Source organism: Crinia signifera, chromosome 1 (assembly GCF_055691185.1).
Source record: "Crinia signifera chromosome 1, ASM5569118v1, whole genome shotgun sequence".
Classification (NCBI taxonomy): domain Eukaryota; kingdom Metazoa; phylum Chordata; class Amphibia; order Anura; family Myobatrachidae; genus Crinia; species Crinia signifera.
Window position 1 is genome coordinate 334,153,370 of NC_139217.1, and position 288,358 is coordinate 334,441,727.

Sequence of the window (288,358 nt, forward strand, 5' to 3'; positions counted from 1 at the left end):
TAGCACCTCTCATTATGTTTAAAAATATGGTGTGCAGTCCAGTCCCCCCCCTCTTTCCCAAATATTTGTGTATATATTGTACACTGAAGGTAAGGCTCCTTCATTCTGGCACTGGCACCCCTCCCATCTACCCTCAGGTGTTTTAATTAGCACAGGTTCCTACATTGCTGACTGCATGTTAATATGGGCTCTATTTGAAGGTAAGACATAGATAAATTTATATAATGTGTTAGTATTAGAAATGTTAGGGACCCATCTAATGAAGTTCACCTGGATGCGGTGGATGGGCCCACATATTTGCGCAAATGTGTGCTAAGAACTTCAATTATACTCCATGTAATTTGTAAGAGTTATCAAAATTATTTTTACTATCAGTGTTCTTAGCACCTAGAGTGTGCATCAGTATTGTTCTTTTTTCCTGTATGGTACTAGAAGCCTTAACTTGGTAGCACCTCTCATTATGTTTAAAAATATGGTGTGCAGTCCAGTCCCCCCCTCTTTCGCTACTATATATCGCCCATCTGGTAAGCCCATACAATTTCTGGAAGATTTCTCTACCTGGCTCCGTCATTTCCTGTCCTCTGATATCTCCACCATTATCATGGGTGAATTCAATATTGCTATTTGTAGATCAAAATCTGTTGCTACTGCCTCTAAACTACTCTAAGCACAACAAAAATGTGCATAAACTATGCACACAAACAAGCAGCAGGACAAGGTTTAATTCTATTTAAAGGTGCTTTCACCAAATCAAACGTGTATAACAAAATCGTTGTGCTTTCTTGAAGACAGCTCCCTCTAGCCTTGTCTCTCAGCATCTCCCAATGGATGGACTCATCTACTCTCAGGAGGGCCACTGCCTTGATCAAGTATTCCCAAAACTATGCTTAGTTTCTCTATTCACTAACATTCCTTCCATGCTCTCATCTATTACTTCATACAGACTTTCCATCCAGAACCAAACATGGGTGTTTGGTCTAGTCCCATGACTCCTTTCAGCTAATCTGCTTCAGCCTACATCCTATCTGATTGCCCAGCCAATTCCTACTGGCCTGTGGGTATAAGTTTTCTGAACCAGCACTTCCTGGTTGTCAGTGTTATGGATGTCTAACCCAGTGTTGGATGTCTCTTCTCTGCTGTGGTAGTTTCTGCTTTGTTTTCAGGCTTGGCAACTCCTGAAGATTCCAGGCCCTGCTTAAAGAGACCTGCACCTTTTCCATCCTGCAGTGTAGCATCGATGTCCCAGCATCGTTGCTGACTCCATCAGTGTTCCATCATCGATTCCTTATACCATTGGTGTTGTATCATTGGTGTCTCTCCATTGAGCCAGCATTATTGTTGGTGTTCCCACATCAATTCAGCATCACTGGTGTTCTACCATCAATTAAGCATCATTGATGTTCCACAATTGATCCAGTACCACCCGTGTCTCACCAGCTTCTCAGCTACGATCGGTGCACGGCATTGATCTTGAACCATAGGTTCTGTTGCACCTCCAGTAGCATCACCTCCTTGTCAGTATCAGCTTATCACCACTATACAGTTGTTAGCTGTTCCGGTCTATGGATTTCTGCATCCCAATCTGCATCCTCTGTGATTGCCTCCATATTGATGCCTTATATTGGCAACAGCATTTATCTGACTTCTGTGCATTGAGGACTATTAATGACTCTTTGTAAACGACTTTGCTTCCATTGGGATTACCTGACTCCTGATATAAACCTGACACCATCTGCCGCTGTGTATTATCATCTACTGAATGCTTAATAGAAGGTTTAACTTTAGTAATTTTTCCTCATTCTAGTCACACCTTTGATGTCTAGGAACCATATTAAGCCTTCCAGGTGTTCTTACACATCTGCCCCTATGCCTAAGGCTCCTCCTGGTTAGACTCAGGCATGCCACCACATAGGCCTAGATGCCAACCATGGTACTCTAAGTTAAATAGACATCTATAAACTTTTACATGTACCTGCAAGTTAGGCACTTTACCCAAACACAACCTAATCCAATGCAATCTGAAAGTGTCACATACCCTGTCCAATTACTGCTATCCATCACTCGAATGGGCACATACAGACTAAGATTATTCTACTCGCATCTACATAACACAAATAGGGATAAGAAATGTAGTTCTTTCACTAAATGGAAGTGTGACATACCAGGTTTGACTTCCGTAGAGGACATTCTGGGACACTCACTCTCTACGCTCAAACGCCTCTACTCTGCCTCTTTGCAAGAGGTCTATTTGAAAATCATATCCCGTGCCTACATATCACTGGCTCAAAGGGCGCACATGGTGCCCGACTCCTCTGATTGCTGTATTAAATGTACGAGCCGAGCAACGTCCCTATTTCACATCCTGTGGAAATGTGGTAGAATAGCTAACTTCTGGAATAGAGTGTTTGGCTTCATCGTGTTCAAATTACAAATTGTTAAATCTCCTTGTGCATACGTATTACTGAATTTTAATGAATGTAAGTTAGGCGCAAGAAAGAAGGAATTTATACCTATACTGATGGTTATTTTAATTGTGGCAAATAGGTTGGTGATGAAACACTGGATTAAGCATTCTGCTCCCTTGGTATCAGAACTCAAACAGGTTTTACTTAAAATGTTATACATAGAACGCAGAGCCACTCTCCCAGATGTGGAGAATGGCATTCTTCGATTCTACAAAAATGGGGCTTACATATAGAATCTCTCACGCCTACTGCGCAAGGACATGTTTTGAAACCATTTGAAAATACAAACTGGTTCCTATATAGACAGTTATCCACCCCTGCCATTGTGTGACCTCAAATATAGAATATATTGCTTGCTTTACAATGATGTTGCGCTCTGCCCACCTATATCAGTGATCTTGGAAAAGCTCTACAGGACACACTTTCCATCAGATAATGCATATTATCCTAGGCCTTGATGTTGTTTTTGTTCCCCCCCTCATGTGTGTGTCTATTAGAGTAACTATCTCTGTTAACTGTTCTGTATGTTCATGCATCAATACACTTTACTGTGAGTTTATTTCCACTCGTTGCGTAACTAGTGATAATGTATAGTTTTACTGTTCATATTAGAGGGTATACTATCATGACATGTTGATTTATTTCGATCACTGAAGTGGCCTAGCATGTTGGATTTTAAAATGTGCGGTACTATGTTGTGTTGAAAATGTACCTTCGTACTAAATGTAATTTTGGTTATGCAATATACAAACAATGTGAAACTTTGTCACAATGTTTCTTGTAAAATGCAAAATTCTACAACTAAAATGTAAAAAAACCCACTCCTATAGTAATGCCCGGGATACAGCCAAACAAACCTATTTCCAAACGTTCATCTCTGCTCTAGCTTTTGACCCCAAACAAATTTTTAATACATTTAAAACACTTCTAAACTCTCACCTCACCCAAGCCACCAGCTACGGATGCCAATCCTGGGGCATTTTTTCAATCCTCGCCCCCCCCCCCCCCCCAAACTGCTTACTGTTTACATATGTGGGCAGTGCGGCCAGTAGTGGGGCGGATGGGGATGACAGAGTATGAGGGAGCAGCTTTACATCAGAGAGGATCCAGGAATCCCCAGTGGTGAGACAGAGCTGCAGAAACTGGAGAGTGGGGATGCAGCTGCCAGCTGGTATGCGCAGTCTAATCCAAAAACCCATCATTGAAAACTCCAATCCCAGGATTCAAATCCCAGAATCCCACCGATGCCAGGATTGGCCACCATAACACCAGCCACTACCGGTGCACAAGATCAGGCTTCTTTATTTCAAGGAAGATTGATAAGATCCAAGATGAAATATTATGCTTCTTCTCAGCCAGTGACCTGCTCAAATCCATGCCTGAACCCTCTGGCACATTCTCTTCAGAAGAATCTACACTCCTACTTTGCTCTCCTCTTGACCATATACCCTCATAAAAAATTAAAGCTGTCTCCTGTGCTCATCCTAACTTTAACTAAAATCTGTAATTTCTCTCTCTAATGGTATCTTTCAATCATTGGCCTGCTTCAGACCTGTTTATATATATATATATAGCCTAGCAAACAGGTGGTCTGAAGCAGGCCAATGACTGAAAGATATATATATAGCAATACGTAGGGTGGCACTCCAGGAGAGGTGCAGGATGTCCAAAAACAATCTATGTCAGGTGCCTTCCTAAGAAGTGGCCAGTGTCAACCACCCCATGTATGGCAATGGGGGTGACGGCGGCACTCTGAAAAAAAACGACAGGACTGCAGCAGTGTACACATATACATATACACACACACACCCACACATATACATATACACACACACACACACTAGGTGATTCATTGTGCCCTACGGGCGCTCTTCACACCGTCTAAGGGGCTCCGCCCCCTTAACATGTGAACACCTATATTGCGTGAAATATGGTTTGGGCTGGTGTGTCGTGGGTGGGGGAGGGGCGTTGTGGTTGTTTAGCAGGTGGTATAGTTGCAGGTGGGTGGTGTAGGTGTGTGTGCTGCGGGGGCGAGGGTGCTGTAGTTAGGTGGGTGTTGGAGGTATTGGAGGGGCGGGTGGGGGATTTTGGTGTGGCTTAGGGAAGGGGTTTTGCCGTGCTGTGTTAAAGGTTGGTGTACTATTGGTGGTGGTATGGGTGTACTGGGGGTGTGGAAGGTGCAATTGTTGTGTTTGTGCAAGTGGATGTGTGGGTGGTGGAGGGGTGGTTGGATGTGGGTGTGGTGTGGGTGATGTGGGAGTGGGTGAAAAAGGTGTTTGTGGGTGGGCTTGTGTCAGGTGTGGGGATCCTGTGGGTGGTGGAGTTACATGAATGTGTGGTGTGTGTTGGTTATATGCATGGGTGGACTGGTTACGTGACAGGCAGGGGCATGGGTGTGTGTGAAGTGTGGGGGCGGTGGTGTGGGTGGGGGAAGGCTGGGTGTATGTTTAATGTGGTAGGGGGATGGGGGTCTGGTGTTGCGGCGGCTGGTTGCAGGGGTACTGTGGAATGGAGAGGTGTAGTGCAGGTATGGAAGGGGCGGTTGTCGTGTTTGTGCAAGTGGATGCGGGGGTGCTGTGGGTGGTGGAGGGCCGGGTGCGTGGTGTGGGTGGGTGACAGGTGTGCAAGTGTGCTGTGAGTGGGGGAGGTTGCTTGTGGGTGATGTGGGCGGGCTAGTGTCAGGTGCGTGGATAGTTCAGGTCATGGAGTTACACTGCAGAATGGAGAGGGTCAGGTGCAGTGTTTGGTCAGTTGGATGGGGGGGTGCATGTGGTGAGGGGGGGCTTTGTGATGTAGGAGGTGGGAGGGCCGGGGGTGGTTTTTTTTTGGGGTGGTGGAGGTGCGGGGGTGATGGTGTTGTAGTTGGGTGGGGGTGGTGCCATTGTTGGTTTTGGGCTGGGTTAGGGAATGGGTCTGGGCGTGCTGTGGATGTGTGAAAGGCCACTGTAGCGTTGGTGGGGGAGTGTGTATAGTTTAGGTGTGGGAGGGGCGGTTGTAGTGTTTGCGCAAGTGGATGCGGGGGTGCTGGAGGGGCAGGTGCAGCGGTGTTGTGTGTGGGTGTCGGAGGTGTGCAAGTGTGCCACAGGAGGGTGTCTGGTGGTGTAGTGGCGTGGGTCGGTGAGGGGCGGGTGCGTGGTGTGGGTGGGTGACAGGTGTGCAAGTGTGCTGTGAGTGGGGGAGGTTGCTTGTGGGTGATGTGGGCGGGCTAGTGTCAGGTGCGTGGATAGTTCAGGTCATGGAGTTACACGTGTGGGGTTGCGCCGTGTGGGTGGTGTGTGTTGGTTTGGTGCATGGGTGCACCAGTTGTGTGACATGGATTTGCGGGGTGCTGTGGGTGTGGGAAGTGTGTGGGCAGTGTTGGTGTGGTTGGGAGAGGGCAGGCAGTTGCGTGGGTATGTGAAGTGTGGGGCCGGTGGTGGTGTGGGACGGATGGGTGCGTGTGTAATGCTGGAGGGGGATGGGTGTCTAGTGTTTGTGTGGCTGGTTGCAGGGGTACTGCAGAATGGAGAGGGTCAGGTGCAGTGTTTGGTCAGTTGGATGGGGGGTGCGTGTGGTGAGGGGGGCTTTGTGTTGTAGGAGGTGGGAGGGCTGGGGGCGGGTTTTTTTGGGGTGGTGGAGGTGCGGGGGTGATGGTGTTGTAGTTGGGTGGGGGTGGTGCCATTGTTGGTTTTGGGCTGGGTTAGGGAATGGGTCTGGGCGTGCTGTGGATGTGTGAAAGGCCACTGTAGCGTTGGTGGGGGAGTGGGTGTAGTTTAGGTGTGGGAGGGGCGTTTGTAGTGTTTGCGCAAGTGGATGCGGGGGTGCTGGAGGGGCAGGTGCAGCGGTGTTGTGTGTGGGTGTCGGAGGTGTGCAAGTGTGCCACAGGAGGGTGTCTGGTGGTGTAGTGGCGTGGGTCGGTGAAGGGCGGATGCGAGTGTGCTGTGGGTGGGGGAGGGGTGGTTGTCATGTTTGTGCAAGTGGATGTGCTGGAGTGGTGGAGAGGCGGGTGGTGTGTGTGTTGTGGTAGCGTGGGTGTCGGAGGTGTGCTGTTGGTGGGGGAGGGTGCATATGCTGGAATGCCATATTAGTCCCATGGGTGGGGGAGTGGCAGATGTGGGCCTGACGCTGGTGTGTGTGTGTGGGGGGGGTCCGGTGGTGTAGTGGTGTGGGTGCGAAGGTGCTTGTGGGACGGATGGGCAGGTGAGTAATGCGGTTAACGTGGTGGGTGGGTGCAGAGTTGTGGTGGTTGTTTGCAGGTGTCCTGGAGGGTAAAGGTGCCCACACACTATAACGATTTTTGGGCCGATTGACCGATTTCCGATAAAATCGGCCGATATATACCGATAATCGGTCGAAAATCCGATGCGTGCTCCCGTGGATCTTTAGCTGAATCTTCTGATCTTACGTGCTGCACAAAAGATCAGAAGATTTAACAAAAGATCCATAGGAATGCACACGGGATCTTAAGAAAAATCTTTGGTAAAGATGTGCGCTTGCCTGAAATCTTTTGTCCAGGATAGAAAAAAGATTTCAAGGCTAATTTATGCGCACACCTTACGATCGCAGATCTTTCTAGTGTGTGGGCACCTTTAGGTGTGCAGGTTGATGACAGTGTACGGTGGTGGTGTGGGTGTGCTGCAGGGCAGGATTTACGTTGGTGGTGTAGTCTTATCCTCTGATGTGAGAAGCAGGATTTACCGCATAGGCATTGGTGGTTCAGCGCTAGCTCTCCAGCTGCAATGTGGTTTAGGTGGCTGGTAGCAGGCAGCGATGCGCAGGCTTGTTCGTGGTGGTGCAGGGGTAGTCTTCTTTCAGTTTGCAGGCGGCGCTGGTGTCTTACGGGCGTCTGATACTTCCGGGTGTCGGAGGAACGTGTGGCTTGTTGCAGGGAGATTTGTCTCATTCACTGTTCTCAGTTACGCGCCTCATATTTTCCGGGTGTCGGGAGAACAGGTGGCTTGATGCAGGGAGACTTCAGTCTCCTTCACTGCTCTCAGCCGCTCAGCTGACACTTCCGCGTGTGGGGTAGTGGGTTGTGTGTTCCCGGGAGACTTAAGTCTCTGTTCTCAGTAGGGCACCGGACAGGTACTGCAATATGTGGGTGCATCGGGGTGTATACTGTATGTCTTGCGTGCCTTGGTTAGTGTTTAGGTGGGCCGGGTGGCCATTACGCAGCTCCTATAGCCCAGATCCTTGTGTGTATAACGCTGGGCAGGGTTGTTTGGATCACACAGAAGAACATTTGTGAAATGCAGTGAAAATATGCTGGGGAAGTGCCTGTTGCCATGGGGGAAATTTACCAATATGAAAAACCTAGTTTTTCGTATTGGTTTTTTCCCTACAGTTGCATACGACTGTTTAAGTCGTATGCAACCTCGTGTTCCGGAGGATCAGTTATAAAGCAGTCATATACGACTGCTTTGTAACCCTCCGATGGTGTAGCCATCCGTATTAGCGGCCGTATATACGGCTGCTAATACGAATTATTTGTAGCAGTCTGCACGGATCAGTCAGATCCGTGCAGGCTGCAGTGTGTAAAAAAAAAATAGAAAAATTAAATAAATAATAAAAAAAACGGCGTGGGGTCCCCCCCACAGCCGAAACCAGCACCAGGCTGACAGAGCCTGGAGCCGGTAATTAAAAATCAGGGAACCCGACAAATTGGGGCTCCCCGATTTTTAACAACCAGCCCCAGGCTCCAGGTCCGGGGCTGGTTCCCAAAATACGGGGGACAAAATGACTAGGGGTCCCCCGTATTTTAAGAACCAGCCCCAGGCAAAACCAGCCAGCAGGGTAATGCCACAGCCGGGGGGAGACTTTTTATGCAAGTCCCCCCGGCCAAAGCATTAACCCTACCGACCAGTCAGCCTGGCCAGGGGCCCTGGGGGAGTGGGGACCCCCCCAATGAAGGGGTTCCCCCCTTCCAGGACTTACCTGACCAGGCTGAAGCCTGGTGCTGTCCTCGATGCCCCTGGGCGGTGGGCATCGAGCTGATAGCGGTGTAAAAAATAGAAAAACCATTGTTTTTTACTGTGGCACTACAAGTGCCAGCAAGCCTCCCCAGCAAGCTGGGACTTGGATAACCACAAGTCCCAGCCTGCTGGGCATTAAAGGGCCCGCTGGGTCTTGTAGTGCCACCGTAAAAAAAATAGTTAAATAAAACACACTGACACCCGTTTTAAATAAAAGTTTAATACACACATTACATACATACTGATACTTACCTTTCTTGATCCCGTAGGTAGCCCTGGTCCTGATGTCCTGTGTCGTCCTCCAGGTCCATGTCGGCTGTCTGCGTCGTCCTCCAGGTCCATGTCGTCAGTCCGTGTCGTCCTCCAGGTCCATGGCGGTGTCCGGGTCCGAAGAAATCCATGTTGGAGCTGTGGAAGGAAATCCTACTCACCTGGTCCTGCGCTGAAGAAGTCTTCTCTTGATCCGACGTAATCCAGGTAATCTTCAAGCTGTCGCCGGTCCCCGCTGTCTGCGCTGTCTCTGCATCGCGCTGAGGAGAGATGCTGAGAAGTTTCATATTCTGCGCCTCTCCTCAGACTGAATTCTATTGGCCGCCTAGCAGGCCAATCAGGAGCCGGGGGGGTCCCCACTCCCCCAGGGCCCCTGGCCAGGTTGACTGGTCGGTAGGGTTAATGCTTTGGCCGGGGGGACTTGCATAAAAAGTCTCCCCCCGGCTGTGGCATTACCCTGCTGGCTGGTTTTGCCTGGGGCTGGTTCTTAAAATACGGGGGACCCCTAGTCATTTTGTCCCCCGTATTTTGGGAACCAGCCCCGGACCTGGGGCTGGTTGTTAAAAATCGGGGAGCCCCTATTTGTCGGGTTCCCTGATTTTTAATTACCGGCTCCAGGCTCTGTCAGCCTGGTGCTGGTTTCGGCTGTGGGGGGGACCCCACGCCGTTTTTTTATTATTTATTTAATTTTTCTATTTTTTTTACACTGAAGCCTGCACGGATCTGACTGATCCGTGCAGGCTAAGACGCAAATAGAACAGGAAAATGGTGTTCTATTTTCCTGTCGTATTTGCGTGGGTGTTTTACACCACTAAGCAGCCGTATTATCAGTACGGCTGCTTAGTAAATCAGGAACCACCATTCTTTTGAATGGTGATTTCTGTCGTATCCTATCGATGGTGTAGGGCATTCGTATTTGTAACTACAAATACGAATGTTCCATCTTTAGGACTACGAATTGTTGTATTTTTGGGATTGTAAATCCCGAAAATACAAATTCGTAGAAAAAAGGTGTATTTCTCCCTACGAATACACCTTTTTTCTACGAATCCATTTTGGTAAATGTACCCCCATCTGTCAAGCATGGTGGAGGTTATGTGATGGTCTGGGGCTGCTTTGGTGCTGGTAAAGTGGGAAATTTGTACAAGGTAAAAGGGATATTGCATAAGGAAGGCTATCACTCCATTTTGCAATGCCATGCCATACCCTGTGGACAGTGCAGCAAGTGGTTTGAGGCTAATACTTCAGGAATTGATCGCAATCTACCAGTGGGAGCTCCGCAGTCGACGGGTTGATTGCGATCGGGTTGATTGCGTTCGACATTCTGGCCAGTTATTTTCCAAACCCTTCAAGCAAGCATAGAAAAATCCCTTGGTACTTATGTATTAGGAGGGCGCCCAATTAACATACGTACGGCACCGCAGGGAAATCGCATCGCATTTTCCTATTGTAATTTATTCACTGCTCTCTGGCATTGGGCGGTGCGATGAGATCGCATAGCATCGCACATAAAATTGCATGCAATTTTTTAGGGTGGGATGCCATTTAATGCACTATACACTTGTATGACATACAATGGCATTTAAGCACCCCCCTCCACTCTCCATGCCACCCCGAAGTGTGGTAACGCGTCCTCCCACCTTTTCATACCCCCACTATCCACGTCGGCATGGAGTTGATTATATATAGTGTGGCGAGCACAGCGAGTCACCGAGCCCGAAGCGTGGCGAGTGCAGCGAGCCCCACAGGGGGACGAGGAATACATGTAACATAATCCGTGTCCCCTCGCAGGGCTCGCCACACTATATAAAATCAACTCCAGGCCGACGTGGATAGTTTGGGTAAGAAAAGGTCGGGAGGATGCATTCCGCCATGCTTCGGGGTGGTGTGGATAGTGGGGGGGGGGGGGGGGGGGTGCCTAAATCCCATTGTGTGTCATACAAGTGTATAGTAAATTAAATGGCATTGCACCCTATATAAACACATACAAATATATTTTATTTGTGCATAAAACAAGGTTTCAAAACATGAAACAAAGTTTGTGTATAATCTCAGACACTGAATTTGTATTCCAAGCAATCATTTTCTTGCACATATTTAGTGCCAGTTACATATCATGTCCTCAGCAGTGCTGTTACAAATGTACCCAGGAAGTTATTAGCAAGAATTTTTTTTTCCCACTTTCTGGAATGTATGGTTTTCAGAATAATTTGGATAACTGATATTTGGATAAGGGATACTCAAACTGTACCTTGCTAGGGTTAGGATTGTCCGGCTATGTTCCTGTATTGTAGCAGTCTGGTCTCTGATGGCATTTGTCACATTGCTTGCCACATGGAACGGAGTAGCCTAGTCCACCACACTTGTCTGGTTTTATTTCCAGAGCTGGTTGATGATTATGTAATTTTTTTGTTATTTGCCTCCATTTATGTAATTTGTTGTGTACAAAAGTTATCCAGCAAAAGGGCAAATTCAACCTCACTGGGGGCCAGATGTACTAAGCTTGAAAAGTGATCAAATTGAGAGCGATAAACCACCAGCCAATTAGCTCCTTCCTGCCATGTCACAGGCTGGGTTTGAAAAATGACAGGTAGGAGCTGATTGGTTGGTGGTTTATTTTATCACTTTTCAAGGCTTAATACATCTCACCCAGGGGGATCAGGGCAGAGAAGAGCCTTACATGGGAAGCAGCTGCTGGATTTGGAATCTAGGGCTTGGAGTTTTTAGAGGTGTCGGAATAATTGTATCCTGTATCCTGACTCTCGTCGTCCTACCATGACAGGTAGTCAACAAGGCCAGGTAGTGAGGCTGTTGCCAAGGGTGGCTGTGGCTGTTAGTGAAGGTCATAAAATGCAAAGTTTGATTGTAGAAATTACTGGTACTTGACACATAAAAGTTTGGGTATTAATTTAGACCAACAAAAAATGCTAAGTTTTCTAAAAACATTTTTGCAAGCCTAATTGTTACAATGCTAATGATTAATGTAATATGACATTACACAGATTACAGACGCATGCAGAACCATCTACATGTGTGTAATGTGTGTTTATATGCAAAATCTAATAATTACCACTCTTGGTAATTATAATTACCGGACCGGATGTCTGTGCTTTCTTGTAGCCTTGGTACAACAGCTATGAAAAAAATAATAATTTCAAGCAGATTGATCCATGTAAGTATTGCTGAAGATTCAGAATAAAGGGAATCCTATCAACTGAGATTAGCCGATCGCCTGATCCTTCCAGCAGCTATGGAGGATTTGATGATTCTCTGACAGTCAATTCAAAAGTTGGTCCAGTCTCAGGTAATTATACCTGTCCCAGTACTGGAACAAGGCTGGGGATACTACTCCACTAAATGATGTGACTAGTCACTATACATCTCCTGTGACTGGCCAATTCGTGTGGGGAACTTAGGTCAGAGGGCCGCGACCTTGCCACCGAACGCAGCGGAGTCCAAACCTCATTGCAGGGTCCCTGGTGAAAACCGTCTGAGGTGTTAGACTCCGCACCTCTGACCAGAGTCTCGTCAACTCCCCCACCTAGCTGTGCCTGCAGTGCCAGTAATACTCATATGAACTGTCCTTACTTAAAGCCTCCCGTGTTGATGTTCCCAGCATAATCCACAGGTCCACTGCTGCCACAGCCGGGAACACCAGAGACCAAAGGGGACAACCTTGCCCGTAGTCCCTCTCCCAAGAGTCATTAGTGAATCTGTTGATAGTTATCCTAGTAGCGGGCCCAGAATACAACAGTTTAACCCAAGCAATAAAGTTTTGACCTATACCAAATTTTGAGGGTGTGGTATGGCGGTCCGACAATAGGGATCCCAACATCGGAATCCCAACTGCCAGTGCTCTGACAGGAGGAGAGCGCAAAGAAGTCCCTTGCAGGCTCACTGCGCTCGCCACAGGTTCTAGTCTCCATCTATGGGGGTTAAGGATAGTCGGATCCCGACTGTCGGGCATTTAAACAGTCGGGATTCTGATGTCGGAGTACTGACCATCGGAATCCCAGCTGTCGGGCAGTCATCCGACACTAAAATTTTAATAATCCCCCCATATAAATATAGCCACTCCACAGCTATACAATGACAGCATCATCCATCTTACCAGTAACCCATTAAAGAACTATAAATAAGCATTGGAGATTTAGGGCAGTTGATGTTCTGATCAGAGTGCACCAACTCAAGCACAACCACATTGAAGTGGAGAGCCAATAGCTTTGCCCCCAGTCCAGTCTCTGGCTCAATCCTGTTTGGTCCAGCTATGCCACATAGCTCGAATCAGGCCATTCCTCTCCCAGAGTGCAACTAAAATTATTATCCCCTGGCTCCCATTCTCCTACAGAATCCTCTTCAAACTCCTTGCCCTCACAAACAAGGCCCTCTCTATAGTCACAGATCTCTACATCTACAGCTTACTTTCCCTACATACTCTCTACCATCATTTCAGGTGGTCACTGCTGCCCCTTGCTTGAACAAGAATTTTATTAGACTATCCCCAATCTTGTAAAGCTTCAAAATGGGTTGATTAAAGTATAGACCATGTTGACCTTTTCCCATGTCGACCTAATGACTGTCGACCATAATCCTGTAGACCAAATGACCGCATCCCCTTGTGGCACACACTGTACAAAAATATGATTTTTTTTAGATATTTTTAGGAAAATGAGAAGGGTGGGAGAGTCGAGAAGATGGAGGGGGTGAGGCGATGGTGGGCAAGGCACCTGTGGTTAAGGTGACAGGGGGTGAGGTGATGTGGTGAGGTGACAGGGGGTGAGAGGAGGTAAAGTGACCGGGTGAGACTGCGTGAGGTGAAAGGGGACGAGAGTGGGTGTGGTGACAGGGTGAGGTGAAAGGTGGCGAGAAGGGGTGGGGTGACGTGACTGAGGGAGAGGTAACAGGGAAGGAGGAAATGGTTAGTAGAGGAGACAGGTGTCATTCTTACCAGCATAGATGGGCCTCCCGTTCACCAGGGCCGGCTTTCCTGCTCCCATCTTCCCGGCGCAGGCAAACGATGCTCTAGTCTCCCCTGCCAAATGAACTAGAGCACTCCTGCTGGGTCCAGCAGAGCACATCCTGGGGGACCCACACATTTTGTGAAACTGGGTCCCTGGTCTGCACATAAGGGTAAAAAAATGCACTATAGCGTATATTTGTGATATATACTTGCAGGGTTTACAGTCCAGTGAAAAGGCAGTTTTACTAAATAGCTCTGGGCATGGAGTCCAGAACTATTCCCTGTGCTGCAAACCCAGCGGCTAATTGGATTCCCCACTAAAGGCCCCCCCCCCCCCCCCATAAACGTTGCAATGAAAAGCCTGCAATGCGACGCAATGTGATGCACGCTCCCATGGGCATTGTATCGCACAGTACAGCCCGGGGATCGCATCGCATGCAAATCGCCTTTAGGGGCCCATTTTATTGCACATTATGCTGCAATCTGATATGTACTTATGCTGCATTTACGATAGCACTATGAAACGCATATCCATACCTCCCAACATGACCCTCTCCAGGAGGGACACAATGCTCTGCTCCTGGACTTTCCTCTTAACCCCTTACCGCCGCAGCCTGTTTTTGCCTTCCTGACAGAGCCCTTTTTTTCAAATCTGACATGTATCACTTTATGTGGGGATAACTTTTTATTGCTTTTACTTATCCCAGTGATTTTGAGATTGTTTTCTCGTGACACATTGTACTTTAAGTTAGTGGTAAATTTTGGTCGATACAGTCTGTGTTTTTTTGTGAAAAATACCAAAATGTCGTAAAAAATTTGAAAATTTTGCAATTTGCAAAATGTTAAATTTTCTGCTTGTGAGGCAAATAATCATACCACTCAAAATAGTTAATAACTAACAAAGACCATATGTCTACTTTATGTTGCCATCATTATTTCAACCTCCTTTTAATTTTTTTGGACACTAGGGGTGAGATTCTATGCTTTGCGCTAAATGCGCATGTTTTATTTGCGCACCACATCGCCGCAAATCGCATTTTTCTAAATCGCACTTTTCAGTCACAATTCGATTATTTAATGTGATGCGCATTTGAGGCTGAAAAGTGCGAAGAGGTGCGAATTGCGGCGAAGAGGTGCGATTTTTAGTAACAAAAAAGTAGGAATTTAAAGTAACAAAAAAATGCGAGTTGTTCCGCCGGTCATGTGCGAGTTTTGGACCAACCGGAGTGCGATTTACAAAACTGTCTCTGCATGACTAAGAACCCCCAAACCTATTGGCCCACCTATGTCCCCTCCATTATGCATCACACCCCCTATATAAAAGGGGCATTGGCGCCATTTCACTCTTTGATAGGAAGTAAGGAGCATGGAGAGGAGCAGTGGAAGCGTGAGTTCAGGAAGAGGTGTTGGTGGCAGAGTGAGGAGTGGCAGAGTGATGAGTGGCAGAGGGAGCAGTGGCAGAGGGAGCAGTGCCAGAGGGAGCAGTGCCAGAGGCAGCAGTGTGGCAGACAGCAAGGCCAGCCTCAGCCCAGACCCTGGCCGTCCAGCCCCAGCAGGAGGAGGTGGAGGATCCGCTGGCATCCCCATCCTACAGCCAAGCCCTAGACCATACCGCACACCAGCTGCAGGAGGGCCACATGTCAGAGGTGGAGGAAGATGCTGGTGAGGAGGAGGAAGACACTGTCATGGAGGAGGGCGACATGGCTGGTGGTGAAAATGAGGAGGAGGAGGTGGTAGCTGGTCGCACCAAAAGTGGCCGCATGGTCAGGTTCTCCTATGAAGAAAATGTGGCACTTGTCCGGGCTATCATGCCAGTGTTCGAGCGTCTGCTTGGCAAAAGTAATTACAAGACCACTGCCCAGCGCAAGCGGGCTATATGGAAGGACATCACCCAGGCGGTGAACGCTGTCAGTAATCATAAGCGGCTGGTGCGCAATGTGAAAAAGCGCTTTAATGATATAAAACGCCAGTTAAAGCATAAAATGGCCCTGGAGATGGAGGAGGCCACCAGGACTGGAGGAGGAAGCCCCACCACTGTCAGCTACAATGCTTATGAGGTGAAGCTGAAGCGCATCATCCCCCCTGAGGTCCTGCCTGGCATGCATGTGGCGGATTCCGCCAGGCCACAAACGCCACCGCGAGCTGGTAAGTGTGACCCCATGCAAACTTTAACATACATGCCAATGTATTATACCTGTAATGTGCACTTGTATTGTTATGCTTTGTAAAGTGCTGCTGTGGAACTACATAGCCCAGCAAGGTCATGTACAAGAAAATGGCTGCTCCTACTTTGAAATTGCTGATAATGCTGGGCCTTGTAGTTCCACAACTAATCTGATTGATTAACAGTGTACCATTCTTTGCAGCAGACTAACATGTATGTGTACAAAAACCCTGTGGTGTACTGGTGGTTTAGCTGCCATGCCAACATACCACCGATTAGCCCATAGTTATCATGTGTACACTAGTTTACTACTAAGTTTTAAATTAAATATTTGACTTAAAACCAAAAAAAGGTGGTCCAGATATAATGCAGTCCTTTTCCATTGGGTATTGTCCATTATTGTCATTTGAATGCATGTTTTCTGAAAATGCTTATCCATTGCAAGGTCCATAATGCCTGGCCATCTTTCCTTGTACAGATTGTCCGTCCCGAAGTACTGCGGCATCCAAGAGAAGAAGGCCCATTGCTGCGGAATCTGCGGAAGCAGGTAAATGACTAAACAACACCCCATTACACTTACAGTACACACACCCATGTCACATCAACAATATCTCACACTACATTCTGCTCCTGCTGCTACATTGCAACGGAAATGAGTGTAATCTGACCTAGGCATGTGACATATTATTAATGTCAATGTTGCATGCTGTATCGGGGTACATGTGTAATTGCATAACACCCCTAGGTATGGCCGTCAGCCATCTATAGCCCTATGTAAAAAAGTGTAGACGACAGTGTGGCCTATATATGCATCAATACTTACCTCTTCATCTGTATCCACAGGTGCTATACAACTAGGGAGCAACACAACCGATTCTTCAATAGTGGTGCTAGACGAAATGGACATCATTCTTGATCCGGTCGACACCTTTGCGGCAGAGGAAGAAATGCAGACCTCGTCCCAGAGTGATCTTCCCCCAAGTGGGGTGTCTCCCAACCCACCCCCAACCACCCAGCAACCCCATACACCAGCTACAGCTTCCCAAGTAGCTAACTCCTTGGTTAATTTCAAGGACAAACAGCTTGAATTCATGGCCTCCCAAAGCCTCCAAATTGGTAATATCCAGGGGTACATGCGTGACACCTTCCTGCAGTTACGCAAAATTTCACGTAGTGTACGGGTAGGTGTAGGCACTCAAGTGCGCATTGCCAACAGTATTGACACCCGTTTTGCAGAACTAACTGCTGCAATAAGGGAGCAGAATAGCCATATTGGGAGCCTGGCCCAAACTCTCACAGCACTAACCCAAACATGCACAGCGCAGACCAATGCCCTACTAGCTATGCAGGCCCAAATACAGCAGCAGCAGGAAGGCATTGTGGGAGGTGGCACTACCTCAACCCTCAGCAGTGTATCCAGCACCCCAATAAGTGTCTCCCCCACTTCCCCACCCCGTCGTAGTGTGAGGACCCGTGGTGGGCATAGTGCCGGCTCTAGAAGTGGTGTAGGGCTGCCTGATGCTGGCCGAAGGTAGCTGCTACATCAGTGTTTATACTTATTGAAATGGCAAAGTTCTTTGTACATGGCCCCACAGTTGGTATTTTGCACATGTAAAAATGCAGAATGCTTTACACCAAAAAAAGTAAAAGTTGCTAACCGCATACCATTGTGTCTGTGTCTTTTTCTCAATATAAATTAATGTGTGAATTCTAACATGTTGTAATGGTATATGACTATGGGATTGCAGTAAAGTCGTGTGGTATAACTCCTTGGCTGCCAAAGGTTGTGGATGTACATTTTCCAGCAGGCTCTGACACTCATGGTTTGGACTGTAATGGTTGTAGTGTGTCTGGGCATGCTGGCACATGTAGTTCCACAACACCAGTGAGCCATGTTTCACTGCAAACTTCATTCATACATATACCAAGAGTACTTAGAAGGTAGATATCAGCAAGGGATAGGTCAGCACCACCATGTGCATACGTTGTGGACTGGTGTTGGGTTAAATGTGTGTGGAAACAGATGGTATTGGTCAATAATTTGTGAATGAGGACACTTACAACACTGGTACATTTTGGAGTACAGGCCACATGTGCTTAACAGATAAGTTACGCCTGCTGATGTATGTCCGCAACAACTTCTTTATAGCAAGTAACAGTTGAGTGAAATGCTTGGACAAAGTGGCCTGTGATACCACCAAGCCCCATGAGGTCACAGACTGAGTGGAGGCTGTGGACAAATAGGAGAGGGCACACATTAATTAGTGCTGGCCAGACACTACATAGTTGGCACCCACAAAATGGGACAAATCATATCTCACCTGCTCATATAACTCCTACAGGGTAATGGGGTTCAGCGTAACCATCCCCACAACCTGTGGATCCGACAGGTAGTCCAGGTACAGGTGAGCACCATACATACGTGGGGTACCCAGTAGTGGGGGGGCTACCAGCATCTTTTGCCCACCTTCCTCCCTCCTGCGTTGCTCCTCCAAATGGGACACATCACAGATAGGCAACTTTAAAATAGTCATAAAAATCTACATGATTTAAACCCTCACAGGTGTCCTTACTGATGTTGGGGTTAATGTAGGGGGGTTGGTGAGTGATAATGAAGGCACCTGTGTTGAAATTAACCATGTGTGCACTTGACCAAAATGAGTTCTGTGCAAATGCGCCAAACAGAACCAGGTCTGAAATAAGTGCGATAAATAGACACCTAAAAAGTGCGAATTTCAAATGCGCATAGCATTAAATAAGCGGTTTGTATACTTTTGCATTGGAAAACATCTGGATGCGCTAAAAGTGCGAATTAATCTCGCACTTTTGGTCCGCATACCTTTACGCACATAATATGCGATTTCAGTCCCTTAGCGCATCACATTAAATTTGCGATTTCTCTGAAAAATGCGAAATCGCCATTTTGTGGTCTAAATAACGCCAAAAAACGGAAATCGCATCCCATAGAATGTCACCCTAGGAGGCTTAAAATATGAATAGCAAATTCTCAAATTTTCAAGAAAATTTCAAACACTGATTTTTTTAGGGACCAGTTCAGTTCTGATGTGACTTTGAGGGACTTGTATGTGAGACACCCCCATAAATGATGCCATTTCAAAAACTGCACCCCTCACAGTATTCAAAACAGCATTTTGGAAGTTTGTTAACCCTTTAGGTGTTTCACAGGAATTAAAACAAAGTGTAGGTGAAATTTCAAAATTTCATTTTTTTTGCAGAATTTCAATTTTAATACATTTTTCTAAGGAACACAGTAGATTTTACTAGAGAAATGTGACTAAAAATTGATTCCCCCAATTCTTTTGTTTTCATAAATATCCTATATGTGGCCCTAGTGTGCACGTTGACCAAACCACAGGCTTCATAATAGAAGGAGCACCTACTTGATTTTGGAGCCTCCTTTTTATGAGATTATTTTTTAGGCACCATGTAGGTTTCTAGGCACCATAAGATGCTAAAAGTTAGGAACCCCCCCACAAGTGACCCCATTTTGCAAACTACACCCCTCAGGGAATTCATCTAGGGGTATAGTGTACATTTCAAACCCCCAGGGGTTTCACCAATTTTGGTACAACTGGGCTGCGAAAATGAAAAATTTAATTTTTTTACACAAAAATGCAGTTCTGGCTCAACATTTTTCATTTTCACAAGGAATGAAGGAGACAAAGCACCCCAAAATCTGTGCCGCAATTTCTCCCGAGTACGGCAATGCCTCATATGTGACCAAAAAATACCATTTGGGTGCATGGCAGGACTCAGAAGGGAAGGAGTGATATTTGGATTTTGCAGCACAGATTCTGGTGGAATGAATGGCGGGTGCTATGTCGCATTAGCAAGACCCCCGAAGCACCAATACAGTGGAACCCCCCCACAAGTGACCCCATTTTGCAAACTACACCCCTCAGGGAATTCATCTAGGGGTATAGTGTACATTTCAAACCCCCAGGGGTTTCACCAATTTTGGTACAACTGGGCTGTGAAAATGAAAAATTACATTTTTTTACACAAAAATGCAGTTCTGGCTCAAAATTTGTCATTTTCACAAGGAATGAAGGAGACAAAGCACCCCAAAATCTGTGCCGCAATTTCTCCCGAGTACGGCAATGCCTCATATGTGACCAAAAAATACCATTTGGGTGCATGGCAGGACTCAGAAGGGAAGGAGTGATATTTGGATTTTGCAGCACAGATTCTGGTGGAATGAATGGTGGGTGCTATGTCGCATTAGCAAGACCCCCGAAGCACCAATACAGTGGAACCCCCCCACAAGTGACCCCATTTTGCAAACTACACCCCTCAGGGAATTCATCTAGGGGTATAGTGTACATTTCAAACCCCCAGGGGTTTCACCAATTTTGGTACAACTGGGCTGTGAAAATGAAAAATTACATTTTTTTACACAAAAATGCAGTTCTGGCTCAAAATTTTTCATTTTCACAAGGAATGAAGGAGACAAAGCACCCCAAAATCTGTGCCGCAATTTCTCCCGAGTACGGCAATGCCTCATATGTGACCAAAAAATACCATTTGGGTGCATGGCAGGACTCAGAAGGGAAGGAGTGATATTTGGATTTTGCAGCACAGATTCTGGTGGAATGAATGGCGGGTGCTATGTCGCATTAGCAAGACCCCCGAAGCACCAATACAGTGGAACCCCCCCACAAGTGACCCCATTTTGCAAACTACACCCCTCAGGGAATTCATCTAGGGGTATAGTGTACATTTCAAACCCCCAGGGGTTTCACCAATTTTGGTACAACTGGGCTGTGAAAATGAAAAATTACATTTTTTTACACAAAAATGCAGTTCTGGCTCAAAATTTTTCATTTTCACAAGGAATGAAGGAGACAAAGCACCCCAAAATCTGTGCCCGCAATTTCTCCCGAGTACGGCAATGCCTCATATGTGACCAAAAAATACCATTTGGGTGCATGGCAGGACTCAGAAGGGAAGGAGTGATATTTGGATTTTGCAGCACAGATTCTGGTGGAATGAATGGTGGGTGCTATGTTGCATTAGCAAGACCCCCGAAGCACCAATACAGTGGAACCCCCCCACAAGTGACCACATTTTGCAAACTACACCCCTCAGGGAATTCATCTAGGGGTATAGTGTACATTTCAAACCCCCAGGGGTTTCACCAATTTTGGTACAACTGGGCTGTGAAAATGAAAAATTACATTTTTTTACACAAAAATGCAGTTCTGGCTCAAAATTTTTCATTTTCACAAGGAAGGAAGGAGACAAAGCACCCCAAAATCTGTGCCGCAATTTCTCCCGAGTACGGCAATGCCTCATATGTGACCAAAAAATACCATTTGGGTGCATGGCAGGACTCAGAAGGGAAGGAGTGATATTTGGATTTTGCAGCACAGATTCTGGTGGAATGAATGGTGGGTGCTATGTCGCATTAGCAAGACCCCCGAAGCACCAATACAGTGGAACCCCCCCACAAGTGACCCCATTTTGCAAACTACACCCCTCAGGGAATTCATCTAGGGGTATAGTGTACATTTCAAACCCCCAGGGGTTTCACCAATTTTGGTACAACTGGGCTGTGAAAATGAAAAATTACATTTTTTTACACAAAAATGCAGTTCTGGCTCAAAATTTTTCATTTTCACAAGGAAGGAAGGAGACAAAGCACCCCAAAATCTGTGCCGCAATTTCTCCCGAGTACGGCAATGCCTCATATGTGACCAAAAAATACCATTTGGGTGCATGGCAGGACTCAGAAGGGAAGGAGTGATATTTGGATTTTGCAGCACAGATTCTGGTGGAATGAATGGTGGGTGCTATGTCGCATTAGCAAGACCCCCGAAGCACCAATACAGTGGAACCCCCCCACAAGTGACCCCATTTTGCAAACTACACCCCTCAGGGAATTCATCTAGGGGTATAGTGTACATTTCAAACCCCCAGGGGTTTCACCAATTTTGGTACAACTGGGCTGTGAAAATGAAAAATTACATTTTTTTACACAAAAATGCAGTTCTGGCTCAAAATTTTTCATTTTCACAAGGAATGAAGGAGACAAAGCACCCCAAAATCTGTGCCGCAATTTCTCCCGAGTACGGCAATGCCTCATATGTGACCAAAAAATACCATTTGGGTGCATGGCAGGACTCAGAAGGGAAGGAGTGATATTTGGATTTTGCAGCACAGATTCTGGTGGAATGAATGGTGGGTGCTATGTCGCATTAGCAAGACCCCCGAAGCACCAATACAGTGGAACCCCCCCACAAGTGACCCCATTTTGCAAACTACACCCCTCAGGGAATTCATCTAGGGGTATAGTGTACATTTCAAACCCCCAGGGGTTTCACCAATTTTGGTACAACTGGGCTGTGAAAATGAAAAATTACATTTTTTTACACAAAAATGCAGTTCTGGCTCAAAATATTTCATTTTCACAAGGAATGAAGGAGACAAAGCACCCCAAAATCTGTGCCGCAATTTCTCCCGAGTACGGCAATGCCTCATATGTGACCAAAAAATACCATTTGGGTGCATGGCAGGACTCAGAAGGGAAGGAGTGATATTTGGATTTTGCAGCACAGATTCTGGTGGAATAAATGGTGGGTGCTATGTCGCATTAGCAAGACCCCCGAAGCACGGTGAAATGATGAACCTAATAATCCATAGATGTGTGGTATATTTTAAAACACTCCTTCATACATAGGCCGGGTTTGTCGGGGCAAGTTTCACAGTGGAAAATAGTTTGCTTTCTTATTCCCTTTTTATAGCAAACTTTGCACCTTTTTTGTGTCCTGCCCTTTTTTCCAGTGGAGGGGATTTCGTTAGGAAAATGCTGCCCTGATACAATACGGGGGCCAGTACTAGAAGTACTGGGGCCAGTACTAGAAGTACTGGGGCCAGTACTAGAAGTACTGGGGCCCTCTGCCTGCTGGTTCCCAAATATTAGGCCCTTTATGACTTCCTCTTGAAAGTGCATAAATGTCCCCGTCTGGCTGGTAGAACGGAATAGTACGTAAGCGTTATACAGTGCCATCTGGATGATATACACGGCCAGCTTCTTATACCATATTTTTGTTTTCCGCAGGGCACTGTACGGCTTCAGTACCTGATCTGAAAGATCCACTCCGCCCATGTACTTATTGTAATCTAGGATACAAATAGGTTTTGAGGTGTGGGTACTGGTACCTCGTACAGGGACGGAGGTGGTACTGTCTCCGTGAATTGTTGTCAGTATAAGGACATCCCTCTTGTCCTTATATTTGACCAACAACATATTTTCGGTGGATTGTGCCCTGCTTTCACCCTTTCTCAGTAATTGGGCAATGTGCGTTTTTGGGAGGCCTCTTTGGTTCTTGCGCACAGTACCGCAAGCTGCTGTACCTCTTGAACCAAGGGCCTTAAACAGGGGGATGCTGGTGTAAAAGTTATCCACATAGAGGTGATAACCCTTATCCAGGAAGGGGTGCACTAAATCCCAGACAATCTTTCCACTAACACCTACGAGGGAGGGGGGGCATTCTGGCGGTTCAATTCTTGTGTCCTTCCCTTCATATACCCTAAACCTGTGGGTGTACCCTGAGGTACTTTCGCACAGCTTATACATTTTTATGCCATACCTTGTCCTCTTATTGGGAAGGTACTGGCGGAATTTAACCCTTCCTTTAAAATGTATAAGTGACTCGTCTACACAAATGAATTTTTCGGGGATGTACATCTCAGCAAATTTGGCGCTGAAATGGTCAATGACCGGCCTGACTTTGAATAGCCGGTCAAAGGTGGGATCATCTCTGGGTGGGCACTGTGCATTATCGTTGTAATGCAAAAATTTAAGGATCGTCTCAAAACGAGTCCGGGTCATGGCCATACGATGAAGTGGGGTGCTGTACAGAACATCTGTACTCCAATATTGTCTAATTTCTGGCTTTTTAACTATGCCCATATGTAACACCAGACCCCAAAACGTCATCATCTCTACTGCATCTACAGGGGTCCACCTAGCAAATGATGACGTGGGGTTTTGAGCAATAAACTGCTGGGCATATAAATTACTTTGGTCCACCATTAAATTTATAAAATCATCAGAGAAAAATACTTTGAAAAAGTCAATTTCTTTGAGGCCTGTAGTATCAAATTGGATTCCTGGGTTGGCCAAAAACTCAGGAACCTGGGGCTCAAAATTGTCTGGTGGTGGGGTCCATACGGGATCAATCATTTGGGGGGGTCTCAGCTGCTCTACGGGGGCGTCTTTGAGGGGGTCCCTCATCACTAGAGGAGGAAGAGGAGCTTAAGACGAATGCAAATTCATCGCTTACATCACTGGCTGTGTCAGTGTCAGAGGCAATAAGGGCATATGCCTCCTCCGCTGAAAACAGTCTTTGGGATGATTGGGACATTTTTATTATTTTTGTGTTTGTGTAAGTGTAGTGTTTCAACACGTGTATAGTGTAGGGGGGGTACAAACTTTATTTCAACACGGGGGGGTATGTAGTGTGTATGTAGTGCTTTAACACGTGTAAGTGCACTTAAGGGGCAGCAGCTTCAAGGCAGCTTTTGGTACAACCTTGAAGGGGTTAAAAGAAAAAAAAAAAAAAAGCTCCTGCGCCAAAAATTGAGCACAGATGTTGGTCAGTAATGTCCATCACTGATCAGCGCTCAGCGGCCACAGGACACCCACAAAATCACCGTGGGTGTAAAAATTTTTTAAAAAAAAGACCCCACAGCACCCTCAAAAACAAAAAAAAAAAAACTGCTGATCAGTCAAAGGCAACAGGAATTTGATCCAAAAAAAAAATTAGATCAACCCTGTGCCAAAAATGCTGATCAGTGATGTACGTCACTGATCAGTGCTCAGCGGCCACAGGACACCCACAAAATCACTGTGGGTGTAAAAAAAATAAAAAAAAAGACCCCACAGCACCCTCAAAAAAACCCAAAAACTGCTGATCAGTCAAAGGCAACAGGAATTTGATCCAAAAAAAAAAAAAATTAGATCAACCCTGTGCCAAAAATGCTGATCAGTGATGTACGTCACTGATCAGCGCTCAGCGGCCACAGGACACCCACAAAATCACCGTGGGTGTAAAAAATTTTTTAAAAAAGACCCCACAGCACCCTCCCAAAAAAAAAAATTAAAAAAAACTGCTGATCAGTGATGCAACACTGATTAGCAGTGAGGGGCAGCAGGCGCACAACTTTTGGTGCAACCTGACGGGGTATATATAAAAAAAAAAAAACCTGCACCCCAAAAAAGTTGCTGATCAGTTAATTTATACTGATCAGCACAAAAGGGGGGCAGCCGGGGGCACCAGAGACAAAATTATATTACACAATGACGCTGCAGCAGCAGCAGCACAAAATTATATTACACAATGACGCTGCAGCAGCACAACAACCAGGAAGCACCAGCAGCAGGCAGCACGGATGCCACCACACCACCAACGCTGATCAGGTCAGTATAAGAGGACAGATTGGCACGGAGACCGCTCTGCACGCTGTTCCTGACCGGAATGGCGGCTGCAGGGCTGTCTCCGTTATTTTCTCTGAGGTGTAATGGCTGTGATTGGTCCGTCGGTTCGACGGACCAATCACAGCCTTGGGGGCAGGTGGGGTGACCACCAGTGACCCCTTTACACCCGGTGGTGATTGGTGCTGTACTTAACAGCACCAATCACCACCGATCCCTGTGTTACCGAGCGCCGTTATTCGCCGGTACACAGAAAACGCTGCAATTGGCTGTTCACATTTGAACAGCCAATCGCAGCGATCGTCGATGGGGGGGGGGCATCGCTGCCCCCCCTGGGCAATGAGGGAAGATGTCTGCTGTCAGGGACAGCAGCCATCTCCCCTCAAACACCGCATCTATAGACGCGGTGACACTTTAAATGCATGACGTACATTTATGCCATGCGTCGGGAAGTACATCCCGACCATGACGTAAATGTACGTCAAATGTCGGGAAGGGGTTAATATATGATGGCCATCACCTCTGGTGAAACGCCTTTCTTATTAGTAAACCTGCTCAAGACAGGTGTTTGCAATCATAAATTAAGAGGAAAGTCCATAAGCAGAGTAGTTTGTCCCTCGAGGCATGGGTCATGTTGGGAGATATCTGAATACAAAACTATGGGCTGCATAAAATATATGCCATTTTAGGGAGAGTTGTGGGTGTTTTTTTGCGCTGTTACTGGGTTTTCAACACTGTTGAACCTGCACTGAACCCTTGCTATCACTCGCTATGAAAGATAATTGGTGCTAAAGCCATTCAACTCCTGTCATTTTTCAAGTATGACAGGAACAGATTGGCTGAAGCAAGTGATAACAAGACTATCACTTGTTGTTAAATCTTCTAGTTTGAAGCCAAATTTTAAATTTGAGAGTGTGGAAGGGCACGGAGGCGCCACCTCGCGCTGGCTCCCAGCACCAAAGCCGGAAGCCGCCCGAGGTCCCCGCACACATCGTGTGGCGCGTTATCCGCACGCGACGCGTGACCCACCCCAGAAGCCCTGGAGCAGCCAATCGTAGGAGAGGAGAAGGTAAGCCTCGAGTGAGGTTTTCTTTAACTGTATTGCTTGTGTAGCTAGGCTATGTGTTAATTGTAGTTAGCCAGTATTTCTTGTGTAGCTAGGCTGTGTGTTAATTGTAGTTAGTCTGTATTTCTTGTGTAGCTAGGCTGTGTGTTAGTTGTAGTTAGGTTGTATTTCTTGCGTAGCTAGGCTGTGTATTAATTGTAGTTAGCCTGTATTTCTTGTGTAGCTAGGCTGTGTGTTAATTGTAGACTCTTCACTATCCAGACTTTCAAGTGTTCCCTGAAAACTCACCTCTTCAGGCAAGCCTATCATATTTAAGTTCCACACTTATTACCCTCTGAGGCACTTTTGTATTATATACTGTAGCTCCCTTTCTGGACTTGCTATGCTATTGTGCCTGTCCTTGTGTTTCCCTACTATGTCCCTATAGATTGTAAGCTTGTAGCAGGGCCCTCCTACCTATAAGTCTGTCTGTTGTTACCCAGTTTGTTTTATCACTGTCTACTATTGTAAAGTGAAACGGAATTTGCTGCGCTATATAAAAAAACTGTAAATAAATAAATAAATTGTAGATAGCCTGTATTCCCTGTGTAAATGGTTTGGTGGTACTGCGCTCAGCTCCTACTTGTGACAAATGGTATTGCATATGTGGTAAGTGTCTGCTAATTGGTATGTCTTATAAGTGAAGGATACACTAAGGGTGCATACACACTGTACAATTTTTTTGACCAATTTGGTTGAAAGACATTTCCATTGAACCCAGTGTCCTGGACTAAAGATGTTGACGAAATATATTGACGACAGACGAAAGAAGATAGATCTAGCTACAGTTTATAGGCTCTTTTTGAAAGATATTCAAATTGAGCTGCATGCACAGTTGACGAACAATCTTGATGAACAACTGGTGGGTATGCGCATCATCATTCATCGTTTGTTTGTTGACAATATCTTTTGTCAACATCTTTCGTCCAGGACACTGGGTTCAATGGAAATGTCTTTCAACCAAATTGGTCAAAAAAATTGTACAGTGTGTATGCACCTTAAGATGCGGGTGGGTGAGAGTATGGACTTTATTGGTCAAATCACACTGATGAAGCCTGGCATACAGCCAGGAACATATAGGTGGTGAAACGATGATCTGAATAATGTCCACGGATAGGAATTTCGGGGGAGTGGGGGAGCAGGAAAAAGAGTGGTGGAGCAACGGGGTCCGTTGCCACAGGTAACAGTCACAACTAAGTTCGCACACTGGGTGGTGGTGCAGGGGGCTGGCGTCCTGTCACCCCGCAGTGCACCGCTCACCTGTGTAATGTGGGAACACTGGTCCTGGTCCGTCCCGTGATGTCCTGGTCTCTAGCTACAGTTCGGTCAGCACGGCAGCTGTACATGAGCTGGGCTCTACAGTGTGGGTGTGACGCATCTTCCGGGTATCGGCGTTGCGGTCAGCTGTTGCACTGTAGAGCCCAGCTCGTGTACAGTTGCCGTGCTGACCGAACTGCGGCTAGAGACCAGGACATCGCGAGACGGACCAGTGTTCACACTTTTGGACATCACATAGGTGAGAGGTGCACTGCGGGGGGACGGGACGCCAGCCCCCTGCACCACCACCCTCTGTGCGAACTTAGTCGTGACTGTAAAGCCGTGTACACACGGCAGCGATATATATTGCTCAGCAATATATTGCTGAGCAATATATCTCCCCCCGTGTGTACGCACCTTTACCTGCGGCAACGGACCCCGTTGCTCCACCACTCTTTTTCCTCCCTCCCCCACAATTCATATCCCTGGACGTTATTCAGATCATTGTTTCACCACCTATATGTTCCTGGCTGTATGCCAGGCTTCATCAGTGTGATTTGACCAATAAAGTACATAATCTCACCCACCCACATCTCAGTGTATCCTTCTCTTATAAGACATACCAATTAGCAGGCACTTACCACATATGCAATACCATTTGTCACAGTAAGGGGGTGAGCGCAGTACCACCAAACCATTTGTACTTGTTTCCATCAGGCCGGTCACCTGCATAGGTACTGCAGCTAGCCTCAACCAACTGTATCCCAGTGTGCTGCTCACCACACCTACCCTTGTATTCCCTGTGTAGCTGTTTAACTGCAGTTAGCCAGCACATCGTGTGAAGGCAGCCTTGGGTCCGCTGTATTTAGACTGTGTTCAACCCGTCAGTGGCGTAAGTTCATCCCAGTGCCCGGAGGCAAGGTAAGTACTGGTGCCCCCCAAAATAGCTCATTCAGTAAGGTGTCTGTCTCCAGTAAGGTCATGGGTCTAATACAGGGTATGACACTTGCAAACATGATGTTAGAAGGGGGAGTAAGCCACATTAGCAATATCAACTGCTTTCAATTAACTGATTCAAAACTGAAAGGGAAGGAGATGTGCCCCCTTGGGAGCAGGAGCCCGGCGGCAGATGACTCCATTGCCTCCCAGAGTTCTGCCTCTGCAACCCGTAGTTAAACAGTGTCTCCACTGTGATCCAGCGGTAGGCAGTTCCACATTTTATCGATAGATAGGCTGTATTTCATTTGTGTGCTCCCCTCGTCGCCTGCGCAGAGAGCCGTGTTAGGTGGCCCTAGGCCATAAGCGAGTGTAGGCGGTTTAGGCCACATGGGAGTGTAGGCGGCACTAGGCCTGCAGTGTGTTTCAGGTGCTGGTTCAAGATCCCCGACCATCAAGGGAGCCAGAATGCCCACGTTAAGTTGTGTGGGATCTGTGTGTTGCGTCGTGTGTGTGCTCCTTCCCCTCACCCCTGGAGCATTTCCCACCCAGGTTGCACCCTCCGTGTTCCACTAGCGGTGTAACCAGTCTGAGGCCAGTAGTGCCTGTGATGACCATCCCCTCCCCCACTTAGTGGGGCTTTTGTTCCATCCCTCTACCCTCCCCTGTTCTTCCACAGGTAGCGTCGTGTCCGAGCCCAGCCGAAGACGAGGGAGAAGTACCGGGACCTTAGTCGCCCCGAAGGTGAGAAAAGGAGGCCAGCGAGGTGAGTACGCGCAGCGAGTTTTGGCGCAGGCCCCTTCCCCGTGCCTCTTACAAGAGTATAAACATGTTCTCATCAGATGGCAGAAAGGGAGGCATGGATATGTTCAATTCCTGTAATGGAAAAGAAATGTCATGACTGTATATTTCTTAAAACCGTTCTGCACATAGTACATTAATGCTGCCATTCATCGCAGGTTGTTGAGGCAATGACGTAGCCTCTTTGCTCTTTGCCCTGGCCTGAACAGATGACACATTGATCAGCGGAGTAACCGTTCCAACCGACAGTTTTGATTTCAATTATCCGTATTTACCTGCACACGCTGCACCTACCAAGCCTTCTTTCCAGCAACTAAAGCCGTGACTCCTCCCCCTGACGTGCCTACAAAGGTAGAGGGCGGTTACTCTAGATTCGATCTGTCCACTCCTGTGTCAGGTGGGCGTCGCACTTTGCCTATTCGAGCGTTATGATTGGTCGATATTTGCGGGGCGTTGAAGTTGGGGGAGACACGACCGGAAACACTGTGATTTGAAGTTGCGGTGTGTTGGAGCTTAGATCGACTCGTATGTTCGTAGAGACTGAGCGGTGGTGGTATCTGTGTATGAGGCAGTTCTGCACAACTTACAGACATGTCTGAGAGGCGCTTCTCCACCATGGATGAGGGCTCGCTGCGCAAGCTGGTGAGTGCGCCCCCTCCTTCCCGTCCAGTGCACTGCTCTGGTAGGCTGTCTCTGATACGATGCGCAGCTCCGGTCCAGGGCTCATCTAGTGATCCAGCTGCTGTGTGAGTGGTACTCCTGTACGGAGATGCGGCTGTAGCTGAGCCGCCACAGTATATAACGCCAGGATGGGTGCTTATCACTATAGTCTGATCTACAACGTTCCGCATCGATGTGCGGGGTCTGAGCGTACAACTGCAGCAGTCAGTAATCGGAGGACGTGAGAGCAGCCCGGCTGGTGCTGTGAGTGTCACCTGGCGGGGTCTTGTCTTACCTGCTGTCCTGTCTTATCAGGAAGGATGTGAGTCAGCCGCTAATAAAGCACACAGCAGTCATGTACTGCTCCAGTGCCGGGGCAGGGCGAAACCTTCTATGGATCAGCAATAAGTAACAAATACAAGTCCTTTATGGGTTGCATGCTGGACTCTGGAGCGAGTGGCGGTAGAGGTTGTAATGCTATTACCCGGGACTATGTAAAAACCGGACCGGACTAGACTCCGGACCGCCGGACAGGACATCAAAATCTGCAGTCCGGAGCTTATGGGGTCCGGTCCGGGGGGTGTCCTGTTCGGGGGGGGGGTCCCTGTGATAGCTATAATCAGGGACATGGGGAAGGGGAGATTACAGCCTCCCCCTGTGGTCCGGACCGTCCGGTTTTTGCTACATGCCCGGACCATACAGGGAGACTTTATTCTACCCCTCCTCCTCTACCTGGTGACAGGTGTCACAGGCAGAACCACCAGACAGGACACCCCCGGACCGGACGCTACAAGCTCCAAAATGCAGAGTTTGATGTCTGGTCCGGCAGTCCGGGGGTTTTGTCCTGGTCCGGTTTTTACCCATATCCCTATTACCCCGTCCTCTTTGTCACTCCATCAGACAGTGGGGTACATTTGCTAAACTGATGTTTTTTTTTTTTTTTTAGAAGTGGGATGTGTTGCCCATAGCAACCAGATTCTAGTTTTATCTAGAAGTTGCTAGGTACGTAGAATCTGGTTGTTATTGACAACATCTCACTTTTAAAACTCACACCATAGTGTGTCTAGTCCAGGCTTCACAGTTGTTTTGGGATCTTGCTTCCCTGAGGGCAGCGTCTGTCCTCTTGTGTTGCAATTTCCCTATTCGTTCCACTGATGAATAGGTATTACAGTAGTTCATAAGCATATTGGTGACATATGTCCTTCTTATTACTAGGCTAGATAGGTAGGTGTGAGAACAAGAGGATTTAGGGGAGGCATTAATAATCTTGTATCTATAACTTCTTTATGTGTAGATATGAGCTCACCACATGACTCATTGTGAGTGTATGTCTGCATCAATCTCGCACACACACACACACACACACACACCTGGTAATGCATTTGGTTTGCCCTCCCTGAGGGAGAATAAATTAAATATGGGGTTTCCTTTATTAAAAGTAAATATAGGGTGTGGACCGTAGGTGTGACACTAGTTTTTTGGCTTTTTTTTTCGGGGGTCCATTTGTAGATTTCAGCACATAGACCCTTAATTAGTAGTGTGTACCCTCGCCGCACTCGCCATTCCTTACTGTTCCCAATCATAATCTATATGGCTGGTAAAGTGTTAAAAAATGAAAAACTTATGTCGACATGTTCATTTGTATGCCATGACTTGTCGACCTGTTGTCCGTTGCAACCTACTGCTTTTTGTCCGAAGCCCTGTACACATTGGGGGTTATTCAGACCTGATCACTGTTGTACAAATTCAAAAGGAGATCAATTATTGATTGACTGCACATGCGTAAGTATTGTAACATGCGTTTACAAGGCCGAGGAGTGACAAAAAAACAGCGCTTAATCGATTTGCATCCCCTCACAACTTGACTAACAGGACGCCAGCCTTTGAGATGTCACTTATACATCGGTGGCGTTACGCATTTCTAGTCACTTTCTGGCCTGCTTTCAGAAGAATATTTAATGACTGTTCCCATGTTAATGTTATATCAACATCATATGATGTACTGTTGCTGGATAGAGTCTGTTGTCCTTTTAGAAATTGTTTATTTTTCCATAGTTTGTGTTTGTTTTGTGTTATTAACATAGTAATCTTTCCTATGGTTTTTCTTGTGTACACTTTTCCCACACTAATCTCTACCATTTGCAGTGACCAACAACCCACTTTTCTTAACCGTAAAACCAGAAACCAACTTGAGTACAAAAAACATTAACATTACGCTAGACTATCAGCGCAGCACGATAAAGCTGTCACATGGGGAATCTGCCAGGTAGCTGCTGTGCACAGGGAGCTGTCGGTCATTTAGAACTGACATTCCGCGCAGGAATGAATAATGTATGCATTTTTTAATGGCAGCAAGTTGATTTAAATTTTAGCAGTCCTATACCATACTTAGCTGGGGTCAACTAAGTTTTGTCTAATTTATGATCCACGTATGTTTAGCAACTAGACCAGGACAGGCCAATCTGTGGCTCTCCAGATGTTGTGAAACTACAAACCCCAGCATGCCTTGCTACAGTTTTAACACTCCCTTATAGCAAAACTGTGGCAAGGCATGATGGGATTTGTAGTTTGACAACATCTGGAGAGCCACAGGTTGGCCAGGCCTGAACTAGACCTTTGTCCCCAAACATGCACCGCTACATACACACCTTTTGGTTTTATAGAGTATTGGATGATATATACTAACATAGTGTTCATTTTAGCACCTGCCATATTTGAAAACCCATGCAGTTCCTCTTCCCTGCCTGGGGTGTCGCTGTAGTGCTTATAGCAGTGTGGTCTGTATATCAGCACTGATATGCAAACCAGACCTGTGCTAGAAACGCCACAGTAGGCAGGGAAGAGAAACTACATGGGTTTTTAAAGATAGCGGGTGCTAGAATGAACACTATAACAGCTGTGGCAATGTTTTCTGCCCTGGTTTAGGGATGGCCATCGGTGCAGTCACCATCGATGGTTGCCATCGATGGCAACTCTGCGACCAGCCATCAATAGTTATAAACTATTTGCTGGATAGCCATTGAAGCTGCACTGTATCCACAAAAAAATACATGGCCAATAAAGTTATTCTGATAGTTTTAGCTATTGATGGTTATCTCTGTCTGACTGGACCATAGGCCAATCAGAGTATGGGGGTGGGGCATCCAGGTTGTCAGGGGCGGAGCTATGCTCTGTGTCTTGGCACCTTGAAGAAACATTGTTTCTACTGGTCCATCGATGTAGGGAAACCATCTGTTCTCCCCCATCGATGGTAAAAGTATTAGACATCGGCCATAAGCAATCAATGATTTTGAATCATCGATGTTCGATGGCCATCCATACCCTGGTTAATGGGCCTTTGGATGCTGGTATTGAGAATCGGAAGTCTGGGCATGTGGGAGATTTGATGATTGTACAAACTTGCTTTTAAAAAAACATTAACAAAAATGTTTCTAGATTATTTGGATACTGGCAAAAGTAAAAGGGACGTGACTCAGATGTATGTTATTCATCAGTTAACACACATCTCCAAGGTTTTGTAATCTGCATCTGTGTAGGACCCATTCTGTGATACCTCCCACAGTTTAGCAGGCACTGGTGATGGGAAGGCCTGTGTTCCCAGAAACAGGAGCATGTTGCTCCTGTTTTCTGCGAGGGGTGAGAGGGGTGAGCTAGTGATCTGCTTATCACGTGGGCATCCTGGTCTATCAGCTTCCATCACTCAGCTGTTCAGGCTTAAAGCACATTTCGGGAGTCATTGGCTATGTCACGGTTGCAGATTTCAATCGCATGCTCTAGGATGCAATTGGTAACAGGAATCCTGTAAGCACAGATCTGATTGGAAGGTTTGTTCACCTGACTTTGAATCAACATGTCTGCATCCATACGGTCGTGTAGCAAGGATGCGGAGCACTGTAATGCTGGGTACACACTAGAAGATAATAGTTAACTCTATCTTCAGTGCTGTGGGAGAACGATATTGAGCGTACACACTAGTCGATATCTTTCAAGATATCAGTCAGTGATGTCACCCGCTCCATACATGGTAGACGCTGACAATATTGTCAGATTGAGCTGTATGTACATACAACGGGGGGCTCAGTAACGATATTGAGTGTGCACACTTGACAATACATTTGTGATATTGACCATTCTATCGATATTGTCCATATCTTTGACGATATATTGCCCACTGTGTACCCAACAGACCAAGAAAGCATAGCCCACCTTAATATGGCAGAGCAGGACAAGAAACCACCCAAATTAGTCATACATACAGGAACCCCCGACATTTTGCATTGTAAAATATGTATAATGTTGCCCATTTTACAGAAATATTGCAGCAGCACATAGGGAGCATTTCCAACACATTGTCCCTAATTGAATCAACACCATATCTGGTTCTACGGCACTGGTTCCAAAACTCGATCCGCAACAATGCATGTTTTTCTGGTCTCCGCACAGATTCACAAGTAAAGTGATTGGCTCCACCTGTGGATCTTTTAAAATGTCTGTGAGTAATGAATACACCTGTGCACCTGCTGGGGGGGTCCTTGAGGACAGCGTTTGAAAACCACTGTTCTAGTGGAAAGTCCAGTGGGTAAATGAGGCACATAAGATCCCACAGGAACTGGCATGGAAATAAGAATAACCGTGCATAGCAGTTTAATAGATGCTACGGGAAACTTAATCATTGGTTGGTGGTGGCAAGTTTGCATTTGAGCAACCAGATGGATAAAAATGAACCTTGTAGTTCTTCCAGGAGAGTTGTGTAAGTTATTGGTCAACCCTAAAGTGCTGAACAGATGAGGCATGCATCAACATTTAAAGTGCGGCCAAAACTCTGAAAATGCTGTTTTCAAATATTTGCCAGCTTACTGCATATGCACCAAGCCCCGGAATGGGATAGATTCCCGGAGCATGGATACAATTAACACAGCCCTTTTCCACATTTTCCCCTTGAGTGGGATTTGATCAGATCACCCAGTACGGCAAGGCCATCCGCTCATGCTTGTGCAGATAAGACTTTGGAGTTGAGACCCAGAGTACGATTACTGCAAGAGCTGTTCTTTTGTTCAAGCATACGGTGTTAATAAACACAGTAATGTTTTTTAAGAGAGGCCAGGATCCTTCGTAAGCAAAATGCGTTGCTTAAAGCATCCTGACCTAGGGATTGTAAGACGCAATGTTCTTTCCAATACATTGGGCAAGTGGATCCAAGCAGCTGACAACAGCCAGGGTTTAAATGACAGCTGTCACTCGTAACCTCAGACACCATAGACCGCAAGGGAGAGAAAGGAGTTTCTGGCAAGAGACCACTCACAGAATGCAGCCCCAAATCAGATTATATTGCAGTGTCTCACTACATTGACCGTCTTCATTTGGGCTGAGATTTATACAAACCTAAAGAGGGCAAGGGAAGGGATAAGGTCACTAGGTTGACAAGACGTTAGGTTGACATGGGGTTTTTAACTTTTTTTTTTTGCTGGAGTGAGCCGACAGGCGGTATTTCATGCCCTACCGTCCACTAGCGGGCTGAAGCCTGGTGAGCCGTGCAAGGGGGGCACTTTTCTAGTGCCTTTTTTTAGCGTCTGTCGACTGTGTTGACATTTTGAACAAAAAAGGAGAAAAACCCCATGTTGACCTTCCCCATGTCGACCTAATGTCTCAGTCAACCTGACCCATGTCAACCTTCATGCATGTTGACCTAATCCAATGATCCATACCCCAAGGAAAGGCGTTGTCTGTAACAACCAATTGCATGCTAGCTATTATATTTTAGAATGTGCTAGATAAGATATCTTGGGTCTGGTTGCTATGGGCAGCACCCATAAGATAATTTGCAACCAAGCCCCCTATGCCATCACTTGCCGGTAAGAAAATGGGAAAGAATTCCTGAATAATAGGGAGCTGTGACTCTAGAACAGCACATCTGCTCTGGGTTCAAAGTCCTTTCAAAATTTGTCACCATGGCAATCCGTGTTTTCCATGCCCTCGTATAATAATTTACCTAATCCTAGCCATATCAAATTTTAATTAAATGCACGAGGATGGGAAGTGAAGTTAGACAATTATATAATAAAAATACCAACAATTTTAGGTTTTTATCAGACCTTAAACTGTAGTTTATCATTTGTTGTAATCAAGGGTACTTGTTACCTAGAACGGCGCCCATCACGGGCACTGCATGTACATCGCATGCCATTATAATGGCATGCAATGCGACCGATGCGATGCCCGCGATTTCAAAGAAATGAATGGTAAATCGCGTCGGTCGCATCGTATGCGGCCAAAAAACCGCATGCGATGCGAATGACACAATTACTGCGATTTACGTAGGGAACAATGTTAAATGGCCCAATTGACCCGATTTCACATAGGGAACAATGTTAAATGGCCCACAGACCCCAAATAGCCACACTTTTTATTCTCAACTCCACACCGACGTGGATAGTGGGGGTATGAAAAGGTCGGAGGACGCGTACCGCTGCGCTCGCCACGCTTCGGGTTGACGTTGATCGTGGGGTGGCGTTAACAATTGGGGGGGGGGGGCATTTCACACTTCAGGGTGGCTATTTGGGGTCTGTGGGCCATTTAACATTGTTCCCTATGTGAAATCGGGTCAATTGGGCCATTTAACATTGTTCCCTATGTAAAATCGCGGTAATCGCGTCGGTCGCATCGCATGCTATTTTTTTTGGCCGCATGCGATGCGACCGACGCGATTTTTTTTCCTTGCGATGCCTAGGATCAAAATCGTGGGCGCGATTCTAGGTAACAAGTACCTAATCAAGTTATAATCATTTTGATATGATTGGCATGGAGCTGGGTGGCCAAATGCTGCAAATTGCTCTCTCCAAGTTGTGACTTGTGACATTTTTGCTTTTGAGGATGTAGCTGTGCTGGGAAACAGGAATGACCTAGTGTGAATGGGGCTCCAACCTATAGTCATGAACACCGATCCTCTGCCTTTTCTTAGAAGCACTTTTCTTGTATACACATTCCAAGCAAAAAATAGATTTTTTTTTTTGTATGTCTGACAACTGAGAACAAAATAGATTTCTGAAAATTAAGTCTGGCAACTTTTTTTTTTTCTCCCAGGGATTGTTGTTTTTCAACCCAAATAAAAGTATATGAAGGGTAAAAATGGAGTGTATGGGAGGACCAATCGCAAACTATATGTCCAAGAGTTCAACCCCCATGCCCTCTATCTTTCACCGCCATTAAATAGTGTCTAGGGGTTTCAGCTGGGGGGCACCTTAGGGATAAAACTTCTTGCTACAAGGCAGTTCAGTGTTTAACAAAATGTAATGTTGTCTAGCCATTAATCTTGCCACATATTCTTAGACTTTGACCAGTCTTTTTAACCCCTATTGGTAGGAGCTTAGTTTTATGTGCTAGAGAGATTACTGGTTGTCTATGCTGAAGATAGTTATAACTTTGCATTCAGTTAAAATAATATTTAGTTTTTCACTATACTGCAGTGTAACTGGCATCCAGAGATCTTGTGCTTTATTCCTGATTGTGCCCGTATGGCAGTGCAAGAGTAAATGCCTACAAAGGGAGCTTTTGCTTCCTTGTACGTTTAGGAATGCAGAGTATTTACGTGCACCCTGGCACTGATAGTCTGCCGATTGTTTCTCTGCAGTTCTTTACATGCTTTTTTTTTTTCAGGTCTTTATTTTGTCTAGTAGTGCATGGGCAGAGTTATCCAAACCTTTGCAAAACAGGAGTTGTCTCTATACTGTACATCTTGTTTCTCACTGCGTTCTCCCCAGATGTTGTCAAAGTAAAATATGATAAGATACTTTGCATAGAATTTGCTTATTTTATTTTAAGGTCTGCCTGTGTATATTGGTATGGTTGTAGTGTGGAGATTTTCCTTTAGTAACAAACTTGGTAATTGTTTTGTTACAGGTTCTGATTTTTATCCGTATGGTTTCAATGCATTGTATTTATAAACCTATTGCAGATTGTACCGTTTTATAGCAGTTAGGGGGGATTTTTGTATTGTCTGTGTCCAGCAATCTTTTGTCAAAGTGCGTTTTAAAATAATGAGACTCTTATAGAGGGGAATACAGTTGTTTTTGAGTGCCAGCAGCTCCCATTTAAATTGGGAACTATTCGATTGTCTGCCCATGGGGCGAGAGTTCTGCAGGCGCCCATTATTTCTGTTTGCACAGTTTTAGCTGCATCTAAACCTGTACAATTGGCCACAATAAATGTGACAAGTAATGGGCCCCTGTGGCCCTCTTACCCATCTGCAGAACAGTGGAATATCATCCATCGGGCATCTGTTACTTGCATGGGGATACGGTTGGTAGGTTGACATACTGCTAGGTTGACATACTGCTAGGTTGACATACTGCTAGGTTGACATACTGCTAGGTTGACATACTGCTAGGTTGACATAAGCATTAGGTCGGCATGGTCTAGGTCGACAGTCAAAAGGTGGACATGGGGTTTTTTGAGCGGACATGTGCCAACAGGCGGTATTTCATGCCCTGCCGTCCACTAAGGCGTGGTGGAAGAATAAATCAGTGCCCGAAGCATGGCGAGCGCAGTGCACTTAACCCGATGTCCATGTCGAGTGTGTCGACATTCGGGTCAAAAAACAGTGAAAAACCCCATGTCGACATAATGTCTACCTTGTCCCATGTTGACCTAGACCCATGTCGACCTAATGACTGTCTAATCTTTAGGTCGACCATATGATCCATGCCTCTTGCATGTGCCTACAAATGTTGTATAGACTCTGAAAGTGAAAAGACAGGCTCTAGTTTTATTAGTATTGGAGAGTCCATGAAAAGCTTGCCAATGCCTTGTCCAGTCTTTTATCAGTGCTACAGTTTATTTTCACACTTCAGCTGATTATTTTTATATGGCTTTATTCTGTTAATGAGATCTTGGTGCAAGCCAGTAGGTATAAGATTAATGTTGCAGTTCCCGTGAGATAAGACAATGGTTTTGTCATTCTACTCATCAAGTAACAAGTTAAAGTTCTAACCATTTCTAAGCTGAAATGATTCGAAAGCTTTCCAGAATTTTTAGTTCCATATAACTGGTATTTATATAGAACATAATTATTCTAGCTTTAGTATTGAATTTTTTTTTTATTCCGCTGTCAAATTACACACAGAATGAGCAGGATTTTCCAGATGTCATTAAGAAATATTACGTACTTTTTACCACCTTGTCTGGGACTGTGAAGGTAAAAGAATTGTATTAATGGAAAAAATGTTCACCATGAACATCTGTACTACATGGCACACATACAAATTAGGCACTTGTACCCAATAAAACCTTTTGCTTTGTAGGTGTTTAATTTCTTTCCCCTATAATGAGGGATGCATGGCTTTGTTCTCACTTCAGCATTACAATGGTTTAGAGATGATTTTCGGGGGGAAGGTTCCCCCTACTAAAGCAGCAGGCATAAGTAAAAGTGAATGCAAAAATACAAGTATTCATTCTAGGATTTTTTTAATGCACCTGTTATACCCCTTTTACACCAAAAACCCTGGTCCGACCCTGGTCTTTGAACGCTGGAGTTTCAAGGGTCTGACCCTGCTTTATACTGCATTTACACAGCACTTCGACCTGGGTCTGCACCATTTACACTGAACCTGGGTCAGCCCTGCCTTTCCTTGTTGATATATATATATATATATAGATATAGATATAGATCTATATATATATCTATATATCTATATATATATATATCTATATATATATTTCTATATAGAGATATATATATATATATATATATATATCTATATATCTATATATCTATATATCTATATATCTATATATCTATATATCTATATATCTATATATCTATATATCTATATATCTATATATATATATATATATATATATCTCTATATATCTATATATATATATATATATATATCTCTATATATATATATATATATATATATATATATATCTATATATATATATATCTATATATATATACATATCTATATATATATATATATACTGGTAGGAGGATCCGCACACAGGTAAGTCACAGGACAACAGGGGGTGCTCCACTTTAAGGGAATCGGAATCCCAAATATACTTTTGTTTGTTGGAAGCAGGCACTCACCAAAAACGAATTCAGAGCAAGTTGAAATAGATGGTTTAATCAATCATCATGTATGTCGACGTTTCGATCCGCCACAGGGATCTTTGTCAAGACAAGATGTGTCACAAACGAGACAGGCAGCACCAGGGAGTGTACATGTATGGTGTCAGTGGTCGGCTTTTATGGGATCACTAGGCTTAATAGGGATACACCCACTTCCTGTTAAACAAAAAGCAGGAAGTAGGCTATAAAGTACCATAAGCATTAGTCTAAAGGACTCAATTACATAACATAAAGGAAGCCCTGTTGGCGATTAGCATCTATCAGGAGTTTCTCATATGTGGCTGGCGTATAAATTGGTCAATTTAGAGGAAAAGACGCAAACAAACGAGACAGGAAGCGGCATGCGTTCCACCGCCGTGGAACGCATGAACTTCCGGGTATACGGCTGAGACGAAACAGCCGGATGTTGCTAAGTGAGTAATAACTACAACCAGGAAGTAGCGTGCGCTCCACCAAGATGGAACGCACGCAAACCCGGAAGAGGGGAACAAATAAACCTTTATCAATGCTAGCGCATAAATGAAACATTGCCTGATAATAAAATTTAATGTTATATCAAAACGCGCTACTTATCACTCCTGATACCTAGCCAATCAACCAAGTTAAATTGATAGTTAAATATTGGATGTGATCGCTAATCAGTTATAATTAATGCATTAAGTGACCATAAACAAACCGACCATAACACACTACCCGATACATCACATCACATGATATCTAAGCAACTTCAAAAATATGCATATAAAAACATGAAAAAACTGACAGACTAACAAAAAGAGAGTCTGCGCGTTAGAAAAATGACGACAAAAAATAAAAAATAAATGAAAAAAGTAAATGAAAAAAGTAAATGAAAAAAGTAAAAAAGTATCAGCACTGTCTAGAAAAATAGAAAAGATTTTTTACAGGAAAATATTGTAAGAAATGTATTCATTAAGGCCCCTCGGGGCTACTGTCCCCAGATCATAAATCCACCGAGCCTCACGCTGGTGCAATTTCTTTGCTCGGTCACCACCACGCAATGGAGGTGGTATGTAGTCGATGAGCATACATCGTAGGCTGGCCACCGAGTGTCCATGTGATAAGAAATGTTTTGCCACCGGTTTATCCGATTTTTTCGTCTCCAGGGCCTGGCGAATGGACAAACGATGATTCGCCATACGTTCCCTGAAGCACCTTGTGGTTAATCCCACGTAATATAGTCCACATGGACAGATAAGAATATATATGACGAAGGATGCGGTGCACGACAGCCTGTGCCGTATCTTTATTTTCTTCCCAGTATGGGGGTGCGGGAATGTTTGTCCAATCAGCATCGATCGGCAAGTGGTGCAATCCGCACAACGAACACACCCGAGGCGTTGTGTTGATAACCAAGTGGCTGTACCGGTGATCGGCTGTACTTGTGGCCTCATAAGCATCTGCTTCAGGTTTGGTCCACGCCGAAATGACTGCATAGGCGGTATTTTGCTTATATGGCCCATTCGTGTATCTGTGGCCACAATCGGCCAGTATTTCTTAATGGCTTTACCCATGTCGTCTGATGCTGTATTGAATGTGGACGCAAAGATCATGCGATCCTGACCAGATCTTTTTGGAGGATTCAACTGCTCTTTATGGTGCCTGTTGCGTGCTTTATAAAGGCATCTGTTGATGGTTGTCTGTTGGTAACCTCTTTCGAGGAACCGCGAGCACATCTCCTCAATTTGTACCTGTGCCGTTAAGTCAGACGAATTGTTCCGAAGAACACGTATGAATTGGGAAATAGGGAGACTTTCCTTCAGGGGACACGGATGGTGGCTTGTTGCGTATAGCAGGGAGTTACGATCTGTATCCTTACGATATAATGTAAATCCGATCTGTCCATCTTTCTTAAACAAAGTAACATCCAAGAAATTAATCTCGGTAACAGAGATGTTAAATGTAAAATGGATGGTGGTGTCCAGCATATTCAGGTGATCTATCATCTCAGTGAACTCCTTCTCGGTGCCCACCCAAATCAAAAAAATGTCGTCAATAAATCTTTTAAAACTCAAAATCTTTTTAGAAAATAAAGGCATAATCTGTGTATTCTCATATTGGTGCATATACAAATTTGCATATGAGGGGGCTAGGGCTGACCCCATAGCGGTCCCCGATCGTTGTAGGAAATATTCTTTCATGTAGAAAAAGTGATTCTGACGTAAAACCATCTCCGCTAATTCTAATAGAAATTCTGATGGTGGACCGCTATGGAGACCCTTCTGTAGATTAGCCCTCAATGCATCCAGACCACCCTGATGGGGGATCATTGTATACAATGAGGTGACATCCATAGTCACAAAAAAGGCAGAATCAGGAATACCACCCAAGGTTAGGACTTTCTCGAGAAAATCGGAGGTGTCCCTTACATAACTCCACATATTTTGAACATACACCTGTAAAAAACTGTCAATATAGGTGGCTAACGGTTGCAGCACGGAACCCACCGCCGATATAATCGGACGGCCAGGTGGATCATCCAGTCTTTTGTGGATCTTAGGTAACGTATAAATATACGGACAGACTGGATGATCCACCTGTAGATAGGTCAAAGTATCCTTATCAATCAAGTTAGCCTGCAGACCACGAAGCAGAACAACATCAACCAATTTTTTGATATTATACATCGGGTTGGTATTAAGTTTTTCATAAGTATCGGAGTCTGCAAGCTGTCGCCGAATTTCGGCATCGTATGCCATCCAATCCTGCACAACAACTCCCCCACCTTTGTCAGCCTGACGAAAAACAAGTTGTCTGTTTCCCATCAGGCCACGCAGGGCTGAGCGCTGTGGTGCGGAAAGGTTGTCATAATGTGGCAATAAATGGTGATTGGACATCTCCTGCTCAACAAGCCGCGTGAACGTGCGAATGCTAGGATTCGCTGAGCCAGGGTCAAACGTGCTGTTCTTCTTAAATTTGTTGACCTCTGACATTTCCTTAGTCTGGGGTCCAAAAAACTCCCGGAGGCGCAACTTGCGACCAAATTTAAAATTATCCACAGACCAATCAAATTTATTTGGTCTAACCGTCGGGACAAAAGAGAACCCCAAACTAAGGACTTCAAGTTCAGCCTCTGTCAGCTCCTGGCTGGAGATATTAAACACCAATTCACCTATTTTCCCTTTCCTCCTCTTCTTCTTCCCCCTGCCGCCCCTCCTCGTGGGGTATTTGTTGGGCGGTGCGAGGGATCCGGGAATTTGCGTGTGACCCTTCCTAAAAAAGATGAAGATGACGATGCCGATGAGGCAAAGTCTCGAGGTGGTCTCCCTTCACCCTCCGAATTAGATTGGGAAGAGCTGTGATATGAGAGATTAGGTCGGGATCTGAATGGACGGGTGTCACCCCTATTCTGGAATTTCCGAGTTTCACCCTTCAGCCACCTGTATACCTGATGGTTGGTATAGTCCTGATTAACAACCTCTAGTTTTTTCTTTTTAAATGTTATGAGGTCGTTCTGGTAGGTGCTAATTTGTTCACCAAGTTTCTCAAGCCAATTTGTGCTGGAATCACCAGCCAAAACTGGCGCAGAGGCTGAATTGAGGACAGCAATTTCACTCTTAATTTTAGTCAATTCTATGCCAACCTCCTCGATTACCAAAAGGAGGAGATCAAGTGAGCATTTGTTCAACACACCACACCATCGGGTGCAGAAGGCAAGGTTACCACGCCCGATAGTGGGTGTGTTGCTCACTCGAAAACCTCTCGGAATTCTTTTATTCCTATAGTAATCAGACAAAAACTGACCATGAAGTGTCAAATCAACCTCTCTCTTTCTAAGCTTGAGAAGCTTATGGTATAGGTCAATCGCCTTATCATCCGGTAAGGATGAAAATTCAGAATGATGGAATAAGACCTTCTCGGCCTCGTCATCCGTCAAGGAGATCAGTAAATTCTGGGCTCTATCAAGAGTCGCATCATCAAGCATAGAGATTGGAGGCTGTGACATAATCAACTCAAATCCAAAAACACAATGTAGCCAAACAAGATGTACATGCACAACTATATGAGCCAGAGCAAACTATTAAACATGTAAACAAAAAATCTTGTATAGACAAAAAATCTTCTTTTTAAAAGGCAAAAATTGATGGGACACCGAGGACTGAGTACACACTGAGCAATTCACCTCAAAAATTGGACACTCTAGAAAAAATCTACTAATAGACAGTGCTGAAAAAGGCAAGAAAAATATTAAAAAAAGCTAATTACCACGTAGATGTGATGCAGCTTTGCACACTCCTGGATGCATGCAGAGTCCCAGTTCAAAAGGAAATCCGTGCTTTAATTTTCTTCACAACCCTAATAAGGGTAATATAGGTGCTGGAACAAGGAGATATCCAAAACAGGCAAAGTCCCCATATATACTGGTAGGAGGATCCGCACACAGGTAAGTCACAGGACAACAGGGGGTGCTCCACTTTAAGGGAATCGGAATCCCAAATATACTTTTGTTTGTTGGAAGCAGGCACTCACCAAAAACGAATTCAGAGCAAGTTGAAATAGATGGTTTAATCAATCATCATGTATGTCGACGTTTCGATCCGCCACAGGGATCTTTGTCAAGACAAGATGTGTCACAAACGAGACAGGCAGCACCAGGGAGTGTACATGTATGGTGTCAGTGGTCGGCTTTTATGGGATCACTAGGCTTAATAGGGATACACCCACTTCCTGTTAAACAAAAAGCAGGAAGTAGGCTATAAAGTACCATAAGCATTAGTCTAAAGGACTCAATTACATAACATAAAGGAAGCCCTGTTGGCGATTAGCATCTATCAGGAGTTTCTCATATGTGGCTGGCGTATAAATTGGTCAATTTAGAGGAAAAGACGCAAACAAACGAGACAGGAAGCGGCATGCGTTCCACCGCCGTGGAACGCATGAACTTCCGGGTATACGGCTGAGACGAAACAGCCGGATGTTGCTAAGTGAGTAATAACTACAACCAGGAAGTAGCGTGCGCTCCACCAAGATGGAACGCACGCAAACCCGGAAGAGGGGAACAAATAAACCTTTATCATTGCTAGCGCATAAATGAAACATTGCCTGATAATAAAATTTAATGTTATATCAAAACGCGCTACTTATCACTCCTGATACCTAGCCAATCAACCAAGTTAAATTGATAGTTAAATATTGGATGTGATCGCTAATCAGTTATAATTAATGCATTAAGTGACCATAAACAAACCGACCATAACACACTACCCGATACATCACATCACATGATATCTAAGCAACTTCAAAAATATGCATATAAAAACATGAAAAAACTGACAGACTAACAAAAAGAGAGTCTGCGCGTTAGAAAAATGACGACAAAAAATAAAAAATAAATGAAAAAAGTAAATGAAAAAAGTAAATGAAAAAAGTAAAAAAGTATCAGCACTGTCTAGAAAAATAGAAAAGATTTTTTACAGGAAAATATTGTAAGAAATGTATTCATTAAGGCCCCTCGGGGGCCAATTTATACGCCAGCCACATATGAGAAACTCCGCTAATCGCCAACAGGGCTTCCTTTATGTTATGTAATTGAGTCCTTTAGACTAATGCTTATGGTACTTTATAGCCTACTTCCTGCTTTTTGTTTAACAGGAAGTGGGTGTATCCCTATTAAGCCTAGTGATCCCATAAAAGCCGACCACTGACACCATACATGTACACTCCCTGGTGCTGCCTGTCTCGTTTGTGACACATCTTGTCTTGACAAAGATCCCTGTGGCGGATCGAAACGTCGACATACATGATGATTGATTAAACCATCTATTTCAACTTGCTCTGAATTCGTTTTTGGTGAGTGCCTGCTTCCAACAAACAAAAGTATATTTGGGATTCCGATTCCCTTAAAGTGGAGCACCCCTTGTTGTCCTGTGACTTACCTGTGTGCGGATCCTCCTACCAGTATATATGGGGACTTTGCCTGTTTTGGATATCTCCTTGTTCCAGCACCTATATTACCCTTATTAGGGTTGTGAAGAAAATTAAAGCACGGATTTCCTTTTGAACTGGGACTCTGCATGCATCCAGGAGTGTGCAAAGCTGCATCACATCTACGTGGTAATTAGCTTTTTTAATATTTTTCTTGCCTTTTTCAGCACTGTCTATTAGTAGATTTTTTCTAGAGTGTCCAATTTTTGAGGTGAATTGCTCAGTGTGTACTCAGTCCTCGGTGTCCCATCAATTTTTGCCTTTTAAAAAGAAGATTTTTTTGTCTATACAAGATTTTTTGTTTACATGTTTAATAGTTTGCTCTGGCTCATATAGTTGTGCATGTACATCTTGTTTGGCTACATTGTGTTTTTGGATTTGAGTTGATTATGTCACAGCCTCCAATCTCTATGCTTGATGATGCGACTCTTGATAGAGCCCAGAATTTACTGATCTCCTTGACGGATGACGAGGCCGAGAAGGTCTTATTCCATCATTCTGAATTTTCATCCTTACCGGATGATAAGGCGATTGACCTATACCATAAGCTTCTCAAGCTTAGAAAGAGAGAGGTTGATTTGACACTTCATGGTCAGTTTTTGTCTGATTACTATAGGAATAAAAGAATTCCGAGAGGTTTTCGAGTGAGCAACACACCCACTATCGGGCGTGGTAACCTTGCCTTCTGCACCCGATGGTGTGGTGTGTTGAACAAATGCTCACTTGATCTCCTCCTTTTGGTAATCGAGGAGGTTGGCATAGAATTGACTAAAATTAAGAGTGAAATTGCTGTCCTCAATTCAGCCTCTGCGCCAGTTTTGGCTGGTGATTCCAGCACAAATTGGCTTGAGAAACTTGGTGAACAAATTAGCACCTACCAGAACGACCTCATAACATTTAAAAAGAAAAAACTAGAGGTTGTTAATCAGGACTATACCAACCATCAGGTATACAGGTGGCTGAAGGGTGAAACTCGGAAATTCCAGAATAGGGGTGACACCCGTCCATTCAGATCCCGACCTAATCTCTCATATCACAGCTCTTCCCAATCTAATTCGGAGGGTGAAGGGAGACCACCTAGAGACTTTGCCTCATCGGCATCGTCATCTTCATCTTTTTTAGGAAGGGTCACACGCAAATTCCCGGATCCCTCGCACCGCCCAACAAATACCCCACGAGGAGGGGCGGCAGGGGGAAGAAGAAGAGGAGGAAAGGGAAAATAGGTGAATTGGTGTTTAATATCTCCAGCCAGGAGCTGACAGAGGCTGAACTTGAAGTCCTTAGTTTGGGGTTCTCTTTTGTCCCGACGGTTAGACCAAATAAATTTGATTGGTCTGTGGATAATTTTAAATTTGGTCGCAAGTTGCGCCTCCGGGAGTTTTTTGGACCCCAGACTAAGGAAATGTCAGAGGTCAACAAATTTAAGAAGAACAGCACGTTTGACCCTGGCTCAGCGAATCCTAGCATTCGCACGTTCACGCGGCTTGTTGAGCAGGAGATGTCCAATCACCATTTATTGCCACATTATGACAACCTTTCCGCACCACAGCGCTCAGCCCTGCGTGGCCTGATGGGAAACAGACAACTTGTTTTTCGTCAGGCTGACAAAGGTGGGGGAGTTGTTGTGCAGGATTGGATGGCATACGATGCCGAAATTCGGCGACAGCTTGCAGACTCCGATACTTATGAAAAACTTAATACCAACCCGATGTATAATATCAAAAAATTGGTTGATGTTGTTCTGCTTCGTGGTCTGCAGGCTAACTTGATTGATAAGGATACTTTGACCTATCTACAGGTGGATCATCCAGTCTGTCCGTATATTTATACGTTACCTAAGATCCACAAAAGACTGGATGATCCACCTGGCCGTCCGATTATATCGGCGGTGGGTTCCGTGCTGCAACCGTTAGCCACCTATATTGACAGTTTTTTACAGGTGTATGTTCAAAATATGTGGAGTTATGTAAGGGACACCTCCGATTTTCTCGAGAAAGTCCTAACCTTGGGTGGTATTCCTGATTCTGCCTTTTTTGTGACTATGGATGTCACCTCATTGTATACAATGATCCCCCATCAGGGTGGTCTGGATGCATTGAGGGCTAATCTACAGAAGGGTCTCCATAGCGGTCCACCATCAGAATTTCTATTAGAATTAGCGGAGATGGTTTTACGTCAGAATCACTTTTTCTACATGAAAGAATATTTCCTACAACGATCGGGGACCGCTATGGGGTCAGCCCTAGCCCCCTCATATGCAAATTTGTATATGCACCAATATGAGAATACACAGATTATGCCTTTATTTTCTAAAAAGATTTTGAGTTTTAAAAGATTTATTGACGACATTTTTTTGATTTGGGTGGGCACCGAGAAGGAGTTCACTGAGATGATAGATCACCTGAATATGCTGGACACCACCATCCGTTTTACATTTAACATCTCTGTTACCGAGATTAATTTCTTGGATGTTACTTTGTTTAAGAAAGATGGACAGATCGGATTTACATTATATCGTAAGGATACAGATCGTAACTCCCTGCTATACGCAACAAGCCACCATCCGTGTCCCCTGAAGGAAAGTCTCCCTATTTCCCAATTCATACGTGTTCTTCGGAACAATTCGTCTGACTTAACGGCACAGGTACAAATTGAGGAGATGTGCTCGCGGTTCCTCGAAAGAGGTTACCAACAGACAACCATCAACAGATGCCTTTATAAAGCACGCAACAGGCACCATAAAGAGCAGTTGAATCCTCCAAAAAGATCTGGTCAGGATCGCATGATCTTTGCGTCCACATTCAATACAGCATCAGACGACATGGGTAAAGCCATTAAGAAATACTGGCCGATTGTGGCCACAGATACACGAATGGGCCATATAAGCAAAATACCGCCTATGCAGTCATTTCGGCGTGGACCAAACCTGAAGCAGATGCTTATGAGGCCACAAGTACAGCCGATCACCGGTACAGCCACTTGGTTATCAACACAACGCCTCGGGTGTGTTCGTTGTGCGGATTGCACCACTTGCCGATCGATGCTGATTGGACAAACATTCCCGCACCCCCATACTGGGAAGAAAATAAAGATACGGCACAGGCTGTCGTGCACCGCATCCTTCGTCATATATATTCTTATCTGTCCATGTGGACTATATTACGTGGGATTAACCACAAGGTGCTTCAGGGAACGTATGGCGAATCATCGTTTGTCCATTCGCCAGGCCCTGGAGACGAAAAAATCGGATAAACCGGTGGCAAAACATTTCTTATCACATGGACACTCGGTGGCCAGCCTACGATGTATGCTCATCGACTACATACCACCTCCATTGCGTGGTGGTGACCGAGCAAAGAAATTGCACCAGCGTGAGGCTCGGTGGATTTATGATCTGGGGACAGTAGCCCCGAGGGGCCTTAATGAATACAGGAATATTTTCCTGTAAAAAATCTTTTCTATTTTTCTAGACAGTGCTGATACTTTTTTACTTTTTTCATTTACTTTTTTCATTTACTTTTTTCATTTATTTTTTATTTTTTGTCGTCATTTTTCTAACGCGCAGACTCTCTTTTTGTTAGTCTGTCAGTTTTTTCATGTTTTTATATGCATATTTTTGAAGTTGCTTAGATATCATGTGATGTGATGTATCGGGTAGTGTGTTATGGTCGGTTTGTTTATGGTCACTTAATGCATTAATTATAACTGATTAGCGATCACATCCAATATTTAACTATCAATTTAACTTGGTTGATTGGCTAGGTATCAGGAGTGATAAGTAGCGCGTTTTGATATAACATTAAATTTTATTATCAGGCAATGTTTCATTTATGCGCTAGCATTGATAAAGGTTTATTTGTTCCCCTCTTCCGGGTTTGCGTGCGTTCCATCTTGGTGGAGCGCACGCTACTTCCTGGTTGTAGTTATTACTCACTTAGCAACATCCGGCTGTTTCGTCTCAGCCGTATACCCGGAAGTTCATGCGTTCCACGGCGGTGGAACGCATGCCGCTTCCTGTCTCGTTTGTTTGCGTCTTTTCCTCTAAATTGACCAATTTATACGCCAGCCACATATGAGAAACTCCTGATAGATGCTAATCGCCAACAGGGCTTCCTTTATGTTATGTAATTGAGTCCTTTAGACTAATGCTTATGGTACTTTATAGCCTACTTCCTGCTTTTTGTTTAACAGGAAGTGGGTGTATCCCTATTAAGCCTAGTGATCCCATAAAAGCCGACCACTGACACCATACATGTACACTCCCTGGTGCTGCCTGTCTCGTTTGTGACACATCTTGTCTTGACAAAGATCCCTGTGGCGGATCGAAACGTCGACATACATGATGATTGATTAAACCATCTATTTCAACTTGCTCTGAATTCGTTTTTGGTGAGTGCCTGCTTCCAACAAACAAAAGTATGTATATATCTATCTATCTATCTATCTATCTATCTATCTATCTATCTATCTATCTATCTATCTATCTAGATAGATAGATAGATAGATAGATATTTTTACCCAATAGTGGTATGGCGCCTAAGACAGAATTTAAATACAACTTAGCAATAATCCGTAACCAATGAAGTAGTAAAGGAGATCTTTTCCAATGTTTTGTTTGTTTATTTTCTTCACAGGACAATCGGATAAAAACGCTTGTAGACAATCCCAACGCGTTTCGTCTCACAGAGACTTCATCAGGGGAAATACAATAATCTTGCGGTCGTGATATTTGTGATATCTGTGAGAGAATTTCCTCTGCTTACACAAATATTATCCAGAATAAATTAATAATACAAGGCATATTGTTCTTAATACCTAAGAAGAGACAGGTCTCAGGATTCCTGTCGATCTCCTTTAAGATTGGAGTTTGGGTGAATTATATAGATCTATCTATATAGCTTGGAGGGGGTAGAGGGGGGAAGCTGTCCCCAGGTGCTGTGGGGGTAGAGGGGGGAAGCTGTCCCCGGGTGCTGCGGGAGGAGGGGGGTCCCTGCGGCTACTACGTGGAGATGGGGTACCTGTCAGCGGCCAGCCTGACACGGCGCTGCCACTGCTGTATCTCCCCCGCTGCTGTATCTCTTGCGGCGGATGGCGGCGGATGGCGGTGTCGGCGGTCAGTGTCGGCGGTCCCTCTGGCGCAGGGGAAAAGACCCTATGATTGCCGGCGCTGCTGTATCTCCCCCCGGCGGCCGGTCCTTGCGGCGGATGGACAGTCAGTGTCGGAGGTCCCTCTGGCGCAGGGGAAATAGTACTATTTCCCCTGCGCCAGAGGGACCGCCGACACTGACTGTCCATCCGCCGCAAGGACCGGCCGCCGGGGGGAGATACAGCAGCGGCAGCGCCGGCAATCATAGGGTCTTTTCCCCTGCGCCAGAGGGACCGCCGACACTGACCGCCGAGGGACCGCCGACACCGCCATCCGCCGCAAGAGATACAGCAGCGGGGGAGATACAGCAGTGGCAGCGCCGTGTCAGGCTGGCCGCTGACAGGTACCCCATCTCCACGTAGTAGCCGCAGGGACCCCCCTCCTCCGGCAGCACCTGGGGACAGTTTCCCCAGCGCTGCACGCTGTGGACCCGCTGCGGGTGCCTGGACCCGCAGCGGGACCATTTACACCGCCATTTACACGGGTCCCATCCGTGTTCTACCCAGGTCAGGACCTGGGTAGAGGACCCGTGTAAATGGACACGGATACCCCCCATTTACACCGCCGAGGATCCGGGTCTGACCCGCCGCTGACCCGGATTTTTCGGCGGTGTAAAAGGGGTACAACTTGCATGTGCCTGTACGAGCACCTCCCCACCAAACCCCCCCCCCCCTTTCCTCGGAGGAGGTGGGGGCGGGAAGTGGCTGGAAGAGTTTACAAACTGCTGAGTTTAGCAGTGTGTTGGCTCTTCCAGCTTTCAGCAGGGACCGCCAACCTCTCTGTCTGTTTCCCCAGTTTGTTGTTTCGGTGTTGTCAGCATTTGTAAAGCACAATGGAATCTGCTGCGCTATAGAAGAAACTGTAAATAAATAAGGCTGGGTACGCACCTAAAGATCGATCTGTCCAATCTGCCTGATGGGAACAAAATTCTGGAATGTATATAAGCTATTAACCATACTGCACCAGCATATATCTCTGCACTTATCACAAAATATTTCCCATCTCAACCACTACGCTCTACACAAGATCTGCGTCTCTCTTCTGCACGGATCACTAGCTCCCATTCACTATTACAGGACTTTTATCGGGCTGCTCCCACCCTATGGAATGCCCTTCCATGCACAATTAGACTCTCCGCTAGCCTCCAAACTTTCAAGTGTTCCCTGAAAACTCACCTCTTCAGGCAAGCCTATCATTTAAGTTCTACATGCATAACCCTCCTTTGTCTTATCACTGTCTACTATTGTAAAGCGCAACGGAATCTGCTGCGCTATATAAGAAACTATAAATAAATAATATGCAAATTGCAATCAGCATTGGCTCCCAAATGCTGGAAAACAGTTCAAAACAATTGATTGGATAATTTTCTTTGACCAACCATTGTCTGTTTTTCAGTGTTTGGAATGAAAGTTTAGACCATCCTTTTGTATTTCCAGGTTTTTGTTCCCACCTGATAGATTGGACAGATAAATCTTTAGGTGTGTATCCAGCTTAACAGCCACATCGGGTGAATACACACTGGGCATCTTTGCTTTTCCACGGATTTTCCCGGAGGTGGATAGCAGCACACTATGGAAAGCTGTCCACCCCATTGCTAATCTGCTGGTAATACCAGTAGATGAGCGGCGGTGCAGGGGATGATGCGGGAGCGCACATCAGCACTCATTGTTCATCGCTGGCCCGTACACACTGGGCGGCTTTTGAGGTGAAAGTAGCTCAAAAGACAAAATTGACCTGCTTTCAGCTCAAAATCGCACAGTGTGTATGGGCCTTAAGACGCTTTGTGAAATTTCATCCCAGCTGGATAGTCCACGGCGATGAGTTATAATAAATAGTGAAAGAGTTTTGGAACAGAAACTCCGCCACGAGGTGGAAGACGACATAAAATCAGAGCGGTGTCAACAACTGCTAAGGTGCATAGTGCGTAAAAGTCTCCAAGCCAAAACCATAGCTGACCAGTTAGAAAATTCCCCTGGCATTAATGTAAGCACAAAAACTGTGCCACAAGAGCCTAATGGAATTGGGTTTTCTTGGGCGAGCAGCTGCATTCAAGCCTCACATCATCAATCCAATGACAAGTGTCAGATGAAGTGGTGCAACGCACACAGTGAGCTGTCAAGTTGTTTAACACCAAACTTAAACCATCGAGCACCTTTGGGATGAATGGAAACGAAGATTATGAGCCAGGCCTTCTCGTCCAAATCCATACCTGGCCTTGTAAATTCTCTACAGAATAAAATGGCACACACCTGTCTCAATCTTGTGCATCTAATTCACACCCACGGCTCCTAGAACAGCATTGAGTGGCGATGGCATAGCAATTTTGTGCCGCGGGTACAACTTTGCTGCAACAAAAGGGCACAAACTGCCATATCGCCTTCCAGCAATGAGTGCGGCTACATTTGTGTGTTTATAGTCTTAGGAACATAACCTATACTGTTCTTTTAAAGACGAGACTAGTAACTCTCAGTACTGAAGTATAGCAGGGACTGTTCTTTATTAACTTGGCTGGTTGCTTTTCTTCATTTTTAACACATTGTTTAAACATTTGGTACAGTACATTGTTAATAGTTGGCTTCTGGTTTCACAAAATCACATCTTGCCTTACATAGATCCTTTTGCAATTATGTTTGTGCTATAGAAACCCAGCAAAATAATGCTGGGTACACACTGGGCAATTCCTGCAGCCGCCGATAGTTCTCTGCTGTGTGAGAATTTCGCTCATCGCCCGTTCTGATGTGTAGTCGCTGGCAATATTGTCGGTTAATCTGCATGTACAGGTGACAGGAGGGCTTGTTAATGACCCGTGGGCGTGCTCATAGTTACCAATATTGACCTACATACTGGATGATGTGCACGCGATATCGTTAATGATAGAGTACATATCGGTAATGATATATTGCCCAGTGTGTGTGTGTACAGCTTAAGACTTTAAGGAGGGTATTCAGTGTTGATTCTGATTGTTGGAACATTTCCGACAGTCGGATTATCGCCTGTTTCCAAAGTCAATATGTCAGTCAAACTGCAATCGCCCTTTGCGTGATGTCGCACGTGGCGCCTGGAGCGCTTGTTACAGCACTGGGCGATACATTTTAGCTCGCAGCCTGAGGTGTGATCTGAAATGTGAGAAAAAAACGGCATTTGACCCCAAGCAGTTGTTTAGACAGGTTTGGCTTTGTATATAATACAACGTAAAATCTCTGTTTCCTTGTCTCAAATAAGAGTACTGTACATGTCATGCCAAACTACACCTTAGTTAGTTAATAATGTAGGCAAAAGCTGTGATGAAAGCGGTGTTAGCATGAGAGGTGACTCCATAATGAGCCAGGCAGAAACTGCTAGGGCTGGTACTGTAGCTCTGCTTGTACTGGCTCTCAGGGTCTAACTGCTGCCTGGCTATACTATGCATGTGCTCACCCATGTCATCCTCTTAAAGTCACAAATGTTAGATTAATATTTGTGGGCATGTGCTTTACCGTTGTGTATATTTAAGTTATGTTGCGCTACACACAAGCTGCTTAGTGTGCAGGTAGGATGATTTGTGATTTTGTGGGAATGAGTTTGAGATGGTAGATATAAAATCTTTTCTTTTTCAAAAACCTTTTGATAGACGGCTCTGATCAGACTCCGATTGCATGGAGTGGCGGTAAAGATTGGGTTTCACATATTCTTGCTTTGTAAATCAGAGTCTAAGCTGTCAGCCTGGAATTGCAGAAAATAACAGTAACATGATCAGCTGAGCTGGTTAAAGGAACATGCGCTTGGGTACCAGTGTACTTTTGGGTTTAACTGGAACGCTTCAATGTATCAAACTTCATTAAGATCAACTTTAATTAAACCTGTTTATTGGTGCATTTTCCAGCACAATATTTCAGGCTACATTAATACAAACAGATTGTGTGTACTCTAGAAACTGCTTTTGCTCGATTTGCAGACTTTTTTCAGTGAGAAGTAACAAACTACTGTTCTTTCTCAGGTTGAGTTACATGTGATTGTGCAGCTGAGCGCCTTGTATTTCTGTCCTGAAATATAGAAAATGCTGTTGCAGTGCTTATGGGTACTTGACAGAGAATGATAGAACAAGGAAGGGTGGAGAACAATCTTCTAAATTCCCCTTCCTGTGCACTTTGATATCTCTCCATAGAGATAAATGACTTCTATGTGGGTTCCTGAATTCTGCTCATCTGTCATAAAATCAGGTATTAAATACAAAGTACCCACTTAAATCTGAGTATTCCCTGGAATGAACCACATAAGTATTCTCTTTACTGCCGACATGGACACCGTCAAAGGGAGCCGCGTCCCCTAATTTGGGAACACTATATTTTATTTTCCCACCATGCTGTAGAAATACTGCATGTCTGCTCCAAAATTGATCTGGACCTGGTTCCAAAAATACTGGGGGTATCCCGTATTTTGAAACAACAAGCACTGGACTCCAACAGCCCGTGGTGTCATGCCACAGCAGGGTAACACTTTTTACATAACTGACCGTACCATACGCACCGTGGATGGTGAGTCCTGGACAGGTTATCTGGGGGAGTGGGGACCCCCCTACCAGGCTTCAGCCGTCCAGAGCTGAAGGTCAGGGCTGTCCCTGGCCGGTGGACGCCGGGCTGATACGTGTACAAAAACAAACAAAAAATGTTTTTTACAGGTGAACTGCAAGTCCCAGTAGGCCTCCCCACATGTTGAGACTTGGCGAAGCACAAGTCCCAGCATGCGGGGCATTCATGGGTATTCCTTGGACTTGTAGTCCACCTGTAAAAAGAATGTTTGAAAAAAAGACACAGAGAACAGTAAAACTTTATTCTACATACAATAATTTTACACCTATACTCACAGATCCAGACTCCAGCGTTGTCTCAGTCTGTCCCCTGCAACAGCTCACCCGGCACTGACTGCGGGGTGAGCCGGCTGCCTCCGCTGTAATCAGTCAGTGGTACAGAAGCACTCTGCCCTGATTGACTGTAGGTGTCTCCATGGAGACGCCTACAGCCAATCAGGACTGGGAGCATTTATATCGCTGTTACAAAAAAAAAAAAGACAGAGGAGAATCGCGCTGTAACATTCTTTTTACAGGTGGACTACAAGTCCAAGGGGGCCCATTAATGCCCATAAAGCTTGAAGGACGACGACCCCTTTATCGGGGGGACCAGCCACGGTGAGCGTGGTACGGCTGGGGGACCTTATGTAAAGTGTCCCCCCAGCTGTGGCGTGACAACATGGGCAGTTGGAGCCTGATACTGGTTTCGGAATACGGGGGACCCCCAGTTTTTTTTTTTTTTTTTGTTTTTTTTTTTGGGAACCAGGACCGGTCCAAGACTCCGGGGTTGGTTTCAGTAATATGGGGGACCCCTACACTTTTTATCCCCTGTATTTTTGAAACCAGGTCCGGCTCAATGAGCCCGGAGCTGGGAATGCTCAGAAGGGGGGTCCCCGCACCATTTTTTTTTTTTTTTTTACGAAATACTGCACTCTTTCATGTCTTAAAAAAACAAAAAACTTGCATGTCTAAAAAATTGCACCTTTGCATTACTAAAAGCCTCCTTTCATTATAATGGTTTGTTACTTGCCTCATTTCATTATAATGGTTTGTTACTTGGCTTTACAGGTTTTTTTTCCCATGTAGTTTTAAGTGTTTCCTCATCAACTGTTGACCACATACATTATCAGCTATAGGCCAAATTCCTGCTCTTCATCTGTCATGCTAATGATCTCAGGAAATGTGCTACTATGGATAATGCCCTCTGATTGATAGGATTGTGAGGAGAAGACCTTTGTCTAACTATATGGCCACTTAGCATCTCAGTCATTTATAAACTTTAGATTAGACAATTATTGCTTGTTCTACCCATTTTTGCTTGTTCTCTCTGATTGCTCTTCAGCTCTAGTATTACAACCTGTATACAGTGTTTACATTTTTCCAAAGTTACAAGGTGGTACTAATTTTGGATGCAGATTGGGCCTATGTACAAGGCTTAAGGATAGGCCCAGTTATTGTGCCGGTAACTTACTAAAAACACGTTCCCAGTGACATTCCGCATTGGTTGAGGTCGTGTTTCTTATTTAATTGGATCATTTGATCTATACGCCTGGTGTGAGCCAATTCAAACCACAGTGCTAAGCATGACTAACAAAGCTCTACACTAATTGGGGTTCCACATGCTCGGGTGTCGCCAGTAACCGCAAAAAGAGTGAAAACCGTATATTGACTGTCAACCCTATGATCCATACCCCTTGGCACTACTCGTCTTGTTGTTGCTCCAGTCCTCCACTTACATTCGCCATAGCATGCGTGTCTCAGGATTAATACTGAATGACTTGGTGGATTTGTATTAAACTGGCCTTGTACTGAGTGACTATCTGACCAAATAAATTATAATGAGTGGTCACTCCATACACCAGGGGTTCCCAAACGCTGGCCTAAAGGCACCCCAGGCCCAGGAATTGCGTATATCCATGCTTGGCCACAGGTGAATTAATTAATTAGTACCTTAGTCAATTTGATTTTAGAATTTGTACTGAGCCATGGATATACTTTGGTCCTCAAGGTCCCCCAACAGTCCAGGTTTTAAGTATATCCATGGCTCAGTACAAATTCTAAAATCAAATTGACTAAGGTACTAATTCATTAATTCACCTGTGGCCAAGCATGGATATACTTAAAACCTGGACTGTTGGGGGACCTTGAGGACCACTTTTGGGAACCTCTGCCATACACAATCGGTGTGTAAATGAGTTCAGCCAACTAAACCTTTTTTTCTGCCCAACTGCATCCCCTACATCAAAACCACCCTATTCTGCACTAATCCCTACTCCATAACCACTTATTTGTCTACTATACTTCCCACCAATTCTCTCATGGCTCTGGTTTGTGGTTCAACCAATAAAAAATTAAATAGAATTGCTTTTCTCGCCTTAGCATTCCCTAATAGCAAAACTGTGGCAAGGCATGATGGGACTTGTAGTTTCACAACAGCTTGGAGGGCCGTAGTTTGGACATGCCTGTCCTAGTCTTTAAAGTACTTGCCTCTTATACCTTTTTAAAAGAGCACATATTGTATACAGTTAGTCCCGTTGCGTATTAATCTGTAACTGCATAGTGACCATAATGATGCCTGACTTGATATTTGTCATCTGTTAACGTGCGGTTCATATCAGTCCTGTTATATACATTTGTGTTTTCTGCAAACCATGTTGAACAAGACAAGCCACTGACCCATAGTCTGATCTTTCTATAAATGGCTGGGAACCTAATGTTGGAAACATGGAACATGTTTCTTAGTGACTCTCACTTTGATACAGAGACAGTTTACACTATATGTTTAGTTTGTATATCATTGAATATATACAAGATACGTGAGTCATTATTTCTGTTTAGATGAGGAGTGTGTATATTGTAAACCCTTGTTAATTACTCGGGTGCGTTTCGTATACTTCCCCTTTTATCATTCCTGCCTCATTGCTCACTCCTCTGGTCCCACTTCCCAACAGGAAGAGATCAGGAATATATCCATGGTGACATCACATGGCTTTATCTGATAAGAGTTAACTCTTTTGCGTTACGCCGTGTGTGCTTCCTCCTGATTTGCACACAGTGTAACTTTCTGACCACATTGCCGCTTCCTCTTGTATGGACGGCATAAATATTGTGTCACAAGCACCTAATACACTGCTGTTTTATATGACTTTAACATCTTTGTCACCTATTGCATCTGGCTGTAAAATACAGCTGCTAATGCTCCAGCTGCTAGGACAGTGCTGGAAGCTGCCTGAGCAGGAGTTTATCATCATTCTGTCAGCGGCCTTGCAGTCCATTATAAACACTGCCATTGCCTTTTTAGGCTAGATGAACACTATGATGAAAAGGCATTAAATGTCCAAAAGAAATTAAACCACATGAACTTTTTTTTGGCAGTGTAATCCTGATGACAAATGAATATTGTTTGGCTGCAAACAACTGTGTGACCTTATCAGGATCTCAAGGGAATGAGACAATGATGCACGTTAATCAGTTCTGCTGCCGAGACTATAGTGTTAGTGAATACGTTGGGGAAAAGGTGAACTCTGCTGTGGACTTATGCCTGGTACACACCAGAACGATTGCTATCATTCGTAACAGTATTGTCTCGCAATCTGTTGAAGTGCACGATCTGCATTCGATTTGTACCCCATGGTACCCATTTGAATTGTCCGTTTTCAAATTCTACCTGCTGCAAGTAGGATCTGAAAAACGACCCGCGGGGCCGCACATTGGATCGGTATCTGATCAGAAATGGCCCAAAATATGCCCAATTTACATACAGTCCGTCGAGATTGTATCTAAATCGGGTGGTTTGAGGCCAAATCGTTTTGGTGTGTACCCTACATTACAGTGGTTATTACCTAAAATTACATTTGTAAACAACTGTTGCTTTAAACACATTGTATAATACACTAGTGATACCCCTTTCACACTGCTGCTCTAAAATGGTATATTGCCGGTTGTTGTTTTTTTTTTTTTTTTTTTTTTTTTTTTTTTTTAAAAAGGTTAGAGCTGCAGTGTGCATTTACCGGTTACAGAAAACCGGTATTTCTAAATGGTTATAAAGCAGAATCCTACCTGTTACAGCCCAATTTTTTTTTGCAGTCTGAAACAGTACCCAGGCAGCAGTGAGCACTATTGGTCCCACTCCGTGCACATCTAATAAGCGTGACCCAGCGCAGTGCATAATTAATGAGCAGGTCCCCGCCCCCTGCATATCTAATGAGCAGGACCCGCTCATTAAAATATGCAGGGGGCGGGGACCCGCTCATTAGGTATGCACGGAGGCAGTGGTGTTTAGCCACAGGGTGACAGCGCAGGGAAGGGATCCGGGCAGCAGGGTCAGGTCAGTAGCGATGGCAGGCAGGGGGTCAATGCGGCGTTTGAGATCAGTGGCAAATGGGAACTACTAGTTCCCATCCACCGCAGGGACCCCACCGCTGACTTCACATACGCCACGGGGACCCCCTGCGCCAGCGCTACGGACCTGACTCTGCTGCCAGGATCCCTCTCCTGCTGCCCAGGTAAGGGGGGGGGGGGGGGGGAAATCAAGCCTCAGTCTGGTAGGGGATGAGAAGAGAAGGATGCCTCAGTACTTAAACGCTATTTAAACGGTAATATACCAGTTTTTAAGCTGCAATGTGAAAGGGGTTTACTGGCTCAGACCGGTTTTAAATACCGTTTAGAAATACAGGGTCTAACAAATTTTGGAAATCTTAGAGTAGTCATGTCTGCCTGCGACTCTTAAGCTACGACACTTCGCCCTTTCAGGAATTACCTGGAATGCTTTTTGCTCGTTCCTGTTTCACTTGTGAGTTCTTTTCTGTCCAGATGCTCTAATCCACCCAAACCATGAAGTCTTCTATATTTTGCCTGGAAAAAAAAATACTTTTGCAATGTAACAACTTTGCAAATAAACCTTTTTTAGGGAGTAAATTTACTACAGTTTCTAAAAACAAAAAGAGGTGATGTTGCCTGTACCAACCAATCAGATTCGGTCCTTTTTATTTTTTTATTTATAATTTTTTTAAGGATGCGATAGAGAAAAGATAGAAAGAATCTAATTGGTTGATATGGGCAACATCACCACATTTAATTTTTAGAAGCTTTAGTAAATATACCGCTAAGTTATTATCCAGTTATTTATATAGCTTCCGAAAAGAATATTTGACCATTCACATCAGTCCCAGTGCAGCTTAAATCTATATTCCCTACCCATGAAAATGTGTACACATTTATTCTAGGGTTCATTTTGTTGGGAGCCAGCAAAGAGGTCCTAGATCTATTTGGGAGAAAAGTACTCTACATATAAGATACGAAAACCATCCAAAATTTATTGCCAGAGGTTTATTTATATTTTAACATATAGATTTGTATGATACAAGTATCCAGATGGAAATAACCAGATATTTCAAGTACAAACCTGTATCTGGAAAGTTCAACAGTAGCAGCAATATTGGAAGCGATACAATCAACACCAGCAACAAATGGCAATACTACTTTTTTTTATATATATATATACCTAACAACAAATTAGACACCAGTAATATAGAAGAATGGAAGAAAAAGAAGCCAAGAGGGGTGTTAAAAAAGTAGGGATCTAGAAAAAGTGAGAAGGGGGGGGGGGGGGGGGCGTGCCTGCTGGTACTACACCCTAAAAACCATGTAAATTAGACTAATGCTGGCATAGTATATAAATAACCAAGCAAAGGGTGTTGGTGAAGAATATTTTAAGTCTGTATGCCAAGAGATTGCACATGGTCTGTCCAGTTGCACATTTGCTCTGTTCTGTAATCCACAAAATGAACTATGATTGCGGTTAGTCAGCATAAAATAGTTTTTTTTTTTTATTACTTTATGCTGACTAACTCATAATCCTGGGTTACCTGGATTGGCCTCCAGATGCCATGACCTGCTGGGAACTGCTGTTTAGCAGCCCTTAATCAAGCAGATGAGGCTGAATGTGTGGGCAAGTGTATGGCTGAGCAGTGCAAATTGTAAATGGACACGTTTCATCTCGTAGCTTCCTGAGGTGGCAAGCTGAAATGTGTGTCTGTTTTTGAGTGCTCAAACAGCACTTGTACCATATCCATTAGATTAGATAAGTTTACCTGCTTTGTGTGGTTAAACAAGATTTGCTTGGATGCGACGTACTTAAAAAAAATAAAAAAATAATTAAGGGTGAGATTTAATAGGATGAGAGATTCAGAAAGTGAGAGATTTGGGAAGAAATCTCCAGGTTTTTTTAAAGCGGCAATCATTTACATGGCAAAACCAGTTTGATTTTGAAGTGTAAATGACTGCCGCTTTAAAAAACCAGGAGATTTCTTTCTGAATCCCTCATCCTATTAAATCTCACCCTAAATATCTCCCCACAATCTCCGGTATCTTGAGATTGGGCGCAAACAAAGCAAGTGAATTGTCCCGTGTGTATTTATTTTATATATATATATATATATATATATATATATATATATATATATATATATATATATATATATATATATATATATATATATATATATATATATATATATATATATATATATATATAATATTAGTGGTCCCTACAGAATCCAAGTGTGTATGCACAGGGATGATGTGAAATTCTCTTGGTGAATACACACTGAGTGATTATCGCTTGGACCGGCGTTTTTTTTTTTTTTTTTTCACTGATGGTGAACCACCGTAGGAGACTGGAAAGTGGTTCAGTCAGTCTGCTGGTAAAATGGCGGTGGTCGGTGATTATGCGAGAGCGCGCAACATCACTGACTACTCATCGCCGGGGCATACACATTGGCTGGTTTTGAGCTGAAAGCAGCTCAAAACGCCAAGAGTTTGCGGCTTTCAACTCAAAATCACCCAGTGTGTATCGGCCTTCTCTTTCCTTTTAATTTTCACAATGTTGTCAGCCTTTTAACTACTATATTTGTGGTGTGTGGAGCACGTACCATATTGGCAGTGCCTGCTTTTCTAATTTGACCAAAAATGAATCCTTGATCTTGTTTTAAAACCTAAAACGTATTTGTTGCGTAACATCTAACTACAGTGTATTTTTTTTATTTTTTCCTTTTCCTCCCAGCTTTCAAGCATGACTTTTTCAAACACAGCGTACTCATGATTAAACCTTATAAGGAAAAACTGCACGGGTCTGACAGCATCTTTTGCGAATCTCAACTCCTTGCTTTCCCACTATCCAATTTCCTTTCTCTTTTCCTCATTGCATAACTCTGGGACCATTTACCATACCCCAATTCTCCAAAAGTGTTAGACACAGTTTCTTAATTTTATCACGTCTGAGAAAGTGGCTAGCAGAGGTGTGACTCATGATGTGTATTCAGTGTTTCTTTCAAAGGAAATCTCCTTTTGGAAAGTTGTCTTGTATTCCGCTTGGTGTTTAACACTGATTATATGCATTATAATTTTTGTTAACTTGCCACAAATAGTTTCCTTTTATACATTGAGTCTAGGTCAGGCTGGCTGAATGCCTGTGGGATCTTCGGAAACTGTTTCAGTAACCCATTTGTTGCCAGTATCACCTCCAAACCAACTCTTTTCAGCAATCGGTGGGAGATGGGCATAATAGGTGGGCACATAGATGGCTATAGATTTTTAAGTTTGGGTGAGTGGTTGTACATGCACATTGGCTTGTGGGCCATGGAAAGAAACTGTTCTTGTGCATATAAGCACATGTGTAAACTCGGCCCTTTTACAGGTAGTATTTAGACGGGTTCACCAGAAACATGTACAGAGGCTGTTTTAGACCTTTATTTGGGGATTTGTGTAAGTCTGTTAACAGTAACACACTTACATAAATCTATCTGTAATGTCCACCTTTTTTATTTATTTTAATTTTATTTTTTTAAACTTGTTCTTGCTTCACAATCCAAGAGGGCATGGAGGGGGAATATAATAGGCATCATGCCCAAAGCATGGAGAGTGCGGCGAGCCATGTACAGGGGTGTGCTAACTTATACGGTGTCCATGTTGACAAAAAAAAGTAAACTCATGTTTACCATTTTCATGTGACCTAATAATCTACACCCGTGTGGTGTGCTCTGCTTAAAAACCAAAAGCCATGAATAAATCTGAACTGGGGACATACAGTAGGCGAAGAGTCTCTTGGTTTCTGTTAGGCTAGAGGTTATTTACTGTCCATCATGGGCTATAGCAATGCCTTTCAGAGTCTAGTCTAGGCATGTCCAAACTATGGCCCTCCAGCTGTTGTGAAACTACAAGTCCCATCATGCCTTGCCACAGTTTTGCTTCTAGGGAATGCTAAAACTATGGCAAGGCATGCTGGGATGTGTGGTTTCACAACATCTGGAGGGCCATAGTTTGGACATGCCTGGTCTTGTGCTAATCATGTTTTATTTTTCTTGTACCAAAATACAGAGATAGGAGACTAATTATCGTTACAGGATCTTGTTTATTTCAAGGTGTCATAGAAGAGTGATTAGTGTTCGCTGCTTTTAATACACTGCTTTGTCTTTTAAGTAGAACTATAGTCTTATTTTGTAAAACTTCTTTTAACACAACTGGAGGATTGGCAGGGATGTTCCTTTGTATTCAATTCTCTACTCACACAAACTTTTTTTTTTTGTCTGTATCCCTACCCACTGACCTACGCATGATCACTAGAGAGCACCGCAGAACATGGTGCTCTACTGTAGTCCTACCGTGACCCAACAGTGTTCACCCCTGATTATTTACCATCGCCTCAGGCAACTGATCTCTAGGTCAATAGGTTGAAATGACAATGATCGACACAACATGTGTTTGACAGTACACACAAGTAGTTCTGTTAGTTTTTTTTTTTTGTTTTTTATAACTAATGCTTTACCATACATGTGAACTATGATTAGGAAATCGTAACCCGTGCCCAAAGCAAGATGAGCAAAGCAGTCCATGTGCTGAAAGTAAAAAAAAAAAATGGTCACACCGAAAACAAAATGTCGACCATTTTCATGTTAACCCTTTTACTTTTTTTCCACCTCGGATCACATCCATCTGGGATCACCCTAGACACTGTGTTGACCTATTGTACCATACCCTAGCCTCAGTGTTGCTGTAGTGAATGCTGAGCTTTTCCCTGCAACGATGGTTGTGTTGTGTGATAAGTTCCAGCTGCAAAAAGTTATGGTGGAAGGAGTGTTCTGTGGCTTCATACAGCGCCATTGTGTTTGATCAATGATAGTAATCCCAGTGTCTCATAAAACATTCAGAATGAGGAGGCCAGTGCATTCGTCAGCACTGTGGCGAGATAGTATGCGGACAATAATTGTTGCTTTGCTCTCCAGGATAAACCAAGTCCTGTTTTTACTTAGCTATACATACTTGGTTATAGTAGGATCCAAGTTCTGTAACAATGAACTTAAATTTGCTAGTGTACTCAAAAGGAAATGAGAGACTTTACTGGTAACTTCCTTTTAGTCACATCCCTAAAAACTGTCCTGGTAGTAAAACTCTCCATGCCGTAGTAAGTGACCAACACAGACTTTAAGTTGTAATTTCTCATCAGATTGTGCTTTTTCTGAGCACATCAATAGAAAATACCACCGCAAGTCTCGTCCAGATGTGAGCCACATGCGCTGCCAAGATTGCTGTCTGACCTCCGAGAAAGTGATGCAAGACACGCAACTTCTCCACCAAATATTTTCTTTCTGTGACTGACAGATATAAATATAAGATAATTTCCACTTACTGTTCCCTTCTCACAGCAATCACTAGCCCCTTCAGCAGTGGCCTCCCACAGAAATGTTACGGCATGTTGTTCCTGTATAGTTCTGCCCTGTACATTGATTAGCATAAACATATATCTGAAGGTTTAATTTTAATATGTTACCTATTAGTTGTGTAATCCATGTTGCATTCATAAACACTGATTTTGTACAGTGGTACATTATTGCTATGCGCCAAATAAATGTTTGGCTTTGAATAAGCTTATTAGTTCATAAATTACAGTTGTCAGCTGCAACAGTTTTGAGTCCGTAATGAACTTTATTCTTATGCCAAGTATTCCCTTGTGTAAAAAGAAGAATGCACATTTCCGGTTTCTATCTTAAGTCATGGTCTTAATAGCCACAATTGTAGGACTTACATTTTGCTTTGGTTTATTGGGCAATAGCAATCATTATGTGCTCGGGTATTAAAACAATGACATCAGGGTATGTTCCACTACATTATGGGGAAATTTGTAGATTAAAAAATAAGAGAAATGTTCCATAGGTTGACTATGTGGTCTACATCCAGTGTATTTTTTTTTTTTTTTTCTTCCGTTTATTTTTCATATGTTGCGACTGGAGAAGATACTCAGGCCGGGTACACAATGACAAATTGGGCAGTGTATATGCCAGATTTGCTTACTCCCTCAACCGGAAGACATTGATAGATATGCCATGCTGCCAGCATTGTATCTGCCATCATTCCCCCCTGCATCGGAAAGTGTGTGGACATGCCGATCAGTTGCTCACCGGATCCGCTGGCTATACATTGTTCTGATATGTAGCCAGCCTTAGGGCTATTTCAAACACCGTGGTTTTTACCAGATGGCAAAAAGCCAAAGCCTGACATACTTTGTGCCTTTCACATACACTGGTTTTTAAGCTGGATTTAATGGTGTGCTTGTAAAAGTTCTGTAAAAAAAAAAAAAAAAAAATATATATATATATATTTTACAGGTATAAAAATATTTTAAATATATCTACATCTGTTTCTACCATGGTTGTCGCATTAATTCTGTTGGTAGGGTGCCAGTGTGTGTGGCCACCATCTCCCCTGTGCACACACTGACCTGTTAGGATGGGGCGGCCACAGTCCGGCAGCCATCCTATTGCTGTGGATATTTCCAGTGCGAAAGGACCCGTAAGTGGTTACTGGTGATTTAGAAGCCTGACATGGCTTTTGCCCATCTGGCGCTTTGCCTATATACCCCTCCTATTTCCATCAGGTTCACTGTTTTTGGGTAAATGCGTTTGGACAGGGAGTCATGACAGGCTTTTCCAATGTTACTGATTTTATTTTAGTAGTGTTAAGATCCCTTTTTGGTGATTTGCCATAAATAAATATCTGGCAACAGTATCTGGATGCAGTCCAGCCTTGTCCACTCCATTATCAGGAAGTCCTTGATGATTGGTTCAATGAGCCCATGATTATTGCGTCTAGACCCATGAGTCCATGGCATCAGGTAATTGCAGTCCTGGGATTCTGTATGGTTGCAGATATCTCTTTTATTAGAAATATTCCTTGTGCTCTCACCCCACATGTCCCTACTTACCTTGAGGAGTAGGCATGGGGGCAGTCCTGATGTTCTTATGCAAAGAGATGACGCACAATGATCCTGTGCTTTTTCATGGTCAATACATAGGCCACAATGTCCACACATGTATGGTAGGCCATGCCTCCGTGCCCTCAAAATGTGTCCATGTGTATAATTTAATGTATGTGTAAGGAAAGTTGCTGTTGCTTTATCTCCTGTCTTGGCTGGGTGCTATGACACCAGCAGAGTGACCTGGCTAATAAAGGTAATCCTAGATTTATTTATAAGAATTTTATCAGTATCAAGGCTCTTGTCATAAAATGTAAACAAAGTGTGGTCTGGATGAAAGTGTTAAATGTGTCCCAGAGCCAGATGTATCAAGTGGAGAGTGATAACAACCAGCAAATCTGCTCCTACCTGTCATATTTAAAACCCAGCCTGTAGCATGTTAGGTAGGAGCTGATTGGCTGGATGCGTATCTCTCTCTCCACTGCATCACTTTTTGAAGCTTGATAAATCTGTCCCCCAATATGCAAGCACTATGTGGGGTTATTCAATCCGGGATTCCGACTGTTGGAACATCCCAACAGTCAGAATCCTGGCCATTTTCAACGGCATGATGCAACATGATCTCAATAGTCAGTATACAATGTTCCGACTGTCGAGGTCCATGGGTCGGTGAAAATGGCACCATTTTGTCATAATACTGCCACAGATCTGACAATACATGGCAGTTTACGACAATACAGACTCTCCTCCTTAGGGAGATGGGTCTGTAGCAGGCGAGTCCTGCCCAGAATGGGGAGTCCTGGCTGGAACTGAATACTGAGCTGCTGATATTTCCACTGAAATATTGGTAGAGATTGAATCCCCCTTATGGGGGATTGAATTAGCTGCTTAAGTGAAGGGGTTTCTTGTTGGGTGTCCCTTCTTCATATAGCTTGGACTAATTGGGGTCTATTCACGCTGTCATCCAGATTCCACCTTCTTGCATAAAAAGATGGTTTCTCAGTTTCTCCTGAAGGAATTTGCTGTATATTCTTATCTCGTTCTATTTTAGTCACTATGGTGACCTGGGTTATGGTTTGTGTCAGCCTGATCATGTCCGGACAGAGTTTTAGGTGCCTTGTGGCTTTATTTCTACTTACCCGTTTCCTGAAAAGGACTTCATTTCTTGGTGGTTGGTCATTCCTTTGGATGTCCCATAGCTAGAATGACTATAGAACTAGGTTATTACAGCTAATTTAACTTTTAAGAGGGCACTGATAGGAAGGTGAAGCCTTTCTAATAAGTAGTTTTCCAGTGACTCAGGTTTCTTAGACTAATTTTGGAGGCTTGGGTCAATAGCCATGGGCTGAGTAATTAGCAAATGGAATGTCATTTGTCAATCTCAGATTAAGGATCATCTGTAAACATGGTGGCCAAACCCAAATATATACTGTATAATGCATAAAGGCTTGTTTTATATGGCTCTGCTAATGATGTAACATTTGAAAAACAGGAAATTTTTTTTTTTCCAAATCTGTGTGTTTTTTTTTTTGTTTATTTTTTTTCAGATTTTTTTTGAGACTGCAAATTACAATAAATATGAACACCAGAAAGGAACAATAAATGAGACAATGTCTATTTATGTTATTATTTCAAGAGCAATATAGAGAATCCAATCCTATATCTAGCTATCGCCCATGTGCAACCAAACCACTGCCATCTGCTGGCAGCGAGTGAAACTACATCTTTCGCACAGATACAGAAACACAATCACAAGGTAGCAGACTAGCTTTCGAAGCTTTTGCTTCTAGCGGGCTTAGCTAGTACAGCATATTAAACCTGTTTAAAACAGGTAGAAAACCTGTTACCCCAACAAATAGCATTGTTCTGGATGTGTGTATTCAAAGGGAGGAGGGGGCTACCAGAAGATATGATTTCCGTATTACACCAGGCTGTCAGACCAACTGCTGACCTAAAGCTACCCACATACAGTAAGATTTTTATTTAAACGATGTGGTCATTTCTGACAGATCGCAACGACCAATTGTTTTAAAACCTGATTTTGTCAGTTGGCATACCTCCCAACTTTTGAAGTTGGGAGGTCGGGACGAAAAGGGGGCGCGGCCTCGAGGAAAGGGGGAGTGGCCTCACGGGGTGACGCGAACTCCGGTCACGCCCCCGTTTTCGACGCTCGTCGGCGCTGAATAGACGCTGTGCACATGCGCACAGCGTCTATTCTCGGCAAGCTGGGGGGGCTCCCAACTGTCCCCCCACCGCGGGACAATGGCGGCCCCGGGCGGGACGCGGGAACGTCCCCGAATATCGGGACGTTCCCGTGGTAAGCGTGACAGTTGGGAGGTATGAGTTTGTTTTTGAACATTATGAGCTGCTATGAAGTCCTGAAGTTCTAGAGTAGTTGGTTTGCATATTATTTGAGTTTTAGTTATATCTCTTAGATGATGGCTATATGTATGATCACTAGCCATGTTGTAATAAATCTGTATTTTAATTAGAGCATAGTTTAAATGTAATTTATTAGTCTGACCTTTAATAAAGTGTTTTGAGGACAGTCAGCTGCAAAGCTGTTTCAGATTATTGCTGAATTTCCTACCATTTATTTGCTGCCCATTTATTTTCCTGCATAGTTTTTCAGTAATGACATATTTCATTATTGTTCCAAAAACCACAATACTGCAAGGCTGCTTGATGTTGGCTACTTATCTTGAGGCCATCAATAATGCTTGCATATTATCGAATATATTCCATATCTATCTTCATTTCCAATGCTCTATAAACTGTGAAAAAAGAAATATATATTTTTCTTGGTTACCAATTAGGGCCTGACAAGCCCTGTGCCAGCAGCTAATTGATTGCGCAACACACAATTACCTATTTTTTGCTCTATAAACTGTGTTTCTAACTACAAAATCAGGTGTTGTCTAATCCACTCCAGCACACCTTAAGCTTGAGGTTCTTAGCCAATTAATAAAGAAGTCAAATGTCTGAATGCAAGACAGACCTGACCGACTTTTACAGTATGTTCAGCAGAGAGGGGGTGTCATTAATGATACGTGGGAGCATGCATTGGTAACTATATTGAGTCTACAAACTAGAATATATTGTTAAAGATATCGCACAGAAAGGGTCTTCTGAGAGATATCTTTTACGATATCCTCTAGTGTTTGAGGCTTTAGTTGTGCCTTGGAGGGAGGTCCCGGCTCAATCTAATTGATCCCGATGTTCAGCCCAAAGACAGGTTTTTATTTTTCTCATACCCCTCTTGAGGTATGTGTAGAAATAACACTAGACCCCTGCCTCAAGGTTTTTGGCCTTAAGTGCCTGCAGTGATATTTGTTTTGCGCTAAAGGGGTATATTCAATTGATGTTGAATCTGCCGTCTTGCCAAAAAGACACCAGTTTTGGACATGAACAGGTCGGAAGGGATTCCGATCTATTCAATGCTAGTTGTTTTTTTTTTTTTTTCTGGCAATCTCAATCAAACATGAAAAGATGTCTGAGGCAGGGAGGATGTCCTCCTGTTCGCCGCCTCCAGTACCCAACTGCTGCACTCACCCATCCCGTCGCTGGGCCGTGTGAGAGCAGCTCATGTTTATGTTTACCCGTCCTGGCTTCCACTGCAGCCGTGCTCACCCAGTCCCCGCACTAGCCAGATGAGCATCAATCAGCGGCCAAATCAGACATACGGATTTGGCCGCTGCATTGAATAATGGATGACTGATCCTTTCCGTCAAAAGAATTTCGGAATGGATCCGGCATCTATTGAATGTACCCCAATGTCTGAGCATGCCGTTACTGTCACTAAATATACAGTTAAGGTGAAACTGGAATCTACCGACAAAGTGCAGGATGAAATATTGACCATTCAATATCCCCAGGACAACTTTCCTGGTGCTATTAACCGAGCACTAAATTGAATCAACTCCAATGTGATTAAACTTATTGTTTCAGATCTCTAATTGTTAATTGTGTGATGTTTTGAGCTGTTTGTGTTTTATCCATAGAATGCGTATTAATGTTTATAAATGTACACACCGTGAGGGAAATTAAATTAGAACTGCAAGGATGTACCTGGTTTCTTATTGAATCCCCCCCCATGGGTTAATTCTTACAAAGTTCTAACTGAATAAGAATACACGTGATTAAACCAGTAAAGAAATAAGCTTAGGTTTTTATAACCTGCTACATAAGTGATTGGTAACTTGTTAAATTCCTAAAGGGCCACAAATGACCATTGTAGAACATCATCCGATACCAGTCTGTAATAACATAACATTAGTGATCTAGGAAATAAAGAACTTTGAGGTTTATAAACAGCATTTCTTGTACTGCCAACATTTTCCACTGTGCTACCATCATTCTAAATAGAAATAAATATATATATATATTTTCCAAGACTGCCGGCACTCCGCAGGTTAAACTGGACAACGGGCCCCGGTGCCCCAGCAAACAATCATACAATACTCCAAGAAATGATTGGCACTCGGGAGGCAAGGTCATCAAAGAAAACTGATGTGTATTACTGAGCTTTCGGGGTTTGACCCCCTTCTTCAGAGCACAATCCTACAGCCCCGAAAGCTCAGTAATACACATCCGTTTTCTTTGATGACCTTGCCTCCCGAGTGCCAATCATTTCTTGGAGATATATATATATTATTGTCCCGTAATAAGCTTTTCTCTACTGCATCAACCTCTCACCCCAAAACTGGCAACTCATATGCCTCAAAACTACACTAAGTGCATTTGGCTTCCCTAATTGCCATAAAATAATCCCACTAACCCTAAAACACCCTGAGCTCTTATATGTACTCCATAATGGATATACTTCCCTTTCACTGGCTGCACCAGTGACCACCCACTTCGAATACAACACTGGCCTAAAAATTCCAAATCTTGCATCCCATTATTCTTTCCTTCGGTGAGCAAGGGTGAGAGGCAGACAATACACATCCTCCGCTCTCAGATGTGCTATGGGACATTCCAGCATTGTGCTCTAGAGGTTAATTGATTGAGAAGTCTGCTTCTGTGGTCCTGTTCATTCTTCTCAGCCTTCTGAGTTCATAAGCTTCATCTCGAGTTCTAGATAATGAGTGATGCATGACCAGTCTTAAAAAGCTAGCGCAGAGCAGTCGGGCACATAAAGCTAAAAGGGGCTGAATGTGCTCACTTGGTGGGCCATATGATCCCCATCAAAGTGCTATGTAATCATGTCTTACAGCACATAAAAGTAGAGGTTAACCATTTAAATCTGGTAACATTTTGCAAGGTTTGTACAGTGTATTTAGATTTTATTTTTGATTACTAGTAAAGCATAAATGTACTTATTTTTAAAGTTACTGCAGTAAGATCAGCAGTATTTTGACCAAGGGAGGCAGAACATTGCGCAGCCGCTGGCCACCAATCCCTGCTGTCACCATTGCCCACCCGCCAGTCCCTGTGCCGTCTTATCAGCATTGTCGGCCCTGGGGCAAGAAATGCATTTGGGGCCTCTCCACGCCTATTTACAGAGAAAATTGTAAATAACAAAAAATGTGCTATCTCTCCACTTGGTTCCATACAGTGAATGGCTGTCGGCACTTTTTATTGGTGGATAGCTCCAGACAGCCACCAATCAGCATGCTGGCAGCCATTCCCTGTCTGGCTTCAGGCTGAGATACAGGTAATGGTTGACAGACTGATTGGATAGAACCAACAATCAGCATGCTGAAATCCATTCACTGTCTGGCTGCAGGCTGGGTTGTAGGAAGAGAATTGTGCCAGGCAGCTTTCTCTTCTGTCTCCCAAGAAGCTCAGGAGGCAGATTCCCATAACCCAATCTGCCCCAGCTTGAAGGCCCCTAGAATTGGGGGGCCCTTGAGCAGCTGCCCATACGTTAAGATGGCTATGCCACTATGTGGGGTTATTCAATCCGGGATTCCGACTGTTGGAACATCCCAACAGTCAGAATCCTGGCCATTTTCAACGGCATGATGCAACATGATCTCAATAGTCAGTATACAATGTTCCGACTGTCGAGGTCCATGGGTCGGTGAAAATGGCACCATTTTGTCATAATACTGCCACAGATCTGACAATACATGGCAGTTTACGACAATACAGACTCTCCTCCTTAGGGAGATGGGTCTGTAGCAGGCGAGTCCTGCCCAGAATGGGGAGTCCTGGCTGGAACTGAATACTGAGCTGCTGATATTTCCACTGAAATATTGGTAGAGATTGAATCCCCCTTATGGGGGATTGAATTAGCTGCTTAAGTGAAGGGGTTTCTTGTTGGGTGTCCCTTCTTCATATAGCTTGGACTAATTGGGGTCTATTCACGCTGTCATCCAGATTCCACCTTCTTGCATAAAAAGATGGTTTCTCAGTTTCTCCTGAAGGAATTTGCTGTATATTCTTATCTCGTTCTATTTTAGTCACTATGGTGACCTGGGTTATGGTTTGTGTCAGCCTGATCATGTCCGGACAGAGTTTTAGGTGCCTTGTGGCTTTATTTCTACTTACCCGTTTCCTGAAAAGGACTTCATTTCTTGGTGGTTGGTCATTCCTTTGGATGTCCCATAGCTAGAATGACTATAGAACTAGGTTATTACAGCTAATTTAACTTTTAAGAGGGCACTGATAGGAAGGTGAAGCCTTTCTAATAAGTAGTTTTCCAGTGACTCAGGTTTCTTAGACTAATTTTGGAGGCTTGGGTCAATAGCCATGGGCTGAGTAATTAGCAAATGGAATGTCATTTGTCAATCTCAGATTAAGGATCATCTGTAAACATGGTGGCCAAACCCAAATATATACTGTATAATGCATAAAGGCTTGTTTTATATGGCTCTGCTAATGATGTAACATTTGAAAAACAGGAAATTTTTTTTTTTCCAAATCTGTGTGTTTTTTTTTTGTTTATTTTTTTTCAGATTTTTTTTGAGACTGCAAATTACAATAAATATGAACACCAGAAAGGAACAATAAATGAGACAATGTCTATTTATGTTATTATTTCAAGAGCAATATAGAGAATCCAATCCTATATCTAGCTATCGCCCATGTGCAACCAAACCACTGCCATCTGCTGGCAGCGAGTGAAACTACATCTTTCGCACAGATACAGAAACACAATCACAAGGTAGCAGACTAGCTTTCGAAGCTTTTGCTTCTAGCGGGCTTAGCTAGTACAGCATATTAAACCTGTTTAAAACAGGTAGAAAACCTGTTACCCCAACAAATAGCATTGTTCTGGATGTGTGTATTCAAAGGGAGGAGGGGGCTACCAGAAGATATGATTTCCGTATTACACCAGGCTGTCAGACCAACTGCTGACCTAAAGCTACCCACATACAGTAAGATTTTTATTTAAACGATGTGGTCATTTCTGACAGATCGCAACGACCAATTGTTTTAAAACCTGATTTTGTCAGTTGGCATACCTCCCAACTTTTGAAGTTGGGAGGTCGGGACGAAAAGGGGGCGCGGCCTCGAGGAAAGGGGGCGTGGCCTCACGGGGTGACGCGAACTCCGGTCACGCCCCCGTTTTCGACGCTCGTCGGCGCTGAATAGACGCTGTGCACATGCGCACAGCGTCTATTCTCGGCAAGCTGGGGGGGCTCCCAACTGTCCCCCCACCGCGGGACAATGGCGGCCCCGGGCGGGACGCGGGAACGTCCCCGAATATCGGGACGTTCCCGTGGTAAGCGTGACAGTTGGGAGGTATGAGTTTGTTTTTGAACATTATGAGCTGCTATGAAGTCCTGAAGTTCTAGAGTAGTTGGTTTGCATATTATTTGAGTTTTAGTTATATCTCTTAGATGATGGCTATATGTATGATCACTAGCCATGTTGTAATAAATCTGTATTTTAATTAGAGCATAGTTTAAATGTAATTTATTAGTCTGACCTTTAATAAAGTGTTTTGAGGACAGTCAGCTGCAAAGCTGTTTCAGATTATTGCTGAATTTCCTACCATTTATTTGCTGCCCATTTATTTTCCTGCATAGTTTTTCAGTAATGACATATTTCATTATTGTTCCAAAAACCACAATACTGCAAGGCTGCTTGATGTTGGCTACTTATCTTGAGGCCATCAATAATGCTTGCATATTATCGAATATATTCCATATCTATCTTCATTTCCAATGCTCTATAAACTGTGAAAAAAGAAATATATATTTTTCTTGGTTACCAATTAGGGCCTGACAAGCCCTGTGCCAGCAGCTAATTGATTGCGCAACACACAATTACCTATTTTTTGCTCTATAAACTGTGTTTCTAACTACAAAATCAGGTGTTGTCTAATCCACTCCAGCACACCTTAAGCTTGAGGTTCTTAGCCAATTAATAAAGAAGTCAAATGTCTGAATGCAAGACAGACCTGACCGACTTTTACAGTATGTTCAGCAGAGAGGGGGTGTCATTAATGATACGTGGGAGCATGCATTGGTAACTATATTGAGTCTACAAACTAGAATATATTGTTAAAGATATCGCACAGAAAGGGTCTTCTGAGAGATATCTTTTACGATATCCTCTAGTGTTTGAGGCTTTAGTTGTGCCTTGGAGGGAGGTCCCGGCTCAATCTAATTGATCCCGATGTTCAGCCCAAAGACAGGTTTTTATTTTTCTCATACCCCTCTTGAGGTATGTGTAGAAATAACACTAGACCCCTGCCTCAAGGTTTTTGGCCTTAAGTGCCTGCAGTGATATTTGTTTTGCGCTAAAGGGGTATATTCAATTGATGTTGAATCTGCCGTCTTGCCAAAAAGACACCAGTTTTGGACATGAACAGGTCGGAAGGGATTCCGATCTATTCAATGCTAGTTGTTTTTTTTTTTTTTTCTGGCAATCTCAATCAAACATGAAAAGATGTCTGAGGCAGGGAGGATGTCCTCCTGTTCGCCGCCTCCAGTACCCAACTGCTGCACTCACCCATCCCGTCGCTGGGCCGTGTGAGAGCAGCTCATGTTTATGTTTACCCGTCCTGGCTTCCACTGCAGCCGTGCTCACCCAGTCCCCGCACTAGCCAGATGAGCATCAATCAGCGGCCAAATCAGACATACGGATTTGGCCGCTGCATTGAATAATGGATGACTGATCCTTTCCGTCAAAAGAATTTCGGAATGGATCCGGCATCTATTGAATGTACCCCAATGTCTGAGCATGCCGTTACTGTCACTAAATATACAGTTAAGGTGAAACTGGAATCTACCGACAAAGTGCAGGATGAAATATTGACCATTCAATATCCCCAGGACAACTTTCCTGGTGCTATTAACCGAGCACTAAATTGAATCAACTCCAATGTGATTAAACTTATTGTTTCAGATCTCTAATTGTTAATTGTGTGATGTTTTGAGCTGTTTGTGTTTTATCCATAGAATGCGTATTAATGTTTATAAATGTACACACCGTGAGGGAAATTAAATTAGAACTGCAAGGATGTACCTGGTTTCTTATTGAATCCCCCCCCATGGGTTAATTCTTACAAAGTTCTAACTGAATAAGAATACACGTGATTAAACCAGTAAAGAAATAAGCTTAGGTTTTTATAACCTGCTACATAAGTGATTGGTAACTTGTTAAATTCCTAAAGGGCCACAAATGACCATTGTAGAACATCATCCGATACCAGTCTGTAATAACATAACATTAGTGATCTAGGAAATAAAGAACTTTGAGGTTTATAAACAGCATTTCTTGTACTGCCAACATTTTCCACTGTGCTACCATCATTCTAAATAGAAATAAATATATATATATATTTTCCAAGACTGCCGGCACTCCGCAGGTTAAACTGGACAACGGGCCCCGGTGCCCCAGCAAACAATCATACAATACTCCAAGAAATGATTGGCACTCGGGAGGCAAGGTCATCAAAGAAAACTGATGTGTATTACTGAGCTTTCGGGGTTTGACCCCCTTCTTCAGAGCACAATCCTACAGCCCCGAAAGCTCAGTAATACACATCCGTTTTCTTTGATGACCTTGCCTCCCGAGTGCCAATCATTTCTTGGAGATATATATATATTATTGTCCCGTAATAAGCTTTTCTCTACTGCATCAACCTCTCACCCCAAAACTGGCAACTCATATGCCTCAAAACTACACTAAGTGCATTTGGCTTCCCTAATTGCCATAAAATAATCCCACTAACCCTAAAACACCCTGAGCTCTTATATGTACTCCATAATGGATATACTTCCCTTTCACTGGCTGCACCAGTGACCACCCACTTCGAATACAACACTGGCCTAAAAATTCCAAATCTTGCATCCCATTATTCTTTCCTTCGGTGAGCAAGGGTGAGAGGCAGACAATACACATCCTCCGCTCTCAGATGTGCTATGGGACATTCCAGCATTGTGCTCTAGAGGTTAATTGATTGAGAAGTCTGCTTCTGTGGTCCTGTTCATTCTTCTCAGCCTTCTGAGTTCATAAGCTTCATCTCGAGTTCTAGATAATGAGTGATGCATGACCAGTCTTAAAAAGCTAGCGCAGAGCAGTCGGGCACATAAAGCTAAAAGGGGCTGAATGTGCTCACTTGGTGGGCCATATGATCCCCATCAAAGTGCTATGTAATCATGTCTTACAGCACATAAAAGTAGAGGTTAACCATTTAAATCTGGTAACATTTTGCAAGGTTTGTACAGTGTATTTAGATTTTATTTTTGATTACTAGTAAAGCATAAATGTACTTATTTTTAAAGTTACTGCAGTAAGATCAGCAGTATTTTGACCAAGGGAGGCAGAACATTGCGCAGCCGCTGGCCACCAATCCCTGCTGTCACCATTGCCCACCCGCCAGTCCCTGTGCCGTCTTATCAGCATTGTCGGCCCTGGGGCAAGAAATGCATTTGGGGCCTCTCCACGCCTATTTACAGAGAAAATTGTAAATAACAAAAAATGTGCTATCTCTCCACTTGGTTCCATACAGTGAATGGCTGTCGGCACTTTTTATTGGTGGATAGCTCCAGACAGCCACCAATCAGCATGCTGGCAGCCATTCCCTGTCTGGCTTCAGGCTGAGATACAGGTAATGGTTGACAGACTGATTGGATAGAACCAACAATCAGCATGCTGAAATCCATTCACTGTCTGGCTGCAGGCTGGGTTGTAGGAAGAGAATTGTGCCAGGCAGCTTTCTCTTCTGTCTCCCAAGAAGCTCAGGAGGCAGATTCCCATAACCCAATCTGCCCCAGCTTGAAGGCCCCTAGAATTGGGGGGCCCTTGAGCAGCTGCCCATACGTTAAGATGGCTATGCCACTATGTGGGGTTATTCAATCCGGGATTCCGACTGTTGGAACATCCCAACAGTCAGAATCCTGGCCATTTTCAACGGCATGATGCAACATGATCTCAATAGTCAGTATACAATGTTCCGACTGTCGAGGTCCATGGGTCGGTGAAAATGGCACCATTTTGTCATAATACTGCCACAGATCTGACAATACATGGCAGTTTACGACAATACAGACTCTCCTCCTTAGGGAGATGGGTCTGTAGCAGGCGAGTCCTGCCCAGAATGGGGAGTCCTGGCTGGAACTGAATACTGAGCTGCTGATATTTCCACTGAAATATTGGTAGAGATTGAATCCCCCTTATGGGGGATTGAATTAGCTGCTTAAGTGAAGGGGTTTCTTGTTGGGTGTCCCTTCTTCATATAGCTTGGACTAATTGGGGTCTATTCACGCTGTCATCCAGATTCCACCTTCTTGCATAAAAAGATGGTTTCTCAGTTTCTCCTGAAGGAATTTGCTGTATATTCTTATCTCGTTCTATTTTAGTCACTATGGTGACCTGGGTTATGGTTTGTGTCAGCCTGATCATGTCCGGACAGAGTTTTAGGTGCCTTGTGGCTTTATTTCTACTTACCCGTTTCCTGAAAAGGACTTCATTTCTTGGTGGTTGGTCATTCCTTTGGATGTCCCATAGCTAGAATGACTATAGAACTAGGTTATTACAGCTAATTTAACTTTTAAGAGGGCACTGATAGGAAGGTGAAGCCTTTCTAATAAGTAGTTTTCCAGTGACTCAGGTTTCTTAGACTAATTTTGGAGGCTTGGGTCAATAGCCATGGGCTGAGTAATTAGCAAATGGAATGTCATTTGTCAATCTCAGATTAAGGATCATCTGTAAACATGGTGGCCAAACCCAAATATATACTGTATAATGCATAAAGGCTTGTTTTATATGGCTCTGCTAATGATGTAACATTTGAAAAACAGGAAATTTTTTTTTTTCCAAATCTGTGTGTTTTTTTTTTGTTTATTTTTTTTCAGATTTTTTTTGAGACTGCAAATTACAATAAATATGAACACCAGAAAGGAACAATAAATGAGACAATGTCTATTTATGTTATTATTTCAAGAGCAATATAGAGAATCCAATCCTATATCTAGCTATCGCCCATGTGCAACCAAACCACTGCCATCTGCTGGCAGCGAGTGAAACTACATCTTTCGCACAGATACAGAAACACAATCACAAGGTAGCAGACTAGCTTTCGAAGCTTTTGCTTCTAGCGGGCTTAGCTAGTACAGCATATTAAACCTGTTTAAAACAGGTAGAAAACCTGTTACCCCAACAAATAGCATTGTTCTGGATGTGTGTATTCAAAGGGAGGAGGGGGCTACCAGAAGATATGATTTCCGTATTACACCAGGCTGTCAGACCAACTGCTGACCTAAAGCTACCCACATACAGTAAGATTTTTATTTAAACGATGTGGTCATTTCTGACAGATCGCAACGACCAATTGTTTTAAAACCTGATTTTGTCAGTTGGCATACCTCCCAACTTTTGAAGTTGGGAGGTCGGGACGAAAAGGGGGCGCGGCCTCGAGGAAAGGGGGCGTGGCCTCACGGGGTGACGCGAACTCCGGTCACGCCCCCGTTTTCGACGCTCGTCGGCGCTGAATAGACGCTGTGCACATGCGCACAGCGTCTATTCTCGGCAAGCTGGGGGGGCTCCCAACTGTCCCCCCACCGCGGGACAATGGCGGCCCCGGGCGGGACGCGGGAACGTCCCCGAATATCGGGACGTTCCCGTGGTAAGCGTGACAGTTGGGAGGTATGAGTTTGTTTTTGAACATTATGAGCTGCTATGAAGTCCTGAAGTTCTAGAGTAGTTGGTTTGCATATTATTTGAGTTTTAGTTATATCTCTTAGATGATGGCTATATGTATGATCACTAGCCATGTTGTAATAAATCTGTATTTTAATTAGAGCATAGTTTAAATGTAATTTATTAGTCTGACCTTTAATAAAGTGTTTTGAGGACAGTCAGCTGCAAAGCTGTTTCAGATTATTGCTGAATTTCCTACCATTTATTTGCTGCCCATTTATTTTCCTGCATAGTTTTTCAGTAATGACATATTTCATTATTGTTCCAAAAACCACAATACTGCAAGGCTGCTTGATGTTGGCTACTTATCTTGAGGCCATCAATAATGCATGCATATTATCGAATATATTCCATATCTATCTTCATTTCCAATGCTCTATAAACTGTGAAAAAAGAAATATATATTTTTCTTGGTTACCAATTAGGGCCTGACAAGCCCTGTGCCAGCAGCTAATTGATTGCGCAACACACAATTACCTATTTTTTGCTCTATAAACTGTGTTTCTAACTACAAAATCAGGTGTTGTCTAATCCACTCCAGCACACCTTAAGCTTGAGGTTCTTAGCCAATTAATAAAGAAGTCAAATGTCTGAATGCAAGACAGACCTGACCGACTTTTACAGTATGTTCAGCAGAGAGGGGGTGTCATTAATGATACGTGGGAGCATGCATTGGTAACTATATTGAGTCTACAAACTAGAATATATTGTTAAAGATATCGCACAGAAAGGGTCTTCTGAGAGATATCTTTTACGATATCCTCTAGTGTTTGAGGCTTTAGTTGTGCCTTGGAGGGAGGTCCCGGCTCAATCTAATTGATCCCGATGTTCAGCCCAAAGACAGGTTTTTATTTTTCTCATACCCCTCTTGAGGTATGTGTAGAAATAACACTAGACCCCTGCCTCAAGGTTTTTGGCCTTAAGTGCCTGCAGTGATATTTGTTTTGCGCTAAAGGGGTATATTCAATTGATGTTGAATCTGCCGTCTTGCCAAAAAGACACCAGTTTTGGACATGAACAGGTCGGAAGGGATTCCGATCTATTCAATGCTAGTTGTTTTTTTTTTTTTTTCTGGCAATCTCAATCAAACATGAAAAGATGTCTGAGGCAGGGAGGATGCCCTCCTGTTCGCCGCCTCCAGTACCCAACTGCTGCACTCACCCATCCCGTCGCTGGGCCGTGTGAGAGCAGCTCATGTTTATGTTTACCCGTCCTGGCTTCCACTGCAGCCGTGCTCACCCAGTCCCCGCACTAGCCAGATGAGCATCAATCAGCGGCCAAATCAGACATACGGATTTGGCCGCTGCATTGAATAATGGATGACTGATCCTTTCCGTCAAAAGAATTTCGGAATGGATCCGGCATCTATTGAATGTACCCCAATGTCTGAGCATGCCGTTACTGTCACTAAATATACAGTTAAGGTGAAACTGGAATCTACCGACAAAGTGCAGGATGAAATATTGACCATTCAATATCCCCAGGACAACTTTCCTGGTGCTATTAACCGAGCACTAAATTGAATCAACTCCAATGTGATTAAACTTATTGTTTCAGATCTCTAATTGTTAATTGTGTGATGTTTTGAGCTGTTTGTGTTTTATCCATAGAATGCGTATTAATGTTTATAAATGTACACACCGTGAGGGAAATTAAATTAGAAGTGCAAGGATGTACCTGGTTTCTTATTGAATCCCCCCCCATGGGTTAATTCTTACAAAGTTCTAACTGAATAAGAATACACGTGATTAAACCAGTAAAGAAATAAGCTTAGGTTTTTATAACCTGCTACATAAGTGATTGGTAACTTGTTAAATTCCTAAAGGGCCACAAATGACCATTGTAGAACATCATCCGATACCAGTCTGTAATAACATAACATTAGTGATCTAGGAAATAAAGAACTTTGAGGTTTATAAACAGCATTTCTTGTACTGCCAACATTTTCCACTGTGCTACCATCATTCTAAATAGAAATAAATATATATATATATTTTCCAAGACTGCCGGCACTCCGCAGGTTAAACTGGACAACGGGCCCCGGTGCCCCAGCAAACAATCATACAATACTCCAAGAAATGATTGGCACTCGGGAGGCAAGGTCATCAAAGAAAACTGATGTGTATTACTGAGCTTTCGGGGTTTGACCCCCTTCTTCAGAGCACAATCCTACAGCCCCGAAAGCTCAGTAATACACATCCGTTTTCTTTGATGACCTTGCCTCCCGAGTGCCAATCATTTCTTGGAGATATATATATATTATTGTCCCGTAATAAGCTTTTCTCTACTGCATCAACCTCTCACCCCAAAACTGGCAACTCATATGCCTCAAAACTACACTAAGTGCATTTGGCTTCCCTAATTGCCATAAAATAATCCCACTAACCCTAAAACACCCTGAGCTCTTATATGTACTCCATAATGGATATACTTCCCTTTCACTGGCTGCACCAGTGACCACCCACTTCGAATACAACACTGGCCTAAAAATTCCAAATCTTGCATCCCATTATTCTTTCCTTCGGTGAGCAAGGGTGAGAGGCAGACAATACACATCCTCCGCTCTCAGATGTGCTATGGGACATTCCAGCATTGTGCTCTAGAGGTTAATTGATTGAGAAGTCTGCTTCTGTGGTCCTGTTCATTCTTCTCAGCCTTCTGAGTTCATAAGCTTCATCTCGAGTTCTAGATAATGAGTGATGCATGACCAGTCTTAAAAAGCTAGCGCAGAGCAGTCGGGCACATAAAGCTAAAAGGGGCTGAATGTGCTCACTTGGTGGGCCATATGATCCCCATCAAAGTGCTATGTAATCATGTCTTACAGCACATAAAAGTAGAGGTTAACCATTTAAATCTGGTAACATTTTGCAAGGTTTGTACAGTGTATTTAGATTTTATTTTTGATTACTAGTAAAGCATAAATGTACTTATTTTTAAAGTTACTGCAGTAAGATCAGCAGTATTTTGACCAAGGGAGGCAGAACATTGCGCAGCCGCTGGCCACCAATCCCTGCTGTCACCATTGCCCACCCGCCAGTCCCTGTGCCGTCTTATCAGCATTGTCGGCCCTGGGGCAAGAAATGCATTTGGGGCCTCTCCACGCCTATTTACAGAGAAAATTGTAAATAACAAAAAATGTGCTATCTCTCCACTTGGTTCCATACAGTGAATGGCTGTCGGCACTTTTTATTGGTGGATAGCTCCAGACAGCCACCAATCAGCATGCTGGCAGCCATTCCCTGTCTGGCTTCAGGCTGAGATACAGGTAACGGTTGACAGACTGATTGGATAGAACCAACAATCAGCATGCTGAAATCCATTCACTGTCTGGCTGCAGGCTGGGTTGTAGGAAGAGAATTGTGCCAGGCAGCTTTCTCTTCTGTCTCCCAAGAAGCTCAGGAGGCAGATTCCCATAACCCAATCTGCCCCAGCTTGAAGGCCCCTAGAATTGGGGGGCCCTTGAGCAGCTGCCCATACGTTAAGATGGCTATGCCCTTTGGTCCACCTGCTCCCCGCCCACTGCCCTGCTTTCCTGGGTTTTCCCCTCACTAGAAACAGTGTCTACCTGGGAAAAACCCAGGAACACAGTGCAGTGGAAATGTGGACCCCAGTGTGGAGACAGACAAAATCCCCGGTTTGACGCAGGATTTTGGTGGAAAAGTGGTATAAGATGACAGGAGATTGGGGGAGCTGTTCAGTTGTGTTTTTTTTTTTTGTGCCTGGTCTGCCAAGTTAAGCCACAAAAATGGACTTAATGGTTACCAACAAGGGGGGCTGTGCTCAGAAATGGCGCCAAAAAAGAGCAACAATTGAAACAGGCATCCAGCACATACAGACACTGGTGTTAACCATTGAATTCCCTTCTTAATGCTAGTCAGCAGAAATGTGTTAAGTTTGGTTGCCCATATTATGGCATTTTTCACATTGCTTCCAGCACTTTAGTCTGGTTTAGCCATTTTATACAGCTCAAATCAGCACTGTACACATCTTCGAATAAAGACAATCGAACATCACCTCCTATCTCCCATCACTTAAGTGCACACAAACCATTTAATTGCCCCCATAGTAAATGGTTAATAAAATGTTTCAATGTATTTTTTTTTTTTATTGGATACTTTTTTAACAAAATATGTAAAAAAGTAATATTTCTTTACACAACAGTTTCAATAATGACCCATTATATTTTTCGAAAGTAATGAAAATATTTCGGGTTGGCTTAAGGTCCATACACACTGGGCGACTATGCCCAGTGTGTATGGACAGCGATGATGGCGTTCATCACTGCGGGGAAAACCGCTCAGTGCATACACACTGAGCGGCTTTCCCCCTGCCCGGCGCCGACGGAGGGGGGGAGCATGGCGTTGCATAGCGGAGCGCTATGCCGTCCTGAAAGCCACTTATATCTGTTGGTATAACCAGCCGATGAACGGCTTTCCCAGCGATGTTGAGGGAGGGCGCAGCAGCGCTCATCGCCGGGCCATACACACTGGGTGGCTTTGAGCTGAAAGCCGCTCAAACCTGCTGTTTTGAGCGACGTTCACCTCAGTCGCCCACTGTGTATGGGCCTTTAGACCAGGCATGCCCAAACTATGGCCCGCCAGCTGTTGTAGTGGCTGGAGTGCCATAGTTCGGACATGCCTGACTTAGACCATCTTGCTAATGGTTGGTTATTATGTTAACACTGAAGGGTATTAGAAGTGAGTAATCTTCTAAATGGTAACTCTAGAATACAAAGATTCTGCTTGAAAAAGAATCCTTTGCCGTTCACCAATGCATATATTGCATGTGAGTTTGTCTCCAATCTATAAAACATCTGGCACTTGGATATGGGAACATAGTGGGAAGCAGATTAATAGTATATCCAGACTTTCTTCACCTGGGAGGTTATTTCCCCACCCTCTGGAACTTTGTCTGGTACACTGTCCTCAAGAGGCTTTTTAGTTTATTTTAACACTGTCCCTTGTGGGAATTCTGTTATTGCAGGTCTTTTAGTGCTGAATTTTTATTAGAAAAAGTTTATTGACCTGGTTTCTTAGAAATGTACTTCAGGATCAGGTTCTAACTGTTATTTATGTTCAGTTGAGCTTATTGGCGCACAGCTGGCTAGGTTTCTGAGAAACTTGCACTGCATTTGCGTCTATAGCAAATTAACAAAATTTCTGTTTGCTTGGCGTGTTTTAGTCACTATTTCCAATGTGCATTTGGGTTCCCCAACCTTAATCTCCCCCCCCCCCCCCCCCCCCAAATCCCGTTGTCTCTTCTGACTGTGTATGTATTGACATTTATCAAGTGACATATGAAATTTGTTATATACATGATAGCATACTTTTCTATTTAGTCCCTTATTTATTGGTGTGTAAATGTATCCAGTTTGGCTGTTCTGTCTTTAAAGTGTATACCTGACCAGGGCTCATTCATCTTCCCAGCTAGAAATCTGCATTCTTCAGTGATTTGAAATAATTCCTGCCAGAAGAAATTAGATTGTAATATTACAGAAAACGTTCTGATCGTATTCTCCTAAAAAGAGAAATATTCCATAAACCCATTCCAACTTTTATAGGTCACTCAGTGACATTTCATTCTTCTCCCTCCAAGTTATGTACAGGAGTTTTCTGCATTCCTCCAGTACAAAGGCATGTTGTATTGCAACACTCTTGCCCCCTGTACCGTTCATAGCCACATTCTCGTTCAGAGAGCAGTCATTTCTGAGAAAAATAGCTGATCACTGCTGGAATGGTAACATATAGGCATGTGAGGTTTTTGTATCTGTTTACACTTACAGAAATAGATACCTGTATTCATAAGCACAGAAATAATGAAAGCTTGCAGTTAATGTGTAAACCAATTTACTGCGTAACGCGGTCCTGGAAGATAACCATAGCTGACTGTTCTATGCAATATCAAGGTAAGACCCCCCTTCGGGGTCTGACAGAGTGAAGGGGGGGGGGGAGCGGTGGTTGTTGTGGGTATGTGGCAGAATAGTCTGTGTCTCACACAACTGAACTTTGTAACACGCTCTTAAACTGATCTCTTTATTGTTTTGATATATTTAAGGTTCCAGCAGTGTGTACTGAAAGTCAGTCCACACAATGACGAACCTTAACACGGACTGCTTTATTAGCCAGGCAGAATGAGTCGCAGGCTAGCAGTAGGCACATAAGGCATCACGTTCTACAGATCTAGCTGTCAATGAGTGGGTTATTGGGGATACAGTTAGGTCGACCCTATTCAGGTCAACATGCATTGGGTCAGCCACTGAAGGTTGACATGGCTAAATTTGACAGGTTGGAAGGTCGACACAAGCATTAGGTTGACAATAGCAAGGTTGACAGTCAAAAGGTCAACATGAGTTTCCTCTACCTCCCCTATGGCAGCCATCACTAGAGATGGGCAAAACGGATCATTAAGTTGTGCCGGTATCCGCCGGATCTCTCAGTGACCCGATGCGGATCTTTTAGACTGAACCTCGGCTCACTTTAGTTAAAAAAAAAAAAAAAGGGGGGGGGGGATATACATGACCGAGTAAAAACACTGATCGATCGATGGCTGGGTGCAGAATCGCCATCGATAGCAACCATCGATGGAGTCTGCACAGATGGCCATCCCTGGCAGCAGCAGCTAATCTTTCTATCACTTGTAGTCACAGCACTGTACTCAGTCTCCAGAGGTAGTACATCTCAGCTGCCACAGGTGGCAGCACTGAGATCAGGAAAATGCATTGTAAAGGAAAACAAAAAACATTTTGAAACTGATCACCTTTTTGGGATCGGCGGCTCACTCGTTCTTGAATGTGATCCGTTCAAAAGATTCGGTTCGTTCACGGACGACCCATCTCTAGCATCACCTGTGGGTTCTTCCCCCTCTAGGTAGTAACTGGAAAGGAAAAAGACCCTACAAAGGGCACTGCCCATATTTGCCTCCGTGTCTTTTTTTTTTTTTTTTTTTTTTCAGGTAGTCTGACCATGTGACTTACCCTGTGAAGTCTGGCCATTCCCCCGCTGCCGCTTCGTGCATCCAGGCTGGGAGGAGAGGGTGGGAGCCGGCCTTCTGGAGGCACTGAACGAGTGGTTATTGCCGCAGGCTGTCCCCTGTTTCCGTGTGGTCAAGCGCGACTGCATTCTCAGGCGGGAGGCAATGGATGACATCGGCACCAATGCGCCTGGCCTGGGTTAATCCGTAAGCGAAAGCAGGCAGGACGTCCTCGCCGGGCGTGAAGCATATGAGGAAGTGGTTGTCCTGGAACACGTGGGAGTCCATTAGCAGCGGTGCTAGATCTTTTCTTAACCTAACTACTATAGTGCTGAGTGAGTGCTGTACCTTTGTACTAACAATGGAATGGCAGCCTATATACTGACAGCAGTATTTTTGGAAAAACTGCAGGACACTAAAGTCTGAGTAAGCCACTAGTTTCTTTTTTTAAATATAAAAAATGGTTAGTAAGCAGTTGTGTTCTATGGTTTAGATCAGAAACCAGCAAGGATAAAGGGGATCTCAAGTCAAAGCACAAGAAATTGCATTTAGCTAAGTGTTCACTTTGTCGGGCAATACTTTATCGCAAACATGTGGGAAGTTTGTAAGATTCCGCAGCAATTGCCTCACAGATGGATGATCTGGTAGTTATGCTTAAGTCGGCCCTAGCAGACAAGTTTGTTACAAAGGAGGATTTTTCAAAGATGTCTACAAAAAGGAGCAGGATAGTCTTGAGTGAAGACTCAACTGACTGGTCTCTGGCGGCGCCGAGGGATTAGACCAGGGATGGGGAACCTTTGGACCTCCAGCTGTTGAACTACACATCCCAGCATGCCATGCAACAGTTTTAGCATGGCCAAATAGCAAAGCTGTAGCAGGGCATGCTGGAATGTGTAGTTCAACAACAGCTGGAGGGCCAAAGGTTTCCCATCCCTGGATTAGACTATGAAGAAGTGATGGCTCAGGATAAAGATTTTAATCCAGATTTAATTGAAAATTTGCTGGCCTTAATCCATAGGTCCCTTAATATGAGGACCCCAAGGAGGACTTAAGCTTGCAGAATTTGTTATTTAAAGACAAAAATAAGAAAAGGAAAGTATTCCCTTTGTCCCAGTCCCTTAAAGACTTAATATTAGATTAATGGAAGCATCCAGATAAGTTACTGTACCTCTAAAAGTCGTTGAGATGTATCCATTTGAACAAGAGCAGGTCCTCACCTGGGAAGAGCCGCCTAAGGTGGATGTGGCTATAGCTCAAATCTCAAAAAAAAAAAAAACTACGCTACCTCTATAGGACACTAACATCTTTAAAGACGCAATGGATAGGTGGTCGGCGTTGGATCTAAGGAAATGGCATAGAACAACGGGAGCAGCGTTAAAACCTGCTGTAGCCACCTCAAGGGTACTCAGAGGATGGTGCCAGGAGCTTAGAGTCTGATATGCTTCAACGGTATTAAAAGGTTGGACTTTCTTAAAATTGTACAGAACATTCAATTGGCTGTTTAGTTCTTATGTGATACCTCAATGGTTTCTGTAAGTCCTTCAGTTGGCCATATGCAAGCCATGGAGACTTCAAGCAGTACCAGACCTTCTGGTGCTGGGCTGGGTTTTTAATCTGACGGCATGACTTCTGAGTTGTGATACTTTCCTTGCTTTAAGCAATGTTTTTATCAACTTCCAAAACTTCTTATAAAATGTAGAGATAAACGAGATCCAGATCAAATCTTGATTATCTTAAGTTTCTACAGTCCGGACTGGATAAAAACTTGTCAGCAAGTTCAATAGTGGTGCAGCTCTCAGCCCTAGGTGCTATTCTTGATAGGAACATCACTGGAGACCGATATGTCAGTTTGTCCAAGCAAGTAAGAAAATAAAACCTATATTTCACTGTCAGTTTGCTCCATGGGCCTTGAATTTGGTGCTGAATGCTTTAACAGATGTTCCCTTTGAACCATTACAGGACGTTCCATTATACTTTTAACATGGAAGGTAGTATTCTTAGTAGCTATAACCTCAGCAAGAAAGGTGGTATTGCGAACCAATACTCAATTTTTACCAAAAGTGTCGTACATTCATATAAATCAGCAAATAGGGCTTCCTTCTTTTTGTGCAAATACGAGCAATCTTAAAGACAAACTAGATGTTTTAAGCGCCCAAAGAGCATACGTGCAAAGATCTGAAACCATTAGGAAAGCAAAGAGGCTATTTGTTTTAACAGAAGGGAAAAATAAAGGTCAAGAAGCATCAAAAGCCACTATGGTACTTATGTAATATCTGGGCTCCCGTTTTTCTTTTGAGTCCGCGTCCCCTCGCGGGGCTTGCTGCGCTCGCCACACTATATAAAATCAACTCCATGCGTAGTTGGATAGGAGGGGTATGAAAAAATGGGGTGCATTTAACATGGGAGCCCAGATAATACATAAGTACCGCCACTATTGCTAGATGGATTAACAGAGGCCATATGATTACCATATATACTCGAGTATAAGCCTACTTTTTTCAGAAAATTTTTAATGCTGAAAAAGACCCCCTCGGCTTATACTCGAGTGAGGGTCCCACTTGAGTCAATAAGTTTTCCCAGTTTTTTTGTTGTACAATTAGGTCCCTCGGCTTATATTCGGGTCGACTTATACTCGAGTATATACGGTAATAAGAACCCCCAAAGGGGGTTGAAAGCGCACTCTGCGAGAGCCATGGCAGCTTCTTGGGCAGAAAAAAGGGCAACATCAATAACTGATCTATGTAAAGCTTCTGGTTAGGCTTCGGTTCATACATTTATTAAGCACTACAGAATTTACGTCCTTTCATTAGCAGATGCTAAATTTGGAAGAAAAGTTCTGAGCGCTGTAGTATTAAAGAAAAAAAAAAAGAGCTGTTGATTTCCGTTGGTATGTATGTTTGATGGTATATCCCACCCAGTGACTTTGCTGTGGTATGACCCACAGGTGATGGCTGTAATGGGGGAGGTAGAGGAAAGGTCAGATTCTTACCTGATAATATGCTTTCCTCTACTTCACCACGGCAGCATATATTCCCTTCCTGAACATGGTATTATGATTTGTGAATAATTATGTTTGTTTGGAGCTAGTAAGGTGAAGACACGGTAGTCAAGATCGGCGGTGCTTTTTGTTGGGGCCAGTGTCTTTTTTTTTTTTTTTTTTTTCGGTTATTTCCCAGACGGGAAGAACACACAGGTGATGGCTGCCATGGTGGAGTAGAGAAAAATGTGTATTTTTTTTTTTTTTATATAAAAGACTCTCCCAACAGGGGTATTTCATGCCCTACCATCCACTACGGCACAGGTTCTCAAACTCAGTCCCCAAGACCCCACACAGTGCATGTATTGCAGGTCTCTTCATGGGATCAAGTGAAATAATTAGCTCCACCTGTGAATCTTTTTTTTAAATATGTCAGCAATGAGTGCACCTGTCGGGTGACCTTGAAAACTTGAACCGGGTTGGGACCCTGAGGACCAAGTTTGAGAACCACTGCACTACAGCGTGGTGGGAGAATAAAATTAGTGTGTCAAGTGCAGTGAGGCAATGCGAGAGGATTCAGTACACTTAGATGGTGTCCATGTTGACACTTGGGACAAAAATTTTTAAAAACTCATGTTGACCTAATGCTTGTGTTGACCTTCCAACCCTGTTGACCTTACCCATGTCGACCTATTTCAGTTGTCCACCTAAGCCCTGTTGACCCAATGCATGTCGACCTAAATTTAGTTGACCCATACCCAGGTTAATGTAGGTAGTGTCCTGTATGGGGAGGTCAGAGCTTGAACACGTATACACGGTTGATGTAGTGGCACTTCGCAGGGTCTCTGCTGTAGGAACACAGTGTTCCTGTTCTGGGACAAGTCTTTCTTCAATGGAGCTTGAAGACGCATGGACAATTAGCAAATATGTAGTGGTACATTTAGGTCGGGGGTTGTGCTGTGATGTGATTCCAGCAATATGGGCAACAGACTGGGTAGAGCGTTCTCAGACTACACTGCTCCTTGGGACAGATGTACTAAGCTTGAAAAGTGATAAAATTACTAGCCATTCCGCTCCTAACTGTCATGCTACATGCTTGGTTTGAAAAATGACAGGAGCTGGTTGATGGTTTATCACTCTCAATTTTATCACTTTTCAAGGCTACAACTCATCCCTTATCTTTATTTTCTGCACTCATCCAGCTTGGCCTCCCCTCAGCCTTTGTCCACCCATAGACCTTCTATACTGTGAGCTCTACCCACTCTTCTGCATTCTCGATGTAATCTGTACTTTTATACCAATCTACCATGCTGTAGAATCTTGGAGGCACAATATAAATAAAATGTTTCAGGCAGCAGTTTGGTGTAGTCTGATGTATGAATGGAATGCTGTTGGGGAAAACTATTCCCAGCAGAGAGCATAAATTGGAGTACGTGCATATTCCAGGATCATATTGGTATGTCTAGATTCCGTGGCTATAATCTTCAATCTGTGCACAAACAGCCAGTTTTATAAAAAAAAAAAAGAATACCAGAGCAAGAAACCTAAGTGGGTTTGCAGTGCGTTAACCCCTCATCACAACTGTCAATGTATATTTTGATAGTTGAATGGAATGTCAAGCATGGATGGAAGTTCTATGGTCAGAATATTCCTGTGGGATGCCACTCACCACCTTACGCCAGGAGCTCCACCACCACCGGTCAGAAAGTAACAATCCAAGCACTTGTAGCCGCCAGCTGGGACAGAACGATCACGTCAGACAGGCCACACCACATCGCGTTTCATATTTCGACTTCAGCAGTGGGGTGGCCTGTCCAATGCTGAAGACCCTTTTGAATGCCCACTAACCAATCCGTACAGGATTCACTCAGATTTCTGTTGGTATCTTCCTGAAGTACAAACAGATGTACGCTTCAAAAGTGGTACAAGGGAGAGCGATAAACAACCAACCACAATTTCCAAACCGTCTGTGACATGCCAGGGAGGAGCTGATTGGCTGGCTGTTTATCACTCGCCATTGTATCACTTTTGAAGCTTAGTGCATGTAGCCCATGGTGAGATCTGTGCTCGGTGTGTTTTTTGTACTAGATCGCATCGCATGCAATACGCTAAAACAGCGTGCGATTTGAACTAGATAAGAAAAAAGTACTGCTTGCACATACTTTTTTTGACTTGCAATGTGCAGCTGCACAAAAGAAACACAATGCGATGTGAACTGCATGCAATGCGTTTTGAACTTAAAAGTAGTGTTTGGGCACCTTCACTGAATCCAGCCCCTAGTTAAGTTGGCCACACACTGGACGATAATCCTGTAAATCGTCTGTTTTAAACTATTTTAGTTCAATATAATGATGTAAATCAATCTCGGCCTGAAAACCACCAAATAAAATGCTTTTTCAGCCAATTTCATGCTGCAAATGGAAATCTCCTCCATACATTGTTCATAAAAAGGTGGCTCTCCAATTATTGGGCTGACATACCTTCCTTGATTTAGTGTTGGCTACACTATTGTAACAATATTATGCAATGAAAGCCAAGTGTCGTGTTTGTCATCTAGTAAAGTGTATTTTGAGGATTGTGCGGGTGTTTTTTTTTGTTTTTTTTTACTTTTTAAATTATACAGTTTTTATAATGCTTTAGAAACTATTTGGAAATGTGTTGACAATATTGTGACATTTGGGTCATTCTTTAATTCCCATCTCCTCATTTTCCCTTGGAGTATTTTTCCTTTGGGTTTTATGATAATGATTCAGCACATTTGTTTGTTTTAGCAGAGTTTAGTGTTCATCTTATTTGCAGTTATTTATACATGGTTAAAAATGTTGCACGGTCATTAAAAACACAAACTTGTCTGCTTTATTCAGATGAACCCTAACCGTAACATTTCCTGATGTTGCCAAGTTTTGTTAATATTGCCAAGTTGATTTTCCCTAGGCAATCTATAAGTAGACATGAAAACAAAAATTTTAAACCTGGCCAGGCTTTTTCAATCTCCTATTTATATCTACATTCTATTTCCTGCAGTACGTATATCAGCTCACAGCTGCCCCCTGGTGCTTCAATTAAGCTGTGCAATATTTACTACAGTCAAACTCTGTCCTCAGGACTCCGACAGCTTTGTTCAAAGTCTTGTGGTGCGTGACACACACCATCCTGAAGAAGCCTTGTTTGGCGAAACTAGTCGATGTATGTGGAGATCCCGCCTATGCCGATTGCGCAACACGGCATTGACGGGCAAGTCTGCCGGCAGACCCCTTGTACCCTGGGAACAGGTATTTACTCCTAACCGCTCTAACGAGCATACAAGACTTTGAACAAAGTTACTTAACCTACACCTACTTGGCCAGTGCACCGGACTCTTTGTTTGTCCTGTTACCCCCTGTTTTGTGTGTGTATACCGGTAGTAGCAGTCATATAGATATTATTTTATTTTGAGCATATACTTAGTGTATTTTAAAAGCTTATTGACAGTGTTAATTTATTGCTATTTAAACTTTCCTTTTTATACTGTTAAATCCGTCTAAAATAAAATAAAATTGAATTAAATTTTTACACCATAACCACCGTGTATGTATATCATTTGAATATTGGTAGTGAAGCGCAGGGTGTACTTCCCCACTTGCCTATTGTACACAACTTCGGGTATTTGTAGTGTACCCACACACCCAGCGGCTAACTCACAATATCACAGGTTTGTGGCGCAGTCATCTCACCCCTCTCACCTTTGCTTGTCTATGACCACTTGGTTGGTAAAGCACGAATCAAGTCGGTATAAAGAAAATAATAAACCTGAAAAAAGCATGTCTACTACTTCAGTGTCAACCATTTTTATGTTGACCTTTAGCTTGTGTTGACCTTCTATCATTGTTGAACTAGGGTATGTCTACCATTTTTTAGGTAACAATCTACTCACTGTTGACAGTTAGTGGTTGACCTAGCTGTTGTCTACCTATACATTGTCGACCCAGGGACAGGATATCTTTTTATATATGCATTTGTGTAGTTAATTATGTAACTTGTGATTCTGTAGGGATACCTTGAAAACATGCCCTGTGTGGGGTCCTGATGATAGCGTTTGAGTACAAGGTTTCTAGAAAGCTACTTTTTTCTAGTAGCACTAAATGTGTGTAAAGATGTTCTAAATGCTATAATATAGGGGTATATTCAATTGCTGTCGGAGCTGCCGTCTTGTTGGAAAGACAGCAGTTTTCGACTTCAATAGATCGTAAGGGGTTCCAACCTATTCAATAAGGGCTGTTTTTTTTTTTTTTTTTTTTCAACTGTCGGAAGCCAGGTGGCTTGGAGGAACATCTGCCAATTTCCATTAAAAAATTTGTTGGATTTTATAACCCTGATTGTTTAAAAATGTAGAATCTGAATATACATGTATTTGGTTAATCAGCATCCCATATACTTAACAGTTTACTTGGTCTAAATCCTCCAAAACCTCTGGCATATTTACATTTTTGGCTCAGTGCTTGTATCTGTTTTGCAGCTGGAAGTGACCATGGACCTAGCAGAGAGGCGGGAGATCCGCTCAGCAATTCGGGAACTACGCCGGGAGGAACTGGAGAGATGTGAAGAAGCATTGGCCTCTAAACGCTTCAGATCAGAGCGGAACAATGGACAGGAGGACAAGGAGAATCAGCCTGGGTGTGTTAGATGTTTTTATTGATATAGGTTATGGTGGGGCACCTGATCTTACCATATGAGATTTTTTATGTCCCGCCTTAAGCTTTGGAGCATATGAAAGACTGTGCAGTGAAAGGAAATCTAGAAGTTTAAAACGAATAGAGCATATGCTTCACTTTTTAAAGTTATTGGGTGTTTTAGCATAAAATCAATCTGTAAGCATTGCAACTTTTTTCAGCCCTGTGTCTATTAATGGAGGCGATCTGAACCATATTGAATTTTTGTGAGAGCTCAGGATTAGCCAAGTTAAAGCTGCTGTTCCATGCTGGGAGAGATGCAGTTGGGGCAGTGCGGACGGTGTAATGGTTAGCATTACTGCCTCACATCACTGAGGTCATGGGTTCCATTCCCACAATGGCTCTAACTGTGCGGAGTTTGTATATTCTCCCCGTATTTGCGTGGGTTTCCCCCGGGTACTCTGGTTTCCTCCCACAATCCAAAAATATACTGGTAGGCTAATTGGCTCCTAGCAAAATTAACCCTAGTATGTCTGTGTGAGCGTATACATGTGGTAGGGAATATAGATTGTAAGCTCCACTGGGGCAGGGACCAATGTTCCCTCTAATTTTACGAAGGCTGTGTGCGGCAAAAGATTTTAGCTGTGCAACTTTGGAAGGAAATTTTTATTTTTGTGCGTCACTTCTATATATAACTGGAAAACAATGTGATATTAAACATTCAAAACACAGCACATGATGTAGTTATTGGGTGAAACCTACATTAATTTAGTCCACAACTGCAAAAAGGGAACCACTGCTGCTTTGTGCGCTCTGTTGTAATGTCTGTGCGCATGCTTGGCGAGTTGTGTGCGCGCACAGCTTAGAGGGAACACTGGCAGGGACTGATGTGAATGTTCAAATATTCTCTCTATAAAGAGCTGCGGAATATGTATGCGATATATAAGAAACTGTTAATAAATAAAATAAGAAACTGTTAATAAATAAAATAAACTTATGACATACCCAGCACTTGCAACCAGCCCTGAATCCCTACTTAACATGGGTTTCTGCCTCACCTCCGGAGTACGTAAGCAGAAATACTGTATGTGGGGTACTTGTGTAGTATCACGGCTCCCATCTCATGCCAAATGTTGTGGCATGAGATGCGATTTTTCGCCGGGTTTTTTTTTTATGCATTTTTTAAAAAAATCGCATGCAATCGCATGCGATTTAGATCACAAATGCATTGAAATTAGTAGGAAACATGTGAAAAGCACCCCAAATGCCATTTTTCACACTGTACCACCCCCACTATCAACACAAACCCGAAGCGTGGCGAGCGCAGCGAGCCCGCGTCCTACGACCTTTTCATACCCCCACTATCCACGTCGGAGTGGAGTTCCCAGGTATCCGCGTTCCCTCGCGTGCTTCACAGGTGTCCGTGTCCCCTCACTGCACTCGCCACGCTTCGGGCTCGGTGGCTTGCTGCGCTCGCCACACTTTCTATTCTCAACTCCACACCGACGTGGATAGTGGGGGTATGAAAAGGTCGTAGGACGCGTACCGCCGCCCCTCGCCGGCTCGCTGCGCTCGCCACGCTTCGGGTTGGCATTGATAGTGGGGGTGGTACAGTGTGAAAAATGGCATTTGGGGTGCTTTTCACATGTTTCCTACTAATTTCAATGCATTTGGATGCTTTTGTGATCAAAATCGCATGCAATCGCATTGCATGCGATGCAATTTTTTTACTATACGATGCCCATCGTGGGAGCCGTGATACTACACAAGTACCGTATGTTGCTAGTGCAGTGAGGGCTGGTCATATATTTGAGTTGCCTATAATAAACACTACATTGCAGCTGCAAAGAAGTCATGTAGCAAGAAAATCACAAGCTTGCCTCCATGAAATCGTTAATGGTAAACAGACCAATCAAATACAAAAGTCTCATGGCCTGGAGTAGAAACATTGAGAACATGTAACTCTACAAAGCATCACATGTCCCAATATTGAGACTAGGGATGTGCAAATCCAGATTTATCCAAATCTCAAAACCGAGATCTTATTGGTTAACCGGCTGTCACATGTTTTGGAGACAAAACATGTGACAGCTAATATCCAATACGATGCCGTTTTGAGATCCGGGTAAATCCGAATCTGCATATCCCTTAAGGTGCGTACACACGGGGCGATATATCACCGAGCGATATATCAATGAGTGATATAACGCTGTGTCCCATTTTCATCAGCGACCAGACATGGTCGCTGATGAAAGGGAACCTCTGCCGGGGGAGCCGCAGAGGGAATCAGCTGGTCTCAAGAGCAAGCTCCTGCTAACAGCGATCATAAGAGGACTAAAAACGGGAGCGTGTACCCGGCGATTTATCGCCGGTGCACACTCCAATCGCTGGCAATATGGTCGCTCAGTGACCATGTTGCAGACGATTTTTACCCATGTGTACACAGCTTTATTCAGACAGGGCTTTGGGACAAACTTCAGTACCCAGAGAAAGACCACATTATTTAAATTTTTATTATTTCATATTTTTTCAACGTTTGGTAAATAGCTAAATTTTACTTTGTTGAAAGAATGACACAAGTGAGCCTGGATTTTAGCCTGTCATATCCGATAAATAATGGAAGAGTTGCTATTATAAAGGTGTGGAAAGGCCAGCAAGAGACGCTTGACTCGCGGGCCTTCCTAGATAACAAAGTCTGGCATATGTCTGTACTTACATGTGGGTGCATTTTATTCATGCCTAATTGAATTGATTCCTGAGAGCAGATATGAGATTGGAATATCTGGCATAGGTGAATAGTCAATTCAGATGTGAGGACATACCATACATCAAGGCGATGTTGGTTGTTCTTGTACACTTGTAACTACATTTTTATTTATTTATATATTAACCGTTTCTTATATAGCGCACACATATTCCACAGCGCTTTACAGAGAATATTTGAACATTCACATCAGTCCCTGCCCCAGTGGAGCTTACAATCTATATTCCCTATTACATGTACACGCACACACAGACATACTAGGGTTCATTTTTTGTTGTAAGCCAATTGACCTACCAGTATATTTTTGGATTGTGGGAGGAAACCGGAGTACCCTGAGTAAACTCACGCAAGCACGGGGAGAATATACAAACTACACACAGTTAGGTCATCGGATCGATTCCCTATATGGCCCTCAATGCTGTGAGCCAGTAATGCTAACTATTAAACCATCCGTGATGCCCCAATACAGTGTGCTTATTATTTACCTTTTTAACTTACAATGGTATGAGCTTTAGAATCTGCAACAGTAATAAGATTTCATTTTTATCTTTTTTTTTTATGCATGCTGAAAATGTCAAATAGTCTGACTATTCCATGTTCATGTGAACAATTGTTCATTCATTTTCATGCCAATACATTATTTAATTGTGGTCATACTGTGTCCTCGGGACCCCAGAGTTCATTGTCCAGTTCACCAAACAGGTATATGGGTGCGTTTGTTACTCACTGACCTATTCTAATTGCCACAGGTGGAGCAAATGATGTCACTTTTTGTTCTGTGAGCAGACCTGCAAAACATACTTTGTGGGGGTACTGAGTTTGAGTACCTGATACCCTCCATCATGACCCATTCCATTAGGTTCAAAATGCCCTGCTCCTGGACTTCCCTCTTAGTGGGCGGGATTCTCTAATAACCCCAGCTGCACATCGCCGGCATAATAATGAAGTAACATATGAGATTACTAACGCAAAGGCGATGGCCGGCAATGTGCAGCAGGTCCCACCTCCATCCAGGAACCCTGACCCGGCTGTGAGGGCTCCGCTTCCTCCACCCTGCACCCGGAAGCGGTGCAGGGAGGAAGAGGAGATCACTGGTCCGGGCAGCACAGCAGGCGGCTGCCCGGACACAGGTGAGGGGGGTGCGTTGCGGATCGGCGGGACGCGAAGGGAAGCCCATAGGCTTTCATGGGGTTACGCCATCTAGAACTGGCGTAACCTGCCGCAGTGAAGCCCCGGCGGTGGGGCTTTGCTGCATATGAAAATACGGTAAAAACCCAGAAAACTGATTTTTTACGGCATTTTTAGTTTGGTGCATCTCGTCCAGTGTATGATTGCCGTCTTATTTGTTGAACTAGTTAATTGATGAGAAAGGTGTTTCAACACAGGTAGCAGCAATCCTTCATTAAGAGGGAAGTCCTGGAGCAGAGCATTATGTTTCTAATGGAATGGTTCACATGGGAGGGCATCGAACCTCGTAACTGGTGTTGAAAACTGTCAACATATACTAATGCTCGCTAGGCACTACAACAGTGGTGTCAAACTCATGGCCCTCCAGCTCTTATGGAACTACACATCCCAGCATGCCCTGCCACAGATTTTATATAATGGATTGCTAAAACTCTGGCAGGGCATGCTGGGACATGTAGTTCCACAACATCTGGAGGGCCATGAGTTTGACACCACTGCACTATCTTCTGCAGATCAGTTGATCTGCCTATCTACCTTATCTGTTGGGACTGACATCATAACCCAATGATCTGTCAATCCCTGGCAGCAGCTGTATGGGTGGTTTGCAGATCGCCCATACACACAGCACAATGGGCTGATAAAAGCTTTAAAAATATATTGGGCATTCACTGTGTTGCACAGCTGACGTGATATCTGTGAACAATGACATTCAGATATATCATTGGTACACACCACCCAATGTTACATCGATAAGTCAAACAGCCGATATATTGACCTTAAGAGATTTTTTTTATTTTTACAGCTGGCTTCTGTGAAATGTTATGTCTTTTAAACTGGCATTTTACGTGAGTTTAGAGATATTAGATTAGAGAGGTGCTTTAAGTTACTGCAGTTTATGTGACTAGAATTTTATTTTCTTTGAACATCTGACAGGGAAGAGAGGCAGCAGAGAGCACTGAACGCCTTGGAAGGAAGACTGCAGGAGATGAACAGTGTGGATGAGCTGACAACACTGGTGCGTATTGCACTATTTCTGTGGGGGGAATGTAACCATGACCTATGTTTCTTCCGTAAAAGGCCGTCCTATAAAGGCATTCTACAACTTTGAATAAAGTTTTATCCTAAAGAGAAAAAAAAACCTGTGGTATTTGGTACATTATATGGACCTAATTTCCAGCACTAACCAGGCATTTAAGGTGCATACACACTGTACAATTTTTTTGACCAATTTGGTTGAAAGACATTTCCATTGAACCCAGTGTCCTGGACGGAAGATGTTGACAAAAGATATTGTCAACAAACAAACGATGAATGATGATGCACATACCCGCCAGTTGTTCATAAGATTGTTCGTCAACTGTGCATGCAGCTCCATTTGAAAATCTTTCAAAAAGAGCCTATAAACTGTAGCTAGATCTTTCGTCTGTCGTCAATATCTTTTGTCAACATCTTTAGTCCAGGACACTGGGTTCAATGGAAATGTCTTTCAACCAAATTGGTCAAAAAATTGTACAGTGTGTATGCAACCTTACAGTGGCATAACTATTTGTACTTATTTTGGCACTTTGGTGAGCTAAAAAAAATATATTTATTGTCTGTTTACGGTTATCTTGCCTTCTGTTTTTTAATATTCTTGTTAAAGATTCAGGGATAAAGTAAATGTAACCATCTAAAGAGCAAGGTCCTGATATAATGCTTCTATATGGGATTATTCCATGTGTGCCATGTAATTTCTAAAAGGCAGAAATATTGGCTATTCAATGTGGCTACAACCGGCGAAAATGGCTGCAAGTTCGACCGAATCTGCATTGGCAAAAATTTCCACTAAATTGTCGAACTTGCAGCGGTTTTCGCAGGTCCGCAGGCTATCCAACCGTTGAAAAATCTGACGGTCCAATGAATTGAATAGGTCGAATCTAAATTCACCATTATTATTGGTGAAAATATTATCCGACTTTCTGAAATATCGGCCCTGATTTGATTACCAACCATAAAATTGTCTTACCAATTTACAGTGGTAAGATTAGAGAAATTGAATACTTTCTCGTTGCTGTACTGTAATCAGATTGAAAGATTTTATGGCATATACATATATTCTATGTAAGCAGCATTTTGAAGGGTAACGTGGCAATTGGGGTTCGCCTGTCTAAAGTATTCGGAGATCAACCATTGGATCTCAAGCTGAATTTACAAGATTTACAAGATGATATATCGGCGCTCTCTTTCTGGACATAATTGTATCGATGTTCTTTGTTCCGGTGACACACCACCTTGCAAAACTTTCTTTTTTTCTCTCATATGATGTAGCGATATGTGGATGAGAAGAAAGTATATAGTGTGTCACAGAAATTCTTAATGGTTTAACTTTTACAACTCGGTGGGTGAATGAATGGCGTACCCAATTCACTAAAGTATGTAAAAATAAGCACATCAACGTTTCTTTAAACTGGGTGGCGTACCTGTACTCACAGTGCATAAAGATTTTCAACGCATATCATGGTTTATTTTCCTCCATAAAACGATTTTTAATAGCATACAGTATATTTCATATGGACAAATGTAAAATCAAATGTTAATACAAGGATAAATGGTACTTATGTAATAGCCGGGCGCCCACTAAGCAAATAGCTTAGTGGGTGATTCTGCGTAAGAAAAATCGCATTGCATGCAATGCGATTTTCCTATGTAATTTATTCACTGCTCTCTGGCCTTGGCCGGTGCGGTGAGATTTAATGTAGTATACACTTGTATGACATACAATGGGATTTAGGCACCCCCCACTATCCACGTCGGCGCAGTTGATTTTCATATAGTGTGGCGAGCCCGAAGCGCAGCGAGCCCTACAAGGGGACGCAAATTACGTTACATGTATTCCGTGTCCCCTCGCAGGACTCGCTGCGCTCGCCATGCTTTGGCAACTCCATGCCGACGTGGATAGTGGGGGTATGAAAAGGTCAGGAGGACACGTTCTGCCGCCCCTCGCGGGGCTCACTGCGCTCGCCACGCTTCGGGGTGGCGTGGATAGTGGGGGGGGGATGCCTAAAACCCATTGTATGTCATACAAGTGTATAGTACATTAAATGGCATCGCACCCTATAAAATCGCATGCGATTTTGCGGGAGATGCGATTGCATCTCATTGCACCGCCCAAGGCCAGAGAACAGTGAATAAATTACATAGGAAAATCTCATTGCATGCAAAAAATCGCATGCGATGCGATTTTACTACGGTGCCGTACGTATGTAAATTGGGTGCCCGGCTATTACATAAGTACCGGATAAACTGAAATGAAATAAAAACTTCTTGTCTCTCCATCAGGGCTCAGTCTAGTGACTCCAGAGTGACCTTATATATTCTATGTCCTTTCTTTCCTAGCTCCGAGGGGCCACAGAGTATGAAGAGAGGAAGCTCATCCGAGCAGCTATTCGGAAAATCCGCAATGATGAAATAGAAGGTAAAAATAACTACTTTCATGGTGTCTGTGGCAACTGAAGGACATATAAGCACCTCGGTTGGTCGTCACTTTGGTCATTATGCTTTCCTAAAGTCCTACTATAAAACTTATGTAGCTTTAGTTTTCTGTGTAATACAGGAACAAGACAACTGTAACAACTGACACCAATATGTGCATCCTCACATATATAATTTATTATTTATTTAGAGTTTCTTATATAGCGCAGCATATTCCATTGCGGTTTATATATAACCTATCTTTTGATTTTCAGCGGCATCCTTAGCTGGAATGTTACTCGGCACTCGCCGGGGCAATAGCGCTGTCCAATCCGGCTGTCTGGAGAATATTGGAGACCATGTTCCCTCTCTGGTAATAACATTTTTGAATGTTTTAAACCCCATAAGACCTAGTTCTAATTGTTGTTAAATACAAACCGGTTTTAAATGGAATTTGATTTTGCTGAGGAGAAATCCTTCTGTAGGTTCCTGCACATTACTGCAATAGCTTTCTGTACGAAAAGGAAATGTCGCCTGACATTGTCGGCTGAGGTGTTACACAGGATGCACCTCATCAAGTTCTAGGCATTTAGGGGGTTATTCTAGTTCACTATTTCTGACAAAATCATTCTTAGATGGACAAAACCATGTGCACTGCAGGTGGGGCAGATGTTACTTGTGCAGATAGAATTAGATTTGGGTGGGGTTTTACTTCAAAGTGAGATCTATATTGCAGTGTAAAAATAAAGCAGCCAGTATTTACCCTGCACAGAAACAAAATAACTCACCAAATCTAATTCTCTCTGCACATATTATATCGTTCCCCTGCAGTGCACATGGTTTTGTCCACCTAAGAAGGATTTTGTCAGAGAGAGAACTAGAATAAGGCCCTAAGAGACTGCACATTCCTAAAGTCCTGCGCCAACCTGATGGATTCCATAACTGAAACCCATTTTACAGCTATTTTTACACAAAACCGTTTTTAAGTTGAGAAAGAATGCTGGGGGGGGGGGGGTGAATTGCAAACCCTTCCCTGCAGGGCAGTCTTGTTGAGTTAGAAGCATAATCATTAATGACTGATGGCTTTTATGGCATGAGCTGCATACTTACATGAGCACTCCCGTGGCAGTCCATTGTATTGTGCTACGCAGTACACTGCAGACAATGTGGAAATTGGCACTTATATAAAAATGTGTTTACCTTCAGGAATATTTTGCAGCTCCTAGGGTTATTAATGAACACTGTATCAGACACCCCCCTCAATATAATAACTAAACAATATCTTTAACTGTATCATGAATGACTGACACACTTTTGTAAACTAATATAAACCGCTTATCGGGGTGCCTTCCAGAGAAGTGCGAAGCAGTGGTGGCACTCCTGGACTACAGGGATATTGCCGTAATAACGGTGTAACATGGCTTTGGTCCAGAAGGATAAGAAGGACACCTAGTGGATAAGTGTGTATGTGCTGCTGTACGTTTAAAAGCTTAGAGTTGTACTTGCTAATAAAGATATATTTTTGGATTCTCTTTGTAGGCACAGGAGAAAGAAGACTTGGAAGAAAGGCAGAACATCAAGGCTCAGATCCATGAGCTCCGGAACGCTCAGAATGGAGGAAGCCAAACAGGCATGACTGCTATTATTTTAGTGAAACGTTTGCATAATCAGAATAAAAAAAAACTAGATTATAGATGAGGTTAATTTACGCTACATATCTGCCTACATCACATTTCACCAATGTGCCCTCACCTAACAAGAGGTGTGGTCCATCATTTCCATTCTCTTTACTTTTTCCTCTAGCATGGCTGAGACACCAGGGAAGGTTGTGGTGTAAGCGGGGTGACCAATGATAAAGCTGCAAAGTGAAGCTTGTGATTGGTCCTTCTGCTTTCATTACAGTTGGCTTTTTAAATTTGCTGGTTGTGAGCATCCGTGCTGAATGTTTTGAGCAGCTCTAGTGTCGCCATCCAGTCAGTATGGACACCTTAATTATGGGTGGTTACAATCCTTTTTAATGCCGGTAATGAACTTTGGCTATAGTCTTGCAACCGAAGTTATGAAAATATACATCTTCTATCACAGTAGAAACTTTAATATCCCACTAAATACAAGGTTAGTTAGTCAATTTGTGAGTAAGCACAGTACCTTGAATATAGCAGTTTCACTGATTTCTCAATCCCCTTGCTTAGTAGCTCTTCATGGCAGTCGGTGGCATGTGGGAAACACTTACGGCTGTGCTTTTTCTGGACTTGGTCTCATTTTTGCTGTTGGAAGCTTGGGAAACATTTATTAAAAATAACAAAAAAATAGTGTTCACATTCAGCATATAAGAACATTTCTAAATTGGACATTTTTCATTAATCCGTGGGTCACACTTTCTTGAAAATATTCATAATGTACAAGTACAAAAAAGATTGTTATTTTACTTTTACTTTATTATGGCACTGACCTACATATGTCCTCATACACTATTACCAATGTTGCACCAAACAGCCAGCCAATCAGCTCCTACCTGACCTTTTTCAAGCCCTGCTTGTAACATGGCAGGTAGGAGCTCATTGGCTGGCTGTTTATCACTCTCCATTTTATCACGGTTTGTAGCTTGATACATGTTACTGCTCTGTTTAATTTGATATGCAACAAATTTAATTTGTGTGCGATTGAGTCCATGTATACATGGAGTGCTATGATGCAGCAGCCATGGTTTCCTTTCTTACTTTAAACAGCACAATAATTTGTTTTAATTATGTACAAATTCACAGCCCAGCATTCCCTGTGCAGTTTACTTACGTCTGATGTATTTAGGCTTGGTGTATGAGGCGACATCTGTATAATGAGCTAAAACAGAAGGTATAGATCAGGCATGTCCATCCTGTGGCCCTTGTGAAACTACAAGTCCCATCATGCCTTGCCACAGTTTTGCTATTAGGGAATGCTAAAACTATGGCAAGGCATGCTGGGATGTGTAGTTTCACAACAGCTAGAGGGCGCAGGTTGGACATGCCTGGTATAAGGTTGGGTCCTGCCAAAATGGGCCTGCTGTCTCAGATGGGTGGGTAGTTAGCGGCCTTCCAGCTGTGTTAGAACTACACATCTAAAGAGGTTTTGTGGAATGCTTTATAAGGCACAAGGCAGCCATAGTAATACTGTATCCTATGGTTTTTTGCAGACCCAGTCTCTGATATGACTTTGCTCCTAAGCAATCTCTCAAGGGAAAAGATGTTGTCATCATCCTCATCCTCCTCGTCCTCATCAGAACTTGGTAATGTGGCCCAATCATGTACGACCGAACACTCCACGCTCAGCACAGACTCTGAAGAAGGCGCCCCACAGGACAGCAGCAACACAGTGTTCATAGAACCAGTAGCGTGGGCCAGCAAATCCGAGAAGGAGAAACCACCAGATACAGTTAATATCCTCCAGAAACCAAGTAGAAGAGCAGAACCAAAGCCGGAGTCAGACAGTGGCAGACATTTGGCAAATAAGGTATTTGCAATATTTTACACTTTTCTGGTTCTCACATTTTTTTAGATTGCTACTGAAAAATGGATTGGTCTTTAGTTCCAGTAACCGCAGCATTTACTTAATAAGGTGGTCATTTAAAATGCATTTGGTCTGAACAACCTGTGGACGGTGATAGATTTGTGAGCAGGAAGTCCGTGTTAGTAATGTAATGTGCAGTCAGTATTGCTATGGAATGTTACTGGGTATTATTGCCAAGCAACTATGAACTATAAAGCTATAATCCCAGCTCCTAGAATTGTTTTTTAAAGCAAGTTTCTTGTTACTGCATTGGATCCTTGCCCAAATGGAGAAACCCTCACAAGCATTGGGTTGGTTTCTAAAAGGACCTTTTTAAAATTAGAAATGTCTATTGTGTAGTTTTTCTATTACAACTGTAGGGAACTCACTAGTTCTGATGTTGGAATGTGAATTTAATATTTTCAGTGAAAACAAATAACTGTGTTCAGTTGGGTATGGTATGACTCGCAGACCGTCGGGATTCTGACGGTCGTTTCTCAGACATGGGAATCTCGATTGTCAGGAGCCCAACTGTGGGATGAGTGCATTCAAGCCATGCCACGGACTCAGTGGCGCCACCTATTCAGTGCTCCCTCTATGGAGGTTGTGGAACCCCATGAAGGAAAATGACCTCTAAGTCGGGATTCAGACTGTCTGGCTCTTGACAATTGGGATTCCGATGTCGGAATCCCGGCTGCCAGTGAGTCATCCGGCACCCATTCTGTTGGAAGCATTTTTTTTTCTACTTTGTCTTTTGTCCACTAAGTGGCACTGTCGAGCCTCCTAGGTTTTGGTCAAAAGTCAAAAACATATCAAGCTTGAAAGAACAGTCGTTTTAGGATTGGTTATGCATATTTGCAGAAGTATTGTGCTGTGCATAAGAAGCCAGTTTTTTTTTAGTTAAAATTAAAGTTGCTTCAACACTTAGTCAGACAAGCACTTAACTACAGTAGTACTTTAATGTCCGCAGTTACAGCTAAGACAGTCTTGTACTTTCTCTTGCAAACAGAGCTTTATCTTTGAAGCAGTTAAGGAAATGAAAGTTTCTAACCGCCTTGTAGCCCCTCAGTACAATAAAACATTGATACTATTAGTTTCTTAATTATAAAGTGATCTCCTTTAATTACGGTGTGCTATCATGTCCTTTGGTTACTAATCCAAAGTAAATGAAACTGGTATGGAGTTAAACTAAAGCCGTTTTTGCATTAAGCTGCCATATGAGGACTTTATTACGGTATATTGTATGTAAAAAGGCTGCATAATAGTTTTTTTCTTTGCAATATGAAGGTGGAAATGTAATGGCTTGTGAGATACAGGTACTGTAGCAATTCCTAGCAATACAGGTGAATGCAGATTAATAAGCGCACTTGTGTACGTTCATAATGCATGATACAGCAATGTCATGAGCATTGAAATGTTAATGCGTGTACAGTAAATATATATAAAATGGTTTTTTTTAATGGTATTTGAGGTGGTTTTAAGCTCCGTGCTCTATGAAACTGTCATGAAAGTTGTTTCATTCTCCTTTTCAGGTAGGCAAACCTTACTAGATCTTATCCAGTTTCTGTGGTGGGCAGATACAAGCAGATATTAGTAACATGCATTAAGCTGTTTTACAGTATCTTGTGTGAATGTTTGAGGCAGACTTGCTCTTGATGGTGTACTGGAAAGGGGGCGGGGGGTTATATGCTGTGGATTGGATATAATGTAATCTTTATTTGCTTTAGCTGGGAACTGATAATAATGGATCCTGTCCAGAAGAGAAGGCATCCAAGACCCGCTCAGAGCAAGGTAAGCAAGATCTATGACTCTCTCTGATTTGAGTAAGAGAGTGTGTGTGTGTGTGTGTGTGTGTGTGTGTGTGTGTGTGTGTGTGTGTGTGTGTTTGTGTGTGTGTGTGTACACCACTGTATAGTAATACCATGGAAATTTTAGTATCCTAATAAATGAGCTTGGTAGGTTATACTGGCTTATTCATCAACTATGTCTGCTCCTAACCTGTGAGATAAAGATGTCGGAGTGGAACAAGCCGTAATAGCAAGATATAGTGTTTACGTTGTGGAGGAAATTTCTGTACATGTCTATATAGTCCTGGGTATTTTGGGTTGGGTTCTTATGCCCTGTAAACGTTATCCATGTCTTCTCTATACATCAGAGAAGTCGATCAGAATGTGAATCGATGCTGAGAGTGTTTGTTCTGTACATTCAGGGCTGTTGCACAAGGTCATGGTCTTGTATAGCAGTTGATAAGTGGCTGTACGATGGTGAAGGATTGTATTGGACAGTGTTAGACCTCCTGTCTTCAGTGTTTGGCTCTAGATTTAAATTTTAACGTGATTTACATAATTTGTCTAAAAAACTGCAATTTCAGTGATGCGATATCTTGAGATTGGTTTTATTTCTTCTCCACTCTATGCCAATTCACATTATATGCTACAGTAATGGAGCTATGTTTTACCATTAATCCAATATAAGATGCCCTTTTGTGTTTGCAATATTGTGCTGTAACGTCTGATTTTTCAGGCTAATTGGAACCAGTTTAAAGAACTTTCAAAAAGAATAAAACAGTTACAGATTCTTTGTCCTTTAAACCCAACGTCATGTCTTTCACAGTAGCCTGGTGTGCTTAGTATAATGTTCTTTTTCTGAGCTACTGTTGTAATAATGATGTAAGTAGACTCATAGCAGTCATTTCTTTGCCAGGTTAAACAAACTGTCCGTCCTGTTCTCTCTTATACCACTTTCAGACATGTGACACAGCAATTACCTGGCATTTTGCGTGCTGGGTCATTTTTCTAAATTAAGTCTGACCCCCTTCTTCACACTGAGCAGCAAATTAAAGGGATAAAAATGTCAACCCAGTAATTTGACCTTTTACACTGAAGAAATGCCCGTGCAAATCAGCAAACCGGGTCTCAAATACTGTGTCACCGACTCTGTTAAAGAGCGGGGTTGGTGACCTGTGTCGACCCTTTTACACTGAACAAATTACCGGGTATAACTACTTCACCCGGTAATTTGATGTTCAGTGTCAAAGGGGTATTAGTATAATCTGTAAAACCATCACATGAAATAGTAATCCTTGAATACTGTAGTTGCCACGTAGGACCTTCCCTAATGATAGGTTAAGGCTGGAATCAAGTGGTCTGTCTGCATCAATTCTTTTTTTTTTTTTCTGCAGTAATATCTTTTATATTTTGCTTGCAGCAGCATTGACTTTGAATGACTATTAATCTAGTGGTTCACAAAAAACAGTCCTAAGACACACCAACAGTCCAAGTTATGCTTGCAGTCAGTTTGAATATACCCTCTGTGCATAAGCAGGGATATCCCTAAAACCTGGACTGGTGGGTTGCCAACAGAACCACTGCTAAACCCTAAATCTAAGTATATCTGTTAAGGTAACGATTAATCACTGTACCATCTGTGAAAGTGACTGTTTGCAAAGTATTTCATGTGAGAATTTGTGACTGTTGGTGTCTCATTCTGTAAGTTTCCTGATGGACAGTGCTGTACCTCAGTTGAAAGAGTGGCTTTTTTTTACTGCAGAAAATACTGTATATCTACGGTTAGATGCTAAACTGCCAGGAATAATTGATTTAAAAAAAAAATGCAGCTTCAATGTTGAGCTTAGTGGTCTCTTAATCCCGAAGTGTAGCATTACATTTGTTTATAGTGAATATAATCTGTTGCCCACTTTCCATTATATAACATATCTTGATTAATCTGCATATTTTTTGCTGGAATGGAAAAGCAGTTTCCACTTAGGTACCAACCAAAATCCAACGAATAATGCTCAATTTGAGGCCCTCCACTAAATATATGTCAGAAGAAAAAGATATTCGTCTTTTAGAGTTGGTTAACCCCTACATTCCCTCCAGGTACTACGTTTACCAAGGGGGACCTGCTATAACAATCTACCGACCTGATTTATCATTCAGTAATGTATAATATGATCAAAGCTGACATTCAATTGGGTGAAAGCAAAGATTAGAAGCTAACCTAATTGGCCAAACTGGTCAGACGTGTATTCATCAGCTTAATCTTACAATAATATTTGACAATGCAAACACCTATTTATATGTAGATAGCATGGGCTTTTAATGGTCTTATGTGAACGCAAGATAAGAGTTGCACACATGAGAAATAGAAATGGTGATTCACAAGATTTCCTAACTGCTCGATAAGGTAGAAGTGTATGACCACTTAGTGGGAGCACCCTAGATTCCATAGGTGGTTTTACCTGGGGTAGTAGGGGCGGTCTAAAAAGAGACCTGTTAGTGGTCATAGGGAAAATATTTTCCCAATCCTACCTGCTCAGGGAGGGTGCACACATAGAAGTACCGATAGATGATAACTAGAGTCTGATGGATTGCTAAAAGGTGCTGGATTAATATCTGGTTGCTATCGGCAACATCTTCACTTTAGTAAATATACCTCAAAAAGTGTATTTGCTGGGAAAATGCAGCAGGAGTTTGGGATTGAATTGCAAATGCGATTATTGGTATAAATTCACCATGAAAAGGGATCCCCGAACCCACTTAGTTCTAAATGACCCCCATATGGGGCACATTCAGGTCACTGCAAGCTGCTATCCTCTGCTCCTATTGCACATATATGTGGACACAGAATCTGCTTTCTGCAGCTGACTGGTGGAGGCTGCTGTGACCTGGCCGGCACCCCCCCCCCCCCCCCCCCTTCTCCTATTTCTGCAAAAGCTTACTTTACTCATAGCTCTTGAGCGTCTCACAAATGATTTGCAAGCTATTCTTGTGACTGCCTTACGTGTTGCCTAGCATTCTAGCAAGGGCCAATACTATATTTCCTTTGAAAATCAGTGACGTGATCAATTGTATAACCTCCTGCAAGTTCAGTGATGCAGTGTTTACAAAAGCTAAAGCAGATGATTATGTACTATAATGTAACATCATTTACTCTCCTAGCACAGAACATGTGCGGCAAGACTATACCGTGTGTCTATTAGATAATGAACTTTTCACCCTAGCAGCAGTAACAGGGTTAAGATAAGAAAGTGAAGAATTGGTGAGGATGGGAGGGAAAACTAAACTCCTCTCTGCATCTCCCTGCCTTATTGGGATAAAATATGTAAAAGTAGGGAGCATGCATGGGACCTGTTAAACATCCTGTGCCATTCCTTTAATGGAGAGACAGAGCACTGTTTAAACAAGAGCCTAGGGCAGAGGGAAAGGGAGAGGTCTCCACAACTGTGTACTGGATGCATCCTCACTGGCACATACACAGCGCAAAGCCCCTATGTGGCCTGATCAGCTTATTGTCTGCTGCTGTGATGCAATGGATGTTTCTGGGCATTGTTGTGTAGGGTGCAGGATTGAAAATACTTGGAAAGTTTTTGGTTTGGCACCAGAGTACAATATAAGTATTCATATTTAATTTGTTTAGGTGATAACATCTTAATAGCTAATGGCACATTTTCTTTGTCATTTCCTTTTTTTTTTTATTACCACCTTGTTTTTATTCATTTTTTTTTTTTTTTTTTACTCCTTTCAGCTGCGCCCTCTTCCAATTAGATTGCATAACCCCCCCCCCCCCCTCATATGCTTTTTTACGTCTTCATCTATATTTTATACCGCATATGTCCCTGTTTTAGGTTTTTGTTATTTATTATGCATTTTACTTCATATCTTTGTGAGAGTCCTCTAATTAATGCCAATATTAAGGGGATAACCGTGTATAATAGTTACCTAGTGACTGTACATGTTGTGCTCTATTACGGTTTAATTATAGGAATCTGTTTTTAATATTGGTTTTCCACAACTGTCTCTAGTATCATTTGATGGGGTTGATTTACATAAGCTTCTACAACAGACAAGTGGTGGTGTTTCCCATAGCAACAAATCAGATTGTGTATTATTTCTATATTGCATTCTAGAAAAATGAGACCATCTGGTTGCTGTAGGCAACACCACCAGTTGTCTGTTTTTGGAAGCTTTAGTAAATCTACTCTGTAGGGTCTAAAGGGGTGTACACACGCTTCGATTTTGACAGGTTTTTAATTTGATTTTGCTTATAGAAGCAAAAATATATCAAATGGTTTTTTAAGATGCTTTCGATCTGCATTCGATTCGATGCGCGCTCCTGTTTTCTCTATATCGAAAAGAAAAATAGACTGTCCAGGCAAGGAAATATTGAATTTGATCCAGCAAATCGAATTTGAAATCAATATCGAATGCTAAAGTGCAGATCACATGTGAAATTGAATGTAAAGCAAAGGCTAAATCAAAAGGGGGTGGAATTGGGGAAATCGAAATCTAATCGAAAGTAAAATCTATGCATGTGTACACCACTTTAGGCAGGGGTGGCCAAACCGGTCCTCGAGATCTACCAACCGTCCACATTTTCCAAACCACCTAGCTGATGCACAGCTGTAGTCATTACTAACTGTCACATTGTCAATCATGCTGCAGTCATTCCTACTATAGATCTGCAGCATGCCTGAAACACATGAACTGTTGGTAGATCTTGAGGACAGGTTTTGCCGCCCCTGGTCTAAGGTTTGCTGCAAAAGACAGGAAATTATAATTTTTTTTTCTTTTTGGTAACACAACTTCCTCTGCTGCCATCTCTTCAGTTCTGGTTGGTCCCTTTACATATGCATGCTGCGTTCACCTGTTCACTAGGCTGCAAACACACGCAGATTAGCAATCCAGTCTGAATCAGGCCCTTATCTGTTGCACTAAAATAGGTCTACAAAATATAAAGATTGTCTATTTTGATAGATAGACTTCTATAATGTATATTCATTCAGTGTAAAATAAAACTAGCTCATACCTGTAGGTGCTGAAATTGGATTTATTGATGCCCATTATTTATATGCCAGTTCGCTTCCCACCCACAATAGAATTTAGATTGGCATGTCTTGTGAATATTTCACTTTATATACAGTACTAGTAAAATAACGGTGTCCTTCCTATAGGCAGAATATTTTTTCTATGCACCTAATATTTTGATCCTTTGCAAAGGCAAGAAATCATGTGTATGATACTTGGTTGGATGGGTCACTGCTACAAACTTAAGGTGCCCATACACTAGTAAGATTTATCTTCAGATCAGGCTGGTTGGAACTAAAACATGGTTATTGACAGTTTGTCAGTTTTCCAGCATTTCCAAGCAAATGGTCAACTGTCATGTGCTCTCATCCATAACCATGTTTTTGTTCCAACCAGACAGATCTGCAGATAAATCTGCGTGTGTATGGCCACCTTTTATAGTGATGACCTTGGTGTAAAACTTTTTTTTTTTCCACTTCCTGTGCGTGTAATAGTTTCTTGCCAAATGTAATTAAATCCATGCTGAGAAGCATAATTTAAGCGTGTATTAGCCAGTGTAATTTTTCCCTGCATAAATTCACCTTGTAGTGATCCATTCATATAATAGTTAGGATTATTTTAAAAGCTTTTGCTAGAAGCCAAATAATACCATGTAACCTAAAACTTCCAAGTATCATGGTAAAGCGAAAAAGCAAATAATGTTGTATCTGGAACAAACCATGTTATGCAGGGTATGCCATTACATTGATATTGGTTTTCTGCAGGGTAAATACTGGCTGCTTTTCTGGGTTGTCCCCTTTCAGACACAAACCAGGACTACACTGGCATTCTGCAAGCTAGGGCTGCCAGGCTGTTCTTATGGCCTCTATATATTGGTCAATCCCCGTTGCCGCCGATATAGGCAGCAACTGAGACACATCAGCGTGACAGCATTGGCAAATGCGCATACCCTTGGTGATGCTTGGACCATGCTACATTTTGCAGCATGGCCCTTGTTAAGGATCCTCACCTTTTGTCTGTTTTATGTACAGATGACTGTGGGGGTCATTGGCGACCTGTGAGCGTGCTTCAGCTGTTGGGCAGGGCACAAACACACTGGGCTGTACGATGAGCGATACTGCTCAAAGGTTACAATCAGCGATATTTTATTGCCCCATGTATACGGTGCTTTACACACACACACACATCATATACACACTCCTTCTCAAGCCAGTTGCTTCTACTGCCTGCGGCAAGCACTGCCAAACTCGCATGGCTGCATGGACACCCTGCCCCCGGGCTACCCAGTTTAGCCTATTAGAGGCTTCTAAGGGCAAACCGGGAGTTATGTCCCTAGTTGCACCCTTCACACATAACTTGTGTTGTCATTGTAACCCAGGGTAGTTTGGCCAAGCCCTGGCAAAAACCTGACCGTTATGGGTTCTGTCTGTCAGCGTTGGCATTTCCTAGAGAGTCTGCGTTTTTTTCAGTGCTAAATTTATTTATTTGGTACTTGTGTAATAGCACGGCGCCCGGCTACGCTATGTTTTCAGCGTAGGCGAAGCTACGTTGTCCGCGTAGCCCAACGGCTGCCTAGCGTAGTCAGGGTAGTGACTCCGCGGCAGCACTGCGTAGTCAGTGTAGTGTCACCGTATAGTCCCCGGGAGCTGCAGCTCTGTCCCCGGCAAGCCTAGTGAGCGCCTCTCACCCAGTGCTGGTAACCGCCAAATCCCCTGCACTGGCGGACGCCGGCAGAGAGGGGATCATGCCGGTGAGAGGCGCTCCATCTGTCTGAGACGCATCTCAGTAATTATTGCGGCAGGGTATGGCAATCCTGCCCCTGTCCGCTTCAGGGAGACAGGGTTAGGGGGTTCGGTAGCACGTGCACAAAGGGGGATGCAGTCACAAGTGCGTCTCATGCACAATAAAGGAATCATTTGCCAGTGCTCCATGTTACATACTGGCAAATGCCTCCTTTTCAAACACCCACTATCCACGCCAGCCGGAAGCATGGCGAGCCCCGCGAGGGAACGCGTTTCGTGTCCTCCCGACTTGTTCATACCCCCACATACACGTCGACATTTATAGTTGATTTTATAAAGTGTGGCGAGCCCTGCGAGGGGACGCGGATTACTTTACATGTATTCCGCGTCCCCTCGTCCACACTTTTTAACATCAGCTCTACACCGACGTGGAGATATGAATAAGTCGGGAGTACGCATAACGCGTCCCCTACCGGGGCTCGCTGCACTCACCACGCTTCGGGCTGGCGTGGATAGTGGGGGTGTTTGAAGAAATTATTCACACCTGCCATATCATACGAACACTATCTGACAGGGACGCCGTGCTATTACACAAGTACCATTTATTTATTTTCACTTTTTTGGTGTTTTTTTTTTTTCTACAGATCGAGGGACAGATGTACTAAGCTTCAAAAGTGATTAAATGGAGAGTGATAAACAACCAGCCAATCAGCTCCTAACTGCCATGTGACAGACTGTGTTTGAAAAATGTCAGACAGGAGCTGATTGGTTGGTTGTTTATCACTCTCCCTTTCATCACTTTTGAAGCTAATACCCCTTTTCCACTAGCAAATTCTACCCGGGTTTTTGCTCGTGGACGCGCACCGACACGGGTTTTTTGTCAGTGTGAACGTGTCCTTTTCACAAAACACGGGTAGAGAGACCAGGGAATTCTACCCTGGTATCTACCAGGGTAAAACACGGCAATGACACGGGTCTGTGCGCAGTGTAAACGCACATTACCCGCGTTTTAGATCCGGGTAACGCTCTGAGGCCGGTAATTGGTTCTTCAGGGGCACCAGAGGATGATGTCATCTGCTGGAGACGCTGGGAGACGCTGACCACGAGGAGGCTTCCCAGCAGCAGCTCCTCCGGCGCTGGGCACAAGCAGCCATCGCAGCACATTGCCCACGCTGGGCACAAGCAGCCATCGCAGCACATTCCCCCACGCTGGGTACAAGCAGCCTTTGCAGCACATTCCCCACGCTGGGCACAAGCAGCCATCGCAGCACATTGCCCACGCTGGGTACAAGCAGCCTTTGCAGCACATTCCCCACGCTGGGCACAAGCAGCCATCGCAGCACATTGCCCACGCTGGGCACAAGTAGCCATTGCAGCACATTGCCTAATAGTATAGTACAGCAAAATACTGCAAAATGTCTGCAAGTCCAGCATAGACACAGCTACTCTCTCAGACTCCATTGCTGCAATGCTGTAAGAAGTCCTCACCCACCACCCCTCCCCTTTGTCCCCTTTGTCCCCTTTGTGACTTCAAACTGGTTTGGACTGGAAAAAAGCTATGTCTTGTGGGCATTCTTGGGATTTTTCAAAGTTTACCCGGGTTTAGTGTAAAAGGCTCCGACACGGGTATAACACGGGTCTATGTGCAGTGTGAACAGTGTTTTTACCCGTGTCTTACACGGGTATGATCCGTGTTCAAAAACCCGTGTTTAACACGGGTTTCAGATGGAAAAGGGGTATGAGTGTATCTGGCCCAGAATCTCTTCCATGTACTCCTGGTGTGTTGCCACCATTGTATCATTTGTTTGGGCTGAGTAGTCTGAGATGAGTTACTATGTATTAGGAAAGGGGTTACTGGGACAATGCTTGGGGAAGGATGACAGACCTGACATCAGAGAGCACTAAGGGATATTTCCAGCAATCGGCTTCCCTCTGAGGAAGGAAGTCTCCCAAGCTGCTACTCGGAGCAGCACACAGTACTGTCCTGTCCCATTCCTATACAGCCCAAGTCCCATCACAGTGGGTGTAACTGCAGGGAGATGTGCAGCAACATAGGGTGCAGACTGGTCTAGCCTCATTACCTGTTGCAGTCAGCATGTCAGACTGACACCCTATTTCTGGTCTATTCTACGTGTATGTTTCTTTAATGGATTATGAAAGTATTTAGCAGGGAGGTGTCCTTCATCTCTTCTGATAGCAGATTGTATGCATTCATTATTCTTGCTGTTCTCACAATTCACTCCCAGGGTCATTGCTTTTATACTGCAAAATGTATTCACTATTGATCCAAAATTACATTGGTTTTATCCTGGCAGTAGTATCTTTAGCAATTGCACATGCAATATTGATTCAAGGATTGTATATTCATTCGTGTTCCATGTATATGAGAAGCGGTGTGGTGGAAGGCTGATGTAGGGCAGGGGTGGCCAAACCGGTCTTCGAGATCTACCAACGGTCCACGTTTTCCAGGTTACCTAGCTGGTGCACAGCTGTAGTCATTACTAACATTTTAAAACATGCTGCAGTCATTCCTACTATAGATCCACAGGTTGCCTGGAAAACATGCACCGTTGGTAGATCTTGAGGACAGGTTTGGGCCACCCCTGATGTAGGGGATCTGGTACATTATTAGTTATAGGCAATCATTGTCAAATACGGTCTTCCTTTTACTAAGGAGTTAGCTGTTCTGTATTCTGTACTGTATATTGGCATGAGCGCTGCATCAACTGGCCGCTTACATTACATATATATACAACCCTGACTGCACACATGCTCTTGGGTACACAAGAGCTACTGTAGGTCTAGGTCGACATGTATTGGCTTTACCACTGAAGGTCGTCACATGAACTATGTCGACATGGCTAAGGTTGACAGGGTTGTAAGGTGGACACAAGCATTAGGTCAACAATGGCTACAGTCAAAAAGTCAACATGAGTTTTTCACTTTTTGTTTTTGTTATGCCGACAGGCGGTATTTCATGCCCTACCATCCACTACAGCGTGGACGGATAATAAAATAGTGTCCATGTCGACATTCTGAACCAAAGAAAAAATAAAACTCATGTTGACCTTTTAACTAAAGCTTGTGTCGACCTGACAGCCATGTCTACCTTCTGTGGTCGACCCAATGCATGTCCATTTTAATATGTGTCGACCCAATGACCCATCCCCTGCTCTTGTATACTAGGAAAGGACCCCAGCAGCCTGTGATATTAGTGCCGGTCACATGCCTGCTACATTCTGTGTTCTGTGGAATGATACATGAAAATGATCATCAGTGTAAACAGAACTATAGTATATGTATTAAATCATTGCAGGCCTTGTATTGTTCATTCTGGCTTGCTACAAGGAAAACCCTTACTACATGCTGTGCCAGTACTTTCTCTCATACTGTACCTCTTCTTTTTATTTCCCAATACACCCAATGTTCTCATTACAGATGGTCCAATCCCTATTTCCCCTTTTCGAAGAGCCAATTCTGTGAGAGATAGAGTGAAGAAGTTTACGGAAGAGCCCCCTGGTATGCCCCCTCCATTAAGTTTCCGATTCTCTAGCATGAGGGGTGAGCGAATCCCAGCCAGAGCAGGACGGATACAGCTACATCAAACCCTTTTCTCTGCTGGTCCTGAAAGTGGTCAGAAGGTGACACAGGAAGAAAAGCTGACGGCTAAACCTGGACTAAGTCGCACATATTCAGATTTTCGTAACCACAGAGAGGAACAAAACACAGCAAGCAGCAATGGGACAGAAGATAGTAAAACCTCATCTGTACCTGAATTCACATACTCCAGTTCATCCATAAAAGGATCCTCGTCTAACAGCTCTGCAGGACTCAGCACATCCTCTGGGGAAGTGAGCCGGAGACTACCCAAAAGCCAAGGCTCATTCATCCCAAAGCAGGGTGGTGGGAGGAGCAACACGGACCAATTGCATGCCAGCCAGGCCACAACACTGAGGGGGAAGCAAGTTGAAAACACAGATGGGACCATTGCAACATCAGTGGAGCAAGACAGTGTGCAGCCCTCTACACCAGCTCTCAGTACATCATCTGAAGACGCTCAAGGTGACCAGCAGGACGCCGACATGAAGACCCTGCTCACCATTGAGATCAAAGATGGACGGAATCAAGGGTCAAGCAGCCGGATTATGGGGCAGCCAGGAAATCAGCGAGCAGGTATTTCTGAATTCGTTATCCTCTTGGATAGGAATTAGAGCATGTTTTTTATTTTATTCCTATTTATACACATTTGTCAGTGTACATGATTTTAATATAACTTTTAAATGTAGTTTCTAATAAGTTGATATCTGCTGCAGCATGTAAAGGGTTTAGACTATTAATTGATTTGGTGGAGAAGCACAAGATCTCTGCTGGCCCCTAGTGACAGCCGTTTATATTGTTAGGGTGAGACCACAAGCCTTATTGGGAGTGTTGAGACCCAGCCAAACTCCTGCAGAGAGAGAGAGTGCAGAGGCTGTGTATACAAGCTGTCTCCAAAAGCCGCACATCCCATCCCGAGAGCCTATATCCTACCATAGTATCCTAATCAAACCACAATTGTGTGTACTTATCGCCTATGACAACCAATATGATGTCAGGGACACATTTTAGTATTTTCATTTGGTTTCTTAATGGATAGCCTATTTGAACCATCCTTTTTTGTATTTCAGCACTTTCAATTTTAATATCTGGTCCATTTTTTGGACAGCATTTGTATTTGACTACAGCAGACTTTATCACAATGGTACTTATTAAGTGATTGTTATATTGCATGTGCAATAATTACTTTTCATTTGAAAATTAGATTTAACCCTTTATTAATCTGTGTACTCCAATGCTGGTCTGTTTTTCCAAAAGACGGCCATGTATTGGAATCGCAGAGTCCCAACTGCCCAATAGACCAGCACCTGGCTAATTACGGCTGTGTATGATTGCGTAAATGATCTTTAGCACACTAAAAACTCTGCACTTTCCCCATACTAGTTGTATTCTGCAGACACCAGTGTCTGTACATTTGCTTGCCATGTTTACATGGAGACCATCTGCCTCTGTGCAATGTCTTCTTTTAAGCTATTCCTCAAGTGGCTCCATTACATCACTTACATGTCATGGAAATAAACAAAAGCCTGTTATACAAGTTCTATTGGCAGCAAATGAAGAGCATGATGTTATTTTAATGTCAGTTATTAATGAGAAGTCCACTACTAGATTTACCGGCTCAGGGTTATACTGAATGGCCTGATATATAGAGCTATAACCACACATACAATATAAATCATGATATGCATCTAAGTAAATGTTGCTGTATTTTTTCCATTGACTGTTCCTTTCAGACAGTCATGCCTCGGCAGCCCTGCACACAGAAATACTTCCATCTGTGACATAGCTACTGGAAAATGTTATGTGGGGCCTTCTAAAGAATAAAGATCTTCACTGACTGAATTGGGTTAATTCCCTACAGCAGAGAGACACTGGTAAAATGTAATGGAAATAATCTGTTTTTGTTTTGTTTTTTTATAGAATTGACTTTAGGGCTGTCTGCTACCCCTTTCCGAGTTGGCAGCGGCGTTACCACAAGCAGCATCAGTTCTGCCAAAACCATCAGTACCAGCAGCAGTATCAGTGTGGACAGTGGGATCAGCACAAACAGTGATCTCCGCAAGGTAGTTTTTAGCTACTGAAACTAATGAATCCATGCTGTAACTATAAAATGAACCAGCTACTGATATCTGCTAAAACGAATTTGCTAAATCATTTTTTCCTGACCATATAATACTGCTGCCTATGCGAATGTACATAATAAACCATTTGCTAGAGACACTAATAAACCTGTCACATTCTGGGTGGTGAATCCAATCGGGTCCAAGTTGGGTCGTGCAAGCCATTCTCACCGTGATCTTGCACAGTGAACTGAATTTTTAGAATCCAATTCCGAAATAAGTTTTGTTTTTTTTTTGTTTTGTTTTTGTGGATATTTGCATTTTTGTGTGCACCCTTAAGAGGAAAATATTTATTTTAAGATAAAAATATGAGGGCTCACTTTAGAACCCCTTTGTGAACCCACCTAGTGACTAATTAAACATTTGGAAGTTGTCTTAATTGGGCCAATGTAATTTTGAGGTTAAAAAAAAAAAACTAAATGGCCAATTTTTATACATCCCCAACTTTTAAATAATTCAATAAAAAAGTGTATTCTTTATTTTTTGTGGATTGAGCCTTTTATGGTGTATATCCTTATAGAAAGCACCTTTGGTGAGAGCTTCAGAAAGTGAGATATTTGGTAAGAAATCTCCAGTTTTTTTAAAGCGGCAAAGACTTATACTGCAAAACAAGTTTGATTTTGCAGTGTAAATGATTGCCGCTTTAAAAAAACTGGATATTTCTTACCAAATATCTCACTTTCTGAAGCGCTCATCCTATTACATTTCACCCCTTGTGTTTATTGATCTAGTTATCTAGAGTGCAAGCATTATGTCCTGGGGTAGTAAATGGAGACAGTTATGTAAACTTAAGGTGCATACAGCAGTGAGATTTTGACTGCAATTTTTTTCCTTAAACTCACTGGAGCCGAGAACCATTCAATCTTGATTAAATTTGCTTGAGATTTTTACTTTATTTACTTGATTTTGACTGGCTGATTTTTGACTATATTAGAACACTAGACTGTATACAATATAGTACAAATTGGCTTGCCTGCTTAGTCTATCTTTTCTTGCAATGCCGATCCCATGGTGGCACACACGTATTCGTGCTAACTGTTCTTCAGATTTTGACTATATAGTCAAAATCGGACACTCAAATTGCACTCTGTGTGAGCATTACACATTTGAAAGTCTGAGTGGTCTCTGAGGGTTGCAGTTAATCTGTTGATGTAAATTCTGATTGAAATGGTTCACTGATAGCTCTTGGTTCCTGAAACTGGCCTTAAACTACTATGATCAGGCAATTATCTGAATGGGACGATAATGGTTTAATGGCCGCAACAGAATTCCAATATATTTTTAAAAACGATAATTCTTAATCACAGGCTGTTGAAATGGTATTCTGTGTTCTATTGATCTACTAGCCGGATGTGTTGGGAATCCTGGCTCTAGTCAGAAGTGGGTTTTTAGGGTTTTAGTGTGTGTGTGTGTGTGTGTGTGTGTGTGTGTGTGTGTGTGTGTGTGTGTGTTGGTAGGGAACTGCTGGTGCCAGAAACTACTGATGTTAATGGCAGTTTAATAGGAACTATGTGCAAGATAATCTATTTGTTAGCCTTATATGGTAGTTTGGGAAAGGACTACAGTTGTAGAGATCCAGTAGTTAGTGTCTTATCTCTCAATGCCTGCAGCTGTATAAAATGACCTTTATTGGTGTCCCATATAAACAGACTTGTAACTTCAAACAAAGTATGCTTTCCGTACAAAAGATAAAGGATATAGGGAGGCCAAATTCCTTGAGACTTCAATTTAGCAGAATTGACCAGTTTGCAAAATCTGTCCACAAAAGTCTGGGTAGCAAAGAAAGCTTTGATGCCTTCACTCTTCATAATACCTTTACCCAGAGCTTAAGTGCCAGTCAGACAATGGTATTGTGGTGAAATATGGGACCTAGAGATAATGGAGGAATCCATTCCTTGTGAGCTGTCTTGCATATCATTTTGCCAGCAAGTTGCCTCCCACAAGATGCATGGTGTCTGGAATGGGGCTTAACATTCCAAAGTTGCATGCAAAACTCAATGGGGCAGATGTATTAAACTTTAACAAGAGATAAATCCAAGGGTGATAAGGAGAGATAAACCTCCAGCCAATCACCTGCTAACTGCCATGTAACAGGCTGTGTTTGAAAAAAGTCAGTAAGGAGCTGATTGGCTGGATGTTTATCTCTCCTCATCACCCTTGCATTTATCTCTTGTTAAGGCTTAAAACATCTTCCCCATTGTTCCAAGCATCATACTGTACTATTTGCAAGACTGGCCCTTTCATATCACAAAGCACTAGAATTGTAGCAAAATTATATCGCAGTGATCAACTTTCAATTTTCTTAAAATGTGGCTATATATTTTTGTGTAAAGAAATGTTTTTGTTTTTTGTTCGTGTGTTTTTTTGGCTGATTTTATTCCTGACAACTTTTGGTAAGTTGGTGCGTGCATTAGTATTGCTAAAAAAGCAGATGCAGAATTTACACATCAAAATATCTATTGAGAAATGGAAATGACATAAACAGAACTATGGATTATGGCCTGTGGACATGAGTAAGAATGTATGCTAAAATACTATCCTGGTGCATGAAATTGGAGATTAATAAAGGTGCTGATTATTTTTTGTTGTGTGTTTTTTTTTTTTTTTTTTTTTTTAGTTTTTTTTATGGTACTTACCGTACCATAAAAAAAAACTAAAAAAAAAAAAAAACACAACAAAAAATAATCAGCACCTTTATTAATCTCCAATTTCATGCACCAGGATAGTATTTTAGCATACATTCTTACTCATGTCCACAGGCCATAATCCATAGTTCTGTTTATGTCATTTCCATTTCTCAATAGATATTTTGATGTGTAAATTCTGCATCTGCTTTTTTAGCAATACTAATGCACGCACCAACTTACCAAAAGTTGTCAGGAATAAAATCAGCCAAAAAAACACACGAACAAAAAACAAAAACATTTCTTTACACAAAAATATATAGCCACATTTTAAGAAAATTGAAAGTTGATCACTGCGATATAATTTTGCTACAATTCTAGTGCTTTGTGATATGAAAGGGCCAGTCTTGCAAATAGTACAGTATGATGCTTGGAACAATGGGGAAGATGTTTTAAGCCTTAACAAGAGATAAATGCAAGGGTGATGAGGAGAGATAAACATCCAGCCAATCAGCTCCTTACTGACTTTTTTCAAACACAGCCTGTTACATGGCAGTTAGCAGGTGATTGGCTGGAGGTTTATCTCTCCTTATCACCCTTGGATTTATCTCTTGTTAAAGTTTAATACATCTGCCCCATTGAGTTTTGCATGCAACTTTGGAATGTTAAGCCCCATTCCAGACACCATGCATCTTGTGGGAGGCAACTTGCTGGCAAAATGATATGCAAGACAGCTCACAAGGAATGGATTCCTCCATTATCTCTATCTCTAGGTCCCATATTTCACCACAATACCATTGTCTGACTGGCACTTAAGCTCTGGGTAAAGGTATTATGAAGAGTGAAGGCATCAAAGCTTTCTTTGCTACCCAGACTTTTGTGGACAGCAATGTACACATGTAACCCCCTTTTCCTGCCAAATTCTCCTGTTTATGCCATACCTGTGGGTCTGGACTAACCCATATCTCCTGTCCCCCACTGTCTCCTGCTGTGTCTTTCTGATTGGGCTCAGAGTGAGGGCCACCATGGCTTCAGTTGTGAGGTTCTGGCCATCACAAATGGGCATGGCCTTTGAACCTCTGATGGCTTTGGAAGGTTTCTTCTCTGATAATCCTGTGGGTCAGCCTGTCCACTAGTCTTAGGACACAATTAAGGTCCTTTTCCGGGGCACTTTCTCAGGTGACTTATATTATGGTGTTTCACAGCTGGCAAAAGGAGGAAATGGTGAAACTATGTTGTTCTCATCGGGAGAGAGATTATAGCTGCCAATAGGTTTTATAGTCCATACATGTCAGACTTTATTGTTTAGGAGCAATGATTTTGGATAATTTGGTTGTTGGTCCCTGTTCTCCTTCTTGGGGTAATTCTTCTTATTTTGGACTTTATACTTTGAGTGACTGTCTCTCTGGTTGTCCTATAGTGTGGGCACTGTGTGCCTATTGTACAAGGATGATATGCGCTTTTACTTTTCTCAAACAGTCTTCCAAACAATATCTTTTTTAGATACTTGCAATTCCACCATGCTCTGTACTCAGTGTGAAGATACCATACCGGATAGTGAGCAATTTCTTGCCCATCCCATTCTTAGCACCTTTACTACTGACCAGGAATATCTTCTATTTACTCCTCTGTGGTGCTACACTTATGGGAAGAAGAGGTACAGTCTATCTCTCTCAAATTGCAGTGGGTGGATGAATTGGGCCCCTTGACAGCTGATATAATGTTTTTTGTATTCGGTTTTCCTGGTGTGGCTTCAGTTTCTAGCATATACAACTTTATAAGTCATACAGGGTCTTTTGGACTTGGGGGCATCTTGAAAGATAGGGTGGGTTGACCTCTAGCTCCTTCCCGGAGACTTATACTGCTGAAACTGGTTTCTGCCACCTGCTGTGGTTGTGTGTTTGCCGTTTGGTGTTACGGTGTGTTGGTGAGACGGTTCAGGTTTCCAGTTTTGGACCCCCACCTATATTTTGTGTACAGTGTCTCTAGTTCTTTTAAACGGTTATTTACAACATTATCTTTTTTTTTTTTTTTCATTAAGTTGCTTATTGCTCAAGGGTGGGAAGCTCCACAAGAGTTTACCAATCCAGGTAGCAGGAAACTTGCTGCATTAGTTTGGTAATGTTCACTCTTTCTCATAAATGATATGTGTATACTAAGTGGAAATGCCCGGCTGAGTATCGGCTCTCTGACAACATCCCTGACTTGGACCCTTCTATTCTCTAGTTTTCCTTGAGAATCCTGTAGGTGTTTTTGTCTGTTGTATTTGATTGTGTATTTATATAAACAAAGGTGTGAGGTCCGGCACTCCCAAAACAATATAAACAGCCACCATGGTGCCCTCCAAGCTGAAGGATATATGCTGGTAAGTATCAAACAATACAATGGGGCGGCACTCAAACGGATTTTAGCTATTGGGGAAAAAAAGCAGACAGACAGCTGCCTCTTGGCCTGACTTTTCGGTATATTTAATACCTTTTACAAAGACAACACATACACAGAATAACCCTTACTTACAGGGAGTGACACACATGCTGGCTCCGGCGTCCCAGCCGGCACATCTGACTGACATCATCAGACGATGTCCTCTGTGCAGCATGCCGCTCTGCTATTTGGTGTTACAGTCCTAATTGCATTTTTGTGTAGCTACATGGGTTTTTACCTGTCTTTGTGTTATTACAAGATCATCAATCATCTAAAGATTTAATAAAAATTAAAATATGAACACAATAAAAAAAAACGCAGTTTAAAGCCAGGATATATAATCAAAATCTAATGAATGCGTAGATCCTAGTGTTTCTCTGGACCCCAAAAAAATGTGTGTAACTGCAGCAATGTATAGCACTGCTACTAACAGGAAAATACTTTGTCTGCTGCTCCAAGAATAGGCAGCTTCCTGCCACCTGCTGTGTCCGCATCTTTCTTCCCTTTTGTGTTTGCAGTGAGATGTTATGTAAATATATTTATAGCTCCTGTCTGTAAACCTTTCCCCATATCTGGATTAGAAATGGGATCAGAGCAGGACCCAAGCTGTGTGTCCTTGGTCAGATCCCCTCTGATTTGTGGCAGTAGCTCTGCCAGGAGCCACCTCCCCACACCTTCCTCAGTGTGTCCATTATATTAGGTTGTGTGCAGAGCAAGCTGCTGGAGAGAGCTGGTGTAACAATGCCTAGTGCCGGCCTTCAGGAGCTGGATAACCAGCACGTGGAACCATTGCAGAATGCGGAGCATGAGTTTATGCTTTTTCAGAAGCAGGTCACCCAGCAGCTGCATGACATGGCCATTTTGTTGGAACCTCTTTCATCTGCTGTCAATGACTTGAAGGAAGAGAACCTGCATCTCCGTATGGAGCAAGAGAGATTGGCAAGGCAGGTGGAAGAGCTGACACTCTTCCTTGGTGCACAGGATGTTTGCAACTCTGTTCCTCATCCTCCAAGGTTTGCCAGCACTCGTAGGTCCTCCTCTGTGCATCTGTCTAGAAGTAACAGCCTTGTAAGTGCCCGGTTATGTCCTTATATTGTCACTGCATGTGAATTATTAATTGCCCATTGTCTCTACTTTCTAAGGCATTTCTAAGTAGTTTGCCTTTGTTTCTCAAAGTTCAGGATTTTGTATAATTTAGACAGATTTACTCATTAGCCTGTAGCAAGTTTACTACTTCTGTGATAAAATGTACTACCGTATATAGTATTTAATGGCAGCTGTTCATAATTAATGCCGGCCTAGTTCCCCTATTTAGAGTACTAGGGATCTGCTACCAATATTAAGAATACAAATGTTTAATTTGCTAGTGCCACACCCGAATATTAACATGTCCTGATTGGATGGTGACTGGTCTCTGAAACAAGCCTGTGAAAGGAATATTAATAGCTGGTATTCGAAAGTTATGTCCAGTACTTTTTCCAGAAATTGCCAGATCAGTGGAATTCGTAACGGAACAACTATACTATTAGTTTCACAGTCACGTGCAAGCTACAATTGTTGGCAATTGTTTTTAGTCCTATATTAAATGTATAGTGTACTTGGAGATTAATCACATTCATAGACTATAATAAGATGAGCAATTGATTATTCGGGTGATTTTTATTTTTTTTCTGCGCTTTTGCAATTCAGTGCAAGAAATACAACTTGACCTGAGTATTGACATTTAATCTCTGGTGATTAAACACACAAAGTGTATGCTTGACTACTGCTGATACATTTTATAAGTTCTGAAATTGGTATCCAGAGAGCATCCTCTGTGTAAATACAGATGTGTCCTCATACACCTAGCCTCAATATGCCATGCAGCACGAGCCAAGTTCTAGCATAACGGACTGCCACTGTAACCGCACAGGAATTATATATATATATATTTCTGTCTAGTGTCTGTGTGACTCTGAAATACTGCCATATCTTGTCAGCAAGTGAAACCACATCTACTAGCTTTCGAAGCTTACTAGTTTTTAGATATTTGTACCAAGTCGCAGATGAAGCGCAGTGAACTTGGCGGGCAAAAGATGCTGGGATTACTGCTTCGTAGCACTATGTATATAGTTTCATAGACATTTACACACGTGTCACCATTGATCGCGAAAACCCCAAAAAATAGTGGGTCCCAGGGACCCCTCACGTACAGAAATTGGGGTCCTACCTGACCTTTTCTGGGTCCCAATGAAATAAAGCCTCCTCTACCCTTCCTCCCAACATGGAACATACAGAGACCTCCTCCTCTCCCCCACATGGCATATACCCTGAGCCGAGGGCCGTCCCAAGCCTTTTTTGGGGGACATAAACATAGCTTTGAGTGCCTCTCACTGTCACTTTTATGGGTCGGGGGGATCAATCAATTGGCCCACTTGCATAAAGTATGATACACATATACTAGAAAATACCCAAACACAAAATAGGGACAGTTCGCGCCAAAGGCGCGCATCAAAAATTTAGCGCATGTCTTAGTGGGGAAGGGGCGTAGCCACATACAGTATTAGTACCAATTCACATTATGCAAAACAATAGTGCCACTTGGACACACTGCACCAGGATTACACACACCATAATGTCTATTACACCTTATGCCACATACCGTAATGCCCAATATATATTATACCACACATACCGTAATGCCTATTATATATTATGCTACATAAGTTCTGCTTACCTACATTTCTATAGCAGTCTCCTCCCACCTCCCGCATGCCACATACGCCAGCTGCCTCCTCTCGCTGTCCGCCTCCTCTCCCTCCCCCAAATAAGTGTTTACAAAAGATACAGTATTCAAACACTATTCACTGCTGAATGAGTGTAACTATGGAGCAGGGTATTTGCACATAGGACAATTTGAATAAAATCATGTAATTTAGTGTTCATTCTAGCATGCGCTATCTTTGAAAACCCAGGCAGTTCCTCTTCCCTGCCTGGGGTGTCGCTGTCTGCTGTAGTGCTTCTAGCACAGTGTGGTCTGTATATCAGCACTGATATGCAAACCAGACCTGTGCTAGGAGCACCACAGCACAGCGACACCCCAGGCAGGGAAGAGGAACTGCATGGGTTTTCAACGATAGCAGGTGCTAGAATGAACACTATAATTGAATTTGCAGGTAATGCTAAATTGAGTGTATGACATAACCCATCTGATTCCAGATGAATCTCTTGAAATAGGTATAGCACTGGGGCAAGTGCAAGCTAAAATGTATAACTGTTATTTGCAGAGGTTATTTTAACATGCAGATTAATGAGCAGTGCAGCCATATGCCCCCTCCAGCAGTCAGCGTGTTAATGTCCCCCCACCACCAACCCCCCCCCCATCTCTGCACACAGCCACTGCTGTGTCTTACCGGACCGGCGGTAAAGTATTTGGGTGCAGCGGGAGGACGTGCGGCGAGAAGTGCTCACAACATCCTACTCCTCCGCGCGATCTTCAGTCCACCCCCGGCGCCTGGCTGATGTGACGCGGCCAGCATGTTCTCACCTCTGCGGCCGCATCACAACAGGGGGGGGAGATACATATCCCTCCGCCTCTCCGGCATTCTTATCTTTCCCCCTCCGCATGCTGATCCGGCCACAGCGCGTCCCAGGGGACGCAGCCATAAGCAGAAACTGAGTCCCTGGTGATCAAAAATGGGTAAAATACTCGCTATAGCGAGTATTTGCGAACCCTGGTCACATGTTAAGTTAGTCCTGTTTTGAGAAGTGCCAAGAAGAGCGGTTTACTGTGGCAATAGTATATGAGGACACCACTATGCTTAAAAAAGGAAAAATATACAATACATCTATGCTGCTTTAGACCTAACTGGTTCAGATCAATAAATGATATTCCTATTTATCTTACATGAGTTAATGTGAGCATTTTCAAAGTTATGCCCCATAATGAGCTCTTGTATTTTATTAGTCATAGGGCATTATTCTCTCTCCAACCGCGCCCCCCCCCCCCCACCTCCTTGTTTTGGCGATAAATACAATGGCTGGCTATGGCCAGAATGTTTATTAAAGCACTAGCGACCTGCCCCGGCTTCGCACGGGAAGCACTAATTATCTATAGCCAGATGACTTCGGATTTTTGTAGTTGGTCGTTAGATTTGGGAATACCTTGAATATACGGCTTGAATATTCAGTTGTATTTGACAGAAGTTCGGCGGGAACGAAATCTCATTCGTGGCGCGATCGGTCACGCCGTTTTAGAGTCCATAGGGAACATACACACATACATTTTTATATAGATAGATAGATTGATTGATTTACATGGTACTGTTCATGAATTACAAGCACTCAGATGCTCAGTGTTAATAAGTGTCCATTCCAGCGTAATGCATGTAGGTGGGAGTTTGTTGGCTCTGCACTGATCTAGCTATTTGTTTCTGGTGCCAGCAACATGTCTGTATTGATGGTTGTCAAGCAACTCATCCATACAAATCCCTCCATTTTATACTGTGCCTTGGCGTTCTGTGGGCAGCTTACTTACACTGGTCTCATGGTGGTTTGGGGGGATCTTTTACATGTGATATCCTCGAACATGTGTAAGAAGTACAGAAACTGATAGAAAGAGGGCACCCGCTGCCGTATACTGACTGACCATGATTCCAAAGGGAATATACACTGCCATTGTGACCACATTGTTTTATGCCAGTCAGTGTTTTGCAATTGATGTACTTAGTAGCTTAATTTGATTAAATGTATATTCATGTTGGAAACCATGTCTAATAATATGCTAATTACATGCAAATATAGTACAATATAGAATGTAGTAGTACGTTTATTTCTAAGGCGCCACAAAGTGTCCGCAGTGCCGTACATAGCAAACAAAACAAAAAAACAAATTACAAGGTAACGTACAGGGTGTGTTGAAAGATACAGTATAAATAGGGGTATAGCTGGTATGTAAAGGATCACATAAATGCAGATTGAAAAAGGTCTTCATTACAATATATATAAAGGCTGTTTTAGGCTTATAGCGGCGATTTTCCTGATTGGGAATAAGTTACAATGATATGTCCTTCAACGTAAGGTGGGAAACTTTCTCCCTTCACAATCTATAGGTGCCCATACACGGTGCAATGAACACCGTGCTGTTAGTACTAGATTGCATTGCAATGTGCTACAGCAGCGTGCTCTATACGGGCTGTCCAGACTCTGTGATGTGTGTGGGAGCGTGCATCACACCCAAAAACCACACTGTGTATGGTCACCTTACTGTATGTCTTATGAGGCATTTATTTCACACAGTCTGTAAAACATATCACTTTTCCGTAGGTTGAACCAGAGCCAGCACAGCCGAGTAATCAGCAGGTGGAAGTATTTCTTCCCAGCACAACTGTGAAAGTAGAAGATGAGAAAAAGAGCAAGCTGACAGCAGAGGGGCTGCGCGCTATAGAGGATGAGGACGTTCTGGATAAGATGGTGAGACTGGGGATGCTGCAAGATTGTGCTAATGTGGAGATTATGATTTTAGGTTTATACTGCATAGATGCTGGAAGAATAAGACCAGCGAGCCCAGGACCCTCTGAGTTCATTTTCCAGAAGGTTTCATAGGATGCTTCATGTTAATATAATGCAACCAAGTTCCAGCCCTCAAATAGTGGTAGGGCAGTAGCAGGCGTCTATATCGAGGTTTCCTGGGCTACTAATTATGCTCCTGTAATACACTGTGACAGATGATGACTCTTGGTCTTGGGTAAACTTCCTGGCATACTCTACATTGTGATCAGTCACTGAGCAGCCAGACTGGGTATCTCCTTTCTTGCCATTGCATGCTATGCAATAACTGAATCTGAGGTACTCTTTACCTAGCACGGCGCCCACGATCTTGATCGTGGGCATCGTGAGGTAAAAAATCGCGTCGGTCGCGTCGTATGCGGGCTAAAGATGCCCGGACGCGACACGACCGACGCGATGTCCACGATTTCCCCATTGAAAACCATGTTAAACATGGACATCGCGTCGGTCGCGGCCGGCCATAAATGTGCACACGATGGCCGCGACGCGATGCCCACGATTTGCCATAGGAATCAATGTTAAAAGGCCCGATGGACACGATTTTCATGTTAAATGGCTGAATGGACCCGATTTTACCATAGGAAACAATGTTAAATGGGCCTTAGAGCCCAAATAGTTACCCTGAACTCTGAAATGGCCCCCCCAATTGTTTCCGCCACCCCACGATCAACGTCAACCCGAAGCGTGGCGAGCGCAGCGGTACGCGTCCTCCGACCTTTTCATACCCCCACTATCCACGTCGGCGTGGAGTTGAGAATAGAATAGTGTGGCGAGCGCAGCGAGCCACCGAGCCCGAAGCGTGGCGAGCGCACGCGGATACCTTCACAGGTAAACGCGTCCCTTCGCGGGCTTCACAGGTGTCCGCGTCGCCATGGACACCTGTGAAGCCCGCGAGGGGACGCGTATAGCTGTGAAGGTATCCGCGTCCCCTCGCGGGGCTCGCTGCGCTCGCCACGCTTCGGGCTCGGTGGCTCGCTGCGCTCGCCACACTATTCTATTCTCAACTCCACGCCGACGTGGATAGTGGGGGTATGAAAAGGTCGGAGGACGCGTACCGCCGCCCCTCGCGGGCTCGTTGCGCTCGCCACGCTTCGGGTTGACGTTGATCGTGGGGTGGCGTAAACAATTGGGGGGGCCATTTCAGAGTTCTGGGTAACTATTTGGGCTCTAAGGCCCATTTAACATTGTTTTCTTATGGCCACATCGGGTCCATTGAGGCATTTAACAGTAAAATCGTGTCCATCGGGCCTTTTAACATTGATTCCTATGGCAAATCGGGAGCATCGCGTCGCGGGCATCGCGGGTACATTTATGGCCGGCCGCGACGCGACCGACGCGATTTCCATGTTTAACATGGGTTTCAATGGGAAATCGCGGGCCGTACTAGGTAAAGAGTACCGAATCTGATGAAGAACTGAAGTACTGTAGCCCTAATTTAAGTTCTATCTGGACAATTAGCATTGTTAGTGCATAGTGTACTTGAAAACTATTAGACATGTTGCAGGCAAAAAAACATGTCTTTGTCTTGTAACAGTTGGATAATACCACAGACTTTGAGGAGAGGAGAATAATCCGAACAGCCATGAGGGAACTACGGCAGAGGAAGAGAGGTATATTGTTACATACCTATTCATTTGCATGATACTTAATTGCTTACTGGATACCTGTTCATTTTAATGTACTTACACCAAACCAGAACAACGGGAGAAGGAGCGAGATCAGCGCATGCAGGAACTGAAGAATAAGGAGAAGGAGGCCAGGCTGGCACGCAGCACAGAGTCCAGCTTACGGCAGAGAGAGACCACAAACCATGGATCTGCTGTCAGCACCATCACTAAAACACAGCGACTGGTACAGTCCAGTAAGTAATGTTTCTATCAAGATTTGGGTGTATTAAATACATACCTTGCTTTAGATACATGTTTTGTGCATGACTAGTGTCGTCATTTTGAGACGGTTTGGTACCATTTTAAAATTGTTCAAATGTTTTTTTGGTACTTGTTTCCTAGGCACGGCGCCAGCGATAAAAATTGTGTCCATCAGGACCCCCTGAAATCGCGTCCATTGCATGGAACCAAATCGCATGCGATGCGATCGACGTAATTTTTACATTGGAATCAATGTAAAATGGTCCCTGAGAGCCGATTTTACATTGGCCCCAATGTTAAATGGCCCCCAGACCCCAATTTTTATTGTTTCCCAACCCTGATGGGTCAAATGCCCCCTATTGTTAATGCCACCCCACGATGAACGGCAACCCGAAGCGTGGTGAGTGCTGCGAGGGGCGGCGATACGCGTCCTCCGACCTTTTCATACCCCCACTATCCACGTTGGCGTGGAGTTGATTCTATATAGTGTGGCGAGCGCATCGAGCCACCCAGCCCGAAGCATGGCCAGCGGACGTGCATTACTTCACAGGTATACGCGTCCCCTCGCTGCGCTCGCTACACTATATAAAATCAACTCCACGCTGACATGGATAGTGGGGGTATGAAAAGGTCGGAGGACACGTACCGCCGCCCCTCGTGGGCTCGCCATGCTTGGGGTTGCGTTCATCGTGGGGTGGCGTTAACAATGGGGGGAGGAGGGCATTTCTCATGTGATATACCCATAAGGGTGGGTATACAATGAAAAATCTGGTCCATTGGCCCATTTAACGTTGTTCTTTATGTAAAATTGCATGCCTTAACTTAAGGCATGCAATGGACACGATTTTTTAATTGTCGGGGAAAAGGCTAAAAATAGCCCTGAAATCACGTCGGTCGCGTCCATCGCATACCTTAACTTAAGGTATGCGATAACCTACGACGGGCGCCGTGCTAGGAAACAAGTATCGTTTTTTGTTTTTTGCCATACCGTTAAATCTGCTATATTTATAATGTTTTTTGGTCCTCATTGAAGCATTTCTCCATGTAGGTGCTTAAGGCATGTAGGTGCTTAAGGCATCGGGTTAGCCTCACCTAGTCTACATGCACCTAGCACCACACGTTTATATATAAATTGTTTTACAGATGATGGCAGCAAAACCTCCAGAACAACCACTGTGGAGGCCAGCTACATGAAGCGATCAGAGAGTGAGTAGATAAACTAACAGAATCTCATCATATTGACATGGCACGAATGTAGCTCGTCTCACAAAATTTTAATATCTCTCTCTCTCTCTTTCTCTCTGTGCCCATATGCATATTTATAACCTTTTACTTAATTCAGTGGTTCCCAAACTGTGCGCCTAGGCTCCCTGGGGTGCCTTGGAGTACTTGCAGGGGTGCCTCAGGTTGGTGGTCCAGAATCAATTCAAGTTATTTATGGGAAATGCAATAGGAAAAATCAGTGCTTCTGGCTTCCAATTTAGAATATGTGGGTAAACAGATCATGTTTCTCACCACATAAGTGGACCTAAGGAAAACATTTAAATCACAATTTTTTTTTATATATTTTTCCTGAAATTAGTAACATTTGGCCTAAGGGGTGCAGTGAAAAAAAAAGTCTGATACTTTAGGGTACCGTGATTCAAAAAGTTTGGGAACCACTGACTTAATTATTTGGTTTGTACAAATATTGAAATGGACATAAATTTATCTGAATTGTGGCACCTACTCACAGTATACCAAACTTAATGTGGACACTCAATCAACATAGCCCAGGGGTAGCCAACTCCCAGTCCTCGAGAGCTACCGACAGTTAACGTTTTCCACGTCACCACACAGAATCACAAGTGCAGTAATTAGCTCCACCTGTGGATCCTTTATAATGTCAGTCAGTAATGAGTGCACCTGTGCCCCAGCTAAGTGATCTAGAAAACCTGAACTGTTGGTAGCTCTCAAGGACTGGAGTTGACTACCCCAGACATAGCCCATGAGAATCAGTATGAAAGAGTATCATGGAGAAAGGTGTAAGAAACAGAAGTTATGTTCCCGACTAAGCCCTCTTTACATTTGTGCAATAATGAACCTTTTCTTAAAATGCAGAACCAGAATACAGGAGATCACTGTTTTAATAGAAGTTGTGTAATACATGCCCTTTTTTGATACTCTTTACAGTGTAAATGTACTTTTAATGGTGTTTTCATCCATTGCGTCTTTAACAAAGTCTACTAAAATTCTCCGGTCAGTATGGTCTTCTCTTCAGCTACAACATCTTGGAGGTAGAACGGAAATCATTATGGACTGATGTCACTAGGGCAGAGGCCAGGTCCAGGTTTCTGCAGGTATAGGGTAGATCGACAAAACTCCCTACATTAGCAATTAGACTGATACGACAGAGCAAACAATGTCTACATATACCTTGTACTAGGCACAATAATATGAAATGGCTTTAAATAAATGTTTGGTTATGTAATGTCTAATTTTGTTTTGCAGATGGCGGAACAGTTGTTCAAACAAAATCTTTATATACTGCCACATCTAAGAAAGTCGGCAGGTAAATACACCAGATTTTAGGTTTTCAATGATAGTAGTAGTGCATTTTGTACATCATTTTGGCTTGCTGAAATAATTAAATGTTAATTGAAAAATCTATAAGATCTGTATGTAGAAGAAAGTAGCCTGCTGCCAGCTAGTTTAGTATAATGTACGCTCATCATATATACCAAGAGTCCTATCAACACTTTAGTATCTTATGTACTGTAGTGTTTTTGATCGTGAGGATGATGGAAAGGCTGCTATGGAGAGGAGACAGGCGGAGAAGAAGAAGGAACTCATGAAAGCACAAAGCCTTCCTAAGACACCAGCTGCTCAGTCTCGCAAGGCCATGATTGAGAAACTAGAGAAGGATAGTGGAAGGTAGGAAGGGGACTGCTCTACTGAGATGGGCTGGGTTTTGCTTGTTACTATTTTATTAACTTCATAATCTACAGTGTTCACTTATATTGTTAAATAAAGTCTATGTGAAAATAAATGACGCGTAGTGAAGTAAACCAGAATTGAACTGTTTTACTGCACAAAAGTAATTCTTGAAGTTAAAGACCTCCATAGGAATGACCTCCTGGTTGGGATAGGTTGACACATTGGGGTATATTCAATGACTTTCCGAGCAGTGATGACTGCTCGCTGTCAGCTTGCTCGACCGGTATTCAACTAACCCCCCTGCACATGCCGTTTCCAGGAAGCTGGGCTTTTGCAGCAATGTGGAAACGGCATGTACGGCCACTAAAACAGTGAGGCTCGCGACTAAATGCAGCGGGCTCACTGCATTAGCCACAAGCCTCGCTGTTTGGAGGAATCCTTGCCTGTCATCTGACAGTGAGGGTTCCCCCGGAACATTGAATAGGGTGAGTGGCTGGCTCAAAGGTTAAACAGCGAGGGTCTCTTGTCTTTCGCAATTGAATACGGCCCATTGACAAAGGTGTGGTTCTTAATTGTGATAGGACACAACTAGGGTGGCCAATCCCGGGATCGGGATCGGCGGGATCCCGGGATTTGGCCCTAAAAAGTCCGGGATTTCAATCCCGGGATTGGAGTATCCAATCCCGGGATTTCGGTATTAGACTGCGCATGCGCAGTCTAATACCGGGCAGCGTCTGAGCACTCGCTCAGACACTGCCCAGTGCCCGGATGTTTCAGACCCCTGCGTGCGTCCTGCGCAGCGTGACGGTCACGCTGCGCAGGCCACGCACGCTGCCCACACTACTGACTACTGCCCACACTACTGACGCTCCTCCTGGCCGCCCGCCCCCCACCTCTCCTCCTGCGCCGGCCAGCCCGCCCCTTCACCGACGCCGGTCCTGCGCCTTCCTCCCGCTGCAGTGATGATGAGATGAGGAGGTGCACGAGCCCGACGGCACCGTGCACCTCAGAACCCACCTCCACTCCCGGCCGCCCGCCCGCCCATGTAAGTAAATCTGCGGGTCGGCTGGTGTGGGGGTGGGTATCGGGTACACGCCAGGAAACTAAGGATGCCAATCCCGGGATCCCGGGAATCCCGGGATTGAGCATTTTTCAATCCCGGGATTGAAAAAATGCCCCGGGATTGGCATCCCTAGACACAACTCCATTAGCTAGAGTCAAATGCAAATGTAGGAATCCAAACATTGTAATAACATATGTGAATAGCGAGAGAAAAAAATATCAAGAGGATTTATACACATACTGTATATACCAATAGGTCACACATACATCATCATACTGTGGCACATTGACCACGTGCAGCCAATAAATGTGGAAGTCAATCCACTTAAGTCCCGTACACACGGGACCACAGCATGTTCGTGATGAGCGAGGTACTAAGAGCTGATTGCTCTGCGCACAAGCGATGAACCCACTATGTGTGCTGAGCAGGGTTTTGCCTTTTTTTTTTGGTTATTGCCAAAACCCTGTGATCTAGTTGGATGCACAGTGCATTATCGATATCTGCGGGCAATAGCTGCCACCCAGGGCCATACACACGGTGATCTGTGCTTCATTTATAAGCAATCTAGTCAGATTGCTTAGAAATTGGTTTAATATTGTACCATCTGTATGTCCCTTAAAAGTTATGTTTAACTCCTACCATAAACCTATATATATTGTATTCTATATCATAGAGTAAAGCTGAAGCATTCCGCTTTATACCTTTTTAAAGGGTTATACTGAGTCTGGACACATCAAAGTATGCATGTACAGTATCTTCAAATTCTTCCAAAATGACTCCAGATATGATAGTTGCATGGAAAATAAATAAAAGCAGCAGTCGGCATGGGCGAAAACTGCTGTAAAAATAGGCGAAGACAGCTGCAAATTGTCCAGAACGCGTAGATTTGTGACAAATTCGCCGATCCACGCTTTTCCATGAGAAGGGTTTTACTTAATTATAACATTTTTGTTTTTCCTGTGTCAAGTCTGTAGTTTTGTAAAAGGAGTCAAGAATTGCTACGGAGTACATAAAATAAACAGAAGCTGTGATTTCCCCTAATTTTGTGTGTTTTCTTTATTCTAGCCAATCAAGTCCAGCCATTGCCAAAGTTGCTACTCCCCGCACTGCTGCATTTGGTGTTCCTAATGCTAATAGTATCAAGCAAATGTTGCTAGACTGGTGTAAAGCGAAAACCCGAGGTTATGAGGTATGTGTTCTGGAGATGCAATAACTTGGCTTGGATAGTTTAGCTTAGGAAGTCTACTGTGCTAATCATAACCAGGTGCTACTGTTCCCAGTTCAGTTAGTCTCCGTTCCATTGAAGTTGGCAGAAGATTGTTTGAACAACTCACTCACCACACCTACTTCTGCCTTTCAGCATGTGAACATCCAGAACTTCTCTTCCAGCTGGAACGATGGAATGGCGTTCTGTGCCTTGGTCCATAACTTCTTTCCTGAGGCATTTGACTACAATCAACTCCATCCACAAAACAGGAGGCAGAACTTTGACCTGGCTTTCTCTGCTGCAGAGTATGTATCCGTTTTGGTGATGGGCTTGTCCGTTTTGTGTGTACTTCCTGTTTTTGGGGCGTCTTGTTATGCTAATGTTAAGGTATAATGCAACGAGCAGGGGCATTTTTTTTATTTTCATTAATTTTCTCTTAATTTTGGTGAGATATTATGGTGGCAATTAAATTTGAATTTTTGTGTAAGGTTGTGAATTATATATTTAACATAATGTAGAGCATGGCATAGGAATGCGTGGACTCCAAAAATAGTGAAAAGTCCTAAATTGACGTGTTCCTTCATCCATGGTTATTAAACGCATTTTGCAACAAATACACCAAAAAAAAAATCTGTTCCTGGCCAGGTGAATATTAAACCCCATGGGTGAAAGTCATCATCAAATTGAAAGTTACAATTTTTCTTTTAGTGCCGGCAATAGCTTTTGTTGTGTGACTCTTTAGAAATAAGATTCTGATCTGTAATTCGAGTGAGCTTGGCAAATTAAATTGAAGTGGCTGTGGGAATAATCATGGTGAAAATCTTTAAATTCATTTCTAATATATTCAAAGAGGGCCCTAAGTAATCATTCATTATGTATTGACATTTTATAACCTCTTCTAGATGTGCGCCAGCGTCCATGCACCAATCTGTGACCATGGCAATATGATAAAAGCTGAGGATTAACTTTGAATTAAGTTAAGGAATGGTTAAGAATTAAATACAGTTTAAAGAGCTATAGAGACTTAATAAGCGATGGAAGACTAGCCTTATTTAATCCTATATAATAAAAGGTCAACGTTGCTTATCGCCTCTATGGGGGAATTCAAGTGCTTTGCCTGCTGACAACCACAAGATGTCACCCGATAGGGCAATTCAAGTGCTGCTCCCCTTGGTACTGACATTACTGTTATGATGGGCTGGTCACTATTAGTTTATGAAGACACCATTGTATATTCCGCTATATTGCAGACAGACTTATATTTAAGGACACCCGCTGACTAAAAGAATTCCTTGTTATCTGTCTAATTGCATTCCCTCATGTAATGCGCTACTGAATTATTCTTTGCAACATTTCTTGTATATGACTGACCCTAAAGCCTAATCTGATCACGATTAACCTGTTTTGTCTGCTTTCTCTGAGTCCTTATTAGCTTTTTTCTAATCAGATTTTGCTTATTAGGAAAATGCATTTGTCTTTGTTTCAAATACCTGATTTTTTTCCTTTTTGTTTAATTTTAAATGGTTTCTCAGTAACAAATGATATGGAATGCTTTTGGAGTGGTGATTCTATATTTGTGGAAGAGAGGCTACAGTTCTCTGGGGTGGTAAATAGTTTGCAAAACGACGGTCCACGCCACAGTCAGACTCTTCCTTTTTCTCTCACGCATGCTGTACTGCTGATCCGCTGTCTAACCTCATGGCATTCACTTTTTAATCCAGTCAAGCTGGCTTCTTTGTACTAATGAGTTCTAGGTCATGTGCTCCTGGTATGCTGCATATACTAACTGCATTCTCTTCTGGATGTGCAAAGCTTCCACTGGACAGTAAATCCTACAAACCGTTAAATTACAACTTTCATTAATGCGCTTTTGGTTCAGAGGATGTTCATATCTAGATGGTGCATTTTCTCCAACACTACCTACTGTTCATAGTCGCACCGTTCCCTGTGGTCCCTACCACTAGCAAGTTACAGCTCACTCCAAGTCCTATTCACAAGGCGCTACTTCCTGGAGATTGGCCATATGCACAGTGAGAGGCCGCACCTTATTTTGGGGCAGACGTATTAAGCCTAGTGAAGACAAAGTAGAAGGTGATAACACACCAGGCAAACAGCTGTTTGAAAAATTAAAGTTAGGAGTTTACTTTATCACTTTCCACTTTATCTCTTCACCAGGCTTAAAACATCTGCCACCATATTGGAACCTTGTTAAGTGTTCTGTGGATTTGAAGATGGTTAATGATTTGTTCTATTAATGGAAAGAAAATGAATCGGGTTTTCCTCAGCCTTCCTGAAACGCACAGCATCCAAGTGACTACCATATAATATCAGGCACCAATAATTGAGCATTTCTTAAATTAACATCTTCAGCATCATCTCAACATTACCACTTTACAATCCTTCATTCAATTAATCCTGTTATGAATTATAGCCCCACATTATGATAGTCATTAATCTCCTGATTATATACCTCAAGCTCCTCAAAAGAACCCAGTCACCTTATTTAGAATAGCTTTTTTTTAACGGGCTGAGAGTCCATATCTGGTCAACCAACTGCTGTGGAAATATGTATTCCCTGACACATTTTTATCATGCCTTAAAGCAGAACAGAGGCCGTGCATAGTGAGGTATGTAGTTCCACAGCAGCTGCAGTGCTGGAGCTACAGTGCCTGTTCTTATCGTTCCTTTCCCTTAGTTATACTCAATCCTGAATCCAGCTCCGCTCACCTATTTATTTTATTTACAGGTTCTTATATAGCGCAGCAGATTCCGTTGCGCTTTACAACCTATGTAATGATCTGATCCTACACATTGCAGCCCCTGTTTATGAATCCTGTGGCGGCATGTTAGGGGCCTTTAGCGAGGAGGTAGGAGTTGTGCACTGTGCAACTGGGAGGCACTGCAACCTACAAGAGAAAGAATAGTGAAATACCTCAATCTGGCAGCCACAAATCATCTGCCTGTCGTACATGGGTGCATACATAGATATACTGTAGGTATATGCATAGTTGATAATCCTAATACATACATACACACACACGCTCGCGCGTGCGCTTACATACATGTATATAAAAGTACAAATTTTCACATGAACCGCAGACTTTCATTCTGCCACAGGAAGTTAAAGGGGGCGTGCAGTATGGGTCCTGGTACGGATGCCTTGTGAGCGGAACAAGGCCATACTGTGTGGCACCTCAGCCCTACAAGAGAAGGAACAATCCTGATCAGGGCTCTGGGGACCACCCACCTGCACCTTCACCAATACCCAGTTACTGTCCCCTAGTCTAGTGGCCTCCAGCCCTATTACAAGGAAAAAAAATCTTATACATAATAAACGTCGGTACTTGTTTCCTTTCTGGGCGCCCACGATCAAAATCGCGGTCATCGGGGGTAAAAATCGCGGTGATCGCGGGTAAAATTGGATGATCGCGATGCCCGCGATCACCGCGATCACCGCGATTTTCCCATAGGGAACAATGTTAAAAAGGCTGATTGACCGCGATTTCACTGTTAAATGGCTCAATTGACCCGATTTGGCCATATTAACCCTGAATTAGGCCCAATTAACCCTTAAATGTCCCCCCCAATTTTTGACGCCACCCCACGATCGACGCCAACCCGAAGCGTGGCGAGCGCAGCGAGCCCGCGAGGGGCGGCGGTACGCGTCCTCCGACCTTTTCATGCCCTACTATCCACTAGGGCGTGGTGTGAGAATATAATAGTGTGGCGAGCGCAGCGAGCCACCGAGCCCGAAGCGTGGCGAGCGGACGCGGATACCTTCACTGTGAAGGCCGCAAGGGGACGCGCATAATTGTGAAGGTATCCGCGTCCCCTCGCGGGGCTCGCTGCGCTCGCCACGCTTCGGGCTCGGTGGCTCGCTGCGCTCGCCACACTATTATATTCTCACACCACGCCCTAGTGGATAGTAGGGCATGAAAAGGTCGGAGGACGCGTACCGCCGCCCCTCGCGGGCTCGCTGCGCTCGCCACGCTTCGGGTTGGCGTCGATCGTGGGGTGGCGTCAAAAATTGGGGGGGACATTTAAGGGTTAATGGGCTCTGTGGCCCATTTAACATTGATTCCTATGGCCAAATCGGGTGGATTGAGGCATTTAACAGTAAAATCGGGTCCATCGCGGCTTTTAACATTGATTCCTATGGGAAATCGTGAGCATCGCGTCGCGGGCATCGCGGGTACATTTATGGCCGGCCGCGACGCGACCGACACGATTTCCAAGTTTAACATTGGTTTCAATGGGAAATCGCGGGCATCGCGTCGGTCGCGTCGCGGCCATACATAAATGTACCCGCGATGCCCGCGACGGGCGCCCAGATAGGAAACAAGTACCTAAACGTCTAATAAATTATGAATTGACTTAGGAACATCTAGCAATAGAAGAACTAGGCGAAGGCAGATACTCCCTGGAATGGGGATGTTGCAGTATATTGAATTTTAAGCTCCTTGCTACAAAAAAACAAGTTGTAGGCTTTCATCTGTAGGAATATTACCAATAAAATGCGGGTTATGTTTGGATGTTAGTAAGGTGCTTTATAGCCAACAAAAACATACAATAATGAGTATTAGTGCCATATAGGCACTTTGGCCCGATGAAGGTGGTTGCATCTGCCATATCTCCTAGTGCGAATGCTTTGGAGGCAAACCTGTGGATCTGACTGGCTGATAAATGGGTACAGTTGGTTGGTGCCAGGGCATTCACAGTCATATGTGCAAATGTGTTCTGATTTAGTGATGCCACTCTTACAAGTGTATGTGGAGGTGCAGCCACATGGTTCTGGCCTGGACTACAGGGGGTAATCCACTGCTAGAAGTAAGCATGCTGTGTGCGGTTTTCTGAGCTTATAGGACCTTATGCTGGTCCGTTCGCAGACATTTGCACGAGGACCGATGTTTGGGAATGTGTAGCCGCATTTCTTCACACTTGCCTATGCCGGATGCGTGTGGACCAAGGTTGCGCCGGGTGGGTGTGAGGGGGCAGCAGATAGTCGCACCCATGGGAATGCCCAGTGTTTCATGAGCATTCCCATGGTAATTGAACCATGACGTGGGTGGCTAGCTGACATCACTGGATGTCAGCTGCCTGCCCACTTCCTCCTGAGGGTGCATGCAAATCTAAGTGACCTGAGAGTCCCTTAGATATGGGTGCACGTTCCACATCATTCGATGGTCGTGGGTTCATGATGTGGGTGTTTACCCACAGGCCTGCGAATGAATGTTTATGTTAAACAGCCATTCGCAGGCCCTGCGGGCGCTCACACGCTGCAAGGGCAGGGGGGGGGGGGCGGCATACCACCATTCACAGGGTGGGTTCTGGCTGACTCGCCAGGGTGCGAATTTGCATCCAAACGAATCAACCAGAAGAACCACATAGTCTCTTATCCTATCTTCCGTCCTACTAGCAGAGGGGGACCATAAAAAACACCAGCACACTTATGACAGAAATGCTCCGTGTTCGCAGCAGACCGTATGCTAGCTGAGTTCCTATGTGTAAAAGGTATATAAAACAAGACTCTACCCCCCCCCCCCCCCCCCCCCCTTAATCCATCCGGGTACATCCCAGATGGCAGGACTACATACAATACACCCTATGCAGTCATTTTGCATACAATGTATTGTATGCAATCCCATCCACGACTGCAGAAGGATTGTTGACGTGATAAATCTATCGTTTAGCTGGTGCGACCATCAGACCTGATGTCGGACACGTTAAATTAGATCACTTCATCGGATTCAGATGTGAAGTGACCAAATCGCTGTGGAATCGCACTAGTATATGGGTACCTTAAGACAGTGGTGCTGCTCTTAATCTTTGTGTTGAAATTTTAAATCTGTACCACAACTTCCTTTAATATAGACTGGACCAGGGCTGGGCAATTGCGGCCCTCCAGATGTTGACGAACTACACATCCCAGGATGCTTTGCATTAGTTTTGCTATGTGGCCATGCTGAAACTGATGCAAGGCATGCTGGGATGTGTAGTTCATCAACATCTGGAGGGCCGCAATTGCCCAGCCCTGGACAGACTTGTAATTTGTGCAGTTTCCTAACCACAGGGCTTAGATTTGCACTACTTTTAATTATGCATTGTATAACTAGTGTAATATTTTAATTGAAAGACCCCCATACATCTGAAATATTTCTTCCTAATTGGATCCATTTTGCTGGCCGTTGATCAACAATCTATATGGGGAATCAAAAAATTCTCCCCGATTTGCCAATCCTGATTAATTTTTTGGGATGGGATCTGCAAATAGTAGAACCAAACACCTGATTTCACCAATTCCCTGACCCAGGCATCTCTGCATTTGGTATTTGCAACAATCCATCACAGATGTATGGGACCTAAATTTAGTATTCACTGGCTGTACAGAAATTGAGAAAATTGTAGTGATTCTAAAAATGCAGGTGCTCAAACGTTGTAAATGTATTGTGAACTCCTCAATATAGGTCACACAGCACAATTTTTAGAGATGGATGGAACCTGTGTTTTCATATACACTTGCTGTCCTCACCACTGAATGGAAGCCCGAAAGTGAACTTGAGCCTTCTAGCATAAAACAAATGTTGGGAGATGAAGTTTCCATTGCCCTTTAGGAAAAGTAAACGTGTTTCTTCCTGTGCAGCAGCTGGGCTGCTTGGAAATATTTGAGATAGACATGACATGTCATGTGAAGCCACCTACTACACAACCACACATCTTGTGCTGCACATACTCAGATTCCCAACGGATCTGTGCCACCTCTTTACTGTCTGGCTTTGTTGCACACCTCATGGATTGTTCCCATTCTACCACTTTCCCACCAACCACAACCACACCCCATGTTATTGTCTAAAGACTGTTTGTTACTCCAATGGATTTGTGTTCTCCCCAACCATGCACCTCAATTCTTAAACACTCCCAGCATGGGTATGTTCATGGTTATGGCACCAGAATGTTTAAACCACTGATGAATGTCTCTTGTTTCTCCTCCTTTTTTTCTTTCTCTCTCCCTCCCTCCACCGGGCTGTGTTCACTGGTTCCCCCTCTCTTTCCACCTCCTGTCATCTGTTCACCCATAGGAAGCACGCTGACTGTCCGCAGTTACTAGACGCAGAGGATATGGTCCGCATGCGAGAACCGGACTGGAAGTGTGTTTACACGTACATCCAGGAGTTCTACCGCTGCCTGGTGCAGAAAGGGATGGTAAAAACCAAAAAGTCCTAGGACTTTTTCCGACCTAGACCAAATGGTGAGAATGACCTTTAACCATTCGTGGGAAGCTGTGCGTGTGCAGTTTGAACCTTGCGCAAAATATGCGCACTGCTTGGGTTAATGAATGGATTATGCTGGGAGCTGAGAAGTGGCTGACATGAAAATGCTGCATGATTTTGCTCAAGGAATACAGCTGAGCAGCTTAAAATACTAATGGGGAAATTTACTGAGATGGGAATTAGACTTCACATGTGATGTTGCTATGGGCAACCAATCAGAATCTACTTGTTATTTAGTTAGCACCCTCTAGAACAGTGGTAGCCAACCCTAGCCCTCGAGAGCTACCAACAGTTCACATTTTCCAGACAACCTAGCTGCTGCACAGCTGCACTCATTAATCACTGACACATTTTAAAAGATCCACAGATGGAGCTAATTAGCTCACTTGTGATTCTGTGAGGAGACCTGCAAAACATGCACTGTTGGTAGCTCTCGAGGACTAGGGTTGGCTACCCCAGCTCTAGAAGATAGTAGAAAGGATCTGATTGGTTGCCCATAGCATCATCACATGTGAAGTCTAATTCCCATCTTCGTAAATTTCCCCCTAAGTGTCATGATCCAAACTATGTTATGTGTTACTCTGTCCAGTCATGAGTGTTCCCTGCAGATCTGATTCTGTGTTAAATAGCAAATGTCACATTTCAGTACGAGCACGTGAGATCATGCTTGAGGCGTAAAGTGTTGGGTGATTGTATAAACTGCCATCCTACAATCAGGATGAATCTCTGGGTGATGTTCTTATTTTATTTAGTTTAGTACTGTGTGGTATTGTTTCATAAACATTTGCATTTTTATTTGACATTACAGCATATCCAGACTGAGGATGAAATGTTATGCTGACTTCATAGTATTTTGCTGAATAGAAATTTTACTGCATTCCCAAAAGAACTGACCCGATATCAAATGCTCCCCATACAATATGGCTGCTTACTGTCACTTTCTGTTACCATAACTGCCAGAGCAAGATTGGCAGGCTACAGTCTCCTCCCCTTTTTCTTGCTATTGCCATTAGCCTACTGTGGTGTTGAACGAAAGTGAATCCCTATGGAATGCTATTGCTAACTGAACCACTCACAACAGTACTATATACTGTAGCAGTAGTCCTAATTATAGATCTCCTCTAGTTCCTACTTGTTCATAGAGGAGTATACATGGTGTGGTTTTCAAACAACAATCTGTGCTGAATGCCAGCAGCAAGTGTTTTTTAGGGTGAGATTTACGGAAAGCTTCTTATCTGCTGTGATTTCACTCTCCCTTGCTTTCAACTTATTGCTTTAAAGTACACGAGGCAGCTCTCCCGCAGGGAGAGTGTTAAATCCAGGACACTGGGCATGCACTTATATGGTGCGAAGAGAGGGGGAAACTCTCTGGAGATACATAAACCAAATAATGGAAATTATGAGTCACAGAACTTTTATATGCACCTTAGCAAAGGTCAGGTTAAATAACAGGGGCCCTAATGTTGGGTGCTCATGCCAGCCTGTCTTTTGTATTATGATTACTTCTATTTCTTTTAAAAAGTAAAACCATGTTGTTGTTTTTTACTTTTCCCTTTTTTAAGCGCATTTTCTGCCTTTTTTCCACTTGCTGCACCCAAACGGACACATGCAGCTCTGTGCAGAATACAGCGTGCTCAGGATGGTACTACGCATCCGTGACGGGTCACACAACACAAACTCTGCCTCAAAAAATGAAAAACATAAGAGCAGTATGCACTCTCCTAATACATTTTCAGTGTAGTCAGGTGTCATTTTATGTATTCTCTCCATGGATACTACTGCTGCTTTTTAGTAAGTATTTAGCACCTGTAATCATAGCACGAAAACCACCAGATCTGTCCCAGTTCCATATAATAATAATAATGCGATCACTGCATGCAGCAGATGATTGGGCAATACACGTGGTCCAACAGCATTCTTCTGATGTTTTTTATTTTGTTTTGTATTCATTATGCTTACTCATCCCTCCTTTTCACTTACTCGGCTGCTTACTTTTCCTGTCCTTTTCTTTCATTCCTGGATTTCTCATTCACATTCTTTTTTTTTTCTTTCCTTTTTGAGCCACTTCAAATACTGGATAACCTCATCCAATGGATGTTCCTTTCTCGGCAGGTACCTGGTGGACTGTGTCCCCCTGGTGGAGGTTGAGGACATGATGATTATGGGAAAGAGGCCAGACTCCAAGTGTGTTTTCACCTACGTCCAGTCCTTATACAACCACCTCAGGCGGCATGAGATGCGTCTACGCAAGAAGGAATTTTAAGAAAGCCCCTGTTATTCCCCTTGACTTCTCCTGGCACAGCACTAGCACCATGCGACTAAAGTCACTGCAGTAGATCCCAACTTCAGTTAACCCCATGATCACTAGAGACACTTTGTATGGGGTTACACAGGTTGTGTGGAGCCCCTGATTTTACACTTGATTCAGCTGATTTGGGTACTTCCTTCTCATGGCCCGTATGTGGCCAGAGCAATGCATTGTAGCTCTATGTATAGCCGTCTAGTGCTGTGCCGGTGGGGACCTGCCACTGCCTCAAATACCCATTCCCTTCCCACAGAATTAATATATTTAGGTAGTATTATTAAAAAAAAAATATATATATATATATATATACACAGCACATGGCAATCGCTGGGACTGTATCACAGCCACAAGCTTTAGAACAGCTACGCAACTCCATACATTTTACACATTCATTGGTTGTCCATGCAAAACAAATAAGAAAGCCATAACGGCACTCAGGTGAGCGAGACTCTGCAGAGATCCAGTGTAACCTTTCGTGTATTCTTTATCCCCAATTACGGCCTAATCTGGAAATCCAGATTTGGTGCTAGTAGGGCACTGATCACTGCCATGGATTATGTGTGTGCCTAGTAATGGCATGTGACAATAACCGTGGCACATGCATTTAAATAGTCTGATTTTTGCTTTTGTCTCTTTTTCAAGCACATTGCTAGGTAATAATACATATATTTATCCATGAATAATTGGTTGACCTCTGTACATAAAGAAATGGATTATGCATATTTGTGCCCCATACTGATTTGCCCTTAATATTTATCCGTATTAAGGAAGGCAGTTATAGGATGCATCCCCAATGTTGGAAAGTGAAGCATTTACATTTTTTTTTTTAAACTAGCATAAATCCTGGAAAGAAATCCTGTGTGTTATTTACCTGTTATTCGAGGTGTTAAACCACTGCTGGGATAGCATATAGAATTTTTCACGCACGGCTTTTCCTGACATCAGGGAAGTTGCTTTGCCTAGCTTTCTTCTCTTAAGCATGTACAGCCATTTCCACCCTATGCTGGACTTACAGCGGAGAGCTCAGGGTTGGCACCTCACTGCCCAGTCTTGTAACCTGGATACGTTTTTTTAGGTAGGCATTCTTAATTAATAAATAGCGCAATCCTCCTTATATGTTTTGGTGACTGACACTGGTATTTCGGAAGGTACCAAAGATGAATATCTTGTTTCCAAGACCACAGCTACAGTATGTGTATGGTGTATCATGTGACGCACAGGTTTTGATTTTGTAGCCATGCTTGTGACATTCTACTTGTGAGGGGATAACGTATTACATTTCAGTTTTTAGATCTTGTGGCGTGGCACTTAATTCTCATCCATCGCCTGTTGGTGTCCACCACTAAGCATTGCCAGAAAGACACACTACAGATAAAATCCATGATGGAATCCCTCTATTTTGTTCTGTTAAAATTGTATTTGAAAAAACAAAACAAAACAAAAAAACATACATTGTGCCGCTGGGTATCATGCATTTTTACCTATTTTCCTAGAACATAAATGAACAATCCTTTTAATATATATTACAGTGTTAGCCTTTTTTTATTAAGATCTCTGATTTTATAGAAGAACCTTTTTTAATATTCCTTGTGAAATAATATAGGAGAGACTAATATATTTTTTCTTGTAATGTGGATTCTGTGATCACGTACACCTTATTGAAACTATATGCTTTATATTTCTTAAATCCTGCATGATGTAATTGGAAAACCTTCATCATCGGGTCCCTAAGCTCCGGCTGCCTGTAGGGCTGTTTTGGCTGTCTTTACATGGAAGAGCGCCTGTCTGCTTCTATAAATACTGCGTGCTATACAATAAAACGTTAGCAAGTTTTCCACACACATTATATATTCTATATAATAGGATGTCCCTGTTCTACTTTGCGTATGTAAGACTTGGCTTGTGCTACATGTTCAAACAATGCATAGCTGCTTCAGTTATTTTCAGTCCAGTAATATTTAAAGATGTTCAGAGCAGTCCAAGCGCTTTCCTCAATGTTGAAGTAGTAATGTGACCTGCTTACAGCTTTATGTACTTCTGTTAACCCTGGCAATATGTTGTAGGTACGTGTCTTTGCCAATGGAAGTAACAATACACAGCCGTACTTGACCACTCAGGTATTCTGACACTGCTTGAAGTACATTAATCTTCCTTCCAGGTTGTTTTTTTATATTTTTAGTTTGTTGTGTCCTGTGTATGTAATACTTTTTTTGTCATAACCTATGCAAACGCTTTTACGTTTGTCTGTACATTTGTATTTGTTTGCTCTGTATCCAAACATGTCCTAGATGTGTGAGCATTTGTTAGTGTTATGTTCATTTTACTGTATGACACAATCTGTGGGTTAGCTCAGCCTTATTTTAGTTTTGTTTGCAATGTTATATGATTGCAAAGCTTGAAAGTCAGAAATGAGAGTATCTTCCCTTACTCCATTAGGAAGCATATTTGCAGCCTTTATGTGCACTTAGCAGACCTGTGCAACTCCTCTATATGTTGAAAAGTGGCTTTTTTTTTTGTTTGTTTTGTTTTTTTTCCCCCTAAAATGAGTTCTTTCCTGTTCAGCCTGTTGTGACCGGAAAGCTTTGATCACTCCACAGACACAGCAATTTTGTACAAGTATTTTTATACACCAGCGTGTGCTGTCATTTTAATAAAGTTATATTAACTAATATCGTCTTTGGATTGATTGTCTATATACAGTATCGATCTATATAAAAATGGGTGTGTGTGGTGGAAAAAAAATACGGTACTTGTTTCCTAGAACGGCGGGCATCGCATGTACATCGCATGCCATTATAATGGCATGCGATGCGACCGATGCGATGTCCGCGATTTTACATAGAAATGAATGGTAAATGTAAATCGCGACGGTCGCATTGCATGCGGCCAAAAAATCGCATGCGATGCGACCGACGCGATTACCGATTTTACATAGGGAACAATGTTAAATGGCCCAATTGACCCGATTTCACATAGGGAACAATGTTAAATGGCCCACAGACCCCAAATAGCCACCCTGAAGTGTGAAATGGCCCCCCCAATTGTTAACGCCACCCCACGATCAACGTCAACCCGAAGCGTGGCGGTACACGTCCTCCGACCTTTTCATACCCCCACTATCCACATCGGCGTGGAGTTGAGAATAGAAAGTGTGGCGAGCGCAGCGAACACCCCGCGAGGGGACGCGGATACCTGTGAAGCCCGCGAGGGGACGCATATAGCTGTGAAGGTATCCTCATCCCCTCTTCAAAAATGCGTACCAAAACTGGGTTTTACACTACTGTGTAAACCCTTGGGAGCGCTTAGATTGAGTTGTTGGCTCAATTAGAGCAGCTGCTTGAGTAGGGAGGGTCAATCCCTACGTATATACAAGGAAAAAAAGACAACACAAAAAGCAGCGCTCACATATAATGATGAGTGAATCAGATGGAAAATTCATATAACAATTTATTAAAAAATAACAATATTAAAAATGTAGCAGCATATAGATTTTTTTGACAAGTGTACACTATTGCAATAGGATTGTAGCAAAAAATGGGGGGGGGGGATGTAAAATCACAATTGATATAGGTGCCCAGATCTCACGTGTGTCTGGATGACCCCGTCCGGGGTTAGGAGGAATGAAGAACCCGCACTGTCCACGTATGAAATACAGTCCCAATGAATGGTGGAGTCCGTAAACGGCGATTTGTATCCTGCGAGCACACCGAGGGAGTGGCTGATGTTATGAGTGCCTACCTGCAACCTCGTGGCCGCGTGTCCAGGTTGAATGGTGAAAATTAAGCCGTAGACTTCCAGGGATCGTTTCAAAAGAATTGTGGTCAGGTGATTAAGCAGGGGAGACCTCCAAATGATTGTCCAGGATCTGGCACCAGCATTACCAACGCGTTTCGCTGTCCAAACGTCAGCTTTGTCAAGGTATACCTTTTTCACCATTCAACCTGGACACGCGGCCACGAGGTTGCAGGTAGGCACTCATAACATCAGCCACTCCCTCGGTGTGCTCGCAGGATACAAATCGCCGTTTACGGACTCCACCATTCATTGGGACTGTATTTCATACGTGGACAGTGCGGGTTCTTCATTCCTCCTAACCCCGGACGGGGTCATCCAGACACACGTGAGATCTGGGCACCTATATCAATTGTGATTTTACATCCCCCCCCCCCATTTTTTGCTACAATCCTATTGCAATAGTGTACACTTGTCAAAAAAATCTATATGCTGCTACATTTTTAATATTGTTATTTTTTAATAAATTGTTATATGAATTTTCCATCTGATTCACTCATCATTATATGTGAGCGCTGCTTTTTGTGTTGTCTTTTTTTCCTTGTATCCTCATCCCCTCGCGGGGCTCGCCACGCTTCGGGCTCGGTGGCTTGCTGCACTCGCCACACTTTCTATTCTCAACTCCACGCCAACGTGGATAGTGGGGGTATGGAGAGGTAGGAGGACGCGTACCGCCGCCCCTCGTGGGCTCGCTGCGCTCGCCACGCTTCGGGTTGACGTTGATTGTGGGGTGCCGTTAACAATTGGGGGGGCCATTTCACACTTCAAGGTGGCTATTTGGGGTCTGTGGGCCATTTAACATTGTTCCCTATGTAAAACCGCGGTAATCGTGTCGGTCGCATCACATGCGATTTTTTTGGCCGCATGCGATGCGACCGACGCATTTTTTTCCCTTGTGATGCCTAAGATCAATATCGTGGGCGCCGTTCTAGGAAACAAATACCAAAAAAACTGTCAGGTTAAAACACCCCTAGCACCTCCATGGGCCCAAAAAGGGGTCCGGCCACTTCACAAAGTGGGTCAGGGAAACAACATATTGCAAAGTTGCATAACGTAGAAGTGGTAGAGGAAGTTTATTGGGTCCAGATTAGGTTCCACTAACACTCAAAATCCTGACGCTGCCGGGGGTCCAAGGGGTCCAGCGACTACAAAGTGGGTCAGGGATGCAAGATATGGCAAAGTTACATAACCTAAAGGGGCTAGAGGACATGAGGTTTAAGAAAAAAAAAAAACTGCTCAGATCTGGGAGCCCACCACAGACAGGTGTATGCTGGTCACACCATGAGCAGATGAACTTTTATCCTTTTTGTATTAGGCTTAAGTAATGCTAATTGCACAACCAAACCCTGGCAACGCCAGGTGCCCCAGCCCAACTGAAAGTGAAATCAAAATGATCTGTTTTCAAACTTGCTGGATATGAGATTGACCATACCATGGTCGACCACTAGCGATCGACTGTGTTGATTGACGGAAGATAAACCTAGACGGGAACCTGGTCGTCAATAGGAAGGTCAACACTGGTTTTCCTCTTTTTATGGTGCCGTTATACTTGGTTCCTACTCTATCCCAGTGGAGATAGAGTAGGAATATAATAGTGTGCCCAACATAGCACCCCACTGACATTCAGTACCAAAAAAAAGACTAAAAACCTGTGTCACGATTGACCTTCACTTTATCTCCCATCATTGTCTTATCTAAACGCTGATGACTAAGTATAGGCATCTAACTAGACGCCAGCGACCTCTAGTGGTCGATCATTGTAATGTTGACCTAAACGTGGTGCATCCCCTCTAGTACTAAATCTAGGGGAAGAATGAGTAAAGCTTGTACAGAGTTAAAGTAACTTATCAGCTCCTCATTTTTCAAGCACAGGGGTCTTTGTTCTAAGCTTTGGAGAGGAATAAAGTGGCTGGAGATAAAATACCAATCAACCAGCTCCTTACTAATTTTTCATTTGCAGAGCCAGATGTATCAAGCTTCAAAAAGTGATAAAGTGGATAGTCCTAACCAGCCAATCAGCTCCTACCTGTCATTTTTTTAAACTGCCTGTAACATGGCAGTTAGGAACAGATTGGCTGATACTATAGCTAGAGCCCCTTTATCAGGTGCCGGATGACCTGCCGACGGTCAGTACCCCGACGACGGAATCCCGACTGTTAAACTGCCGTACAGTTGGGATCCCGACTTACAGGGGCTATTCTCCCTCTTGGGGGTCCACGACCCCCATAGAGGGAGAATAGAACCTGTGGCGAGTGAAGCGCACCACCGAGCCCACAAGGGGCTCCTTTGCACTTGCCCACCTGTTGTGACACCGGCGGTCGGGATTCCAATGTCAGGATACTGACCATCAGAATCCCCACTGTCGGGCAGTTAAACCACACCGCCTTTATCTGTCTCCGAGGCTAAAGGTGGCCATACACACTCAGATTTATCTTCAGATCTGGCTGGTTGGAACAAAAACATGGTTATGGATGAGAGCAAATGACAGTTGACCATTTGCTTGGAAATGCTGGAAAACTGACAAACTGTCACTCATCCATAACCATGTTTTTGTTCCAACCAGCCAGATCTGAAGAGAAATCTTACTAGTGTATGGACACCAGTAAATAGACCCCACAGCCTGCAAAGTGACACTTAGCAACTAATAGGTTAGCTCTACTTTATCTCTCTCCCTTTCATCACTCTTGCCCTCCTCCCCTTAGTCTCCCTCTCCCCAACTTGCTCCTTCTCGCCCCCCCCCCCCCCCCCCCCCTCCTCCCTTATCTTGCACCCTTATCACCAAGCTTTTATAAATCTTCTAAATGCGATCTTTGTTCCCCATATCGGATACCTGTTCATGTAAATCTGGTTTCTGTTTACTTGCATCAATTTAAACACAATCAAAATGCAGGGTTTTTGTATGTTTTATTTTTTATTATTTTTTGTTCGGTCAGACATTGAGCACTCTATAGGTGTTAAGCAAAGCTGATCTCCTCTTGCCATTGAGGACTGTTTGCATCCGTTCCCAGCCGTAATGCTTTGTAGCTGGGAGCTTCATTCGTGTCCCTGAAGACAGAGGTGATCAGATGAGAGCCCTGTTCCTAAACCTCCAGCTCATCTGGTCCTTCAGCAATTGAACTACGTTACCCATTATGTTTGCGCAGCCTTGGAATGATTATGGATCCTGGGAAATGTAGTATAGTTGCAAATTTGAGACCTGGATTCTAGTCTGTATACCAATCATAACTAATATTAAATTCTTTTGACACCGACAAAGCACTAACTATCACCCGATTTCCCCATCTTTAGTAGTCCATTTATGAATACCAACTTGTTTTTCTCCATTAAGTACCAAAAGGAAAACTGTTGTCGCATTTATAATGTTATTTGCACTGTTTTTTTTTTTTTTTTTTACCGCATTTTCATAGGCAGCAAAGCCCTACCGCTGGGGCTTCGCTGCGGGGTGTTACGCCAGTTCTAGATGGTGTAAGCCTATGGGCTTCTCTTCGTGTCTCCCGCACGCCCCCTGCTAATCCGCGCCCCCCTTCACCTGTGTCCGGGCAGCCTCCTGCTGTGCTGCCCGGACCAGTGACCTCCTTCCTGCACAGCTTCTGGGTGCAGGGAGGAGGATATGGAGCACCCACATAGCGGCTAAGGGTTCAGGGAGGTAGGGGGGGACCCACAGCACATTGCCAACCATCGCTTTTGCGTTAATAATTGCATATGTTACTGCATATGTGATTATTAACACTACGAGTGCCGGCGTAATTCGAGAATCCCGCTCAATGACTGAAGGCTAAAACCAGCATGGTGCAATGGCTTGTGAACAATAAAGCAAACATAACCTTAGAATTAAATTCTTTTTTTGTAACCCTGGTTAGTCTGCATATTAACAATGTTATTTATGAGAGAACCTCATAAAGTACAGTCAGAGCTTGGTGCTAGGTAAATATATTAAAAACCAGCGGTTTTATTTACAAAGTTTTGAGTTGGAAAACCCAGAACTTCTGATTGTGTGTATACCTGAAATCTAAAAGGGCATTGACGTCACTAGCAGTGTGCTGCCAGTCAAATTATTTCCCTTTTTAAATTAAGGCCATGAGCAAAATTAGAGAAGGTTTGTGTAATACAACCCTGTCCTCTATACATAAACCCCCACTACTCAGGAAACTAGATTTAAAGTATACCAAATCTACTTCTTGCTTACTACTCCCTGAAAATGAACAAATATTAATGTGACTATGGATAGTGACTATGTACTCTTTAAAGTGGCTATTCTCATTGTGACCATATATTTTGCATGTTGTCCTTTGAAAGCACCAAGGAAAATAACAAGTTGGTGTATTTGATTTCAGTGTAATAGTCTACATTTAATTACTCGTTTTGTTTTTCCCCTCAACCCTTTCTCTGACACAGAGGTCTCCGATGTGCTTCCATTGCCAGAATGCATCTCTTGTGGCAGACAAAGGGTTAGTGTGTGTTCCCTGCTGCTACAACTCTTCCTTCCCATCGTCATGGTCAGGTGCCTCTTGTACTGCACTCTTTGCTGGTGCCATTTGGAATTCGGCGGGCACTGGGGACTCATGGCTTTCCTTCTTGTAAAATCCCAAATCCTTCAGAAGCTGGTTGATTTCATCCCTCTTCATGCTACTAAGTGGAATTCTCTGAAATAAAGAATAATAATAATAAAGCTATATGTTAGGTTGTTGTATGTAATACGGTGACTACATCAGTGAATTAAGAGTCTGTAATGAAACATTATCCTTATTATAACATGTCTGATAATTTGGTGGCTGCCGACATGTATGCTATACTTTCTTTATGAAGGAGATTCTAGCTGAAATAAAATCTCACCCTTCGAATAGAATTTTCCAAGGAGGGGTTTACAATGATCCCCAGAGGCCTTGAAATAGAATGGAAGATAATTGTCTACATTATCTCGATATGTCACACAGGGTGTAATGCAGTGTTAACCCCTTCTGTGGATGACGATTTTGTTAGGCTATGCAAGGACTAATTATATTTATTCTGCAGGAATTGACCTAATCCTTTCCATTTAATAATCCAGTCTGCAAAACCTCTTCTAGCGCCTTATTGCTGAATTTTATTTATGTTTTAGATCTCTTGGTGTTTTTCTTTAATTTATTAAGCAATATCTGAACTGTATCCAACTCTCAAGGTATTTTGCACTGTATCCAACCTGCTCTGTATCCAAACCACACTATATCCCACTCTGTATCTGATACGCACTGTATGCTGCATTCTACCTGAGCCACACTGTAAAAGACACTATCTGATCCACACAGTATCTGATCACAGGGCCATAACTAGGTGTGTGTGCCAGCTGTGCTTTTCCCTCAGGGCAACCCTAGTCTGCAACAGGTGTGACAGCACTGCACAGTCCTTCCCAGCTAGCAGATCAGTTCAGTAACTGTCCCACCTGCCAAGCAGAGCACCGACTCTAGGACAAGATTATTGAGCGCTGAGCTGATGCTGATAGGTGCTCCCTCTCTGTGTCCTAGACTAGGGGCTCTGCTGGGCAGGCGATGCTGCGACTGAGTATCCACCGGCTGGGGAACGCAGTGCTGTCACTCCCTGTTACGGGGAGAGTTGAACAAGCGACAGTGGGCGCTGGTAAGTGACCCAAAAAGGACATGGCTGACACTGGGGGAAGGGAGTACACTACTTCTGTGGGCATTGTCTGCATAAGTGGCGCTAGTCCTGTGGGCATTATGTGTGTAAGGGGAGCATCTCCTGTGGGTTTTATGTACCTGGTGCAGTGTGTCTATATATACCTGGTGCAGGGGCACTGTGTAGCGTATGTGAATAATGGACACTGCTGTATGTGAATTACTAGTATTATGTGACCCCCTTCCGCATGAAGCTATGCCCTGAAATTTCAGGTTCGTGCCTATGGCACGCACTGTCCATATTTTGAGTATGGGAGGGCATCAATGCCCTTATTGGCACACAGCACCAAAGTGTTTAATTACGGCACTGCTTAGCCTCGTTTGCTGTCACAAATATTGTGACCCATTTGGTGTGTTTTGAGGATAGGAAAATGTGGACCTATGTAATTGTTTTGTAATCTAAATATTCCTTTGATTTGTTTTTTCTTTAAATATGATGACCTGGAGCTTTTACCTAGTGACCCTACACACCCTCTTCTCCAATATCACTTACCTGCAGCTCCTCATACTCTGGGGATAGAAGTACTAATTCAGGGTCTGCGCCAGGTATATGTTTCATCTCCAGGTTGTGGCTGGGAGAAAGCAAACTGTTAAGGACCCAACTTGATACGTTAGCTGTTGCAGCTACTGTATAATTATACCCTGAAAATACTGAACATTTTTAATCCATGCAAAACGCACCCACCCAGTTGTAATCTCAGCCCTATTTGGAAGTGTGTATGAAGAACAGGTCTTTAAATATATCTGCAGATCGCTTATTCTAATAGTAGTAGTAGTACGTTTATTTATAAGGCGCCGCAAAGTGTCCGCAGCGCCGTACATAGCAAACAAAAAAACAAATGAAAAGGTAACGTACAGGGTGTGTTGAAAAATACAGTATAAATAGGGGTATAGCTGGTAGAACTAAAATCAGCATCAGTTCAGAAGTAGTTGTGGAAATTGTCGAGGAGACTGAAGATGAAGTAGAGGAAGGGAAGAACAGGACAGGAGCACAGGTGAGGTAATGACTAATGAGGTAGGGTGACTACGTGAGGAAGGAGGACCCTACTCATAAGAGTTAACATACTAAAGATAGGTGGGTGGATGAACGAAATACAATAGGATATACAATAGAGCTCTAGTGTGCACCCAGCTCCACAGATAATCTTTGTGGTAGGCCGATGTATTCATTACTGGCTGACACATTTTTAAAGAGCCACAGGTGGAGATAAATATTTAAATTGTGATAAGATCTGTAAAACATAGCTACGCTCCCCAGGAACACTGGAGCAATCCAAGAAACCCTGGTATAGAGTGTTCCCCCAATCTTAGAAGGATACTAAAGAGGGATGTCGTCCGTGACGAACGCCTTCACCTGAAAAAAAAATGACATTGTATTTATAGATTTATGCTGCGCTAATAGTTCTTGATTGATTAATAGGCAGGACAAGTGTAATTTCAGAAGTTTCGATTTAGCCTGTCACTCAAATTCAAGGCATGGCCTTTCCATGAAGCATTACAATTACCTGTAGTTACTAAGGATATTGCATAACAAACTTTAAAATTGCAGTACATTACATTTTACTAATATAAAAAAATCATAAACACCACTAGAATGGGTGGGGTGAAGCTAGTGATGAAGGCTTTTACTAGGCGGATCTAGCCCTAGTGTTTCATGTTTTGGTGCATCTTGCTAATTTGGCTGCTACAAGCACTCCCATTTACACCAAAGACTGAAACCCCTTTCAGACATGCAAAAATCCCGGGATTTTTCACGTGCAAGCGTATATTTCCAGGACTAGCATATGTCTGAATGGCTCTACCCAGGATTTTAGTGTACTAAAATCCCAGGTCCTGCGCACCTGCAATGGACCCGGGATTTTTAAAAAACCCGGTAACTGAAACGGGTTTAAAATCACGGGTAGTATGTCTGAAAGCGGTATAACTAACAGCACATACCTTTCCAAACAGGCAGAAACTTCCAACTTATTGTATGGATGAGATACACTGCCATGTGATTTCATGTTCTAAATGATAAAAACTAATATTTTAAAAGTGTTTTTTTTTTTACCACCAAAATAATGTATTCGCAAAACATTGTTTTGTAATGGCTGATACAGAGATTCCCAAGCATGGTCCTCAAGGCACCCCAACGGTCCAGGTTTTAGGTATATCCATGGCTCAGCACAGATGTTTAAATTAGACTGACTGAGTTACTAATTAAGTCACCTGTGGCCAAGCATGGATATTGGACCTGGACCGTTGGGGTGCCTTGAGGACCGCGTTTGGGAACCTCTGGGCTGATATATTTGTACCCTTTTAGACTGGCCATAGAATAAGATACATCTCCCGATCATACAGACCAAACAATTATCTGACGTTCCCATACACTGTCCAATAATTGCTCTGTCTTATGTGTATACCCGCTATGATTTGGGCATGCTGAAAGGTGTTACCCTAAACTGCGCAACAACTGGGGCTCTGTTGGAACTATGCTATCATCAGGCGGATTAGCCTGTCATCACCTGATAAGCAGATCATTGGACCGTGTATGTCTATTATATGCAATGTAGAGATTCTATTGTGTGAAACTCATTCTGTTTCTAGATTTACCATTAATGAAATGTATCAAGATTATATTGAAATTTACATTTCTGACACAAACAAACATATCACACCACCTTTCTCTTAATAAGGCTCTTTGCCAATGTTATCTAGTAATATGGTAACCTTAAGCACTTTACTGTGACCTTGGGATTCCCAATAGTTCACTCACTCTGTGCTTTTCACATTCTTGTTTGAACTACTTATCTTACTTATTTTAGCAAACACTGAGAACTCTGTATTGGTTTAACCCTGTGTGATCACCTGAAATACACTCCTGCTGAATAATAATCATAGATGCCTACCTTTTTGTGTCTCCTCCTCTTCAGGACAATCTCAAAGAGGAGAGAGTGGATATTTGAGGTCATTAGGCCTCAGGAGTTTGTGGAAAAGAACCATCAAGTCAGGGGTCTTCAACCCATGGCCCGCGGGCCACAAGTGGCCCACTGAGTTGTTTTGAGTGGCCCTCCACCTGCCACCTCTCATTGCTGTGTAAAAAAAAAAAAACCTTCCGCGCTAGTCCCCTTTGCATGTGGGACGCGGCAGAGGTGGATGTGCAGTGGCTGGGGTGGTCGGGACTGTGCGCGGACATGCGCATTGTGTATTTCCTGATACCGCGCACCTGTCCCCCCCCTGCCCCATTTCAGTGCGCAGTGACAGCTGCCGCCAGTCCTCTGATAAAGCTGTTGTTTCCTGAGACCTCTGCCAGGGACATGGAGCATCTTGTGACATTGCAGAAGATTGAGGCGGGAAGGGGGAAGCTGGCTAAATGCAGTGCTAACTTCAGGGGGCTGGCTGCAACGCGGTGCTGAGTATGGGGGGTGGGCTGGCTGCAATGCTTTGCTGACTATGGGCGGGGGGGGGGGCGTGAGCTGGCTGCAATGTTGTGCTGAACATGGGGAGGTGAATGGGCTGCAATGCGGTGCTGACTATGAGGGGGGGCTACCTGGCTGTGTGGTGTTGACTATGGGAGGGCTGGCAGGCTGTGCAATGTGGTGCTGACTATGGGGGACACTACTGGTGGCATTTTGTGACGGACACTACTGGTGGCATTTTGTGACGGACACTACTGGTGGCATTTTGTGAGGGATACTACTGGTGGCATTTTGTGAGGGACACTACTGGTGGCATTTTATAAGAGGCACTGCTGGGGGCATAATATGTATAAGCAGGAGTATTGGGGGCATTATAGTGCAAGGTGCAATGGGCATCATGGTGTGTGGCATAATGTGTAATGGGCATTATGGTGTGTGGCACAATGTGTAATGGACATTACAGATAAACCGTGTATATTAATTTAAGTAGCCTGTCATTGTTTGGGCTTGATTTGTGAGGCGAGCTAGGTCACTGTGTGGACCTTAATGTTTATATGTCACTGTGTGGCCTTTAGCCAGCCAACTTAAGCGTGGAAGGACAACAACTATTCCTGCTGTAACCAATGTCTGGTCATGCAGGTTGCAAAAGTGAGATGTCAGGTAATGGTTTTCCTGCTAGTTCACACTCTTATAATTAGACCACGCCCCTTAGAATTGGGCCACACCCATTTTTGGGAGCGCGTCTACACTGCGTGCAATTTCATCAATATAATATTATGTATGGGGAGCTGCATTTTTTTCTGTTCGCACTGGGACCCTAATTGTCTAGAAATAGTCCTGGTGCTGACTATATATTGGGGATGGGATTTATGTGTATGGGCAGCTGTGCCAACTATGTATGCAGGGGCTGTGCTATCTATAAAGGGCTGTGCTTTATGGGGGCTGCGATGTCTATCTATGAAGGACTGTGCTAATTACCACAGTAGAGATTAGTGGCCCTCAGGCTTCATTGAATTTTTTAATGTGGCCCACACTGTCGTAAAGGTTGAAGACCCCTGCATTAAGTGGTTCTGTAGAATCAATGGCAGGAACCCATTAGTTCTCGTCCATCGTTGACATTAGTATATTGATGATATATTGATATATTGATGAATTTTAATCGTCAGTGGTCGATGGTTAACCCTAATCTCTTTGCCCAACCTTCACTGTAGCTCAGCTCGCCTTGTAGCTGGAGCTTTGCATTAACTAATGTTAAGCAATGTTAGCATATGGTTTATGCAGAATCTGGGCATATAAACAGCCATAAGTGTTTTTAGACGGAACATTTTATAAAATATCCAGCACAAAAGATGAAATGAGGGATTTCAGCTTCATAAGTGTTCTAATGGTGTGTACTCACGGTGAGATTTCCATGCTATTAGACTGAAGATTCGATTGCTATGCAATCTTTGCGATCTCTGTACTATTTACATACAATTCATACAATCTGCATTAGATTTGCACTATATAGTCATTGCTGCCCGATCTATCTGGGTTTCGATTTGTGCTGTCCCAGAAGCGCGCATCGGGATCGCAAGGTAAAAAAACCTGTGTCCTCTGCATGCGATTTTGACTATATAGTAAAAATCTAATGTCAAATCTCAACATGTGTACACAGCATTACAGACATACAGTTAATACATGTGCCTTTTCTTTTACATGGCCAACACGTGAAACGCAGTCAAACAAACTTCAACTAGTTATTAACCGTCTGGTATCAATAACTACATTGCAGAAAATACCAGCACTCCTCAGTGGATATTTGCCTTTGCTTGCATTGCCACCCCAATATCTTCAGTATGTATATATTTTTTCCCCAAGCACCTGATTTGCCTTTGTACGCACTTTGATACAAAACACAAACCTTATGACTTCAATCAAGCGCTCCCTCTCATCACTGATGCAACAGACAGCAAATTCTTAAATATTTTATAGAGCCTGACATTTGTGAAAGTCACTTTTAATGGAACATTACTGTAACTGGATGAAAATGTGTTCTCGGGAAATGCACCTGTGAGAGAGGCTTTTATTCCTGGTAATGGATCATAATTGTATAAACTGTGGGCTCAGGACCAGTTTTATCTCTATCACAGATATACTGTAGGACAATTTGTAGAGAACTGGATCCCTCAGGTGGTATATGCATTTGCATCTCCTTAGGTACACCTCATCTCAAACACTAACAGCTGCACCTGCGACACATATGTTTTGCAGACAGTGCAGTCTCCTTATGCTGAGGACCTCTGTGAATTTCCAGCAATTAAAGTTTATTGTTTTTAAATGTGAATGCAGATTGTTTTCTAAGCTCCTGGGAGTTTTGATCCCCACAGTAATCTTTTTTTTTTTTTTCTTTCTTTCTTCACGGATGGAAATTACAAAGCTCATGTATTCTCACAAACTAAATCCTTTAAAAAAAAGTCTATAGGTTTATGTGCATGTACAGCAAACTTTAATTTGCTCGTCCAATGTTTCCGCCACGTATCCCAAACTTTCTTGCCATCATAGCACGTCACATATGCTTAAATAAAAAGGCAACCTTTAATGCATTGCAAGCCTAGAAAGCACAATCTCCTTAATTAGATTTGATGAGATAAATCCTATAAGCTCCTATAATGTGACTTCAGACAATTTAATGCTTTTTTCCAATGGAAAAAAGAAAAGTCATGGGACGAAATGTAATGGGGTGCATTTAATAAAGAATTTTTAAACATGCACTTTTTGGTAAAAAACAGCCAAATTTGCAAATTTTCAGAAAATCGCACATTTAATGGGGTGCAAATTGCGATCAAAAGCGCTCTATTGCCACAAAATTTGCACGTTTTGACCTGGCAATTTTTGGTCACACTTCAATTTGCATCCAGATGTTTTCCCAGTAAAAAGTATACAACTCACAAATGTACTAGAGTGCGATTTTTGGTAAACGTTAACAAAAGTCACAAAACAAATAGACCTTGTTCTCACTGGCGAATTTCACAGAACCTTGCACAGATCATTGAGATATAAACATGGTTCAGTCTTAAATGTTTAAAAGTTAAAATGAACATAACCAACCCTGGGCTTATTGAACCGGACCTGGTTCCAAAAATATGGGGGGCAAAAAGCGTACGGGGTCCCCCTTATTTGTGAAACTAGCCCCGGACTCTTGGACCAGTCCTGGTTCCAAGAATACGGGTGGATAAAAACTGGTGTACCCCCGTATTTTGGAACCAGAACCGGGCTCTAACAGCCCACGGTGTCATGCTACAGCTGGTGGACACATTTTACGTAAGGTCCCCGGCCGTACCATGCTCACTGGGGCTGGTTTCACAAATATTGGGGATCCCACGCTTTTTGTCCCCTGTATTTTTGGAACCTGGTCTGGATCAATGAGCACGGGGCTAGTTCTGCTCGGGAGGGGGGGGACCCCACACCATTTTTTTCGTTTTGTTTTTTTACTAAATACTGCACACTTTCCTGTCTAAAAAAGCGCACATGTCTAAAAAATCGCACACTATCATTACTAAAAATTGCACAGGCCTAAAAATTGCACTTTCATTACTAAAAACTGCACTTTTTCCTTCCTAAAAATCACACTAAATCACATGCGAATTCCGATTTTGTATAAAATATCGCACCTTATTACATTTGCAAATTTTTTACAAAATGTGTGATTTTTTTTTTCCCCGCCTGTGATTTACTGCAATTTTCCCCTTTGTATCTAGCATTTGTGACTTTATTTTGTGCTACCAAAATATAGTCTTTCCTCAAAGTAATTACAATTGGATGTGTAGTAGAACATTCATGAAATAATGAGTTCCAAAAGGAGCAATCTCTGATAAGCCGTGCAAGATAATTTGCCTACATTGGGTAGTGTGTACCCATGATTGTGCGTTCCTAGGGGTCATTAGTGACCTAGTTCTATGCAGATGAAGGATAAATTCCTAGGGGTCCTTATCTGTAGGCCAATCCCTACTGGTGCAAGCCGAAGGGAATTTGGTCCAACCATCATGAGGTTTGGCAGTCACAAGTATGCATGGAGATTATACAAATATCCTATTCAATTAAAAGGATTTAGTGACATCATTAATTACTAGTTCCTAGCCCGTCAGAATGACGGAACAACATAACTGCAATGTCAGCACTGGGGGCAGACGAAATAAGCTACATTTGAATTGCTCTGTCAGATGCCAAACACTTGGCTTCCCCAAAAAAAGGTGAGGAGCAGTGTAAGTGGTTTATCATAGAGGATTGGGTCCTTGACCCGATAATGCAGAAGATCCTGGTTTCCCCATGGAGCTGAGAATGTATGTGTTACAGGGGTTTCCATGTAGTTTTGCCTACAAAATAATATTTGTCTGCTATATTCATGACATCAGTTACCCATAAACCAAAGGACAGGGTTATTACACCAGAGGCTTCAGCATTTCAAATCCCCTTGCTTACGAAGGTATGAGTTAGCATTGCTGTGTTGCAGTGTGTATGATCGTATGTGTAATGGTATTTTCCTGACTTACCTCTTTCAGCCTGTTCAGCTGTCATCCACCACATGACTGAAAGAAAGGAGAGAAAGGTGTTAGATCATATTACAGCCTGCCATGGTTACTTGTCAACTATAGTAGCACTGCAAACATCTGTTACATTGCATTCAATCTCTGCATGGCAGGCAGCCTGTAGTAAGTATTTGCACACACAGATTGCTGCTGGGCTCTCATTGGAAAGGAGAGCATCGGTAGGACTTTGTATTACTCACCTCTACTTTTCCTCGTGACAGATTTTTTAACTTGTCCCAGTCAATCTGGTAGCCCAGCAGGGGCTGCAGGAAGCTGAGCAGCAGCAGTGGCAGCCACATTTTGTAGAATACAGTGTGTGTGTACGTGCTGGATGGACCAGTCAGACAAGGAAGTCCATGCAGAGTGTGTGTATGTTTGTGTGTGCGCCACGTCAGTGAAACTGCTGGAAGAGGAGGCTACAAAATCTTCCCCCTCTCCCTCCTCTATCCCCTGGAGTATGAAGTAATAATGAATACTCTCTATAAGCAGAGACTTCGGTTTCATCATTCAGAGCACATCTGTGAAACAGAGCAAGTCATATGTTGCCCTCTTAAACCCCTTTCATATTGCATGATGTAAAGGTATATTGCAGTTTAAACATACCTCCCAACATGACCCTCTCCAGGAGGGACACATTGCTCTGCTCCTGCACTTTCCTCTTATACCACTTTTACACCAGAATACCGGATAGGACCCGGGAAATCGAACACGGGATATTGCCAGGGCATGCCCTGCCTCAGACCCCATTTACACTGCACTTCAATCCGGGTTATTCCCGGGTAAGGCCCTTTCACACTGAAAACGGATCATCCCTGTCTTTCCTTGCTGGTGTCATTAAAAATGGACCTTTGGGCTGTTTGAGATGAGGTCACAAGAAAGGGAAAAGGGAGGGGGTGGGTTCTGCTCCCAGCATTGCAGCAAAGATGGCAGACGGAGTAGCTGTGTTGCAGTTTGTGCTGTACTTTTCAGCAATTTGGGGTCAGCCAGAGTGGAACACACTGCACAGGCAGTGTGTGCTGCAGCAGATGAGGCTGTGGAGTGTGCTTGTAGCGCGGTAACGCTGCTGCTGCGCTGCTACATGCGCCCTGTGCGGGTCTCCAGCAGATGACATCATCTGCCAGAGCCGCAGAAGCTCCAATCAGCTCTTCGCGCCCCTCTACCCACCAAATAACCCGGATAATGGCCATTTACACTACCCTGAGCCCCGGATAAGCCCCGTGTCCGACCCTGAACATTTGCCGGGTCAGATTCCCGGGGAACAGTACCCGTGTTATTTTTTTTAAGCCCATTTACACCATGCCCTGCCCCGAACTGGAGTGGCCATATCCCGGGTCCAAACTCTGGTGTAAAAGGGGTATTAATGTAGGATTGCCATCACCTGTGTTGTAGCACCTTTCTTATCAATTAACCTGTTCAACACAGATGAAGGTAATCATACATTAAGAAGAAAGTCCAGGAGCAGAGCAGTGTGTCCCTCCTGGAGAGGGTCGTGTTGGGAGGTATGGTTTAAATACCGTTTTGTACCTTTCAGATTCAACCCGTTTCACCCATAGAAAGCCATACAATGTCATTTTAAATGTTTTTTTCCTGCTTGTGGGCGGGGATCAAGTGTGGTTATCATTTGTAGCAAATACCGTTTCTGAGCTGTTCAGACTGCAGGGAAAACGGCTCAGAAAGTGTAGGATCCTGCTTTTAACACGTGTCAAAATACCGGTTTTCTGTAACCGGTAAATTGACAATGTAGCTTTCACATTGCAGCTGGAACCGTTTTAAAGCACTAAAAAAATGGCAATATACCATGTTACAGCTGCAATGTGAAAGGGGTATTATATTAAGAGCCATTTTTCATGCTCAACAATAAAAACTTGCATTTACCCTAACTTTCTAATTAATAAATCTGTATTATAACTGGGACAGTGGGGTAACAAAGCTGCATGTGTCTTTTTTTTTTTATTTTTTTTTTAATGTGCACTAAAAAAAAATGGAAACATCTCTGTGAGAGATGCGCAAATGTAAAACGCAACAGAATCTTCTGCGCTGTAAAAGAAACTAAATAAATACATGAATAAATAAAATATCAGCTACAAATTCCAGCGTCTCTCACATTTGTTATATAAATTCAAATAAACAATGTGTAAAAAAAAAAAAAGAAGAAGATATTTACTATATAAGATAAACAATACAGGTCATTTTGATGAATAATGTTTGCTTGACAATTTTCACAACGATTTTGACAAATTCACTTGGCACTCAAAAGGGTTAAAAACAAAATAAAGCAAATTAGGTGGCACCATTTATCCAAAATACTTTTATATGAATAGTGAATATAGTATAATTTTTAGTATTTTACATATTCCCACTGTAAAAACAAAAAATATTGGGAACGTCACCTGTGGGGCTATCCTTCTGAAGGGATGTACACACGCTTCAATTTGCTTAAGATTCGATGTCCAATTTGATTTTCCATTAGATTTGGCATTAAATCATTGCATTTACTTTGGCATTAGATCTGTACTGTTGCATTTTATATCGATTTCGATATTGAATTCGATTTACATACAAGGCACAGTGTACAGATGGAGCCCCCTTTATTCAGGCAGGGGCTGGCGATAGAGCCGTCAGCCCCCGCCGGAAGTGGATGCGCGTGCATCCCCTTACAACGGAGCTCCCCGGGTCCCCAGCGCGTTTCCCCACCTCCCTGCCCCCCCCCCCCAACCCTGCCGACAGGAAACTGGGACGCGCGTGTGTCCCAGTCAGATGTAGCGTCAATTCGTCAGTGGGGGTGGTCTGGTGAGCCCCAGCGCTGAATGAGTGGCGCTACATCTGTACACATTCAATTTACTGGCTCAAATTCAATATTTCCTTGCCTGCACAGTCTGTTTTTCTTTTCGATATAGAGAAATCGGTAGCGCGCATCAAATCAAAAGCAGATTGAAAACATCTTAAAAACCATTCGATTTAGATTTGATTTTGCTTCTATAAGCAAAATCGAATCGAAAACCTGTCAAAATCCAAGCGTGTGTACACCCCTTTAGATTGATGCACATCTTGACATGTTTTGATTAGTTAATCTGTATCACCCCCATCAGGCACTGGAGTGATCCTGGGAGGTCTGAATAATTATTTGGTCCCTTGGCATATAGGTTTATTGTAGCCATAGGCGTACGCACATTGAGTGTTAGGGGTGCGCAGACACACCCTAATGCTGTGTACACCCTTATGAACACCTCCCTGCCACTAGCAATACCTTTATCAGACTTTTGCTTTTTAGAACTGTATTCCATTAAAAGAAGCTCCCAGAAATCAATGATGTGTTTTGCACTGTTAATTGTACAAGACCATTGTCATATCACTACATACCTGCGTCATCCATATATGTTTTTTTTACTTCATTTGCATGTACTGTTACACAGAGTATGTAGAAGTTTAAACCTGAAATAGGCAGGAGATTATGGTGTGGCCGAGAGACGTTTTATATTGTAGCAAGTGCCCATAGATGATGGTAGACACAGGGGCAGAACTGGCGGAGCATGAGTTCCAGGCGCCGAAAGATCACAGGGCGATGGAGCCGTGCACCGCAAATGGCTGAGTGTCCGCTGCTATTTTCAATTTTAGTCTCCCACTGGACTGCTACTCAATAGCTGCTTGTGGTCCAGCAGCATTGGTGGCTGCTGGACTGCGAGCGCCTATTGGCTAGCGTTCCAGCGGGAGAATTGAAAATAGCAGGGGACATTCAGCTGGGCGGGTGAGGGAGCGGGCTGCAGTCCCCCTTGGCAAAGAGCTATTTTAGTCCCCCCTTGGCAACCAGCTATTTCAGTACCCATAGGTGTGCGCAGCCCATTTTTTTAGGGGGTGCACCACTGTTCATCGCCGCCTACTGGGTGTGTCCATCGCCGCCTACTGGGTGTGGCTATCACGACCTAATGGCCATTACATATAATGCCACACACCATAATGCCCATTACACATTTATTATTATTATTAGCAGTTTCTTATAGAGCACACACATATTACGCAGTGCTTTACAGAGAATATTTGAGCATTCACATCAGTCCCTGCCCCAGTGGAGCTTACTATCTATATTCCCTACCACATGCACACACACACAGACAGACATTCTAGGGTAAATTTTTTGGGAGCCAATTAACCTACCAGTATATTTTTGGATTGTGGGAGGAAACCGGAGTACCCTGAGTAAACCCACGCAAGTACGGGGAGAATATACAAACTCTGCACAGTTAGGGCCATGTTGGGTATTGAACCCATGACCTCAGCGCTGTGAGGCAGTAATGCTAACCATTACACCATCCGTACATCCGTACTGCCACATTATGCCAGGACTTGACAATAGCGACAGTGCATGCCAAAGGCAAGCGCCAAAAATGTACACCATAATGCCTATTACACATCACAAAGCCATTACATAGTATACCATATGCCCTACACGTTATACCACACACTGTAATGCCCATTACACGTTGCACCCCACACTGTGATGTCCATTACATGTTGTGCCTCACAATGTTATGCCCATTTTGCTTCACACCATAATGCCAATTACATATTAGGCCACATAAAGATACCATAATACCAATTACATATTAAGCCCCACACTGTTATGCCAATTACCTATTGCATCCCACACTATAATGCCCATGACATATTACGCCCCACACCGAACTTCCTATTACACATTATGCCATCTGCTGTAATGCCCATTACACATTATTCAACACTTAGCAATGCCCATTACACAGTATGCCACACATCAAATTACCCATTACACCACACTTATATGGTGTATAAATGTGTACATTACATATTATACCATGCACCATATTGCTCATTACACATTATGCCACACACCATAATGCCCATTACTTATTATGCCATATAAGTGCGCTTACCTACATGCTCGTTGTCAGGAGTTACATGTTCGATGCCAGGGTTTACATGCTCCATGCCAGGGGGTTACGTGCCCCATCACACGGGCGTGGGGGGGAGTTTGCATGCTCATTGCCATAGGGACTACATGCCTGTTGCCCAAGGGGTTACATGCTCATTGTCTGGGGGCGATTATATGCTCGTTACCCACATATAATGCCCCCCTTAGTTCTACATCCATAATGCCCAGCATAGTGCCACATGCATAATGCCCCTGTAGTGCCACACACATAATGCTGACCCTTTGGTGCCACAGACAATGCCCCAATAGTGCCACATACATACTGCCCACCAAAGTGCCACACACATAATGCTGACCCTTTTGTGCCACACACAATGCCCCAATAGTGCCACATACATACTACCCCCATAGTGCCACACATATATGCCCCTGTAGTGCCACATACTTAATGCCCCCTGTAGTTCCATACACATATAATGCCCCCATTTTGCTACAGTGTCATGTGTATATGACAGAACTGCCTGGAGCCTGCCACTGCAGCAGTGTGTGGGCCAGGGACAAAGCTGCTGCTGCCAGGCAGAGGAGCGGAGGGGGCGCCGGGGGAAGGAGCTTTGCTGATGAGGCCGGAGCGCTGCTGCAGGTGACCCCTGTCTGAGGTCCATGGTGCTCCTGGTTAGTAGGTGGGGGAGGAGGAGTGAGGAGCGCTGTTTATGGAGCCGCTGGCGGTGGGGCGCCCAGCGCATAGAACTGGGCAGCTCCACACTGCTGCTGGCAGGGGAGGTTAGTGCTGCATTCGTGCGGGGGGTGCCGGTCATTAGGAGGTGCCTGTGCACCCCTGGCACCCCCCATGCGCACGCCTATGTCAGTACCCCTTGACAACGAGCTATTTCAATCCCCCTTGGCAACAAGCTATTTCAGTGCCCCTTGGAAATGAGCAATTTAAGTCCCCCTTGACATCGAACATGAAGCCCCTGTGATCGAGCATGAAGTTCCTAGCAATGAGCATGTAGGTAAGTGTCACTTGTGTCAAATGTGTAATGGGCATTATGGTGTGTTATATAGTATGTAATTTGTGGCCTTATGTGTAATTGGCATTATGGCATGTGGCTTAAATGTGTAATGGGTATTACAAAGTTCGCTAAGATGTGCAATGGGCATTACGGTGTGTTGTATAATGTTAGGCCACCTCCTTTTCACCACGCAAGAGCCCCGCCTACTACAAATCGGGCGGATCGCAAAACATGTCCTTGCTCCGGGCACCATGGCACCTAGCTACACTTCTGGGTAGACATGCCTGCTTGGTGGTGGTAGACACACCCAGAGGTTGGTATTAGACATGCCCAATTGGTGGTGCTAGACCCACCCCTTTGATGGAGCGCCCCCTAATAAAATGTGCTGCGCAAGCCTATGATTGCGATGTGTATGATAAGTGTGTAAAGCCACAGATGGTGCAATTTTCTTTGCAGCACCAGGAGCTGCAAAGAAATGTCACCCTCTGGATTTAATGCATTGGAAAACTCATATAGGGGTAGATTTATTATAGCGGCGCTAAGAGCGCCGCTATAACACTCCCTGCTTCGCCTCATTAGCGAGGCGAGGCAAAGCAGAAGGGGACACCGGCAAGATCTACTAAGATCTTGCCGCCGAAGTGGGGGAGCGCTATCTCCTCCCTCCGGCCATGTCCCCTTCAGCTGACAGTGCGTCAGTTAACATTGACACGCTGTCTCCTTCCCCCCCAGCTGGCTGGACTGCGCATGCGCGGGATCTCGCTACTCACGCGAGATCCCAGCTCAGCGCCAGCAGCAGGGACAGCGCTGTCCCTGCTGTGGGCATAGGGCATCGCTGCCTGCAGCTGTCGAAGTCGATAGCTGGAGGCAACGGACCGTTCATAAATTAGGTTTCACTGGTGAGCGCTGTACTTAAAATAGTACATGCGCTATGTCACAGCCCCCCCCCCCCCACACCGACCGGCGTTACAGCGGGTTTAATACATGAGGGGAAGTGCTATCCCCTGCTTTCGAGCACGGGGATAGCGCATATGCCCCACACCGACCATTAATAAATCTACCCCATACTTCACTATTTCATATGGACTCTATGGTATATAGGTGTGTGTGTGTGTGTGTGTGGGGGGGGGGGGGGGGGGGGGGGGGGGGGGGGGGGGCAGAATACCTGAATTGGTCCAATCATAGAATTTATAGTTTTTGCCTTCATCCAAAAAAGGACAATGATGTAATTGTGGAACCATTCCAGCCCACCTCCCTGTATCTTTTGAAGGTGGGCTTGCTGTGTACTCTTAAACGATCTTTATTTAAAGTATAAGGCAATTTTAGTTCAGACATTGAAAGGTCAAATTACTGCCATAATACAAAGTAAACAACCCCATGCAAACATTGTTGTCACAGGCAGGGGCAGGAAGTTACATTGGCCTGGAGATTACAATTTTCAAGGGCCTTTTGTGAGAAGCATAGGAGCTGTTACAAGCGCAGTGTGGGTATGGCCTCTGCCACGTGAACTTTTTTGCCATCTGTGTTATTAGCTTCAATGTCTCTAATGACAAAGAGCCTTTTATATGTGGAGCTGTAGTCCCATCCAAATGGCCCCAGGGGAGGGCATGTTGTTAGAATTGGCAGAACCAACATACAGTAGGAGAATGGCTGTTATTGTAGATAAATATACTAAATAGCTGAACTCAGTGATTCCAACCCTGGTCCTCAAGTACCCCCAACAGTGCACGTTTTACAGGTCATCTGGCAGGTGCGCAGGTGCACTCATTATTAAGACAAATTTTTAAAAGATCCACTGGTGGAGCTAATTATTTCACTTGTGATTCTATGAGGAGACTCAAAAACATGTTGGGGGTACTTGAGGACCAGGGTTGGGAACCACTGTGTTAAGTGCATGCAGCTAGCTCTACCTTTTGCGAGAAAAGAAATGATGTGGGATACACAATCCAACTGTTGGGACAAAATTATGACTTGGCAGATTCAATCAAAATTGGAACTCTGCCCTTCAAGAATCAGAACAGTTGGCTGAAGGCCCTGCTCTCCCCTACTAGATCTTGCGGTTTTCACTAACCCAGCGGATCTCAAACTCAGGGGTCTATGTTCAAAGTTTTAGAGAGAGATAAAGTAATCAGAGATAAAGCACCAACCAACCAGCTCCTGTCATTTTTTTTAAACAGTTTGTAGCAGTTAGGAGCGTACTGTCTTGTACTTTACCTCTCGCCAAGGCTTAGTAAAATAAACCCCTTGGTCCTCAGGATCCCACACAGTTCATATTTTGCTGGTCACCCAGCCAGTGCACTGAGTATCACAAACTACATTTTGAAAATCCACAGGTGACATGGAAAAGAACTGTGTGGTGACCTGAGGACTGCGTTTGAGAACCTGTGCCCTAACCAATGCTACTTGCCTGGATTTTGGAATGTTAGGGGCTTCTTTGGAAAAAGAATAGGCACATGAATTATGGAAAGCCTAGCAATACACCTTTAAAGTCTGGCTCCCACTAATTAGCCAACTTATATCAATAGAATTGCTATTTAATGTGGTATGTGCCCTGTAACCAGCACATTTGATTACAAGTATTCACATTTCATAAAGCTTTTTTTCCCCATAAAATCTCAAATTTAAATTAATAGTATCCACATTGATAAATTATTTTTCGATCCCAAACAACGCTGACCAAAAAAAAAAATAGTATTCCTATTACTTGATAGTTCTCCTTCCCACTGTAAATGATGCCACTATTATATTGAATAGCCCCACCGATAAATAGTTCCCTCTCACTGTTATATTATTAATTCCCAAAGCTCTATTGAATTAACAGCCCATTTTATTAAACAGTTTAATTCCATTTTACCAATAATGTTATGACCCAGACCACTTACGCTCTCAGCCCCCACCAGATCAAAATGCGTCCTCCCCTCCAGCTTGTTTCATACAGTGTTCCAGCAGAGGAGATCCTAGTGCTGTTGTCGAACTTGTTCTCCTGCAGCCCCTGATATAGTTGCTGGTGGGTTCTTAACTTATTGCTTACCCTTTCAGAATGGCCAGGAGGCTCCCTAAAATCGTGTCCCCCTCCCAGCCCCCCAGGAAGGTGGTCAAGTCTCCCAAATTGCCCCACAGCCTCCCCTACCTGCTGCACAAAATACTGGAATTTTGCGGGTCCGCGGCGAGGAGGTGGGGCTAAAATGATGCTAATTGCTCATTTTAGCCCCTCCCCCAATCCATGGACCTGGGAATTGACGGAATTGACTGGCATGGGTGTGGGGTTTGGTAACCCGCCCCCCCTCCCCCCCCCCTGAGAAAAAAAAAGTAGGCAAGTATACTTAGTTTTGCAGTGCTAGTAGCGACACCTGGTTCCGCTAACCAGTGCTTGTGGCTATTGCTCATTGCTGAAAATCTGCAAATCCAAACTGCTTTCTGTATTGTGAGTCTGGGTGGGATGCACAGTTGGGTGTGGTATGTGACTCCAACAGTCAGGATCCCGACAGTCATTAGCCCGACGTCGGGATCATGACTGCCCGTACTCAGACAGCATGGCGAGCGCAAAAAGGCCCCTTGCAGGCTCGCCATGCTGTGGGCACGGTGACTCGCTATGCGAGCCACCTATTCTGTTCTCCCTCTATGGACCCCCACGAGGGAAAATAGCGGGTGGCCGTCGCCGTTTTGACATTCTGGATCCCGACTTCGGGTAAATGACTGTCGGGAACCCGTCTGGCACCCGCACAGTTTTACTGCATTTTCAAATGCAAGTAAACCAGCACACTGGAGGAGAAGATTTGTCACGATGTGGTGCACCAAAGAAAAAATATACACATAAAATGTAAATTTTACTTATTGATCAATAAAAATGCAAAGTATAAAAACACACATACACAGATAAATGGAACAAACACAGTAATGCCACTTTTAGATCACAAATGCGGAGTCGCACCGGGACTTTTAACCGGTTCAGTCCCGGTGCGACCCTGCATGTGCGGTCTATTCACACTGCAATATTGCCGGTTCGCTGACTCATCAGGGGCGGGGGAGAAGGCAGTGCTTAGAGCTGGCGCTGCTCCAAGCGCTGCCTCCTCCAAAGTGTGAACGGGAAATGGGTCGCTCGACCCAAACCGGTAAGAACTCTGCTTTTTTTAATGCTTCTTATTGCCGTGTTACTACTCCTTTGCGGGACCCGGTAACCCCTTTCACATCGCACTAATTACTGAGTCGAGCCGGCAAGAAACCAGCCTGTACCCAGTTATTAGTAGTAATGTGAAAGGGGTATAAAATGGTGATGTGGGTGTCTCCATTTTTTTTTTTTTTTTTTATCTACATCAGCATTTTAACCACCCCCCTTAATGTGTGTGTTCCATTTACCTGTGTATGTGTGTTTTTATACTTCGCATTTTTATTGATTAATAAGTAAAAGTTAAATTTTATGTATATATTTTTTCTTTGCTGCACCACACCATGACAAATATTTTCTTCTCCTCCTGCTTAATGTCCTTGCTCACACTCACATGCACGCAATTAATTTCAAGCTTTCATTGTAATTAGAATGTACAGCATCATGCGACACTAATGGGACAACAATGCTCCAATTACTTTTGCCATAAACCCTATGTAGCCCCCAGATATGGCTGTGACATAAAAAAAATGCAACATCAACATATTGCTACCAACTTTGGAACCCATCAGCCTCACTGATAGGGTTGCCACCTCATCCCTTTAAAACTGGAGACATATTAATTACACAGGTTCTGCGGCTGATTAAAAAAACACAGTTGGAAAGTCTGATGGCTGTTTAAAAAAAAAAAAAAACAGTTGAAATTGAGTCTTGAAGTGAGCCAGCCACAGAACCTGTGTAATTAATATGTCTCCAGTTTTAAAGGGATGAGGTGGCAACCCTCACACCATCGATGAGGAGAACCCCCCCAAAAATCAATAACAAAAATAAACATTGAATGTTGGGCCTAATTCACATTTGTACGCAATGGCCAATGGTCATAGAGGGATTATCAGCAGACTTTACATGTGCTGCTATCGCAGCCTGAATGTGTAAAAACATGGTGCCTGTGTCGCTACTGCTGTGCGTAGTCTGTGTATCCATGGGTCTATCCTTATCCTCCATGTTTCTTGCTTTTTGCCTATAAGCTGCAAATATACATGCAGTTGCGAATGAATCTGCAGAGGCTCTGTGGGGACTCTTTTCATTTCTGGGTGTCAGCTTCACTTGCTAACATTAGCAGCTCTGCAAGCTAGACAATGACAGTTGCATTTGTGTACACACATGAAATAGGCCCATTGATTGCTAAACGCCCATGTTTGCTAGGCATTCATATTCTATTCTGGCTGTCTCTGTCATCTTCAATTCGTTGGTCAATCAGAACCACACAGTATCCATTAAGTACAATGTAAACAAACATAGAATTAAAATATATATATATATATAATTTAGGGTATATGGTCACTAGGTCGACAGACATAAGGTTGATATGCATTAGGTTGACATGCCTTAGGCATGTGAAAAAGGTTGAGATGGCTACAACATAGTCAGTAGGTCGACACATGCATTAGGTTAACAGTCAAAAAATTGACATGGGTTTTTCATTTTTTTTTGAGCCGACATGCCGACACATGGTATTTCATGCCCTACATTTTTATTGGCCCAGAGGCCACTCAATCACAGAAAATGAATGACCATCGATATGCAAAAACATTGATGGTCATCCATTGAATAGTTATACACTATCGATGTCCAGTTGCACTTTTGCCATAGATGGCAAAGGCAACAATGGCCATCCCTATGGCAACCCTGCCCGTGTCCGCAAGTGCGTCTTATGCACAATAAAGGAGGCATTTGTCAGTGCTCCATGTTACATACTGACAAATGCCTCCATTTTATACCCCCCCAGCCCGAAGTGTGGAGAGCGGACGTATTATGCGTCCTCCCGACCTGTTCATACCCCCACTATCCACGTCGGCATGGAGTTGATTTTATAAAGTGTGGCGAGCGGACGCGGATTACATTACATCTGTTCCGTGTCCATGGACGCAGGGGACAGAGCCGGGCTGCCGTGGAGTCCCTACGCTAACTACGATAGGCAGCCATTGGCCTACACTGACAGCGTAGCTTAGGCTATGCTGAAAATGTAGTGTAGCTGGGCGCCGTGCTAATACACAAGTACCAAAAGTAATAGTGAAGCCCGAAGCATGGCAAGCGGACACGGTGCACTTTTTCGGTGTCCATGTTGACTGTGTTGACATTCGGGACAAAAAAAAGTGAAAAACCCCATGTCGACCTTTTGACTATCGACCTAATATCGACCTAACGCTTGTGTCGACCTGCAGCCATGTCAACCTTTTTCATGTGTCAACCTTCAGTGGTCAACTACTACAACTAATACATGGCGACCTTTACCAAATGACTCATACCCATAATTTATAGTTAAATTCTTGTTATCTTATTATTTTGTATTTCTTTCAAATTGCCCATTGGGAAAACGGGTTGGGATCATTTGGTCTACAGCAGGGGTGGCCAGATTTTTGTGTCCCGGGATCTACTTTTAGTTCACATATTTAGCGGAGATCTACCATTGTCAATGGACCTGATTCGGAGGTGGCCCATATGCTGATATTTTGTTTTGCTATTCCGCATGCATGAAAGTGCCGTAAAACCCCTTACTGCAGACCCGTAAATCTAACCGTACGATGGCGAGCACAGTTGCACTTGGCATTGCTGCCAGTAGAGATGGTACAGTAACTGTATATTTCTGCAGATATGAATATATAAGAATCAACAACTGCACATACATACATACATACATATATATTCGTCCTGAGGCCAGGCTGCACACTTTAAACAGAACAAGCACCGGAGTGCCAGGTTTCAAATGGTGTAATACATGTAGTATTAAAAAACCAGCAGCATCCGGATTTTAGTGAAAAAGTATCAAAAAATCATTTTAATGGCATAAGTGCAAAAAACAGACATAAAAATAGCAGGAGCAGGGGGATACTTAGCAGCTCGGTGAAGAGGAGAGCATAGTGTATGAAGTCACCCTGGAACTCCTAGAAGCAATCATGGTATGATTGCTTCTAGGAGTTCCAGGGTGACTTCATACACTATGCTCTCCTCTTCACCGAGCTGCTAAGTATCCCCCTGCTCCTGCTATTTTTATGTCTGTTTTTTGCACTTATGCCATTAAAATGATTTTTTGATACTTTTTCACTAAAATCCGGATGCTGCTGGTTTTTTAATACTACATACATACATATATACATACATACATATATACATATATAGTATTGTTGGTGTAGACCGCACTCTCACTGGGGAAGACAGACGTCAACGGTGGGGTGTCCTGTGAAGGGGTGCAGAGCGTACTCCGAACTCCAGTTCATAGAAAAAGTTTCTCTGAATCAGAGACACAGGCACTCGCCACTTTAAAAGTGGCGAGTGCCTGTGTCTCTGATTCAGAGAAACTTTTTCTACATACATATATATAGTATCCGTGACGAAACGCGTTGGAGCGTGTCTTCCCGACCTTGCTGATTGCTGTACACATCTCCGTCTGGAGCTCCTGTTGATCCTGCAGCTGCGGTCGCTGTACCGCCGAATGGTCTCGCCTAAGAAGCTCCCTGATCTACCTCTGTTGAGCCGTGAGAACCGCTGATTTGATCTAAAGCCTGTATTTCGGTGATATGCTGATTTCAAGTTTCTAACATGTATGTGAGCTGCTTATTTTTTACTCAGTAAAATTTGACATTTATATTCATATGGTGCGCTCCTTCTTCTTTCTTTTGCATGCCTGTACCGTTGGAGGCTAGAGCAAGTCTCCTGTGAAGTTGAGCGGCACCAACATCTCTTTAATTCTGGACGGAGCTATTAATATTTGAGACGGTTTGCGCATTTGGTATTCTGTATGTATATATATATATATATATATATATATATATATATATATATATACACACATACATACATACCTACGTACATATACATACATACATACATACATACATACATATATATATGATGCCCAGTTTTAAAAGAGGTCGCAATATACGTGACATTTTGGTCAAAACCAATCTGTCTCCTGTAGTCCCTACGGGCGTACAAACTAAAGCGCCAGGCTGCTACCGGTGTCCCTCGTGCACCGCATGCAGTTACATGGACACAGGCACGTTTTTTATTCATCCTCGAACTAACCATCGGTACAAAATTAATCAAGTGATCACATGCACCACACCCTTTGTGGTGTATGTCATTAAATGCCCCTGTGGGCTTTTGTACGTTGGACAAACCAGCAGACCCTTTCGAGAGCGAGCAACAGCACACCGCTCGGCCATTAAAAATTGTTTGGCAGGAAAAGATATTGATCAACCAGTGGCCCGCCACTTTAAAAACTACCATCACACACTGGCCAATCTCAGACATCAAATCATAGAACATGTACCGATGCCCCCACGAGGTGGTGATAGACTTAAGAAATTATTGCAAAGAGAAACCCACTGGATCCATGTATTGGATACAGTGGCCCCTCTAGGCTTAAATGAGAAGACCTCTTTAAATATATTCTTGTAAACACCCATAACGCTATTTTCTTTTCAAATATTCTCTGTACATTTGGTGCTTTAGGCATCTGAGCATATACTAACAATTTTGAGCTAAATACAATATAATAGAATTGTACATTTATTCCTGGCTCTTCTGTAGTAAGTAAATCCCCCCTTTTTGGGACCCATATCGTGGTTTTAGTTCATCATCAGTATTTACATGTCATTTCTTACAGTATAATGTACGGCAGGTATGTTACATAGCCTATCCTTGGCTGTTATTGAGTACCAGCCTATTTGCCCTTTAGTAATTTACATTGACATATGCTGTTATCATGACTGTAAAAAATCTACCTACGTGACCATGTAACAATCATATTTATAACCCCCACGATACTACAGGTAGCGTTATTCATGTTTTTAATTTTTTATTCATTTTTCAATGAAGCACCATGCACTTTAATAACACGTGTCACCCCTATTGCTGCTATTCACTAATAACACAGTGCGCCTCTCTCTGTAAGTAACGATGCGCTCTTCTAAATATTGTCCCCAAACAGCTCCCGTCTGAGCGCCGGGACTGACGCCGCCGGGTTGCCGTGACTACTGACTGATTGACGTCACGTGTCACGTACACACGCTGCCGGAGACCCGTCCCGCCGCACAGCTATTCACTCACAGGTCACGTAAGTGCATTTTACTATTTATATGTGTGTTTTGTATAATTCTGGTCACCCTGCACAGTATTGCTTTTGATTGTTTAACCACGTCAGTTGTCCTGAAGAAGGGGCTTCGGCTCCGAAACTGGTCGACACCACTTTTGCTGACATGTTACCTGTTTTGATGATTTGAATACACCTTTCAACACTTGTGAGAGTGCCGCCTCCTGTCTTCATTTAGTACAACTATTTGGATACTCGTCTATATATATATATATATATATATATATATATATATATATATATATATATATACATTCATATATATATATATATACATACATACATATGTTGCATCCACCTCTGTACCAGGCTCACGGGCCCCATGCTTCTTATGTTTCCTACAACAGATTTTGTTTTGCTGACCGCTCTTACACACATAGGCCCTTATTCTAATCGCCACTTTCCCCTGCATGTTCACGCTGGGAATCGATGGTGAGCGACTGCGCATGCACATATACCATTATGCCCACGTACAGCCATTTGGTGAGAGTGGGCTTGTTTGCCGTTCCATTGGCACCTAGCAGTGCGGGCAGTGGGCATATCAAACTTCCCCCCAACATCAGTTACATCTCTGACCAGCTGAGACGGAATACCCATCTTGCTATATTCCCCTATTCATTCTGGTCCAGCTCCTTCCCCCATGCTCTTAGTGTGTATCTACCATTTTCATTTTTTATTGTCAATGTAATTGTGTGATATGATTTTTTAATTGTTATTAAATATCTTGTATACTCTTTCATCAAACAAGCGGCACTTCTCTTTTCTTGTTGCTCTTGTTTCATTGGGATTGACAACCTCATTTTCAAGTGGCAGCTCTTAGTGGAACACCCCTGGTAGCGCCTGTAGTGCACCTTAGGGAGCACACCGAACCCTTTCCGGGCAGGGGCACTGTCTGCGGCCTTGTCTAAGATCCATCTGGCTGCAGCCCCAGAGGAACCTAATGGTGCCCTCAAAGAGGACCCGCGAGGGAGGAGGTAACGGCTCTCGTAATGGGGGGGGGGGGGGGGGAGAGCAGATATGGACCCCAGCCCAAAGTTGGCCCAACAACAGGTTTTGTTTTGCCTTGACACCTTAATAAAGCCAGAGATCTGGCGAAACGCGTTGGTGGACCAGAGGAATATTTCATATCCAGTTCCCTAATAGCATCCCATGCCATCTATTGGATCCGGACCAGTCTCCTATTGTTTGCAGTCTGAGCTGTGACCATCGATAACCAGTCGATATCCCCCCAACCAGGGCGTCCAGTTGCCCGAACCAGGATACAGGTGCCACACCAGGAGATCGCCACTCCATAAAAATCCTGCCCCACAATCACACTGGACATATTGGATAAAAATTCACAGCCCACAAATTGGAGATAATATAGGAACGGACCCATCGATACATGGCCTCTACTGAATACGGTACAGTATGAACTGGACTTTACTTCCATTCCTCTTCTTTTTAAACCCCCCCATCCCCCGATTGGGGAAAAGAATGGAGTTTTGAATTTTCAAGACTTTTTATGATTTTTCATATGTTTACATGTTTATTAAATCATTTTTATATCTTTCAAACCATTGGCACTACATGTTATTTTTGTAGAATTGTGTCACAGAGCGCAGTGTACCCCTGTTTTTTCTTTGTTTTGCTGGCTGTTCTTACACACATACAGAGTAGCTTCAAATATAGTATCCGTGACGAAACGCGTTGGAGCGTGTCTTCCCGACCTTGCTGATTGCTGTACACATCTCCGTCTGGAGCTCCTGTTGATCCTGCAGCTGCGGTCGCTGTACCGCCGAATGGTCTCGCCTAAGAAGCTCCCTGATCTACCTCTGTTGAGCCGTGAGAACCGCTGATTTGATCTAAAGCCTGTATTTCGGTGATATGCTGATTTCAAGTTTCTAACATGTATGTGAGCTGCTTATTTTTTACTCAGTAAAATTTGACATTTATATTCATATGGTGCGCTCCTTCTTCTTTCTTTTGCATGCCTGTACCGTTGGAGGCTAGAGCAAGTCTCCTGTGAAGTTGAGCGGCACCAACATCTCTTTAATTCTGGACGGAGCTATTAATATTTGAGACGGTTTGCGCATTTGGTATTCTGTATGTATATATATATATATATATATATATATACACACATACATACATACCTACGTACATATACATACATACATACATACATACATACATATATATATGATGCCCAGTTTTAAAAGAGGTCGCAATATACGTGACATTTTGGTCAAAACCAATCTGTCTCCTGTAGTCCCTACGGGCGTACAAACTAAAGCGCCAGGCTGCTACCGGTGTCCCTCGTGCACCGCATGCAGTTACATGGACACAGGCACGTTTTTTATTCATCCTCGAACTAACCATCGGTACAAAATTAATCAAGTGATCACATGCACCACACCCTTTGTGGTGTATGTCATTAAATGCCCCTGTGGGCTTTTGTACGTTGGACAAACCAGCAGACCCTTTCGAGAGCGAGCAACAGCACACCGCTCGGCCATTAAAAATTGTTTGGCAGGAAAAGATATTGATCAACCAGTGGCCCGCCACTTTAAAAACTACCATCACACACTGGCCAATCTCAGACATCAAATCATAGAACATGTACCGATGCCCCCACGAGGTGGTGATAGACTTAAGAAATTATTGCAAAGAGAAACCCACTGGATCCATGTATTGGATACAGTGGCCCCTCTAGGCTTAAATGAGAAGACCTCTTTAAATATATTCTTGTAAACACCCATAACGCTATTTTCTTTTCAAATATTCTCTGTACATTTGGTGCTTTAGGCATCTGAGCATATACTAACAATTTTGAGCTAAATACAATATAATAGAATTGTACATTTATTCCTGGCTCTTCTGTAGTAAGTAAATCCCCCCTTTTTGGGACCCATATCGTGGTTTTAGTTCATCATCAGTATTTACATGTCATTTCTTACAGTATAATGTACGGCAGGTATGTTACATAGCCTATCCTTGGCTGTTATTGAGTACCAGCCTATTTGCCCTTTAGTAATTTACATTGACATATGCTGTTATCATGACTGTAAAAAATCTACCTACGTGACCATGTAACAATCATATTTATAACCCCCACGATACTACAGGTAGCGTTATTCATGTTTTTAATTTTTTATTCATTTTTCAATGAAGCACCATGCACTTTAATAACACGTGTCACCCCTATTGCTGCTATTCACTAATAACACAGTGCGCCTCTCTCTGTAAGTAACGATGCGCTCTTCTAAATATTGTCCCCAAACAGCTCCCGTCTGAGCGCCGGGACTGACGCCGCCGGGTTGCCGTGACTACTGACTGATTGACGTCACGTGTCACGTACACACGCTGCCGGAGACCCGTCCCGCCGCACAGCTATTCACTCACAGGTCACGTAAGTGCATTTTACTATTTATATGTGTGTTTTGTATAATTCTGGTCACCCTGCACAGTATTGCTTTTGATTGTTTAACCACGTCAGTTGTCCTGAAGAAGGGGCTTCGGCTCCGAAACTGGTCGACACCACTTTTGCTGACATGTTACCTGTTTTGATGATTTGAATACACCTTTCAACACTTGTGAGAGTGCCGCCTCCTGTCTTCATTTAGTACAACTATTTGGATACTCGTCTATATATATATATATATATATATATATATATATATATATATATACATTCATATATATATATATACATACATACATATGTTGCATCCACCTCTGAACCAGGCTCACGGGCCCCATGCTTCTTATGTTTCCTACAACAGGTTTTGTTTTGCTGACCGCTCTTACACACATAGGCCCTTATTCTAATCGCCACTTTCCCCTGCATGTTCACGCTGGGAATCGATGGTGAGCGACTGCGCATGCACATATACCATTATGCCCACGTACAGCCATTTGGTGAGAGTGGGCTTGTTTGCCGTTCCATTGGCACCTAGCAGTGCGGGCAGTGGGCATATCAAACTTCCCCCCAACATCAGTTACATCTCTGACCAGCTGAGACGGAATACCCATCTTGCTATATTCCCCTATTCATTCTGGTCCAGCTCCTTCCCCCATGCTCTTAGTGTGTATCTACCATTTTCATTTTTTATTGTCAATGTAATTGTGTGATATGATTTTTTAATTGTTATTAAATATCTTGTATACTCTTTCATCAAACAAGCGGCACTTCTCTTTTCTTGTTGCTCTTGTTTCATTGGGATTGACAACCTCATTTTCAAGTGGCAGCTCTTAGTGGAACACCCCTGGTAGCGCCTGTAGTGCACCTTAGGGAGCACACCGAACCCTTTCCGGGCAGGGGCACTGTCTGCGGCCTTGTCTAAGATCCATCTGGCTGCAGCCCCAGAGGAACCTAATGGTGCCCTCAAAGAGGACCCGCGAGGGAGGAGGTAACGGCTCTCGTAATGGGGGGGGGGGGAGAGCAGATATGGACCCCAGCCCAAAGTTGGCCCAACAACAGGTTTTGTTTTGCCTTGACACCTTAATAAAGCCAGAGATCTGGCGAAACGCGTTGGTGGACCAGAGGAATATTTCATATCCAGTTCCCTAATAGCATCCCATGCCATCTATTGGATCCGGACCAGTCTCCTATTGTTTGCAGTCTGAGCTGTGACCATCGATAACCAGTCGATATCCCCCCAACCAGGGCGTCCAGTTGCCCGAACCAGGATACAGGTGCCACACCAGGAGATCGCCACTCCATAAAAATCCTGCCCCACAATCACACTGGACATATTGGATAAAAATTCACAGCCCACAAATTGGAGATAATATAGGAACGGACCCATCGATACATGGCCTCTACTGAATACGGTACAGTATGAACTGGACTTTACTTCCATTCCTCTTCTTTTTAAACCCCCCCATCCCCCGATTGGGGAAAAGAATGGAGTTTTGAATTTTCAAGACTTTTTATGATTTTTCATATGTTTACATGTTTATTAAATCATTTTTATATCTTTCAAACCATTGGCACTACATGTTATTTTTGTAGAATTGTGTCACAGAGCGCAGTGTACCCCTGTTTTTTCTTTGTTTTGCTGGCTGTTCTTACACACATACAGAGTAGCTTCAAATTTGCAACCTCTTACACCCCCCCTCCCCCCCCCCCCAAAAAAAAAATACAGTAAACTTGTGTACTATATATACTGCACAAGAATACAAGCAATTGTTTTATTGAAAACCATAAATGAGGGGGGATTTTATTAAAGACAACTCGCCTTCTGTGATAGATAAATCGTTATAGGACCTATTAGTCATCGGCTGATGACCAGGACACAAGCACGGAACCGCGTACTCAGGTGGTATATTAACGGAGCAGGAGGTGGCTGATGACCAGGACACAAGCACGGAACCGCGTACTCAGGTGGTATATTAACGGAGCAGGAGGCGGCTGTGCTCCAGCAGCATCACCCAAAGAAAGCATTTGATGGTGTGCGAACATCGATTGATCTCTCTCCTATTCGGCCACATGTGGGGGGATGTGTTAGGGAACACATTCCCTTGCAGCGGGGGGGTGGGGGGTGTAGATGTTCGCTAGGCTGCTAACATACGCAACCTACCGAACAGTCTGTATCACTGGAACCATGACCACAGCCCACAGTTATCACTCCGGAGCTGTCAGCAATCCACGTGGGATCGTGCCTATATTATATGCAATTCGGTTTAATATTTTCCGAGTGTAACAGGGAATTAATATTGTTTTTCTTATTTATTTTACTGTCAGTCAGATATGTAATTATTGTCCGTGACTGGAACCTCGTTTGATATTTCCCCTTCAGCTATTTTTAAAATGGTGTAAAGGAGCAATGTGGATACAGAACGTAAGACCATATTCCTTATTCTGTAAGCGGCAGAACTATTTCTGCAGTGTGAATCCTGTTCTACACCTTTCACATCACAAAATGCAGGGTCGCACTGGGACTTTGAAACGGTTCATTCCCGGAGCAACCCTGCATTTTACTCTGCTCACATCTCCTCGGCGAACTGCAAATATTGCCGGTTTGCTGACCTCACCCAGGGGCGTAGCAGAGCATCATCGGGGGAGGTGGAGGAGGCAACGATTAGTGCTGGCGCTACTCCAAGCACTGCCTCCTCCATTGGTGTGAACGGGAAAGGGGTCACTCAACCTTAGTAACCTGTTCACACCGCAAAGCAACACGGCAACGAACCGGTAAGAACCCTTCTTTTTTTACCGGTTTATAAAGCTACTGCTTTGCAGGACCCGATAACCCCTTTCACATTGCACCAATTACCGGGTCTTACCGGCATGAACCTGGTAATTACAGTAGGTGCGATGTGAAAGGGGTATAGGTTGCTTTTTATTTTACCCTTGCATGTCCTATTGTCATGTATTGCTAATTGCACATTGTAACCTACATAGTACGTCCAAGATGGCCGCCTCGCCTGGGTCTCTCCTGTGTAGAAAGAGCCGTGACTGGTTCTGATAATTTTGCAATGATCTCTCCTAATCCCAATGTGCGTGGGAGGAATAATCTTTGGCGTTGATAACACAAAATGTCTGTCACACCTTTGTATTTTATTCATTGTTTCTGTATTCTCTGAGAACCTAAACATCTGTAATACGTTCATGTTATCTGTAACATGTCTTGTGCCGAACTGGAGAAATTACTGTAGAAATCGAATTCTTCTTCTTCTTCTTCTTCTTCTGCTTTCTCTTCCTCCTTTGTACAAATATAATGTTTCCCTACCAAACCTTGAGCACATATTAGTCGGAGGCATTGATTCATTACTCCATAAGCCCCACCCATTTGTATGGTCACCTCAGTGATCAGGGTGTAAGCCTACTCCATAAGCCCCACCCATTTGTATGGTCACCTCAGAGATCAGGGTGTAAACCTACTCCATATGCCCCTCCCATTTGTATGGTTACCTCAGTGATCAGGGTGTAAGCCTACTCCATACGCCCCTCCCATTTGTATGGTTACCTCAGTGATCAGGGTGTAAGCCTACTTCATTTACTTTCCATTACCACCTCTGCTCTCATTTACCCACCAGCCCTCACTGCGTCCTCCTGACCTTTTGGAGCATTTATTAATATAAATAAAGACAAATTCACACAAAATATATTTAATCAATAAATTCTAACTTTTATTTTAAGTAAAATATATATATATATTATTTTTACTCTGCATTATACAACAGGGAATTCTGGAACAAGATTGTTCCTGAACTCTTACATACTTGTCCTATAAGAGGAACAAGATGGTAGAAGCCACATGACTCATGGAGAGTCATCCATCAGCACTCAGGAGCGGAAAAACCCCCTGTGGGGGAAACCTCTGGGGACCCATGGCTGATGGACTGCCCGTCCCTCTAGGCATTAAGAGACTTTGCAGAGTCTGCCCAAACCACCCACCCACTAACCTTGTATAACCCGTCATCCCTTCTGTCACCCCAAATCTGCATTTTTACCTTTTACACGGTGAAGAACGCACCTGATGGCACCGGGGGGCATGCGCATGTCCACAGTGAGAGAGAGAAAAACAGACAGACAGACGGATGAGAGGGAGACAGACAGACAGACAGACGTGGGAGAGGGAGAGAGACAGACAGGGAGAGAGACAGACAGACAGGGAGAGAGACAGACAGACAGGGAGAGAGACAGACAGACAGGGAGAGAGAGAGAGACAGACAGGGAGAGAGAGAGAGAGACAGACAGGGAGAGAGACAGACAGGGAGAGAGACAGACAGACAGGGAGAGAGACAGACAGGGAGAGAGACAGACAGGGAGAGAAACAGACAGACAGACAGGGAGAGAAACAGACAGACAGACAGACAGGGAGAGAGAGAGACAGGGAGAGAGACACACAGACAGGGAGAGAGACACACAAACAGGGAGAGAGAGAGAGAGACAGGGAGAGAGAGAGAGAGAGAGAGACAGGGAGAGAGAGAGACAGACAGGGAGAGAGAGAGAGACAGACAGGGAGAGAGGCAGACAGAGAGAAACAGACAGGGAGAGAAACAGACAGACAGGAAGAGAGACGGAGGGAGACAGACAGACAGGGACAGACATTGAGACAGACAGACAGGGAGAGAGACAGGGAGAGAGACAGGGAGAGAGACAGGGAGAGAGACAGACAGGGAGAGAGACAGACAGACAGACAGACAGGGAGAGAGAGAGACAGACAGACAGGGAGAGAGACAGACAGTGAGAGAGACAGACAGGGAGAGAGACAGACAGACAGGGAGAGAGACAGACAGACAGGGAGAGAGACAGACAGACAGGGAGAGAGACAGACAGGGAGAGAGACAGACAGACAGGGAGAGAGACAGACAGACAGGGAGAGAGACAGACAGACAGGGAGAGAGACAGGGAGAGAGACAGACAGACAGGGAGACAGGGAGAGAGACAGACAGGGAGAGACAGACAGACAGGGGGAGAGACAGACAGACAGGGAGAGAGACAGAAAGGGAGAGAGAGAGACAGACAGGGAGAGAGACAGACAGGGAGAGAGACAGACAGGGAGAGAGACAGACAGGGAGAGAGACAGACAGGGAGAGAGACAGACAGACAGGGAGAGAGACAGACAGACAGGGAGAGAGACAGACAGACAGGGAGAGAGACAGACAGACAGGGAGAGAGACAGACAGACAGGGAGAGAGACAGACAGACAGGGAGAGAGACAGACAGACAGGGAGAGGGAGAGAGACAGACAGGGAGAGAGACAGACAGGGAGAGAGACAGACAGGGAGAGAGACAGACAGGGAGAGAGACAGACAGGGAGAGAGACAGACAGGGAGAGAGACAGACAGGGAGAGAGACAGACAGGGAGAGAGACAGACAGGGAGAGAGACAGACAGGGAGAGAGACAGACAGGGAGAGAGACAGACAGGGAGAGAGACAGACAGACAGGGAGAGAGACAGACAGACAGGGAGAGAGACAGACAGGGAGAGAGACAGACAGGGAGAGAGACAGACAGACAGGGAGAGAGACAGACAGACAGGGAGAGAGACAGACAGACAGGGAGAGAGACAGACAGACAGGGAGAGAGACAGACAGACAGGGAGAGAGACAGACAGACAGGGAGAGAGAAAGACAGACAGGGAGAGAGACAGACAGGGAGACAGACAGGGAGAGAGACAGACAGGGAGAGAGACAGACAGGCAGACAGACAGGGAGAGAGACAGACAGGCAGGCAGACAGACAGTCAGGGAGAGAGACAGACAGGGAGAGAGACAGGCAGGGAGAGAGACAGAGACAGACAGGTAGAGAGACAGACAGGGAGAGAGACAGAGACAGACAGGTAGAGAGACAGACAGGGAGAGAGACAGACAGGGAGAGAGACAGACAGGGAGAGAGACAGACAGGAAGAGAGACAGACAGAGAGACAGACAGAGAGACAGACAGACAGGGAGAGAGACAGACAGACAGACAGGGAGAGAGACAGACAGGGAGAGAGACAGACAGGGAGAGAGACAGACAGACAGGGAGAGAGACAGACAGACAGGGAGAGAGACAGGGAGACAGACAGGGAGAGAGACAGAGAGGGAGAGACAGACAGACAGGGAGAGAGACAGACAGACAGGGAGAGAGACAGACAGACAGGGAGAGAGACAGACAGACAGGGAGAGAGACAGGGAGAGAGACAGAGACAGGGAGAGAGACAGACAGACAGGGAGAGAGACAGACAGGGAGAGAGACAGACAGGGAGAGAGACAGACAGACAGGGAGAGAGACAGACAGGGAGAGAGAACGACGGACAGGGAGAGAGACAGACAGGGAGACAGACAGGGAGACAGACAGACAGGGAGAGAGACAGACAGGCAGACAGACAGGGAGAGAGACAGACAGGCAGAGAGACAGGCAGGCAGAGAGACAGGGAGAGAGACAGACAGGGAGAGAGACAGACAGGGAGAGAGAGAGAGAGACAGGGAGAGAGACAGACAGGGAGAGAGACAGACAGGGAGAGAGACAGACAGGGAGAGAGACAGACAGACAGGGAGAGAGACAGACAGACAGACAGGGAGAGAGACAGACAGACAGGGAGAGAGACAGACAGACAGGGAGAGAGACAGGGAGAGAGAAAGACAGACAGGGAGAGAGACAGGGAGAGAGAAAGACAGACAGGGAGAGAGACAGACAGACAGGGAGAGAGACAGACAGACAGGCAGACAGACAGGGAGAGAGACAGACAGGCAGAGAGACAGACAGGCAGACAGACAGACAGGGAGAGAGAGAGACAGACAGACAGGGAGAGAGACAGACTGACAGACAGGGAGAGAGAGACAGACAGACAGGGAGAGAGACAGACAGGGAGAAAGACAGGGAGAGAGAAAGACAGACAGGGAGAGAGACAGACAGGGAGAGAGAGACAGACAGGGAGACAGACAGACAGGGAGAAAGACAGGGAGAGAGAAAGACAGACAGGGAGAGAGACAGACAGGCAGAGAGACAGACAGGCAGTCAGACAGACAGGGAGAGAGACAGACAGGGAGAGAGACAGACAGGGAGACCGACAGACAGACAGGGAGAGAGACAGACAGGGAGAGAGACAGACAGGGAGAGAGACAGACAGGGAGAGAGACAGACAGACAGGGAGAGAGACAGACAGACAGGGAGAGAGACAGACAGGGAGAGAGACAGACAGACAGACAGGGAGAGAGACAGACAGACAGACAGGGAGAGAGACAGAGACAGACAGGGAGAGAGACAGAGACAGACAGACAGGGAGAGAGACAGAGACAGACAGACAGGGAGAGAGACAGACAGACAGGGAGAGAGACAGACAGACAGGGAGAGAGAGAGACAGACAGGTAGAGAGACAGAGAGACAGACAGAAAGGGAGAGAGACAGACAGAAAGGGAGAGAGACAGACAGAAAGGGAGAGAGACAGACAGAAAGGGAGAGAGACAGACAGACAGGGAGAGAGACAGACAGACAGGGAGAGAGACAGACAGACAGGGAGAGAGACAGACAGACAGGGAGAGAGACAGACAGACAGGGAGACAGACAGACAGGGAGAGAGACAGACAGACAGGGAGAGAGACAGACAGACAGGGAGAGAGAGACAGGGAGAGAGACATAGACAGACAGGGAGAGAGACAGACAGGGAGACAGACAGACAGGGAGACAGACAGGGAGAGAGACAGACAGGCAGACAGGCAGACGGAGAGAGACAGACAGACAGGGAGAGAGACAGACAGGGAGAGAGACAGACAGGGAGAGAGACAGACAGGGAGAGAGACAGACAGGGAGAGAGACAGACAGGGAGAGAGACAGACAGGGAGAGAGACAGACAGGGAGACAGACAGACAGGGAGAGAGACAGACAGACAGGGAGAGAGACAGACAGACAGGGAGAGAGACAGACAGGCAGGGAGAGAGACAGACAGACAGGGAGAGAGAGAGACAGACAGACAGGGAGAGAGACAGACAGGGAGAGAGACAGACAGGGAGAGAGACAGACAGGGAGAGAGACAGACAGGGAGAGAGGGAGAGAGACAGGGAGAGAGGGAGAGAGACAGACAGACAGGGAGAGAGGGAGAGAGACAGACAGACAGGGAGAGAGACAGACAGACAGGGAGAGAGACAGACAGGGAGAGAGACAGACAGGGAGACAGACAGACAGGGAGAGAGACAGACAGGGAGAGAGACAGACAGGGAGAGAGACAGACAGGGAGAGTGACAGACAGGGAGAGAGACAGACAGGGAGAGAGACAGACAGACAGAGAGAGAGACAGACAGAAAGACAGACAGGGAGAGAGAAAGACAGGGAGAGAGACAGACAGGGAGAGAGACAGACAGACAGACAGGGAGAGAGACAGACAGAAAGACAGGGAGAGAGACAGACAGATAGAGAGACAGGGAGAGAGACAGACAGATAGAGAGACAGACAGGGGGAGAGACAGACAGATAGAGAGACAGACAGGGGGAGAGACAGACAGACAGGGAGAGAGGGAGAGAGACAGACAGGGAGAGAGACAGACAGACAGTGAGAGAGACAGACAGACAGGGAGAGAGACAGACAGACAGGGAGAGAGACAGACAGACAGGGAGAGAGACAGACAGACAGGGAGAGAAACAGACAGACAGGGAGAGAGACAGACATACAGACAGGGAGAGAGACAGACAGACAGGGAGAGAGACAGACAGACAGGGAGAGAGACAGACAGGGAGAGAGACAGACAGACAGGGAGAGAGACAGAGAGACAGACAGACTGACTGACTGACAGAGAGACAGACAGACTGACAGGGAGAGAGACAGACAGACAGGGAGACAGACAGACAGGGAGAGAAACAGACAGACAGGGAGAGAGACAGACAGACAGGGAGAGAGACAGACAGGGAGAGAGACAGACAGACAGGGAGAGAGAGAGAGAGACAGACAGACAGGGAGAGAGACAGACAGACAGGGAGAGAGAGACAGGGAGAGAGACAGACAGACAGGGAGAGAGACAGAAAGGGAGAGAGACAGACAGACAGGGCGGGAGAGAGACAGACAGACAGGGAGAATGACAGACAGACAGGGAGAATGACAGACAGACAGGGAGAGAGTCAGACAGACAGGGAGAGACAGACAGACAGGGAGAGAGACAGACAGACAGGGAGAGAGACAGACAGACAGGGAGAGAGACAGACAGGCAGAGAGACAGACAGGCAGACAGACAGGCAGACAGAGAGAGAGATAGACAGGGAGAGAGACAGACAGGGAGAGAGACAGACAGGGAGAGAGACAGACAGGGAGAGAGACAGACAGTGAGAGAGACAGACAGGGAGACAGACAGGGAGAGAGACAGACAGGGAGAGAGACAGACAGAGAGAGAGACAGACAGAAAGACAGGGAGAGAGACAGACAGGGAGACAGACAGACAGGGAGAGAGACAGACAGACAGGGAGAGAGACAGACAGACAGGGAGAGAGACAGACAGAAAGACAGGGAGAGAGACAGACAGACAGACAGGGAGAGAGAGAGACAGACAGATAGAGAGACAGACAGCGAGAGAGGGAGAGAGACAGACAGGGAGAGAGATAGACAGACAGTGAGAGAGACAGAAAGGGAGAGAGACAGATAGACAGGGAGAGAGACAGACAGACAGGGAGAGAGACAGACAGACAGGGAGAGAGACAGACAGACAGGGAGAGAGACAGACAGGCAGAGAGACAGACAGGCAGACAGACAGGCAGACAGACAGGCAGACAGACAGGGAGAGAGACAGGGAGAGAGATAGACAGGGAGAGAGACAGACAGGGAGAGAGACAGACAGGGAGAGAGACAGACAGGGAGAGAGACAGACAGTGAGAGAGACAGACAGGGAGACAGACAGGGAGAGAGACAGACAGGGAGAGAGACAGACAGGGAGAGAGACAGACAGAGAGAGAGACAGACAGAAAGACAGGGAGAGAGACAGACAGGGAGACAGACAGACAGGGAGAGAGACAGACAGACAGGGAGAGAGACAGACAGAAAGACAGGGAGAGAGACAGACAGAAAGACAGGGAGAGAGACAGACAGACAGACAGGGAGAGAGAGAGACAGACAGATAGAGAGACAGACAGCGAGAGAGGGAGAGAGACAGACAGGGAGAGAGATAGACAGACAGTGAGAGAGACAGAAAGGGAGAGAGACAGATAGACAGGGAGAGAGACAGACAGACAGGGAGAGAGACAGACAGACAGGTAGAGAGACAGACAGACAGGGAGAGAGACAGACAGGGAGAGAGACAGACAGGGAGAGAGACAGACAGGGAGAGAGACAGACATACAGACAGGGAGAGAGACAGACAGACAGGGAGAGAGACAGACAGACAGGGAGAGAGACAGACAGGGAGAGAGACAGACAGGGAGAGAGACAGACAGGGAGAGAGACAGACAGACAGGGAGAGAGACAGACAGACAGGTAGAGAGACAGACAGACAGGGAGAGAGACAGACAGGGAGAGAGACAGACATACAGACAGGGAGAGAGACAGACAGGGAGAGAGACAGACAGACAGGGAGAGAGACAGACAGGGAGAGAAACAGACAGACAGGGAGAGAGACAGACAGGGAGAGAGACAGACAGACAGACAGGGAGAGAGACAGACAGACTGACAGAGAGACAGACAGACTGACAGGGAGAGAGACAGACAGGGAGAGAGACAGACAGGGAGAGAGACAGACAGACAGGGAGAGAGATAGACAGACAGGGAGAGAGACAGACAGGGAGACAGACAGGGAGACAGACAGACAGGGAGAGAGACAGACAGGGAGAGAGAGAGACAGACAGGGAGAGAGAGAGAGACAGACAGACAGGGAGAGAGACAGACAGGGAGAGAGAGAGAGAGACAGACAGACAGGGAGAGAGAGAGAGAGAGACAGACAGACAGGGAGAGAGACAGACAGACAGACAGGGAGAGAGAGACAGGGAGAGAGACAGACAGGGAGAGAGACAGAAAGGGAGAGAGACAGACAGACAGGGAGAATGACAGACAGGGAGAGAGTCAGACAGACAGGGAGAGAGTCAGACAGACAGGGAGAGAGTCAGACAGACAGGGAGAGAGAGACAGACAGGGAGAGAGGCAGACAGACAGGGAGAGAGACAGACAGGGAGAGAGACAGACAGGCAGACAGACAGACAGACAGGGAGAGAGACAGACAGGGAGAGAGACAGACAGGGAGAGAGACAGACAGGGGGAGAGACAGACAGGGGGAGAGACAGACAGGGAGAGAGACAGACAGGGAGAGAGACAGACAGGGAGAGAGACAGACAGGGAGAGAGACAGACAGGGAGAGAGACAGACAGGGAGACAGACAGGGAGAGAGACAGACAGACAGGGAGAGAGACAGAAAGGGAGAGAGACAGACAGACAGGGAGAGAGACAGACAGACAGACAGGGAGAGAGAAAGACAGGGAGAGAGACAGAGACAGACAGGGAGAGAGACAGACAAACAGGGAGAGAGACAGACTGTCTGTCTGTCTGTCTGACAGGGAGAGAGAAAGACAGACAGGGAGAGAGGCAGACAGGCAGACAGGGAGAGAGACAGACAGGCAGACAGACAGGGAGAGAGACAGACAGGCAGACAGACAGGGAGAGAGACAGACAGGCAGAGAGACAGACAGACAGACAGACAGGCAGGCAGACAGACAGACAGGGAGACAGACAGACAGGGAGAGAGACAGACAGGGAGAGAGACAGACAGGAAGACAGACAGACAGGGAGAGGCAGACAGGGAGAGAGACAGACAGACAGGGAGAGAGACAGACAGACAGGGAGAGAGACAGACAGGGAGAGATACAGAGACAGACAGACAGACAGGGAGAGAGACAGACAGGGAGAGAGACAGACAGGGAGAGAGACAGACAGACAGGGAAAGAGACAGACAGACAGGGAGAGAGACAGGGAGACAGACAGACAGGGAGAGAGACAGACAGATAGGGAGAGAGACAGACATACAGACAGGGAGAGAGACAGACAGACAGGGAGAGAGACAGAGAGACAGGGAGACAGACAGGGAGAGAGACAGACAGACAGGGTAGAGAGACAGACAGACAGGGTAGAGAGACAGACAGACAGGGAGAGAGACAGACAGACAGGGAGAGAGACAGACAGACAGGGAGAGAGACAGACAGACAGGGAGAGAGACAGGCAGACAGGGAGAGAGACAGACAGGGAGAGAGACATAGACAGACAGGGAGAGAGACAGACAGACAGGGAGACAGACAGGGAGAGAGACAGACAGGCAGACAGAGAGAGACAGACAGACAGGGAGAGAGACAGACAGACAGGGAGACAGACAAACAAACAGGGAGACAGACAGACAGGGAGAGAGACAGACAGGGAGAGAGACAGACAGGGAGAGAGACAGACAGACAGACAGACAGACAGGGAGAGAGACAGACAGGGAGAGAGACAGACAGGGAGAGAGACAGACAGGGAGAGAGACAGACAGAAAGACAGGGAGAGAGACAGGGAGAGAGACAGACAGGGAGAGACAGACAGACAGGGAGAGAGACAGACAGACAGGGAGAGAGACAGACAGACAGACAGGGAGAGAGACAGACAGACAGGGAGAGAGACAGACAGACAGACAGGGAGAGAGACAGACAGACAGGGAGAGGGACAGACAGACAGGGAGAGGGACAGACAGACAGGGAGAGAGACAGACAGACAGGGAGAGAGACAGACAGACAGGGAGAGAGACAGACAGAGAGAGAGACAGACAGACAGGGAGAGAGACAGACAGACAGGAAGAGAGACAGACAGGGAGAGAGACAGACAGGGAGAGAGACAGACAGAAAGACAGGGAGAGAGACAGGGAGACAGACAGACAGGGAGAGAGACAGACAGGGAAAGACAGACAGACAGGGAGAGAGACAGACAGACAGGGAGAGAGAAGGACAGACAGACAGGGAGAGAAACAGGAAGAGGGACAGACAGACAGGGAGAGAGACAGGGAGACAGACAGACAGGGAGAGAGACAGACAGATAGGGAGAGAGACAGACATACAGACAGGGAGAGAGACAGACAGACAGGGAGAGAGACAGACAGACAGGGAGAGAGACAGACAGGGTAGAGAGACAGACAGACAGGGAGAGAGACAGGGAGACAGACAGACAGGGAGAGAGACAGACAGATAGGGAGAGAGACAGACAGACAGGGAGAGAGACAGACAGACAGGGAGAGAGACAGACAGACAGGGAGACAGACAGGGAGAGAGACAGACAGGGTAGAGAGACAGACAGACAGGGAGAGAGACAGACAGGGAGAGAGACAGACAGACAGACAGGGAGAGAGACAGACAGACAGACAGGGAGAGAGACAGACAGACAGGGAAAGAGACAGACAGACAGGGAGAGAGACAGGCAGACAGGGAGAGAGACAGACAGGGAGAGAGACATAGACAGACAGGGAGAGAGACAAACAGGGAGACAGGGAGAGAGACAGACAGGGAGAGAGACAGACAGGGAGAGAGACAGGCAGACAGGGAGAGAGACAGACAGACAGGGAGAGAGACATAGACAGACAGGGAGAGAGACAGACAGACAGGGAGACAGACAGGGAAAGAGACAGACAGGCAGACGGAGAGAGACAGACAGACAGGGAGAGAGACAGACAGACAGGGAGACAGACAAACAGGGAGACAGGGAGACAGACAGACAGGGAGAGAGACAGACAGGGAGAGACAGACAGGGAAAGACAGACAGACAGGGAGAGACAGACAGGGAGAGAGACAGACAGACAGACAGACAGGGAGAGAAACAGACAGACAGGGAGAGGGACAGACAGACAGACAGACAGGGAGAGAGACAGACAGGGAGAGAGACAGACAGACAGGCAGACAGACAGACAGGGAGAGAGACAGACAGGGAGAGAGACAGACAGGGAGAGAGACAGACAGGGAGACAGACAGACAGGGAGAGGGACAGACAGACAGGGAGAGAGACAGACAGACAGGGAGAGAGACAGACAGACAGGGAGAGAGACAGACAGACAGGGAGAGAGACAGACAGACAGGGAGAGAGACAGACAGACAGGGAGAGAGACAGACAGACAGGGAGAGAGACAGACAGACAGGGAGAGAGACAGACAGACAGGGAGAGAGACAGACAGACAGGGAGAGAGACAGACAGACAGGGAGACAGACATACAGGGAGAGAGACAGACAGACAGGGAGAGAGACAGACAGACAGGAAGAGAGACAGGGAGAGAGACAGACAGGGAGAGACAGACAGACAGGGAGAGACAGACAGACAGGGAGAGAGACAGACAGACAGGGAGAGAGACAGGGAGAGAGACAGACAGACAGACAGGGAGACAGGGAGAGAGACAGACAGACAGACAGGGAGAGAGACAGACATACAGACAGGGAGAGAGACAGACAGACAGGGAGAGAGACAGACAGACAGGGAGAGAGACAGACAGACAGTGAGAGAGACAGACAGACAGGGAGAGAGACAGACAGACAGGGAGAGAGACAGACAGACTGACTGACAGAGAGACAGACAGACTGACAGGGAGAGAGACAGACAGACAGGGAGAGAGACAGACAGACAGGGAGAGAGACAGACAGACAGGGAGAGAGACAGACAGGGAGAGAGACAGACAGACAGGGAGAGAGACAGAGAGACAGACAGACTGACAGAGAGACAGGAAGACTGACAGGGAGAGAGACAGACAGACAGGGAGAGAGACAGACAGACAGGGAGAGAGACAGACAGACAGGGAGACAGACAGGGAGACAGACAGACAGGGAGAGAGACAGACAGGGAGAGAGAGAGAGACAGACTGGGAGAGAGACAGACAGGGAGGGAGAGAGAGACAGACAGACAGGGAGAGAGAGAGAGACAGACAGGGAGAGAGACAGACAGACAGACAGGGATAGAGAGACAGGGAGAGAGACAGACAAACAGGGAGAGAGACAGAAAGGGAGAGAGACAGACAGACAGGGAGGGAGAGAGACAGACAGACAGGGAGAATGACAGACAGACAGGGAGAGAGTCAGACAGACAGGGAGAGAGTCAGACAGACAGGGAGAGAGTCAGACAGACAGGGAGAGAGACAGACAGACAGGCAGAGAGACAGACAGACAGACAGACAGGCAGACAGACAGACAGGGAGACAGACAGACAGGGAGACAGACAGACAGGGAAAGAGACAGACAGGGAGACAGACAGACCGTGAGACAGACAGACAGGGAGAGAGACAGACAGGGAGAGAGACAGACAGGGAGACAGACAGGGAGACAGGGAGAGAGACAGACAGGGAGAGAGACAGGCAGACAGGGAGAGAGACAGAAAGGGAGAGAGACAGACAGGGAGAGAGACAGAGACAGAGACAGACAGACAGGGAGAGAGACAGACAGGGAGAGAGACAGAGACAGACAGGGAGAGAGACAGACAAACAGGGAGAGAGACAGACTGTCTGTCTGTCTGACAGGGAGAGAGAAAGACAGACAGGGAGAGAGGCAGACAGACAGACAGGGAGAGAGACAGACAGGCAGACAGACAGGGAGAGAGACAGACAGGCAGGCAGAGAGACAGACAGACAGACAAACAGGGAGACAGACAGACAGGGAGACAGACAGACAGGGAGACAGACAGACAGGGAGACAGACAGACAGGGAGAGAGACAGACAGGGAGAGAGACAGACAGGGAGAGAGACAGACAGGGAGAGAGACAGACAGGGAGAGGCAGACAGGGAGAGAGACAGACAGACAGGCAGAGAGACAGACAGACAGGGAGAGAGACAGACAGGGAGAGACAGACAGATAGGGAGAGAGACAGACAGACAGGGAGAGAGACAGACAGACAGACAGGGAGAGAAACAGACAGGAAGAGAGACAGACAGGGAGAGAGACAGACAGAAAGACAGGGAGAGAGACAGGGAGACAGACAGACAGACAGGGAGAGAGACAGACAGGGAAAGACAGACAGACAGGGAGAGAGACAGACAGACAGGGAGAGAGACAGACAGACAGGGAGAGAAACAGACAGACAGGGAGAGGGACAGACAGACAGGGAGACAGACAGACAGGGAGAGAGACAGACAGATAGGGAGAGAGACAGACATACAGACAGGGAGAGAGACAGACAGACAGGGAGAGAGACAGACAGACAGACAGGGAGAGAGACAGACAGGGTAGAGAGACAGACAGACAGGGAGAGAGACAGGGAGACAGACAGACAGGGAGAGAGACAGACAGATAGGGAGAGAGACAGACAGACAGGGAGAGAGACAGACAGACAGGGAGAGAGACAGACAGACAGGGAGACAGACAGGGAGAGAGACAGACAGGGTAGAGAGACAGACAGACAGGGAGAGAGACAGACAGGGAGAGAGACAGACAGACAGGGAGAGAGACAGATAGACAGGGAGAGAGACAGACAGACAGGGAGAGAGACAGACAGACAGGGAGAGAGACAGACAGACAGGGAGAGAGACAGGCAGACAGGGAGAGAGACATAGACAGACAGGGAGAGAGACAGACAGACAGGGAGACAGACAGGGAGAGAGACAGACAGGCAGACGGAGAGAGACAGACAGACAGGGAGAGAGACAGACAGACAGGGAGACAGACAGACAGGGAGACAGGGAGACAGACAGACAGGGAGAGAGACAGACAGGGAGAGAGACAGACAGACAGGGAGAGAGACAGACAGGCAGACAGACAGGGAGAGAGACAGACAGGCAGGCAGAGAGACAGACAGACAGACAAACAGGGAGACAGACAGACAGGGAGACAGACAGACAGGGAGACAGACAGACAGGGAGACAGACAGACAGGGAGAGAGACAGACAGGGAGAGAGACAGACAGGGAGAGAGACAGACAGGGAGAGAGACAGACAGGGAGAGGCAGACAGGGAGAGAGACAGACAGACAGGCAGAGAGACAGACAGACAGGGAGAGAGACAGACAGGGAGAGACAGACAGATAGGGAGAGAGACAGACAGACAGGGAGAGAGACAGACAGACAGACAGGGAGAGAAACAGACAGGAAGAGAGACAGACAGGGAGAGAGACAGACAGAAAGACAGGGAGAGAGACAGGGAGACAGACAGACAGACAGGGAGAGAGACAGACAGGGAAAGACAGACAGACAGGGAGAGAGACAGACAGACAGGGAGAGAGACAGACAGACAGGGAGAGAAACAGACAGACAGGGAGAGGGACAGACAGACAGGGAGACAGACAGACAGGGAGAGAGACAGACAGATAGGGAGAGAGACAGACATACAGACAGGGAGAGAGACAGACAGACAGGGAGAGAGACAGACAGACAGACAGGGAGAGAGACAGACAGGGTAGAGAGACAGACAGACAGGGAGAGAGACAGGGAGACAGACAGACAGGGAGAGAGACAGACAGATAGGGAGAGAGACAGACAGACAGGGAGAGAGACAGACAGACAGGGAGAGAGACAGACAGACAGGGAGACAGACAGGGAGAGAGACAGACAGGGTAGAGAGACAGACAGACAGGGAGAGAGACAGACAGGGAGAGAGACAGACAGACAGGGAGAGAGACAGATAGACAGGGAGAGAGACAGACAGACAGGGAGAGAGACAGACAGACAGGGAGAGAGACAGACAGACAGGGAGAGAGACAGGCAGACAGGGAGAGAGACATAGACAGACAGGGAGAGAGACAGACAGACAGGGAGACAGACAGGGAGAGAGACAGACAGGCAGACGGAGAGAGACAGACAGACAGGGAGAGAGACAGACAGACAGGGAGACAGACAGACAGGGAGACAGGGAGACAGACAGACAGGGAGAGAGACAGACAGGGAGAGAGACAGACAGACAGGGAGAGAGACAGACAGGGAGAGAGACAGACAGACAGGGAGAGAGACAGACAGGGAGAGAGACAGACAGAAAGACAGGGAGAGAGACAGGGAGAGAGACAGACAGGGAGAGAGACAGACAGGGAGAGAGACAGACAGGGAGAGACAGACAGACAGGGAAAGACAGACAGACAGGGAGAGAGACAGACAGACAGGGAGAGAGACAGACAGACAGACAGACAGGGAGAGAAACAGACAGACAGGGAGAGGGACATACAGACAGACAGACAGGGAGAGAGACAGACAGGGAGAGAGACAGACAGGCAGACAGACAGACAGGGAGAGAGACAGACAGGGAGAGAGACAGACAGGGAGAGAGACAGACAGGGAGAGGGACAGACAGACAGGGAGAGGGACAGACAGACAGGGAGAGAGACAGACAGACAGGGAGAGAGACAGACAGACAGGGAGAGAGACAGACAGACAGGGAGAGAGACAGACAGACAGGGAGAGAGACAGACAGACAGGGAGAGAGACTGACAGACAGGGAGACAGACATACAGGGAGAGAGACAGACAGACAGACAGGGAGAGAGACAGACAGACAGGGAGACAGACAGACAGACAGGAAGAGAGACAGGGAGAGAGACAGACAGACAGGGAGAGACAGACAGACAGGGAGAGACAGACAGACAGGGAGAGAGACAGACAGACAGGGAGAGAGACAGACAGGGAGAGAGACAGACAGACAGACAGGGAGAGAGACAGGGAGAGAGACAGACAGACAGGGAGAGAGACAGACATACAGACAGGGAGAGAGACAGACAGACAGGGAGAGAGACAGACAGACAGGGAGAGAGACAGACAGACAGTGAGAGAGACAGACAGACAGACAGGGAGAGAGACAGACAGACAGGGAGAGAGACAGACAGACTGACTGACTGACTGACAGAGAGACAGACAGACTGACTGACAGGGAGAGAGACAGACAGACAGGGAGAGAGACAGACAGACAGGGAGAGAGACAGACAGACAGGGAGAGAGACAGACAGACAGGGAGAGAGACAGACAGACAGGGAGAGAGACAGACAGGGAGAGAGACAGAGAGACAGACAGACAGACTGACAGAGAGACAGAAAGACTGACAGGGAGAGACAGACAGACAGGGAGAGAGACAGACAGACAGACAGGGAGAGAGACAGACAGACAGGGAGACAGACAGGGAGAGAGACAGACAGGGAGAGAGAGAGACAGACTGGGAGAGAGACAGACAGGGAGAGAGAGAGACAGACAGACAGGGAGAGAGAGAGACAGACAGACAGGGAGAGAGACAGACAGACAGGGATAGAGAGACAGGGAGAGAGACAGACAAACAGGGAGAGAGACAGAAAGGGAGAGAGACAGACAAACAGGGAGAGAGACAGAAAGGGAGAGAGACAGACAGACAGGGAGGGAGAGAGACAGGCAGACAGGGAGAATGACAGACAGACAGGGAGAGAGTCAGACAGACAGGGAGAGAGTCAGACAGACAGGGAGAGAGTCAGACAGACAGGGAGAGAGTCAGACAGACAGGGAGAGAGTCAGACAGACAGGGAGAGAGACAGACAGACAGGCAGAGAGACAGACAGGCAGACAGACAGACAAGGAAAGAGACAGACAGGGAGACAGACAGACCGTGAGACAGACAGACAGGGAGAGAGACAGACAGGGAGACAGACAGGGAGACAGGGAGAGAGACAGACAGGGAGAGAGACAGACAGGGAGAAAGACAGGCAGACAGGGAGAGAGACAGAAAGGGAGAGAGACAGACAGGGAGAGAGACAGAGACAGAGACAGACAGACAGGGAGAGAGACAGACAGGGAGAGAGACAGAGACAGACAGGGAGAGAGACAGACAAACAGGGAGAGAGACAGACTGTCTGTCTGTCTGACAGGGAGAGAGAAAGACAGACAGGGAGAGAGGCAGACAGACAGACAGGGAGAGAGACAGACAGGCAGACAGACAGGGAGAGAGACAGACAGGCAGAGAGACAGTCAGACAGACAGGCAGAGAGACAGACAGACAGACAAACAGGGAGAGAGACAGACAGGGAGAGAGACAGACAGGGAGAGAGACAGACAGGGAGAGAGACAGACAGGGAGAGAGACAGACAGGGAGAGAGACAGACAGGGAGAGAGACAGACAGGGAGAGGCAGACAGGGGGAGAGAGACAGACAGACAGGCAGAGAGACAGACAGACAGGGAGAGAGACAGACAGACAGGGAGAGAGACAGAGACAGGCAGACAGGGAGAGAGACAGACAGGGAGAGAGACAGAGACAGACAGACAGGGAGAGAGACAGACAGACAGGGAGAGAGACAGACAGACAGGGAGAGAGACAGACAGGAAGAGAGAGAGACAGACAGACAGACAGGGAGAGAGAGAGAGACAGACAGACAGGGAGACAGACAGGGAGACAGACAGACAGGGAGAGAGACAGACAGACAGGGAGAGAGACAGACAGACAGGGAGAGAGACAGACAGGGAGACAGACAGACAGACAGGGAGAGAGACAGACAGACAGGGAGAGAGACAGACAGGGAGAGAGACAGACAGGGAGAGAGACAGACAGGGAGAGAGACAGACAGACAGGGAGAGAGACAGGGAGACAGGGGGAGAGACAGGGAGAAAGACAGACAGGGAGAGAGACAGACAGACAGGGAGAGACAGACAGACAGGGAGAGACAGACAGGGAGAGAGAGAGACAGACAGGGAGAGAGACAGACAGACAGGGAGAGGGACAGACAGACAGGGAGAGAGACAGACAGACAGGGAGAGAGACAGACAAACAGGGAGAGAGACAGACAGGGAGACAGACAGACAGGGAGAGAGACAGACAGACAGGGAGAGAGACAGACAGACAGGGAGAGAGACAGACAGACAGGGAGACAGACATACAGGGAGACAGACAGACAGGGAGAGAGACAGACAAACAGGGAGACAGACATACAGGGAGACAGACATACAGGGAGACAGACAGACAGGGAGAGAGACAGACAGGGAGAGAGAGACAGACAGACAGGGAGAGAGACAGACAGACAGGGAGAGAGACAGACAGGGAGAGAGACAGACAGACAGACAGACAGACAGGGAGAGAGACAGGGAGAGAGAAAGACAGACAGGGAGAGAGACAGACAGGGAGAGAGACAGGCAGACAGACAGACAGGGAGAGAGACAGGCAGAGAGACAGACAGGGAGACAGACAGACAGGGAGACAGACAGACAGGGAGAGAGACAGGGAGAGAGACAGACAGGGAGTGAGACAGGGAGAGAGACAGGGAGAGAGACAGACAGGGAGAGAGACAGACAGACAGGGAGAGAGACAGGGAGAGAGACAGACAGGGAGAGAGACAGACAGACAGGGAGAGAGAAAGACAGACAGGGAGAGAGACAGGGAGAGAGAAAGACAGACAGGGAGAGAGGCAGACAGGGAGACAGACAAGGAGACAGACAGGGAGAGAGAGACAGGCAGACAGACAGGGAGAGAGAGAGACAGGCAGAGAGACAGACAGACAGGGAGACAGACAGACAGGGAGAGAGACAGACAGGGAGAGAGACAGACAGGGAGAGAGACAGACAGGGAGAGAGACAGACAGGGAGAGAGACAGACAGACAGGGAGAGAGACAGACAGACAGGGAGACAGACAGACAGGGAGACAGACAGACAGGGAGAGAGACAGACAGACAGGGAGAGAGACAGACAGACAGGGAGAGAGACAGGGAGACAGGGAGACAGGGAGAGAGACAGGGAGAGAGAAAGACAGACAGGGAGAGAGACAGGGAGAGAGAAAGACAGAAAGGGAGAGAGACAGACAGGGAGACAGACAGACAGGGAGACAGACAGACAGGGAGAGAGACAGACAGACAGGGAGAGAGACAGGGAGACAGACAGACAGGGAGAGAGACAGACAGGGAGAGAGACCGACAGACAGACAGGGAGACAGACAGACAGGGAGAGAGGCAGACAGACAGGGAGACAGACAGACAGGGAGAGAGACAGACAGACAGGGAGAGAGAGAGACAGGGAGAGAGACAGACAGGGAGAGAGACAGAAAGGGAGAGAGACAGACAGACATGGAGAGAGACAGACAGACAGGGAGAATGACAGACAGACAGACAGGGAGAGAGTCAGACAGACAGGGAGAGAGACAGACAGGGAGAGAGAGAGAGAGACAGACAGACAGGGAGAGAGACAGGGAGAGAGACAGACAGACAGGGAGAGAGACAGGGAGAGAGACTGACAGACAGGGAGAGAGACAGACAGGGAGAGAGACAGACAGACAGGGAGAGAGACAGACAGACAGGGAGAGAGAAAGACAGACAGGGAGACAGACAGACAGGGACACAGACAGACAGACAGGGAGACAGACAGACAGGGAGACAGCCAGACAGACAGGGAGAGAGAGAGACAGACAGGGAGAGAGACAGACAGACAGGGAGAGAGACCGACAGGGAGAGAGACAGACAGACAGACAGAGAGACAGACAGACAGGGAGAGAGAGAGACATAGAGACAGACAGACAGGGAGAGAGACAGAGAGGGAGAGAGACAGACAGACAGGGAGAGAGACAGGGAGAGAGACAGACAGACAGGGAGACAGACAGGGAGACAAACAGGCAGACAGGGAGACAGACAGACAGGGAGACAGACAGGGAGAGAGACAGAGAGGCAGACAGACAGGGAGAGAGACAGACAGGGAGACAGGGAGAGAGACAGACAGGGAGAGAGACCGGGAGAGAGACAGACAGACAGACAGGGAGAGAGACAGGGAGAGAGATAGACAGACAGGGAGAGAGACAGACAGACAGGGAGAGAGACAGACAGGGAGAGAGACAGACAGGGAGAGAGACAGACAGTGAGAGAGACAGACAGACAGGGAGAGAGACAGACAGGGAGAGAGACAGACAGGGAGAGAGACAGACAGGGAGAGAGACAGACAGGGAGAGAGACAGACAGACAGGGAGAGAGACAGACAGACAGGGAGAGAGACAGACAGACAGGGAGAGAGACAGACAGGGAGAGAGACAGACAGACAGACAGGGAGAGAGACAGACAGGGAAAAAGACAGACAGGGAGACAGACAGGGAGAGAGACAGACAGACAGGAAAGAGAGACAGAAAGACAGGGAGAGAGACAGACAGACAGGGAGAGAGACAGACAGGGAGAGAGACAGACAGACAGACAGGGAGAGAGACAGACAGACAGACAGGGAGAGAGACATACAGACAGGGAGACAGACAGACAGACAGACAGACAGGGAGAGAGACAGACAGGGAGAGAGACAGACAGACAGGGAGAGAGAAAGACAGACAGGGAGAGAGACAGACAGACAGGGAGACAGACAGGGAGACAGACAGACAGACAGACAGACAGGGAGAAAGACAGACAGACAGGGAGAGAGAGAGACAGACAGGGAGAGAGACAGACAGGGAGAGAGACAGACAGGGAGAGAGACAGACAGACAGGGAGACAGACAGACAGACAGAGAGACAGACAGGAAGAGAGACAGACAGGGAGAGAGACAGAGAGGGAGACAGACAGACAGGGAGAGAGACAGGGAGAGAGACAGACAGACAGGGAGACAGACAGGGAGACAAACAGGCAGACAGGGAGACAGACAGACAGGGAGAGAGACAGACAGGCAGACAGACAGGGAGAGAGACAGATAGACAGACAGGGAGACAGGGAGAGAGACAGACAGGGAGAGAGACAGACAGACAGGGAGAGAGACAGGGAGAGACAGACAGACAGACAGGGAGAGAGACAGACAGACAGGGAGAGAGACAGACAGACAGGGAGAGAGACAGACAGGGAGAGAGACAGACAGGGAGAGAGACAGACAGACAGGGAGAGAGACAGACAGACAGGGAGAGAGACAGACAGGGAGAGAGACATACAGACAGGGAGACAGACAGACAGGGAGAGAGACAGACAGACAGGGAGAGAGACAGACAGACAGGGAGAGAGACAGACAGGGAGAGAGACAGACAGACAGGGAGAGAGACAGACAGACAGGGAGAGAGACAGATAGGGAGAGAGACAGACAGACAGGGAGAGAGACAGACAGGGAGAGAGACATACAGACAGGGAGACAGACAGACAGGGAGAGAGACAGACAGACAGGGAGAGAGACAGACAGAAAGACAGGGAGAGAGACAGACAGAAAGACAGGTAGAGAGACAGACAGGGAGAGAGACAGACATACAGAAAGGGAGACAGACAGGGAGAGAGACAGACAGGGAGAGAGACAGACAGGGAGAGAGACAGACAGACAGGGAGAGAGACAGACAGACAGACAGGGAGAGAGACAGACAGACAGGGAGAGAGACAGACAGACAGGGAGAGAGACAGGGAGAGAGACAGACAGACAGGGAGACAGACAGACAGGGAGAGAGACAGACAGAAAGACAGGGAGAGAGACAGACAGAAAGACAGGGAGAGAGACAGACAGAAAGACAGGGAGAGAGACAGACAGAAAGACAGGGAGAGAGACAGACAGGGAGAGAGACAGACAGGGAGAGAGACAGACAGGGAGAGAGACAGACAGACAGAAAGGGAGTAAGACAGGGAGAGAGACAGATAGACAGGGAGAGAGACAGCCAGGCAGACAGACAGGGAGACAGACAGGGAGAGAGACAGACAACAGGGAGAGAGACAGAGAGACAGGGAGAGAGACAGAGAGACAGGGAGAGAGACAGACAGAGAGACAGACAGACAGGGAGAGAGAGAGACAGACAGACAGGGAGAGAGAGAGACAGACAGGGAGAGAGAGACAGACAGGGAGAGAGACAGGGAGAGAGTCAGACAGACAGAGAGAGAGTCAGACAGACAGGGAGAGAGACAGACAGACAGGGAGAGAGACAGACAGACAGGGAGAGAGACAGACAGACAGGGAGAGAGACAGACAGACAGGGAGAGAGACAGACAAACAGACAGGGAGAGAGACAGGGAGACAGACAGACAGGGAGAGAGAGAGACAGGGAGAGAGAGAGACAGGGAGAGAGACAGACAGGGAGAGAGACAGACAGGGAGAGAGACAGACAGGGAGAGAGACAGACAGGGAGACAGACAGACAGGGAGAGAGACAGACAGGGAGAGAGACAGGGAGAGAGACAGACAGGGAGAGAGACAGACAGACAGACAGAGGGAGAGAGACAGACAGGGAGAGAGACAGACAGACAGACAGGGGGAGAGACAGACAGGGGGAGAGACAGACAGGGGGAGAGACAGACAGGGGGAGAGACAGACAGGGGGAGAGACAGACAGACAGACAGGGGGAGAGACAGATAGACAGGGAGAGAGACAGACAGACAGGGAGAGAGACAGACAGGGAGAGAGACAGACAGACAGGGAGAGAGACAAGCAGACAGGGAGAGAGACAGACAGACAGGGAGAGAGACAGACAGACAGGGAGACAGACAGGGAGAGAGACAGACAGGGAGAGAGACAGACAGACAGGGAGAGAGACAGACAGACAGGGAGAGAGACAGACAGGGAGAGAGACAGACAGGGAGAGAGACAGACAGGGAGAGAGACAGACAGGGAGAGAGACAGACAGGGAGACAGACAGACAAGGAGAGAGACAGACAGACAGGGAGAGATAGAGACAGACAGACAGGGAGAGAGACAGACAGGGAGAGATAGAGACAGACAGACAGGGAGAGATAGAGACAGACAGACAGGGAGAGAGACAGACAGGGAGAGAGACAGGGAGACAGACAGGGAGAGAGACAGGGAGACAGGCAGACAGGGAGACAGACAGGCAGACAGGGAGACAGACAGGGAGACAGACAGGGAGAGAGACAGACAGGCAGACAGACAGACAGGGAGACAGGGAGAGAGACAGGGAGAGAGACAGACAGACAGAGAGACAGAGAGAGAGAGACAGACATACAGACAGGGAGAGAGACAGACAGACAGGGAGAGAGACAGACAGACAGGGAGAGAGACAGACAGACAGGGAGAGAGACAGACAGACTGACAGAGAGACAGAGAGACTGACAGGTAGAGAGAGAGACAGACAGACAGACAGGGAGAGAGACAGACAGACAGGGAGACAGAAAGACAGGGAGAGAGACAGACAGGGAGAGAGAGACAGACAGGGAGAGAGAGACAGACAGGGAGAGAGACAGACAGACAGACAGGGAGAGAGACAGACAGGGAGAGAGACAGACAGGGAGAGAGACCGACAGGGAGAGAGAGAGAGACAGGGAGAGAGACAGACAGACAGGGAGAGAGACAGACAGACAGGGAGAGAGAGACAGACAGGGAGAGACAGACAGACAGGGAGAGAGAGAGACAGGGAGAGAGACAGACAGACAGGGAGACAGACAGACAGACAGGGAGAATGACAGACAGACAGGGAGAGAGTCAGACAGGGAGAGAGACAGACAGACAGGGAGAGAGACAGACAGACAGGGAGAGAGAGAGACAGACATGGAGAGAGAGAGACAGACAGACAGGGAGAGAGACAGACAGACAGGGAGAGAGACAGACAGACAGGGAGAGAGACAGACAGACAGGGAGAGAGACAGACAGGGAGAGAGACAGACAGACAGGGAGAGATAGAGACAGACAGGGAGAGATAGAGACAGACAGGGAGAGATAGAGACAGACAGACAGGGAGAGAGAGAGACAGACAGACAGACAGGGAGAAAGAGAGACAGACAGGGAGAAAGAGAGACAGACAGGGAGAGAGACAGACAGACAGGGAGAGAGACAGACAGACAGGGAGAGAGACAGACAGACAGGGAGAGAGACAGACAGGGAGAGAGACAGACAGACAGGGAGAGAGACAGACAGGGAGAGAGACAGGGAGAGAGAAAGGGAGAGAGACAGACAGACAGGGAGAGAGACAGACAGACAGAGAGACAGACAGACAGGGAGAGAGACAGACAGACAGTCAGGGAGACAGACAGACAGGGAGAGAGACAGACAGACAGGGAGAGAGAGAGACAGGGAGAGAGAGAGACAGACAGACAGGGAGAGAGACAGACAGGGAGAGAGAGAGACAGACAGACAGGGAGAGAGAGACAGACAGGGAGAGACAGACAGGGAGGGAGAGAGACAGACAGACAGAGAGACAGACAGACAGACAGGGAGAATGACAGACAGACAGGGAGAGAGACAGACAGGGAGAGAGACAGACAGGGAGAGAGACAGACAGACAGGTAGAGAGACAGACAGGGCGAGAGACAGGGAAAGAGACAGACAGACAGGGAGAGACAGACAGGGAGAGACAGACAGACAGACAGGGAGAGAGAGAGACAGACAGACAGGGGGAGAGACAGACAGGGGGAGAGACAGACAGGGGGAGAGACAGACAGACAGGGGGAAAGACAGACAGGGGGAGAGACAGATAGACAGGGGGAGAGACAGATAGACAGGGAGAGAGACAGACAGACAGACAGGGAGAGAGACAGGCAGACAGGGAGAGAGACAGACAGACAGGGAGTGAGACAGACAGACAGGGAGAGAGAGACAGACAGACAGGGAGAGAGACAGACAGACAGGGAGAGAGACAGACAGACAGACAGACAGGGAGAGAGACAGACAAACAGACAGGGAGAGAGACAGGGAGGCAGACAGACAGGGAGAGAGAGAGACAGGGAGAGAGACAGACAGACAGGGAGAGAGACAGACAGGAAGACAGACAGACAGGGAGAGAGACAGACAGGGAGAGAGACAGGGAGAGAGACAGACAGGGAGAGAGACAGACAGACAGGGAGAGAGACAGACAGACAGGGGGAGAGACAGACAGACAGGGGGAGAGACAGACAGACAGGGGGAGAGACAGACAGGGGGAGAGACAGACAGGGGGAGAGACAGACAGGGGGAGAGACAGACAGGGGAGAGACAGACAGGGGGAGAGACAGACAAGGGGAGAGACAGACAGACAGGGGGAGAGACAGACAGGGGGAGAGACAGATAGACAGGGGGAGAGACAGATAGACAGGGAGAGAGACAGACAGGGAGAGAGACAAGCAGACAGGGAGAGAGACAGACAGGGAGTGAGACAGACAGACAGGGAGAGAGACAGACAGACAGGGAGAGAGACAGACAGGGAGAGAGACAGACAGGGAGAGAGACAGACAGGGAGAGAGACAGACAGACAGGGAGAGAGACAGACAGACAGGGAGAGAGACAGACAGACAGGGAGAGAGACAGACAGGGAGAGAGACAGACAGGGAGAGAGACAGACAGGGAGAGAGACAGACAGGGAGACAGACAGACAGGGAGAGAGACAGACAGACAGACAGACAGGGAGAGATAGAGACAGACAGACAGGGAGAGAGACAGACAGACAGACAGGGAGAATGACAGACAGACAGACAGGGAGAGAGACAGACAGGGAGAGAGAGAGAGACAGACAGACAGGGAGAGATAGAGACAGACAGACAAGGAGAGAGACAGACAGGGAGAGAGACAGACAGGGAGGGAGAGAGACAGACAGACAGACAGAGAGACAGACAGACAGGGAGAATGACAGACAGACAGGGAGAGAGACAGACAGGGAGAGAGACAGACAGGGAGAGAGACAGACAGACAGGGAGAGAGACAGGGAAAGAGACAGACAGGGAGAGACAGACAGACAGATAGGGAGAGAGACAGACAGACAGGGGTAGAGACAGACAGGGGTAGAGACAGACAGGGGGAGAGACAGACAGGGGGAGAGACAGACAGACAGGGGGAAAGACAGACAGGGGGAGAGACAGATAGACAGGGGGAGAGACAGATAGACAGGGAGAGAGACAGACAGACAGGGAGAGAGACAGGCAGACAGGGAGAGAGACAAGCAGACAGGGAGAGAGACAGACAGACAGGGAGAGAGACAGACAGACAGGGAGAGAGACAGACAGACAGGGAGAGAGACAGACAGACAGGGAGAGAGACAGACAGACAGGGAGAGAGACAGACAGGGAGAGAGATAGACAGACAGGGAGAGAGACAGACAGACAGGGAGAGAGAGAGACAGACAGGGAGAGAGACAGACAGGGAGAGAGACAGACAGGGAGAGAGACAGACAGGGAGAGAGACAGACAAGGAGAGAGACAGACAAGGAGAGAGACAGACAGACAGGGAGAGATAGAGACAGACAGACAGGGAGAGACAGACAGGGAGAGAGACAGACAGGGAGAGAGACAGGGAGACAGACAGGGAGAGAGACAGACAGGCAGACAGGGAGACAGACAGGCAGACAGGGAGACAGACAGGGAGAGAGACAGGCAGACAGACAGACAGGGAGACAGGGAGAGAGACAGGGAGAGAGACAGACAGACAGAGAGACAGAGAGAGAGAGACAGACATACATACAGACAGGGAGAGAGACAGACAGACAGACAGGGAGAGAGACAGACAGACAGGGAGAGAGACAGACAGACTGATAGAGAGACAGAGAGACTGACAGGGAGAGAGAGAGACAGACAGACAGACAGACAGGGAGAGAGACAGACAGACAGGGAGACAGAAAGACAGGGAGAGAGACAGACAGGGAGAGAGAGACAGACAGGGAGAGAGAGACAGACAGGGAGAGAGACAGACAGGGAGAGAGACAGACAGACAGGGAGACAGACAGACAGGGAGAGAGACAGACAGGGAGAGAGACAGACAGGGAGAGAGACCGACAGGGAGAGAGAGAGACAGGGAGAGAGAGAGACAGACAGGGAGAGAGACAGACAGGGAGAGAGAGAGACAGACAGACAGACAGGGAGAGAGAGACAGACAGGGAGAGACAGACAGACAGGGAGAGAGAGAGACAGGGAGAGAGACAGACAGACAGGGAGACAGACAGACAGGGAGAATGACAGACAGACAGGGAGAGAGTCAGACAGGGAGAGAGACAGACAGACAGGGAGAGAGAGAGACAGACATGGAGAGAGAGAGACAGACAGACAGGGAGAGAGACAGACAGACAGTGAGAGAGACAGACAGGGAGAGAGACAGACAAACAGGGAGAGAGAGAGACAGACAGGGAGAGAGACAGACAGACAGGGAGAGATAGAGACAGACAGACAGGGAGAGAGACAGACAGACAGGGAGAAAGAGAGACAGACAGGGAGAGAGACAGAACGACAGGGAGAGAGACAGACAGACAGGGAGAGAGACAGACAGACAGGGAGAGAGACAGACAGACAGGGAGAGAGACAGACAGACAGAGAGACAGACAGACAGGGAGAGAGACAGACAGGGAGAGAGACAGGGAGAGAGAAAGGGAGAGAGACAGACAGACAGAGAGACAGACAGACAGAGAGACAGACAGACAGGGAGAGAGACAGACAGACAGTCAGGGAGACAGACAGACAGGGAGAGAGACAGACAGGGAGAGAGAGAGAGAGACAGACAGACAGACAGGGAGAGAGACAGACAGGGAGAGAGAGAGACAGACAGACAGGGAGAGAGAGACAGACAGGGAGAGACAGACAGGGAGGGAGAGAGACAGACAGACAGAGAGACAGACAGACAGGGAGAATGACAGACAGACAGGGAGAGAGACAGACAGGGAGAGAGACAGACAGGAAAAACAGGTGTTGTCAAGCAACAATAATGGGCGCTGGCATGGGGTGCGTATGCAAAACAGCTACTTATAGGGGTGAGCAATCCCTTACAAGATACATACAAAAAAACGAAAAAGAAGTAGCGCTAATAACACCAATGAACATAAATAATATTTAATGACAAGAATTTAAAAACAAATTGGTAATAATAGATAAAACCACAATTATTTTTTACTATCATTATTATTTATTAATATATATATTTTTTTATTTTCATTATTCATTATCTTTTATCATTTATCTTCTATATTTATTATGATAATTATTTCATTATCGTATGCTGACATTAAAATTACTAGACTTAATTTAATGTGCTGATAAATTGTATTCTCATTATCGACCACTAGGGGAGTTTCTCTCCCATCATTATATTTATTCATCATCTATTTTCAATATGGTTTAATTTATCATACTGTATTTGGTTCTGGACTATGTTTTTTAAAATATCCTCTTTATAATTTATATGCTTGTTATTTACTGCACTCTGATCTGTTTAGATATTTGATATAATTATGTTTGACTCCCGGCTAATGATTAGTCTGCTTTCACTTTAAGTGCTATGCCTTCCAGCCAAAAGCCTGCTCTCATAGAGAGGTCTGGAACGCATAATAAAGAACCCTTCCTGCCTATTGGAACGCGAGTCACGTGATCGCGTCATTCAATAGGCTTCTCCAACGCTCTCACGCGATAACACACTACAAAGAGACCCTGGGTCATATATCAGCCCCACAACGAGGCTTGACACGCACGCTGATATACGTGTTCAGCCTCTCTCCGTCTAAATGAATAGCGCCAAACTGATTGGACGAGCGGGTCACGTGACACCGCATCGCACACACAGAGGAATATTTCCACCTCTGTTATTGGCTTAAGTACATCTGTTTACTCATTTCTATGGTTACCGAATCCCGGAAGTGTTACTAAACACGATGCTAATATCAACTACTGTCTCTATATACTTTGGATATTCATGTTTATTTATGTTTATTGTTATGCCTTCTTGTTCAGTTCTCTCTTCTTTGCCTTTTATAATGATTTTTTAAACGATTTATGTACACACCAATGAACATAGTGATGAAAGTGTCACACATGTGCTGATTTCCCAATTAGGGACAGGTATATAAACCAGCCTCCAAGCTACATGGCTATTCCTTTGACAAAGCTGCACTTAGTTGCAGGGAAACGCGTCAGGAGCCCTGGACATTGCACCCAGCACTTTTATTTCACTGGATCCGGACCAGCCACCACTTGCGCTATCACTGCGCACCTCTGCAATTTATTTCCACTGGACTTTGGCACCTTCACCTACTTTGGAGAGATAGTGCTGACATGCACTCCTAATGGAACAAATCCTCCTGGTGATCCAATTGTGGCGACTGTGGTAACTATTTAAACACATCTATTACCAGCATACCACTAACTGGTGCCTACTATACACCTTCCTTTGGATAATATTGGAACCATTATTTTCAGCGGTGGCATTTATAGGAACGGATCCTGTGGTTTTATCTATTATTACCAATTTGTTTTTAAATTCTTGTCATTAAATATTATTTATGTTCATTGGTGTTATTAGCGCTACTTCTTTTTCGTTTTTTAGAGAGACAGACAGACAGACAGGGAGAGAGACAGACAGACAGGGAGAGAGACAGGGAAAGAGACAGACAGGGAGAGACAGACAGACAGATAGGGAGAGAGACAGATCGACAGGGGGAGAGACAGACAGGGGTAGAGACAGACAGACAGGGGGAAAGACAGACAGGGGGAGAGACAGATAGACAGGGAGAGAGACAGACAGACAGGGAGAGAGACAGACAGGGAGAGAGACAGGCAGACAGGGAGAGAGACAAGCAGACAGGGAGAGAGACAGACAGACAGGGAGTGAGACAGACAGACAGGGAGAGAGACAGACAGACAGGGAGAGAGACAGACAGACAGGGAGAGAGACAGACAGACAGGGAGAAAGACAGACAGGGAGAGAGACAGACAGGGAGAGAGAGAGACAGACAGACAGGGAGAGAGACAGACAGGGAGAGAGACAGACAGGGAGAGAGACAGACAGGGAGAGAGACAGACAGGGAGAGAGACAGACAGGGAGAGAGACAGACAGGGAGACAGACAGACAGGGAGACAGACAGACAAGGAGAGAGACAGACAGACAGACAGGGAGAGATAGAGACAGACAGACAGGGAGAGAGACAGACAGGGAGAGATAGAGACAGACAGACAGGGAGAGAGACAGGGAGACAGACAGGGAGAGAGACAGGGAGACAGACAGGGAGAGAGACAGACAGGCAGACAGGGAGACAGACAGGCAGACAGGGAGACAGACAGACAGGGAGAGAGACAGACAGGCAGACAGACAGACAGACAGGGAGACAGGGAGAGAGACAGACAGACAGGGAGAGAGACAGACAGACAGACAGGGAGAGAGACAGACATACAGACAGGGAGAGAGACAGACATACAGACAGGGAGAGAGACAGACATACAGACAGGGAGAGAGACAGACAGACAGGGAGAGAGACAGACAGGGAGAGAGACAGACAGACTGACAGAGAGACAGAGAGACTGACAGGGAGAGAGAGAGACAGACAGACAGGGAGAGAGACAGACAGACAGGGAGACAGAAAGACAGGGAGAGAGACAGACAGGGAGAGAGAGACAGACAGGGAGAGAGAGACAGACAGGGAGAGACAGACAGGGAGAGAGACAGACAGACAGGAAGACAGACAGACAGGGAGAGAGACAGACAGGGAGAGAGAGAGACAGACAGACAGGGAGAGAGAGAGACAGACAGGGAGAGAGAGAGACAGACAGGGAGAGAGAGACAGACAGGGAGAGACAGACAGACAGGGAGAGAGAGAGACAGGGAGAGAGACAGACAGACAGGGAGACAGACAGACAGACAGGGAGAGAGTCAGACAGACAGGGAGAGAGACAGACAGACAGGGAGAGAGACAGACAGACAGGGAGAGAGAGAGACAGACATGGAGAGAGAGAGACAGACAGACAGGGAGAGAGACAGACAGACAGGGAGAGAGACAGACAGGGAGAGAGACAGACAGACAGGGAGAGATAGAGACAGACAGGGAGAGATAGAGACAGACAGACAGGGAGAGAGACAGACAGACAGGGAGACAGAGAGACAGACAGGGAGTGAGACAGACAGACAGGGAGAGAGACAGACAGGGAGAGAGACAGACAGACAGGGAGAGAGACAGACAGGGAGAGAGAGAGACAGACAGACAGGGAGAGAGACAGACAGGGAGAGAGACAGAGAGAGAGAAAGGGAGAGAGACAGACAGACAGGGAGAGAGACAGACAGACAGACAGACAGACAGGGAGAGAGACAGACAGACAGTCAGGGAGACAGACAGACAGGGAGAGAGACAGACAGGGAGAGAGAGAGACAGGGAGAGAGAGAGACAGACAGACAGGGAGAGAGACAGACAGGGAGAGAGAGAGACAGACAGACAGGGAGAGAGAGACAGACAGACAGGGAGAGACAGACAGACAGGGAGAGAGACAGACAGACAGAGAGACAGACAGACAGACAGGGAGAATGACAGACAGACAGGGAGAGAGACAGACAGGGAGAGAGACAGACAGGGAGAGAGACAGACAGGGAGAGAGACAGACAGACAGGGAAAGAGACAGACAGACAGGGAGAGACAGACAGGGAGAGACAGACAGACAGACTGGGAGAGAGACAGACAGACAGGGAGAGAGACAGACAGGGATAGAGACAGACAGACAGGGAGAGATAGACAGACAGGGAGAGAGACAGACAGACAGACAGGGAGAGAGACAGACAGACAGACAGACAGACGGAGAGAGAGACAGACAGACAGACAGACAGACGGAGAGAGATAGAAAGACAGACAGACGTGGGAAAGGGAGACAGACAGACAGGGGAGAGGGAGAGAGACAGACAGACAGACGTGGGAGAGGGAGAGAGACAGACAGACAGACGAGGGAGAGAGACAGACAGACGTGGGAGAGGGAAAGACAGACAGACGTGGGAGAGGTAGAGGGAGAGAGACAGACAGACAGACGTGGGAGAGGGAGAGAGACAGACCGACAGACAGACAGACCGACAGACAGACAGATGTGGGAGAGGGAGAGAGACAGACCGACAGACAGACGTGGGAGAGGGAGAGAGACAGACAGACAGACGTGGGAGAGGGAGAGAGACAGACAGACAGACATGGGAGAGGGACAGACAGACAGACAGATGTGGGAGAGGGAGAGAGACAGACAGACAGACAGACCTGGGAGAGGGAGAGAGACAGACAGACATGGGAGAGGGAGAGAGACAGACAGACGTGGGAGAGGGAGACAGACAGACAGACATACGTGGGAGAGGGAGAGAGACAGACAGACAGACGTGGGAGAGGGACAGACAGACAGACGTGGGAGAGGGAGAGGGACAGACAGACAGACAGATGTGGGAGAGGGAGAGAGAGAGACAGACAGACAGACGTGGGAGAGGTAGAGGGAGAAAGACAGACAGACAGACGTTGGAGAGGGAGAGAGACAGACAGACGTGGGAGAGGGAGAGAGACAGACAGACAGACGTGGGAGAGGGAGAGAGACAGACAGACGTGGGAGAGGGAGAGAGAGAGACAGACAGACGTGAGGGAGAGGGAGAGAGACAGAGAGACAGACAGACGTGGGAGAGGGAGAGAGACAGACGTGGGAGAGGGAGAGAGACAGACAGACGTGGGAGAGAGACAGACAGGGAGAGAGACAGACGTGGGAGAGACAGACAGACAGACACGGAGAGAGACAGGCAGACAGGGAGAGAGACAGACAGGGAGAGAGACAGACAGACAGGGAGAGAGACAGACAGGGAGAGAGACAGACAGGGAGAGAGACAGACAGGGAGAGAGACAGACAGGGAGAGACAGACAGACACGGAGAGAGACAGACAGAGAGGGAGAGAGACAGACAGGTAGAGAGACAGACAGGGAGAGAGACAGAAAGGGAGACAGACAGACAGGGAGACAGACAGACAGGGAGACAGACAGGGAGAGAGACAGACAGGCAGACAGGGAGACAGGGAGACAGACAGGGAGAGAGACAGACAGGCAGACAGGGAGACAGACAGACAGGGAGACAGACAGACAGGGAGACAGACCGGCAGACAGACAGGGAGAGAGACAGACAGGCAGACAGACAGACAGGGAGACAGAAAGACAGGGAGAGAGACAGACAGACAGACAGGGAGAGAGACAGACAGGCAGACAGACAGGGAGAGAGACAGACAGACAGACAGGGAGAGAGAGAGACAGCGAGAGAGACAGACAGGGAGAGAGACAGACAGGGAGAGAGACAGACAGACAGGGAGAGAGACAGACAGACAGGGAGAGAGACAGACAGGGAGAGAGACAGGCAGACAGGGAGAGAGACAGACAGACAGGGAGTGAGACAGACAGACAGGGAGAGAGACAGACAGACAGGGAGAGAGACAGACAGGGAGAGAGACAGACAGGGAGAGGGAGAGATACAGACAGGGAGAGAGACAGACAGGGAGAGAGACAGACAGGGAGAGAGACAGACAGGGAGAGAGACAGACAGACAGGGAGACAGACAGGGAGAGAGACAGGGAGAGAGACAGACAGACAGGGAGACAGACAGACAAGGAGAGAGACAGACAGACAGGGAGAGATATAGACAGACAGGGAGAGAGACAGACAGGGAGAGATAGAGACAGACAGACAGGGAGAGAGACAGACAGGGAGAGAGACAGACAGGGAGAGAGACAGGGAGACAGACAGGGAGAGAGACAGACAGGCAGACAGGGAGACAGACAGGGAGAGAGACAGACAGGCAGACAGACAGACAGACAGGGAGACAGGGAGAGAGACAGACAGGGAGAGAGACAGACAGACAGACAGGGAGAGAGACAGACAGACAGGGAGAGAGACAGACAGACAGGGAGAGAGACAGACAGACAGACAGGGAGAGAGACAGAGAGACAGGGAGAGAGACAGTCAGACAGGGAGAGAGACAGACAGACAGACAGGGAGAGAGACAGACAGACAGGGAGAGAGAGACAGACAGACAGACAGGGAGAGAGAGAGACAGACAGACAGGGAGAGAGACAGACAGGGAGAGAGACAGACAGACAAGGAGAGAGACAGACAGGGAGAGAGACAGACAGACAGGGAGAGAGACAGACAGACAGGGAGAAAGACAGACAGACAGGGAGAGAGACAGAGAGACAGACTGACAGAGAGACAGACAGACTGACAGAGAGACTGACAGGGAGAGAGAGAGACAGACAGACAGGGAGAGAGACAGACAGACAGGGAGACAGAAAGACAGGGAGAGAGACAGACAGGGAGAGAGAGACAGACAGGGAGAGAGAGAGACACAGAGAGGGAGAGAGAGAGACAGACAGGGAGAGAGACAGAAAGACAGTCAGGGAGACAGACAGACAGACAGGGAGACAGACAGACAGGGAGAGAGACCGACAGGGAGAGAGAGAGAGACAGGGAGAGAGAGACAGACAGACAGAGTGAGAGACAGACAGGGAGAGAGACAGACAGGGAGAGAGACAGACAGGGAGAGAGACAGACAAACAGGGAGAGAGACAGACAGACAGACAGGGAGAGAGACAGACAGGGAGACAGACAGACAGACAGGGAGAGAGACAGGGAGAGAGAAAGGGAGAGAGACAGACAGACAGACAGAGAGACAGACAGACAGACACGGAGAGAGAAAGGGAGAGAGACAGACAGACAGGGAGAGAGAAAGACAGACAGAGAGACAGACAGACAGGGAGAGAGACAGACAGAGAGACAGACAGACAGACAGAGAGGGAGAGAGACAGGGAGAGAGACAGACAGACAGGGAAAGAGACAGACAGACAGACAGGGAGAGACAGACAGACAGGGAGAGACAGACAGACAGACAGGGAGACAGACAGACAGGGAGAGAGACAGACAGACAGGGAGAGATAGACAGACAGGGAGAGAGAGAGACAGACAGACAGGGAGAGAGACAGACAGACGGAGAGAGATAGACAGACAGACAGGGAGAGAGACAGACAGACAGGGAGAGAGAGAGACAGCGAGAGAGACAGACAGGGAGAGAGACAGACAGACAGGGAGAGAGACAGACAGACAGGGAGAGAGACAGACAGGGAGAGAGACAGACAGACAGGGAGAGAGACAGACAGGGAGAGAGACAGGCAGACAGACAGGGAGAGAGACAGACAGACAGGGAGTGAGACAGACAGACAGGGAGAGAGACAGACAGACAGGGAGAGAGACAGACAGGGAGAGAGACAGACAGGGAGAGAGACAGACAGACAGGGAGAGATACAGACAGGGAGAGAGACAGACAGGGAGAGAGACAGACAGGGAGAGAGACAGACAGACAGGGAGACAGACAGGGAGAGAGACAGACAGGGAGAGAGACAGACAGACAGGGAGACAGACAGACAAGGAGAGAGACAGACAGACAGGGAGAGATATAGACAGACAGGGAGAGAGACAGACAGGGAGAGATAGAGACAGACAGACAGGGAGAGAGACAGACAGGGAGAGAGACAGACAGGGAGAGAGACAGACAGGGAGAGAGACAGGGAGACAGACAGGGAGAGAGACAGACAGGCAGACAGGGAGACAGACAGGGAGAGAGACAGACAGGCAAACAGACAGACAGGCAGACAGACAGACAGGGAGACAGGGAGAGAGACAGACAGGCAGGGAGAGAGACAGACAGACAGGCAGGGAGAGAGACAGACAGGGAGAGAGACAGACAGACAGGGAGAGAGACAGACAGACAGGGAGAGAGACAGACAGACAGACAGGGAGAGAGACAGAGAGACAGGGAGAGAGACAGTCAGACAGGGAGAGAGACAGACAGACAGACAGACAGACAGGGAGAGAGACAGACAGACAGGGAGAGAGAGACAGACAGACAGACAGGGAGAGAGAGAGACAGACAGACAGGGAGAGAGACAGACAGGGAGAGAGACAGACAGACAAGGAGAGAGACAGACAGGGAGAGAGACAGACAGACAGGGAGAGAGACAGACAGACAGGGAGAAAGACAGACAGACAGGGAGAGAGACAGAGAGACAGACTGACAGAGAGACAGACAGACTGACAGAGAGACTGACAGGGAGAGAGAGAGACAGACAGACAGGGAGAGAGACAGACAGACAGGGAGACAGAAAGACAGGGAGAGAGACAGACAGGGAGAGAGAGACAGACAGGGAGAGAGAGAGACACAGAGAGGGAGAGAGAGAGACAGACAGGGAGAGAGACAGAAAGACAGTCAGGGAGACAGACAGACAGACAGGGAGACAGACAGACAGACAGGGAGAGAGACCGACAGGGAGAGAGAGAGAGAGACAGGGAGAGAGAGACAGACAGACAGGGAGAGTGAGAGACAGACAGGGAGAGAGACAGACAGGGAGAGAGACAGACAGGGAGAGAGACAGACAAACAGGGAGAGAGACAGACAGACAGACAGGGAGAGAGACAGACAGGGAGACAGACAGACAGACAGGGAGAGAGACAGGGAGAGAGAAAGGGAGAGAGACAGACAGACAGACAGAGAGACAGACAGACAGACACAAAGAGAGAAAGGGAGAGAGACAGACAGACAGACAGGGAGAGAGAAAGACAGACAGAGAGACAGACAGACAGGGAGAGAGACAGACAGAGAGACAGACAGACAGAGAGACAGACAGACAGAGAGACAGACAGAGAGACAGACAGACAGGGAGAGAGACAGACAGACAGGGAAAGAGACAGACAGACAGACAGACAGGGAGAGACAGACAGACAGGGAGAGACAGACAGGGAGACAGACAGACAGGGAGAGAGACAGACAGACAGGGAGAGAGACAGACAGACAGGGAGAGAGACAGACAGGGATAGAGACAGACAGACAGGGAGAGATAGACAGACAGGGAGAGAGAGAGACAGACAGGGAGAGAGAGAGACAGACAGACAGGGAGAGAGATAGACAAACAGACGTGGGAAAGGGAGACAGACAGACAGACGTGGGAGAGGGAGAGATACAGACAGACAGAGGTGGGAGAGGGAGAGAGACAGACAGACGAGGGAGAGAGACAGACAGATGTGGGAGAGGGACAGACAGACAGACGTGGGAGAGGGAGAGGGAGAGAGACAGACAGACAGACGTGGGAGAGGGAGAGAGACAGAACGACAGACAGACAGACGTGGGAGAAGGAGAGAGACAGACCGATAGACAGACAGATGTGGGAGAGGGAGAGAGACAGACCGACAGACAGACAGATGTGGGAGAGGGAGAGAGACAGACAGACAGACGTGGGAGAGAGACAGACAGACAGACCTGGGAGAGGGACAGACAGACAGACAGATGTGGGAGAGGGAGAGAGACAGACAGACAGATGTGGGAGAGGGAGAGAGACAGACAGACAGACGAGGGAAAGAGACAGACAGACAGACCTGGGAGAGGGAGAGAGACAGACAGACATGGGAGAGGGAGAGAGACAGACAGACGTGGGAGAGGGAGAGAGACAGACAGACATACGTGGGAGAGGGAGAGAGACAGACAGACAGACGTGAGAGAGGGAGAGAGACAGACAGACGTGGGAGAGGGACAGACAGACAGATGTGGGAGAGGGAGAGGGAGAGAGACAGACAGACAGACGTGGGAGAGGTAGAGGGAGAAAGATAGACAGACAGACGTTGGAGAGGGAGAGAGACAGACAGACGTGGGAGAGAGACAGACAGACAGACGTGGGAGAGGGAGAGAGACAGACAGACGTGGGAGAGGGAGAGAGACAGACAGACGTGGGAGAGGGAGAGAGACAGAGAGACAGACAGACAGACGTGGGAGAGGGAGAGAGACAGACGTGGGAGAGGGAGAGAGACAGACAGACAGACGTGGGAGAGAGACAGACAGGGAGAGAGACAGACAGGGAGAGACAGACAGACACGGAGAGAGACAGACAGACAGGGAGAGAGACAGACAGACAGGGAGAGAGACAGGGAGAGAGACAGACAGGGAGAGAGACAGACAGGGAGAGACAGACAGACACGGAGAGAGACAGACAGACAGGGAGAGAGACAGACAGGGAGAGAGACAGGGAGAGAGACAGACAGACAGGCAGAAAGGGAGACAGACAGACAGGGAGACAGACAGGGAGAGAGACAGACAGGCAGACAGGGAGACAGACAGGGAGAGAGACAGACAGGCAGACAGGGAGACAGACAGACAGGGAGACAGACAGACAGGGAGACAGACAGGGAGAGAGACAGACAGGCAGACAGACAGGGAGAGAGACAGGCAGACAGACAGACAGGGAGACAGACAGACAGGGAGAGAGACAGACAGGCAGGCAGACAGACAGGGAGAGAGACAGACAGACAGGGAGAGAGAGAGACAGGGAGAGAGAGACAGCGAGAGAGACAGACAGACAGGGAGAGAGACAGGGAGAGAGACAGACAGACAGACAGGGAGAGAGACAGACAGGGAGAGAGACAGACAGACAGGGAGAGAGACAGACAGACAGACAGGGAGAGAGACAGACAGACAGACAGGGAGACACACAGACAGACAGGGAGAGAGACAGACAGGGAGACAGACAAACAGACAGACAGGGAGAGAGACAGACAGGGAGAGAGACAGACATCAGGGAGACAGACAGACAGACAGGGCGAGACAGACAGACAGGGAGAGAGACAGACAGACAGACAGAGAGACAGACAGCCAGGGAGAGAGACAGACAGACAGGGAGAGAGACAGAGAGACAGACAGACAGGGAGAGAGACAGACAGACAGACACAGAGACAGACAGACAGACAGGGAGAGAGACAGACAGACAGACAGGGAGAGAGACAGACAGAAAGACAGGGAGAGAGACAGACAGAAAGACAGGGAGAGAGACAGACAGACAGGGAGAGAGACAGACAGGGAGAGAGACAGGGAGAGAGACAGACAGACAGGGAGAGAGACAGACAGACAGGGAGAGAGACAGACAGACAGAGGGAGAGAGACAGACAGACGTGGGAGAGGGAGAGAGACAGACAGAGGGAGAAAGACAGACAGAGGGAGAGAGACAGACAGACAGAGAGAGACAGACACAGACAGACAGACATGGGAGAGGGAGAGAGACAGACCGACAGACAGACAGACGTGGGAGAGGGAGAGAGACAGACAGACAGACGTGGGAGAGGGAGAGAGACAGACAGACAGACATGGGAGAGGGAGAGGGACAGACAGACAGACAGACGTGGGAGAGGGAGACAGACAGACAGACGTGGGAGAGGGAGAGGGAGATAGACAGACAGACATGGGAGACAGACAGACAGACGTGGGAGAGAGACAGACAGACGTGGGAGAGGTAGAGGGAGAGAGATAGACAGACAGACGTGGGAGAGGGAGAGGGACAGACAGACAGACGTGGGAGAGGAAGAGGGACAGACAGACAGACGTGGGAGAGGAAGAGGGACAAACAGACAGACGTGGGAGAGGGAGAGGGACAGACAGACAGACGTGGGAGAGAGAGAGACAGACAGACAGACATGGGAGAGGTAGAGGGAGAGAGACAGACACAGACAGACGTGGGAGAGGGACAGACAGACAGACGTGGGAGAGGGAGAGGGAGAGGGACAGACAGACAGACATGGGAGAGGGAGAGGGACAGACGTGGGAGAGGGAGAGACAGACAGACGTGGGAGAGGGAGAGAGACAGACAGACAGATGTGGGAGAGGGAGAGAGACAGACAGACAGGAGAGGGAGAGGGACAGACAGACAGACGTGGGAGAGGGAGAGAGACAGACAGACGAGGGAGAGGGACAGACAGACAGACGTGGGAGAGAGACAGACAGACAGACAGACGTGGGAGAGGGAGAGAGACAGACCGACAGACAGACGTGGGAGAGGGAGACAGACAGACAGACAGACAGACGTGGGAGAGGGACAGACAGACATGGGAGAGGGAGAGAGACAGACAGACGTGAGAGAGGGAGAGGGAGAGAGACAGACAGACAGACAGACGTGGGAGAGGGAGAGAGACAGACAGACGTGGGAGAGGGAGAGAGACAGACAGACGTGGGAGAGGGAGAGGGAGAGAGACAGACAGACAGACGTGGGAGAGGGAGAGAGACAGACAGACGTGGGAGAGGGAGAGGGAGAGAGACAGACAGACAGACGTGGGAGAGGGAGAGAGACAGACAGACGTGGGAGAGGGAGAGAGACAGACAGACAGACGTGGGAGAGGGAGAGGGAGACAGACAGACGTGGGAGAGGGAGAGAGACAGACAGACAGACGTGGGAGAGGAAGAGGGAGAGAGACAGACAGACAGACGTGGGAGAGGGAGAGAGACAGACAGACGTGGGAGAGGGAGAGAGACAGACAGACAGACGTGGGAGAGGGAGAGAGATAGACAGACAGACGTGGGAGAGGGAGAGAGACAGACAGACAGACGTGGGAGAGGGAGACAGACAGACGTGGGAGAGGGAGAGAGACAGACAGACAGACGTGGGAGAGGTAGAGGGAGAGAGAAAGAGGGGGAGAGAGAACCCTAGCACATGGTATTAGGACTCCATGTAAGAAACAGCCAGAACCCCTTTAGGACTCGTCTCTGGTGCTATAAGGGGTTAGGGCTGCAATGATATATATAGGACAGCTCTAACTCTGTTTCCTATGTCCCCACTGGGTCTGAGCTCTATACACATACACAGGCAGCCGTCATGTATGTGCATTAGTCAGTAACCCATTGCCAGCAGGCTGCTGGCAACACAGCAGAGGATGCAGCGGAGGAGGGGGCATCGCTGGTCCTCGCTGGAAAGATACTGTGTGTGATGGTAAATACCAGCGGCATATCCTGTGTATCACATGGACACTAAACACAATATGCTGCCAGAATTTAGTATCACTCTTACATGGAGCCCAAACTATGATATAACTATAACAACAGTATCAGATAATAACAAAGTAATGGCTACAGCACCGTATACATCTCTCCCATCTCTGCACATTAATAAGTAGGGATCCGTACGGGGACTTGATTCCGCATAGGACACCTTGTGCCTTGCGACACGTCCTAACCGCTCCATACAGGGTTTATTCAGCATCATCCAGACACCGCCCTTAGGTGTCCAAGGCACAGCCCTAGTGGCTGCTAGGTACGGTACTTCCCCCTTAGGTGGGAGATTTGTTTTTATCCAATACTGTCCTGTCGGTCAGGTGATCAGTCATATATTACAGAGTCTGCCGCCGCATCGCGCTAAACTGCCCTTATCTCTGTCCAGTCACTAACCTTATGTGAGTATGTCCTCCTGCTGGTGAGCTGCGCACTGCCCGAGTCCTGTGAGGTGAATGAGTGAGACAGCCTTAGTACAGCCCTGATTATGACATCACTATGACCTCACAGACCCTACCTGATTGGCCAGTTTGTGGTTTGAGGCCCATTATGAGATCACAGCTCCTTTGTCTTTTGCATGACTGACCTAAGGGAAATGTGATTTAACTTCTTATTTTAAATATAACATTCACATCAGAATCTAATGTATTATTTTATGGCAGGATTTCCCTATAAATCTTTGGTAACGTGAGGTTTTATATGAACACAATTTTCACTGTAGTTACATTGTTTTCTAGCAGGGGTGGCCCATTCCAGGAGGGACAAGATGCTCTCTTTCTGGACATTCATGTCAGTGGCAGTTGCAGGGCTGCAGCACAGTCCACAATTCAGATAGGGGAGCCCCACCAACTGCCACCCTATACACCACAGTCTGGACTCACTGGCAGGTGTGGCTCCCCTTTTTGAATTTGTGACATTGGTGCAGTCCCACCTCTGCAACTACTACTGGTAGCAAGTCCAGGAGGAGAGCATTTTGTCCCTCCTGGAATGGGTCATTTTGGGAGGTATGCGGGATCTACTTTTAGTTCACATATTTAGCGGAGATCTACCATTGTCAATGGGCCTGATTCGGAGGTGGCCCATGTACTGATATTTTGTTTTGCTATTTTCGGCATGCATGAAAGTACCGGAAACCACTTACTGCAGACCCGTAAATCTAACTGTACGATGGCGGGCACAGTTGCACATGGCATATATACATACACAAACATACATACATACATATATATATATACATACAAACATAGCATCCACCTCTGAACCAGGCTCACAGGCCCTATGCTTCCCACAATAGATTTTGTTTTGCTGACCGCTCTTACACACATAGGGCCACATTTTGCTTGCCTCGCTCGGACACCAATTCATGTGCAGAGTGTATCTTAGCCCACTGCGCATGCGTACCATTCACAAGGCGCATGTGTAGGTTTGGGCAACCATGCACACTCGCAACCTTACAAGTAGAAATACGCTAGTGAACAAACTCGTGCAGAGTAGTCGTAATGTGGGCGTATGGATTGGCGCGGCCACAAAACTGGGCACAACTAGGCGGTAACTGGGGCGTATACTGGGGTGGTGACTACATGTGCTGGTCGATGGGTTTGCTCCACTGTGAGAGCGCTAGGACTGATTGAGTTTAAAATCATTCGCTCTGTAAAAGTAAGTCTCACGCCTCGCAGGCCAGCCGATTCTCTGCCCCACATTCGCAGGGGCGATCAACACGGACAATTGCTAAAATACCTACACACAATATACACCCATGCAGCATACAAGTTTCTCTACTATTAGTTATATAATCACATATATAAGAATGGTAGATGCTATATGTGATTGGATTACTAATAGTATTACTAATACTGGCCATAGTTACCTTCAAATGAAATTGGTTTCATATTGATAGATTGTATTTTGTATTTTAATTGCTTTGATACCTTTATGGTTATTTTTGGATTGCATTTGATTCAGTGGCGTAGCTACGTTTTGGGCGCCCCCCCGCCATTAGGGGGGGGGGCGCCTCCCCCCGTCGCCGCCCCGCCGAGCACCCCTACCCCGCCGCCCCGCCGAGCACCCCTACCCGCCGCCCATGCAAACCCCCCCTCAATCCCCCACAGCCTTACCTATCGCGCTGGTCCCGGCGGCTCCATTCTTCTGCTGAGGACCACCAGAAAATGGCCGCCCCCATACAGCAGACAGTTTCAGAGAACTGTGTGCTATATGGGGGCGGCCATTTTGTGGTGGTCCTCAGCAGAAGAACGGAGCCGCCGGGACCAGCGCGATAGGTAAGTCTGCGGGGGATTGAGGGGGGTTTAACTATAGCACCGCAGCCCCCGGCGCCCCCACATGCACAGCGCCCCCCCCCCCCGCGCGGTGGCGGGGGCTGCGGTGCTATAGTTACGCCCCTGATTTGATTTCTATTTTAGCGCAGTCTGTCTTTTTCACTCTTTGTGTTCTTTCTATATGTGGTCCAAGTACCCGCATCTGACTGCTGCCTGAACAGAATATTTGTGATTGCTCATAATTTGTTACACTGTGGTCAGACAGCGCACGCCCATTTTCTTCTGTTATAGGATCTATTAGTCAGCCAGCAACTGATAACCAGGACACAAGCACGGAACCATTCGGGTATTGTATCATATTAACGGAGCAGACGGCAGCTGTACTCCAGCAGCATCAGCCTGCAGCCACTGTACCACCCATATCAGACAATTACACCCCACACACTACATCCAGGAGTCGCTCAGGATGTACTTGGTGCTGTGAGGAGCCTCTGTGCTGGTACAGAACGGTAAGCCCAGCATTACAATCTGTGGGTGTGGGGCCAGACTGATATATAGCAGCTGCAGAGGGCTCTTCACAGCACTCCGATGACGTCATGACATCAGGGGCACTACCGGGAGCTGGCGTTCTGAAACGTCAGATGTTCAAGTTCACGTGTATTTTGTTAATTTGGCTGTGATCTACCAGCGGATTCCCCAAGATCTACTGGTAGATCGGGATCTACCTTTTGGCCAGGTCTGGTCTACAGCATAATGGTCGACACATTAGGTCAGGCTTTCCCAACCATGGTCCTCAAGGCACACCAACAGTGCAGGTTTAAGTGATATCCAGGCTTGAGCACAGGTGACTTAATTAGTACCTGAGTGATTCTGATTAAACCATATGTGTTGAAGCCTGGATATCTCTAAAGGTGTGTACACACAGGGGCGATTTTGTGCAAAATCGCGGGAAATATGGTCGCTGAGCGACCATATTGCCCGCAATGGGAGTGTGCACCGGCGATATATCGCCGAGTGCGTGCTCCCATTTTTGCCCCTGTGGTGATCGCTGTTCGCAGGAACATGCTCCTGCGACCAGCTGATTACCACTGCCGGGCTCCCCCCTGCAGTTTCTTTTTCATCAGCGACCAATATATGGCTGAGCAATATATCTCCCCCCGTGTGTACACAGCATAAAACTTGCACTGTTGGTGTGCCTTGAGGACCGTGGTTGGGAAATCCTGCATTAGGTTGACATGGGAAAATGTCAACATGGGTCTAGGTTGACATGGGAAAAGGTCGACATGGTTCTAGGGCGAAAGATCATTAGTTCGACAGGTCGTTAGTTCAACAGGTCATTAGTTCGGCAATGTCTAGGTCGACAGTCAAAAGGTCGACATGGGGTTTTTCACTGTTTTTATTTACCTAAATGTAAACACAGTCGCAAAGGACACAGTTTAAAAGTGCACCGCATCCCCTCGCATCACTTGCAATGCTTCGGGCACACTATTTTATTCTCCCACCAAGCCCTAGTGGATGGTAGGGCATGAAATACCACCTATCGGCACATGTCAGCTCAAAAAAACACTGAAAAACCCCATGTTGACCTAGACACTGTCGAACTAATGACCTGTCGAACTAACTATGTTGAACTAATGACCTTTCAACCTTTCCCCATGTCGACCTTTCCCCATGTCGACCTTTCCCCATGTCGACCTAATTGTGTCGACCTAATGACTTTCTGCCATCATGCTGTAGACCAAATGACCGCATCCCGGGAAAACAGCATTTTATACCCCCATAGTATTTTACTATGGTTATATTTATATGTGCTTAGGGATTCTCCTCCCCGCACTGCATGGTTGGCTGTGAAGCAGCTGCTGTTGTTAACTGGGCAATTATTTTAGCTTACAGATTTTGTGTCACTCCGGAATCAATATACTGAGCACTTTTTTCTTCACTGGGTGTGTAATTGCGGCAATTTATGCTAAATACCTGCTGGTATAAGTATCTTCATAAAAAAAACAACATCTTTTATATTTGTTATTTCAGTTGGCCTGGCTTACTGCAATTATACATTTGCATACCTGCCGACTTTTCATCTCCCCTTTGCGGGAGACCAGGCAGAGGGCAGCTAATTAGGGGGCGTGGGAGCTCTCAAATGTAATTTGGATAGCTCCGCCCATGGCCCTGCCCCATTTACGGCACAAAAATGGGGCGTGGCTATCCAAATTACATTTTGAGATGGTAGTGGTACCGTAGCATTTTTTTAAAAGAAGGAACCCTATTAAAGGAAAAATAGTGGGGAGCAGAGGGAGAGAAGCAGGAGGGAGGCACGAAGCAGCCAGCCGCTATCTTACCATCTTATCTGCGGCGCTGCCTTCTGCTGCTTGTGCCGCTCCCTCTGCTGCTCCTGCTCCGATGGCTGCCCCCTGCTGCGCTGCCGCTGTAGGCAGTATAGACACTGCTGACAGATCCCCGGCCGGACAGCTGCGGCGTCTGCCTCGGCACTTTGTGATTTGCGCATGCGCAGTCACTTTTTTTTTTTTTTTTTTTCAGACAGACTAAAAAACCGGGAGGATCGCACACATTATCGGGAGACCGGGAGAAAGGAACAAAAAACGGGATACTCCCGCTAAATGCGGGAGTGTCGGCAACCCTGCATTTGGGAACAGCCTACATTTGTGTCCCAGGTAAAACATGTTATTATCAGCTATATATGTCTAGTGTCCATGAGTCTCTGAAGCACTGCCATCTGCTGGCAGAAAGTGAAACCATCTCTTTCTCACACATGCACAAACACAGAAGGTAGCAGACTAGCTTTCAAAGCTTTTGCTTTATGTGGGCTTACTAGTAAAGTATATATTAATGTATGTAACTAGTGTGCTACTATTAAAAGATTACTATAGAAATGTTTATCAAGACCTAAATGAACAGAAGTACCAAAAGAAATAAAATAGACATTGCTTAATGATTTTTTATGCATTACATGGAGTTGCCAGTGAAGCACAGGCAGTTATTTAATTGGTTAAAGAGCTGGACTATTCTTTTGAGATAAACAGCGCTTATCAACCAGCTGTGATCAGATCAGTAGAGAGGATTTATAAAAAGCACAGGCCCTCCTCTTATGGTACATGCAGCCATGTGATCCTGGGAAACTGGGAAAATAGGTCAAACATGTCCATAGTTTATCATGTTGTTCATTCTAGCATGAATAATACACACACACACAAAAAAAACATACGGTACTAGTTGCTGAGCAGCAGAATGAGGTGTTGCTCGTGCTTGTGAAAGCATAGGGTATACTTGCATACCCTCCCGGTACTATAGGAGGGTCACCTGAAAATCGCGTTTTCCTCCTGGCCCCCCTGGAAAGGTGGGAAAATCTGCTGTTAGCACTCTGCCATCCATTTTCGGAGCACAGGCTCCTCCTACTTGACAGTGCGTTTTGTGTCTGCACTGTGGGGCCACAGTGACGCAATTATACTGCCCACCCCCAAACTGACCATCTACCCACTGGACATGCCCCCATACGCTGTCTAGGCTGCCCTCTAGGAGGGGTGTGGATTATTATATAGGCAGTCAATAGGTCGACATGAAAAAGGCCAGACACATGAAAAGGTTGACATGAGTTTTTCACATTTTTTGTTGTCAATGTTTGAAATTATGCAGTTATAAGGGTGATGGCATGTTTTGGTAACTTTTGTAAAATAAAAAAAAAATTCCAAATGGTTTGCAAGCAGGTTGGTGTTAATCTGCTCGCTAGGCTCAGAATAAACACAGCCTAGCGAGCAGGTCTGAATTATCCCCAATGTCCACAGTTAAACACAGTAGTGCATATACATAATGCCCACTGTAATAGTTACACATAAGCACATGTTTATGTGTCTATATAAACCCCCTCCTCTCTATTTCCCTACACTTACCTACATTTGGCTGGCAGCTCATCCTGTAATGAAGCTCCTGACTCCTGTGTGGCTCTGTCTCCTTTAATGCTTTGATTAGCTGTGCTATCTATCACGGGAGGCAGGAGGGAGCTTCATGTTGCTGCTACTGCCTGTCAGACAGATTGTGTCAGGCGCAGCAGGGGATGCAGAGCAGGGAGAGCACCTCTCCAGCCTGGTGCCTCCCTGCTCTGCATCTTCGGCTGAGCGGGTAGTGCCAGCCCTGACTGCAACTGTAGCAGTCTCATGGGCAGGGACAAATTAAGGGGTTATGCTGTCACTAGGCATAGCATTATCAGTCGCCCATCATGTCCCTACCTGTTGGGTCTCCCAACTGTCAAAACAGCACCAAACTCACCCCTCCTCTAACACCACAATTTACTGACCATTGCCTCCTTCATAACTAGTTAACAAATATAAAAATAAGTCTTGATGGCAAAACAAAATAAAAAAAACCCTGCCTTTATCAGGCCAACAGCCCAGTCAGGCTCCCATGCAAGTAATCATGCTGTGCCACCCTTGCTGGTGAAAAATCCTCCACTGCTCAGGGGCAGCCTGCATCTCCCTTAACCCTGGAGTGATGAAAACAGTGCTCGGGACATGGCACCGTGCCCCTCACATGAAACCCCACCTCTTTTCCGCTCCGCGTGTCTTTGGCTTGTGTATGGACTCTGAAGGACCACAGCAGGTGTAATTTAGTATACTATACTATCTCCCATGCTTCTTGCAGTATACTGTACATGATACCACTGAGTGAAATAATCAGACACCATGGCCTGGTTTACCACTGCTATGCAGACAACACACAACTTTACCGGTCTTTTGCTCCAGGTGTTGAGAACAAAATAACGACAATAATTGGCTGTCTAGCTGAGCTCCAGGAGTGGGTAAATGCCAGTTGGCTGCGGTAAAACCCTGCTAAATAGAGGACCTTATGCAGAGCCGGCCCTAGCCTAAATTACGCCCTAGGCAAGATTTTGACTGTTGCCCCCTAGCACCGCCACTAGTTCCATCTCTGACCCTGCTCCCCTTTCCTAGCATCATCAACCCTCATCATAGCATTCATCATTTTGGTGCTCCTACCCGCAATATTTTAAATAGAAATAGCGCACCCATTCGGTGCGGAGCCCAAACAGGGGTGTGTTCTTGCTGGGAAGGGGCATGGCCACACAATAGTACCCCCAATTCAAATTATGCCACACAGTAGTGCAACTTTATTCACATTATATCATGTGATGGTGTCCCTTATTCACGTTACGTCACATAGTAGTACCACTTTACCTTATGTACATTACTCCTCATATTATTCACATTATACCATTAGAAAAAAAACCTGAGAAAATATTGTATTTTAAGCACCTCCATGGCCACACTGCAGTGTGTGCTGGGCAGAGGAGAAGAGCTGCAGCAGCTGCTGTCACTTAAGGGGACGGGGCCCCCACTGGGCCCTTCCATCAGACTTTGGCCTGGGTAATTTGTACCCCCTACCCCTTTTTCTCGGCACCCCCTGATAATACCACACAGTAATGCCCCTTACACATGACACACATTATTAATGTCCTTATAACCGTAATGCCCCTTACACATTATGCCAACCTTTATTAATGCCCTTCATACACATAATGACACACATAATGCCCCTTACACATATGTCACACATTATTAATGCCCTTATACACATGACACACATTATGCCCCTTACACATGTCACACATTATTAATGCATTTATACATGACACACATAATACCCCTTACACATATGCCGAACACTATTGCACAACCAACCCACCCGCAGACAGGACTCGCACAGCCGCTAACAGCCTCACTCACACACACAAAATAGGCATGCTGCATATAATTTTAATCAGCAGAAGCTGCTGATGCCCCTAGGCATTCCAAATGCCCTAGGCAATTGCCTAGTTGGCCTATGCCTAAGACCGGCTCTGACCTTATGATAAGTCACCGGACAAAACTGCAGCATAGCCATACTTGCCTACTTAAAGTGTCTCCTCTACAGGAGAAGAGAGTAGGTAAGTATGAGCATAGCCTACTAACAGGACTTCTATATGAAGGTTCAAAACGACAGCAGTCTGGAATCTGGAACAGTTCTGGAATCTGGATAGTGGCTTGACACTTAATCATCAGGTACTGTATCAGCCACAATCAAATCCTCATTCTTTCTTCTAAGTAATATATCCAGAAACAAGCATTTAATTTCCCCAAAAGATCTGTCTAAAGTCATACATGCATTTGCGTCATCACGACTAGACTACTGCAGTGTCCTGTACCTTGGTCTCCCAGCCACAGAGTTGCACTGCTTACAGCTGGTACAAAATACAGCTGCTAGGCGATTAACCAACCAGCTCCGTTCGAGCCACATAAAACCCATTCTCTTGTCCTTCATTGGTTACCTCTAAAAATCACTTTTTTTTTAATTGAGTTTAAATAGTTTTGTACGACAAAAAAGAAAAATGTACATTCAGAAAAGAAAAAGAAAAAAAAACAATAAAGCATTATAGATTTGCAGTGGTCATTGTATAGGGTGTGGATCATTAGGTGTACAGCATGTTGGTCGACATGGGTCTAGGTTGACATGGGCAGGGTCGATAGTCAAAAGGTCGACATGGTTTTTTTTTTTCACCCGAATGTCGTCACAGTCGACATGGACACTGAAACGTAGCACCACGTCCCCTCGCGGGGCTCGCTGCGCTCACCATGCTCCGGGCATGGTGCTTTGCTACACTATTTTAGTATGAAATACTGCCTGTGGCTCAAAAAACTGTGAAAAACCCCATGTTGACCTTTTGACTGTCGACCTTGCCCATGTCGACCTAATGCTTGTATCGACCTAATGCTTGTATCGACCTTGTTCCATTTTGACCTAGGCCCATGTCGACCTAGTGGTGTCGACCTAATGACTGTCGACCAACATGCTATAGACCAATCGACCGTATCCCGTTATTTCATTTAAATGTGGCAGGAAGAAATCAGTAATGACAAAAGGCAAAAAAGATATAATGCATAATAATAATATAATAACACGTTTACAAGGGTTCAGAGCTAATGTAGCCTTTTGGTTATACACATTTTGCATATGACATACCGACTGAGGACAAAAAGAGAATAAAGAGCCTGAGTATAATAAGGAATTTCAGGCTAACCGTAACTATTCATTAACAGTAGTTGCTGTAATCACCCCCACCGGCAATGAGTTCCAGAATTTTACTGTTCTAATGGTGAAGAATCCTCTTCTAATTCAGTACGGAATGTCTTTTCCTCGAGCCTCAGTACATGCCCGCGTGTCCTAAGTATAGGGCTGTTAGTGAACAAATAATCTCCCGGTTCCATATGATTCCCAATCCTATATTTGAACATACTAATCATATCTCCTCTCAACCTCCATTTCTCCAGTGAAAACATATTCAGCCTGGTTAACCTATCTTTGTATTCTAGTGATTCAAGACATTTTACTAGCTTAGTTACCTTTCTCTGTATCTGTTCCAATTTATTTATGTTTAAGGTGCAGTGTCCAGAACTGAACACACCATATTCCAAGTGTGGTCTCACCAATGCCTTGGAAAGAGGACAATAAAGGCGGCATTTGTCAGTGCTCCATGTTACATACTGGCAAATGCCTCCTTTTCAAACCGCCACTATCCACGCCAGCCCGAAGCTGGGCGAGCGGACGCGTTACGCGTCCTCCTGACCTGTTCATACCCCCACTATCCACGTTGGCATGGAGTTGATTTTATTAAGAGTGGCGAGCCCGAAGCGTGGTGAGCGCAGCTAGCCCTGCGAGGGGACGCGGATTACTTCACATATATTCCTCATCCCCTTGCGGGGCACTCGCCACGCTTCAGGCTCGGTGGCTTACTACGCTCGCCACACTTTATAAAATCAACTCCACGCCGACGTGGATAGTGGGGGTATGAACAGGTTGGCAGGACACGTAACGTGTCCGCTTGCCACGCTTCGGCCTGGCGTGGATAGTGGGGGTGTTTAATGAAAACATTCACACCTGGCATATCATACATCTTAATCAGTAATGGCGACATGTGTTAACTGGCAACTGGATGTTAGTGAACAATAAAGAAGAAAAAAAGCAATGAACAATGTACAATAATATCAAATAACAAGTCCAAGAAACTATAAAAACAGTCATTCTTCACTTTCTGCATTGCCTTCAAATGCAGCTGATGTTGAAGCAGCTGCGTCAGCATTTATGTTGGATGATTTGTCGGCTGTTGGGATCAGAGTTAGGGCATGTAAAATAACGACTAGCGCAGGTGTGTTCCCGGGCCAAAATCCATGGAGCAGGGTTGTTCCTGGGTTTAACCTGGGGACCTGGCCGGTGTGAATGGGGTAGGGGATACTTACCCGGGTTGCCGGTCCTCGGTGTGCTGTCGGGCCGAGGATCCACTTAGGCGGCAGGCGCAAATGACGGGACAGGCAGCGGATGAAGATGACGCAGCTCTCCAGCGGCAGTGAGGGCACCGGAGAGCTGCGTCATCTTCATCTACCGGCTGTCCCATCATTTGCGCCCGCTGCCCGTGTGGCTCCCTGGCCTGCATGGAGAACCAGCAACCGGGGTGAGTATTCTACACACCTCCTGCCCGCCTCCACCGCCGACTGCCTGCCTCCTCCCCACCTCCTGCCGGCCTCCTCCCTGCCCCCTTCACACACTAGAAAATTTAGGGACTTTTCTGAAGTGAAAGGGGCCAACCCGGGAATGGCCAGGCATGATTCCTGGGTGATATTCCTGGGTGGGTCTCTGCATTTTCTGGTGTGAAAGGGGTATTACAGGACATGCCACCATTGAGTAGCAACTGAACATGCAGGGACAGGGGCTCTGAAAGGAACCCGTCCCTGTGATGTGCTGAGCCGAGTGCTGAGTGGTGAGCCACTTTAAAATAAGAACATTAACATCGTTCAATATTCAATGTGTAGACCATTAAAAAAAAAAGTACAATTAATTAATACATTTAAAACAGACTGTTTGAATTGCAAAAAAATATTTGGACTGCAAAGAGTTAATAAATTTGATTCTTTATTGAAAACAATAAAATTGTTTATTAAAAAAAATTGTTTTAAATGATAAGAGATGCCATTTTTATTGTGTAATAATCTCTATGTCTATAAGACATTTTAATTTTTTTAAAACTTTGTATATTCTTTTCCCCTGGGGCTATCTATATTTTTTTGTATTTTTTCAGTGTAAGATTTATACCACATTATACGAGTTGCTGCACAGCACAAGCCTATTTATTAAGATGAGATGAAAGAGAAAATGTGGACAGGAGGAACAAAGAAAATATTTGCTGGCTTTACTATATATAGTTCTGATAATGTCCAGATTACTTTTTTGGCAGAGACTATATCATAAATTATTTCTGAGCAAACCATTATAAAATGACAGTCACTTGTAAAAAAAGCAAATGTCATCATTTGATACATTATACATTTTACTAGAGTATGAATGATGAGTTATGTCAGTGTATACTGTAGTAGTATAGCAGGAGTTACAAAAGTTTGGATCAAGATCAGAAGAAAGATGCATGTTAAGGTGCGCACCTGGGGTCTTCACTGAACAATATAGTTAACAATATCTTTCAGTGTGTATGTGCTACGGTGCCGTGAATAGTCCAGTGTTTATGAACTTTGACTGGGTACAGGAATAATCTTAGAGGAATTTAGGGAGGCAGTTCTAATGGGGGAGGGGGGGGGGGGGGGGGGGGCAAGGTTCCTCTGTCCGAAGGAGATTTGCACTTATTTTACTCACATGCAAATCACACACACACAAAAGCTCACATGCAATTCACACACGGTCTATACTTGCATACCAGAACGCTTGGGAGGCCCCCAAAAATTGGCCTGGACTAATGCATCCGCCAACTCCTGGACAGTCTGTGGTGCAACGTGGCGTAGGTGGATGGAGCGAGACATGATGTCCCAGATGTGTTCAATTGGATTCAGAGCTGGGGAACTGGCTGGCCGGTCCATAGCATCAATGCCTTCATCTTGCAGGAACTGCTGACACACTCCAGCCACATGAGGTCTAGCATTAGGAGAAACCCAGGGCCAACCGCACCAGCATATGGTCTCACAAGGGGACTGAGGATCTCATTTCGGTACCTAATGGCAGTCAGGCGAGCACATGGAGGACTGTGCGGCCCCCTAAATGCCACCCCACACCATTACTCACCCACTGTCAAACCGGTCTTGCTGGAGGATGTTGCAGGTAGCAGAACGTTCTCCTTGGCATCTCCAGACTCTGTCAGGGTGCCAGTGGCGAATTTGCCAATCTTGGTGTTCTCTGGCAAATGCCAAATGTCCTGCACGGTGTTGCGCTATAAGCACAACCCCCACCTGTGGACGTTGGGCCCTCATACCACCCTCATGGAATCTGTTTCTGACCGTTCCAGTAGACACATACATATTTGTGGCCTGCTGGAGGTCATTTTGCAGGGCTCTGGCAATGCTCCTCCTTGCACAAAGGCGGAGCTAGCGGTCCTGCTGCTGGGTTGTTGCCCTCCCACGGCCTTCTCCACGTCTCCTGATGTACTGGCCTGTCTCCTGGTAGCACCTCCATGCTCTGAACACTATGCTGACAGACACAGCAAACCTTCTTGCCACAGCTCGCATTGATGTGCCATCCTGGATGAGCTGCACTACCTGAGCCACTTGTGTGGGTTGTAGACTCCGTCTCATGCTACCACTAGAGTGAAAGCACCGCCAGCTTTCAAAAGTGACCAAAACATCAGCCAGAAAGCATAGGAGCTGAGAAGTGGTCTGTGGTCCCCACCTGCAGAACAACTCCTTTATTGGGGGTGTCTTGCTAATTGCCTATTATTTCCACCTGTTGTCTATTCCATTTGCATGCGAAATTGATTGTCAATCAGTGGACAGTTTGATTTCACAGAAGTGTGATTGAGTTACATTATGTTGTCTAAGTGTTCCCTTTATTTTTTTTGAGCAGTGTATATTTATTTTATAACTAACTTTTTTATATTTACTAACAATGTGATAGGTGTTTCTATGCAGCCTCTGCTAAATTTATGTTCATGTCTTTAATGTTTTTTTTTAATATATATATTTTTGTATTATTATTTGTGATTATTAATACACGGACAGGTGGGGATGGATGATGTCATTTATTAAACTTTACCTGTTGATAGGTGATTGACCACATGTAATCAGAGTCCATTATAATGACTGCTTTTTGTATTTATCTTATCCTGATGAAGAAATACATTTTCGAAATGTTGACGCATATACCTGCGTGACGTTTCTTCTATTGGAATTAGTGCCGCCTTGCTATTACTTTATGCAGCATGCACGTTGGATATAGAACAGTTGCCCAGTGCCCTCTGTAGATGCGCCCTGGCCAGGACCTCCAAACAACCACCAATTTGGCAGCACTCTGATATAAATGTTTGTTTAATCGCTGTTGTTTCAAATTCTAAAGAACAATGGAATATGCTGAGCTATATAAGAAACTGTTAATAAATAATAAATAAATAAAAAAAATGAAACAGACGACCACAGGTAAGTAGTTAGCAACGCTTTACTATTTCAAGGCATAAACATAAATAAAAAATCTCACCTTATATCCCCTTACCCACATGTGTCGGCAATGAGCGGTGCTTCCCTTCTGATGTCCACACCTGACAATCGCGAGGGGGAGCCAGCCACTAATCAGCCATTTGCTAAATACAAAGACAGATTACTGATAAAAAAACAATTGCAAAATACACATAAGAAACCATATATATATATATATATATATATATATATATATATATATATATATAAAATGCAACTATTTCTGAATAAGCCCCAGTTGTGTACTGTGTGCAATTATAGAGCAGGGTTGCCGACCCTCCCGGAATTTGCGGGAGTCTCCCAAAAATCGGGTCCTTCCTCCCGGCCCCCGGAAGGGTGGGCAACCCTCCCGGAATCAGGGGGACCCCCACTGAGCCCCCCGATCGCGGCATTTATATGCCGCAATCCGCGGGTCTCAGGGGAGGGGGCGGAGCTAAAATGGCACAATCGTGACATTTTAGCCCCGCCCCCTCCATGGATAACTGTTATTTCGGCTATTTGGTGTAATGGGGGCGGGGCTTAATGATGTCACAGTTAAGCCCCGCCCCCAAAACGCGTAAGGCAAGAATCCTCTCCGGGCTTCTCCCGGAGAGGATTTTTTGAAAGTCGGCAACCCTGTTATAGAGTCATTATAATAACAACACATTGCCTATAGATTGTAAATTTGCGAGCAGGGCCCTCCTACTTCTATGTCGGTGTGTTACTACCCAATTTGTTTTATCATGGTTTCCTATTGTAAAGCGCAATGGAATATGCTGCGGTATATGAGAAACTGTAAATAAATGAATAAATAATTGCAAGTTCAATATATGCATCTGTAAAGCTGGATACACACCTACAGATTTATCTGTCCAATCTGTTTTGTGGGAACAAAGATCTGATAATGTATTGGAGAAAATGACCATCATTTGCACCCAAATGCTGGAAAACATACAATAGCCATTCAGAAAACATACAATAGCCATTCAAACAAATGCCAGAAGGGCTGATGGCCTTGTCTGCCGATTTTTTGTGAAGACTGCAGCAATGCAGTAGCGCCGCTGATGCCTCCTCTGCTTCACTGTATGCTGCACTGCACCCCCGCGTCATTAGCATATTGACGCCATGACGCTGCAGTGTCATGACGTCAGCTGCTGCCGGACCGCAAGCTTTGACTGGCTGATGGACCAGTGGCAGATTTCAAGCAGGAAGCCACCTGGACAGAGACTGATGACCTGCGCTCTCCTCCCCTCACAAAGCAGCAGCGGCAGGAGCAGCAAGACTAGAAGATGGCGGCGGTGTGGTGAGCAGCACTTTGGGGGGGGGATAATATGTATCTGGCGCTGGGGGCAGGCTCGGCGACAGGGGAGGGGGTCAAAGGGGACAGCTGACCCAGGCCTGACCATCAGATGGGCCCCAGAATCAGACACTCATCCCTGCAGTGAGCCACCTGATACTCGATTGCTGTGGACGGCTGACACATAAACCACCCCCCCCCCCTCTAACAAGAATATTTGCAGCCGCGGTGCTGCAGACTCAGGAGGGGAAGCTTCCTGGGGATGCCTGTCAGAACACGCAGCTTCCGGCCGCCGCTTACACACACTGACATGAGCGCCGCAGCAGCACGGGCTCATGTCAATGTGTGTATGTGCGTGGCGGCCGGGAGCTGCGTGTTTAAACAGGCATCCCCAGGAAGCTTCCCCTCCCGAGTCTGCAGCACAAATATTCTTGTTGGGAGGGGTGTGTGTTATGTGTCAGCCGCCCGCAGCAATCGAGTGCCAGGCGGCTGACTGCAGGAGGTGGGGGGCCCCCAGAAATATCAATTGATGGGGCCCCAAGATTTCTGTTGCCGGCCCTGGCTAGGGGGCATATGTATCCGACACTGTGGGGCATATGTACCTGGCACTGTGGGGCATATGTACCTGGCACTGTGGGAAAATATGTACCTAGCACTGTGGGGCATATGTACATGTCACTGTGGAACATATGTATCTGGCACTGTGGGGCATATGTACCTGGCACTGTGGAGCATATATATCTGACGCGTGGGGGCATATGTATCTGGCGCTGTAGAGCATATGTATCTGGCGCTGGGGGTTATATGTATCTGGCAATGTGTAATGGGCATAATGGTGTGTTCCATAATGTGTAATGGGCATGGGGGGCATATGTATCTGGCAATGTGTAATGGGCATAACGGTGTGTTCCATAATGTGTAATGGGCATTACGGTGTGTTCCATAATGTGTAATGCCTTTTTGTGATGCCATGCCCTCTTTTCACTGCGCGGCTTCGCCGCACAAGGGTCCCGCCTGCTGCAGGTGGGCCTGTGTGCTCAAAATGCCAGGGCCGATTTCTGGCCCCAGTCCAGCCCCGCTACAAGCTCTGGAATGCAGAGTTTGAGGTCCGATACGACGTTCCAGGGTCTTGTCCGGGTCCGGTTTTTACTTAGTCCCAGATAAGTCTATAGGTGAGTATCCAGCCTAATTTATAGTCAGCATGCCCACCTGTAAAAGTACTCAAATTATAAATGGATGTGTGTAAGAACAATCTTACAGATTGTAAGCTTGCAGCAGGGCCCTCCTACCTCCAAGTCTGTCTGCTGTTACCCAGTTTGTTTTATCACTGTCTACTATAAGAAACTGTAAATAAATAAATAAATAAATAATAAATAAGAACAAACCAGCCATTTAATAAAAAGGGATTTCTCTTCTCTTCTCTGTAAAAGTAAAGGTTCAGCACTGAGGTCTCCTGCTGCTGTCAGCACACATGATGGCTGCCAAGCATGATGATGGATAGGACTCTTACTCTACACCTACATACTGTGTCAGAAACAATTATGGTATATTGGGAATGAAAGTTTCTAAGCGTGAAGATTCATGGGTAAACCTAAAGAGTTTGGTTTCCTTGTTTCTTGTCTCTTCCTGTGACAGTGCTGCCAGTCTCCTCCTCCCTGGGCTCTTGTTTCCTCAGGTGCGAGTCACCGTTCAGTAGTTGTGCTGGCTAGTGGCTACATTTAACCTTAGTAGTGCTGGAGGCAATGGATTTGCAAAAATAAAGGTGAGAGTTGCCATTGTACCTGTAAAACAACATAAATAAACCCTTCCAGTTAATGATTTGCAGGGCTGAAGGCTAAGAGCGCCATGTCACTATTTTCTACTAGCTAATGTGACCCTTGAGCAGGTCACGGGATTCGGCTGCCTGTCCATTTAACGTCCTCCTGCAGGTTGATATCCTGACGTCACCTGCTAGTGAGGGGCTGCCTGCCAGGGAGACAGAGGAGGAGGAGGAGGAGGAGGAGAAGGAGAGCATCTGCTGAGCGGCAGCAGCAGCAGCAGCAGCAGCTATGGCAGCAGAGCACAGGTACCACGGGAGGACACACAGGTCACATGATGACTCTGGCATACAGGTAACCACTATCACATGGTGATCGCCTAACCTGCTGTAATCATAGGTTGTATCATGCGTTGAAGACAAATATATCTGGTGATGTGGAATGCAGCTCTGCAGCACACTATTGTAACCGTGGCTACTGATCATAATAACATACATTATTATTATTTATTATTATTATTAGACAACCTGCAGATTTATGTAGGCTATATATGATCATTTATAATTATATTGAAAGTCCTCACTGTCTGCTTTATAGTCTACTGTTTAGTCTAGTCAGCATCTGGAGCCATGAGAAGTGACAGTGTTGCTAGGAGGCTGAGTACAGTGTGCTACATAGCTGTGCATTGTGTACAGTAGGCACTGACCTTGCACATGCTGAAGGGTTGATAATATATTGCACATCAATTTGACCAGTTAAATACACTCCCCCTGAGGACATACAGTATTTAATGGTTGACAGTTGCATATCTAAGCAGGTTCCTGCAGTGTTAGTATTCACAAACATACAAATATCCTGAATTATGCAGCAACATCATTGACACTCCAAACACTGATTCTCATAGTCCTGGAGTCCTCTCTTGCCATTGCCTCCATGACACCATGGTGTCCTCTTATTTTCCATGTCACCATGATGTGCTCTTATTAGATTCCTCTGTCACTTTTCTGCTGTCTCGGAATTCTGTATACTTTTCTGTTATTACTACACCTTTTCCCGTGTCACTCCCACTCTGCCTAATGTCACCAGCAGTAGGATCCTAGGGAAAGCTGAAAGTTTATTTTTAGAAACCTTATTTGCAGAGGACAAATGTGACTCAGATAAGGTGGAATCACACTGCGGCTATATACCTCCTGCTGTGCAAAACACTGTGTGAACTGAAGGGTATATTGGAGAGCAGCAAACAACATAAATGTGGTTTCTAGGTATAAAGAAGTGGAGTTTAAATGCAGTTACTGGACTAAATCAAGAAATTAAATTAGAAGGTACCTACTGTATTATCGGGTGTGGATCATTGTTTCACCAGCATGTTGGTTCACAGTCATTAGGTCGACATGCATTTAGGTCGACATGAGTCTAGGTCGACATGGGTGTAGGTCAGGGGTGGGGAACCTTTTTTGTGCCAAAGGCCATTTGTATGGGGAAAAAATCCTTTGTGGGCCATATGTAAAAGTTTCTCTTACAAATTGTCCTGCTGCAGCCGCCCCATGCTCCGGCGAGCGCAGCGAGCCCCGCGAGGGGACGAGGATACCTGTGAAGCCCGCGAAGGGACGCGTTTACCTGTGAAGGTATCCGCGTCCCCTCGCGGGGCTCGCTGCGCTCGCCACGCTTCGGGCTCGGTGGCTCGCTGCGCTCGCCAAACTATTCTATTCTCAACTCCACGCCGACGTGGATAGTGGGGGTATGAAAAGGTCGTAGGACGCGTACTGCCGCCCCTCGCGGGCTCGCTGCGCTCACCACGCTTCGGGTTGACGTTGATCGTGGGGTGGCGTTAACAATTGTGGGGGCCATTTCACACTTCAGGGTGCCTATTTGGCCTCTGTGGGCCATTTAACATTGTTTCCTATGGAAAAATCGTGTCAATTGAGGCATTGAACAGTAAAATCGGGTCAATTGAGAAATTTAACATTGATCCCTATGGGAAATCGCGGGCATCGCGTCGGTCGCGTCGCACCCGATTTTTAGTGCATTCAATGGCCGCGATGCCCGCGATTTTTTTACCTGCGATGCCCACGATCAAAATCGTGGGCGCCGTGCTAGGTAAAGAGTACCGTTTTTCCTGGTAAGTTTTGTGATGTAGGGCAGACCATGCACCATTTTAGTTGCCCTTCTTTGTACAGTCTCTAATGTATTTATATCCTTCTGGAGAACAACAGGCTAGTGACCCATTGACTGTTTCCCGTTTTATCTACCTCATACCACCAGATGCATGCAGTGATTCTACACCTTTTAACAGGGTCTGGAGAGTTTATGAGGGGGTGGGGTGGGGGGGTTTTAAAGAGAGAGGTGCTGGGCATACACATCAGACATTGGGGGAAATTTACTAAAATGGGAGTACTGTTTCACATGGGAGGCTGATGTGGGCAACCAATCAGATATTACCTATTATTTTCTAGTAGGTCCTAAATAAATAAGTAGTAGATTCTGATTGTGTACCCATAGCAACATCCCATGTGAAATAGAACTCCCTTCTTAGTAAATTTTCCCCATTGAATCTGGCAGCATGTAAGCCCGCATTCTGTATATCGTGGCCATACACTATCAGATGAGCTACCAGATGAAGGTCTCATACATCTCTTTTTTATACATTTAACAAAGAGTATAACCTGCCCTGGTACAACTAGATTCAGTTAACTAAACTTTGCCTGTGACTTTACCTGTGACTCACACCAAGCATCTCATTTAAAAACCAGTAGGTGAATGAGGATACCGAGTTGTGTTACATGTTAATATATCTTCAAGTGGACTTTTTAAATGTATTTCCATTTTTTATGCCGGCAGTAACTTCCACAAGTCTGTTCTTCTTGAATATAATTATTTGGAAATATATGAAGAAGACATATTTACATTTTTTGTGGTTTGTTTCCTCAAGATGGATTCCGATTGTGTGTTTGTGGCTCCACCTTCACCAGAACTATCTCCAAGACCTATGTCTTTAACCTCTCCTCGGCTCAGTCCTGCAGGATCTGGCAGATACCAACCTGAAGGATCTAGTGGCTCACAGACTTCACTTCCTGGGAGTCAACTGTCCATCCGTCCTCTAGCACCAGTTGGCGCTTCTGCTCCTGATCGATCACAACCAGAAGGATCTTTGAGACTCCACCCTGTAGGTTCTCCACTTAGTCCCAAAGATGAATCTGGTAGATCGCAACCAGAGGGATCCTGTCCTGGTCTTTTATCCCCAACTCATCAGTATATGCCCCTTTCTCCACCACCATCCTCGCCTCGACGTTCCCCGGCTCCTAGTCCCAGAAGTTCACCACACATCGGCAGATCCCATCCCGTTACACATCCAAACAGGCTTCCGGATCATCATGTGAGTTCTGATTGTCCTCATCCAGGCCAAGTGGAAACAGACCAGTCACCTTTCAGTGGGATTCTAGGAGGAAATGAACAAAACAAAGCTGGAGAGGATTTTAGGTAAAAAAAAAAAATATTGCTTTATCGCTATTAATAAACTTAGTAATATTGTAATAACAAAGTTACCAATGAAAATCACTGGTTGTATAATATAGTTCAGAGTTCCACTTACATACATAATGCCCCCACTAGTGCCACTTACACACATAAGGCCCGATGTAGTGCCGCTTATATATTATGTGATGCTGCTTATATATAATGCCCTCACTATAGTCACTTACACACATAGGGCCTTATTTTGGTTCACTCTCAGAGGAAAATTCCTTCTCAAATGGACAAAACCATGTGCACTGCAGGTGGGGCAGATGTAACATGTGCAGAGAAAATTAGATTTGGGTGAGTTATTTTGTTTCTGTGCAGGGAAAATACTGACAGCTTTATTTCTACACTGCAATATAGATCTCACTTTGAAGAAAAACACCACCCAAATCTAATTCTCTCTGCACATGTTATATCTGCCCCACCTGTAGTGCACATGGTTTTGTCCATTTGCAAAGGAATTTGCCTCTGAGAGTGAATAAGGCCCCTAATATCTGCTATATGCCATTTACATACATAATGCCCTTAGATCTGTGGCATCCTGCTCCGAGAACTGGGTGGGCAGCTGACGTCCTGGAAGGTAGGTACCCATTCACCCGCGTTCACATGGGGACGCCCAGTGCTTTCCTTGGTGCACCCAGTGTCTTTGTGGATACGCCCAGCAAACACAAACACCCCCTGGCCGCCTCCGCCACACCCCTCTTTGTGAGCACCACAGAGACTATGCAAGTGTCTGAAGGCGCACACATACAAGCCCTGCACATGCGCATAAGCGTATACGTTCGCAAACTACAATGACCTCCATAATGCTTACACATATTGCCCCCACTAGTACCATTTACATAGATAATGCCCCCACTAGTGCAGCTTACATACATACATAATACACCCACACACATAGGGGGAAATTTAGGATAGGAGATCTATTTCACATGGAATGTTGTTACTTTTTATTTATTTAGCACTTTCTAGAAGATAATATACAGGATCTGATTGGTTGACCATAGCAACATCCCATGTGAAACAGAACTCCCATATTACTAAATTTACCCCATATTGCCACCACTAGGGCCACTTACGCATAATGCCACCAGTAGGACAGCTTACACATAGGACATTTAATGCCACCACTAGTGCCGCTTACACATATAATCATACCAAACAAATCTTGACTTTATTCATTAAATGGGGTGGTTTTAAATGAAGCAGATCTAGATTTTAGTAAGGCTCTTGATTCAGTCAGCAGACTTCTAAATAAACTCAAAACTATTATGGTGACTTAAAGGCTGGAAAACAATGTAAAAAATTAATGAGAAAAGCAAGAGTGGTACTTGCTACAGCCTCATCTAGAATACTGCGTTCAGTTCTGGAGGTCATATCCTCAGAAGGATATAAATACATTAGAGAAGGTAAAAAGAAAGGCAACTAAAAAGGTGTATGGCAAACAGCAAAAAACTTAGCGGGAAAGACTTCGGAGCAGGGAAAGGGGGAACAGGATAGAAACTTTCAAATATACCATGGGCAGTAATTAATGAGAATACTGGCGATGTGCAGCGAATCCTGTTTAGGATTCGCTGCACATTCGCCACTGCTCGCTGCGTTCCGGAGCCTCGCCGGCTCCAGTATTCAACGAGTCAGGGGCTCGCTGCCCCTGACTGGCGAATTTTAACTCCTGCGGCGATGCCGCAGGGAGCCCTAGGACGGCGGCAGGCAGGGAGATGGAAGTCTCCCTGCCTGCCCCAGAACGTTTGTGGGGGGGAGGTGGGATCCCCGGGATCCAGGCAGCACAGGCTGCCCCCCGGGGGTACCAGCAGGGGACCGGGTATATTCACTACACCCGATCATGCATATGTAATGATCGGGTGAAGTGAATATATGAATATCTAATGAGCGGCTCGGCTCCGTCCCCCTGCTTGCTGCTCTGTGTAAAAAAAAATAATAATATTTTTTTTAAATTAAATATATATTCATGTGCTTTCAGCACATGAATAAAAATAGCATGCCCCTCCTCAGAATAAAATTCCTGATTTTTTGACACCAATTGTAAAAAACAAAACACTTTATTTTAAAAGTTCACATTCCACTTCACCATAAAAAGATAGCGATTGCTACTCGGTGAATCATGGCGAAAAAAACCTTGAAATGTATTCGCCATCTGGTCATTGAATAGGGTGATTCACCGTTTTTGTCAAAAATTCGCCTTACAGCACAAAATCGCCATAAAAACCTGGCGAATCAGCCTCATTGAATACCGCCCCATGTGTTTTACTTTTAACATTCTTCAATGAAAAAGAAGTATTAGAACAATACTGAAACTGGAAGAAGGTTCACAGGAAATTTTAGGAAAAAACACTTCACAGAGAGGGTTGGGATCATTTGGTCTACAGCATGATGGTCAACAGTCATTAGGTCAACATGGGTCTAGGTCAACTTCAGAAAAGGTCAACCTGGTTCTAGGTCGAAAGGTCATTAGGTTGACAGGTCGTTAATTCGACAGGTCATTCGTTTGACAGTGTCTAGGTCGACAGTCAAAAGGTTGACATGGAGTTTTTCACAATTTTTTTTTTACCTGAATGTCAACACAGTCGACATGGACACAGTTTCAAGTGCACCGCATCAGGCACGGTGCCTCGCTGCACTCGGCACACTACTTTATTCTCCCACCATGCCCTAGTGGATGGTAGGGCATGATATACCACCTGCCGGCACATGTCAGCTCAAAAAACAGTGAAAAACCCCAAGTCAACCTTTTGACTGTCGAACTAATGACCTTTTGACCTAGAACCATGTCGACCTTTTCACATGTTGACCTAGACCCATGTCCAATGTCGACCTAATCACTGTCGACCATCATGCTGTAGACCAAATGCCCGCATCCAACAGAAAGTATAGTGGATAGGTGGAATAGCTTCATGCCAGCCGTGGTTGAGGTGAGTCAGTAGAACAATTTTAACATGTTTGAGATAGACCCATGAATTTACTTACAAATAACTAAGGATCAAATAAGGTTGAGGTTTTCGAAAGGGGTACTTATGTAATATCTGGGAGCCTGATTTTTTTCATCGCATGGCATTGCATGCAATATAGTGGCATACAATTCATGCGATGCGATTTTTCATTGTAAAGACCCGATTTTTAATTGTATAGTCACCCATGGATGATTTCATACCCCCACTATCCAACTACGCATGGAGTTGATCTTATATAGTGTGGCGAGCGCAGCGAGCCACCGAGCCCGAAGCGTGGCGAGCGGACGCAGAATACATGTAAAGTAATCCGCGTCCCCGTGCGGAGCTTGCTGCGCTCGCCACGCTTTGGGCTTGGTGTCTCGCTGCGCTCGCCACACTATATAAAATCAACTCCATGTGTAGTTGGATAGTGGGGGTATGAAATCACCCATGGGTGACGCTGAAATCCTGAAACTTTCTCCCTCCGTGGGTGTCCACGACACCCATAGAGGGAGAATAAATTAGCGTGCTGAGCATAGCGAGGCACCGGGTCCGCTGCATCCTCCCTTGTCGGGATTTCGGCGGTCGTAATTCCAAAGTCGGGATTTTGAACCCGGGATTCCGTACCGAATCCTTTATAACAACTGGCTTTGCAAGTTAGTGCAGCAGCCAGCATAAACAAAGTGCCATGTAAGATACACCGTATGTAATTCTACTCGCTGTGGCTGTGTTAGCAAGTGCCACCTCTTATGTGTTCAGCATCTTCATTTTGTGCCAGTAGTAACTATCCATATTTACAGACAGATACCATATGCTGTGTGCTGCCCTTCATGCATTATTCCATATATGCTTTGTTTATCTTCACACTGAGATATTGAAGGGCACCCCGTGGTTTAATAATGGCAAAGAGCATTTTAACATTCTCCATAATAATGGGATGACACAAGTTAGCTGCATGATATCAGCCTATCAGATCTACACGTTTTGTATAAAGATGTAGAATGCCTTAACCCCTTGAGAGTGCCAACGCCTCACAGCAAATGTTTTGTTTTGGGGGTGTGCAATATTTAACTAAACTTCAATTAATTGACTTCAGATCATTTGCCGGCAATAACTTAAGTGATTTATATTCCCCGACTACGGCCCTGGCGTTTTTAGTGGATATTATGCACCTCTCACAGCAATGTTGCCACTCAAAGGGTTAAATCTTCTATAGAACCATTTATCTGGATATCCGACACGATTCAGAGCTGCTCGCTGGGCAGGCGAGTATTCATAGCCCAGCAAGCAGGTAAACGCCTTACCACCAAGCTCCCTCCCCCTGCCCCTGTGCACAGCTGCAAATGCACATGGTTAAATACACTCACCATGGAATGATTTCCCCCAGCGTTGCGAAGGCTGTGAGTAGAAGGAAGCTGCTACTGATGTCAGCGGCCCTCCCTCCCAATGGCTGGGGAACGCCTGTGTTATCCGGGACACTCCCGGAAAACTACTGCGTTAAGCCCCCAAATGCCCGGTGTCTGTCAATCACCTTGTGAGCAGCCAGAGAAGGCTAGCTGTCGCATGGTACACTCGCAAGGGGACCCCGCAAAAGCGCACAGTGTACCTTGCGCATGCACAGTCTTTCTATAATGTTCAGGGCCTGAATTGGGCCCATCCTGTGTGCTGCTTCTACAGTCACCACCCTCCATGTGCTTTCAAATCTGTAGTGCGTCAGGCTTCAGATTTTAATGTGAACAGCAAAAATAAAAAACAAGTTAAAATGCGCAATCACTGTTATGGTTAAATAAACTTGTGCCTGAAGTCTAGTTCCCATATGTTCATTATTACTCAATGCAACACCCACTTAGCTGATGTTACTCATTACAGCAGAATTCATGCAAGTTTATATATCGGGTACGACTCGTACTACACATCACATGTACTGGTTGGTAAAAAAAATCCTTTATTTTGTAACTGACAAGTGCTGTAGAGGCCATCTCCTCGTACAGCAGCATTTACTACATGCAAATTGAAGTAGAAAAGGGAAGTGCGAAGGGAGATATTAGGCAAGATTCAGTAAAGCAAAATAAAACAAACGCAAGTAATTTTGTGCCTGGAGCAAACCATGTTGCTTTGCAAGGGGAGCAAATATACTCATATTGTTCATCTGTAGGGTAAATACTGGCTGCTTTTGCATGTAGCCACAGATGTTCTACAGCTGTATTTTAAAGGTGGCCATACACAATGTCTTGCAGCAGTGTATGACCAGCCGATAGCCCGCAAGCCACCCGGGAGCTTTTATTGTGATGGTTTGCATGCAACCATGCTCCCACCTATCCCATCACCGGGAGGGAGGTCTGTTGGTCAGATGGCCAGCAGGTCCAACCACCGACTAAGGTCCGATGTGCACGGAACCGCACATCGGACCTGAAGGGACATCAAACTGACCCAATTTGATGGCTCTATTCATCAGAATCGGTCCAGTGTATTGGGGCCTTTCCACTTCGATATAAATTTCAGTTTGAACACACTCCTCCCAAATATAACTCTATCTGCACTGGTTATATCTGCCCCATCTGCAGAGCAGAATGTATGTTTTTTTGCTTTGCTAACTAAAGCCCCGTACACACGGTGAGATGGCACAAATGACATCATTGTCATCATCTCTGCTATAAAATACCTCCAATACACAGCGTGGTCACAATGATGCAATCATAATGGCCACACCCCACTCTCATGCTTCTGTGGTTCCTGGAGCTTGCTGTCCTAATGTCGGCAACCCTGTGCAAATGGCACATTTTTCTGTGAATCACCATTGTTTAGATCAGTGGTTCCCAAACTATGTGCCATGGCACCCTGGGGTGCCTTGGGGGACATGCAGGGGTGATTGTTGGTCCATGGAAAAATTATTTATGACCAATGTAATTGTCAAAATGTGGACAAACAGAAGTAAATTCTGTCCATTACCACATTACAGACACTGAGGATGAGATATAAACAAAATTGACTTAATTTCATATCTTTTTTCTGTTTTTATCAATGAAAAACTTTATCCCTAAGGGTGCCGTGAAAAAAATTCTGATACTCGGGGGTGCCGTGATTCAAAAAAGTTTGGGAACCACTGGTTTATGTGGTTATACCTTCTTCAGCTTCTGCAATATGGTACAATATTATTACATTCAAATGAATGATGGCAAGATCGTATGCTATAAAATCCTCCATATATTTTCTAAATATTTAATATCTAATGTGTTGTTTATTTGTTATATGGAAAACTACAGTTAGTATCCTACAATGTACTGTGGATGATGTCTCACTGACGATATAGTCAACATCGGAAGCCATATCGCATGCTTTTTTAGGGCTTGCGAGCCCGATGCGCACTCCCGTTCGAGCGCAAATCGGCAGCCAGATAGAGAGGGAAGCCAAGACTATATAGTGCAGATCTGTACTATATAGTCTAAATTGTGCCACTCCATGCATGCCGTGCTATGCGAGTCCTGATGCGATCTGATCGCATCGGGACTCACATAGCATGTACACACCATTAGGGGTAAATTTACTAAGATGGGCGTTTTATTGAAGATGGGATGTTGCCCATATGCAGGCACCAAACACAGCAGGCGTGGGGCACCGGGCAGCCCCATTACCATATGGGAACGGCCAGGATTTCATGGGCATTCCCATGACAACGCTGGGTGTTCTCATGCTAATGAACTGTGATGCGGGTGGGGGGCAGGCAGCTGACATCACCGGATCATCACATTTCCTCCCCAGCATGCACGCATATGTAAGGTTGCTCAGAGCAACCTTACATATGCGTGCACCTTCCACATCTTTCGATGGTTGGCGACCATCAAAAGATGTGGGAGGTTCCCCCTGCCCTGCAAAATGGATCTCAGGCCCCTGCGAGCGAGTCGTCCTTGCGAATGGGAATAACCAGAATACCCTCCTATATCCCTAGAGAGCACTGTTTGTAGATATAGCTCATACATCTGGACTTTTATTGTTAGCAGCTTGTATTTAGAGCCCTTTTGAAGGAGATATGGAATGTGGTTAGAATTTTTCAGCCTTCTTATTTTCCCAAATGTTTCCAGTTGTGGAATGTGATGTCTTGGAGGCGATGCTACGTTTAATGTAACACTGATATGGATGAATGTGCTGCAGTATTCTATTTTGTTGCAAATGCATATTCCTTATTATTACCTTGCAGATTTTTCTTGGCTGACGACTCTAATATTCCATCCTATTTAGTTTATTGGATCGCTCTTAAGCTCTTTCAATAAGAATTGATTTATATTTTTTCTTTATAAACCTGACTTAGCATTTTTGCTTGCTGATAGAAAAGAGCATCTCTGGAACGGTTTCAGTGGCTACTTGTTGACGGTGCTGTTTTACTAGTATCTTTTGTGTGTTTTACCCTCCTCTTTTAACATTTTGAAATAGGTCTGCATTCTCTATTTTTTTTCCCTTATGAGATATTGGGGGAATTTCAGTTATGGCAACTGCAAAAATGCGGCTATTTAAGGTCTGTGAAAAATTGCGGTTAGGAGCTCTTTTTCCGAGTAGGCTCTCAGGGCCAGGATAATTGTTATCCTCAAATAAGGGAAGGATCACTTCAAAAAAATAGTAGTGTGCATGTTGAGGCCATCCTGTGATAAAATCCTGCAACTTTTTTTGGTACTTGTTTCCTAGCACGGCCACAATCTTATGGATCGTGTACCTTTAAGTTAAGGTACACGATCCATACGATGGACCCGATTTCCTTTGAAATCAGGTCCATTTTGCCGGCTAGGACACAATATCGGGGGCATCGCGTCGGTCGGGACCATTAACATTGGTCCCGACGCGACCGACGCGATGCCCCCGATTTTTACATAGGTTTCAATGTTAAAAAATATTTTAACATTGAAATCGTGTCGGGAAAGGTAAAATATCGGGGGCATCGCGTCGGTCGGGACCATTAACATTGGTCCCGACGCGATGCCCCCGATTTTTCCATAGGCTTCAATGTTAAAATATTTTTTAACATTGAAATTGTGAAAAAATGTGAAAAATGTGAAATGGGCCAATATGACCCATTTCACATTATAGATGTCCCCGTCGTCACCCCACGATAGACGCCAACCCGAAGCGTGGCGAGCGCAGCGAGCCCGCGAGGGGCGGCGGTGCACGTCCTACGACCTTTTCATTCCCCTACTATCCACGTCGGCGTGGAGTTGAGAATAGAATAGTGTGGCGAGCGCAGCGAGCCACCGAGCCCGAAGCGTGGCGAGGGGACGCGTATAACTTCACAGGTATACGCGTCCCCTCGCGGGGCTCGCTGCGCTCGCCACGCTTCGGGCTCGGTGGCTCGCTGCGCTCGCCACACTATTCTATTCTCAACTCCACACCGACATGGATAGTAGGGGAATGAAAAGGTCGGAGGACGCGCACCGCCGCCCCTCGCGGGCTCGCTGCGCTCGCCACGCTTCGGGTTGGCGTCTATCGTGGGGTGGTGGTTTACGCCGTTAAATTTGGGAGGGTTGGGAATATTTTACATTGAATCCAATGTAAAATCGGGTCCCAGGGACCCGATTTACATTTCATTCAATGAAAAAATCGGGTCGAAAATCGGTCGGTCGCGTCGATCGCATCGCATGCGACCAAATCGCATGCGATGCGATCGACCCGATTTTTCTGACACGACCACCCCGATGTAAATCGGTGTGGCCGTGCTAGGAAACAAGTACCCTTTTTTTAATCGCCAGCCATTCACAAGTTGATTGACAGGAAGCCGGCATTTGGTGGTGGACACCTGGCATTTTGTGGGCGTGTCAGGGAAAAAGGCAGGCGTGCCCAGGCATTTTCAGAGAAGGCATGTGACGACCACTCCGGCCTTGATCTGCCTGTCTCTATCACTCCGGCCGAGTAGGTTCTGGGTTACACACACACTGCACACACTGGTAAAATCATTCGATGTTGACTGAGTTTCAGATGGATTTGCAACATACTTGCTTACCCTTCCTCAATGACTTCAATATCAGTCATCACCCCCCGAAGTTCAGCTTACAGCCACCTTTCGCAGCCTTGCACAGGGCAGGATTTCACTCTGTTTGGACGGTGGCTAAATGACCGCAGGGCTCTGCAAATCAGTAGCCTAGCGATCAGGTCTGAATAACCCCCTGAACTGGGGAAAAGCCAGATCCACATTTGGGATATGGTCATTAGGTCTACAAGCATTAGGTCGACACCATTAGGTCAACATGACTGAAGATCGACATTTGGCTTTTCACTTTTTTTTTTGAGCCGACATGTGCCGACAGGCGGTATTTCATGCCCTACCATCCACTATGCCATGTGACCGAAGCATGGCGAGCCATGCGAGGGTACGCAGTTTCACTGGCGACTGTGCCGAAATTCTAGTGCTGTCGACCTAATTCTTGTCAACCTAGTTGATGTCTACCCAAGGATCCATACCCCCATATTTTGGGTCCTCACAAGAGAAAATGCTGCCAGTTTCGTTAAACAAATGTCTGACCTGTATTTGGTTTCTTGGTTTTGATGTGGAACCTTCTCTTTAGGTTTTCTTAAATATTTTTCCAACACTAACTTTGCTCTGGATCCTGTAGGAATCGTGCATTCCTGTCCTGTACTTGCTAGTGCTAGAAAATTGGATCTCACATTTGCTCCATGACATGCTGTGAGTGTGATTGATTGTTTGTATTGATAACCCCATTAATAATTTAGGGCCTTATTTTGGTTCATTCTTTCTGACAAAATCCTTCTTAGATGGACAAAACCATGTGCACTGCAGGGGGGGCAGATGTAACATGTGCAGAGAGAATTAGATTTGGGTGAGTAATTTTGTTTCTGTGCAGGGAAAATACTGACTGCTTTATTTTTACACTGCAATATAGAGCTCACTTTGAAGTAAAACCCCACCCAAATCTAATTCTCTCTGCACAAGTAACACCTGCCCCACCTGCAGTGCACATGGTTTTGCCCATCTACCTGTAAGAAGGATTTTGTCAGAAAGAATGAACCAGAATAAGGCCCTTAGTGTCTTGTTGGGAGTGTGTTGATATTTTGTGGTTTCAATTGCTTGGTATTTTATATATATATTTTGGGTGACATTTAATAGGATGCGATTTTATTGCATTTTCCAAAATCGCACCATATTGCACTTTTTAAAATCAATAATTTTTTTTGCCTGAATTCATATATTTAATGAGATGAGAAATTGCGGCAAAAAAAAAGTGCAATATTGTGCTATTTTAGTCATGAAAATGTGCGATTTTGTGTTTAAAAAATGAAAAAAATGGCGTGGGGTCCCACCTCCTGAGCATATCCAGCCCCAGGCTCATTAGCCGGACCTGGTTCCAAAAATACGGGGGACAAAAAGCGTAGGGGTCCCCCCCGTATTTGTGAAACTAGCGCCGCACTCTTGGACCAGTCCTGGTTCCAAAAATACGGGGGACAAAAAAACTGGGGATCCCCGTATTTTGGAACCAGCACCAGGCTCCAACAGCCCGCGGTGTCATGCCACAGCTGGGGGACATCTTTACATAAGGTCCCCCGGCCGTACCATGAGCACCGTGGCTGGTCACCTGTCCAGGGCTGAAGCCCGGTGCTGTCTCCGGCGTCCGTGGGCAATGATCTGTGCATGGTTCTGTCAAATTCGCCTGACAGAACCTGGTCTGTTTGCGATTTTTAGTAACGTTTACCAAAAATCGCATCCCATTAAATTTGTGAGTTCTATACTTTATAATGGCAAAACATCTGGATGCGAATTGAAGTGTGACTAAAAATCAACAGGTCAGAATGTGTGAATTTGCAGCGAAAAGTGCGATTTTTTTTTCCCTCGCAATTTGCATCCTATAAAATTTATGATCTTCGAAAAAAATGCGTAAAATTGCAAAAAAAAACCTGATTCCTATTAAATGTCACCCTCTGTGTTAATTGTTTGTCACTTTTGTTCTCAGTTTGTTTTTAGTATTGATAGACTTATGTTTGATATCACTGTGCTTAATTATTTAGCATATGACAGAAAGATAGACACAACATATTTTGTCTCTTGTTATACAAAGTACACAAACACAGAAGCATTTATGCTCACGTCATGATGTGACCTGCTGAATAAAAGACATAGGCCCGTATTCAATGCGGCCGGCGAGGGGGTTAAATGGCGAGGTTCACAGAAAACAAGCAATCCTCGCTGTTTAACCCCCTCGTCGGCCGCTCACCCTATTCTACATTCTGTCCTATCAGAGGACAGCGAGGATTCCTCAAGGCTAATGCAGGGAGTCCACTGCATTTATCCACAAGTCTCGCTGTTTCAGCAGCTGCCAATTCCCCCCCTTGCTCCAAATATGTAGCGAGGGTGAATCGGCGTATGCAGGGGGATCAGTTGAATACTGACAGGGCAAGCTGTGACAGCAAGCAGGGAACAATGCTCGCTTTCACAGCTCGCCCCCGGCATTGAATATACCCCAAAGTAACATTCTGGCCATAACAGAGGCTGAGTTCTCAATCATTTTTTTTTGTTGTTACTCATACAGACCAGCTCTGTGCTGCTGCCACTGACCACAGGCGGATTGTTCACCAAGGGAACCTGGTTCCCTCCCTAGTGCCCAGCAGGTGCTGAGGGGCCCCATAAAGATATCCTGGCCCTTCAAAATATTATGTGACATTATGACCTCAAGTGGACCTGCTCACACTACCAAGATCCCTTTAATGTTCTTTAATAGGATAAAAAATGCTTGGACACACAAAATGGTTTCATTCACTGTATGTGGGCAGTCAGTTCACATGTGACACAGGTATTAAGCTTGCTTCCAAAACACCTAAATCCTGATTTAGATTTGTATGCAATGTCGATGTTCACGCAGCTGAGCATTTATCGGTAGACTGTGCAAGTACTCTCAATGTCACCTGCAATCAGCAGCAAAAATCTAGTGCTATGAAATGTTACAGGGAGGAAGGCACCAATCCGTACCTTGCCTGGGGTGCCATGAGGTCTAAATCAGCCTTTTCCACTCTCCATTCCTGTGCATCTGTCCTAAGTGGGGTGGGTGGAATGTGTGCACGCCCTATCATTTTAAAAAGTGATCTACTTTGATATTACCGCTAGTATCTGCTGTGTCCTTCTGCAGGATCTATGTGATTACATGGAATGTCGGCTGTTCTGTGCCTCCTACAGATCTCACTTCCCTGCTCTGCCTTAATGCTGGAGATGGCAAGACTGATATGTTTGTTATTGGGTAAGATGACTATTTATCCACCAATCCTTTTCACTCTTATAATGAATAATGACAGAAAGTGTGGGCATATTGCCTTTTTTGGTTGTACCCTCTGAAAGCTGAAGACCCCCATACACTATGCGATTTGGGCCAGATTTCACCCATTTCCGGCGGATCGGGCCGAGAAATCGGATGAAATTGGCCTAAATCCCATGCACATCGGATCAGAGTCAGAGGTCTGATGGGCTGCACATAAGATGAGTTTGTATGTGCAGCCGTCAGCGGCACATCACAGGTGCTTTTTAGCATCTGCAATGTATAGCATCCGATCCATGGGTGGCACCGCTGGCACATACCTATCTACAGAGCAGAAAGCGCCGGGCAGGAGAGGGGCTCCCCTCACTCTGCATCCCGGCTGTGACGTGTGGCGGACAGGAGATTTGAAAACTCCAATACAAAAGAATCAGCAGCCGCCCATTCTTTTTTATGTTTTTTTTATTTATTCACCTTTATCGCATGTAATAATGGCACATCAATTGCCAAATCGTAAGTGAGCCCTCTCTGGGAACTGCCAAGGGGCCCTCAAGGGAAAACGGGTCCGACTCGTCCTTAGGATAAGTCAGTCTAGTATATGGGGGCCATTAGTCCATGACTTTACCCTGCCCTTGCTCTTTCTCTACAGGTTACAGGAGGTAAATTCCATGATCAATAAGCGTCTGAAGGATGCTTTGTTTTCAGATCAGTGGAGTGAGATGTTCATGGATGTCTTGAGTCCCTTCAGCTACGTGCTGGTGAGAATTGTACTAGATATGTCATTGAATGAATTTTTGTGGTCATTTCATATTCAATTATTTCACTGAGATTTGCTGTTGATTTCCTTTCATGCATTAGACATTCAGGATGCCCCACGTCAACAAACACAATCTGACAGTTATGATTTAAACAAGTTCACAGTATCAACATGTAAAATGTCGACATTTCTGCAGAAAGCCAACAGTAGGGTTAGGCACTAACAGCCCTGGCATTCTAAGTGAAATAACAATAACATCTGTCAGTTGTGTGTGTGTGTGTGTGTGTTTTCTTGAGAGCCTAATTTAACAATCATGTTATACAAAACACCGTTGTATCCAAAACATGCTTTACATTGTATTTCACATGGTGACATGATGTTTAGTTTTCTCTATGCAGCTGTCACATTGATCTGTGTAAGATGTGCTTTGCTTTCTTGTGAAGTTTTCCACTGAACATTTCCATGTTAGAAACTTTCCTCTATCTGCTGATTTATTCCCATGTGTTCCAGGTCAGCTCTGTCAGGATGCAAGGTTGTCTGCTGCTAGTATTTGCCAAGTACTTTCACCTCCCGTTCCTGCGTGATGTTCAGACTGACTGCACAAGGACGGGCCTGGGAGGATACTGGGTCAGTAAATGTACTCTCCTCCATGAGAACTCCTTACACTAGTAGACTGTACATAAGTGCTAGTAGACTGTACATAAGTGTTCCACTAATCTTGACATCATACACGCCTGTTCTCTGGGAGACTCCTGCATTTCATATAGCTCTCTCACATGCCCAGGAGGGTAGATCAGCCTCTCGCTTTCCCAGCGAAATGGGCAGTCCTGGGATTTGATGACACTCTTTACAATGAATTGCATAATTATAGCTGTGCCTCGGTTCAGCCCTTATTGTACACTAGAAAACAGGGAGGGTATGCTTTTAATTGGGCATCACACCCTGTGTCCTGTACCTTTGGGATACCTCAAGGGAGACATTTAAAAAGCTAGTGAATGTGCTTTACTTTTTATTTCCAATTTGTGTTTATGCTTCCTTACTTTTACAGGGTAACAAGGGTGGCGTCAGTATCCGATTATCCCTGTTTGGTCACATGGTGTGTTTTCTGAACTGTCATTTGCCTGCTCACATGGAGAATTCTGACCAGCGCGTGGATAATTTTGAGAGCATCTTGCAGCTTCAGCAGTTCCAGGGTCCCCTGGCAAACGGTGTCCTGGACCATGAGTATGTTTCTTATCTGAGACACACAAACAGATCTCAGATAGATGTTGGGATGGTACCTGCTTTTCATTCTTAATACAACTACATTCTATTACCCATATTAACTTGAAAATAGGTGAATCTCTACAGTTTTCCGTTTAGTCCTCTGAGTTTAGGCTCAGGACTTCTGTTTATGACATACAGTATATCTATCAAAGTGTTGTGTATTCCTATATTGTATCCTAAATGCAGTCATACCGATCAGTGGCATATGTCTGTAAGTCATCCCGTGACATGCCAGAGCAGATGGGCATGGCGCTTCAACTCATGCAAATCAGCAATGTTAGGAACAGGCATAGGGAAATCAGTTAGATAGTGTGGGAAGTCTCGGAGCAGTTCCTACAGCCCCATACAAATATATTCAAACACCTGTCACTATTATATAATACTTTTATTTTGTACCCGTGTTTCACCATGCCGTCAACATGCAAAATGCATAACAAATTTGAATGCATTTCCAACCGGCATTGGTTACGTGCATTGTTCGTCATTGTGCATGGAGTTGGCATCGAATAAAGTGGCATAAAGTAAAGAAATATAAATGTTATAACCTCTTTAGGAATACTGATGCAAATGCAATACAACTTTGAATTTAATTTTAATATAGCCTAACATTGTTTGCACATTGGTTTTCCCATACAGGTTTTCACATTAATATTAATTTGGTTTATGTCAGAGCTTTGTTCTTTCTTATAGGGCCTGATTCAGACCTGCTTGCTATGCTGCGTATATTCAGAGCCTAGCAAGGAGGTTAATGCTTCCCCGGGAACGCAGGACCTCCCCACCACTGGACGGATCCCCTCGCTACGCTGTGAGCAGATGTGTGTGTTTACAGATCCACTCACATGCACCTGCACAGAGGAGAAATCATTAGATGGTTGTTTACCATCAAATGACTTCTCTGTTTGCAGCAGAAATGTAGCCCCGAATCATGTGATGTCATCCGCCTGCCTCGAGCAGGCAGGGGAACGCCTGCAATCCCTGGCGCCTTCCCAGTCAATCATGCAGTGAGCGTCCCAGCAAGGGAAAAATTCGGCCCCATATGGACCAGATGCACTAAGCTACAAAAGTGATAAAATGGAGAGTGATAAACAACCAGCCATGTCACAGTCTGTGTTTGAAAAATGTCAGGTAGGAGCTGATTGGCTGGTTGTTTATCACTCTTCATTTTAGCACTTTTGAAGCTTAGTGCATCTGGCCCTATGTGAGGTTGGCAATCACCCTTTTTTTATTGCTGCAGACTTCCACAGGTATTCCCTGTGTTCCACAGGTACTTGGTTGGTTGTTGTCCATTGTGCAGATAAAGGCCTGATTCTGGGGAGTATAGCATCTGTATACACCATGATGCAATTCATGTGGTATAAATACATGGTTTTACCATGTACATTATAATAAACTTAAAAAGGTTGGATTTTTGTGTTTATATAAATGACATAAAATATATACACATTATATATATGTAGTTACCTGTAAAGGACTACAGTAGTTTGATATGTACTGTACGGGCAAGAGAACACCCATTCTGGGGATCTAACAGTTATAAAGACTGCATGGGCCTTTTGTGTGCAGTCAGGGGAGGAAGAATGGAGACTGAATGACCAAGCGGGAAATACATATGCAACTTGTTGGCTGTTGCCAATAACTCCAACCAACTCTCTAACAATCAGTGGTGTACAGCAGCTGCTTTTTCTGAGTCATCAGCAGGGCCGGTGCATAATATATAGGGGCACACTAAGCAGCATTTCACCCACCACCTGTGCTCCCTCCAATTCTTAATATGCCACACGTAGTCCCTCTTATAATATACCATACAGCAGTATCCCACATTAATAATATGATATATAGGAATGCCCCAATTTACATGCTGTACAGCATAGCCCCCAAATCATTATGTGTCTCAGAACATTGCAGCCAATTCATTACAGTATATTCCACATTGCTGTATGCCCAATTCATAATTATGCTATACATCAGTGTCTCCAATACATATTCCTCACATGTATGCCCCCAATATATAACATGCTACACTACTGTGCCCCAAATGTATTGTGTTCCACATAGTTGTGCCTCCAATCAAAATGATGGCACAAACATTATGCCATACAATCCCCTAATGTGGAGCTTATGTGTGTGACAGGCTGGTGGGAAGGAGAGGACTGGGAGGGACCAGGGCCTGATTAAAAGTTCAAGGTGCCCAAGGCTAATGCACATGTAGCTCCGCTTGTAGTGTTCATAAACTCACGTGTATGAGGACTCAGGGACTCGCCATTCATACTGCCCATGTGCATGTAACAAAGGTTATACAACTGGCATGTAGGATCTAATGCTTGTGGCATGTGAAGGAGACTAGTGCCAGTCTCACTGGCGCTGTAGCACAATGTACATAAAGTAATGGTTCCACTAGTAAGCTACATTGGCACAGCCATCTGGCAGTCACCTTAAGAACTTTACCCCCACAGTACATCAGGACGGGTGATAGATAACAATCATGGAATAAAATAATACCTTATTGAATTCTTCAGCTGTCATCTGCAAGGTCTGCCTCGCCCCCCCAGTCCTGATGCCCTAGGCTTCAGCCTATTGGTTAATCAGGCACTGGGAGGGACGGGCACTGCTGATGCTGACTCTACCGCATGTAATCTTACATAGAGGTGAGAGTTTGTGCCAGGCTGAGGGAGTTCCAGAGGCTTCCCCTGACATGTCCCCCCTATACCCCCTCCCCTTTCCCCCTGATAAGCGTTGCCTGACCACTAGGTGTTTACTGTAGTGTTTGTGAATCAGTTCACATTGTGTGGCTCCATTCCCTTAGAGCGAAGCAGATGAGCATTCTCACACATTTTGACTGTCTTAAAGGGAAGTGTAGTTCTAGGTTACAAGTGGTTGGCCAGAGAACAGTTTGTGGGAGTGCAGTGCCATGGGAGCATTGTGGGCATGTAGCCGAAGTTATGTCCTTTTTCAAAAAATCTCTTGCATCCATCATGGGTTAGGTGTAAGTGCAGATCTTGGCTGTGAAAAGCAGAGGGCATGGGCAAAACGGAGAGCATGGAACTATACACAATAAAAATGTGGATTTAGGCCTAATTCAGACCTGATCGGGGGTCCAATTTGGTCTTACAATGGACAAAACCATGTGCACTGCAGATGGGGCAAATGTAACATGATCAGATAACTACACTAAAACAGAAATTGTACAATTCAAGAAAATATACTGTACTTACTAATACAGGTGGTACAAGAAGCATGCAAAAGAAAATATACACAACATAAAAACAACACTTTGGCTTATTATTAGGTGTCCTTTTCAGTTTGCTTGTGTCTGTATATTTCTGTGGCATACACGTGTATCTCACTCTTGTTTGTATTTCCTATTAGCTTGGTGTTCTGGTTTGGAGATCTTAATTTCCGAATAGATGACCTTGATTTATATTTTGTGAAGTCTGCCATTCAAGGAAACAAGCTGTCTCTTCTCTGGGAGAAAGATCAGGTGAGAGAGTCAAGGATCACTATTAGCAAGGGCGAGACAATGGTCCCGCAAAGAGTGATACGATATCCCTTCGGTCAGGGTGGATCCCATACATACCCTAACCCTTGACCTTCCATTGCAGCAGCCTGACCCTAACCATCCCCACTTGTGCCGAACCCTAACTCTTGTACCCCAGTGCCCAAACATAATGCCCCCTCCCTGCAGTCTAACCCTAAGTCCCTCCACCACTTAATGTGGTGGTCAGAGAAGTAAGCAGGTAGGTCCAGTAGATGATCAGGATTCAGGAAACACACCAACTCCAGCACGTTTCACTGGGCTAAACACCAGCTTTATCAAGGTGTTTAGCCCAGTGAAACGCGTTGGTGTGTTTCCTGAATCCTGATCATCTACTGGACCTACCTGCTTACTTCTCTGACCACCTGGACCCTATTACTACTGGACGTCTTTGGCCTAAAATTACCTGGGACTACCGGATCCACTTGCTGTGAGGTTGAAGTCGGGCTACAGCTATCCACAAAGCCACTCCCTTAAAACAGCTGCAACAACAATACATTGTAAGGTTGGAGGTGGGCTACAGTCATCTAATAGCCACTCCCTCCAATAATTCCAGGACAATACAGCTGTATAGACGCCATCCAAGACTGGGTCTGCATTCACTGTGGACAGTGCAGGTTATATATTGGTTCACTTTCTAACTCTACAGGAACAGGAAACCACTGCTGCTATTTTATTATTAATATTCTAGGTGTTATTGTTACTATGTGATATTAAAATAATTTTTATTTAAATTGATTCTCCCACTCTATCATTTAGGCGCTGCTTTATTCCTTTGTCTTTCTTGTACTTTTAGGGAACTGACCATCCCCCTCATAGCAGCTGCTTTTAAGGAAGCCACTTGTGATTCTAGAGCTTTAGGTTTCTTCAACCTAGTGTTGAAGTTATCCTTTTTCTCTTTCACACAGAATCTAGGCTTCTTCTTTACTTTCACGGCGCCACTAGATAGGACAGATAGGATACGATTTTGTATGCGATTTGACATAAGATATCGCATAAGATATAGGATAAGATTTACTATCCATTTCATTACCCCACTATCCACTAGGGCGTGGAGTTGATTTTATATAGCGTGGCGAGCGCAGCGAGCCACCGAGCCCGATGCGTGGCGAGCGCAGCGAGCCCCGCGAGGGGACACGGAATGTATTTTATGGAATTGCATGCAAATGGCATGCAATATTGGGGACTTGCTTTGAAACAACATCCGTGTCCCCTCGCGGGGCTCGCTGCGCTCGCCACGCTTCGGGCTCGCTGCGCTCGCCACGCTATATAAAATCAACTCCACGCCCTAGTGGATAGTGGGGTAATGAAATGGATAGTAAATCTTATCCTATATCTTATGCGATATCTTATGTCAAATCGCATACAAAATCGTATCCTATCTAGTATCCTATCTGTCCTAGCTAGTGGCGCCGTGAAAGTAAAGAAGTACCGAATCTAGTCCTGGATAACTTGCATTTTCTGCAGGACCTTCCCACAGGGGGATATGAGGAAGAGCTAAGCAGTCAGACCTATAGGAGCAAGTATCTGCAGGGTTCAGGGACCAAGGTGTGTGCAGAACATATACACCGGTGCAGTGGTGACACTTGCAAAAAGTTCACAGCAGATACAGGTGGCAACATTCTAGGGAATCAGAGGGTGAATCGGAAAGCCCTGTTATTGGTAATAGGTCTAATTCATACTGGCAGCTGCGTGTGGCATGTCATGTGTCTGCACAGCAAGCCTCATAAGTTATTAGAAGAGTTCCACTAATTTTAGCACCAAATTAAACACTCCCAAAGGCTAGAGATCTGTGGTGAGTCACAATTGAAGGCAATCCCACATTTGCTTTATGTATGTTGTTAAGAGAGGCTAAGTATGATTGAGAAGCCCTCTCCTGTCTATATGTTTTCATATCAGATGTCCTGACCGTCACACAGGCCATTTATATGATGGGTCAGATTCCAGAATACCAAAGATTAAACTAGTGGGATTGCAGTGGCCTAACAAGCAATAGTCGTACTAGGTGCCTTATCCACTGGAAATCACCACTGTGCAGTTTCATAGTGGTGTAGATTCATAAGCGCTGGGTTTCTGCCAAATCCAGTAGTATGCCATATTCACATATGACATGGGAGTGTGTTGGCATTAACTAAATGGTATTCACTGACTTAGCTGAAACAGTGACCCAAAAGAACTAGATGCCAAATGTGCAATGCTGGAATCCCTGGAACTGCCTATGACACTTGGGTCCTCATCTATGCTGGCATTACACTGAATGAGTATTGAGCAGTACAAAGATAATTGTCCGATACTGAAAGGTGGCAGAAAAGCACTCACGATTGTTGCTTTTGTTTTCCCAAAATGTTTGATCTTTCAGATTGATATTCTGGTGATTTCCTTAACTTTTTTTTTTTTTTGAAAAACAATTTTATTGTATTTTTCAATTATTTAGTACATAAGGAAGAGAATAAGATATACAGATACATATATTGTGAGACATAGTCGCCATATGGGAATATTTAGGAATAACCATGTATCTCTTTGTTCAGAGCATCAGGTGTTATGGCATACATACACAAATACACCAATATACACAACATTTCCATAAAGTTGTCTTACTTATAAAACTTAATTGTATTATAGTCAAAATGGCTACGAGCAATCATGGGAGGAAGTCCCATGGGGTCCACATGGATTCTTAGGTGTAATAATCCTTATAATTAACACTATCTGTCTCACAAATCAATGAACCTCTTAATCCTATCTATAAATCTAACAGGGCAGATGGGGTAGGAAAGTATTAGGAGGGTAGGGGAGGGGAGGGGGAGACGTCAGACAGCAGCCTAATTAAGCGAAAAGTCCTTATTTAAGTTGTCCGTTTGGAAGGTTCTAATGACGTGACTCTTTTTTTTCTTCTTGTTGCCAATGAAAACGCGGGTGGTATCACCAAGCTAGTTTCATTTAAGTAGATAGTTGCCTGAGCAGGTACCAGGTCGTAGACTCAAACATTTTTTGGATTCTATTTTGGGTTAGCTGATCTAAGCTGCTGATATAGAGCCCCCATTTTTTATAGAAGCGTCCTGCTCCTTTCTCAAGATCGGCTCTCAGCGCCTGTCTCTCATAGAACAATGTGTTTAAGATATTTCGCTTTAACTCCATGATGGATGGGGAAGTCCTATGTATCCAATGTGTTAAAATCAATTTTTTTGCAATCGTTAATATAATAGTGAGAGTCGGGATGATCCGGGCCTTGTTTGGACCAAGGTCCCAATCTCTAAAGTATAAGAATAAGCATGCAGTCGGCTGCTTCCGGAGCCTCAGAGAGTATGTAGAGTTGACAAAATTTATTACTTTGTCCCAAAAGGTTCTGATTTTCCTGCATTCCCAGAAATTGTGGAAATACGAGGCGTCTGTTTTTTGACATTTATAACATCTTCCCGTATCACTGGGGACAAAATGTGCCCTCTGTACCGGGGCTATGTATGCCCTATTTAAAAATTTTGTGTGGGTCTCTTGTAAAGCAACCGACTGCAAGTGCTTCATGGTGACTGGGAGTTTTTTAAGTATAGTTGCTACAGGTGATATGTCTGGAATATCCTTGATCCATTTAGTTTGGAGTTGCTGGTAGTGTGTCTCCTTATCTGTCGCTATTAGCGCAGAATATAAATATTTGATTCTATATCCCAGTATACAGTCTGGTCTCAATAAATCTGAAATTGGGTCCACATCAGCCTCCCTGTCCATTGATTTTAGGTGTGTTTGCGCAAAATGTCTCGACTGGAGGTACATGTAGAACTGTCTGTGCGGCAGCTCAAATCTCTCCTGCAACGCTGAGAATGGGAGTACTCCGCCCCCTGGGTCAAATATTTTGCGTATGCATGTGATGCCCTTGTCCCTCCAGCCGAGAAACTCCACACTCTCCAGACCAGGGGGGAATAAGGGGTTACCCCAAAGGGTGGTAAATGGTGAGGAGGTGAACCGTCTATGTACGGCCCTGTTGATTTGCCTCCAGGACCTGTAAGTCGCCTTGAACAGGATAGAATCTCTAATTGTCTTGGGGATAAGTCTTATCGGGGCATGTAACAGGGCTGCCGGGGAATACTGGTTGAATATCTGCTTTTCTAACGTGGGGATGGTATACTCCGATCTAGAGGTGAACCAGTCAGTGATATATCTAAAATGGGCTGCCTGTGAAAAGGCTTGTATATCAGGCATGCCAAATCCGCCATCTGATTTACTTAGTTTAAGTCTACTAAATGGTATGCGGGCCTTCTTCCCTGCCCATGTAAATTTAAGGTATAGGGTTTTGAGTTTCTGTAGGTCGGCGCTGTGGATTTGGAGTGGCAACATCTGCAGAAGATAGGACAGCTTAGGGAAGGCTATCGTCTTAATTACTGTGATTCTGCCTGCCAATGATAAGGGTAATTCCATCCAGCCGGATAGCAATTTGTCGACCGATCTAAGGGAGGGGGGAATATTAGCGTTATAGAGATCTTTCAATTTTCTTGGGAGCAGGACTCCTAGGTATTTGAGTGTGTGTGTGCATACAGTGAATTGCGAGGTGTGCTGAGGTGTGTCTGGTGTTGTGTCAGGGGTTGAGAGTGGTAGCAGTCTGGATTTGTCATAATTCACTCGAAAGCCAGAGAAATGGGAAAAATGTGATATAATACGCTGGATCGTTGGGATGGAGGTATTGGGTTTAGATATGAATAATAGTATATCGTCCGCGAAGAGACTTAGCCTGACCTCGGAGGAGCCCACCCGCACACCTGTAAAGTCTTCAGAGGTTCTCAATGCTATAGCTAGCGGTTCTACTGCCAGGGCAAACAGTAGGGGAGACAGGGGACAGCCCTGCCTGGTCCCCCTAAATAGTGGTATGGGTCTAGACATATAGTTATTTGATAATATTTGGGAAGATGATCCCGAGTATAGTAGCTTAACTGTGCGGGTGAACTCCCCCGGTAGCCCAAACTTTTCCATTGTAAAGAATAAGTGGTCCCACGTAACGAGGTCAAAAGCCTTCTCGGCGTCTAGGGATAGTAGAGCGCAATGCTCAGAGTTGTCTGTGGATTCCACCCACTGCATGACTGTTAATGCTTTACGCACATTAAGTGCAGAATGCCTGCCCCATACAAATCCCGTTTGGTCGGGGTGAACCAGGGAGGGAAGTTTGAACTTGAGCCTGTCCGCTAGTATTTTCGTAAAAATTTTATAGTCCGTATTAAGGAGTGAAATAGGGCGATAAGAGCTTGGGAGTAGTGGGTCTCTGCCGGGTTTATGAATAATTTTAAGGATGGCCGAATTGAAGTATAGGGGGGGGGGGGGAGCCTTGTAGTATTAAATTAAATAGGGCCGCAAGTGGTTTGACAATCTTGGGAGCAAGTAGTTTGTAGTATTCGTTGGACAGGCCGTCCGGGCCTGGGGACTTTCCTGTTTTGAGTGCCTGAATCGTGGCCAGTACCTCTTCCTCTGTGATAGGGGTTATCAGGGTATTGGATGAGTCAGTATCTAGTGTTGGGTGTGAGAGTGGTTCCCAAAACGTTGCCCTTTGTTGTTTATCTGTGTGTGGGGGGGCGTAGAGTGTCTCGTAAAACTCATGTAGTGTTTCAGTTATTTGTTGTCCGGAATGGATCACTGTGCCATCTTTTCTACGTAGGGCTTGTATGATCGAGGGGGGATGTTGGCCTCTAAGCAGGTTAGACATCAGTCGGTTAGACCTATTACCGTATCTATGGAATCTTGCCCGAGACAGGAAAGTGAGTTTGGTCTCTAGTTGAACCAGTAGGACATCAAAGAGTGCTTTCTGGTCGGTGTATTTGGTTTTATTTGCTAGTGTAGGAGAAGTCTGGAAATTAAGGTAAGCCTCAGTGAGGCGTGACTGGGCTTCAATATATAGTTTCTGGGAGTCTTTTCTATGCTTAGCCTGGTAAGACATGATATTTCCTCTGATGACAGGTTTGGAGGCCTGCCAAAATAGGGAGGGGGAATCTTCTTCTGATTGGGGATTATTGTTTGTGTAGTCCATCCAGGACGCTTCTAACATGTTACGGAAAGATGGGGTATCTGTCAACTGGGATGGGAATCTCCACTGTTTAACTGGTCCCCTATCTACAGACGTTGCCACCGCCATCCAGCAGACACCATGGTCCGAGATTGTTATGGGTTCAAGTTCTGATCCCTCCACCCCAGGGAAAAGGGAAGAGGAAATCAGCACATAGTCGATTCTCGAGAGAGTGCCATGTGCTGCCGAAAGGCAAGTGTATTCCCTTTCAATAGGGTGGCATGCCCTCCACACATCTATTAGTTGCAGCTGCGTGAGGAGGTATTGGATCCCATACTTAGGGTTAGTACGCCTGGTAGAGGATGTGGTATTTCTGTCTAAGGCAGCTGATGCCACTGAGTTAAAGTCGCCTGCTAGAATTATATTTTGGTGGGCGTAAGGGAGCAGTTTGGCCGTTAGGGTGATGAAGAATTGGCTTTGGTTTGTATTAGGTGCATAAATATTAGCCAGAATGTATCTGGAGTTGTTTATAGTTACGTCTAGTATAGTATAGCGCCCCTCAGGGTCTGCCTGAGCTGAATGAGTTGTTGTTGGAATGTTTCTTCTAATCAACGTGACCACCCCTCTAGCTTTCGAATTGTATGGGGCTGAAGATAATACCGCCCATCCCAAGGTATTTAGTTTTAGGATCTCCGCAGGGATCAGATGGGCTTCCTGGATAAATACTATGTCTAGGGCCAGTTTGGATAGGTATAGTAATATTTTTTTACGCTTGGCAGGGGAGTGGAAGCCCCCCACGTTGATCGTACCAACCTTAATGAATGTCATTTGTCAGTCGGGAGGGGGAGGCAACTTACAGGTCCTGGAGTCCACCACGTCTTCTGATCTTATCATTATGAGCTTAGTTGTGAGCAAGAACATTCTACGGATAAAAATTATGACATTAGACACAATCTGACACAAAAGGGGGAACAACATGAGGGTAGAAAGGGTAATTAACAAAGTTATCGTGGCAGTAAGATGGCCCACGAGAGGGTCTCTCACCATCCTCGCCTGTTCAAAATAAATCAATAAACAGACAGACAAACAAACATATAAACACAAATACAAATATAGCAATCTACGATTAAATAACCTCCGGGTAGTGGCAGGTGTGGCAAGATCAGGCAGGCGCCCCAAGATCCGAGCCAGCAGACCATGGGCCTCTTCTGCCTCATTGGGGTGGTACTATATGGCACCCATCAGGTGTCGATTAGGGCTTTCGCCCGCCATTCCGGACCCAATCAATTATTAATGTATTAATTTGCTTAATCTATACTCCTAGCAAACCTGTTTCCAATTAAACATGGAAGGAAAACAATTATCTAAATATCTAAACAATGTTCAGTCGGGAAGGGGGGGGGGAAGGAAAAATGCCCCCTACCCCCTCCTCCCACCCCGACACTTCAGTATCAGAACAGCATTATATAAGTTTTCAATACTTCAATTAACTTCTAGTTCTCAACAACACTTAGCATTAGATGATATATGAACCCTAAAACGTCTTAGGCGTCATTATTTTCATCAGCAGGCTGGTCCTGGGAAAACAAAGATGGGGAGGCCGGCCCGGTGTTCTCTTCTTGTAGGAAGGACTCCGCGTCCTTTACTGTGGAGAAGTCTTTAAACGTTGAACCAGAGAACAGACGGAGCCGGGCCGGGTACATCAGAGCAAATTTTCGGTTGCTCCTTGCTAGGCGTGAACATAAGGGGGCAAACTCCTTCCTCGCCCTGGCTACCTCAGCCGAGTAGTCCTGGAAGATGTATAGTTTTGTATCGTTCCAAGTAAGATCTCTTTTGCGTCGGGACGCGGTCCACATCGCCTCCTTATGAACAAAGTTCAAACATCGGAATATTACGGGGCGGGGGCGGGAGTCAGTTGAGGGTCTCTGCGGGCCTATTCTGTGAGCTCTTTCCACAATTATTCCCTCACATTCCTCGGAGATTCCTAGGAGCTCAGGAAGTGTGGTCTGGATAAAGATAAAGAGGGCCTGTCCCTTCAGAGACTCAGGGAGTCCCACCACTCGCAAATTATTCCTACGGGATCGGTTTTCAAGGTCATCTAGTTTGGCCTGGATCTGATATTGTGTTTTCTGCATAAGCGTCGTCTTATCTTTCAGCTCTGCGACGTCCTGGAAAACTCCTCCCACCACTTGTTCGGTGGTGGTGAGCCTCTTAGACATCTGCTTGTATTGTGACTTTAAGTCTTGCACTGCCTGTGTTACCTTATTTGCATGGGCCTCCATTATAGGAGTGATTGTGTCCTGAATGGCTTTCACCATAGCGGAGTATGTTATAGGAGGCTCCTGTTGTTGATGGGGAGGTGGTAGCGGGGATGCATCTGTGGGTCGGGGGGGGTTATCTGCAGCACTAGCAAGGGTAGGTGATCCAGGGTCTGGTATCGAGGATGAGTCCTCGCTCGTGGGTAGTGGCTCAGGCACCAGAGTCTCCAGTGTGTCTGTCCCCTTTCTCCCTCTGCCAGTGGGCTGTGGCTGCTTGTTCTGGGGTTGAGTGGCTGGGGCGGGCGCCATCTTGTCTCTAGTGCTGCGACTAGAGGAGCGGTGCCTGGGGGTATCCTCAGGAGCTGGGGTCCCCTATGACTTATCAGGCTTGATAGTAGCCATTGTAGCTGGGCTGTTGTAATATTCAGCCAGGGGATGAGGGTAGTGAAATGGCTAGGTATATAGAGCCCTGTCTCTCCCAATGACTTGGCGGTGGGGGGGGGTGGAGGGGGAGTCAGGAGGGAGTAGTAATGGCGTGTCCTCCACTTATGAGTTACTCACAGTTAAATGGGCTGAGGGTGGGGTGGTTGGTACCACAGGTGAGTTCCTTTCCAGGACCCCCAGCGGTGCTGTGTGCGTGCGCCTCCGTGTCACCGGTCTTTTGGGTGTAGGCGGTCAGGCGTAATGGCGGGCGATCACAGGGTGCTGATCTCTGGCGTTTGTCCCCTTCAAGGCCGCTGGGCTGGAAGATTCAGGCTGGGCGGTCGTCCGGTGCGCCCCGCCGGTAAAGTCCGTTCCCCCCGTCACTCTCAGCAGCGGGGCAGCCGCCGCGCCACAGGTCACGTGGACGCGGCCGGCTGGGATCAATGGCGGCTTGCGGGAGGGAGCCGGGATCGCGGCGTCAGGGCGGGCGGGCGGACGCGTCTCAGGCGGATCGGGTAGGCAGCGGGGGTCGTCTTGGGGTGTTTAGCGGTGTGTCAGGCAGGTCTGCTGGGATGTCTGCGGGTCCGGTCCGGCGATGGTAAGGCTGGGAGGCACGGAGCTCTAAGCTAAAGCAGCTTGCTCCTCCAGCTCCGGAACCGGAAGTCTTTCCTTAACTTTACTTAACATTGTTTCAGGGTATAAAGATGCTTCGTGATCTCTCAAATTGCTCAGCCCTTTGTTGTTATTGGTCAGTCCTGAATCTACATTATTGTGTTTAGCCTGCATTAGTCAGTGATCCCTGCCTGCATTTGATATATAGGTGCCATATTTTGTCACATGACCTGAGGTGAATTATACATTATTTATTTTTCCTATGCCAATATGATTGTTTGTATTTTACGATGTTTTATCCTGTTTTTTTTACGGCGTATCTTTTGAAACTCAATAAATATGTTGTTTATTTTTTTTTCTAAAAGGCAGCAGCAATACTTGACTAGCAAATGTAAGTCATCTCTAAGTTAAACTGATCTATAACTTGTTAATCTGACTTACAGCTGAACATGGCAAAATGCTATGAGCCAGTGCTCTCTGGGTTTATGGAGGGACCTCTGACCTTCCCTCCTACGTACAAATATGATGTTGGGACCAATACATATGACACTAGGTAAGAATGTACATACATTTGCAGAGTTATTAAAGTATCTCCTTATAATGGGATGTCTGTCCAGTACAGCATATTCATGTTTCTGCAGTGTATTGAACATTGATTTCTTCCACAGCTCTAAAAGGAGGAAACCTGCATGGACTGACCGTATTCTATGGAAAATGAAACATCCAATATCTGAGCCAGACACAAGCAGCAGTACATCTAAAGATCTGTCGGTGGCACTGCTGAGCTATGGAAGCCATATGCACTACACAGAGAGTGATCACAAGCCTGTCTCTGCTATCTTCTCTGTGAAGGTGAGACTGCTACTGTTATCGAACAATAATTCCCCATAACACCTCTACTTCTATATCTGATTGAGTGAGCACATAAATAAAAGTAGCGGAAGCACTGGCCAATTATTGTATTAAAGGAGCATTATCCTACCTTAGCCTTGAAAACTCTTATCTCCATCTCAGGAAACTGTACTTCCAAAGCTGGAAACCAAATACTTGAGTTACTTACACACATACACGTGGGATTGTGGCCTTCAAGGAGAGCTGCCACAGCAATGCTTCTCAAGCAGGAGTGCCAAGAGAAGGGCATGTGTCTGTCAGGGGAAGCACTCACACCCCCTTCAGCTCTGCCACACTGTAGAATGCAGTGAAGGCCATAATATTAACAATGGGACATGTTTAGGTCTACCACATACAGTACTTGGACATGCTCACATCACAGCTTGTATATATGATCACATTTGTTGGTTATGAAGCCACCGAAGGACTACATATTTTGTTATTAACTTTTTACTATATATATATATATATATATATATATATATATATATATATATATATATATATATATATACATACATACATACATACATACACACACATCGAATGATGCCACATTGAATACACACGGACGTACAATAAGTGCAAGAACTACCGATACCTATATATATGGGGCAGTATGGCTGGTGTAATGGTTAGCATTACTGCCTCACAGCACTGAGGTCATGAGTTTGATTCTCACCATGGCCCTAACTGTGCGAAGTTTGTAGATTATCCCTGTGTACTCTTGTTTCCTCCCACAATCCAAAAATAGACTGGTAGGTTAATTGGCTCCCAACAAATTAACCCTAGAATGAATGTTTGTGCGAGTACATGTGGTAGGGAATATAGATTGTAATCTCCACTGGGGCAGGGACTGATGTGAGTGTTCAAATTTTCTCTGTAAAGCGCTGCTGAATATGTGTGCGCTATATAAGAAACTGTTAATAAATAAATATATTGAATTACATTGAGTAAAATCATATTTTAGTGAAAGTTTGCCTGTTTGTACCTCCTCAGTTTTCTGCCTCTATCGTTGCTCCCTTGGTACACATTTGGGTGCATGATGAGTGGCTGCAGCCTGTAGATGCCTGTGTCACCTACCAGTGGTCTCCCATATTCATGAAGAGTTCATGGGACTGGATTGGACTTTATAAGGTGAGGAACAGCGGGAACTGTCTATGAGCTCATCCAATTCCTTCTATAAGTTTTACACCTTGTTCTGTGTGACCTTCAGCTCGGATTTCGGCATCATAAAGATTACGTGGCTTATGTATGGGTGAAAACAGAAGACGATACAGATGGAGGAAGATACAAGTACCAGGTTCATAACCTCATATAATCAATCTAAGGGTATCTTGTCACATACTGTATATGGAGATTACAATACAGCAGTCATGGTGTAACATAGCTGTATCTTGATCTTCCTGTTCAGGTGATGTTCAGTGAAGAATCGCTTCCCAAGGGCACTGGTGAATATCTCTTAGGATACTACAGCAACAATATGGGCACCTTAATCGCCGTCACTGAGCCCTTCCAAGTGAGTGATTTCATTTTCTCTGATTTACAAATCCTAGGTTGCTAACACTATAGATCCCCATTTAAAGTTGCACACTTTGTGCAGCGAATGTATGTGAAAACCAGTGTAGTCATTATTCCGACACAAGATTTGTCAGTAACTTTTCTGCTTCTTTCCTACAGCAGTCCTAATGGAAACAACAAGTAATATGAACAGACGGGCAAGGCTTTCTACAATGTAGCTAAAATAATGTAGTCTCATTGCTAGTGAATTATAGCTGTAGGGCTCTATATGCAAATAGCCAATCAGATGCCGCTAAATAGTGCTGCCGATGGTGGTCATCATTAGCGCATTTACATCAGCCCCTAAAAAGACATGCCCCTAAAATATTTATATGTGGATGTGCCCAAATCTAATATATGTATTTGTATATGCTTTTCTACCTGTGCCCCATTCCACCACTACATGTGTAAGGGGATGCAGGTGTACAATACACAAAGACCTACATACAAATACATTGATGGTGGGAATATGTATATCATGAAAGCAAAATTCCATTTGTCCAACTCCACCCTATCCTCCATATTTTCACTGGACTGTCATAAAGTGGCCATCCGCAGGGTGTTGTGGCGACATGAGGAATCAGATAGAAGCATGGATGTGCATGGCAATGATATTACTCATTACCACATGACCATGTGGAGCATTGTGCCTGCGATACCCTCCTCTTGCACCGATGGGCAGGGGGATGGTTTTGAGTAGAGCAGCATTGTCAATTAAAAGTCAATGGGCTAAGCATACAAAAAATAAAATAAAAACTGAAGTTTTGCCAATAGCAACCTATCAAATACTAGCTATAGTTTTCTAGAATAACCTATATATACTGTAAATGATGGATGTTCCAAAAAAACAATTACAGTTGCTGGGGCTGTGAGTACAGCAACAACTAGTACGTAGAGCCTATAGTTACTATGTTTTTCAAAGGTTTCTTCCTATCTTACAATTTATTAATACCCTTGAACCCGCACTATAGTAATTATTCAGTGTCCAACTATTTCTATTAATTTCTTTCCCTTTACCAGATCTCCCTGCCAGGCTCAGAAGCGGGCTCCTCATCTGACAGCTCAGACTCCAGCTCAGAGGAAGATAATAGCACACAAGTACTGCTCCGACCGAAATCCCGCAGCCCCAGCCCTGCTAATGCCCGGTCCCCACGGAGCAGAAGCCCAGCTTTTGCACGTTTCCATGACCTCATCCTTCCTGGCTCCTCCCGTCAAAAGAGCCGCAGCCCATCCCCACATAGGGCCAAGAGTCCTAAACACGAGAGACCTCAAAGGCCCCGATCTAGGGATCCTGTTCGTGAGTCACAAGGAAATAAAGTGCACATTCCTCTGGTGCCCAACACCATCTCTGTGCCCACTGTAAGACCTGAAGCTGTGGGCCAGGGCTTTAGTCCAATAGTGGCATATCCTGTCTCCCCTAATTCACTTAAGAGAGATATCAGCTTGCGAGTCTCTACACTTTCACAACAAACTGACTCCCATGACCAAACTCTGAGCCAGCAGCAAGCTAAGTAGAGAGAGAGGCTTGTGGGTTCCTTTGCACTAGGATAAATGTTTATTGATAATCTGAAAGTTAGGTAGTGAAATAGAGGTATTTTTATGACCTGTTATAGCGTGTATGGTGTCACCATATGTAAATTTTAAAATCACTACAATACTCCGGGATCACCACTAGGTGTCATACTAGTCTCAGTAAAATTGTCAATATAATATAACCCACCTCTAAAAATATAACAGTTCTCTTCACACCATTTGTGCTATAATATGACTAATGATATTATTTGGAGCAGGCTGATAAAGTGTCTGTTTATTCGCCACTAGCAGAGGATGAGAGAACTATCTTTTCTTTTCAATTAATGAAGAGTAAGGGAGGAAATGTTGGGATGAATTGAGAAATGCTATACAAGTGGATATGTGATTCCATGAATTTATTTCAAGTATGGAATAATTGAAGATATGAAATGATATTTTTCACTGGAATCTCCTATCATTGGATATTTTAGTCCTATATTTCAATATGTATTGTTAAATGGCTCGTTCACGTAGCTTGCAATCTCATCTCCTTTGAGAGGAACTTTTACCAGAATCCCAAAATGCACTGATTTTTCCTTTTTCCTTGTTGGGTCAGATATGAGCCACCCATCATGTGCCCTCTACTACTGAATTATTTATTGTGTAAAGTGAACAGGCTCAGTGGGTATAGAGTCTGCACCTTGCACTAGAGGTGATTTTGTGGGTATGTGCACTGCACAATCATGACCTTGAAAGTCATTTTATTTTGTGTTAAAATTTGTTTTGCATTTCCAGTACTTGTCTGGTGTACCTTTTGGACTGAACGTATTAAACATTATTCTATGGTATGTGATGTAATACACATGACTCAACAGCAGCTAAATGCACATATAGTGGAAGCTGGAGGCAGGGCCGCCAACAGGGGGGTGCTGTGGGTACAGCTGTCCCAGAGGCCAGGGCCCACAGTGGCGGCCCCCCAGCCAGTCATGCACGATGCACAGTGAAGCCCTGCAGAGCGCCGAGCCTAGGACACAGAGGGGCTCGGCGCTTTGCAGGCTGCACTGTGCCTGTGTGTGCCGAGAGGTCTGCAGAGGTCAGTTCCGAGGAAGGGGAGGGGGGGGTTGCAGGTGCAAGTGGGGGGGGGGGGGGGGGTTGGGCCTGTACTGAAGGTTAGTCCCAGGCCTCAAAATTACTAGTGGCGGCCCTGGCTGAAGGCTCTACTCCTGTGTGTGGTTTGTATAGTTGTTGGTGGACCCTTCACAGATATGAATTAAAGCGACAAAATTGAATGCAGAAAATGATTGTTCACCGTTTTGGTAAGCACTTGTAAGTATGAAATATCACTGATAGGTTTTTAATGGGACAAATAGAAAAATATTTACATTTTAGGAATGTAATTTACATTGTACATATACATTACATATTTACATAAGCATAAATACATTTTAGAACACAAACAAAAATACAGTTCAAATTTCTATATTTAAATATGGGGCTTTATTACAAATAATAGAACCCCAAATGCTAAATTCTGAATTAGATCTGAATCCTATTTGGGAAGGGAAATTCAATTAGCCGCAGTAGATAACTTTGACGCAATAGATTACTGCAGGCTAATTGATCCCCAATAGCTATCAAACTTTCCCTGGAGCTGACATTCATTTGGGGATTTTTGTTCACTTTCCTCAGCGGATAAATAAAAAATCCCTGATAACGCGGAGGTTTACGGGTACCACAGCCACATTAATGCACAAATCTGTGAACTTTTCATGTATTGGGTGGGTTAAGACTCTTTTAACCCCTGTTAACGCCCATTAACAGGCGTTAACTAGGCTGTCAGGAGAAGTCAGGAGTCTAATTGAATCTCCTTGGGCATTAAGCCACAAGACTACCTCCTATTACCATCTGCTGTAATTTACCGCATGTAGTTTCTCCTTACTGAGCTCATATACAGTATTTCTGCAACATCTCTAAATTCAAATTTTTATGCACAAAAGGGTATGTCGGTATTCCCAATGTAACCACACAATGTGGACAAGGACAACATTTTGACATTCACAATCTTGATATGGTCAAAATGAATGTCCAGAATGAATGTTCAGAGGATAAATATTTACAGTCCATACTGATGTTAGGCATAGACTGTAGGTTATGGATGCAATCACTATGAAAACATGCTGACTGTCGACATTCACAATGTTCTGGAAGTGCAGACATTGTCTACATAATGTCAATGTCAACATTAGAAATGTCATCATTTAGACCATGTTGACATTTTGTACTACACCCATATAAAGACCATCCAATACTACAACACAGTTCTAGTCTCAGTAGCTGCCAGATTATCGGATATGCAGCATAACTCAGACATGTTTATCGAGTATTTCTGCTAATAATTGTTACACGATAACACACAGAAAATGTAGCATTGTGCCTGATTTTGTGCTGCGGGGCTCATGCTTATTGGTGTAGTAATGCATTTTACATGGGCCTGATACTAGAAACCATTGTAAGTAGTGTCGTCATTATAGATGCAGAAAGTGACTTCTTCCCTATTCTGCATTATTCACATGTAAATGCCAGACGGAAGCGAATCTAAATTGCATGTCAAACGTGTCGGCTTTGGCATGTATTTTCCTAGTGTTATAAATGCTAACAATAGGCAGTGAGTTTCAGGTTAAGGAAACTTCTCTGGGTTTAGGAATATCTCCCTATGAAAAGCAAGTAACTATTTTCAACTGGTCACTAGAAAGTTGTCTAGTTTTTTCATAGTGTCGTGCTGTATATTATCATCCGAAACATTTCTGTAATACAATTACGCTCTAAAACGGGTCCTTCCCTAGCAGCTCATGTTTTCGGATCTCTGACTATGGAACATTCCCTTATTCTGATCGATGCGGATATTCCCGCTTGCGTACGGGCCGCCGATGTTTATCTACTGCGCATGTGCAGAGGTCACTCTGCGCATGTGCAGGCGAATTCGCCGCAAGGATTCTCTATACGCCGCACAGGGGGCGTAGAGGGGCGTGAGGGGCTACTTATCCTCATTACCCTATGCATACGCCCCGCGTTTCATGGGCGTTCCCATGCAAACGCAGGGCGTATGCATGGTAATGAGGCCGTGACGCGTGGGTACGGGGCGGGCATCTGACATCGCCGGATGTCAGCTGCCCGCCCCCATACAAGATTTCACACGGACAAGTGTCCGTGTGGTCTTGTGTTGCGGGACCTGGTGGAGCGTGCGGCCCTGCATTCGATGTTCGGCGACCATCGAATGCAGGGGCTGCTCCCACCATGGAGGAGGCGTATCCCCGTCCAATTTCATGCGGATCGCCACATATCCGCGTACGGACGGCAGGTGGCGATCCGTATGGAAGGCGGGGATTCGCCTGCACGGTTGCGGCCGCATATTCTGATCGGGCCGCACCGATCAGAATAAGGGCCTTTATTATCGATGTAAAAGAGTAGAAACAAAGGATTCTTTTTTCAGGAAGAGATGCGGCTGTCTGTTCAGCTGTCGGCATTAATAAGAGGCATTTAGCAGGTCCTTATCATTGCTCTAGAAAGGAGCTATCAAAGTAATACTTGAACACGGCCATGTATGTGCTGCAGCTACAACCACCTGCCTACAAGCCAGATGCTATAAAAATAATTTGTATAATGGAGTCTGTGGCAGTTGATAGGAATGGTGGTTGATAATAAGTGTGGAGGAACCGCAGCTATTGCACCGGTTACTAGTTGGGCAGCCCTGTTCTGGGCCATGTCACATAGGTTATCGAGTTGTCCTTTCCATTGAAATCCATATTTCTCAGTAGGCTTCTTCCATATGTACCTGTCTGCTCCTGTTGTCTGTTATTTTCTTTGACCTTCAATAAATGATTATGTTCATGAATATTTGGCATTTTGTCCTCTGTCGCTTTGTAATTATTATCATTCGGGCTGTGACTTTCTATTTTTGTAAGCCTTGTTTTTCCTTTTTTTGAGAACAGAGTGTCCTTTTGCTTCTGTCCCCTGGGTTTCTTCTGCTTTATGACTCTCCTCTATTATTCTTCCACTCACTCTTTCAAACTTTCTTTGTGCCTTCCGCAGTTTCCTCTGCAGTCTCCTTTCCATAGCATTGCTTAAGGATGGTGAGGAGGGCGTGGCAGACGGAAGTTTGCCTGAGAGTGAAGGGTACTTTATTGGGTCGCTCATTGTGCGGGGCAAGGGAGCATATTTGTAATTGCCTTCAAGACTGGTATCATTGAAAATGGCTGGTTTCTGGATCTCCGCTTTTGGTACTATGCCATTTCTTTTACAACTGGAAAAAATATATAAAAAAAACCATATAACATACATTGCCATATTAACACTGCTACACATAAAGGACTTATTGTGACCAAAGGGTCTATGTACTAAGCATTAGAGAGAGATAAAGTGCTGACAGATTAAGTACCAGCCAATCAGATCCTAACCGCCATGTTAGAGGCTTTATTCCTCTCTCCATGTTATCACTGTATACACACTATAAGATTATCTTTCCAATCTGATTATTAGGAATGAAAATCTGGTCATATCTGGGAGCAAATGACAATTGAGCGTTTTCTCCCAAACATGGAAAACAGACAAAAATGGTCATTCGGACAATTTGTTTATAGCCTTTTGTTTTAACCAATTTATGCAGATGACTGTTGTCCATTTTCTAGCTTTTTGGCGCAAATGGTTGATGGTCATTTGTTCCTAGACATTACCAGATTTTTGTTCAAACCAGCCAGATAATCTTATAGTGTGTATCAGGCTTTAGTACATAGCTCCCCTAAGTACTTAAAAGCTCTATAGCTGCAGGCAGAGACCAGACCAAGCTGACTGTACTAAAAACAGTATGGCATTGGGAACAGCGTTAGACACTGCAGTGAGACGATGGTACACACTTACCCGCCCCACCAGTGCCACTCCACACACTGTTCTTCCTCTCTTAGGTTGAAGCAGGGCATTTCCAGAATGTTGAAAAACATGATGCCGACAATTGTGGAAATTGCATCATTGACAGCATGAAGACATAGCCTAAACCTAAAGGGTAAGCCAGAAAACAAGAATGCCATAAAAAAAATGAAATGAATGTGTTTGAGTTTATGAACACTAAATAATAGACTTGAGAGAGATACAGTAGTGGCCAAAATTGTGAAACCTTTGCGAAAATGTGTATTTTTGCGGTTTGATGGCTCATAACACCACTTATTTTTGAAGTGATACCATAAAATTATATATATATCAATGAAAAGATAATCTATTTAAGAATGTAATGCAACATTGTTTGTGTACCATTTAGGTGACAATTAATAAATAATTGTTCAATAGTTATATCGAAATAAACCAAAATAGGAAAAACAACTTGCTTAGGTTAATATGAAGTAGCTTTCCTTCATTTAAATGCAGCCAATCAGGTGTTATCTTGTTTTGGCAATGAACCAATCACAGTAGGATTCAGCCGTTGTTGTTACCAAACCAACTTGCTAGTGACACAAGGTTACGGAAAAAATTGTAAACCGTCAATAGGTTGACACCAAATGCTTCGCTCACCACTCGTTCCGCCTCCATTCGACACACTTTAGCGTTCCTAATCCCAGTTCACTTGTTGGTAAAGTATTAAAAAGTCCACATGGATTACAATCGTGAACAAAGCATGGTGAGCCATGCGAGGGTATGAGCTACACTAATTGGGGATCCATGTCAACATGTGTCAACATTGACACCAAAAACCATAAAAAACTCATGCTGACCTTTTTCCTTGATGACTTTTTGTCAGTCAACCTTTTCCATATAAACCATTTTTTTCCATGTCAAGCTTTTGGGATTGACCTATTGTTGACCTACACACTGTTGACTCTATGAGCCACACCACTAACAAGGATGTGGAGTGAGGAGATAACATGGACAAGGAAGCAAATAGAGAAGATGGTGCACAATAACCAGTGGTGGCACTCACATGCTCTCATCAAATAAGGCTTTTCTCCAAGGATTTTGGATTGTATAGGCATTCGCTACCTGGTGTAGCTCCTATTATAAAAGTAATACAAAGTATCTCTATATGTATGTCTCAGGAAAATAAGCAGAAATAACTTGGCTGCAAAGATATTTTTACTTCAGTGATAAGTTATGTAAAACTTAATAACAATCAAAGTAATCTCAGTTTTTATCATCTATGTTTGCGTCCTTGTGATCTCAATATTGAAAATAAAATTATATAAAAAGATCCATAAAACATAAACATCCTACAATATATAATGAAAGCTAACACTGCTCCTCACTGCTATGGGGGGAATTCAAGTGTTTTGTGAACCAGCGGCCACTAGACTGTGCAAGACAAGGCAACTGTTGCTCAGTTCAGGCATAGACTGCTGCCAGCGCTTCAATTACTGTTATGTTGTTCAGTCATTTTGTTGGCTGGTAACTAGTTTATTTTATGAATCATTTGTATTTAATACTACTTTCAAACAGACTAACAATTTTATACTCTGTACAATTCTGTTAGATTGCAAAAGTTGTGGATTATGTTATGATTAGTATGACATAATTAACTCTATTCCTCCAGATGAGCCAATGGAGAAAAAACGTAGGATCAGGTGCTCTCCAGCAGTTTCTTATGAGACCTGACCCAGGAAGTGGCACACTCACTGCTGGCAGCCAGAGAGGGAGCAAAGCGCAGGGTTCTCCAGCACCTGTACAAATAACTAGCAGTAAACCTGTGAGTTTGCACTTGACATATTAGATAATATTTTTAATATGATACCACACTATTTTTTTATTTTTAGAAAATACAACTTTCTATTTATAATGGATTCCGGCTTCTACCTGTGGTAAATCTATACATATAATCAGCTAAGCAACCTTTTTTTTGTGAGGGCAACTACTCCACAATGCCAACACTGATTTGGTTCAGGTGTCATTTCTATAGGGTGTACGAGAATGTAGATGTACAATAAGATTGATAAGTGGTGGGTTTGTTGAAGATAATGCGTCAAAGTTTTTTTTCCCCCCTAAATTCAGTTGATATAATTCATTTTTTAAAACACTTTCAGTATACAGTGAACTGTCGCGATTCAGACAATTTTTTTTTCTCAATTTCAAGCAACTAGTGGCTCACAACATGACAATGAGGGCACTACATTTCTCTGCTAGTTTTTTACAGTATTAAATGAATTTGTTGTTTTGCACATGAATCAGAAGTACAGTACTTGTTCATTTCACTTATTGACAGGGCCAGTCACAAAAATCTTGGGGCCCAGCACACTGACATTTCTGGAACCCCCACGTACCTCCTTCCCCTCAACCCCAGAACCACACATCCCTCCCCTGACATTTAGGGGGACATTTACTAAAGGAAATTTGTAAAAAAAATAGGTGTATTTGTATCCAGAAATACACTTATTTTTGACATTTACTATCCCAAACATACGGCAATTCGTAGTCGTATTGATGTGCTATTAATACAAATACGAATTGCCGTATTTTCGGGACAGTAAATGTCAAAAATAAGTGTATTTCTGGATACAAATACACCTATTTTTTACAAATTTCTTTTAGTAAATTTCCCCCTTAATGTTTTTAAAAAACAACGAAAATAGGAAGCGCTGTCAATCTCAACAAAAAATAGACATAGGGGTCATTACAATGGGGGCTGAGGATCTGTTCGTGGATGGGCCGGCGGCCCGGGTCGGTTGTTGGGCAAGTATTTTGTTCTATTGTTCTGTAAGTTACTTTGTCTGCATTTGACCAAGTAACTTTTTAATTTTTTTTATTTTATTGTCATGTTTTTATTTTCATTTTAACACTGTAGTGTTTATATGCCTATGTTGAGTGTATTGCTTAGAGATATTTTCTCCTTGCTCCTTAGGAGCTGTAGAAAGCACCTCCCGTTCCTACTTTATTCAGATAGGAGATAACTATTTAATTTATTCTATAGTGTTTTTTTGTTTAGAAAATGTTGAAATTGATATTCTGTATATCATCATCCACTGTTTGATGTATTGTTTTTGTTTATTGAGGCTCAATAAAATATATTTTAAAAGCAATGTGGGCTGAAATCAGCCACACTTCGCCCAGAAGCTTTTTGGAGACTTATGGGGCAAAGTGCATAAAGGGGACGATTCTGGTTCACTCTGAATTTAGCTCTTTCCCCTGCTCTCTGCGCATGTGCAAACCCCCGACTGCGAATAGCCTTGGCGATTTACAATGTCATTGAACGCTGGGTTATTCGCATCGGCTAGGGAGGGACGGTGGCGGTGCTGGGCCATGGGAACACCCAGCATTTCACAGGCGTCTCCATGAAAACGCTGGGCCCTGTCTTCGTCCGGCACCCACAAATATGTCAGTCCCCGCTGACATATTTGCGGAGGCAGGAGAAATCATTCGATGGTCGGCGACCATCGAATGATTTCTCCTGCTGCAGGCACATGCAAGGAGATGTGTATTCGTAAAACATCCCCTCACATGGTTGCAAGGGGAAACGGCGGCGAGGGGGGGCGGGTATTCGCCGAGGCGGCGCCACAAGGACTCAGAAAGCTGCAAGCTTCACGGCTTACCAAGTCTCTTAAAATCACTTCCAAATTGCAGATGCTGTCGCAATGACTCACACCCACAAGTACATCACACTGAATAGGATTGACTCTATACTATTAAATGCACAATGTAATAAAGTAACATTAAGCTGGCGAAACAACAATATTAATAAAAATGTTTTATTAATATTGTTGAATTGCTAGTATAATGCTATTTTATTAAATTGTGCATTTAATATTCTATCTGTGTTTTTCATAATAAATGGTTCCTTCTTTCTTTGGGGTTTATTAAATATATTGCTAGTATAATGCTAGTACACTGAGACTTCAATTACTAACACAGGCTCAGCCTGGTAGTGCCGATATCCTGCCCGGAATTCTTTTTGTTCCTCTTGGGTGGAGGGGATACCACGGAGCATAGGTGCCGATTTATGTTTTTGCTGGTGGGTGCTCAAGCCAAAAATATAGAGAAGTGGCTTCATGGGGAAGGGGTGTGGCCACAAAATACAAAATAATACCAACTTATGTTATGGAGCACAGTTGTCTCCAATATTCAAATTACGGCAACAGAGTTCCAAATACATAAATGCCTCCACAGTGCAGGTACATGAATGCCCCCACAATGCAAGTACATAATGCCCCCACAGTGCATGTACATAAATGCCCCTACAGTGCAGGTACTCCGTGGACAGAATACATTCTTCCCAGCATACTGTTTCCCAGGTGGCCGCAAACTAGCAAGTTAATATGACAGCCCAGCAGCGGGACTCTGGCCCGTGGGTGCTCATCAATTTCCGTGGGTGCTCGGGCCCACAGAATCGGCACCTATGCCACGGAGGGACAAGGCATGGACATAGGGGGTAGTGTAGAGCAAGGAAACATTGAGAAATGTATACGGCGTGTCATCACTTAATTCAGGGACTGGACCAAGTGACCAAGGGGTTACTGGAGGGTGGTGCGCCTAATTAACTAGAGTGTTTTTGTCTGCCTGTGCCGAGCAGCCCGCACCAGTTGGGCAGCCTGCAGGATCAGTTTATGACCCACTACTATGTGCGGCAACCATTTCTACACCAGTTTAATAAACATGCTTTCATTCCACAATTACCTATACTTTTTATTTTACACTAGTTACAAATGGTATGCATATGTTTAATTATATATATTTTCTGCATAACACCATAGATTGTGATTTCATTTTTCATATATATTTTGAGGACAGACGTTGACCTAGAAAGAGCCTCATCATCATACTCATAGAAGCTATGGGGGTTATTCTAGTTCACTCTTTCTGACAAAATCCTTCTTAGATGGACAAAACCATGTGCACTGCAGGGGGGCAGATGTGACATGTGCAGAGAGAATTAGATTTGGGTGAGTTATTTTGTTTCTGTGCAGGGAAAATACTGACTGCTTTATTTTTACACTGCAATATAGATCTCACTTTGAAGTAAACCCCCACCCAAATCTAATTCTCTCTGCACTAGTAACATCTGCCCCACCTGCAGTGCACATGGTTTTGTCCATCTAAGAAGGATTTTGTCAGAAAGAGTGAACTAGAATAACCCCCTATGTTCCAGCAGCACGCCAGATCTCAGCATGATTAGGGTGGACGAGCCAATCACAGCTTTATATGATTCTAACAACAATACATTAGTGTTTGTTGTGTTGGATCTGTGCTTGTATTAATTGATTTGCCCCAGCATCCAGTTAATTAACTTGGGAGCATGGTTCATCTTTTTAATGTGGATGCTGCCTTCTAACCCTCAGGAACAGTTTCTCATTTCTCATACCACAGACAGTAAGGTCATGGCAATTGTGTTAACATTTGGGGTTTTAAAGTCCCATTAATATGTTAAGCATATTCACAAAACAGCTTATTTAATTGTAAACATTGGAGTGGTGTGTAACCTTGGAGCCAGCTTTGTGTGCTACCTAGATGAGATAATGTTTGCACCCTCAATCATTTTAAAAACGTTGGCTGTTGTGAAGCACTCACCTCTCGTCACAGTCACAGTGTGATACAGTGTGTAACC

General features: G+C 45.2%; 4 protein-coding genes across 6 annotated transcripts; 3 read left to right on the top strand and 1 right to left on the bottom strand.

The window, feature by feature from the left end:
• Positions 1-14,541: 14,541 nt before the first annotated feature.
• On the top strand, positions 14,542-17,818 carry LOC146029808 (myb-related transcription factor, partner of profilin-like). The gene is made up of 2 exons (XM_083158374.1): positions 14,542-16,357; positions 16,654-17,818. The coding sequence occupies exon 1, from the start codon at positions 15,284-15,286 to the stop codon at positions 15,872-15,874; it is 591 nt and encodes a 196-aa protein (XP_083014500.1). The 5' UTR covers positions 14,542-15,283; the 3' UTR covers positions 15,875-16,357; positions 16,654-17,818.
• A 12,009-nt stretch (positions 17,819-29,827) lies between these two features.
• SMTN (smoothelin) lies at positions 29,828-149,823 on the top strand. Of its 2 annotated transcripts, XM_083145301.1 has the most exons (20): positions 29,828-30,011; positions 94,584-94,741; positions 99,623-99,704; positions 102,065-102,143; positions 102,415-102,512; positions 103,679-103,769; positions 105,312-105,628; positions 107,392-107,455; positions 117,654-118,388; positions 119,733-119,875; positions 130,285-130,431; positions 132,062-132,137; positions 132,224-132,388; positions 133,539-133,601; positions 134,886-134,946; positions 135,156-135,308; positions 137,440-137,563; positions 137,735-137,886; positions 144,658-144,827; positions 146,962-147,098. In XM_083145301.1, exons 1-19 carry the CDS (start codon positions 29,961-29,963, stop codon positions 144,800-144,802), a joined length of 2,904 nt encoding a protein of 967 aa, XP_083001427.1. In that variant the 5' UTR covers positions 29,828-29,960; the 3' UTR covers positions 144,803-144,827; positions 146,962-147,098. The 2 variants fall into 2 exon arrangements, with proteins under 2 accessions (XP_083001427.1, XP_083001426.1); XM_083145300.1 differs by lacking the exon at positions 144,658-144,827 and having other exon boundaries at positions 146,962-149,823.
• Positions 149,824-153,839: 4,016 nt separating this feature from the next.
• Positions 153,840-165,004, bottom strand: LOC146006304 (selenoprotein M-like). Its single transcript, XM_083145302.1, has 5 exons — positions 164,782-165,004; positions 164,546-164,581; positions 157,935-157,969; positions 157,109-157,187; positions 153,840-155,589 (listed from the first exon to the last, which is right to left on the bottom strand). Exons 1-5 carry the CDS (start codon positions 164,878-164,880, stop codon positions 155,416-155,418), a joined length of 423 nt encoding a protein of 140 aa, XP_083001428.1. The 5' UTR covers positions 164,881-165,004; the 3' UTR covers positions 153,840-155,415.
• A 78,183-nt stretch (positions 165,005-243,187) lies between these two features.
• INPP5J (inositol polyphosphate-5-phosphatase J) lies at positions 243,188-278,897 on the top strand. Of its 2 annotated transcripts, none has more exons than XM_083145304.1 (13): positions 243,188-243,299; positions 246,224-246,771; positions 258,875-258,982; positions 259,644-259,752; positions 260,262-260,378; positions 260,800-260,975; positions 264,384-264,495; positions 274,269-274,378; positions 274,494-274,677; positions 275,716-275,853; positions 275,933-276,019; positions 276,131-276,235; positions 277,297-278,897. In XM_083145304.1, exons 2-13 carry the CDS (start codon positions 246,224-246,226, stop codon positions 277,789-277,791), a joined length of 2,289 nt encoding a protein of 762 aa, XP_083001430.1. In that variant the 5' UTR covers positions 243,188-243,299; the 3' UTR covers positions 277,792-278,897. The 2 variants fall into 2 exon arrangements, with proteins under 2 accessions (XP_083001430.1, XP_083001429.1); XM_083145303.1 differs by lacking the exon at positions 243,188-243,299 and adding an exon at positions 243,427-243,648.
• Positions 278,898-288,358: the final 9,461 nt, after the last annotated feature.

Coding starts and splice junctions, on each gene's coding strand:
- SMTN (XM_083145300.1), top strand. CDS start 29,961: ATGTCTGAGAGGCGCTTCTCCACCATGGATGAGGGCTCGCTGCGCAAG. Junction 99,705..102,064: donor TGGATGAGCTGACAACACTG/GTGCGTATTGCA, acceptor TTTCTTTCCTAG/CTCCGAGGGGCCACAGAGTA. Junction 137,564..137,734: donor CGAAAACCCGAGGTTATGAG/GTATGTGTTCTG, acceptor TCTGCCTTTCAG/CATGTGAACATCCAGAACTT.
- LOC146029808 (XM_083158374.1), top strand. CDS start 15,284: ATGTCAGAGGTGGAGGAAGATGCTGGTGAGGAGGAGGAAGACACTGTC.
- INPP5J (XM_083145303.1), top strand. CDS start 243,586: ATGGCAGCAGAGCACAGGTACCACGGGAGGACACACAGGTCACATGAT. Junction 243,649..246,223: donor ATGATGACTCTGGCATACAG/GTAACCACTATC, acceptor TGTTTCCTCAAG/ATGGATTCCGATTGTGTGTT. Junction 259,753..260,261: donor GTCCCTTCAGCTACGTGCTG/GTGAGAATTGTA, acceptor CATGTGTTCCAG/GTCAGCTCTGTCAGGATGCA.